Here is a 243,793-nt window from a genome sequence, read left to right as displayed (position 1 = left end):
AGCCGAGCGTGACGCTTCAGCCTCATTCAATATCCTCCAGTTAAAGTTAGTCAACAAGTAAAGTTGCTCATTGCAACTTTTTCACTTCAAGAGCTTATTGCCAATCGCAACAGTGATAAGTATATTCTCCAGACAATAATTTTTATTTGATTGCCATTTGCCACGCGCGCATCGTTTTACGTTTGCCTTTGCCCCGCGCCCGTCCCTCGGGCGTCAACAGTCTGGCGCTGGCTGCCGAATCGAGTACACCGCGCATGCGCTCTCGTGGATCGTGTAACGAACTGTCAATTCGAATCAACGTAAATAAACAAGTGATTTTTGAATTAAGTAATACTTTTACGTGCATAAGTTAAGTGTAGGTACAACAACTTATGTAAGAGGGATCGTGCCAATAAGTGCAACGAAATTGCATGTAAGTTTTTTGTTTTATTTCGCCTGGATATTTGATACCACCGGCCGGCGCTTCGGAAATCTGTTCGGTGCATTGGTAATCGATTTGTTTTTGTTTTGTTGTTGTTCGTACATAACGTTATACAAATTGTATTAATTATGGGATAATACCTACCTAGGTCATATATTACAAAATTACAATACCTACTTGTTTTACAGAGTATGTCAATGTCAAATTTTAACAATATACAATTAAAACACAGTTTAATATCAGTAAGGTAAATTATTTATATTAACTAATTAAACCATTATTTTATTTTGAACTAAATGTAAACGAAGAGATTAATAGGTGAATACAATTGATAAATTAAAATTTTCTTCCTAATTTTTTGTTAGATTAAGAATATATTATATTTTATATTTTTTTAATTAGTACTTATATGCTTATAGTTAGTATATTGAGCATAATTAAGCGTTTTATTCTATGGCTATTAGGTATTTGACGATTTATAGTTCAATGATGGTGTAAGGAAGAAATCATGAAGTGTGACAAAAATGAACGCAATAATAATTATCGGTGGCGTTCAACTAAAAACTTAACCGACTTCATAAAATATAATTAACGATTAAAAATAAATTATGTTTATATAGATAGAATATATAGAATTTATTATTAGATTTGATTAATCTGATCTAGATTAAATTATAATAATCAATAATACTAATCGCTCTGAAAGCGTTACTTAATTAATATCTAATTATTATTCTTTTGTTTCAACGGATACCAATTATAATCCATCATTAGGCATTACGAGCATAGGTCATCGTAACGTTTATGGGTTAATTCAACTAATTAGAAATCCAATTAGACGTAAACCCTGTAAAAACACGGCCCAGTTGGTTTCGCTTCAGGAATTTTCGTATCTCAGTCTAGCATCAAAGCGTTGCCTTTTTGCGAAAAATAATACCAAGATACGAACTTGGTAACATAATACCGTCTTATTTATTATGTCTAAGAGGATATATAAGATTTTATCTCATTAATTTATGTGTTTGAGTGTTACGAGGGAAATTTTGCTGAGATGAATTCTATCTATAGAGCATTATAAATGTATGTACTTACATATTCATGCATAATTGTGTTTTGTTTGACTTTTCCAGGCATGTTTTTTATACTGATGGGTTTACTAGAGTTTATAATTTAGAACCCGCTTGTAAAACCCATATTTGTACAAATATTTGGACTCATATGTTATGTTTTGTTATTTAGTATATATATATTTTTTTAATTATTTTCTTGTAAATAAATAAAAAAAAAAGTAGAAATTATTACATAAGTAAATAATATTATGTACAATGTACATGAAGTTGTTTTGTAAATAATTTCTCCATCTTAATAATATCTTATAACAAGACCGTAGACAAATATAACAAACGAATACTTAGTTCCGGTAATCAGTCTTCAGCGTTATCAAGTTATATATTATCTATAAATAAATTTAAATGTTTTATAAAAAAATTGCTCTGCCGTAAATCCTATTACTCCACAGTTGAATATCTAAGTGATCGGACAGCCTGGAACTAGATTATGATTATTTTATAGCGTAGAGAAATGACTGTACAATATTGTATATTATTATTGAAAAGAGCGCAAAAAAAAGAATGCTGGGAGAGTTTCTTGCGCCGCTTCTTCTCTCTCAGAGCGCCATTTGTTTCCGAAGCAGTAGTAGTAGTATCTAGTATATTAGAAATGAAATCAAAAAGAATTCTAAAGGAATCAATTTTGAGAAAATAAATGCCTTTTATGCCTTTTATAAGAAATATTAATTAATTTCAATCTCGTAAATCGCATCCGGAGTAGATTAACGGCCATTTTCAATAACCTATCTATCCTTAGTTTAACTTACTAGAGGTAGACAAATCTTATGTCAACATCGCGATGTGAGTCGGGTCAGCTAGTATAATAAATATGTGTACATTCTGCATTTCCGATTACTTAATTCTTAATAACTACTAATTCGAAATGATCATGCGAGAATGACCCTTCTAGTATCTTTTTATTTAGATTTCTATGTTATAAACCTTTCCCTAATCTTTAATGTGAAAGGAAACAATCCCATTTCTCAGCGTTCCTTCGGTAGTTGCGAAAGATAAATCTCTGGTAGGAGCGGTCACATACCTGGGCACTCCTTTTCAAATTAGTCGAACCCATATCTATGTTAAAATACCATTTTAATTAACACAATTAAAATCTATGGGAAGTTTACGAGTTTGACCAGACGGAATGAGTTTGTTTTAATGTGAGGAATTTGAAGATTAAACTTCTTTGTGATGATGGAAACAAGGTCTTTTTATCGAAACATTGTTCTTAGTTCTGTTGATGATAAGTTTTATGACAGAAGTGGAGAATTCTTTAACAAAGATTTCTGTCTAAACAATTTATTGTCTTTCTCTCTAAAAACATACCAAATTGTTTAGATTTGCAAGAGTGACATCTCAAGTCAATTTCCTAATATGCAAATATTGGGGTTGAGCAGGTTATCAACAGTAAAGTAGATCCTGTAGATGATGCCATAGCTGGAGAGTTTTTTGCATCGCGGTTTCATAAAACCGCACTATTATTGCTTTTTGACAGACATAGGGATTGACAGCGTCAGAAATCTTACACAAATAACACTGAAAACAAAATTTTATTAACGATGCGGGACTCAAACCTGCGACCTCTCGCTTTCCGTGCGACCGCTCTTTCCAACTGAGCCAACAGTTTGAGTAACGTATCGTTTATAAAATCTTGTATGTTTTGTTCAACTGAATTTAATGATTCAACTTCACCCCTACCCCGCGGCCGCCTGCAATGCGACATGCGATAAATGGTCAAAAAAAACGAGACGATGTAATAAAATAGTTGCGTATTCAGTCATTCATCTACAGCTTAATAATCAACTTATTTTTAGAGTTCTCCTAAGTAAAATAAAATGAAAAATTTTAGACTACCTAAAAGTCAATCAAACTTATAAAACAACATAATGTAGTTACAATTATTGTTAAATTAACATGGTACCACATGGGAAGCACCAGCTTTCAAATAAAAAAAGAATCATAACAATCGATTCACCCAGTCAAAAGTTCTGAGGTAACAAACATACCTTCGAATTGAGAAACCTCCTCCTTTTTTGAAGTCGGAAGAGAAGAAAACACAATTGAATGGTGAATTCAAAAATGGCCGCACTACTTGCATTGAAAGAATGGTATTTAAAAGTAGGTACCTACATCCCTTCTTAAGTAATATTATAAATGTGAATGTAATTTCGTTTGTTATGTTTTCACGCCTAAACCACAGAACTGATTTTGATAAAATTGTACAGAGATATATTAGAGCTTGAAAAAGGACATAGAATACATTTTTTTTTGCAAAAAAAAAAACAAATGGAGGGGTTGAAATAACGGATGACAGTTTATATGGAAATTCGTCATTATCATTTATACACATTTGTTCGAGCATTTTGAAACTTTGACCTACATGGGGATGAAATAGGAGATTAAAGTTCACAGGGAAATACTATTAAAGAGACTGTCCACAATGACAATCGATGTTCGCTGTATCATAGAAGAACCGAAAGAGCAGTTTGTATTTTATATAGTGTATTATTTGAAAAGTATACAAATAAATAAAAAATTAAATTGCCCAAAGTAACTATTCAACGCGGACGAAGTCGCGGGTAAAAGCTAGTTTTATTGATCGAAGCGTAGCTCCCGCCGGATAACTCCAATTGATTTCTGTGTTAAATTGTTTCTCAGCAATTTCTGGACCGATTTAAAAAAAAATGATTTTAAAAAGCTTTCGAAATTAGAACGCGCTATTTATATTTATTTAAAAATTGAGCCCATTGATCAAATCACATTATGTTTTAATTGTAACACTGCTATCAATCGAGAGTGATTCGACTGCCACGTTCTTAATTATTGAATTTGAAAATCAGCACAAGTTTCTCATGTGACTAAATAAGGCGCTAATTCGTCATGTTTAAATATGGTGCCATATTCTAAAAGATTCTTTTTATTGTTTTTGTTTGGATTAATTTTGTCTTGTTTTTGAACACAGATTTAGTTTACCTCGCTACGCTCAAATAAACGCCGTAGCGAAGCGGTACGGCGAGCGATTGCGGCATCCTAGTATACATATATTATATCTTCTATGATGGCTCGGGACACTTCGTGTAAACGTCAGACACGCACTTGGCTAATTTTTTCGAACATTACAACATTCATTAGAAAAACATTCCAGATGTATTTCTAGAGTGCTTTACAAAATTTATCAATTATGCTAATATAATTAAAACGGCTTTGACAGTTTATTGGTACCGTCAAATATTTACTCAACTAATTAAAATTTATACATTGCAGTTAAATAGTTGAAAATAGAATGTAAGCGTCATGAATAATGCTGTTTGAAGAGTAATAAATGTGCATTAAAATTAATCCAAGTGATTTGATTTAAGCTAATAAACTCGCATTCTCGGTGATTTGATTTTGAAATAAACAACATTCCAGATCGGTAATGTATGTATGAGTTAAAAGATCGATCCATTTAAATTATTATTTTATGGAAAAGGGGAACAAACGAGACTACGGGTTCACCTGGTGTTAAGTGATCACCGCCGCCCACATTCTCTTGCAACACCAGAGGAATCGCAGGCCGGCCTTTAAGGAAGGTGTACGCGCTTTTTTTGAAGGTAGGTAGGTAGGTACCCATGTCGAATGATTGTAATACAACTAGCTTGGTGATAGAAAAATTTAAGCTAAAGTTTTAACGCTACAAAATCGGAGACGTACTTGCAGTCTGGCGTGAACAAAGGCATAACCGTGTAAATAGTCGCGCCTTCAGATAAGCTAAATGCTGTCTTCCTGTAATGAAGGGTTACCAACTGTTAAGGCTGCTTCACACACAATATGTTGTATGCGGCGATGATTACTTTGCGGAAATCCATAATTATCCAAATGATTTGAGTTTTCTTTCTCTTTAAACAATTTGACACGTGTTTTGCCTCTACACGAGGCATCCTCAGGCCATGTTGAGTCGCCAAAATCTGGCATGAGAATCTAAGTCTCGTTAACTTAACAATAAAGTTAATTAACACTAAAGAAAACTCAAATCATTTGGACGTGCAAATAATTAAACCCTGTTTAAACGTTAGGCAGAGTCCAATGTATCAATTCAACATAATATCATCATCATTATTATCATTTCTGCTGGAAGACGTCCACTGCTAGACAAAGACATCCTCCAAAGATAGCCATGAAAAAAAAATCAAATTTCAGATTTCTATATTTGTTAATAAAAAAAATTTGCAAAATTTCTTATAATCTACTTATTTCAGCAATTTACAATGAAGCCTTATATATGTAGGTATCAGTAAACTTATTTCTACAACCCTACGTGTTGAGGGATAAAACTTTATTATGCTTAGAACTAATACATAAGGTTTGTGGGGGGAAAATCCAGGAAACTAGGAACGATCATTGAACATATTATATAATATATAATAATACATAAAATATCTATATATATATAAATGAATTGCTGTTCGTTAGTCTCGCTAAAACTTGAGAACGGCTGGACCGATTTATTGGCCAAGGTGATAAAAAATGCATTATTTATAAAAAAATACTAAAAACATCTAAAAAATAACGAAAAATTGTTGATATAACTATCTACATTCATTTACGCTAATGAATATTATATTATGTTAAATTTTTAAGATGAAATTTTGTGTTCTATTTTTTTAATTCGCCTAGATGTGTGGTACAATTACATATATGCAATACCTACTATCAAATCTCGATACTTTTGGAATTACTTTCTTCAAATTTATTACTTACATGCATTCAAGCTCTTCAGACAGTTAAATTTTATTCAACAATTTGTTCTTTATTTTAATACTCACATTTTTACACAATTAATATTACAATTGATAATCGCCCATAAGAATTAATAAAATATGAACGTCGCGTGTTTACATCTGTGTGAACAAGCCATTATCTGCGTTTGAATTGTAAACAGCTGAATTGTACTTCGCAAGATTCTCAGTGCATTTTTAGTTGAATATGCTTGAACTGCTTAAACGACAAGTTGCAAGCGCTGGTTTCCAACAATCATCTGTTTGGTTACATCCTGAGGGAAAAGAAGGAATCCTAAATGGAAACAATACCTTATAATCGAAATTTGAAATAATTTTACAGTTAATATTGCATCCCCAACTTTTGCTTTTTCTGTTCTGAAACACCTTCATAGGAGCGAAAAAAATCTAGATGAAAAGCACAGTATATTATAATCGAAACTTAAGTAATAATGTCTTTCTGTTAGTAATACAATAACATATTGATCTTTAGTATTATATATTATGAATAAGGCAAATCTTACTTACCTGAAGTACATATTTTATAACAAAAATAATTATTACGTTGAAAATATTGCGGTGTACCGCTACTAACTATAGTATAGCATACAAATAAAAACATATCCATTTATAAGACAGTATTATAAATAAATAAATGTATATGTAGGTACGAAATACAAAAATATTTTTTTTAATGAAAATGAGGGACGAGACGAGCAGGACGGTCAGCTGATAGTAATTGATACGCCGTGCCCATTACAATGCAGTGCAGCTCAGGATTCTTGAAAAACCCCAAACATTCTGAGCGGCACTAAAACTGCACTCGTCACCTTTAGACATAAGATGTAAAGTCTCATTTGCCTAGTAATTTCACTAGCCACGGCGCCCTTGAGACCGAAACACAGTAACGCTTACACATTACTGCTACACTACTGTAAAAATAATACTGGAAGAATTCTGTGCTCTGTTTCTAAACTAATTATAAAGAAATTAAATTTGAATAAACAATTAATTTATATATTATTTCTCGTTGAAGGCTAAAGTTCTAAAGCATGATTCACACAATGGTAACGTTTTACTTTTTCACAAGGAAACACGTTAATAATTATTATTGTTGGTCACATTAACGTGCCATTGACTCGTCGTTTGGCCTCGACCCCTAGTCGTCAGTCTGTCACTAGATATTTTTAGTTTTCAGCGTTCCTCACTCACTATGCGTGACTCATACCCGTTGTATCTATGAGGTGGGCTTTCACTCGGTTTATGATGCAAATACTCATCGAGGTTTATGGCTCTCGAGATCTTAAGCCGATCGCTGACGACAGCACTCGGCATATAAATACTTGAGAGACTATAGAAGTTATTTTGTTTACAAATGTTTGTAGCACTTATATCTCAGGATTAGGGAAGAGAAAAATACATAGTATGAAAAAAAGAGGCGTTGACTTGCCTAAATCCATAACTATCCAAAGTTTATGAGTTTTTGAAGTGAAAAATTAATGTTAAACTCGCGTCAGGACACGTGGCCTGATCGAAAATTCGTAAGGCACTCGTTGAAATTATAGGCGAAAATTGATTTTTATGAGAGATAAACTATTTAATGTTAAATAATTTTAATAGTCCTGAAGTGTTAATTTTTTTTATGTAATTTCAAGTGTCGTATTTGTTTACGTAGCGCAATTAATAAATATTGTATTTAACCAAATAAATGCTAGTACTTTAATACTGATAAATAAAGCAATTCGTGCGAAATTATTCCCTTAACATTCCAAAATATTCAAAAATGCACAACGTTAATGATCAAGTTTTCACTTATGTATTTTGAAATTCAATACAACATTCATTCATCATCCGTTTTCATTACAACACTCGTTTGTATGATGTAATGGTTACTAGGACTGGCTTTTTTAATGTTAGCAGTAAGCTAACTGTTTCAGAATCTTTTATCGAGGATTCATATAATGGGTGTAGATAAAGTCTTGTATGTCAACTGTTGATAATTAGGTATTAAAACACTCATGTGATACTATTTTCACACTCGGTTTCGCCTCGTGTGATACACCCACATTCGTGTTTTAATACCCCTTATTACACAACAAATGCGTAAATAACTATTAACGCACAAAGCTAATAAGCCCAAATTTATTTCTTAAATTAGGAGTTCATTGAAATTCTAATATATTTATTTAGGTACTATTGCAGTATTCCTTTTTGCTCTTAATAGTGATTTTCATTATTAAAACACTAGAAATAAGGGATTGCTTGTAATTAATTCTAGTAGGCTTCATAAGATAGGTACATAATAGCTTTAAGAGTAAATGTATACACTTCTATAATAGAGTCCCAGCCACTGTTCAGGCATTATCTATAAATAAATTTAAATGTTTTATAAAAAAATGGCTCTGTCGTAAATCCTATTACCTACTCCACTGCTGAATATCTAAATGATCGGACAGTCTGGGACTAGATTGTGATTATTTTATAGCGATAGAAATGACTGTACAATATTGTATATTTTTATTGAAAAGAGCGCAAAAAAAGAATGCTGGGAGTGTTTCTTGCGCCGCTTCTTATCTCTCAGAGCGCCATTTGTTTCCGAAGCGGTAGTAGTATCTAGTAGTTATTAGAAATGACATCAAAAATAATTCTAAAGGAATCAATTTTGAGAAAATAAATGCCTTTTATGCCATTCAGGTGAAGGTTGTAAATAAGTATACCAATTGGCTGAAAGCTCGAAAGGTGCCACATCACCTGATTGATTGATTTATAGTCCCGCGGAATTATAATAAGGCTGTAGTTATTGAGCTTCGATTTTGAACTCTTGGGAATTTTTAGCTTTCTTTATACAATTGATTAGAAATAAGTACCAAAGTGGTTTGATTAAATATCTAGTGTCGGAAATACAGTTTTTTTATCTGCACCATTGTGTACAACCGCAGTTCTATATTATTATAAATCCTGACCAATGAGAATTCTGGATTTTACGGTACGATTTTAGGGTTACGTAGCCAAATGTCATAGAACGGAACCCTTATAGATTCTTCCCACTTTTTTCCGAAACTATAAGAACTATACTGTTGAAACTTGGTAAGTAGATGTATTCTGTGAACCGCATTAAGATTTTTCGCACAAAAATAGAAAAAAGAAACAATAAAATATAAATTTTGGGGCCTCCCCATATTAGAACTAAAACTCATATATTTTTTTTCTTCAAACCCATTTGTGTATATATTTTACATATATACGTTTCATATATATATTTTTTTTAAGCTGAATAGTTTGCGCGAGAGACACTTCGAAAGTGGTAAAATGTGTCCCCCCCCTCCCCCTGTAACTTCAGGAATAAGAGAATGATAACACTGAAAAATATATACGATGTTATTATTTTATTACCATGCAAACTTCCACTGAAATATGATTTGAAAAAGATCTAGTACGTAGTTTCTTTTTAATACGTCACAAGAACTTTTATATTATGTTACTTGCTGCTACGGAACCCTTCATGGTCGAGTCCGACTCGCACTTGGCCGCTTTTTGACAACAGCAAATAATGATACTTCCAGCTTCTTTTAAAATACACTCCTAAACGTACGTAACATCATCAAACCAACAAAAATAGAATATTCAGTTGCTCGAAACATTATAAGTAACTTCGACTAACAGAATGACATCTTGGGCTATTTGCATACATTTGAACTTTGCCGGAGTCGTATCGCGAAATGTCTGCTTATGTTTAGATAGCGTGCTGTACTGTAAATATTTCGATGGTAAAGGTCCATCCATGTCATATGGATTCCATAAAAATTCACTCATTTCTTTCGGCAAAGTCCTTCATGAGGAATAACACCAAATCATGTTCTTCTAGCGAGACAGTACTTCACTCTATGGCGCAAATACAGCCCCACATGGAGTACTGTTCTCACCTCTGTGCGAGCGCTCCCCAGTATCAGCTTCTTCGATTTGACGCCATATAACGAAGCGGCCCGAATCATCGACGATCAAGTCATCTCCAATCGGCTTGATTCTTTGGTGTTGCGTTGATATGTGGGTTCTCTCTGAATCTTCTACCGCATTTATCACGGGGAATGCTGCGAGGAGTTCGAGTTGATTCCACATCCGCACGTTTTGCGAGAAAAATCTTGTTTCGCACAGCCACTTTGTGGAATCAATTAGCTGTTGTTGTTTTCCCGAACTGATACGACTTAGGGACCTTCAAGAACAAAGCATAGGTACTCCCACCTTAAAGGCCGGCAATGCATCTCTTGAAAAATATATGTTATTTATTGGACTTTAAATTTTAGTTGGAACGTTTGAAATAACTCTTATAATGTTATAAATAGATGGGAAAATATCTCAAAGTGAAGCCTTTTTTGTTTGAATTTTTGTAACTACTGCTAAACTGCATTGAATTTCAGTATTTTTTTTTCTCATAAATTTTTGACTTGATATTTTTCACAAAGTGTACAATTGGCAACTCAAAATAATGACTTATTAGGTTGAAAATAACTATACCTTGTTTTCAAAATAAATTCGCATGGGCGGATTCATCGGAAAGAGGCGACGCAGTTGGACCCAACTAATCGGTATCCGGTGCAAGGAAGCATTATAATAATTGGCACAGTATAAAATACAGATATACTTTACTTTGATAAATGGCCCCTTCAAATGAAACCAATGTTTTATAAAAATAAATTAAAACCCAACGGATAAATATCACGTCCGTAGGAAGTAGGTATATAGTAGTATTTTTTATCTGAATCATTCTGATCTTTATTTTACAGAATCTATTATAACCAATTGTTTTTCCGCCTAGTTTGAACTCTGTTCAATCATATTTAGGCAGTTGTACGCCTTAATATAAATAATATTGATACACTTTTTTATCTTCTTTCTAAGAGCGCCATTTGTTTCCGAAGAGGTAGTAGTAGTATCTAGTATATTAGATATGATATCAAAAAGAATTCTAAAGGAATAAATTTTGAGAAATTAAATGCCTTTTATCTTGATTTTTTCTTTTATCCTAAATTAGGTATAGCCTGTAGGTACTATGGGTACAAGACAACGATATATTTAATACAATATACATACTTAAACATATAAAAATCCATGGCACGGAAACAAACATCCATATTCTTCATATAAATGTTTGCACCTACCAAGGTTCGCACCTGGGACCTCTAGTTTAGTAGATAGGGTTACTAACCACTGCCTATATGGGTTGTCAATGACTTGTATATGTCTAAGAAATACTTTAGAAGAAACAAAATTTCACTGTAAAATATTCACAGCGACACAAAGAAAGCAAATTACAAGTTTCCCATAGCGAAGCATATTTGGAGCCGTGGGAGGAACAGAGGTGCTAAATATTAAGGGTTTAACGCCACGAGGGAATGCCGGAATTGACTTTTTGTGATACTTCAAGAGGAAGTTCATCGAGGAATATTTAAAAAGGATGTTACCGAAACGTGAAGGATGTTACCGTTGTCGCTTTCACACCGTGCGTCTTAATTATTATTATATTTCTTTAAGCTAAAATCTTATATCTTTAAACGAGTAATTCTTGTGTATAGGGATGTATGTATACGCTCTTAATGAAATTTTGTATACAGTATTAGGTTTTAATTTAAAAAAAAAATAGTTTTATCCGTGTTTTAATGAGAAACAGCTACAATAACATTAGAATACAATGGTAAATTTCGTCACTATATACAAGACTTTAATAGCTCAGATGGGACATTGGGTGATCCGGAAACCAAAAACCCCAGTTCGAATCCAGATGTTGTATTTGTTTTTTTTGTTCAAGTTTTGTATATTCTTAAAAATCCAGGTCGTTCAGATATTTATTATTAAGTATAACATGAAAAACAAGATGGCGAATTCAAAATTGAATTATTTTTTATTTTTGCTATCTCTTGCACATGATCGATTGGATTTGTAGCCCTACGCATCAGAGTCACAAGTATTTAACCGACTTTTATATACATTTCAGTAGTTATGAGTATGTTATATGTTAGATCATTTATACGTCTAGATAGAGCCTCTTGCTGCTAGACAACCGATGAATTCAGGCCGGGGTTATTACTTTAGTGTACGCAATATTATTATACCGCATAATTTCTAAGGATTTTTTTATTATTTTAATACTTGTACTTACGTATAAATCAAAATTATAAGTATATTGAAATTTATTTAATTTTCGTCCATTGGTTGTGATTTAGAAGACATAAGAGTTAAAAGAAGCTTGGTAGCTGAAGTATGATACAAATGGTCTAGTTGACCAGTTAACGTCAGGGTGTCGAATTTGCGTGACGGTGTGCGCGAGCTTCGTAAAAATTCATATTTCCCTAACGCGGCAAAAGAATAACTTTAAAAATAATTTTAATGTAACTAAATGCAAAAGAATTCAAGTTAACAATCTCATTTGAAATCATTCCAGTTTTAATTAACTCAGTTGATCCGCTTAAGATAATTTAGATAACGCTGAGTTCAATTTCTTGAGAAATAGTTTTGTTTTAATTATGATAAATACATAAATACTTATCAAGTTTCTTGTACCACTTTTTATAACAGGAATGATATTCCTAATATTATATTTCTATGTAATAATTATCTTAGATCAAACGATGGCTTCTTAGGCGCGTTATGAAAAAATGATGGGGTGAACTTTCAAGATGCACGCGCATCACTGTACCACAAAAGTAACAGGGTGAAGTTGGTTCCTAAAATTTTCTGACGTTTTGCGTTTTTGTTTTTTTTTTGTTTTTTCGTCCTTTATTAGGATAAGCAAAGGGTTCAAGCCCGTACAGCCGTATTCATTATTTAGTAAATAATTGTCAGGATTTTTACAAAATTGTTCTTTGTCAAAACGTAGAATAGCACGAGGAATAAATCATTTTAATGATATTTGCTTCGGTCGACCAAAGAAGTATAACTTCTTGCGTGCATACATAAGTACACCCACACTTTTTTTTTGTGATAACACTTTTTTAGACTTAGGTACTTACGATTTGATTATTTCCTAATTTTGTTACGTTCTACAATTATTAATAAGTCTCTATGATGTACACCACTTCTTTCAGTGGGTGCCAAAGCACATGCATTCTCGCCATCCTCCTTTGGAATAACTTTACTTTTAAATACACAGATGATGTATACCGTGAACATATCACTGTAAGTACATCAATAAATCTCCAGCAATGTTCTCGTTCAATTATATGTGTATGAGTCATTCGTAATAATATTATCACATCACCGTCAAAGACATGTCGTGACCGGTCGATTCTTGTCTTGAACTTGACTTCACATTTGTTGATTGTTTTATTAGTCTATCCCGACTCCCGAGGGAACATATGCATGTTAATTTGTGTCATCTTGTCTGTAGCCTAAAATAATTTAATAAGTATATCGATCACGCTCGGAAAAAGACTGTCTGTTTCAACTTTCAGCAGATGAAGTAATCTCATTTTATTGCGATAAACTTATGTTACAAATATTAAAACCATAAGTCTTATCTGCCTTTTGACAACTTAACCTCCTCTTTGTTCAGTAACCGCCATTCCCAATATTCAGTCTATCTCTTACTTGAGATAAAAATCGTTGACTTTTCTGTCCCAATAAAGTTATCGACGGTAACCCACCTTACCTGTACACGCTGTCTGCCAATGGGAGGACGTACCTATAGCTTACCAGCGATAGAAGTTTGTATGGAAATTGCAACTCACGCGTCCCAATATAAGTCGTTAAGAATGACATATAGGTTATATTGGGACAGCTTCAGATTATTGACAGCTAATTACTGACAGTACGGTAGTAATGTATCTCTATCTGTAGATAGTATATTGGGAACGGCCGTAAGTTGTCAATCGATCACTAACGTGTTTAACACAAACGATCAGCAAGCCAGTTGATCTTCAACAGTTGACCAGTATGGTTGCCTTCTAATACCATATTCGTACATTAAATGAAGTAATTGCAAAAATTCTAATAAAGCGCTTATTGTGAAGATGACGTTTTATTCTACGACCTAAAACTTAGTTGGCTTGAAGGACTTCAATCCCGCATGTTTACCTTCGCCTTCACTTTATTCATGCAAATAGCCTTCTCGAGATACCACATCAGGATATATAGGCTGGTTAACATAGGAAACGGAAAAGGATTACACTCAAGACCTATTTTGTTTCAGGTTGGCGTATACCTAATTTTCTTTTAATACACACTTAAACTTATGTCTTCTATGCAGTAGGTATGACAGCCAGCTCCTTTTGGAAGAAAAACAATAAAAGCTTTGATATTGGCAAATAAATGACGTTCTAAATATTCATAAAATTTTGTTTGATTTGAGCTAGATAATCAGCAGTAGATACTACTAGATATTATCATCATCATATCAGACGTCCACTGCTGGACAAAGGTCTCCCCCAAAGATCTCGACGTTAATCCATCCTGCGTTGCCCTCATCCAACGTATTCCCGGGATATTGACCAGATCATCGGTCCATCTTGTGGGAGACCAAAACTGTATCTTCAAATACGTGGTCGCCATTCGGGGACATCACTGCCCCAATGGCCATCTGTCCGTCGAGCTATGTGCCCTGCCCACTGCCACCTCAGTTTCGCAATCATTTGAGACATGTCACTTTAGTTATTTGGTTTGGTTTCGATGTTATTATAATTAGGCGTATTTCTACTATGAATTACGAAGTAGTATTTCTCCGTATTGTTGGAAATTTCTAAATCCCAGCGCACCTATATAAGTTTAATATATTATTCATCGCCAAATTAGAAAGCCTCTATGAGAAGAATTTTAAGAAGGTGTCTTAAAATAAATATGACCGACCCGATTTCGTTGAATCTGTATGCACTTAGCCGAATTATTAAAGATTCATCGTGGCACGTCTGTATCAAAGGAAACACCTTATTAACAGTAATTGAACGCGAGCGGAGTGTGATTCATGAGCGATACAATGTGAAATTTAATAATGTGAATTTTGTTTAATAATTTTTGACACGTTAGCTGCTGTCGTTTTGGCTGTATAATATAATAAAAGTGCGTATATTATACCAAATGAGTAAATCACCAGTGGGAAGTTCCTTTGCACAGGATGCCGGCTAGATTATGGTTTCCACAACGGCGCCTATTTCAGGTGAGCATTATTGTGTTTCGGTCTGAAGGGCGTCGTATCTAGTGAAATTATTGGCCAATCGAGACTTAAGATCTTATGTCTCAAGGAGACGAGCGCAATTGTCGTGTCGATCAGGTTTTTTGGGATTTTCAAAAATACTGAGCGGCACTACATTGTAAGGGACTAATCCTCTCCTGCTCGTCTCGACCTTTATTGTCATAAAACGCATATCGATATTTCGAGAGACTATGGTTATACAAATACGAATCTAAGTCTACTATTGTATGATTATACTGAATGCTTTAAGTATACTAAACTTTCAGTTGTGTTTAAATGGATCCAAATGGTTTCTCTTGTAATGGTTACAAACTGATGAGAAAGCTCAGAGTCGCTCAGAGGGCAATGGAGAGGGCTAAGCTCGTAGTTTTCCTGCGAGATTGAATCAGAAACGAGGAGATCCGTAGAACTAAAGTCAGCGACGTACCCCAAATGAAAAGAAGAATGCACTGGGCAGGGCACAAAGTTCGACGGACAGAAGGCTGGTGGAGCAGAAAAGTCCTCGAATGGCGACCACGTACCAGAAGACGCAGTGTTGGTAGGCCTTTGTCCAGCAGTGGACATCTTCCGGTTGATGACAAACTTATGTGTCTTAATATATACAAATCCAGTGTCTTCATGTTTGTTTCCAATGAACTCCTAAACTAATGAACAGATTTTAATGGGGATTACTTCATGGAGTGCAGTTTAGTCTAACTGGAGAGATAGGATAGTTTTTATTTCGATTTGGCACCCATAATTATTTTTAGTTCCAATATTTGTTTTGTATGGACATATTTTCTATGAGGGATTTTTTTGACTTACGGATTGACAGTTCTGCTGTGAAACAATTGCATTATAACAACAGTGAGCACATTTTACGAAATAATTCTTGATGTTATGAAATATTATTGACAAATTCATGAAGAATAAGTATTTTATTTATTATGTACTGAACACTGAGTCTGTCGGGTCATCGGTATATCAGTTCGTTATAACTGTTGATGATTAAAATTAATATCTGTCGTAACTTGGGACAACTAAATTTGCTTACGCGAAATGGAAAGTGTGGAGGTGACATTGAAGATTTATGCGAAGCCGCAATGTCTCCAAGACACTGCATACATTAATGTTAACAGGGGCGTGGTGATTTTCTCATTAGTGTGACAAAAAGTCCGAAGCCATTTCTTCGTCAATGATAACACAAAACGGTGCTAAAATCAGACTCGTATTTTAGCTTAGTTTTCGTGTTGATTCTATAAAATTAATATGATTCACAAGTACGTCGACTTTTTATAAGGGAATTCTTTTAGAAAAGGGTTTTGTTTTAGAAATACTAGGAAAGTTTGGAATTAAAGGTTATCTCCAGTTCCTGTTCCCGTTTTCGCTCCCGATCCCAACATATTATATGAATCTTATTTCGAGGAACAATGGTATGGCAAACTATACCTACCACTCGTATAGGCAGGTATAGTAACAGCTCATCGACGTGAATTTCAGTTTTTGACAAATCCCGCGGGAATAAAGGTATGTTTCCGGGATAAAATGTAGCCTATGTCCTTTCCTAAGCTGCAGTCTATCGCTGTACACTTTTTTTTATTTCAAAATCGGTTCAGTAGCTCCGGCGTAAAAGCGTAACAAACAAACTAAAATTCACATTTATATTATTAGTAGAGATTTAATTTCCTGACGACATTGACCTTTTAATGAAAATGTCAGAAAATACATTCCCATTAATCTCTATTAGAAATGTGCTACAATACTTTCTTGTTACTGTACCTAATAGTGACATATTTAATAGGTGTTTGTACATATTGTAGAGTTTTTAGACAACAATCTAAGAAAAGTATAAAATTACTTAATAAAGATTTAATTTAATACACCTCTTATGCAAATCTTATACCTTTAATATTAATAAAATACTATTATTATTATGTGCTGCATATTGATAGGATTTAAGTCGGTGCCCGCTTTGGGTTGTTTGGTTCTAGACGAAGCTATCCCGCTCAAAGTCACGCGTGGCGAGTATAGGTACCTGCTATTTCATTTGGCTTGGAACTGACTTCAGACCTATCAATAGGTTAGTAGGTAGGTACACGTAGCCTGAGACCTACTTATCAGCAAACGGGTTAATAATAATAATAATATATAATCAATCTAAATGAAGACTCCTAAAAAACAGTTCAAAAACTATAATAACATCATCCACGTAAACAAAAATATTCATAGAATGAAAACTACTCGGCCTAACTATGTCAAATTTATATGAAACCAACTGGCAAACATTCCGCATCAAATAAAATAAGAATCACGAAAATCGGATGATAATTATCAGGGTAATCATACATACAACATACATAAAAAAATACCTCCTTTTCGAAGGCGGTTAAAAATGTTAAAAATTTATCTGTTGTTATTATTTATATAAATCCGCGTTGAACTATTGTATCCCTGTCAGTCTTAGCTTCCTAAACAATTTTCTTCCATCTCGTTCCGTAAATGTCTTCCCTTGTTCAAGATTGTTTTTGCCAAATCATTCGCGACACATTTCAGGTATAAAATAGAGTATCATTGTTTAATTCATGTGTCATTAAAATAGTTGTAAATCAACGAACATTATAAAAACCACATATTTTTTTTTCAATAGATGTAATAATCATCACGAGGGTTGCTTGCTATACAAGTAAAAAGGATTGTGCTATTTTAGAGACTGCCGTTAAAGACAAGGGTTTCCGTTTCTAAAATATATTACAATTTCAACTCTAAGCATATAAAATTACGGTTTATTTTAATGTGTCAGTTGCCTTCCATACTACGCCTCGTGGTTAGCAAAAAGTATGGATTGCTCAGTACATAATGACCCCTTGTGGCAAAACAGGATATCCTCCACATGTTTTGGAGGAAACAAAAAGATCCATGTTTATACCGTGGCTACTATTATACATCATTTTAAATGTGGGGCTTCGCGTGCCGAAAATTACTCAGAAGTCAGAACATAAAGGAAACTTGGATGGCTGTAACTGCTCGTTCAAAAGTAATTGATGTTTCATTACGAACATCTTCGGATAATATCGGGTGAATATATGTGTCTGTACGTGTCGGAATATTATGTTTTTTATTATGTATCACGTGTTTGTTATTGTTGTTTCTTCTGTATTCTACATTTACTATATATTATTAAGAATCTTTCAATGTATTTGAACCAAAAGCTCGCGTGTAGCATCATTTTGTAATTTGATTTTTAGCGCATGAGGATAATTTTTTTACGATAGAAACGGTTGAGAGAGAGTGAGAAATGGCGACCGTAGGACAAAGCACTTTATTATCAGTGCGAGGTTCATTTGCACAGGTTGCCGGCTAGATTATGGGTACCTACCACAACAGTAATATGTAAGCATTCCTGTGTTTCGGTCTGAAGGGCGCCGTAGCTAGTGAAATTACTGGGCAAATGAGACTTGACATCTTATGTCTCAAGGTGACGAGCGCAGTTGTAGTGCCGCTCAGAATTTTTGGTCATTTCAATCTATTTATGTTCATGTTTATTTGTTATATATAATATAGTGTATACCTACTTATATGGCAAGTATAATTCTTTCATTATTGATAGACTATATTATTATAAGTAATCTTCTGAAACCCACAGACATTGTAGTATACCTACATTAATACAAATTAAGTCTTCTTTGATTGCTATATTTTTCAACGAACTGTTCACTTGTTTTGTTTTTATGGCATAAAAAACCCTATTGAGCCACTTGACCGGTTCGTAACTACCTCGGGAGTCCGTACCTCAAATCACGGTTGATGATAAATGATTACTAAGATTTCATATAATCATGGAATGACGGCTTCCAACCGGCATGTCTAAGTAACCCGTTGCTTTGCTCCGGTTTTATTTTACTGTTGTTATCTGCAATGAAATGTGTAATAATGTTGAACGATTTATTTTGATTAGACTGATTACTTTTGTGTTCGCTTGTTACGGCTCTGTCACATAGACCATTGCGGTATTCAAGTGCGTTGCGTTTTACCTTTACGACACAAATCGTCTCACGTTTAATTATGTACAGAGCCACTCTGTTTTAAATATCGGCATTACACTCAAATTCGCCCACATTTGGAGTTTCCCAAAAATAAAGTAATATTGAAAGGTAAGTTCGAAGTTCTCACAATAAATGAACATTTGAGTTTCTTGCGCGTACACTTTCGAATTTGTGGCAAATGAGTGGCTTTCAAATGCCGAAATGTGAAATATCCTATTTAATTAAATGAAGAAAAACAAAAAGAAGACATCATTTCATCACCGCCGCAGTGCCCATTTAGAACAGTGTAATGTAAGTCCTTGAGATATATTTTATATCCATTTCAATTAAGTTTCGTTGGCGCAATCAACAAACTCATGTGATTTTTTTTATCTCACATAAAATACAGTATAGAACATACTCCTACTTAGAAGCTGAATCAATGTCCAAGTATAAAGAAGTATTAACAGGGCTATATTCTGCCTTAAGACGACTACGCAACGCATAATCTGTATGGTCAGGCCATTATATTACTTAATGTTTGGCTATTATAGCTTCCGTTAATGTTGTTTGAAGCTTTAGTTAAGTACTGTTTGGAATACTTAATTGCTTACTATTTGAACAAATAAGTATTTACTTTGACATTTGGGCAGATTGGATCTTTTAATTTCAGAATATTGACAGCACTTTCAAAGCGAGTACCTACGAGTATATATGGAAATAATCAGTCACCACATTTGTTATATTTAATATATAAAATTCTCATGTCGCGGTGTTTGTAGTTAAACTCCTTCGAAACGGCTTGACCGATTCTCATGAAATTTTGAGTGCATATTGGGTGGGTCTGAGAATCGGACAACATCTATTTTTCATCCCCCTAAAGGTGGTCCACGCCAATTTGTTTTTTATTTTTTTGACATTTTTTTAACTTTGTTTGATTATGAGTCAGCATTAAAAAATACATACAACTACAAATTTTCACCCATCTACGATCAACAGTTACTTTTGTATCGCGATTTACCGATATTACGGCAATACAACGTTTGCTGGGTCAGCTAGTTTCTAAATAAAAGTTTCATAGGCACCAACGCATTGCAGGTTTGAGTATTTTTGCGGTTGGGATCATTGATTTATTGCATCACATCTCATCATCACAATTAGTGCAGGTTTCAGATAGTTCCGTGCTAATTCTTGACCGAGGAATTCCGACGGTCTCGCTCCGTTCAAATAGTTTTCGTGGAATTTGGCTCCAGGTAGCGTTAATTCCAAGCTTATAATTAATATAGGTTCCTACATATTGAATTACTTATTCTTTTCTTTAAGAGGCCGACAAGACCAAATTTTGTCGAAATTGATGTGATTTAATGAGTTTTTAACCAACTTCATAAAAGGAGGAGGCTGTTAATTCGTCGGTATGTTTTTTTTATGTTTGTTACCTCAAAACTTTCGACTGGGTGAACCGATTTCGATAATTCTTTTTTTATTTGAAAGCCCGAGTGGTCATTTGGTCCAGATCTCACAATGGCATCCATGAGAAAACAATAAAAGTCTTAAATTTGTGTCATCCAAGATAGGTTTGAAACTACATGCATAGTTATAGGTGAGATGTGCTTGATTCGTATAGAGTTGAGAGCGGTTCGCGGCGGATGGACACCGATTTCAAAAATAACAATAATCGTAACTAGAATTAGATTAATTAATTAGATGGTATAAAAATACGCAATTATTTTTATATTTTTTAGTGCATATTATATCTATTGTTTTGGAATAGTGTTTTTGAAGTCGATTGTTGTTTTGTTAAAATTATTTTTAAGCTATTGCATAGCTTCTATCGCCGGCCTTGCGCGTGGAGACCGAGTCCAGAAATTCCGTAACGAAAATAACATAACACTTACTAGATGTATATAGATATTTCGGCACGGTCATTTCAGTTGGCGTGGAACAGCGGTTATCACGTATGCTTTTTGTGCAGAAGAACCCAGGTTCGAGCCTGGGCTACGTCTTGATTTTTATTTAATTTCTTTATGTTTTTATCACGTTTTTTTATTTTTTATTATTATGACAAGCATTTTTATTTAGTTTCCTGTCCCGTTGGCTGTCTGTAATCAAATCTTGCAAGTTAAATTTTACTCACTTCTCGTTTGCTTTTTTTTTAATTAATTTTATTAAAAAAAATACTGCCTAAACAAAATAAATAAATAATTATAATTGCATAAGTTGATAAAAAATGCTATGCAATAGCTTTACCGCTGCAGACCCCGAGTGCCATACGTCTTTTTTATGACAAGCTATTTGTTCTAGTACATCAAAAACGTGTTTTTCAGATACTTGACACTCGGTACTTGCGGGTAACATAATATTATTACGTAATGTGTGAGAACTTTATGGATATATTTTTATGGAAACCTTAGAGATGTAACATTGTTGTCCCTAGATCACGCTTCCTTTAACTAGATTTAAACTTGGGCTTGGTATAATTTGGCTTACTAGTGAGAGGCTTCTTGCACAGGATGCCGGCTAGATTATGGGTACCACAACGGCGCCTTTTTCCGCCGTGAAGCAGTAATTTGTAAGCATTATTGTGTTTTGGTCAGAAGGACGCCCGAAGCTAGCGAAATTACTGGGCAAATGAGACTTAACATCTACATGTCTCAAGGTGATGAGCGCAATTGTAGTGCCCCTTAGAATTTTTAACGGTACTTCATTGCTTATTGAATTTAAATATTTACCTTTCAAAGTTTTTAAAAGAAGACTGCATCAGCGGTTAATAAATAAGTGCTTATATAGTTTAAATGAATTTTCAATTCAAAATGAATTATTAGGTATTATGAATTAGTCTATTTGATAATAATATATTTAAATTATTTACTTTTATGACATTGATTTTGTGAACATTATACATAGGTACTAAATGGATTATTAAATTATTTACGTCTTATATTAATATCATTAACTTCAATTTTATAAATATTAATGATAGCATTGTAAAGTCCGACATGTTTCAGTATAACAGTAGTGTGTGGTTATTTAGACAATTTTATAACATACTAGCTGACCAGACAGACGTTGTTCTGTACATAATAAATAAAATGCCGTTTTTGATGAATTTGTCAATAATTTTTCATTGTAACATAATAATATGCTCCCTGTTTGTTATAATGAAATTGTTTCACAGCAGAACTGTCAAACCGCGCGTCAAAAATACTCTCACAGAAAATATGTCCAAACAAAACAAATATTGGAAATAAAAATAATTATGGGTCCCAAATCGAAATAAAAACTATACTATCTCTTTAGTTGGACTAAACTGCACTCCATGAAGTAATCCCCATTGAAATCCGTTCATTAGTTTAGGAGTCCATTGAGGACAAACATTGTGACACGAGATTTATATATATTAAGATTTTGCATGTCAATTGACGAATATACATATTGGATTATTAATAATATTATAATTTCATAATTTTAATAATTTCATTTCAATTCATTTTCATTGCAATGACGTATCAATTACCATCATCTGAACGTCCTGCTCGTCTCGTCCCTTAATATCATAAAAAAAATAGTTAATTCCATTTTTACCTTCAATGTTAACCATATATTTTAAGCTCGTTTTAATACTTATTCTCTGTGATGTTATAATCTCAACTCAGAATAGATAGACATGCTTTGTTCACACATATCCTATTAAGGATTCCAGACAGCACTTCTTGCGTAAGTCTATGCAAATTTTCAAACGCGAACACACTCCGAATATAATCATTATAAGTAAACTTCAAAGCTGCATTCTTAGACGTTTGGCAATTCTAGGTATTACGTACCGTGTGAAATAATTCGCCTGTTGGATTTTGTTATAGTATTTACATTTCAAAGAGGCCCTTACACTAATTTAATCATTGCCTACAAATATGACGACGATGAAGATTTACGAACCAAATCTTGTTATGCCTTGTTCAACACTCAAGTTGTGGCTCCATCTATAGGATCTACTATACAATTGATAACCTGCTCAACCGCAATATTAGGAAATTCACGTGAGATATCGCTCTTTTAAATCTAAACAATTTGTTGTTTTAAATTTTGGTAACAAATTGAATTTGTATAATAAGACATTCTTAGTTGAACCATCAACCAAGATTGATAAACACAAGAAAATAATTTTCACTTTTACTAACTTAAGCATATCCATAGCAAAGCCGTATGAGAGAGCTTGTATCTGCGTAATAAGGAAGCACTTAAAACATCTATTTTGACCGAGTTAATCTTAACTTCTATCTTTCAACGACATCGTATCGCGGTATGCGTAGAGGTGTGGGCGATTCAATGCGCCTGCGCAGCCTTTGTTTCTCTCACCAGATACCTAATTGGTTGTGTAATTTGCTTTTTGTGAAACATCGCCTTCTATACTTTTAGAACTATAGTAGCATATAGCTTGAAATTATTGTAAGTATAAAAGACCCCGCAAACTGCAGACTTTTGATCGGCCGATAGTTTTGTTGGTTTCTTAATCAGTATGAAGATGTATGAGAGTGCGCACATTATAACGATTCCGTACTGGCCGACAAAAAAGGTTACACGATTGCCTTCAAACTGAACCGTCAGCAAACTATCGATTGTTAAATCAGTACAGCGCTCTTCTAGGCGCGCACCCCACCGATTGTTTAGTCGGCCAGACTCATCCATAGCCGATTTAAAACTAATAGCGAATCGTCCCTAAAACTGTCAGCCGATAGTTGTCTAGTGTGCGCACTCATCACAGACCCAACTGTTTAGTCGGGCCAGTGTGCGCACTTAACACCCGAACTCAACCAATCTATCGGCCGATCGAAAGTCTGCAGTTTGCGGAGTCTCTAAGAGTTAGAATATTTTTATGGAGGGAAAACTAATCTTTTAAAGTTTTGTCAAACGTCAGGAGCGTCCGTTCCATGTAGGCAATTAGGCAATGCCTACATTAATAAGAACCTAAATTAATAATTACCTCTAGTGTGAATGTTATTTAAGTTCCGTTATTCTATAACCAAATTTTTATTGAACACTCACACAGTAAGTTATGTGTGCAAAACCTAATATTCTAACTAAGTATTACTTATATTATATAATATATTACTAGCTGACCCAGCAAACGTTGTATTGCCGATAATAAAATCGCGATACAAAAGTAACTGTTGATCGTAGATGGGTGAAAATTTGAAGTTGTATGTATTTTTTAATGCTGACATAATCAAACAAATTTAAAAAAAATGTAAAAAAAATAAAAAAAAAAAATAGTGGAATAATTCATCCCCCTTAACATTTAGGGGGATGAAAAATAGATCTAGTCCGATTCTCAGATATGTACACAAAATTTCATGAGAATCGGTCAAGCCGTTTCGGAGGAGTTCAATGTTTAACACCATGACACGAGAATTTTATATATTAGATTAGGTACCTGTAGCTACAGCTCTGCCTACCTTACTAGAAAACCAGTGCACGCAGGGCCTAAAATACTATTATTTGTTTGTTTTACCTATTGATAGATTTGAAGTCGGTGCAAAGACAATTGTTATAGCAGGTAGGTACCTCCACTCGCCACGCGTGACTTTGAGCGGGATAGCTTCATCTATAACCAAACAACCCAAGCGGGCAAGCACCGACATAAACCCTATCACAGTTAGCACATACAAATAATAGTATTATATTAGAATTAATGGTATAAGATTTGCATAATAGGTGTATTAAATTAAATCTTTATTTAGTTATTTTATATTTTTGAGTTGAAAATACATATAAAATTGTACACACACGAATAAAGTTTCCGCTAATATAAGTACATATCATGTGAGCAGTCAAAATAGAGGATAACGGATTATTGCTAACTTAAATGAAATTATTTATACAAGTATTCTCTAAGTAATATCTTTCTTAAACTGTTTAATCGTACAAGTATGTAAATCAATATTATTAAATTTTATATTATACTTATTACAAGCCATATATATATAAAGGTATTTTGAACATATTTAGTACTTGTTGTTGAAGCATAATGACTTATTTCTATTGCCAACCTTAGGACATCTGAAGTAAAAAATAGAGAGTCTATAAAATTGTTAAGAATTTTGTACAAATTCAATCAAGAATCCCTAGCGACATTGTAATGGGCAGGTCGTCTTCACATAGGTGCGTCTTGCTCGTCACGTCACAAATTCACCATATTGGAACTTCTAAACTATGCGAAATACCTCCATGAGCGTAATATACTTGAAATGGGATCCTAATTGGTCGCATCGGTAACATAAACATAACAATTATGTTTCTACGAAACCCTCACAATAATTTGCGATCAAAGCGACACCACGGACGAGTAAAAAAAGAAGGACTCCGCGCCGTGATATATGCGAGTGAGGCACCGTTATGCTAGTGTGTGTGCGATTACGGGGGATACTAGTTACACAATTTTTTCTCCCTTAAATAATCATATATGGCCACAAATAGTTATAAAGTATCGTTTTTACACGTTTTCACAACGCACGACGGCATTTTAAAATATTTTATGGAGAAGCAAACTGTCACAGATGACAATTCTCATAATGGCCGCCTATCGGCTTGTAGTAGTGTAAGTGTGTGCGTGGGGCTATGTATTTACACGTTAATCGACTTGTTTTGATGCTACACTGTTATGTAAGGTGACACGGAGTCCTTATTCTTTTACTAGTCCGTGTGCGACACGTGTATGTTGAACTGTTGATAACTGTAGAAAAAACTCGTCGAGTTGACAGCTGAGAGAACTGGTTGTGATGCAACAGATACCAATGAATCACCCAGGTATTCTGCGAGGAAGTAAGCTAGTTCTTTATGTAACGATCTTTAAATAGACCTCGTGTCGTATCTAGTGGGATGCTTGAATATTTATCAGTTTACACACCTACTCAGTTCTATAACCTTTTATTTTATAGTAAACTTACAATCGGTAATGCATTACTGGGCAATTTGTCTATTGTTCTTGTTCGCTTCATTGCTCGGGGAATGTTTGTGACTCTGGGAGTGGTCGGGAATTTGGTAGGTTGTTGACTTTTTTCTTGTACTCAGTGATTTTGTAATTAGATATTTAAATAAGATTCGATATTATATTAACAAAAAAAATTATTGAATTAGGCGTTACTTTGCGGAAATCCATAATTATACAAATGATTTAAGTTTTCTTTAGTGTTAATTCCGCCAATATTTGTTTTTAAAACAATTCGACACAAGTTTCGCCTCTACACGAGGCATCCTCAGGACGTGTTGTCTCGCCAAAATCTGGCACGTGACTCTAATTTGATTGAACTGATTTTGGCGAGACAACACGTCCTGAGGATGCCTCGTGTAGAGGCGAAACTTGTGTCGAATTGTTTTAAAAATAAATATTGGCGGAATTAACACTAAAGAAAACTTAAATCATTTGTATATTTATATTAACAATCAAGTGCCCGAAGCGTCCCGGTAAGCTGTTTATATTGGGAATGTTTCGCAACTTCTTATTTAACAAGAAATACAAATATTTCTTCTAGTGGGTGTCTGTAGTGTAAAAAAACAATCTAGTAGGATTGTCTCAGTATTTATAATAGTATAGTATAATATTGACACACTTTTACACTAATTATCTTGCCCCAAACTAGGCATTGCCTGTCCTATGGTAACAAGACAATGACGTATTCAATACTTACCTAAATACATAAATATATATAAACATCCATGTCTCGAAAACAAACATCCATATTCATCATACAAATGTTTGCACCTACCAGGATTCAAACCCGGGACCTCTCAGTAGGCAGGGTCACTAACCACTGGGCTATGGTCGTCAAAGTAAAAGTATTTTACTTCTTCAGTTACTTTATACTTTCCTTCATCCGTGATATGTTTAAGTTGGTACTTAATGCTTAAGAGAGCGCTGATCTACTAAACTTACGAAGCATATCCATTAATGTTCTACCGCCACCGGTCTTTACGAATACGTGCGAATGCGCTATTTTGTGCGGACAAACAGTAAAGAGAAAGTGTGGTTTGTGTTTCGGTGTGATAGACGTCCTTGCTCAATAGCAACATCACTATGCTACTGGGAAACTGGGAACTTACCCAATGACCAATGATTCAAAAATCTTAAGCAGAAACGCCAGGTAAATATATAAGCTAAAGTAGCAGGATAACTCGAAGTTCAACCGTGTCCTCGAAATTTACAACAAGATCCCAGAAAATGTTCAAAACAAAAGTATTACGATATTCAAAAGAATTGTTAAGAAACGTTTGTGTGGTGAAGGTTACTACAACATAAGTGACTTTCTTAACGATGCCACAGATTGGGAATGAAGCGACCGCCCTCAGGCTTGTAAATAATAAGTTTAATTGTACAATATTACTTTGTGAACATATTTTTTGATGAAATAAAGCCCGCTGAGTTTGTTGCGCCCATTCTTCTCAGGTCTGAGGCATTCGTTTTGGAATGGGTGGTAGTTTTTGACTTTCAATAAGTGATGTCACATCCTATTTTGAATAAAAATATTTGAATTTGAATTATGTCGAAGCTACATTTGCTATTGTAGAGTTCTAAGAAAAACGTCATTATTTTGTAGTTAGTATATCAGTTTTGAATCGACGAATAGGAGAGCGTTTTAAACGATTACTAGGGATTTACCAGTGGGAGGCTCCTATGCACAGGATGCCGGCTAGATTTGGTTACCACAACGGCTCCTATTTCTGCCGTGAAGTAGTAATGTGTAAGCATTACTTTGTTTCTATCTGAAGGGCGCCGTAGCTAGTCAAGTGAGACTTAACATCTTACGTCTCAAGGTGACAACGAGCGCAGTTGTATTGCCGCTCAGAATTTTTGGGGTTTTTCAAGAATCCTGAGTGGCACTGCATTGTAATGGGCAGGACGTATCAATTACCATCAGCTGAACGTCCTGTTCGTCTGGTTCCGTATTTTCATTAAAATAAAATAGGGTTGTCAACCGTATTCTAGACCAAAGTACTGTACTCTATAATTCAGGCTTCACGGTAAGGCGCCGTAAGGTAAGGTTTAGTCTGAAACAACAATATATAGAGAAACAACCAAAAATTTGGTCTAAATCGTAGCGTGCAATAATTTAATACGAAATACAAAAGCATTGTTCGCAAGATGGCGATCATAGTTTCACGCCGCAACATTTTTGAACATGAAGTGGCAATAACAATTAATAAGTCTGTATTAGTTCGAAAAACTATTCGAAATTCCCAGGTCCCAAACCGTCCATTGTGCCCAGACTGCCATTCAACAGTCCACTTCAAAAACTCGCAACACTACTGACAGGTGTGTTCCCGTCGTGCCCGTTTTTTCAACGTCCGTTTCGTGGATTCCTCAAAAAAAGGCACAACCGCCGAAATTTTCATATTCGATTGTCTGTTTTAGTGCTTTCAACTTAAGATCCAGTTTCAAATTGTATTTCGCGTGAGAGCAACAATGAATGGACCATTTCCCTTATGTTACAACGGTTAAAAATTTTGTGAAACAAGCGTTAATTAATAATGCACCTTAATAGTTAGATGATAGGGTTTAAAATCGTATTTTGTTGCGCAAAAGTGTTGATTGTACAAAGTTTTTATTTTATTTTGGGATTCGTAAATCAGTGTAATAATTATGTTCATACTAAAAAAAAGGCTGATTCTGAAATAGACAAACAAAAGTGCTACTTTTCTTTATGATAATAAGCGACGAGACGAGCAGGAACCCAGCTGAAGGCAATTGATACGCCCTGCCCATTACACTGCAGTGCCGCTCAGGATTTTTGAAAACCCAACAATTGCGCTCGTCACCTTGAGACATAAGATGTTAAGTCTCATATGCCCAGTAATTTCACTAGCTACGGCACTCTTCAGATCGAAACACAATAATGCTTAAACATTACTCCTTTACGGCAGAAATAGGCGTCGTTGTGGTACCTACCCATAATCTGACCGGCTTCCTGTGCAAAGGAGCTTCCCACTGGTAAAATGTACAAAATATAGATTTATAATTGATACTTATTACTTTTGGTTTAGTATGTTTTACTACCAATAAATGAACACATATTTTATAAGATAAACAAAAGCAATGGAGAAAAATCACATTTGCCGTGTGTGCTCGTACAATTCACAATTCTATTTATAAATCGCTAGACCAACTTGCCCCTGCGTCCCTGCCCCATTATTGGCTATGGCGCTATTTAATCTACCACCGGTAGGATTATAGGATTCTGTTATTTTCCATAGCCCTTCCATTTTTTTTAAATTTAAAATTAGTAGTGTAGTTATATTATCGACCTGATAATGTCGATATTCAATACAAACTGCAAAATATTCACTTTGCGTATAATTCAGGAACTTTTCAAAATTTCACTATAAAATATAATTTGTTCATACCCTTATCTTAGTATATAACTATCCTTATCTCATGTTTTGTCAATTAACTTTCATATCATCAACTGATCTGAGTCTCAATAACCATCCAGTTTGTTCATCCTTTTACATGAATATAGTACCTATATTAATTCCTACCTAAAGTCTAAACAAGAGTCAAAGCAAGTCTGTAAATTAGGCAAATCTGTATGTAAATTATTTAAACTTAAAAGTCAAGAAAAATATACAGGCTACATACATTTACATATAATATGTTTTCATTTAATACTATCGTACTCTATGTACCGTGGCAAATTAATTAAAAGGCATAAAAGGCATTTATTTTCTCAAAATTGATTCCTTTAGAATTCTTTTTGATGTCATTTCTAATAACTACTAAATACTACTACCGCTTCGGAAACAAATGGCGCTCTAAGAAGAAGCGGCGCAAGAACCTCTCACAGCATTCTTTTTTTCGCTCTTTTCAATAAAAATATAAAATATTGTACAGTCATTTCTATCGCTATAAAACAATCACAATCTAGTCCCAGGCTGTCCGATCATTTAGATAATTAGCAGTGGAGTAATAGGATTTACGACAGAGCCATTTTTTTATAAAACATTTAAATTTATTTATAGATAATGCCTGAACAGTGGCTGGGACTTTATTATACAAGTGTATACATTTACCCTTAAAGCTATTATGTATCTCTTGAAGCCTACTAGAATTAGTTACAAGCAATCCCTTATTTCTAGTGTTATAATAATGAAAATCACTATTAAGAGCAAAAAGGTGACGAGATTTTTGTTTACGTATATTAAATTTTCATAAATAGTTGACAATGGACATAATATTTATTTCTTTAAATTTTTCTTTGTGAGACTTTCTATAACCATGCTGATATATAGCACGAACAGCTCTCTTTTGCATTATTAATTATTAAGTAACCCAATGTGGACAGATTTTTTAAATTTAAGTGGAATACATTTCGATGGGACGATATTTGATCTATGTTGTTTCATTTCAATGCATATTTTAAAACTATTAAATATTTGTGAATATAAAATGCATGGTGCTATGTTATTTTAATAGTATGAGATAAAAATTTCATCTTAATAGCATTGTCTTTGGAATTATTTGTGTGTAGTTTTATGTTAGAAAAGGATTGTGTGGTTTTATGAAACCACGGTAAAAGTGAAACTTTTTTTTTCTTTATAGACATTTAACTAAAAATTTTTGGAATAATATTCCATTAAGGGTTTTATCAATCTTAATTTTATGCTTGGAAAATTTGAATTATAGTTGGAAATAATAAAAGTAGACAAGTAAGTCTCCAAGTAATATTTTTATTGAACTCTGTGTCTTAGCCCTGGTTAAAAATATTGATTAAAAAGGATTAAAAATGATGAAATTTGAATACTTTTGAATACTTTAAATTCTTTTTCATATACATATATATAGATATACAGTTTACATGGGGTGACTGATTCCCAAAACTTTTCAATCAATATTTTTAATCAGGGAGAGTACGACATATATATAATTACAACACTTAACAAATATATAGATTATATACACATATTAAATAACTGAAAATAATATTTTATAAGAGTTTCATTCAATAGTCTGTACACTACACGGTCAGCTGCTGCGAACTATAGACGCCGCCAGACCGTCACGCGACATGCAACACCTAGACTAATAAATTTGAGACGATGTAATAAAAGTTTGACTTTAAAAATAATATTGTTTTTCTGAAAATTGTGAAATTGAAATATCTAATCAATCTTTCTTTTGTAAAATTGAAATCAAATTGGCTAATAAATTATTTGGTGCTATATTATAGTAGTAGTACCTACCAATTCCACTTTTTCAGTAAATTTAAGTGAAGTGCATAGAACAATCGAAAATATCGATACATAATTCTCCCGTTTTCTATCGATTCAATAACTATTGTTCGTCACGCTGTATTGATATGCTTCGCACGAATTAATTAAATTCATTGATGTGTCGATTAATTCTCACGTTTTCGACACGGTGTCGATATCATGTTCTCTATAATTCCTAACCTGCTTTGGATATATACAGTGTACATGAGTCTTCTGTGGAACTGTTCACTTACTCTCACAATCCATGATAGTTTTTTTTTTAAATAAGGCAAGAGATGAGCAGGTCGTTCAGCTAATGGTAATTGAACTGCCCATTACAATTCAGTGCCGCTCAGGATTGTAAAAAAAACCCCAAAAATTCTTAGCGGCACTACAACTGCGCTCGTCACCTTGAGACATAAGATGTTAAGTCTCATTTGGCCAGTAATTTCACTAGATAAGGAATGCTACAGTTAGTTGGTATCTTAGCCCCCGCTACCAATATGTAATTCCGGAAGTTCTAAGGAACCTAGTGAACAGTTGAGGGGAATACTCTCATAAAGCGTTGATAAAAACATTGGTTTTCAAGGTCGTGCAAAAAAGCCCCCTGTGAATGAGAAACAATAGAAGTAATATTTTGTGTTGAATTCAGAAACTCTTCAATATTACAGTTTACTGTATAAAGTGTATTCTTTGTTGACTTCGTTATATCTTGCTGTAAGAAAACCGATAAAAACACGCCAGGAATTTTAGATTAGTGTGCGTGATAAGCTACGTCTTACACTCGCGATTTGTATGACACCTTGTGTGCGTGAACTCATTTTTTTTCGACAATTTCACAACTATCATAGTATATCTAGACGTATAAATAATCTAAGCTGTTAGGTTGGTTAATATTTGTGTTCATAAAATAAAGAAATAGTTAAATTTTGATCTTGTTTACAATGATATACTTATTGTATTGTTGCTGTTAAAGTCCTGATCGCATATAACGCATTTGCCTTTTATCGAAATGTCAGGTAGCCAATTACTATTGGTTTTCGTAACTTTATGAAGTGACTACATACCTCACAGCTTAACTATCATTTGATTCATGGGTTTTGCTGTCACGATTCGCGCAGTGACTCATATTTAGTTAATAGTACAAACTACAGACTTAGAATATGCTAGAATATTATTAGACGACCTGACAGCCCGGTAATTCGTGGTCAGTTGTGATTTATTTATTATACTATCGTATAAACAAAGTGTGCGAGAGAGAAGAACATCACCAACGGAGATACAGCACGATAGAAATGGAAAGCGAATCTATTGTTACTATAACAGATTTTGATTTTTTTATATAAGAGGGGGCAAACGGGCAAGAGGCTCACGGGATGGGGAGAGGTGAGGCAACCGCCCATGGACATCCGCAACAACAGGTGTGTCAAGAAATGCGTTGCCGGCCTTTAAGGTATACTTTTTTCTTGAAGGTCTCTAAGTCGAATTACGAAAATCGAACTAGGTACGAAGTATCGGTCCGAAACGAAGAACGACAAACTTCGAATTAAATCCTATAACCAAAGTACTTCGGATCCGAATAGTGCGGATGTATTTCGTTTCGGACCATAGGCATAACCATAAAAAGTGAAGTCGTAGTTACGATTATAATAATGTCAAACAACGAAAAAGTAAATGTCAAATGAATTTGGGAATAAGGTAACCGAAAGACAAAACGTCTAATCGCGAACTTCGTATCGATAATCGGATCCGAAACACTTTCGTGATAGGATAATGTACGATCCGTCAACCGAAACTTCGTATTTCGATTTTGGTAACAGGGCTCCTGTTCGGGAAAACCGCAGATTGATTGATAAGTCACTCAATAAAGTTTTTTAATTACTAATCCACTAAACCTTAACCTACACATTGATATATCAAAATTGGCCAGGTCTGTACGCTAGTTTTTTTATAATACCGACACACTCTTACACAAATTATCTCGCCCCAAACTATGCATAGCCTGTTCTATGGGTTCAAGACAATGATAAATTTAATACAATATACTTACTTAAGCATACATAAATACATATAAACATCCATGACTCGGCAACAAACATTCATATTCATCATATAAATTTTTGCACCTTCCGGGATTCGAACCCGGGATATCGAGCTCAGTAGGGTGCTAACCACTAGGCTATAGGAGTAATCATAAAGTTTATTCTTAGTATGAGAACTATAGAGCGTTCTTAGACTTTACTCAGACTTTACTTACGTAAATCTCAGCTGAGTGTGATAAAACGCGAACCTAACTGTTGCATTCGGCCGTCTTAGCTTAACCGCAGTATAATTTCAGCTGTCAAATTACGTGTGTATGTACTTATGTATGCACGCAAGAAGTTATACTTCTTTGGCCTAAAAAAGCAAAAATCCTTAAAATTATTTATTCCTACAATTTTGTAAAAAATCTTGCAAAGATGGCTTTGACAATTAATTATTAAATAACGAATACGGCTGTACGGGCTTGAACAATTATTAATAATGGGCGAAGAAACCAATAAAAAAAATAACGAATGTCGCAAACGTCAGAAAATTTTAGGAACCAACTTCACGTGCGCATCTTAAAATTTCTTTCTCATCATTCTTTCGTAACGTGCCTAAATAAATATAACTTCAAAAATCAAAGATTATAATAAGCCTACACTCAGCTAAGTGTTACGTAAGTAAAGTCTGAGCAGAGTCTAAGTATGCTCTATAGATCTCAGCCTTAGTATTTGATGAGTAAGTAGGTACCGACCCCTACTCTGTCGTTATATTTAAGTATACTGACGCAATGCCAGTCCGGATGTGTCGATCTCTGACATCTTCAAGTACTTGCAGCTCGCTTTTTGCTCGAGAATAATGAACAAAATAACTTATTCATTTATACTGTTAGTATTGTAATTGGGAATTGTTTGTTATCTCTGTTTTAATGCATTATTGAAGAGGATTTTAAACAGGCCAATACTCCTTAGCTCTGTGTATTGGCCTGTTTAAAGGTAGTAGGTACATACATGGCCTGTCATCATCATCATTACAGCCGGAAGATGTCTACTGCTGGTCAAAGGCCTTGACGATTGGCCCTGCACTGCCCTCATCTAACCTACTCCGGCGATCGTGACCAGAACCGTGTGCATCTTGTGGGGGGCCTACCAACACTACGTCTTCCGGCACGTGGTCGCCATTCGAGGACTTTACCGCCCCAACAGCTATCTGTCCGTCGAACTATGTGCCCTGCCCACTGCTACTTCAGTTTCGCAATCATTTGTCGGTAACTTTGGTTCTCCTACGGATCTCCTCATTTCTGACTCGATCTTGCAGGGAAACTCCGAGCATAGCCCTCTCCATTGCCCTCTGAGTGACCATGAGCTTTCTCTTAAGGCCCATAGTTAGCGACCACGTCTGCGTACCATAAGTCATCACTGGCAACACACACTGGTTGAAAACTTTCGTCTTCAGACGCTGTGGTATTTGGGACGAAAAGATTTAACGACGCTTCCCGAGCGCCGCCCATCCGAGTTGGATTCGACGAGTGACCTCTTTCGCTAAATTGAACCTACCTAACTGGATTTTCGATTACAATTATATAACCTTATGAAGATATAAAATAAAATTTCGTCATTTCTGGAAAAAAAATTGTAAAGGTATGTGTAATATTTCATTACAAAGAACTTCATTTAATGTCCAAGGCACAAAGTACAGCTTCCACGTTTCGGCTTCAGATTATGAAAGCTTACAATAAATCTCGATAGAAGGCGCTACAAATTAATACAAAACTATGATAGCCAACTCAGCTACCATTTCATACTTAAATCTTTATGATTCGTTTACTTTAGCTACGATTGCCCGTTTATAAAAAAAAAAGAAAAAATCCTGTTTGAATCTAGAACAACACTAAAAGCATTTAATTCTCAAAAAGCAACAAACAAGAGCGTTGTTAATATAAAATATGATGTATGAATTACTGTCGGGATCTCGATAGACCACTTTTTATTGTGACTAGTTCGTTGAGTTATGAAGTCGACTATAAATTAAAACATAAAATTTAACTGCCCTGTTTCACATGATTCACTCGCCAGCGTAATGCTAAATAGGTTGTTGTTTGTTTTTATTGAATAATATTTTAGTTATTGAAACGAAAAGCTGTTTCTTATATATACGACTTATTATCTGAAAGATACTATGGATTTTTGGTAATATTTATTAGATTACATGATTACAAGAGCGAACATTAATTATAAAATAATTCTTCTTAGTCGGACACTCTTGTCAGAGTGGTCGTGGTTGCGCTGACGAGGTACATGGTGGAGTGTTCGGTGGGTCAACATCCTTTCTGAGGGTAGATCTCCTGGCGATGTGCTTCCATTTCTGACGGTTAGAGGCGTTGCGAGTACACTGGACTATGGTGGACTCAGTAGCCTTTGTGATGGCGTCTATCCAGCGGGTTGGCGATCGACCGAAGGCTCTCTTGCCTTCCACCTGGCCCTGAACTACCAGTCTCTCCATCGAGTTCTCATTTCTAGAGACGTGACCAAAAAACTTCAGTATTCTTAGTTGCACAATTGACGAGAGTCTGTCTTTAATTATACAATAATACAATGAAGGAAATAAAACCCAAATGGTTATTATCCAATAGATTAAATGATGCAAAGAAATATAACGGAAAAAGTCAAAGAAAAGCGTTAAACATAGAGACTATGATTTCATGAAACGAAATGAAATGAAATTATTTTATTTGCAAGAACCGTTGTATTTTTTCATATTCCGAAATTGCGCGGAATAAGTAGCTTGATATATTGAGTTATAATAGTTATTATGGAATTACACTTAAATAATTTATACGTCTAGATGACTGTGACAACTGTGAGAACCTCGAAAAAATTAAGCTTGACTGAAACAGAATAAACCTGAACAATATGTTGTTTTTTTTTAAGGTGATAACCCTCACTTCTATTAATTAATTCAATTAATTAATTCATTCAAGTCAATATTGGATTAATATTGACACAATATTGACACACTTTTTACACAAATTATCTTGCCCCAAGTTAAGCATATATAGCCTGTGTTATGGGTTACAAGACAATGATATATTTAATACAATATACTTACTTAAACATACATAAATTCATATAAACATACACAAATACATTTAAACATCCATGACTCGAAATAAAACATCCATATTCATCATATAAATGCTTGCACCTACCGGGATTCGGACCCGGAACCTCTAGCTTAGTAGGTAGGATCGCTAACAACTCGGCTATACAGGTCGTCAAATTAATACACAAATAAAATTTGAAAAACAAAATTTTATGAACGATGCGGGATGAAGCCACAACCTGAGAGTTGAACAAAGCAAACAGAATTTTATAATGAGGTGGTACTCGAACGGTTAGCTCAGTTGGTTAGAGCACCGGCACGGAACGCCGGAGGTCGTGGGTTCGAATCCCGCATCGTTCATAAAATTTTGTTTTTCAAATTTTATTTGTGAATAAACCTGGCCTGTTTTCATCGGTTGTTTAGCAGCAAGAGGCTCTATCTAGACGTATAAATTATCTAAGGTATTATTATCATTATACTTTTCATTAAAAGATAATGTTACTTAAAAGAAATGTTCTAGCGTTTTAGATTATTTTACAGAGGTAATAATAAAAGCCTTTAATTTAGTAAATAGGCGTCTTGCCTTTTTCAAAAATAAGTTAGATAAAGGTATAATTAAGTTCACTACGCCTTTATCAATAATTTACTTAATGGAAGGGCTTTTCCATGCTTTTATGATTCTCCTAAGCCATATTTAGTCTGTTACTGTTTTGAATTCATTTCCAATTTTTCAGTTTTTTCTTTTCGCGTTGCTTTTCTCCTACATTTGTTTTGTAACATATCGATTTCCCAACCAAGCGCCTTTTTTTGTTTTAATACGACATGAGTGACATTTTATGTTTTTATTTAATTGTTTTTTCTATTTATGATACACTAGCTGACTCGACAGACGTTGTTCTGTACATAATAAATAAAATACTGTTTTTATGAAGTGTTAATAATATATCATAACATCAAGAATTATTTCGTAAAATATGCTCGCTGTTGTTATAATGAAATTGATTCACGGCAGAACTGTCAAACCGTGCGTCAATAAATTTTCTCGTAGAAAATATGTCCATACAAAACAAATATTGAAAATAAAAATAATTATGGGTCCGAAATCTAAATAAAAACTTTCCTATCTCTCAAATTGTACTAAACTGCACACAAAGTAATCCCCATTAAAATCCGTTCATTAGTTTAGGAGTCCATCGCGGACAAACAATGTGTCACGTAATTTATATATACATATTAAGATTTATCCAAATTATTGTGGCACTAAAGGTAGCGATTGTTTGACATTTGTTAAGTGTGATACCTACCTATATTTAAAATACCTATCTCAACTGTATTTCACAACTTGGTTTCTATTTTGCTAGCGATAATAATAGTTGAAAGTAAAAACTGTTAGGAAAATCTATAAAAATGCAATATGGGCTTTACAAAGCATTGTGCTAAATCGACGACATGTTTTGAGTTTATCTTTAAATCACAGCTTAGTGTTGCCCGATGTCTGTCTCAATTTATGAAATTGAATTTAAATGTTCTCACAAAGTGCTCTAAATAAAACGAATCCCCGCGGAGTGCTGATTTCTTATGTAGGCAACTCAATATTATTTGTAGAGCAAATCATTTTCACACGTTTTTGTATTTAAGTTAATTTCTTTAAGTCTAATGCAAAATATATCTTAATAAAAATACACTGTGTAGTGCAAATGTATAGTATAACTATAATATATATCTCGGAGATTTATATGGATTTAAAATCGGCCGTCACGGTGTTGGTATCCTCCATGTTGTTTTAAGTCGATCAGTGCGCACAACCGGCACGGGCGCTAGCTTGAAGACGAATGCCACTTCTCAATGAGCGCTCTACTGATGGACAATAATAACTAACTTCAATCACGTCACCGACAATGACGTACACAGTGACAACTTCAAACACACTTTGAAAGATGACGTTCGCCATCAGTTCAGCCCAATACACAGAGTAGAATATAGTCATACAGGCCATATTACTTTTATATTCTAATTCTCCGACATATAAATGTAAATATACTTTACCTTATTATTACCAGGTTTAGATTGAAACACAATAATGTTTACACATTACTGCTACACGGCGGAAATAGGCGCCGTTATGGTACCCATAATCTAGCCGGCATCCGGTGCTAAGGAGCTTCCCAATGGTTGTGACTTAGGCTTCAATTATCCAATTTGGTAGCTCAAAACTGTTTTTACTACAAAGTAGTAGTAGATGGCAATGATATTTAATGAGAATTTTTTTATAGAATAGGACGACAATCTAAACAATATGTTATGTTTTTAAAGTGATAACCCTCACTTCTAGGATTAATACACAAATAAAATTTGAAATATAAAATTTTATGAACGATGCGGGATTCGAACCCACGACCTCCGGCGTTCCGTGCCGGTGCTCTAACCAACTGAGCTAACCGTGCGAGTACCGCCTCGATATAAAATTACTGTTTGCTTTGTTCAACTCTCAGATTGTGACTTCATCTACAGGATCTACTTTACAGTTGATAACCTGCTCAACCCCAATATTTTTATATTAGGAAATTGACTTGAGATGTCGCTCTTGTAAATCTAAACAATATGTTATGTTTTTAAAGTGATAACCCTCACTTCTAGGATTAATACACAAATAATAGGACGACAATCGTAAAAACTTGAGATATCTCTGGTGTGTTGTCGCTATGTAATGTATGTATGTATGTATATACGCGTATCTAATAAGTTTCTATCGTATATCATATTGTTTTTGTAGACTAGTAGATTCTAAATATATACTATGTAATTCACATTAACATCGATTTGATCAGAATAGTAGATTGTTAACCAAGGGTCGAAAGAATCAATTCACGAGGTATTTAAACTTTGAATTAATTATATTACCCGTGTTAAACACTTTACTTTTCATTTCGAATATGAGGAAAATAAAACTAGTTGTTTATCTAAACTTTATATTGATAATATATCATAATATTACCTAGTAGTACCTATTTAAAATTATTTGTCAAATTAGGACAATTTATGTCGACTTTTCAAATTTTAAATATGGAACTCAGCGCGTAATTGTTGCGGCTTATTCCGCTAAAAGATGTTTGTGCTAAGTTCACACTGGCTGTTTAGAAAGTCACATGGCCGCAGCATTTTTTTTAATTAGTTGTTTTTTACATAAAACTAAAAGAAAGAAAAGTAATTTGTTTGAGTTTTTCCCTTTCAATGGAGGGAAGCAGCATTTTCCACCCAATAATCAAGACAACATTACTTTCTGAGTATGAGAAATGAAATACTTTTTGTATTTCTCGTCAGTCCGTTAACCCCACGTAGTAGTAATAAACGATTTACTATAGCGAAGCAAGACGAATTGAAAACAAGGCCGATTTAGTAGAGTGACGAGCTTTGATTTGCTTGATTTCTTTAAGCCGTGGTAACTATTAACGGTCCGTGATTTAGCAGCGGTATAACTCACAGCAGCTGTTGCTATTTCAAATGAAAGTATGGAGCCTGAATAAGCCTGTCATTGCGTACTCTGTTTGTATTGTTTGTAATTAACTTGTAGCTTGTATAAAACCAGTGGGAGGCTTCTTTGCACATGCCGGCTATATTATGAGTAGTACCACAACGGCGCCTTTTTCTGCCGTGAAGCAGTTATGTGTAAACATTAAACAAATTAGGATATCATCCCCACCATCTGGATGTGTGGCGGTCCTCCACAGTGCGGTTTTCAAGGAGCTTTCTTCCACGTACTACAAAGCTGTGGAATGAGCTTCCTTGTGCGGTGTTTCCGGGACGACACGACATGGGTACCTTCAAAAAAAGCGCGTACACCTTCCTTAAAGGCCGGCAACGCTCTTGTGATTCCTCTGGTGTTGCAAGAGAATGTGGGCGGCGGTGATCACTTAACACCAGGTGACCCGTACTCGTTTGTCCTCCTATTCCATAAAAAATACATTACTGTGTTTCGGTCTGAAGGGCGACTTAACATCTTATGTCTCAAGGAAGCGCCTGATAATAAAACAAAAAATGTTGTCTATCACAAGGTGCTTCACTGAAGGGTATCATTATAAAAATTGTTTATTTTTTTATTTACATTAATTATCTTATTAAAAATTGTAATTAATAAGATCCATACCTATCAGGAGGAACAATGTTCGCCGGGTCAGCTAGTTTATAATATTTGCATGTGTATCTGTATTCGAATGTATTTCTTATCGCTTTGCCTTGAAAGCATGACTTGTAACGGATACCGGATGATTTCCAATACCATGATTTCTATCCGGTTCAATCTTATATGTCATTTTAATATACATATTATTATTTGCTTATGAACAAGTACATTTCATTGCTTTATTTTGGTGGCACTAATAAATCTATTTGATAGTTTTAATAGAAAGTATTTCCTTAGTATTATTATAAGGGGATATAAATGCAGCATATTAATCATACGGTGTTTCAAGATAGCGTGTGCGATGGTGACATGTTTGTATGTGCTGTGATTTGGAAAAATTTTCACTGAACACCATCATTGCGCGGCGTTGCATTCAAAGCGCGGTCAACACACAACTGAATGAAAACCCTGCTTTTAGATGCGTAGCGAGAGTTTTGCTACAGACAATTTTTGTGTTTGAATGTGAGTGTAGTTTTTTGTTCTAATGTGAAAACTGTAAAAAAAATATATGGTACACTCAATAGGCGACGTCAACTCACACCTGTCCAGTTTTTTTGTTAATAGTCATCAATTTGGCATAGAAAACAGAATCTGCTTTTTAATAAAAATAAATACCATTAGATAATTTGTACGTCTAGATAGAGTCTCTTACTGTTAGATAACCAATAAAAGCAGACCAGGAATATTAGTTTAGTGTGCGTGACAAGCTATGTCTTACACTCGCGATTTGTGTGCGTTGCTCAAAATATAGGTTAGTTCAAAACTTAATTATTTTCGACGTTTTCACAGCTATCATAGTCTATCTAGACGTATAATTGGACGTAGTTCCTGAAAAACATTCCAAGCCACAAACATTACATTTAAAGGAATTCGTGTTTAAAGTTTAGTAAATATTAGTGTATTCCATACATGTGGGTTGGGCTACAGGGGTGACAGTAGGGCTGCCATTTTTTGTCAGTCAGTCAATATGAATCACGTGACCAGTTTTGTTTTTTAAATTAATTTCGACTTGATTGTGGGTTGGAACGTTTTTCTGGAGAAGATTAAGTAAAAGGCATAAAAGGCATTTATTTTCTCAAAATTGATTCCTTTAGAATTCTTTTTGATGTCATTTCTAATAACTACTAGATACTGCTACCGCTTCGGAAACAAATGGCGCTCTGACAGAGAAGAAGCGGCGCAAGAAACTCTCCCAGCATTCTTTTTTTGCGCTCTTTTCAATAAAAATATACAATATTGTACAGTCATTTCTATCGCTATAAAATAATCACAATCTAGTCCCAGGCTGTCCGATTATTTAGATATTCAGCAGTGGAGTAATAGGATTTATGACAGAGCCATTTTTTTATAAATTTAAATACCCTTCTACTGATGTGTAATAGTACAAAATCATAACACATTACAAAGAACGTGACAACCCTACTAAACCTACTCTCACATCATTTCTTTGTTGGACACAATACGCACAAAAGGAATAAAAAGACTATCTGTGTTTTCAACTGAGTGAGTCTTTGAATGGGATTTCGTTATATTGAGAGTAACACTTGTATCAATCCTTAATCTAGGGTTTATTTGTTCCAAAACAGTACTAAAATAGTTTGGCTGTGTTTTTATAATACAACTGACTGACTAAGCTACTTTCAGTCTTAAAACGTAAACAATTTGTTATTTTAAAGTGATATCCGTCGCTTCTTGGATTAATTATACAATTTAAATTTGTAACCAAAATTTATGAACGATGCGGTACCCGAACCCGCGCCTCTCTGTTCCGTTCGAGCCCTCTTGCCAACTGAACCAAACCTCTAACCGATAACCCTTGGTATGGGTTGTTTCACTCTCAAGTTGGGGCTCGAAATACAAATTACAAATTAGGAATCGACTTGACATGTCTTAAAAAAATTCAAATAGTTTTTGTTATTTTTTAATTTATTATCACGGGCTATTTTGCCTAGAATCAGCTGGCCGTATCAGTCAGCATTAATGAAGTAATCCGCAGGGAATTTGCCGCTCATAATATACCAGCTGTTTAAGAGCCAAATGGTATTACCCGCCGCGATAGCAAGCGTCCTGAAGGAATGACACTATTGACTTGGGCACGGGGAACGTCGCTGGTGTGGGAAGTGACTTGCGTCGACACTCTGGCTCCTTCTCATGTCAATGTTACGTCAATCGATGCTGGGGCCGCAGCTTCGACTGCCGTAGACAGCAAGCGTCGTAAATATGTCGATCTCAATGAGTCTTACATCTTTGTGCCATTTGGTGTCGAGACACTTGACCCGTGGGGCCCAGAGGAGCGGAGAATGTACAAAGTACCATCTTCTCGCCTGAATAGGGCTACTGGTAACCCAAGCGCTGGCAGCTATTTCGGTCAACGAATCAGCATAGTTATCCAAAGTTGAAATGCTGCCAGTATTCTTGGTACGCTTCCCCGCAGTTATAGTTTTAATTTAATGTAATCATAGTATTGTAAATATAGTTATAAGATTCGTTTTGAAATAAATTATATATTAACATTCTTAAAGATAAAATATTTATGATCTATGATAAATATATTATGATTTAGTATTCGGATATCATCCCCACCATTATCGTGTGTGGCGTTCCTCCACAGTACTGTTTTCAAATAACTTTCTTCCACGTTTAACCAAGCTGTGGAATCAGCTTCCTTGTGCGGTGTTTTCAGGACAATACGACATGGTAGCCTTCAAAAAAGCGTACACCTTTTAAAGGGCCGACAGCTGCCCGTGATTCATCTGGTGTTGCAAGAGAATGTGGGTGGCGGTGATCACTTAACATCAGATGCCGGTAGGTACGATCGTTTGTCATCTCTTCTTCTCCACTAGCTACGGCGCCATTCAAATCGAACACAATAATACTTGAACATTATTTGACAGCAGTAGAAGGCGATATTCTGTGCAAAGAATCTTCCACTGGTAAAAATAACTGGATCGCGCTTAACTCAGTTCTTTCCTAGTCCGGAGTCAATGTAGCAACCGATGTTGAACGTATAAAACATTGGTTGTTACTTGTTTTTTGTCAGGTGAGGAATGTTCACGGTCCAGGGCACCTTTCGTAACACCGCTCAAGTGTACTATTGCAAATGTTTTCTATAAATACATTTACGAGTGGCTGACCGCGACTTGTATGCCTTGTATCCTTTTGAATCGATGAAAAATTTTTGTGCACGGCAATCATAACTAATTTTTTTAGAAAAAAATTCACTGTCTATAGTATGAGCAATCTGTTAGAGGAAAGAACCCGTCAAAATATGTCGAAGTTAGTATTATTTCAGTTTAAACTGTTTTGTTTTTTTTTGTTAATGTCCATGCAGAATGCAAGGACGGCTTAGAGTAACAGTTTTTTATGGAAAAGGAGGACCAACAAGGGTACGGCTCACCTGGTGTTAAATGATCACCGAACAACGAGCGTACCTGGTGTTAAGTGATAATCGCCGCCCACATTCTCTGGCAACACCAGAGGAATCACAGTAGCATTGCCGGCCTTTAAGGAAGGTGTATGCGTTTATTTTGAAGGTACCCATGTCGTATCGTCCCGGAAACACCTCACAAGGAAGCTAATGCCACAGCTTTGTAGTATGTGAAAGAAAGCTTCTTGAAAAGCGCACTGTGGAGGACCGCCCCACATCCAGATGGTGGAGATGATATCCTTATTCGTGGCGTGTCGTGCGAAGGTGGAATTCCGCGGCAGGAATCAGGTAAAAACATGTCTTCCATCGAAGAACGCCGCTGAAATCTCGTCTGAACGACTGATTGGCGAGAGTTGATCTCTCGTTCCAGAAATCGACGACTCAACAGCTTCTTAAGGATACCTCTCGTAGAGGTTCACATTACCAACTAACCCGGCTGTTCAGTCGAAAGTTTAGAGGAAACCGATCCTTCTGTGGAAGCCGCGTATAACCTCTTAACTTAATGCCGTGCGGGCGTTCGTGTGATGCATTCTGCATGTGTACTAAAACTAATAAGGACTTTCGCTAACAACGCTTATTCAATAAATTCACAGGTATTCAATATGGAGCTGTTACTAAAAAAATTTGGTAGTTGTAGAGACAGCCCATTTAAGTGAAAATAGATCTTTAGTATTAAAATTTCATAATATTCAAAAATAATTAAATTATTAATTTCAATTTACTCTTAACACTTATTTTCAATAATATAATTCAAATAAAAACACAAATTCAACAATTCACATTATACACACATTGAACGTTTCACTAAATCCAGTCATATTCACTTATAAGATATACACAGCACTAATGTTGCGCAATACGGCAGCTGTATAGCTACAGATATACTGCTATAAGCATGTCGGTGACACGAACTCACAAGATTTTACCCATCCAAAGAGTGTCTAACTATATGGTTATATATTTATACTAGCTGACCCAGCAAACGCTGTATTGCCGATATTAAAATCGCGATACAAAAGTAACTGTTGATCGTAGATGGGTGAAACTTTGAAGTTGAATGTATTTTTTTATTGCTGACTCATAATCAAACAAATTTAAAAAAAAATCGCAAAAAAATTAAAAAAAAAATATCGTGTGGACAACTCTTAACATTTAGGGGGATGAAAAATTTATGTCCGATTCTCAGACCTACCCAATACGCTCAAAATTTCATGAGAATCGGTCAAGCCGTTTCGGAGGAGTTCAATGTTTAACACCATGACACGAGAATTTTATATATTAGAGAGTATATTTTTTTTTGTATTTATTTATCGCGTGAGAATGTCGGTGACGCGCCTGAAGAAGTATTCACTTCAAAAACTTAAATTTCATTAATTTGAATATTAGAATAAACTATCCCTATATTATAATTATAGGAACCGTGTTCGTATTTAAAAACTACGCCAGAAGGGCATTGATCTCTTGCCTCTCTTAGTATTGAATGGCAATACTCATTCACACTCATTCATTCACTTGTGTAATTCCAGAATTAGAAACGTATAAGGTGGCGTAATAGATATTGAACTTTGGACTGACTACCAAATTTCGAGGTAGTTAGCTGTTTTATGTCTTATGAGGTGAATATAGTCGAAGTCGGACGTTCTTGATATAATTTCGAAACAAAAGCTGTATTGATTGCTGCATAGTTGATGATTAAAACTTTTATGAACGAGAACGAGACGAGCAGGACGTTCAGCTGATGGTAATTGCATAGCCCTGCCCATTACAATGAAGTTCTCTCAGGATTCTTGAAAAAACCAAAAATTTTAAGCGGCACTAGAATTGCGCTCGTCACCTTGAGAGATAAATCCGACTGAACCACAATAATGTTTACACATTACTGATTCACGGCAGAAATAGGCCTCGTTGTGGTACCCATAATCTAGCCGGCATCCTGTGCAAAGGAGCCTCCCACTGGTAAGTCTGTTAAGCTGTCTGTTTGTAATGTATGGCCGGGCAAGTTTGTATGTTTGTAAAACTTCCTCTGTCATTGGCAGATCACGGGTCACGCGGTAAATTTATAAAGCGCCTCTTCCTTTGTAACTTCATAAACTGTTACCGATATAAACCATTTAAAAAGACATCATGTAATGGATCCTAGGGACATGGGATTTCGAGCTTAACATCTGTGATTATGAGGCAAAGGCTAGGATCTCAATACACATTTACAACAGTCTAATTAAACATATTGAAACCCAGTCGAGTTCACACGCTCAATTCAAATTTTATATGGTTTAAATGCGAGCTATTCATCACCCCATGAGAGAATTGTGCGAACGAAGGCCGTTCTACGTATGTGATATTTGACAGTGTACTTAAGTTATTGTATGCCTTTTGTTAATAGCGTTTTATATATAGTTTTTGGAACCTTGAAATACAAATGACATAAAAGGTGATATATATATATATATATATTATTTTTCCTTTTATAACATTAATAATTGTAAGAAAACAAATCTTATAATTATATTTACAATACTATGACTACATACAATTGAAACTTGAAAACATTACTGTGTTTCGGTCTGAAGGGCGCCGGGGCTAGTGAAATTACTGGGCAAATGAGACTTAACATCTTTTGTCTCAAGGTGACGAGCGCAGTTGTTGTGCCGCTCAGAATTTTTGGGGTTTTTCAAGAATCCTGAGCGGCACTGCATTGTAATGGGAAGGGCGTATCAATTACCATCAAATGAACGTCCTGCTCGTCTCGTCCCTTATTTTCATAAAAAACAATAGACAAATCTTCTAAAAAGTACATTTTGATTTGGAATTGATTCTAGAACATGCAGCAACTATACTATAAAAAGTATTCAAGGAAAGTTTTTAGTTTTTTTATTAAATTACGACTAATTCGTTTTAAACAAGTATAACTGCCAATCTTAAGCTTCCAAGCATAAATTCGTTCCAGAATTAGTGAATTCTGTTAATCTCCTTAACAAATACGTCGTAAACTTTTATCAAGTCGAAACTGGCGTTAATTGGAGGTAATGTATTCAGGGGAACGGAATGTATAAATATTTAACTTGGACGGGTTAAGGACTACGAAGCAATAATGTGCGATTGGACATTCCGATGCTGGAATAAAAATTCCGATTTAAAGCGAATTGGATTGGCTTACTGTAAATTCTTTATTCTGAATAAGAAGTTAATGCATTGTAATAATATAAAAAAAATTGTGTATTTTATAGCTGATGAATTTGTATTTGAGTTCTTTTTGGCGTAGAATAGTGGATTGTGCATTTATCCTCGGTTTCAAGTTGTATACACAAAAAATAATACATATGATGACTTTAAAAAATTATTTATTAGCCAATTTTAATTCCACGCAGATCTTACTGTTGAGGAGGAATCTGAAGAGGAGACATTCCTTATTGCTGTATTGGTTCACGCAGGTCATACCTATCAAAATTAAACTTATTTAAGCAATGTTTCGTGACGGTGTTGCTAATCATTGAGGCATATCTTCATCAGGAAATATTCCTGGTTACAGCGTCAGGTTATTTCATCATTTGAAAAATAATTCGATGTTGGCATACTATATTACAAGAATCCTAAGCGGCACTGCATTGAAATGGGCAGGGCGTTTCCATTACTATTATTTGAACCTCCTGCTCGTCTCATCCCTTATTGGCATAAAAAAGTCATAAAAAGCTTGTCTCATTACTACCATGAAAAATGCCACCGATGCGTACGCAAATTCCGTTCAACTGTTGTAAGTGGCCAATCAATTTCATGGATCTGAAACGATTTGCGAGTGCTTCGGAATGTCACGATACAGTAGTCAGGTGCTGGGGCCATTGATCTGCGTCGCGTGCTTACCAGCTTTTTGTTAGAGGACATAAAAAACTGATCAATGGATTCGTTGCACGAACTTTATGCTGACGCATCTTTGTGACTTCAGATTGTACCAATGACGTTAGACGCTTGACGTGACTTGTCAATGTCAGTGTAATTCCGAAATATGTCACGTTGTAGTAGTCAGGTGTTGGGGTCGTTGGCCTTAGACGCGTGCTTCACAGCTTTTTATCAGAAACTTAGTAATTTTTTTAAGACAATAAGGGACAAGACGAGCAGGACGTTCAGCTGCTGGTAATTCATACGCCCTGCCCATTACAATGTAGTGCCGCTCAGGATTCTTGAAAAACCCCATAAATTCTGAATGGCACTACAACTGCGCTCGTCACCTTGAGACGGCGCCCTTCAGACTGAAACACAGTAATGCTTACACATTACTGCTTCACGGCAAAAATAGGCGCCGTTGTGGTACCCATAATCTAGCCGACATCCTGCGCAAAGTAGCCTCTCAAAGTAGTAGTAGTAGTGCACTAAATGTGATTGCACTAGTTTCATGGCTTCCAATTGTATGTATGACGTTAGATGTTTGACGTGATATAAATTACCAATGACAGTGTCATTTCAAAAAGAGTCATGTAGCAATAGTCAGGTGCTGGGGTATTTGGCCTTAGACTCGTGCTTCACAGCTTTTTATATGAAAAACTTAATAATTTATTGCATCACTTTCATGACTTCCAATTGTATGTGACGTTAGATGTTTGACGTGATAAAAATTACCAATGACAGTGTCATTTCAAAAAATGTCATGTAGCAATAGTCAGGTGCTGGGGTATTTGGCGTTAGACGCGTGCTTCACAGCTTTTTATATGAAAAACTTAATAATTTATTGCACCAGTTTCATGACTTCCAATTGTATGTATGACGTTAGATATTTGACGTGATATAAATTACCAATGACAGTGTCATTTCAAAGTGTCACGTAGCAATAGTCAGGTGCTGCTATCTTTGGATTACACGCGTGCATTACAGCTTCTACTGCCTTAGACCATGTAAATACCACAGAGTAGTAAATCGTACTCCGTGTCACCTTACATAACAGTGTAGCACCAAAACAAGCCGATTAACGTGTAAATACTAGCCCTATTACACTACTACAGGCCGATAGGCGTCAATTATGAGTATTGTCATCGTCTGTGACAGATCAGATTGCGTCTCAATAAAATATTATAAAAATGCCGTCGTGCGTTATGAAAAAGTGTAAAAATGATACTATATAAGTATTTGTGGCCATATAGGATTATTTAAGGGAGAAAAAATTGTGTCATCTGTGTGTGTATGTGTCTAGTATCCCCCGTAACCGCACACACACTAGCATAACAGTGCTTCACTTGCTAATACCACGGCGTGGAGTCCTTCTTTTTACTAATCCGTGGTAAAAACTTATGAATGGATTATTTGCAGCCGTTTCATAGGTTCGAATTGTATCAATGATACAGTTACTCTTTAATAGAATCAAAACTCGCGTAACATATGTTATGTTGATGATTTTACAATCAAATCAAATGTTCACTCTGTCAGTATATCAAGACCGTTTTCTCAAGAATGTGTTTAGTACTAAGAACTTGATTTCGTTAATCTTGGAAAACAAGCTTTAGTTGTTAAGATAAGTAGCCACATGTAGCCCTCGCATTAAAACTGCAGTATTCAAATTTTGTACTCAAACACACCATGCCATTAAGGACTTACTTTTTATATTAAACAGCTGTATGAAATAAGACTTGCCAATATTGGAATGTGGTTGTCAGGTGCTGGGACGTACGTTGATCCCGTCACACGTGCCTTTGACATTACAAAGTCAAATTGAAATTAACATTAAAGCGAGTCTTGTCTGTGAATTTACACCTATCTTCTGCTTTGTATAATGACGACACGTCAAACAAATTTACGCGGGTATCGTCGCATGCTGCCGCTTTTAGTAATTGATACGCCCTGCCCATTTCAATGCAGTGCTGCTCAGGATTCTTGAAAAATTTAAATATTCTCAGCGGTATTAAAATTGCGTTCGGCACCTTGAGACATACGATGTTAAGTCTCATTTGCCCAGTAATTTCACTAGCTACGGCGCCCTTCTGACCGAAACACAATAATGCATACACATTACTGCTTCACGGCAGATATAGGCGCTGTTGTGGTACTCATAATCTAGCCGGCGTCTTGTACAAAGCGTCTCCCATTGGTTGTAAAATTTTCAGTGAAAATTAAATTCTTAGTGGCGAACAAACGATATCATGTTATTAAATGAACTCTGCTTTGGTTTCAACCGTCTCATGTTCTCGCTATATTGCTTTTCTTCATATTGTTGAGTTTGCATTAACCCGAATGGAATTTTCTATGCTATATGATATATGAGAATTTCAAGCGAAACTTATTGACGTCACATCCGTGTACAGTCGCGTACACAACGCTATGTGTACAGTCCTCTATATTAGTTACTGTATTAAGTTTGTAAACTTTGTATAACTTTTGTGACTTGCTTAGCTGAAGTTAGGTTGTTTAAGTAAACGGCTAACACCTCATGATTACTTGCTTATAAATTACATAGGGGTTAATGCATTATCGTAATATTTGGCAAAATGAATCGAATTCAGCCACATATTAACCAATGGATTCAAACTTAAATATACATAAAATTTATGTTTGTTTTCGTGTGTATTTTATTGTAGAAAAGATTTTTCGTAATCCTACTACTAACATGCTAACACACACACACACACATACACACACATACACATACACACACACATACACATACACACATACATACACATACATACACATACACATACACACACAAACACACAGCACACGCCCTAAATTATATATAAAATAGTTTTTCTGTTCATAATTTGTTGCATAACTTCCATTGTTAGACCTTAAAATATGTTGATGTCTGTTATTTGACATTTTACACTGCACAACTGGGAAGAGACTGACCCCCATGTCACGGGCTGTCCTAGTTTGGGGGTCGAGGGTAATTTTAAGCAAAATTGTATTTTTTTTTGCAACAAATAAAGATTTATTATTATTATTATCCTCTTTGTTGCAGCTCCCCGCCAAATCATTCGTACATTTTCTCAGAAAATTTTGCGAAAATAAAAAAATATATTCAATGGGTAACTCAGATTTTTAATCGAACCTTTACAAATAACTCTCCAACAGCATCTACTTATAACAAGTCTTTCTATAGCGCTTCAGACAACTATTCTTTCTATAGACGAAAACAATATTCCTTTAAGCTGTTTTTTTTATAATAAGGAATAAAAAGCTGCAGGGTCGGATTTGTTAAATGTATTTTTTGAGTTATTGACGAAAACCGAAATGCTATACTGTTTCATCCTTATTTGTTAAAAAAAATGAAATTTTTTAAGTGCTAATACCTAATTATCTATTCTGACATAATATGATGTCAGAATAGATAGTGGAATGATAAAAAACCACAGCATGCTGTCTGTAAAATCTAAAGAGATCACGTTTCAATTTCTGTGAGACGCCTGTATATAGAAAGAAATATATATATAAATATGTCTTTTTTATGAGATGACCTGATGGTACATCCTGTGCCAAAAGGCCTTCCAATGAACCTTTTGACATCTAGTGTTAGTTTTCTTCCAATCAGCTTTTAAACAAAATAGTTTCATAAATTGAAATAATACATCGCAATCTATGAGAGCAAAGCCGCGCCCAGTAGGTACAAATGAATTTTGATGTGTTGTACGAATTCCATTTTTATATTAAACTAGCTGACCCAGCAAACGTTGTATTGCCATCATAGTTAACAGCTGTAGTTAATCCACTAAGTATAGGTAGCTAGAATAAAATTCGTTTTTTAGCTCCTGAGAAACAAAGATTCTAATTAGTTATTCATTTTTAACTATTCTTTCAATTTGATTTCTGAACGACGGGGGCACATCAAAGGAAAATCAAAATCGTTGTTTTCATTTAATTCCGAGCATTTTCATGTTTATTCACCTTTTAAACCTTCACTGAACTTTCATAATTAATTAAAGACCAAAATTAGACAAATCGGTCCAGCTTAGCGAGTTTTAGCGAGACTAACGAACAGCAATTCATTTTTATATATATAGATAGATAGCCACTGTATCCGTGCGTCGAAACTGTAATGCAAAAAAGTTGCAATTAGCTATAATTATTGCGATTATCGTGTGAAACAGAACACAATAGACAATCCCAGGAAATATTTATGTGGAGACTGTCACTATTATTATTCATAATATTGTTATTACCGCGAAACTATTCGCTTTTTATTTTTATGTTATCAATGGTGATGAACAGTCATCAACAATTTCTTTTAAGGTTTTGAAATAACAACGTGAAGGTGTAGCGAAATCATCATTTTGCAACGGCCTTACCTTCCAGAATTATCTGATGTCATGTTGTTCTGTATACAGTGTCAAACAATCTTCAAATAGATTTTAATATCTCTACCTCATTTGTGTTCTCCTGGTACCAAAAAATTGCTCTGTGGGATTATTAGAACTTTTTTTACTCTCATGCAAAGAAAGAGATTGTCGGATACTGACTGAGCGAGCAGCAGCGGAAAATTACCGCGGGAGCGACACTCAGGCTGAGCCAGCATCGAGCTGTCAGCTTAAATTGAAGTCGAACAGACTGCACGTGCCTAACATGGCTTATATTATTCCCAGTTTTGATGACCTTGCGTTCGGAGAGCTATAGCTCCCACTGTCTTTATACTAATTCTTCGATTTGTACAAAAAAGAAAACGAAAACAAATTACGGACTGTTAATTAAGTTCGGTGTTCAGAATATTAAGGAAATGCTTACTATTGTAACCAGAAAAAGATTTCGTCTTTCGTTGAACCAGTGAGGTAAAACGTAACCGTCTTGAGTGCGCGCGCAAACTTACCGAGGAGCTTTTGAGCATGGACAAAAAGCGACAATGTTCGGCTTGGGTCGGAGCACGCTCGTGCGAGGCAGCGCGTGCGTTTGCCTCGGGCGAGGCACGTCTTGACCGACCGAGGATTTGCCGCGCGCGACTGCTTCTCGAGGCTGCTCGCACAGTCAGTGCATTCAGTTATTTACTGGTGGAAATCCTTCCGTTTAAGGTGCTTATAACTTCGCTCCATAAAAGAAGGTGTGGTGCTCTATAAATGGTTACACGAGTATTATTAGAAGTAACTGAATTTTTATATGAATAATTATTAGTTATCATATTATCATTATTCATTTATACCGACGTTTTTTGACTATAGCCAACTTGTTCGCGGGTGAGATTGACAGGAGTTCAGATTTCCTTAATATCATTTCTTTATATTTAAGTCTGTGTAGACTTTATCAAACTGCTCATATGTCCAATATTATCGGTGCAAGGGTAGGAAGTTTCGTCATACTTACGAGACATAAGCGGATGAAGAAGCATCGATTTTCTACCCCGATATTATGTTGACTCTGTTATTTAATCCTTGGGAATATTAGCACTGAATCAATAATAGCTATGTATAGAAAATCCTGGATAAGCTTTCAGATAAGTTTCAATTCACGATCGCTTACAATAAGGGTCAATCTGGTTTATCAAGCCTCCTGCAGGAAAACTGTAAGCTGATACTATTTCTGTGTCCATTCATTACTCTATGTCACAGTCGATTAGGTACCATAGTTGATAATGGAATGAATAACTTAAAAGGCAGAAAAAGGCATAAAAGGCATTTATTTTCTCAAAATTGATTCCTTTAGAATTCTTTTTGATGTCATTTCTAGTATACTAGATACTACTACTGCTTCGGAAACAAATGGCGTTCTGGGAGAGAAGAAGCGGCGCAAGAAACTTTCCCTTATTTAACTTAGCTTATGTATATTCAAAGTAAATAATTATATATATAAGAGCTGCAAAGACTTTATGACGAAATAACAACATGAAAGGATTTGTTATTTTGAAGTGATTTCTGACATTTCTGGGATTAAATATACAAAACTTTAATATATTAAGGCTGCTATCCCAAGATATCGCCAAAATAGCGCGTAGTTGAAACTATATCTTGACGGTTTATATAAAGCTTATATTTTAACAAAAAATAATAATATATCTACAGATTATGAGAAGAAAATTCATTGTTTTTTATTACATTTCTATTTTTTTAGACAGTGATTAAAAAACCACCAAAATACCCATAACTTTTACAGTTGGAGCCATGATAATCACTCAATCTAGATAAAAATTGTACGAAAATTTGTTAATTGCACACCTATACTATTTAACATGAAATAATTTTGTAAAGAAAATTGTATTATGTTGGTAATAAATTAAAAATGCTTCTAATTCTGAATTAAAACTATGGCGATCTTGTACGAGAGAGGTAACCTAGCTCCGCTCGATTCCTCAAGGCCGTTGGCTCGGTCCCCAGCCTTAAATGATTCGGAATTCGAATGACGCATCTTTCTTAAATCTTCGTATGTTTGTCCTACTATTGACAGTGGTGCCATCTACAAGGTCTACATTTCAGTTGATATCCTGCTCAACCCGTAATAATTATGAAAACAAGGTGGATAACTGTAAAAAAAACGTTCTGTTCAACATTTTTAAGCAGAAGAAATAACTGCAAAATAATACTAGGCATAGAATGGGCACCAGAGGGAGGCTCCTTTGGACAGAATGCCGGCTAGACTATGGGTAAAACAACGGCGCCTATTTCTGCCGTGAAGCAGTAATGTGCAAGCATTACTGTGTTTCGGTCCGAAGGGCGCCGTAGCTAATGAAATTACTGGGCAAATGAGACTTAACATCTTATGTCTCAAGGTAACGAGCGCAGTTGTAGCGCCGCTCAGAATGTTTGGGGTTTTTCAAGAATCCTGAGCGGCACTGCATTGTAATGGGCAGGGCGTATCAATTGCCTTCAGCTGAACGTACTGCTCGTTTCGTCCCTTATTTTCATGAAAAAAAGTATACAAAGCAGCAGAATACTAGGCATACATGAAAAAAAACACATGATTTTATAACTTCCTACTTTTTTGGAAGTCGGTTAAAAATCTGATTTAAATATTTTTTATGAGAGTAAGTGATAAACCACTTCGCTCTTAAGGACAACTTAAGTGCGAACAACGTTAATACTACAAAATTGTAAATAAACTAAGATATTAAATATAATTCTGTAAGCATGCTAAAAATTAACTCAAATGAGCAAAATGGCCGTATCCCTTTGAGCAAACAATAGTTAAACGTTATACTGACCTCTTGGCTTATGTATGACACGTGCATTCGAATTAGGAATGAACTAATTATCATCGGTAACCATGAAGCATATAAACGATAATATCCGCTATATATTCTGAGGCATTCATCAACTAAATTGACTAGGAAAGGTTATTGTGTCTTTAGTGATAAAATTTAACAATACTTCTTCAGGCGCGTAATGAAAAATTAATGAGAGTGAAATTTTAAGATGCGCGCGCATCAGGTTGAAGTTGGTTCCTAAAATTTACTGACGTTTGCGTCATTCGTTATTTTCTTTTTGGTTTCTTCGTACATTATTAGGACAGGCAAAGGGTTCAAGCCCATACAGCCGTATTCATTTTTAATAATTAATTGTCAAAGTCATCTTTGCAAGATTTTTACAAAATTGTTTTTTTCTAAAAACGTAGAATAGCACGAGGAATAAACCATTTTAACATTTTTGCTTCATTAGGACAAAGTAGTATAACTTGCTGCGTGCATACATAAGAACATACACACTTTTTTTTTAAAGTGATATTCCACACTTCTGATATTAATTACATAAATCAATCTGAGAGTTGGACAAGGCACACAAGATTTATCAACGATACGTCACTCGAACGGAACGTGACACGTCACAAACGTGAAATTTTATTTTCAATAATTAAACATGTAATTTTCTTTGGCATTATTATGTAATTTATTTAATAACTAAATGCATTACGTTCAATCATACCTTTTTCGACCGTAGCTTTCGCTTTAAGTATAATTTCAACGAGGTATTTCCTCTCTCTATTAATTTTAATAATTCAATAAATTAAACGCGCTGTTGTCATAAATTACACTCGGAGGCTTATAGAGGTTGTTTCGCTCCATAATAATTCCGATTATTCAAGTTTATTTGGGTACGTCCAATAATGTTATATGTGTATGACATTGTTTGGTATGTAATTAACTTAATTAATATGTATAACTAATCGTAACAATGTAATAACTGTACATTTTTTTTTAATTATATTTGCTGTGTGTTCTGTAAAAAAAGACCGAATCCAAAATAGTACATTACAGAATTTTACATTGAATTTTTTTAAAGAATATTTGCTGTGTGTGAAACATAATACCGAATCCAAAAAAGTACTTCAACAGAATTTTCGGCTGTTTGTCTATTTGTCTTTTGTTTTTTTTAAAAAAAAACAAGACGTACAATATTTTTCAATGGAATAACGTCATAACACCAAACAAGTTAACACCGCCACATAATAGGTGTAGTAATAATCAGTTTTATTGATCTCGCGGGATATCGGAATTCGCGGGATCCTACACTTATTAACCAATATAATAAAAAAAAAAACAAAATAAACAATATAATCTAATCTAAGGCATTTTGTAATGATTATGTAGATACGTATTCGAACAAAAATATAACAAAAAATAATTAATGAATAAAATACTTTCATGTAAATTGTAGAGTTATTTAGTAAGTAAAACAACAAAAGAGTGGACCTAATCCCGCAATACCTAGATTGGAAGCCCTAGTTGCAACCAACAAATGGTTTCGTTATGTTGTTGCTTCGACAGTTAACAGATAACACAGTCGTCACTGAGTTTAAACAATACACAATTAAGCGCTTGTTTAAGCAAAACCTGGGTTAACTCCCAAAGAGAATAATTTTACGTTTGTGGAGTTCGTCCACTGTGTTTAGTATTGTACAATGTTTGTGAATCACAATCGCTTTTCACGACATACCAAAGTAGATAGACAATATAATTCATTAAACTAGCTGACCCGACAGACGTTGTTCTGTACATAATAAATAAAACACTGTTTTTTTATGAATTTGTCAATAATATTTCATAACATCTAGAATTATTTCGTAAAATATGCTCTCCCTGCAGTTGTTATAGTGAAATTGTTTCACAGCAGAACTGTCAAACTGTGCATCAATAAATTCTCTCATAGAAAATATGTCCACACAAAACAAATATTGGAAATAAGAATAATTATGGGTCCCAAAGCGAATTAAAACTATCCTATCTCTCAACTTGGACTAAACTGCACTTAATGAAGTAATCCCCATTAAAATCCGTTCATTAGTCTAAGTTCACTGGAAACAAACATTATTATTATCTTATATGAATGAGACAGGCTTATAAAACAATATTAATTACAACGATAAGACTTAATAAACAAACTATGAATATCGTACAAAGGCCTTGAGCTGAAATATACAATTCATTTAACACCAATATAACATACATTCTAACAACATAAGCTACCTTATAAGGGCGATGACAGACTATCAATAATTCACAAGTCATAACTTAGCGATCAATCAAGTTTCATAAATTCACTATCATTCTATCCGTCGAAGCCCTAGGAAGGAACGTATATAGTTAGAGTTTGCAAATATGTTTTTAATGTTATTTGTGCGTTCATAATGCTTACGAAATGTGGGTACTCGGATAGTATTCGATATTGAAAATTAAATACAATATATTAAGATATCTACACAATCTATATATTCAGGCGTCCGGGGCAATATAGAAAGAATTGTCAGAAGTAATCGAGCAAAATTTATACATTTATTTACACTTTTAATGACTGCACTATCATGCCTTTACAAATTATAATATTCAACAAAGCCGTAATGAGATTGTCTGATTTTTCAGTGGTTTTGTTCTCAAATAGGGTTTGGCGGTTAAAACCCTATGAAAACTAATTGTGGAGGAATTAATTTACTTTAGACAATCTCATTAAGTTTATATATTACTAGCTGACCTGGCAAACGTTGTTTTGCCGTATAAATTGTATATGTAAACCTTCCTTGAGCTTCAACGAATCTATTACAAAAGATTTCATTGACATCGGTCGAATAGTTTCGGAGTCGTTAGGGAACATACAAACATACATTCTCTTTTATATATATAGATATTGAAATAGTAAGTACTCGTGGCGGCCTCTACACAGCAGACCATCCAGTCAGGACTCAAGCGCGAGCAATGATGCACGCGCGAGATTTGTTCACATACTTATCGGTCCGCCGATCTTTTAAAAATGGAGAAACATAAAAGAAGCAAAGCATGTTAAGCGTCACTGCGATTCAGATTTTTTTTTAAGCTAACCTAAAGACCCGGATTCAATCTTATTTAAAGTGATTATTCTTATAATAAAATTACCATTCATGATAGCAAGGTAGCTATTTATGTCCTATACTAAGTAGTTATGTATTAGACGTATATTATAATTTCGGGTTAAGAAGACAACTCTAATGTCGTCAGAGTAGGTAAGAGTCACGCGATAGAAAGAGAGGCAATTTCTAGGTAAATAAAAATGTAGATTAATAGCGGTGTGCGATCTGAATTACACCTTATTGTATGGCTGCAAGAGTCCTTATTTCTTTAATTCATTTTGCAGAGTAAGCATTCTGTACTTTTATATATTCTTTGGTGCAAGTATATTTTTACAGTTGATGATACAGTGTTATAAAGAAGTAGTTTGATCGAATAATTATTCTAGTATTTACAAAGCTTAATCCTTAAATATATAACGACTCTTTAATAAATCTTCTGAGTATATATAATGAAAATGGTCTTCGTTTGAGGCCCAATCACGCCTAAACCACTGATCGTATCGACATGAAACTACCACTATTCTATGAGGTATTTATCCTAGATGGTTTTGGCTATTTATTTATTTCCTTTTAGAATTCGCCCAGCGAAACGGGCGGGAACGGCTAGTCCATATATAAACTAGCTCCTTGACGTCAAATAAGGAAAACATATAAATAACCGTAAGTAGCGCATTTCATATTGTAGCGAGCGTCTTAATAATAACAGCATGTTCCCAACATCTATTACCTTGTAAGGGCGATGACAAACTATCAATAATTCACTCGGCTATCAATACGCCACCGTGACAAATTGACAATCGATGTAACAGTTATTAAATCGGCAGCATCTATTATCATGTTAGTCTCGAATAATCACCTCGTGAGAATGTTTTAGTATTTAGACAATAAACGGGCTATATCAGGTGTTAATCGCTTACATATATTACACATCTGCTGGTTTTATGGTGCTGATATTTAAATAGATATTGCTATAAATTTTAAGTCTAACAACTGTTCTAGCATGACATATCGTTTAAGTGTGTATTTTATTATGTGAGATTTAGATATTTATTTCTGTTTTAGTAGGGCTTATCTTTATTCGTCTAAAACGGCTTAACTCAAGGACCTCCGAATGGTCCGAAACTAGTACGGTACCAACCCCGACAAACCGTGAGTAAAGCCGTTTTAGACAAATACGGCTTTACAAATTGACTTCGTATAAAATTATATCTATGTATAAACCAAGAATATGTAAAATGTTTGCAAATAGACATTTTGCCTATGATTGGTGTTTACGGAATTATAACGTTTCCCGCGTGTATTTGCAAGGCTGCTTGACATTTGGAAAACTTCAGAATTATCTTTGTATTGACAGTGTTGTCAGAGATATAGTCAACATTTTACATATTCTTAGTTTAGTCTCAGGTATAACTTTATACCAAGTTTATTTGTCGATATTATAGGCCGATAATGTTTATAATGTCTTAAGAAACGAACGTCTTACGAAAGTGTTAAGAATTTAATAGTAAGGCTTAAATTTATACACATGATTTAAGTTTTCGTTAGTGTTAATTCCGCCAATATTTGTTTTTAAAACAATTCGACACGTGTTTCGCCTCTACACGAGACTGTCGTGCCAGATTTTGGCGAGACAACACGTCCTGAGGATGCCTCGTGTAGAGGCGAAACATGTGTCGAATTGTTTGAAAAACAAATATTGGCGGAGTTAAAGAAAACTTAAATCATTTGTATAATTATGGATTTCCGCAAAGTAACGCCTAATTCAATAAAAAGGCTTACAATCTCATAATTTATTATTTATTTTATTGAATCATTGAACTTGTGCCAATTGGAAGTCAGTTTAGTGACTCACCAGTTTCTCTCGGTAATATGGTCTGCTATCATTCTCGATTCATGATTGTCTTTGATCTTATTGAAGATTTTTTTATGTGGATACTCAATACATCCTACTAATATTATAAATGTGAAAGTTTGTATGTATGGATGTATGTTTGAACTTCTTTAACGCAAACACTACTGAATGGATTTTGATGAAAGTTTGCAATAATATAGCTTACACACCAGAATAACATATAGGCTATAATTTATAAAAATATTGTGTGAATTATCTATACATTTTAATAAAATTGGAGTGTCTGTTTGTAATATTGAAATAACCGTTTTTTACTAAATGTATATTATGAATACATATACGGTACATACACCAAAATAACATTTTTTACAATTTTTGTCTGTCTGTCTGTTTGTTCCGGCTAATCCGGCGACTTTTATTGGCAGGTAGCTGATGTAATAAGGAGTAACTTAGGCTACGTTTATTTCAGAAAAAGCAATGTCCAAGAAACGGTCTAACTCTAAAAATAATTTATATGGCAAAACAACGTTTTGCCGGGTCAGCTAGTTGTTAATATTATTGCAAAATATGCAGTTACGTGAGCTCCGCCGATTATTTTTTTAAATTTTAATCCCGAAAATTTATTGTTAATGTCCAGAATAAAAAACAAAAAGCGTTCAAGTTTAGTTGGATTCAGACGACAAGGGTTCTGTACCATAGTACAACAAAAAAAACTCATAGTACAACAAAAAAAACTATGTAGGTGATTCTTAAAGTTATTGCAAAAGAAAGAAGATAGGACTTTATGATCAAAATATGTAAAAAATATTTATTTGAAATTTGCCATTATGCTTTTATATTAATAATATAATTTATGAGATACAGGCTGATGACAAACACTCGCACGGACAGACAGGTTCCTATTGGTTACCATTAAAATATTTTTTTGTATACTTTAATTACAATTTTCGTTATGTGACGCTATTCCAGTCATTTTTGTATGAAAATAAGGAACAAGACGAGTAGGACGTTCATCTGATGGTAATTGATACGTCCTGCCCATTTCAGGCGCCCTTCAGACCGAAACACAATAATGTTTTCACATTATTGCTTCACGGCAGAAATAGACGACGTTGTGGAACCCATTATCGGCATCCTATGCAAAGAAGACTCCCACTAGTTCTTGTCTTTTTCCTGGGTGACAGGAATGCTGGGCCAACTTACGACAATCTAATTAATAAACATTGTGGTTTTAAAATACTCGTGCCTTATCTGTTAGTTAAGCACCCCAAATACTCGTGAATACATACATACTAACAAGCAAGTTTGAATCATAATTGTTAAAATCATGAACCTCTTAAGATCAAATACGCTTTGATTACTAAGAATACATTTAAAAATCACATTCAAATGTGAAATGCTGGCATTCACGAAACGTCGTTTGGTAGAGTTGTTATATCCGTAACAGATCTATTTCCTGTTTGATCTTTGAGGAATATTTGGTTGTTAGTGTAATATATCGTTGATACTTCTGGTCATCAACGAGATTAAAGAACTTCCTTCTTGCTAAGAGGTTCGTTATAGCAAGTTAAGTGTATTTTTATGTGTACTTATCTATTTCATATGAGTATATATCACTTCTAGTACACTTTTCACAGGATGCTGGCTAGATTATGGGTACCAAAACGGCCGCGGCGCCTATTTCTGCCGTGAAGCAGTAATGTGTAAGCATTACTGTGTTTCGGTCTGAAGGGCGCCGTAGCTAGTAAAATTACTGGGCAAATGGGACTTAACATCTTATGTCTCAAGGTGACGAGCGCAATTGTAGTGCCGCTCAGAATTATTGGCCTTTTCAAGAATCCTGCGGCACTGCATTGTAATGGGCAGGGCGTATCAATTACCATCAGCTGTACGTCCTGCTCGTCTCGTCCCGTATATTCATAAAAGAAATCTTCTGTTTCTTTACGGTCGATAGTTAAACTCTGTTATTATTAACTAGCGGAACCGATAAACGTTGTTCTGTTATAAAAAATGGACTCTTGCGAATGGAATTTCGTAAAACCAAATGTCAGATTTCCAGATATCGTGATGAGTCACTGGTGGAAATCTCTTATTTATATTTATATATATATATTATTGAAACTCATGACACATTATTAACTGGAATATTTACTTAAATCGACTTAACTCATGATTCATCGACGTTAGTATCGACTAGTTTCAGACCATTCGTAGGTCCGGCATCTTGGTGTATGTATGTATTGAGTTCGCGGTAACTCACTACACAGTAAACTCAATACTATTTTTATTATAGCAGGCTAACCAACTAAAGCAATTATAATAGGTACCTACAATATTATTGGCAGCAATTTCTAGGAGGGTGAATTTTCTAAACAGAAACACACACACAGACGTAAAGCCTAGCGTTTCAGTGAATCACACTTTTTCCCGAATGACACATATTTTATCAAATAAATTAGAAAGAAAGAAAGAAAGTAAAAAAGTTTATTCATGACGATATATTACAATAAAAAATAAAACAAAATTGAGAAATATTATTTTCTATACGTCACAAAGTGGTCCCAACTCAGCATATTTGCTGGTTTGAAAACCAGCGCTGGTCTTCCGTTGGGCCATTTGGTGACGTCAACTTCAATATAATTATATAGTAACTAATGCGTAGACTGAGTAAACAAGATTATGTATTAGCTTGTCAATTTCTGAAGTTTCTAAATGACTGACAAGTTGACAACTTTGTCAAATGTCAATCTGAGTTCGAAACATTAAAGAAATAATATGTGATCACAGATCTATCTATCTCATTTCAAAATCTGTCTTATATCTAGTTTTTTAACCATAAATTGTAAGTATATGTTTTAACTGATCATCATTGGTTTCCAACAAAATTCAGTAGCCAATCAAACAAAAATAACGAACGACGCAGAAATGAATGGATATCCCTGCTAGAGCACGTTTGAAAGGGATTTTCATGCAAATTTTCTGGCTGCATATTTAACGCCGCGATGGCCACTTTCGGTCGAGTTGTCACAGTAATACGAAATCATTTTTCGAGAAGGTGTTGTTACAACTTTTTTTATTATACAACTCTAGTAGGAACTTAGCAGACCCCCTAACCGTGCAATTATGCGATTAATTAACTTCTATGCTGTTGAACAGTATTTGAGTTTATTATTTAGTTATAGCATTTAAGTTTTAATAATTAAAATCAAACAAATGTGAGATTATTTCATCAGATATGATTTTATACCGTTATCACTTAACCGTACTTAGATTGCGGATATAACATAATGCATTCAGTTTTTATCGTGAAGAATGCATAATTTTAGCATATTATGTTAATGAGCTTTACAGCTTCGTATTAACTGTTCAAGACGAAACACTTATTAATGTTTTATTTGTCTAAAAATGATTCGTAGTGTTTTAATTTTGTGTTTCTTGAAATTTTTGCTACCTATAGAATACATAAATTTCGAGTAGACTGTCTTCTGTAATCTAGAAGTCACATATTTTTTTTATATTTTTTTATATATATGATGGAAAGTAAAAAAGGGCATTTTTAAGGCGATTTTATTTCTAAAAGAAAAATATAAAAAATAAAGCTGAAGAATTACTCTCTGACTGATTGCGCTCCATTAGTCAACCCAGTCTCATTCTTTACCCCTAAAAAGTGCTCATCACGTCTAAAAGTATTTCACTTCAGCATTGTGAAATTAGTTATACCCAGGTATCGTGAAGTTAGCTCAGTTGGCAGAGCACTGGCACGGAACGCCAGGAGTCGTGGGTTCGAGTCCCGCATCGTTGATAAAATTTATTTGAACAACTAATTATTTTACTTATTATATTTTATATATCATCCCACTGCTGGGCCAAGGCCTTCCCCTTCTTCTTCCATCCGTCCTTATTGTTTGCTCATCGGGACTATAACACTCCTTCGTAATTTACCAGATCGTCTCTCCATCTAGTGCCAGGTCTTCCTCTTCTTCTTTTGGCATCTGATGAGTACCAGTTTGTTGTTAGACTGCTCCATCTTTCGTTACTTGCCCTTGATGTATCTGCCTACCCAATTCCATGTAGTTCTTGCGATTCTTATTATATGATTTTATTTAATATCTAATGAATACTTAATAATAAAAAATTGGAACGTTCTGAGACATTTGTTTTTCTTTGACAGAACGAACGCAGGATTAGGGCTCCATTTCGTAGAATCTAGTAGAAAAGAGGCAATTTGTCATGGCTTAGTTGGTTTTGAAGGTTCCGGATGAGGTTTTGAAATGACCAAACAAGTCACTGCGGTTACCACTTCCTACGAATAAGTGGATAATCACCTGATTTATCTTGTCTGTTCACGTCTCTGCTCCGTCAAAAGTAAAAATCTAATGCACAAAAAGCCATATTAATGATATTGCGGTCGTGATCATAGCTTTGAATCGTGCAAAAAGTATTCCAATTTCCGATGTTAAGAAATTTTAAAATTGAAGTGCAAAAATATTTTGCCTTTTATTTGATCGATCGTAGTATCTACGATTATTTAGATATTTAGTTACTATTTGATCGATCGTAGATATTTATTTAGTTACCATGCTTATCAAGTTGACGGCGCTGTGTTGCAATGATTACTTATCATCATCATCATCAGCCGGAAGACGTCCACTGCTGGACAAAGGCCTCCCCTAAAGATTTCCATGACACTCGGTCCTGCGCTGCCCTCATCCAAAGTATTCCGGCGATTTTGACCAGATCATCGGTCCATCTTGTAGGGGCCTGCCAACACTGCGTCTTCCGATACGTGGTCGCCATTCGAGGACTCTTCTGCCCCAACAGCCATCTGTCCGTCGAACTATGTACCCTGCCCACTTCCACTTCATTTTCGCAATCATTTGCGCTATGTCGGTGACTTTGGTTATATATCCTTACTTAAATTTAGATATTATCTGTAAAAGAAACTGGGCAGAACTGCTGGAGCAGTCTGGCTCCAACTCGCAAGGCGAGGCATTATGCTCGATACACAGACATTATAAAAATAAGTAACAGCGTTCTTATTAAAACAGGCAGATTTTAAAATGAGTTAACATCGAATACGACCTTGACGTATCTAATAACTAAATAGAAACTCAAAATTTTTGATTCCTTTAAAATAGCTTCTCGTGATGTAATTAGTAATAATGAGAAATATTACTAAGTATTGTAAATTTGTACAATAGAAAATAAACAAAATATCAATGACCCTAAGTGAGCCATAGCTACTAACGAGAATCGTTCCATAAATCACACCATGCTGTTGCAGTGGAAGTACCAAAAGAATTATACATTGAAAGTACAAAATAAGATTGATTATTTTAGGTGATATTTGATTTCACGTAAATACTCTCGTAAACTTTTTTATTTTTTTTATTTTATGGAATAGGAGGACAAACGAGCTTACGGGTCACCTGGTGTTAAGTGATGACCGCCGCCCACATTCTCTTGCAACACCAGTGGAATCACAAGAGCGTTGCCAGCCTTTAAGGAAGGTGTACGCGCTTTTTTTGAAGGTACCCACGTCGTATCGTCCCGGAAACACCGCACAAGGAAGCTCATTCCACAGCTTTGTAGCACGTGGAAGAAAGCTCCTTGAAAACCGCACTGTGGAGGACCGCCACACATCCAGATGGTGGGGAGGATATCTTAACTTGTGGCGTGTCGTGCGAAAGTGGAAATTTACTATATAATTTAAACCAAATTATATATATTGGGCGAATGGTTATCGTTGCTAATCGAGTAAGGTTATTGATTATCCATTAGCCTCTCAGCATGCTTGGACTTTCGGCGTATGTATCTGGAGGATTCACGAGAAAATCGTCATAAGATTCTACAGATGCATTTTACCTAAATATTGTTCATGACGTGTGGGGAATTGAAAGGAGTGTTTAACAAAATATAATTCCAGCATTTACAACTTTAGTTAAGTTAGTTTTAAAGCATTTGTTCATATCTATTAAATAAAATAAATTGTCTGTTATTTATATACTATTAAAGTTAATTTAAATAATGAACATAATTTCTTGATATAAGTCTAAAACCTCCCAGTAGTTGTTCTCAGCAAGATAAATGTTTGTTTCATTATAGTCTTGCAAATTAGCTTTCACATTTGGCTCGGAAATTATATTCTGCAACTGTCGTTTTGTATTCAAATGAAATAGTATTTATTTTACAACTACTCGTGCAAACCCACGAAATTGGAGATTGGAATAACTATATTTGCTATCCTATCTAGATTAGCTTCTACATATTATAATTTTGCATGTGTACTGTTACTAACTGTCATGCTTTGTAGAAGATTGATTTTTAGATGTTCAGCTGAAGGAAAATATTACTGCAAATAACAATTATTATTTACCTACTAATCTCCATTCCACAAAGTGACACTTTAACGAATAGGAAGTATTTGTTCGATCGCGTTAGAATAACCTTTTTCAAGTTTAAATGCTTCGGTATAAGTATTGAGTTTTTGATGTTTTTAATCATGAAATACTTCACATACACAAGCTTTTTCAGTTATTTCAAAAGCCAATAATTACTGTCACAATCCAATGTTTTACATGTTGATGTATACATTAATATATACACCAGGAGAACATAAATATGTAAGCGATGATAGCAATGTCTTTCATAGCGGTTACAATGCATTTATTTATAGAGAAATTAAAAAAATATATAAATCCGATTATAAGTGAAGGAAGAATATGATTTTACGTTAAAAAATCCATTGTTAGAAATATATTAGATATCACCAAGTAATTCTATATTATAAATACAATGGCTGTGTAAGATGATACTTATAAACGAGATTCTACAACAGTTTTAGTACTTAGTTGTCTTGTACATAATAACAATTCATTGTGACGTTGAAAACTTGTTTCAACCATGCATAAGCACTTGAATTAATTAGTTTACTATGTTTTAGTCTTGTGCTTAAAGACTTACTCGAGGAGAATACATTATGTGTTTAGCTAAGTCTACCATTGCTATCCACATCGAAATTAATTGCAGAAGGAAGATGCAATATGTTCCGATACATTTTTGGATTCGTATCGATAAGTAGTTTATGAGCATTTTTATTTGTTCTACACTTTTAATGGTATCATAGTGCATATCAATGAGTAACGCTCTGTATTTTGTTTCGTACAAGACAAAATATTGACGTATTTATTTATTACTACTACGCTAGAGGTCCCGGGTTCGAATCCCGGTTGGTGCAATCATTCATAATATGATGATTTAATGAATATGGATGTTTGTTTCCGAGTCATGGATGTATTTCCATAAGTTTAAGTAAGTATATTGTATTAAATATATCGTTTTCTTGCACCCATAGTACAGGCTTTTTACCAGTGGGAGGCTCCTTTGCACAGGATGCCGGCTAGATTATGGGTACCACAACGGCGCCTATTTCTGCCGTGAAGCAGTAATGTGTAAGCATTACTGTGTTTCGGTCTGAAGGGCGCCGTAGCTAGTGAAATTACTGGGCAAATGAGACTTAACATCTTGTATCAAGGTGACGAGCGCAGTTGTAGTGCCGCTCAGAATTTTTGGGGTTTCAAGAATCCTGAGCGGCACTAAATTGTAATGGGCAGGGCGTATCAATTACCATCAGCTGAACGTCCTGCTCGTCTTGTCCTTTATTTTCATAAAAACAAAAAAAAGGCTATGCCTAGTTTAGGGGCTAGATAATTTGTGTAAAAGTGTGTCAATATTATTATTACTTTAAAGTTCTTTTGTCATATTATGTCAAATCCATTTACCACATCATGAGTTATGTACTGTAACAAGAAGTTGTAAAAGAAGAAGAAGTTGGTATTATAAACAATATTGAATTGATTTTGGCGGTATTGAATAGGACTGATTCGTAATTATTAATTGTATTTCGTATACTCTGAGGCAGCGCTGTAATTACTGTATTATAAATGCGTTCGTTTGTTCCGTTTCTAAGAATAAGACTATTTGTTAAAATCTTTGGTTATGTCTCTGGTTATCCAGTAGATTTGAGAATTCAATCTATTAATCGTACAATTGAAAATAAGAAATCAAAGTACCTACGTTAATTTAAAACCCAGACAAATAATGTATTACTGAAATACGTTTTGTCTATAAAGACAGTTGGTGACTCTATTTTTAGGTTTCTTTTTATGGGAAAAGGTGGCGGGACGATCAAGATATTCATCTGATTTCATCTCATTTGGAATGAACAAAATTTGTGATTTATTCAAAGTTGCGCTCGTAAATTTGCCAACTAACCTCCGTCGCAGGTGGCTCAGGTCTCGCATAATATATCTACCATTTCTAATATCTCTGTGTTTGTGAATAACACATACGAAGTAGAATTATTTCTTGCCCGTCTGTGACATGTAAGAAATAAAACAAATAATACTTATTAGGTTGAGATGTAAATAAATCTAGATTTCAACTAGTTCTATTTATTTTCATTCCCTGTGAATTTGAAACACGCAAATCACTTACCTTTAAAATGTTCACTTCGCCAAATAATACTTCCTTTATACATTTGCTTGTTTAACTGTTGAAAAAACCAAAAACCTTCTCCTAATTCCAATCTGAAAGGTTTACAATGGGATCTATTTGTGAGGGAATCCCAAACAAAGAAAAATTTCAAAAAAGTCCCAAACGGCAGAGATATGATGTAACAAATATCTACACAAAAAATACATTAACGGACTTAAATGACCATTATCTAACTTTTACACAATTAAAACTCTTGGACGAGAATACCCTATTTCGAAAATTAGTCTAATGATGACTTCAAAATGTTCCAATTCAGCTAGGTAATTTATTTAATTGCGAAAAATCTGCGTTTGTAAACTAGGAGGAAGGTCTATCAAACATCGTCATAAGCTTCTCAGTATATTTCTAAACACAAAAAATCTCAGCGGATTATTAAATTCTTCAATTACTTCAATAAGGAATCACAAGAGAGGTTGGCTTGTTTGCCAGTAACTCGACCGTTCCAAACAGGAAACCATACCCGTTTGATGCGCCCTGCTACATTTTACGACATGTTTTTTGTTCATTGCATCTTGTAAAATATCGCTTAGTATCGCTAAATGATATTTGGTATGTGATTTAAGACGAAAATAAAAATTTACGCTGTAAATATCTTTTAAAAGAATAATTCGGCATTGTTTTTAAATGAACATCTTTTGGATTAAAATTAAATTTATTTTGAAGAATAAGCGTATACTTTTTTTTATTTAATTTGTCTTTCACAGCACCCTTTGTTCCTGTTGAGGTAGTTAACGTCAGTCAATAAATATTCTGAGAATTTTTAACTTTTAGAAAATGGTCGCTCTCAGAGATTGTTTTGGAATTAGAGTGAATTTTAATTATAAATTGTCACATGATTCAAATGAAAGTTTAAGAAACTATGGCATAACAATTGTTTATTTTTTTTTACAAATGATTTAAGTAAGCAAATCTTCAATGAAATGTTTTGATTTCATATTTTAGTAACACCAAACCTCTTCTTTAAATTTTTAGAGTAGGTACATAATATGACGATCAGTCAGAACAAAATTTACCAAAATACCTTCTAGTAACACAATCATAATTAAATATATCGTAAATTTTATTACTTTATTAATATCTAAGAAAAAAAAAAATAGTTTTATCAAAATTGTATCTCTCATCGTTAAGGCAGCGTTCGTGAGAAATGTTTTCGTTTTAACAGTTTTCATTTTTTGGATTAATATATAGTATAATATGATACTTACAAGTAATGTTTCTTTTATATTGGTAACCGAATTTTCAAAATCGGCCTACCCCCTACAGCCTTATAAACTTTACCTCTTATGTAATACATGCCAAAATAGAACTCCATTTATAAGAAATCTCAGTCTGCGAGAAATAGATATATGTGGTATTTTTGAAAGTGTGTCTGTAAATCGTTACTGAAAATGATCGTTTTTTTATATTACAATAATAGAGAGGCCAAATAAACTATGCAATGAGCTTTATTTTGCGTGTTTCCAGGACGATAAGACATAGTTTGTGTACTATTCTAAAAAGCCGGCCTCGCTCCTGTGATTCCTCTGGTGTTGCAAAAGAATGTGGACAGTGGTGATCACTTAACATCAGGTGACACGTACACTCTTCTAAAAAAAAATAACTCTTACTTAAGATAGTAATATTAAAGCATCTAGGATATCATACAGGCTATGCCTAGTTTGGAACAAGATAATTTGTGCAAAAGTGTGTCAATATTATTTTTATTATTACGGTTTATTTGGCCTCTCAATTATTGTTATATAAAAGAACTATAATTTTCAGTAACGATATATAGAAACACTTTCAAAGATAACACATTTCTATTGTGAGTTACTCTCACAGACTGTATTCGTATAAATAGAGTTCGATTGTGGCATGTACTACATAAAAGGTAAAGTTTATGAAGTTGTAAGGGGTAATCCCTGGAACTACTGAACCGATTTTGAAATTATGATTTTTATTATTATTACTACCTGATGGCCGCGACTTCGTCCGCGTAGATAAAGGGTTTTTAAAAACACTAAGCAAATTTGAAATTGAAGATTATCTCGTGTCTATTCCAGTTCCGGTTCCCGTTTTCGCTCCCGTTCCAAACTTTTTATATGAAACTTATCTCTAGTTACATTCACGTTTATAAAATTAGTAGGAATTATATTATATCTATTATTAATTTATATTTTTAAAGTCCTTTTTTTTGTTCCAGGTAATCTAAAAGTTATGTGCAGATAGACTTCGATATAAAATGAACATACAATCCTTTTTCATCTTAAGCGCTTTGCTCATTTGTGATGCAAAACTACCTCGATACAAACAAACAAGTCAGCTGAATGAAGTACGATCGAATTACACACAGAACTCACACACGGAGAGGAAAAGCGAAAAAACATCAAGAATCGTAAACGAGTACAGAAGGCATCGGAGAGAATCATTCGACTCTAGATCGTACGAATCGAGTTTGATATGGGCGCATTCAGAGAGATTAGACGAAAGCGGTGATGTTTTACTGAGATGGGTTAACACAGATACGAGTATTACGTTCAGATTGGAAGCGAGAACCCGTGGTTATGTTGGATTAGGGTTCAATTCTGCGAGGAATATGAGAGGAGCTGATTTGGTTGTCGCTTGGGTAGACGACAGGCACGGGAACGCTCAGCTTTTGGTAAGCATATTATCTTGCATGCACCTGTTGATTTATTCTCACGAAACACGTTTTTCAACGGTGGTCTCGAGGTTTGGATTTTTTGGTTGCCGGAGCAAAAAGTTATCAATGAAAATCGGGGTTCGATGTTTTGGGTAATTCGACAGCCTTCTCAATTATCATTACAGTAAATTTAATGACTAGTATATAGTATTTGAATAAAACACTTTTAAATGATTAAAACGCGTGTAATTGTAACTGTGTTTTTACACGTCCCCCTGAAAACGAGATCTGGAAAGGTCTTGAAACGTCGGGTTAGCTAAAATAAAAATAAAAATGTAACTTTTACGCAAAAACCTAATTTCGGTAACAATAACACTTGATTTAATCCTTTAAAAGTGTTTTATTTAAATACTTTAGTATAAACTAAGTAAATGTGTTATCAAAAACGTTATAATATTTTTATCGCGAATTTTTCGGAGGAATAATTTCTCAAAAAAGTTTCAATAATTTTATATTTTTGGTAATGACGTAACATTTATACGGTTCGGGAGCGCTGCTCTTTTTCTTCGGACTCTAAAATCAATAATTAGGGCTAGTTCAGATGTGTAGACTAATGCTAAATAGCTTATAGTATTCTTAATAAATCCGTCGATCAATCACCTACAAAAATATTCAGTTACATTACCGCATTCAAACGACCGAAAAACTTCACCTTTTTTTATATGGAAAAAGGAGGACAAACGAGCGTACAAGTCACCTGGTGTTAAGTGATCATCGCCACCCACATTCTCTTGCAACACCAGAGGAATCACAGGAGCGATGCGGCCTTTAAGGAAGGTGTACGCGCTTTTTTTTTGAAGGTACCTACGTAGTATCGTCCCGGACACACCGCACAAGAAAGCTCATTCCACAGCTTTAGAATATTGGTAAAGACAAGAAGGATAAGTAAAATAACACCTTTTAAAATGAACTATATTTCTCTTTATTCAAATTCTTCCCAAATATATAAATTTGAGGTCGTATTTATATACTCTGTTTTTAATAAATAAAAAATAGTTAATTTAAATGACGTCGCGTAGCAAACCTCCTTTAATTAAATATTCACACAATGCTCTGTAAATTAGTCAGTTATTAATACAATTAATCTCCTCAAGGGCGTGTTTAATTGCGGTCATCTCCAAAGTTATGCCCTCACAGGCACAAATCTCTATATCAAATTAACCGCAGATAATTTTACGGTAATCCGATAACCAGTTGGAGTTTTTTGTGATATTTTGAACACTTGGATGAATACTTAATCATTTGAATGGTCATGGTTGTTTTGTTTATTGCGGCCTTTATCAAAACAGACGAAAAAGGATATTTTCAATTACTTACATCCTAAGAAATATCATTTTTGCCCTTTTTTATAGGATTAAGCGTGCTAATATTTTATCATTCATACATTCGTTCCTTACACAATCGTTCTACCTTAAAATCCCTTTCTACATGCCTGGGATATTAAATTTACCTTTTTTCTTCACCCACAACAATTTTTTATATTCTTTACTTCTATTTAATATTATTTTATATTGTTAAAACTTTGTGTTGATGCTGTAGGTACTCGTTTTGGCATTCTTATGTTACATCAGTCAACAGTCCTTTCTTTTATCTCATAAATAATACAATACCTGTGTTACATAAAAATTAAAACAATGGGCGAGCCGTTTGCGGTGTCGCATGTCAACGTCCAAGCACCGAACCATAACAGTTGTCATTTCTTTGTAGCTGATAAAAACTAAACGATAAATTAAATCGAAATGTGCTTTACATGCGATTTTTATGGCGGTGTTTTAAATAATTTTTGTTGTACAATTAATCGTCTTTTTGTTTTTTGAACGTTCACTGATGTATTTTTAACAAGCTTTTAGACTAAAAGTACATTTTCAGTGTTTCCTTCATTTTAATCGATTCAAAAACAAAAACCCTGAGATGATGGATCTCAATTCTCCTCATTCTGACGTTTGTCCTTCTTTGAGGTGTGTTTCGAAAACTGTGTGTTTAGGACCACAAGACAAGTAAAAACATCAATCAAATCAAAACTAATTTATCACTACAAAAAAATTTAAGAAAAAAACAACCTACTTCAAAACGAATATAGTATGCACTAAAAAGTATATAAATAATAATTTTTATACAATCTAATTAATTAATCGAATTCTGGTTACGATTATTGTTATTTTTGGAGTCGGTGTCAGCCAAGGTACGTAACTAGATACATAGTTACTAACACTGCATAGATGAGATGTGCTACTTAGGGTACCTTTAAAGTTAGAGCCGCCTTCAAGGCTGGTATCTCATCTCTTCACCCTTGTGTTGTGGATGTCCTTAAGTGGCTTCCTCACCACTTCCTAATCACGTGAACCTCTTGCCCGTCTGCCCCTCTTATATATTAAAGCAATATTATAACTGTGTATAACAAAAATTTCTCTGGTAAATTTTGCTCTGACTAATCACGCTGCGTTGAGTCAACGCGAACCAACTTTACCCGAGCATGCATACCTTCAGAAGTTTTCACTTCAATATACAATATATTTCCTTTAATTTTAGTGTTCATGCCTCGTATCCAAACAATAACATCCAATTCTAAAGTAAATAAAATAAAAAAGTAAACGTTTTGATCATAATTAAACACATATACTTCATCATCATCATCAGCTGGAACAGGTCCACGACGATTGGTCCTGTGCTGCCCTCATCCAATGTATTCCGGCGATCTTGACCAGATCGTCGGTCCATCTTGTGGGGGCCCTACCAACACCACATCTTCCTGTACGTGGTCGCCATTCGAGGACTTTATAGCCCCAACGGCCATCTATCCGTCGAAATATGTGCCCTGCCAACTGTCACTTCAGTTTCGCAATTATTTGGGCTATGTCGGTCACTTTGGTTCTCATACGAATCTCCTCATTTCTGATTCGATCTCGCAGGGTAACTCCGAGCATAGCTCTCTCCATTGCCCTTTGAGCAACCTTCTCATCAGACCCATAGTTAGCGTCCTACCCACGTCTGCGTACCGTACCTATGTCATCACTGGCAACACACACTAGTTGTAAACCTTGGTCTTCCGACACTGGGGTATTTAGGACAAGAAGCTTTTTCGAAGCTTCCCGAACTTATACTTCATAGCACATCAAAATTCTAAACGAACCAATTTTGTTCTCCAACACAATAGCCCATAAATGTTTTATAAGAAGCTATGTGAATTCGCATAAATATTTTAATATAGCGATATTCCCACAAGTAATCACATGGAAATGGGAATCTTTTGTTAAGGCTTGGTCGAATTACTGTAAATTGTATTAATTGTGGTTTTAACAGTGATTTAATCAGCGCGTTCTCATTATTTTCGTTTATATTTTATAATATTATGCCTTGCCATACTAATGATAAGTTAATATAAAATAATTTAGGTCTTGCATATTCTGACTGATCACTAAATTGGCATTGTTTGCGACGACGTCGTGTACCGGCTGTTTCACTTGGGGCAGTTGCCGGTTCATGCAAAATCTTCTGAGCAAGTGCTCCCTAAAAATATAGACTGTATTTGCCATACAATTGGAGACCTAACGAGCTTGGGTTTTCTTGTAAAGCAATTTAGAAAACAAGGTTTATTATTATTAATATCAATACAATTCTCAGCGGAGCCGCTAACAAACTCTTCATATTTTATTAAAATTATTGTCTGCTTTTACATAGGTTTGCTTTTAAAGCGGATTGTTAAGTTCTTTCAACTATAATTTCTTTTACGTCTACTTTTGTTGGCGTGTGCTATCACGGCGGGTTTTTTAGTTCTTTCAGTTATAATATATTTTTGTTTTTTAGTCTGAAGATCATCATATAAGAAAGTACCTATCACACCCTTGTTATGAAAACCGAAGCTATAAATTATACTTATTGTAATAATATTGTCCTTGATACATCAACAAATTTTGAGGTAAATCAGACATCTTAAAAGTGATGAAATTTACCTTAAAAGATTTTTTTTACAAAGATACACACAGATTATATTATATAGATATAGAGCTTATGAAAATGGAATTTTGCTCTATGTATGTTAGGTACTTATATAATTCAGAATGTTATAAAAATACACTTTTAATCGTTAAATATATTTTGTATTCACGTTACGTTTCACAAGAATTCGTTTGTTCGTTATTCCCAAAGCTGTTGAGTTTTTGGAAGCGAGTTGTAAACTGTGCACGAACGAATGATAAATAACCAACAATGTGATTAGAACTGAATAATAATTAAATGCATGTTTAAATAAAGAACCACGCTATCGAATATCCGTTAAATTATATCAAAATGAGTTTATATTTAATTTACTTTATTTATCGGAAATATACTTAACAATTACAATCTCAAATGCTCCAGAAAAATAATAATTACCAAGCTGTCCCTCAAATATGGCTTTACCGAGAGTTAATTCTAGTGAAAGGTTTCATTTAAGCTTATTTGAGGGGAATGTATCAGCTATTAATTTCATCGGCTCAGGAATAAATTAAAGCATGATTCAATCGAATTTAACTCGCGGGTCTACGCCTATCGGAAGTACAATTTGATTGGTCGTAAAAATTCCTAGACCGCCATTTGTCATGGGTTATTGCTCACAAAATTACGAAATTCCTTAACGATTTGAAATATCAGCTCTTGGTTTTAATGCTATGTGCCCTTTTGTATGTTTTTCATGTCTACTAACGGCCGTTCCCAATATTCAGTCTATCTCTGGTTGTGGCCTACTAGAGATAAAAATCGTAACTATCGTTGACTTTTCTGTCCAAATAAACTTATCGACGGTAACTCACCTTATCCGTACACGCTGTCTGTCAATGGTAGGACGTATAGCTTACCAGCGATAGAAGTTTGTATGGAAATTGCACGCGTATCAATGTGATAAGAATGACTTAGCGGGACATATTGGGACAGCTTCAGATTATTGACAGCTAATTACTGACAGTAGAAGGTAGTAATTTATAGGTAGTATATTTAGAACGGCCGTTATTATTTAACTTTAATTAGGAAGAACAGTGTAGATCTTTGGAACAATTTAGTCTTTTATTCTTTTATTTCTTCCTAAAAGGACTGTATGCATTTGATAGCGTTTGTCCGTTAAAAATCTGTTGGTGAGTTTGTGAGAATTTTTGAGTTGTTACATTATGTTGGCAGTTATTTTTAGATATATCATCTAGTATCGTAAACACAGCACCTTATTGCCAACCGTTGATTGCAAAAACGTGCTGCAAATTGAATTAATAAGGCCCACCTGCCTTCAAAATGCACTTACACCTACCTAAAAGGCCGGCCATGATCGATATCTCTGATGTTGCAAGAGATTATGGTTAGCGATAATCATTTACCATCGCTACCTTTCCTATTTCATGAAAAAAAAAAAACATTCCATCCTGAAAATACTTTAATGGGCCAGATACTATTTAAACCCTTCTTTATCGGCAGTTCAAACTTCAAAGTCGTATAATTTGTAATAGATCCCCTCCACACTTTGTCGTCGACAAACCACGCATACTTAACACCCGCAATGTAACAACCAGCTCACGTTACCCACCGTGTCGCGATTACCAATAGCATTAGAGTCGTTTTAAACTAACCCAGTCCTAACACGTAGCGGTTGTAGTGAACGCGTTTTTTGAATTGTTAATAAATTGGCATTTCCTTATAAATTGATCTAATCATACCTTCCTTGATACGTTCCCACGTAAGACTAGATTGTATTCTTTAGAGGTAAGTATATAAAAGTTTGTCACATTGCGATTACACTGTATCATAAACAATATGTTATGTTTTTTTAAAGTGATAACCCTCACTTCTAAGATTAATACACAAATAAAAATTTGAAGAACAAAATTTTATGAACTATGCGGGATTCAAACCCACGCCGGAGGCGTTTCGTGCCGGTGCTCTAAACAACTGAGCTAACCGTTCGGTTCACGGAACCGAACAAATTTTATTTGTACACTTTATCATGTTTTTGAAGTTGATCATACTTCTTTAGGCGCGTTTTGAAAAAATTATGAGAGTGAAATTTTAAGATGCGCGCGCATCACTTTACCACAAAAGTAAGAAGGTGAAGTTGGTTACCAAATTTTTCTGACGTTTGTGACAGTCGTTTTTTTTTTGGTTTCTTCGTCCATTATTAGGACGGGCAAAGGGTTCAAGCCCGTACAGCCGTATTCGTTATTGAATAATTAATTCTCAAAGCCATCTTTGCAAGATTACAATACTGTTCTTTCTACAAACGTAGAATAGCACGAGGAATACCTATTTTTATGCAAAGAAGCATAACTTCTTTTTCTCATTTAGACCTGCAATCAGTCCCAGAGGCTATAATCAATGTGGACTGTATGTGTTGATTGGCTTGTGAAAAAATCTATTGTTTCAACGGAAGTCAGCTTTTCACTTATATGTTAAAAACAGTGTTGTCGACAATGAAGCCTTTTCAACATTTCCTTAGCACTTTTTACATTTCTAAAACCGCAATGAAGCCCTTTGTGGCCATGATGGTGGACATAAATTAAAACAAAGAGAATCTATACAACTATAAAGTTTGCGTGTTTCTTAATATTTTATCCTACGACAACCCGTATACAAAAATAATTAATTTTGTGTTTCGTCGCAAAGTGTAACCTTGAATTAAATGACTTCTATGTTCCATTTCGTCTGCTTTATTAACTTTCAAATTCATATTTCAAATATTTTTATTCAAACTAGGATGTGACATAACTTATTAAAGTCAAAAAACTACCGCCCATTCCAAAACGAATGCCTCAGACCTGCGAAGAATGGGCGCAACAAACTCAGCGGGCTTTTTTTAATCCAACAGATATGTTTACAAAGTAATATTGCACAATTAAACTTATTATTTAATAGCCTGAGGTACATTGATTGATTGATTGAGCCATTCCCAATTTGTGGTACCCAACCTTTACAACACAAACGTTTTTTAACAAATCTTTTGAATAACGTAATAGCTACTTTTGTATTGAACATATTCTGGGATTTTGTTTTAATTGCATATACGAGTATATCGCCCTACAAAAGACTTACTATCTCGACTCAGCCGAGTACTAGGCATTATAAGTTTCTGACTGTTCTTGGTGTTAACATTATGGTTATGACAGTTTCTAGGAAATTCACTTATTTATTAACAGAACATCCATTCTGTTCTTCCTATATTGACCTCTGTGGAAGGGAACATAACATCAGTATACTAGAAGAGTTAGGCTGTCATCACTTGTCATACATGACACCGACTTTATAAAGACCCGATTTCACCATTGCAGTAGGATGCGATTAGAACACCTTCAACCTAGCCTAACTTAAGCTAACCTAACCTTACGCCTGTAAACGAGTTTATAGATTCAATTCTGATTTAATCAATACAAACCAAACGCATTTATAGCCTAAACGCGTTTAAATGCTGACCGCGGAATATTGGACGATCAACATATTTGATCGCGTTCAAGAGCTGTCACTGTCGTTATCGTAGTAGAAACATTGACATTTAACAATTATTTTTATTTTGTTCATGAAACTTACGACATTGGCTACCACAAGTTAGCCAATACTTTAGTTTCCACAGAAGTCACAGTAGGAAGAATAGAATAGATTACTTATCGATGACAGTTTTGACAGGTATTTCAAGCATATTCTATTGTTTATGACATGTAAACTCAGTTAATGTCAACACGTTCAAAAGGTATTAGTGAAATCGCTGTATTTTTAATCGAGATCAAGATTTGAACTCGTTTACGTAAAATTGAGTTTTATTGAACTCAGTTTGAAGTGTAGTTGGTGAAATCGGTCTTAGTGTCTAATTTATTTTAAATCGTTCCTGCCGGTTCAATTTTTTTAAAGTTTCTCATATCAAATGTAAATAAAATAAAAGTGTATGTTGCTACTGTAATAAAAAAAAACAGCTGTTTACTAAAACATGCGAATATTTACGCGGTGCACTCTAGAACTTAGTTTCGACCGATTTTGACGGAATTTTGACTAGCATAGAATTGTTTGGCTAGCTCATTGTTATAAGAAGCGTTTTTGGGGTTTTTTCCTTATAGAATCCATAAAATATTAATCGAAATCCAATCAAGTGGTTGGATGAAAATAAAACTACGCTGGCTGCTGCTCGTATTTTTTTTAATAATAATATTGATACACTCTTAGACAAATTATCATGCCCCAAACTAGACAAAGCCTGTACTATGGGTACAAGACAACGATTTCATTAATACAATATACTTACTTAAACAAACATAAATACAAATAAACATCCATGACTCGGAAACAAACATTCATATTCATCATATAAATGATTGCACCTACCTGGACTCGAAAAAGGGACCTCTAGCTCAGTAGGCAGGGTTACTTACCGCAGAGCTAGGGGTTGTCGATTTATTATGAGTTATACCAAATTTTATCCAAATTACAAAATATAATGCTACCACCACGGACGAGTAAAAAATAAGGACTCCGTGTCACCTTACATAACAGTGAAGCACCAAAACAAAGCCGGTAAACATAGCCCCACGCACTCACTTACACTACTACAAGCCGATCGGCGGCCATTATGAGATTTGCCATCGTCTGTGATAGATCAGTTTGCGTCGCAATAAAATGTTTTAAAAATGCCATCGTGCGTTGTGAAAAAGTGTAAAAACAATACTATAAAAGTATTTGTGGCCCTATATGATATTTAAGGGAAAAACAATTGTGTAACGGGTATCCTTCGTAACCGCACACACACTAGCATAACGGTGCTTCACTTACTAATGTCACGGCGCGGAGTCCTTCTTATTTTACTCATCCGTGGCTATCACACTGCATCGAGATTCACGATAAACGTCGTAAAAGATCGTATCATAGAAATCTGTACTAAAATATGAACTTCTACAATTTATAATTGTCTTTTAACACACGTGTCAGTCTCGTAACATGACGTCATTCACGGCGACCATTCTTCAACAATGTTTTGTTATACATATCATGTAGTTATCTAATTCGTATGCAAGGTGCATGCGGGCTACAAACACCTGTATCCTAGCGATAATAAATGTATTATTGTACAACTTAATGTAATGTGTGATCAATTAGGTTTGGAAGATATAAGCTTAAGTTTTCAGTCAATGTTTCGTATAAAAAAAATTAAATTCCAAATTTCTATATTTGATAGTAAAATATATATACAAAATTACTTATAATCTACTTACTAAAGCAATTTACATTTAAGCCTTATATATGTAGGTATCAGAAAACTTATTTCTACAACCCTATCTACGAGTTGAGAGATAAAACTTTATTATGCTTAGAACCTAATACATAAGGTTTGTGGGGGAAAATCCAGGAAACTGGGAAAACCTGGCTATTTGCTATCAATGTTTCGTATTCACTGACCTCTTCTATATATAACACTGAACTGGTGGCTGTCAAAGTGCTTTTGGCCAGTTTGATATTCGCCATTTTGGCGCTGTTGGCCATGTAGCGAGAGTCTGTGGTACTTAAACTAGTGAAGACAACCTTGTGAAAAGCATAGAAGGTGGCAAACTACTTACAAAAAAAATTGTGTACTTTATTACGTTGATTCTTGAAGTATAAGAAACAAGGAAAACGAACGAAATTAATTCAATATGTTAAAAATACTTCAGAGTATTGTACTTTCCTTTGCAGCCATTTGTATTATACGTCAAAATTAGTTCTCTGGTAGCTCGCGAGTAGCGCTTCAAATAGGCAAAAAAAAAATTGCTGTCAAACATATAGAACAGCATGTCCAGTGGTATTTATATAGGTCAGTGTTCGTATGACAGAGGAGGACAGGAGGGGGAGGCCTTTCTCCAGCAGTGGACGTCTTCCGGCTGTTGATGATGATGATGACAGTGCAAGTAGTGTAGATGAATAAGATCTAGAAACTATACTATTTTACCTGGTCTGCCAGTACTATTTCGTAACTAATGAATCTGGCTGTGATATATAAAAACAACTACTTATTGAAATCATATTGACAAATGCATAGATTGGGGCTTTGAAATAAAAATTATAGTACGCACGCAAGAAGTTATATTTCTTTGGCGTAACAAAATAAAATCCTTAAATAAATTTATTCTCGTTCAATCTTACGTTTGTAGAAAGAACAATATTGTAATAAAGTATTAAAGTGAAATATAATTATTAATCTTTATCTTACCGCATACTTTTGTTAATTTAGTCTATGAAACAAATGACCATTTAACCTTTTAATTTCCCTAACGTCTCAAGAAATGTATTACTTTAAAAATCTTCAGCTTTACAATACATACAAAAATATTAAGTGGTCCGAGCGAAGATTGAATCGATACCCGTTACTCAAGACAGACATGTAGGTACTGCACCAAATTGCTCGCAAATTTATCAATATTATTATCAATCTAAATATAAATATTCATATAAATGCAGAAACATTCTAAATATCAGAGGATAGAATTGTGGGAAATATTATCGTAAACACCAACTTGTTTGTATTTATGATCATTAAGTTTAATTAGTAATATCTGGACGACCGAGCCTTGCTTGGATTTTTAAGAATGTACAAAACTTGACTAATAAAAAAAAATTAAAAAGACATTTGGAGTTGAACCGGGGTCCTCTGCTTTCCGGATAACCCAATGTCCGAATCTGAGCTACTACAGTCTTGTATATAGTGGCGAAATTTACCTTTGTATTCTAATGCTATTGTAGCTGTTTCTCATTAAAACACGGATAAAAATACATTTTTTAAAATTGAAACCAAGCTAGATCGATTTCTCGCCGCCGAAACTACCCGTATACTAAATTTCATTAATATCGAAGGAGCCGTTTCCGAGATTCATAATATATTCAAGAATTTCTCGTTTAAAGATATAAGATTATAATAAAATCATATTTCACTCATGCAACAAACATCAATTATTCTCATAACATCTCTTTTTTTCTATAATTATCGAAATTACATTCGTGCCGTTGAGATAAATGGATAACATTGCCTAAATATGTCTTAATTTCACATAATCCATTAATAATATTAAATTATGAGTAACATATAAAGGCAGGTGATTTAAAACTACTTAGTAGACGGAGGGGAAGCCTTGATGTTACCTCATTGAATATCTAATGAAGTTCAATAAAATGAAATTGATTATCTCATTATGATTAACATGATTCCCTGATCAAAGAATGTATAGCTGTGTGTAGTCAAAGATATTAATAATGCTGATACGAAAACAAAAATTATGACGTTTAGATATTGCATTACAGGTAAATTGTAGGTACAACTTTTGACTTTCAAAACTGTAATTTTTTGATCTAATAGAATACATTTGACATGGTTTGAATAATATTAAAGAGATATAGTAAGACTAGTAGTTGCCCGTTGCATTCGCAACTAAAGGTATTATCTCAATAAAATGCTTTAGTAGGGATAACAGAGAGAGTTGTTATACTGCAACATGTAGGGCTAGCCTGTCAGCCATTAAGTTGGCATAGTGACATCCTATTCTGCACGGACGCACGCCAAGAAAGGGAAGATATTAGTAGGATTAGACGCAGGAATCTTCGAAATTATAAATTCCACCAAAGGGTATATGCTTTTGTCGCAGGCAGCCAGGTAATTGGAGATCTAGCCTACAAAACACCTAGCGAAGTGGTTGAATGTTACGCTAAAATAAATGCCCATAAGTCGAGCTAAGTTTAAGGGATTATTATTGAATATGTATTATTGGATTATCGCTGAGCTTAGATTAGTTTATTCATTTAAAAACAACACAAAAGAACTTAACATTATTCGCTTTAAACTGTTCATGCTATATTGTGATAGCTAACAGTGTTCCAGGGGGGAACTTGACTCCATAATTATGTCAGCAATCCCCCAAGGGCTACTTTACAATAAGCCTATGGTTAGATTATAATAAGAAACTCCAAATATCAATTCGGGCTCTTTAAAAAATGATTTCCATTAATATAATGTAGATACTTTAGTAATTGTTAATGACAATCATAATCTAATCCCAGGCCGTCTCATCGTCAATGTAATTTTCAGTTGAGTAATAAGGTTTACAACAGATCCATTTCTTAATAAAATTTTAAATTTCTTTTGAGTGACAAGTTACTGAAAAGTGACTGCGTCTATTTGATAAACGTGTACCTACACATTTACTCTTTAAACTTTGGTGTATTTTAGGCTAGAGCTAGTAATAATTCTTTGTTTCTCGTGATGTAGACGTCGCTAGCAAAAAGGTGACAATTTTTTGATAATGTTAAATATAATGCTCATAAATATAAATATGAGAATGATAATTTACTGTTATAATCTTATATATTACTACTAGCTACTGCCCGCGACATCAAGGATCATAATATTGTGTTGTCTTGACTTCTTCATGATCATGCAAAACTTTCTGTTTGTTTTGTTTCTTTGAACCAAACTGTTAAAGATTCTATAAGTACTTGGATTTGGTATTTTCTGTAGATCACACAGCAATTATTATTTTGAAAAAATATTAAATGTAAAGTTTTTCTTCGTGAGGATTTTATTATATTTAACCATTCAATTGAATGAAAGGGCTAACCTCCTGACTGGCTGATGGCTGCGGCATGCATAAAAATGCAAGTAAAATAAAGTAAATAATTACATAAAATTTACTGGTTCTGTCTGCCCCAATAAATCTTAAATTTATGCTAAAATACTTCGAAAAATATATTTAAGTAAACAATTATATCAATACTAGCTGACCCGACAGACGTTGTTCTGTACATAATAAATAAAATACTGTTTTTTTTATGAATTTCTCAATCAAATTTCATCAGAATTATTTCGTAAAATATGTTCCCTGTTTTTAATAATGAAATTGTTTCACAGCAGAACTGTCAAACCGTGCGTTAATAAATTCTCTTATAGAAAATATGTCCATACAAAACAAATATTGGAAATAAACATAATTATGGGTCCCAAATCGAAAGCCCTCCTTGAAGTAATCTCCATTAAAATCGGTTGTTTAGTTTAGGAGTTCACTGGAAACAAACATCAGGACACTGATTAAATATATTAAGATGAGTATCTGCATGTAATAAATTCATCGAATCCATTTTAAGCATTGTCGGTACCATAAAGTACTCAGAATGTCAAACTAGCATTTTCCTTTGGTATTTCAGGCCATTGTTGCTCGATTCTCATGCACCATCAAACGTTTCTTAAAACTTATTCTTTTGTACCTACGTAGAAAGAATTTTAATGCTTCCGCCTGAACTTGGTGTAAAATTGCACAATGGGTTACGCAAGACTCGCTATAGATAATCGTTTACCTGACATTGAGTGTTGTGATGTGAATGAATCGTGTTTTTTAATGTGACGTTTTTGTTTGCTTCTTCAATATCTTTAAGCTACTTGGAACCGTTAAACTTTAGAATCAGTATTGAAATTTTTCTTTTATTGGTCTGTGCCGTACCAATTTCGCTCTTCATTAAATTCAACACATACATAAAAATTTGATAAAAAGATTGCTTGATAAATTTTGATAGCTTGATTTTTGTTATTTTTTTTGGAGATTAGCATACTTTTATTTCTTTTATAAATCGCAATTTATAAAAGGACCCAATCAAAGGATTCTGTACCTATGATATATAATTATGTTATTATTGTTATAAATTCTTGTTTCCATATTATGTTAAAAGGTTTATCGGACACACATCACTTTTTGTCGCTTAATAATTCTAAAATGTCAATGTTTTATATGTATTGTTGTATAGACGAATGTATCGTCTACACTTACCATTTAATTAAAGAACTTAAAAATATAAATTATGACCGAATAGCGACCCCTGGATGACCCCTGATATACTTTGGCAACAGCTCTACTAGACACAGCACGAACGATATGTATATATTACAGACTGATATATGTATCTATGTTTAGATGTGTGTCTGTTGCTTTGATGCATTTAAAATGTAATATGCATAATTTAATATATTATGAATGTCATAGGTTATACTAAAATCAATGATGGATTTCAGTATTTAGTATATTGATACTAATGTATTTGGAGTTCCTTGTTGGTTATAATGTATTACTTGCTATTATTTAACGAGAACGAAGTTAAAGAAGATAGTAGTGTAAGTCCAAAAAATGGGGCAAGAGCGAGTCGGACTTTTGTATGAAGGGTCCCGTACGATCGCATAACATAACTAAATAGCACTTAGTTAGTTACTATAGCCCCAAATGAGACATATTAAACATATACTATGTGTACATATATACTACATTCATTTTCATCATGCAAACGTTTACACCCATCGGGGCTCGAACCCAGGACCCCTAGCACAATAGTCAGCGTCACTAACCATTGGACTGTATGAGCCGTCAATAAAGTTTATTAATCTATAGAGTCCTCCTTTAAATGATTATACATTGTATTCCCATTTAAAGACCAATAATAATATAAGGTTCAAGAAAACCTTAATGCTATGCAAATATATCAATTTCCTCAACGCGATAGCGAATTTTATACGAGAAAATATAATAAGGATATATACGGGAAGCATGATGGGAAAATAAATTTTATCGCTCAACGAACCCTCTATGTCACGAAATATGGATTTCTGACACCTCAAAAATATTTGGGCCTTCGAATGTAAATAAAACATCTCACATCCTATAGTTTTACGTCATATTTCTAGTCCCTCTTTTACGTCATATGTGTCTTGGTTAGGGTTCCGTAGCAAAATGGCAAAAAAGGAACCCTCATAATTTCGTCATGTCTGTCTGTCTGTCTGTCTGTCCGTGTAGGTATGTTATACTGTTGAAACTTGGTACATAGATGTATTCTGTGAACCGCATTAACATTTTCACATAAAGATAGAAAATAAAAACAAGGTGTTCCCCATACTTAGAACTTAAACTCAAAAATTTTTATACCATACGTGTGGGGTATCTATGGATAGGTCTGATCAAAAATGATATTGAGGTTACTAATATTTTTTTTTCTAAACTAGATAGTTTGCGCGAGAGACATTTCCAAAGTGGTAAAATGTGTTTTCTGTTTGTCCGTTTATCTATATTTATGGCCGTACAAAACGCAAACTACTGAATAGATTTTATTATAATTTTGCAAGAGGTCGGGACAACATATAGGCAGCCTGCAGGCATTTTTGCTGCTTTATAACTAGATAAACATAATTGTCTTTTTTACTTTTCATGTAGGAATCTTTTCGTCGAAATAGTGTAGTTCTAGTTAAAAGTATTCAAACCATTTATAACCGCCACTCCGCGTTCACCTAAAATCTATTCCTGCGTGAAATTCCGAATGTTTAATTCGAGTCCCTCGAAACAATTCACCTTATAAAATCGCTCAATAAAAATACCCAAGCCCCAACACACATTGAATCTTTTTGCATGGGTTTGCATTTAAATTGCGAACGATGAAAGATAAAGTGAGTACCGAAACGCCGCGCGATTGCAGATAGGGCCGGCTTTCAACACAAAGTAAGAGCTTTTTATGTTGAAAATTCATCTAGATTTATTATAACTTTAATGGTTTTAAATCTACCCGCACGACACAGAAGTCGGAAATACATGTAAATATTTAAAGACAATCGGCTTAATATAACTGTCTTTCATTATCATTTCAATGGAAAAACGTCCACAGCTGGGCAAAGGCCTCCACGACGATCGGTCCTGCGCTGGCCTCATGCAATTTATTCCGGCGATATTGACCAGATCATCGGTCCGTCTTGTGGGCCTAAAAATACTGCATCTACCGGTACGTGGTCGCCATTTGATAACTTTGTTTTCCCAAGATAGTTACGCTTTCGAGTATAATTGCGCATAAAATACGACAGGCGCTTTAAAACAGGGAACAGTCTTAACATTGAATTTTGACAAAATGTCAAACACGTAAACGCAAACGCGTTTATTACTTCCGGAGTGAAAAACCTACATATCAAGATCTGAAAAGATAATTAAAATGAATGCAAAAATATCAATAAAGACTATTTTGTTATTATTATGTTCTTTAAAGAAGCATTTGTCATTTGAGTGACATTTCTACTGTACCTATAATCATATGTATTATTACTGATTAGTGATGACATCCAATATTGACCTAAAAATTTTCTTTCATGCGGAAGTTCACTAATATATTGTATTTATTAAATATTTTGCAATCAAAACTGACAATTTCGGAGTGGTTAAAAATTACGAATTATTAAATCTTTCTGTTTCTTATTATACAATGCATTTACTACGCATTGTGTACATGCAATGTACCCTTTTGGCCATGACATTTTCTGCTGTCAATCTATTCTCCGTCCTAATATTACCAAACTTAACAACAACTATTTGGGTGTGAACTCTGGCAAAATTTTGCAAGATGAACAGCTGCACTGGTATTGGCCGAATTATGTGTTAGTTAACGTCCTCTAGTCTAGACCGTATCGATCCAAATATTAACACTAAACGTTTTTCATATCAACCCTCTACGAACAGGCACTGTAGACATTTCCAAACTGAGATTGGAACGTTTAGCCTTTATTTCGCAGACTTTAATGATGCCCTTACTTCATTCGGCTAGTCAAATTACTTACATTGTGGCAGTTTTAGATAATAAGAATCTTATTTTTTCAATAGAATATATTAGTGACACTCTTGGCAAAGTGGTCGTGGTCATCACGAAGTGACATCTTTTGGGGCAGATGTGATTCGCCCCACGAGCATTCGACACTTTTCCCTACTGGCCGAGAGTCTGGTACACTCGTTCAATGGACCGCTCACAGCAGACTTGGTAGATCCATCGCATGGGCAACCTTCCTCGCCCTTTAGTGCTCTCCACTTTGCCCTGAACAACGAGGCGCTGAATGGACTTACTCTCGCGCCGGGAGACGTGTCCGCAGAACTTAAGAATGCGACTCTGTACTAACACCGAAATGCGTTGTTTTATGCCAAATTCTTGGAAAATGGAGACGTTTGTGCGAAACTCGGTCCATGAAACTCCCAGCATTCTCCTCCAGCACCACATCTCCATAGCATCAATTTTCTTTTTCTCAACTTGTCGCAACGACCACGCCTATTTGCTGTACTGTAGGTCAAATATTTTCTAAAAAGCTTAACTAGTTTATCCATTGCATGACCCGCTGCCTTTCGTGTAGTCAAGCAGCAATTATGAATCATCAGTTCTCTTGGAGTCATCACTTTTAATTCAGGTCTCAAAATCATCCGATAGAAAACACGCCAGAGTGACTATTGAAAGGGTCATACAATAGCCCTGGTCTTCTAAATCACTTACGTCATTTATTTAGCAAAAAAAACCCTATGAATGGAGGGTCATCTTCTGCTCAGAATATTTTACTTGAGAAAAATATTTCGTTGACATCCCTATTTCGTTCCCATAAAAACCCTCTATGAAGCATCGTTCCGACTATTTTATCATCTATAAAACATTTAACGCTTCCTTATTTAATATTCGCATAGAGTGTACCCTATAAATACGAAATTCACAAAAAACAGAGCTTTTGCGATTGAGAGTTTGGCGCTGTTCCCACGGAGCGTACGTCTTTATATTAACATCCTGCGTTTAATTGTGATTTTAACCAACCTGTTTTCGAGCGGGCTTAGCCTGTCTCATCTTTATTGAGTTAGAATGAATCTAATGGCAGAACTATTGCCGCTTCGGTGATTAAGGTTGTTATTTTATGCTCCACGATTTTACAATATCTCTCGTTTTTGTTGGTATTGATATTCGAAGCACGTTTTGCGATACATAGATTCTTGTCATGTCTTCTACAAATTGGGGCTTATACAGTTTCTGACTTTCTTTATGATACGTTATGTGTTTGTAGTCGGTCAGCCTTAACCTTGAACATTTGTATCTATAAACGGGAGTTGGCGCCGTCGGCTTTACCGTGAGATTATGAAAAGTACAGGAACGACAGACTTACGAGATGATGTACTAAGAAGATGTATAGATTGAGATTGATAAAATTAATTTTAAATTCTTATGCATATTGTGCGTATCGCGAGGAGTTTAACATTTGTCATAGTTTTTATAATGTGCTTTCATTTATACAATGTATGTATTAAAAATGCGTTTAATTAAATTTTACGTGACGGTAGGTGGTCACTCGGGGCTATGCTCTATTACAACACCAGAACTACCGGAGTTTTTCTTTTGGATAGTGGACAAACGGTCGTAATTAACGAATACAGAGGAATCACAGGAGTGCTGTGAGCCTATTACATGGTTTTTCATACACATTGAAAGAACCCCGGTCGACCCGGAGACAGAGTAAATTCATTCTACATTAAAGTACTACTTGCAAGAAAGTTCTTTGAAAACTTAGATCTACATACAGTTAGTGATGATAATATACTTTTGATTTTTGTTTGATTCCCACTGAGTTTCTTGCGCCCGTTCTTCTAATGTCTTTCCGAATGAAAAATTTATTGAATTAATCGTTATATTGCGGGGAGTTAAATAAATTTTAGAAGAACGCCCGACCGCATAGCCTAGAGATGGGGTTGGTGCGCTTCCTCCACCAAAGAATCGGCCCCCACTGAACCTACTAGCTGAGCGGTTGGTTCCGAGGATGGGCATTCTGCACGTAGACTACCAGATCTTAGTGGAATCACCACTTAAGATAATTCATAACTATTATTTACTTTTCGAATAGGTACATATCTACTTTATCATTTATGGCGTATTGTGCAATTCGGCAGTAACTAATTCTAGTGGGCTTCATAAGATACATAATAGCTTTAAGGGTAAATGTATACACTTTCATAATAAAGTACCAGTCACTGTTCAGGCATTATAAATAAATAAATTTAAATGTCTTATTAAAAAATAGCTCTAACGTAAATCCTTCTACTTCACAGCTGATTATCTTAGTGATCGAACAGCCTGGGACTAGCTTATGATTACATATTTTATAGCAATAGCAATGACAGTACAATATTGTGTATTTCATTAAATAGAATGCTGGGAGTATTTCTTGCGCCGCTTCTTCTCTCTTAGAGCTCCATTTGTTTCCGAAGCGGTAGTTAATCTAGTATATTAGAAATGACATCAAAAAGAATTATAAAGAAATCAATTTTGAGTAGTAAAGTAAATTATGAATTTAATGATTTAGGAATTTCAAAAATTCAAAGCCATTTATAAGATTAATGTGTTTCAAGATCGTGTATGTTTATTTATATTTTTGCATGTTTAAGTTTTTTTTTAAATCTTGTCGGCTATTACTTTGGATTTAGACAATTGTATGACTGGAATCCGCGGATCACAATTCGATAAAACATTTTTAAACGAATATAATTTACAACAGACTTGAAGGAAGTTCTTTTTCACAACAGACCGCAAAACGTCTTTTACCAAATAGCTATCCCATTCAATACAGTTAACATTTTTATCGTTTCACTTTTATAAGTCACAAAAGACTTACGACGTATACAAAATACTTGACACCCGATGTTTTTATTTCGGGAAAAATAATATCCTCTCGCGAGATACGACGTTTTATACACTTCACTTCGCTATTAAAATGGTTGTTCGAAATATCTTTTAGGTTTTACGGGTTTCATCTTTAACAAAATATAATGTACTTCTTTTATTGGCAGCGGTTTATTTGTTTCTTTTTAATCACCTAAGAGTTATTTTATTTGCAGTAAGGACGAGAAACTCGCGATTAACAAATTTATACAAAGAGGTTATTAAGGAACTGTGGAGGTATAATGTTACATCCAGAAATTACTTAGGTACTTATAGTACTTATAGAAATCTGGAAATGTGCTAAAATGTGATAATTACCAGTGGGAGGGTCCTTTGCACCGGATGCCGGCTAGATTATGGGTACCACAACGGCGCCTATTTCTGCAGTGAAACAGTAATGTGTAAGCATTACTGTGTTTCGGTCTGAAGGCCGTCGTAGCTAGTGAAATTACTGGGCAAATTTTATTGAAGTAGGCGTTACTTTGCGGAAATCCATAATTATCCAAATGAGTTTTCTTCAGTATTAATTCCGCCAATATTTGTCTTTAAACACGTGTTTCGCCTCTACACGAGGCATCCTTAGGACATGCTGAGTCGCCCAAAGTCTCGTGCCAGATTTTCCTCACATACGCCATATAGCCCTGATCTTGCACCTTCAGGTTTCCACCAGTTTCGCTCTCTTCAGAATTATTAATGCCGTGTCAGGTAAGCATCAAGGGAGGCCTGCATTTTTTTATGTTCTCATAAGGGACGAGACGGCGGACAATGCAGTATCGCACAGAATTATTGAAAAACCCAAAATTTCTGAGCGGCACTACAACTGCGCTCGTCACCTTGAAACATAAGATGTTACGTGTCATTTGCCCAGTAACTTCACTAGCTACGGCGCCCTGCTTCACGGTAGAAATAGGCGCCGAATTGTTTACGAAACCCTGAAAATTAAATTATTCTACTACTGTAAACTATTATTCCGCGAGAAGAATGAAATAATTTTGCTGAATATATTACCAAGTTTTAATGTAGTTTCTATATTCGTCTCTCAAATTCGAAAGTAAACACACCAGAGAATATATCAAAACTAAATCACAACTGCACCGTCTGGTTTATTTAAATAAGTCCACTGGGTTTTTCTGAATTTGGTTGAACTCTGAATAAAGCGAAATGGACGAACAATTTACTGTTTTTGTGCAATTATTTCTACTAATTCTAAATTAAAGGCACTGGCTTTTGTTGTTTGAAGTCATTCCTATTTCGTTATGTTGTCATTTCAACAGTTGGAAAGTCTTCAATATAGTATATTACGTTTTCGTAAAATCGTAAAGTTAATCTTTTTTGTAAAAATGTATTCCATTACATTTCACCATTAATAAAGTCATTTATGTTATAATAACCTTCACCACACAAACGTTTTGTAACAATTCTTTTAAATAACGTAATACTTTTGTTTTGAACATTTTCTGGGATCTTGTTGTTAAAGCATATACATCGCCACACAAAAGACTTCTAACTTGACTTAGTCGAGTAGTAGGCATTATAAGTTTAGGTCTGTTACTGGTATTAACATTATGGTTATGACAATTTCTAGCAAATTCACTTATGTGCCTATGACCATACATTACATTATCAAGAATATATTGAGAAGCAACAGTCAAGATGTTAATTTCTTTGAATTTTGCTCTCAATGATTCTTTCATCATTCATTATTTGGTATTATACTATACTAACCGCCGCCCGCGACTTTCCCATCGTAGATTTTATAAACGTGGCAATTAAATACCCACTAACTGTGACAACAGAGCCATTTGTGTGTACACTTTGTTCGTAAATCAGACATTAAAATTTTATGAATAGATATGCAGGTAAATATTGAACACTTTTTTCACTGTTTATCATTATAATATGGTGATAGATCTCGTTTTTAAATATATATATACCTATTTAGAAACCAGTATAAAATTTTGTTTACAAATTTTATTTGTGTATTTAATCCCAGAAGTGATGGTTATCACTTTAAAAACATAACAAATTGTTTAGGAATACATGTATTATTAACCAAGATCTTTACGCGACACTTTTTAACGTTTTACTATTAAATAACGCTGTCTTCATAGTTTTTAGATACTGTATTTTACTTAACAAGAAAATCTTGTAAGTTTTTAATTAGGTAACACTATTATTAACTAGCTGACCCGGCAAACGTTGTTTTGCCATATAAATTATTTTTAGACATTAATTTTTTTCTTAAAAACACAAGATTTTTTCTAAAATAAAATTAGCCTTAGTTACTCCTTATTACATCAGCTACCCGCCAATAAATGTCCCGACAAAATCGGTCCAGCCATTTCAGATTTTAGCCGGAACAAACAGACAGACAAAAATTGTAAAAAAAAATACATGTATACATATATATTCATATACATGTTGTAACAATGGTTATTCACATATTAGAAACAGACACGCCAATTTTATTTATATGTATAGATTTACTTTTGAATTGAAGAAATATGCAGTTTAAATCTATTTGTCCTGAAATAGAAAGCTACAGAATTTCTGAACCGATACGACTTATCCCTTTAGCTCAAGGACTTAGGACCCCAAAGCCGTAACATTTCTAAGAGCTCTGGTATTACAAATTTCGAATGGTAGCGGTAGGTATTTCAAACAGTAGCTGTGCCCCGCGACTTTCCCTATTTTTAATAATGCTCATAAAATACTTACAATGACTTTTGTATACAGTATAAAGGTAATAAGTATGTTGTGGACTTTTTTGTTTTTATGTATAAAAGTGAATATCTTGTTATGTATCTCCAATGACATTATATACATCTAATATATAAAATTCTCGTGTCGCGGTGTTTGTAGTAAAACTCCTTCGAAACGGCTTGACCGGTTCTCATGAAATTTTGAGTGCATATTGGGTAGGTCTGAGAATCGGACAACATCTATTTTTCATCCCCCTAAATGTTAAGGGTTTACACGATTTTTTTTTTTTAATTTTTTTGACATTTTTTTTTAATTTGTTTGATTATGAGCCAGCATTAAAAAATACGTACAACTAAAAATTTTCACCCATCTACGATCAACAGTTACTTTTGTATCGCGATTTTAATATCGGCAATACGTTTGCTGGGTCAGCTACTCGTAGTATCTTATATATATCGACATATAAAGTCAATGTAGAGAACACTTTTCTCCTTAGTCGTGTGTTAACTGTCACTGCGGAATCAAGGCAATATCTATATATTATATAAAAATGAATTGCTGTTCGTTAGTCTCGCTAAAACTCGAGAACGGCTGGACCGATTTGGCAAATTTAGGTCTTGAATTATTTGTGGAAGTCCAGAGAAGGTTTAAAAGGTGAATAAATTGGAATAATGCTGCTAAATTAAATAAAAACAACAAATTTGTTTTTCCTTTGATGTGTCCATACATAATTTCTATGAGAGAATTTATTGACGCACGGTTTGACAGTTCTGTTGTGAAACAATTTCATTACGACAGCAGGTGCATATTTTACTAAGTAGTTTTTGATGTTATGATATATTATTGACAAATTCATATAAAAACATTATTTTATTATATACAGAACAACGTCTGTCGGGTCAGCTAGTATATATATATATTGTTGTATATGGCTTGTTATCTCTAGTGGTGGCTCGCCACTTTGAGAAATAGTATGTTAACGGCTGTTCCCAATATACTATCTACAGATAGAGATAAATTACTACCTTCTACTGTCAGTAATTAGCTGTCAATAATCTGAAACTGTCCCAATATACCCGTAAAGTCATTCTTATCGCCTTAAATTGGGACGCGTGAATTGTAATTTCCATACTAACTTATATCGCTGGTAAGCTATACGTCGTCCTATTGACAGACAGCGTGTACGGATAAGGTGAGTTACCGTCGATAAGTTTATTGGGACAGAAAAGTCAACGATAGTTACCATTCTTATCTTAAATAGGAGATAGACTGAATATTGGGAACGGCCTTAAGTCTTATTTGCCCGCCTTAGGTCTTAATCTATTTAGCTACGGTGCCCTCAATGATGCTTCCATATTACTTCTTAAGGGCAGTTAATGGCGAAACCTTGGTTCCTACTCAGCCGGCATTTTAACTTACCCCATAATAACCAGTATTTAAAGCTAGCTTTGGTTAGCTAAGGCGCTGAAACATGGACTTTAAAGAAAGCCGACCGAAAACGAAACGATGCCTTCGAAATGTGGTGCTGGAGAAGGCTGTTGGGCATACCTTGGACAGCACACCGAACTAATGTGTCGATCCTGAAACGGCTGGGCATTGTGACTAGGCTCTTTACCATCTTCTTGCGTAAGGTCCTAGGATACTTCGGCCACATCGCCAGAAGGGATGAAGACAACCTGGAGAGACTTATGGTAACAGGGAAGGTGGAGGGAAGAAGACCAAGAGGAAGGAGCCCCATGCGATGGACCGATCAGTTTCGCACTGCCCTTGGAACCACTGTCCACGACGCTTTACTCTGCTTCCGGCAGGGGCAGATGGCAGCAAATAATACGCAAAAAAGTACTCTGTCGTGATGATCACGACCCTCAGCACTGAGAAAACCGACGCGGGGAGGAGGTAAGCTAGCTTTGGCATGTTGCCTAATGCTAGAAACCTAAACTATTTTCTCATTAATCTGGCTCATATACAAAAATAATTATTCAAATTCGAATGGTAGATCCTGGGATGAGTACGTTCAAATAAACAAACATACACAAAATACGTATATTTCTCCCAATATGTAGTAAGTTATTATTAAAATAGTACAACAATCATTATTTCTAATATTAAAAAAAAATAAACTACGGTTCCAATACAGGAGCTCAAACTAGAAAGAACCTGTGCTTTAAATCTTCAAGTATTTAGGTAATAAGGCATAAATTGCATTTTCTTATCAATTAATTTCACTTATTATTTGAATTTAATATACAATGCAAATCAAATCAAAATCAGTTTCAAGTAGGTCACGGAAATGACACTTATGAATGTCAAAAAAATAAAATATTTTTCTTATTGAATCTACCGCTGCTACTTCGTAAAGGGTTGAGCTAATGAGAAGAAGTAGTAAGAAACTCATTGCCACTCTTTTATATCAAGATTTACATTTAAGTACATCGATTTACAAATCATTTCAAATTACAATATAATATGTAAAATGTAAAATGATGCAACAGACACACTCAAACGTCAAATAGTCAATGTCTTACACGTACGTAAGTCAAAAAAGTAAATGTAAATTAATACAAAAGTTATTAAGCTGCATCATCCACATACACCATAAATAAATAAAGGTATTCTGTGAGCATTTTATAAGCGATTATAAATAAACTAGCTGACCCGGCAAACGTTGTTTTGCCATATAAAGTATAATTCACGCGATAGTTTTATAAGTAATAAAATATTGCCTATATTATAGCCTGTACATCATTTTGTTCTATTGTCAATAGTTTTTGCAGCGCACGCAAAAATTGGTTTTCGATTTTACACCTTGTGTTACAAAATAGCAATTTTATTACGGATCCCTAATTTTGAAAAAAAAACATAGCCTTCCTCGATAAATGGACTACCCAACACTGAAAGAATCATTCAAATCGGACCAGTAGTACCAGAGATTAGCGCGTTCAAACAAACAAACAAACAAACAAACAAACACTGCAGCTTTATAATATTAGTATAGATAAATATGTATATATCCGTACATATATATACACAAAATAACTTTTAAGAATCTGAAACCGAGTCTCCGGCAACAGGATCATCCTGCTGCCAGTATTCTTGGTACGCTTCCACGTAATGAAAGTTTTAATTTTATGTAGTCATAGTATTGTAAATATAGTTATAAGATTTGTTTTGTTTTAATAAATAATCATATACTTACATTAATGTTTTTGTGTGTAGCTTCTGTATTCTTAGCATAGTGTCTGATTTGTATAAAAGATTCATTCATTCATTTATTCATCCCATTCGTGCATAAAACATTCGCACTATTGTCGCTCAGCAAGTCTGCAGAGCTGATGCGAAATCGGTTTGAACAAAGCCAACTTAACGAACAGTTGCTTTTGCTGTTACAATAATTATAATAGCTTCACTCAGGACACTGACATTTGTTAACTGAGACCCCTCTATCATTACGACCGAAGCCAGGTGCTCGCGCAGGCACGTGCGTGACATCTGCCATATGAAAAAAGCAGAATTATTATCTTTATTGCGCGCCGCATCTGCTGCCACTTCCAAATACCATCAGCTGTTCTCTAGCCAAATCTTAAAGGTTACTTTTGTAATTTAAACTATTTTAGAATGGATTAAGGCTTACTTTGCAAGATTAACACTTTTGACAATGCTATTGATTTGTAAGTCTTAAACGTATTGTAAGGAACAGGAAATTTGTAATTGATCGATTGATCTATGCCTTTTGGTGCCTTTTTAATTATTTTATTAATTGAGGTCTCAAAATAATAGGTATAATTTTTATAAATGCATTGGATGGTTATATTATACACCTTGCAAAAAGGCTACTTGGAGTTTCTTATTAATATGGCAGCGAATGAAAGTACATACACACAAAAAAGTGTACCTATATACGCACAAAATAAAAGGCATTTGTTTTCTCAAAATTGATTCCTTTAGAATTGTTTTTGATGTCATTTCTAATAAACTTGACACTACTACTGCTTCAGAAAAAAATGAGCTCTGAGAGCGAAGAAGCGGAGCCGGAAACTCTCTCAGCATTTTTGTTTTGAGCTCTTTTTAATCAAATATACAATATTGTACTGTCAATCATAAAATTTGCTAAATAACCATGTTATTGTGCTTTTTTCTAAGGATAGTAAAGTTTGGAACAATTTATATTTAATATTGCAAACATTCAAAATTTTCCAGACGATTTAAAGTGTCAAAAAGCATGGGACGCACTTCTTTGTAAGTCAGCCTTTGATGATCTTTTGATTTCATCTACTGACATAACAGAGCGTGCTCGTCTTTTGGCCGTGACAGAAAATGAGTCGGGATTTTGGTTACAAGCCTTGCCTTCTGCGCCGATTGGAACGCTGCTTGACAATATGACATTGTCAATATGCGTATCACTCCGGCTAGGTATAAAACTGAATGAACCACATCTATGTAGATGTGGCGTTCAGGTAGATGCTCTTGGACGCCACGGGTTATCCTGCCTAAAATCGGCAGGCCGTATCAGTCGTCACGCCAGCATTAATGAAGTCATCCACAGGGCATTTGCCGCTCTTAATATACCAGCTGTTTTAGAGCCAAATGGTATTACCCGCCGCGATGGCAAGCGTCCTGATGGAATGACGCTGGTGGCTTGGGCACGGGGAAAGGCGCTGGTGTGGGACGCTACTTGCGTCGACACTCTGGCTCCTTCTCATGTCCAAGTTACGTCAGTTGGTGCTGGGGCTGCTGCTTCGACTGCCGAAGACAGCAAGCGTCGCAAATATGTTGGTCTCAGTGAGTCATACATCTTTGTGCCGTTTGGTGTCGAGACACTTGGCCCGTGGGGCCCAGAGGCGCGGAGAATGTTCAAAATACTATCTTCGCGCCTCAATAAGGCTACTGGAAACCCAAGTGCTGGCAGCTATTTCGGTCAACGGATCAGCCTTGCTATCCAACGGGGTAATGCTGCCAGTATTCTTGGTACGCTTCCACGTAATGATAGTTTTAATTTTATGTAGTCGTAGTATTGTAAATATAGTTATAAGATTTGTTTAGATTAAATAATATATACTCATTTATATGTTAAATATCTAATAAGTACTACAAACTACAACTTAAAAGTCAAAATATTATACCTTATAATTTAGTATCTCTTTAATGTAAGATTTGCATCCAGCAAGTTAGATTATTGATTTTATTTAGAAAATAATACTCATCACAAAATTAGCAGTAGGTAAAGAAAAAATACCAGTAATAGGTACGTATTTGTATATTCTTACACTATTTCACTATAAGAATAGTGTGTAAATGACCAGAGTTCATACATATACTAAAAGAAATTTGCAATGTTATGTAAAAGACTACATTCGCCAAATACTTTGTTAAATAAAATCAGTGCTCAAAACATTTTAAACCAAATGTGAGGCAAATTACTCCTAACGAAATCGTCGAGGTTTATCTCCGAAATAATTTGACCGGTGTGAAAGCAAAAAAAAAATGGCAAATAAGTTCATTTGAAGAGTATTTATTTTAGAAAATGTCCTAGAGTTAATTAATATTGAAATACAATTCGATGGTCAGGTTACAACGTAAAGGACAACTGACTGATATCATAGTTTAGTATAACACAATTGTTAAAATAGAAATAATTCTCTTCTTTGCCTCCACTCTTACAATTTTGACCTTTGTCTGAAGGGCGCCGTAGCTAGTGAAATTACTAGGCAAATGAGACTTAACATCTTATGTATCAAGATGACGAGCGCAGTTGTAGAGCCGCTCAGAATTTTTGGGGTTATTTCAAGAATCCTGAGCGGCACTGCATTGTAATGGGCAGGGCGTATCAATTACCATCAGCCAAACTTCCTGCTTGACTCGTCCCTTATTTTAATAAAAAAACAAAATCAAAACTTAGGGACCTTCAAGGAACAAGCATACTCACACCTCCCAGGCCGACAACGCATTTCTTGACACCTGTTATTGCAGATGTCCATGGGCGGTTGCCACACCTTTCCCCATACCGTGAGCCTCTTGCCCGTTTGCCCCCTCTTATATATAAAAAAAATTACTCATATAAACTTTGTTCATTCTCAGGACTGCCATGGACTAACCTTCGAAGATCGCGCGGTGGCTGATGAAGTGCAGAACTATGAGCTGATATCGGGATACCAGAATGAAACTCACACGACTCTAGAATTCAGAAGACAACTGGATACGTGCGACCGACAGGACTTTGTGATTGGGGTAAGTTGACTTAAGACTTGGGTAATACTTTAATCAATCTAATGCGGTTCACTGTCTTTTACCAAATTAGGTTTGACCGTTTTAAGCTCGTAATGAATAAGGGTTGGCTTAAGAGCCTTAGGCCTAATTCACATTGTTTTAGTTCTTTTTGTCATTTGAACAAAAACATTCAAATTCAATAAAAATAAAATCAATCAAACAAGTAATATATTGACTGTAATCCATTATAATTTATTTAGTACAAGTCAGGATGAAGTACAAAAGTTACAATAGCATTCAAATGGGTATAACATTATTCATTATCAATAAATTTAGAAACATTAATCCCAACTATCTTTATTATTCAAATAACCTTTCACATTATAATAGGCCTTAAATATTAATTTTATTTTCGATACATTTAAATTTTTTTATTGATAATATTTTAATATCATTTGGGAGTTTATTATAAAATATAACATTATCCACTTTAAAGTATTTAGCAATTTTATGGATCCTAGTAGATGGAATCGTGTGTTTAGGTTTGTTTCCAGTATTGACATTATGTACATCACTGACAGTAGGTTCTCGTATATGCACTGGCAGTGTACTGTCGTAATATTAATTTAACTAAACTTTTCTCACAATATATCCTTTGAACGCATTTTATAGACTGCTCGAATTGCTCTTTTCTGCAGCACAAATATGTTGTCAATATCTGCAGCCCTACCCCACAATATAATTCCGTACGACATGACACTATGAAAGTAGCTGAAATATACAAGTCTAGCCGTTTCAACATCTGTCATTAGGTAGCTAATGAGCGCCCCATTGTAGCTTAAAGTTATTGTTACACAACTCTTCATACAGAGATTAATGTTACGATTTCATAGACTGTTTGATGTGAAACATTTAAATGAAGCCCAAAATATACGTATTAAACATTAGCTTTTTAGCGTCCCAAAATTTAATACATTCTTCATCAATAAATCCCATGCTATTAAGGTAGTTTTTTGTTTAACAATACAAATAAAGTACTTATGTTTTCTTTATTTAATTTGGTTTCATTATAATATATTTATTTTTGTTCTATCCTTTCCATCTTTATAACCATGTGCTTTAAGTGCCCGGCGACTTGTAGCACAGGTATTCATTACCTTTAAAGATGTTTCAAAATAGGCTCTAGTTCATATAAAGTGATAACATTTTTGACTTACATGGTTTCTTTGAATTGATAGTAGAGATGCTGCCGCTACAGAAGCAGTAAACGTTTGTCGTGTCTTCTGTTTGTATTTGTAGGCATCGTCATCATTATCATCATCATCATCAGCCGGGAGACGTCCACTGCTGGGCAAAGGTTCTCACCCAAAGATCTCCACGACGATCTTTCCTGCGCTGCCCTCATCCAATTTGTAGGCATAGTGGTTAACTAAGATATGATATTATGAATTGCGGGTTTGACATTCATATGACCCGGAGTATAGAAATTCGATTAGATTTTTTCATACTCTAATAAAAAGTAGGTAGTAACGAATCTCTGAATAGGTCTAAGCATTTATAATCGTAAATTTTTTTATAAAAAATAAATAATTAATATGTATTCTTGATTTTGTTCAGTTTTTCGTTAGATCATAGAATGGTTGTTTTATAATCCTACTAATATTATAAATGTGAAAGTTTGTATGTCTGGATGTATGTTTGAACTTCTTTAACGCAAAATCTACTGAATAGATTTTGATGAAACTTTACAATAATATAGCTTACACACTAGAATAACAAATAGGCTATAATTTATAAAACTATAGCGTGAATTATACAAAATATAAAAGAAGTGTGATTGTTACTAATGAATACAACTAGCGCCTTCTCTTATCAACTAGCAAGGAAAAGATCATTACAATGTATATGGCAAAACAACGTTTGCCGGGTCAGCTAGTTTATACTAATTTCATATATCTATTTCACACATATTTTACTCGTAGCATGCCGTATTTACCTTAAAAGGTTAGAAAAAAGACTTTTGTAACTTAGCAAAATTTTATGTGTTATATTGTCATTACCACTGGTAAATGTAAATAAATAATTAAAAAATATGAATTCTAGGGATATTTTGGTGAATATTTGTTCGAACTGTCTATAATAAATAGAAATGTAAAGAAAAAAATATAATTATTTTGTGTAAGATAATAGGCTTTATGTAGAGCGTCACAAAATGGTTTCAATTATGCGACATTTTGGCGATTTCTCGGGATAGCGGCCTTAAGCGGAAAGTTATAGGTACATTATCGCCTCTTCTACAGGTACTTTTCTTTTCCTAAAGTGATTCCGTTGCGAAATTGTAGACCCGTTTGGCTATCATGGTTAGGACAAAATATGAATTATAAAGGAATCAATTTGGAGAAAATGAATGCCTTTTATGCCTTTTAATATGGAGATTCTTCTTATCTGATTTACAGGAAGATACTACTCAGCTGTTATGGGCGTTGGGTCCGGCGGGATCTGATGGTGAATTACCCAGACATTTGCATAGCGGTTCCCGACCTCTGAGACTCTTGCAGCCTCTCGCCAAACCAGACACGATACCACTCAAGAATTGGGATGTTAGGATCACAAATGTAAGTAGTTCGTTCTTTTTTTATTACAATTAGGGACGAGACAAGCGGGACGTTCAGCTGATGGTAAATGATACACCCTGTCCATTACAATGCAGTGTCGCTCAGGATTCTTGAAAAATCCAACAATTCTGAGCGGCACTACAATTCCGTCCGTCACCTTGAGACATAAGATGTTAATTCTCAATTGCCCAGTAATTTCACTAGCTACGGCGCCCTTCAGACCGAAACATAATAATCTTCACACTTTACTGCTTCACGCCAGAAATAGGCGCCGTTGTGGTACCCATAATCTGGCCGGCATCCTGTGCAATGGTGGTGAATTTTCATGGAAAGGAAAGAGGTTTCAAATCGAAGGACGTGCAGTAGGTGAAAATATTCGGTACTTATGGATCCATAGGTTTCTATATATATACAGGCAAAGCTATAAAGACTACTTAAATTATATAATGTATAAGGTATCGTTAGGGTTTATTTATTAACTTTTCCGCATTAAATTTCATTATTAATAATCTTTTAGGCTTATTGATGAGTCTGCTCATTGCTTGAAGTATCTTTATTCCTGGCCTTCCAAACCCCCTTGGAGGATAGCTATAATAAATAAAAAATACGATTACAAATTGGACGCAATGTGGGTTTTATCCAGCGAATATTTTGCTCAGTGTTGCGAAAATAAAATTTCGCGAGATGAGCGCGATATTTTAGGTCTGTCCAATTTGGATATGAATCTCGGCTGACCGGCTACAACAGATAACATCGTCAGGTATTTTGGCGCATTGCGTGTTGGACTGGATTCCAGTTGAAAGTTTATTAAAAATGTTGCGACTTTACCAAAAAATATATGGAAATTTAATGAAGTAGGCGTTACTTTGCGGAAATCCATAATTATACAAATGATTTAAGTTTTCTTTAGTGTTAATTCCGCCAATATTTGTCTTTAAAACAATTCGACACGTGTTTCGTGTATAATATGTCTCGTGCCAGATTTTGGCGAGACAACACGTCCTGAGGGTGCCTCGTGTAGAGGCGAAACAGGCGTCGGAATTGGCGGAATTAACACTAAAGAAAACTCAAATCATTTGTATAAAAAATATATTACAATTTTAGCAACTAAATTTTACATTTGTTGCGAAATCGAATTTGGTTCAATTTCATCACTCATTCTCCAATCATAGAATATAAAATAATTTTGATTCATGATAAAATAATTTTGAGTGATCATAGTTTTACATTTTAAGAGGCAAGTTATACATAATTAAGAAATTATTACTTATAAGAATAAGTTTTCATTTCCTATCCTATAGTCATTCCTTAGCGAATTTGCAGACCCGTTTGGCTGTCACGGACAAATAATTATAAAATCTTAAATAATTTTTCATTTTATACACAGCATTTAATTTAGTTTTCAATGAACTATTATACCTACTTATTTAATGTACTAAAACATGCAATTCTTGTACTTTACAAAATCATTTTTTGCGTTTCTTAACCCCCAATTTAAAAAAAATTGACAGTCATTATGAGTCGGATGTATTCGGATGAAAATGACTAATTAAATTGGGAGAATAAACTGTTTACCGAGGACAAAACTTTTTTTTTCCGAGTTCTTCTTTTCCGGGTTTTAATGTATCGATTCATCACTTAACATTTACTTGACGTTTATTTAAATTCACAGTAATTTTTTTTCCCATCATTTACATAGTTGAGTTTCTAGACATACACATGAACGGTCAGACAAATTCTCTAAAGATATTTATAGACAAGATACAGGCTGAATTGCCGTCTGCATATTAACGGGGCATATTTATTACGTCCTGAGTGTATATTAAATCCTGCGATAATTAATATTGGCAGATTGTATTCATTAAAGACATTTCTGTATACAGTTAGACGTGGATGAATTTAATTTTACGACTGTTATCAGTGTGACTATTCGATGATCGAAGGGAATTATTACATTGATTATGGAAAAATAAGAAATATGTAATATTTAATTCAATTCAATTGAGAGTTAACTTAAAAAAAATTATATGTATATATATATATATGAGGCCTCTAAAAAGCATTTATTTTCTCAAAATTGATTCCTTTAGAATTATTTTTGATATCATTTCTAATATACTAGATAATACTACCGCTTCGGAAACAAATGGCGCTCTGAGAGAGAAGCATTCTTTTTTTGCGCTTTTTTTCAATAAAATTATACGATATTGTACAGTCATTTATATCGCTATAAAATAATCATAATCTAGTCGCAGGCTGTCCGATCACTTAGATATTATACATTTTTTTTATAAAACATTTAAATTTATTAATAGATAATGCCTGAACAGTGGCTGGGACTTTATTATAAAAGTTTATAGTATAATTGAAGAAGCACTCACTCGCAAATAGCCAGATTTTCCCAGTTTCCTGGATTTTCACCCACAAACCTTATGTATTAGTTTTTTTTAAGCATAATAAAGTTTTATCCCTCAACACGTACCTAGATAGGGTTGTAGAAATAAGTTTTCTTATACCTACATATAGAAATTTAAATTTTGAATTTTTTTATTTTTGAAGAAGCACTTATATTGTATTTTAGTCTAAATTATTTAGGATGTTTTATTGTACTGTTTTGGTGAAATAAATAATTATAAAAAAAGTGAAAGTATGAATATTAGGTTTGTTTCCACTTCTAAGAGTCTAGACGTCTTCATTAGTCGACATATTGTAATATTTTCTTCTCCCGAATGAACACAGACCAAGTATGAACAATTATTCTGGTGCTCGGTAGTGATCAGGACGTATGGATTTTTGTGATAATGTTATCAAATGTAAATTTTTTGGGAATTTGTAATGGATGATCTTAAGAACTAAATTGATCTTAAAAATGATTTTATCCATAGAAAGCTACATTATATGACGGCGTAAAAAGTAAATATTTCCTCAAATAAAAGAAATCCGATTGATGGATCCAAAAGAGTGGCCGTTGGGTTTCTTGTATCTTTTTCTCACGAGCTTGATATTTTCGGAACATTATATTTTTTATTTATTTATTTATTTCTTTCTTATTAACAAATTACATATCGTAGGTAACAAAATTATTGTACATACATAAACTCATTTGAGTTTTACCGTGTACAATAAGGTCGTCGGAAGACATAATATTATTTAAGTTTATTAAGTTTAAAACTTAATTAACTACTGCAATTAAATTGCTTATTATTAAATAAAAATGAAACAACTTAAAACTAAATAAATAGAAAGAGTTATTAAAAAAAAATATTTTAAAAAGTGATACAAAGGTGCTTGTTTAAGCCTATTTGAAAAAAGTCCATTTAAATTTTCATAGACAATTGGGAAAACAAAACCAATTAAAAAATATATTTAAATGTGAATTTTCAGCAGAAAATTTTGCAATAACTTGACGTGACAACTGTAATATATGAAAGCAATTTTCGGTTGTGATTTATGTTTCCCGAATCTGCATTTCTTATCTTTTGACGCGGAAAATTGCTTTTCGAAGTTACAACTCAAAGAGGGATAAAGTGACGTCATACAAAACTAACACTCTTTATTTGTACAAATACTTTCAACGTTTCATTTGAAATTTTACAAGAGACTGAGCGAGCAAATATTGAATGATTGACTAAAATTTATTTTGAAAATTGTTTTGTGTATATTATTCTCATACATTTTAACCAAATGACATAATAAAATGTAAACAATATATTATGTTTTCAAAGTGATAACCCTCACTTCTAGGATTAATACACAAATAAAATTTGAAAAACAAAATTTTATGAACGATGCGGGAATCGAACCCACGACCTCCGGCGTTCCGTGCCGGTGCTCTAACCAACTGAGCTAACCGTTCGAGTACCGCCTCATTACAAAATTCTGTTTGCTTTGTTCAACTCTCAGGTTGTGGCTTCATCTACAGGATCTACTTTACAGTTGATAACCTGCTCAACTATTGGGTATTTGCATATTATGAAGTTGACTTGAGATGTCGCTCTTGTAAATCTAAACAATATGTTATGTTTTTAAAGTGATAACCCTCACTTCTAGGATTAAAACACAAATAAAATTTGTATAATAAAATGTTCATTTCAAGATCATAATGAAATTAAAAAATCTGCTATATATTTATATAAAATAACTAGCTGACCCGGCAAACGTTGTTTTGCCATATAAAGTATAATTCACGCGATAGTTTTATAAGTAATAAAATATTGCCTATATTATAGCCTGTACATCATTTTGTTCTATTGTGAATAGTTTTTGCAGCGCACGCAAAAATAGGTTTTCGATTTTACACCTTGTGTTACAAAATAGCAATTTTATTACGGATCCCTAATGTTGAAAAAAAAAAAAAACATAGCCTATAGCCTTCCTCGATAAATGGACTACCCAACACTGAAAGAATCATTCAAATCGGACCAGTAGTACCAGAGATTAGCGCGTTCAAACAAACAAACAATCACTGCAGCTTTATATATTAGTATAGATCACCGTGATATTTTTTCTTTCTGAGACTTCTGAACTATTAGTGTTGATATTTAAATGTATTTATTTGAGTAATGTATTTTATAATGTATATATTTCGGATCCCGGTAGGTGCAAGCATTTATATGATGAATATGGATGTTTGTTTCCGAGTCATGGATGTTTAAATGTTTATATGTATGTTTAAGTAAGTATATTGTATTAAATATATCGTTGTCTTGCAACCCATAACACAGGTTATATATTCTTAATTTGGGGCAAGATAATTTGTGTAAAAAGTGTGTCAATATTATTATTATTATATATTAAATTAAATTTTGACACTTTATATTCGTATGCCTATTTATTGTCTAACTTGCCCCTACCAATTTTAAGAACAATATAACCTCTTCTTGCAAATAAATAATTTTCATTTCAACCCTTTGATATAACACATTAAATTCGTTAATAATTTGAAACAACTGTAAATTAATCTAATTAATATTATTACAGCTTACGATACCCCACGTAATGGCAACCTTGTTCTGGTGCAAAGTCTTCAAAGCTCCAGAACTACCCAGGAAACACCATATCGTCGGCTATCAGCCCCTGATAGACAGCAAACCAATAAGAAATGGAAGACCAGTGGCTGAAAAGGATAGTTTATCTCCAGTGCACCACATGGTGCTATACGAATGTGCTGGAGACCAGGACAAGAGGCTGTGGAACGAATGGTCGGAAGGAGAAGGATTCTTTGGGCCGAGTAGACCTGGGGAATTGGCTACTTGCGTGACACCCATTGCTGCTTGGGCTATGGGATCTAAAGGTATGTAAAAACCAAAAAATATAGCTCTATTCATAATAAAATCACGCATTTCCTATAAAATAATTGGCCACGAAGTATGTAAAGTAAGTAAAGACAGCCCAAAACATATATATATATATATATATATATATATAGGTACACAGTAAAATTAACAAATTAAAAATAGGACGTCATGAAATGGACCCACTCAGTATTTTTGGAAACTTTTCCAAGACTATTTTTTTAATGAAAATACGGGACGAGACGAGCAGGACGTTCAGCTGATGGTAATTGATACGCCCTGCTCATTACAATGCAGTGCCGCTCTGGATTCATGAAAAGCCCAAAAATTCTGAGTTACTACAATTGCGCTCGTCACCTTGAGACACAAGATGTTAAGTTTCATTTTCCCGGTAATTTCAATAGCTACGTCGCTCTTCAGACCGAAACACAATAATGCTTACACATTACTGCTTCACGGCAGGAATAGGCGCATTTAAAACTATCGTTACGGGGAAGCGTACCAATAATACTGGCAGCATTTCCGCGTTGGATAGCTAGGCTGATCAGTTGGCCGAAATAGCTGCCAGCGCTTGAGTTGGCAGGTTAGCAGATTGAGGCGAGAATACAATACCAATTGCAGGAATTCACTCTGCTGCATGAATCATGACGTGGATTAAAATAAAAACAGAATGTACTTTACTACTATCTATAAAGTTATATACATATTAAAATTAAGATCTTTCTCCAGCGTGTCGTAAAAACTACGTGTCTCCAGAGAAGGAAGACCGTAAAAAGATTTACCCTTTTAACAATGCGCCCTCACGACAATTCTACTTTTTGATAATGACGTCTCTAATGATATAAACAACAATGAACTTGCATTTTACGCAACTGACCTTATATTCATTCTTCAAAATTATAACTTATGGCTGTATGATTAAGGTTTATTTTGTTTTCCAGGTGAATTCTTGCCTGAAAACGTCGGCATACCATTAGGAGGTAGAGGGGGCGTTTCCTTCTACATGCTCGAGGTTCATTACGACAACCAAGCCTTACACGAGGGTAAGTAATTAACTCGTGTTGTAAACTTTACTGGTCTAATTAATTGCTTTAAACATTTTTTGAAGTGAACAATTTCTTCGAGAATTTTATTTTATGGGTATTGAATTTGGCATACAATTTCCATTGCTAGCGCTCGCTAGGGTAAAGTACCCTCAAGTCGGCATCGTTCGGTGGGAATATATTTACTATAAGGTTCTATGATCTATGAACAAACTTCTGTTCTATGATCTAAAGCATATACTGTTTATTATATCAATCTCTACGTAATTACAATATAATTATCTATATTTTTTTATATCTTTCTCATTTTTTTGGGGTTTAGTCAAAGATGACTATGTCATCCCCATAAGTAAAACAATTCCATATTAATTACAGCACATAATTACAAAGAACTTAGATTAAGTAGGTATAAGGCATTATTCAAACTAAGAAACAACTTTCGGCTTGGTCACTTCTTTATTTTGTGGATATTGAATGAAACTGATTGTCACAGGACGCAGCTTATAATACAGCCGTTTGGTCTACAGACTTTTTTATGAGAAAAAGTAACAAGACATTATGTTTATTTGTCCAGTTCTAGACAATTCTGGAATAAGGATCCACTATTCTCCAACACTACGTCCTCACGATGCGGCACTGCTAGGGGCCGGTATTGGAGTATCTGCCCTACATGTAATCCCGCCAAAGCAGCACGCCTACAGAACTGTAGGCATTTGCAGCCCGGAGTGTACCAACAGTGTAAGTAATGTTAACCTACTTCAAAAGATCTTCATTAGATCATGTTCACGAAGTATCCTTACACGAACAATGAATTCAAGCTCTTAAGGTCGATGCATACAATTTTTTATGACAATAAGGGATGAGACGAGCAGGACGTTCAGCTGATGTTAAATGATACGCCCTGCCCATTACAATGCATTACAAGAATCCTGAATTCATGAAAATCCAAAAATTCTGAGCGGCATAACAACTGCGCTCAAATAGATAACACATGCTTACACATTATTGCTCATAACGTTTGATTTGATAACTTATTGTGTCTACTAACACCATAGTGGTAGTCTATTTTTTAATAATAATATGTTTACGAATGTAAAACATAATATCTAAAAAATATTCAATGTACAGTATACGCCTAGATGATGACAGAACTATGACAGCTGTGAAAACGTCGAACAAAATAGAACTAACCTCTATTTTGAGCAATTCATGCACACTAACACAGAGTGTCATACAAATCGTAGCTTGTCACGCACACTAAACTAATATTCCTTGCCTGTTTTCTAGAGAGACTATATCTATCTAAAATATCTTAATTTAAATATTTCATTAGACTAGCATCTGCTCTTTCATCATCATGTTGCTTTTCTAAAATTGGTGAATGGGCGGCGAGATCTGTCTATAACATGATAAATATGTTTAAACTATTTTTTTCGTTTGAGTTGAGTTGACATTAAAACATAGATAAATTTACTTACATGCTTCTATCAGTATATAATATATAAGTAGAATGGTACTCGTACAAAGACTGACTTTTTATTCATAATTTCCTATCCACACGTACATTTTCTCAGACAATGTTTTATTTAAATCAAAAACATTAAAGTAGCAGATAACAGTCAGTATTGTAACAAAAACAAGTTTTTTCTTACTTTTGAACGAACGTGTTTGTTATAATCCGAAATCCTTTATTTACAGACTATGCCTGAGGAAGGAATCAACATCGTGTCAGTACTGCTGCATGCCCATGGCACTGCTAAGAAAATCTCTTTGAAGCATATTAGAGGAAATGATGAACTTCCGAGAATTTCAGAGGTAATTTAATACTTTTGTTATGAGCGCCATCTGTAATAAAACACTAAAGGTGCTACGATTGACAATTGACTCTGAATACTGTTAATTTAAAGAACGCTGCGAGGTCTCCTAAATACAGCTGTTAACCAGTCTAAATGTAATGTGTTAGTAATGTTTTACATTAAAACTAGATGGCGCTATTTTCATAAATGATTATGATGTTTAAATAATATTTTATTAATAACGATACAGTGTTCAACTTAAATAATAGGGAATTTATAGGCATTAATGAGTTAATTTTTAATCTTACCTTTGGATAATATTTTATATAAATATCTATAACCTTAATATTTTATAGGTAGGTATTTTTAAAATTATTCCAATATAAGGTGGTACTAAGCGAAAGTTAATATTGTTATTTTTAATTAATTGTAAATATACTTACATAAATTATAACGCCGAATAACTTATTAAAGGAAGCTGAGTTAGTAAAAATTTTGTTTCAGGAAAATACTTACGACGCCCGTTATCAACAGTCAAGGATCGTTCCGGGAGGACGAAGGTTCTTCAAGGGTGACACTTTGATTACTGAGTGTACTTATGACAGCACGAGCCGCGACAAACCTATTTTGGGAGGCTATTCAGCGTCTCAAGTAAGATGAACTGAAGATCATTATTATTATCATGGATACGTCCCGTTAAAATTAATAAAACTCACCTATATTATATAAATTCGGTACATACGTATTGAAGCAAATTTGGTATAGTTATGGCCTTAAAAAAAAACTTGGTATAAAGTTTATCTGAGAATAAACATACATACACATTTTTTAATCTATAATATTGTTGGCCAGTTATATATTATATCTTTTATTCTATAATCTAATCTACTAACGTATGTTATAATCTTTTTTATCTACACCCATGCTTTAAATCCTCTATTAAAGATTCTAAAACAGTTAGCTTATTGCCAACATTAAAATACCCAATGCCCTAATAACCATTACATCATCCAAACGAGTGTTGTAATGAAATTCAGTACAAAATTACAACACTCGTTTGGATGATGTAATTTTACGTACTTACGTTTTACATTACTAGGACTGGCTTTTTTAATGTTAGTTACCTTACTGGTAACTGTTTCAGAATCTTTTATAGAGGGTTCATATTATGGGTGTACATAAAGTCTTGTATGCAACTGTTGATTATTAGATATTAAAACACTCATGTGATACTATTCACAACCCACAATCGTTTTTTAATAGCCCTTATTACACAACAGTTGCATAAATAACTATTTCAAAACTTTGAATGAAGTAAGTACTTACATACTTTATTATGTTACAGGAAATGTGTTTATCTTTCATCTTGTACTACCCTCGTACGGAGCTGGCTGGATGCTATTCAATGACGCCCGTCGTTGAGTTCTTCGAGGCTTTTGGCATTAAGGATTTCTATGGACTCAGTATGATGCAGGTTGAAAAGATATTCCTATCATCTGGGTAAGCTTCGTTTTATCTCACAATACCTACTATAAAAATGTTACTTAAATCTGGTAGTCGAGTGGTAAATGTTGTGTAATTCTAGCAGCGGTTGGGTTCCCGCTGGGAACGTTGCTTATTTTGTCGCGACTGGTTGTTTGGTTTATTTTTTTATCTTTTATTTGGGAAACAGATATGACAATAAATATATAAAAACTAATAGACCTAGAGTTAAAAATTGTGTAGTGCTCGAAAAAGCTATCAACTAAAATACTTATATTAGACCGATTTACATAGGTATACCTAAAATTTAACATAACGAGTTTGTATAATTTGCCAATACAATCGAATGAATTGTGAAGGGTTCCAAATATTATTACTCGAATGGATAATTTATAATTGTTTCATGTACAAAAAAGTAAAGTAAATATTCTGTTAAGTAATTATTATTATCTACAGTCAAACTTAGGTTATCCTTACTCCTGCAGACTAACTACTACAAGAGACTAAGTATAATCTAATTAGGGTATTTCGTATCTATTATAAAATATAGTGCGTTATCCCCGCAAGATAACACAGGGACTGGCGGCCATCTTACAGCGAGTTATTAATAATATTCTGATTTTAACAAAAAAATTCAATTATTATCTTTTTTGTGAGCACATTTTTTGGCATTGATTTTTATTATTTGCTCATAAATTTATACATGGCCAGCAGAAATTGTTGTTATTTCACAACAAGACAGCCGACTCGATACCTTATTTTTACATTAATGCCTTAAAAACTAATATTAAAAAAATCTAGGGCCTATAAAATCACTTATATAAAATAGTGTTTATATATCATACAGCAGAAGTATAAGTCCGACTCGTGGCGACTATACGACAGAGCGTTACATATCTGATCGTGACGGCTGATTCTCATTCAATATCCACATAAAAATGCATAGCGTACCTCAAAAAGTCTTAATTCCTATAGTTATATATAGTATACAACTTTAAATTTCAAACATTATTCTAAATTAAAAGACATACTATAGATATCTTTATAAATTTCTTACAGGAGCATGGAAGGTTTGCCCCAGGAAGTCGAAGCCCATATAAACAACCACAGCAGTGACGAAACTGCTATGCAAGGGGATGACCAGGGAGTCGGTCTGATGAGTGAGTAATTTCTTGGATAATTCAAAGCCAAATAGACCTGTATAGCCGAGTGGTTAACGATCCTACCTACTAAGCTAGAGATGCCGGGTTCGAATCCCAGCAAGTGCAAGCATTTATTTGATGAATATGGAAATTAGTTTCCGAGTCATGGATGTTTAAATGTATTTATGTATGTATGTTTATGTAAGTATATTGTATTAAATTTATCATTGTCTTGTAACCCATAACACAGGCTATATATGCTTAACTTGGGGCAAGATAATTTGTGTGAAAAGTGTGTCAATATTATTATTGTTGTATTAAATTAGGCTCTTAAAATACTTTAATGTTTAAATAAAACACTGTTTAAAGGATTAAATCGCTTGTAATTGTTCGTAACTTTGTTTTTATATTAGATTTTGCGTAAAATTTGAGTGAGAGTTGAACAAGACACATCAAGATTTATAAACATGACGTCACTCGAACGGTTGGCTTAATGAAAGAGCGTTCGCACGAAACGCGAGAGGCGGCGGGTTCGAGTACCGCATTATTCATAAATTTCAAATTGAATTTGTGTAAAAATGGTTTTAAATAGAAAATATAATATAATGGATTGATTCGTAAAAATTACCCAGTTTTGATACAAAAAAATAAGATAGTTTAAAATACGGCAATCGGCCATGTTAACTGAAATATGAATGACGTCACGGCTCAGTACCTCGTCGCTTGAAGTTTTAATTGTTATATTTCCTACGCTTAATATGCATTTTTTTTATGGCAAGACCTCATAATAGGCCACCATGCTATAAACGTGTTCGCGCATAATTTGCTTAACAGTTTATTTTATTGCCAAGGACCTTATTGAGATGTTTACCGACATTATTGAAGAGGGATTCCAAATATGTCAAGATAGCTATCTACAATTAACGAAACATAAAATTAACTGTTTTTTGACAAGCTACATTTAATAAGAAAACGGTAATAATGCGTACTTTAATCATAATCTTAAATCATTTAAACATCTAGATAGACAGCTGTGAAAACGTTGATAAAATAGAGGTTGTCCCCATTACAATGCAGTGCCGCTCAGAATTATTGTAAAACCCATAAATTCTGAGCGGTACTACAATTGCGCTCGTCACCTTGAGACATAAGATGTTAAGTCTCATTTGCCCAGTAATTTTTCTAGCTACGGCGCCCTTCAGACCGAAACACAATATAGCTTACATATTACTGGTTCACGGTAGAAATAGGCGCCGTTGTGGTACCCATAATCTAGCCGGCATCCTGTGCAAAGGAGCACTGGTAAATACGACGTATAAAATATCTAAGATTTTTATGTTATATTTTTCATACAATATATCTTTTGCAGAGAGCTTACTAATAAAGGATCCGCCCGAGTTTCGAAACAAAACTTTCATGATGCACTTAAATGAGATGCCCTGGTCTGAACCTCTGCTCACCGAACAAATTGAGAAGACTTTGTATAGAGGATGGCACATGACCTTCTGTAAGAAACGAGACGATAGCTGGGGAGCTGTGAGTATCATCATCATTCAAATTCAAATATTTTTATTCAAAATGGGATGTAAAATCACTTATTGAAAGTCAAAAAAAAAATACGACCACCCATTCCAAAATGAATGCCTCAGGCCTGGGAAGAATGGGCGCAACAAACTCGGCGGGCTTTTTTTTTCATCAAAAATATGTTTTACAATTAAAGTAACATTTACAAAGTAACATTGTTAATAGCCTGAGGGCGGTCGCTCCATTCCCAATCTGTGGTTTAATTAAGAAAGTCATTTATGTTATAGTAACCTTTACCACACAAACGTTTTTTAACAATTCTTTTGAATAACGTAATACTTTTGTTTTGAACATTCTCTGGGATCCTGTTGTTAAAGCATATACATCGCCCCACAAAAGACTTGTTAACTCGACTTAGCCGAGTAGCAGGCATTATAATAATATAATAATTTCTTTTAATTATCATCATCATCAACCGGAAGACGTCCACTGCTTGATAAAAGCCTCACCCAATGAATTTCACGAGGATCGGTCCTTCGCTGCCCTCATCAAACGTATTCCGGCGATCTTGACCAGATCGTCGGTCCTACTTGTGAGGGGCCTACCAACACTGTGTCTTCCGGTAGGTGGTCGCCCTATGAAAACTTTACCGCCCCAACCGCCAACTATCTGTCGAACTATGTGCCCTGCCCACTGCCACTTCAGTTTCGCAATCATTTGGGCTATGTCGGTAACTTTGGTTCTCATACGGTTCTCCTCATTTCTGATTCGATCTCACAGGAGTATATCGGACCATTAAAAATAGAGATAATATAAACTGCTAGGCAGTACAAGCAACGTTTAGCTCTTTGCAGTAATCAAATCCCATTAGAATTGAACGAAAGTGCAAATATTTTTTAATTTTATCAATTGTGTTATTAAAAGTAGGTAAAAATATATTTTTTCTAATTTCTCAATATGCCTATATAACATAAAATCGTACACTATATAGTATGTGAATGACTCGACTAGACGGTGAGAACTGTGAAAACGTCTAAAAAAATTAAGGTTGAAAGTTAACCCTCTATTATGAGTAATGCTAAACACTAACACAAATGGTCAACGAGTGTAAGACATAGTCTGTCACGCACACTGAAGTAACAAACCTGGCCTATTTTTATCGGTTGTCTATTAGCAAGAGGCTTTAATCTATACGAATAAATTTTCTAAGACGTAAAACTGTGATTCATTTGCACATTGAACCATTTTAAAAAATTGAAGATAAATAATCTTATACATAAAGTATTTTTAAACATGCCTCCTTATTTTTCAGCCAATCCAAATTCAAAATTATCCCAACTACACGGCAATATCAAGGAACGATGCATCAGATAAGTCATGTCACTACAAAAGTGTGCGCCTGCCTTCGATGACATCAACGACCGGCTCGGGATCTGTCAATTACGTAAGCTTGGCGGCCATCTTGGCTGTATGCACAGCGCTCATTGCCCGATAACAAAAGTACATTTTCTCGATAATTATTGTTGTTCCATTTTATGTTTTGAGTTTACATGTTTTGTGTTTATGAGTATATTTCTCCTTGAAATAGGCTATTGTATAGTATTATTGTATGTTGGCCCATTTTATGCCTGGACTTTAAATTATTGATAGTAGTGTATAAGTAGTTTGAAGACACGGAGTTTCACTTGCCCTTTTACTATTTGATCATAATGAAACTAAGAATTCGTTAAACCTGTGGGACTTTTAGGCATTATATTGATTTCTAATTTTACAAATAGTACTATAATGAAAGCTATTTGCGTAACTCCAGGTCTTCAAAGATATATTTTTTGGAAATATTTTCGTCTCGAACAATGCATATTTAGGTACAACTTGAAAGCAATGAAGTGTGTTTAGTTGTGATTATTTGTACTTATGAGACTTAGGCCAAAATAATATCTGAGGAAAGTGCGTATCTTAAGAAAAAAAAACGTCTGTTTTTCTTTAGATTGACGTACAGGCTTACTACTGCATTTTTTGCGTTTGATCATACAGATTTCGCAAATTTTGAAGTGAAAACTTATTCAACTGCGTTGGGCACTTTTTGGTAACAGAAAATTTTATGGGTTCACGTCACTGACATGCTCATGACTGGCTCACGTGATAATAAATATTTAAAAAATAAATAAGTATACAAATATATATAGTTGCACACATTTTGGGTGGGTGAAATCTCGTGAGTTCGCGTTACCGAAATGCTTACAGCATTATATCTGTAGCTATACAGCTGACGTATTAAGCAACATTAGTGCTGTGTTATTCATTTTATCTGATTTGCAACAAATTTATGCACCAAATTAAGTTTCACTTTCTTTTCCTCTCATGGTCTTGGTAAATTACAAATAATATTATGATATTTGGAAGTTGCAGTTATTGCAATAAATAAAAATACAAAATATTGTTTACTTCTACTTTTAAAGGTAGGCATATCTTTTTTATTATTTTTGCCTAAGTGATGAGATTTGCTCATGATGACTGCTCGTGGGTATTTAGTGATAATTGAAACCAAATTCGTGGTATATACTTGTAGTTGTTACTAACAGGTTTTTTTCTCTTAAACTTGATTCAATACAAATTATTATTTTTATACTATTCCATCGGTTTTCAGTTATGAGTAATTCTTTAAATAATACTTACCTCTGTTAGATAATTTCTACAGACAATACAATTAGTATTATTAAGTAATAATAATGTAAAAATTACTACATCCATTTTATGTTTCCTTTGATTCGAATGGTATTTAAGTTTGAAGATTTTGCTTCAATTATTGGGTTCAATTGTTATAAATTGTATTATTTCTAAACTTGTCAATAATATATACCATACCATACGTTCTTTCTTTTGTTACAAGTTTGAATTTTGATTGCTTTCCAACTATTAGCATTGTACATATATGCTTAAGAATCACACTGATCTTGATATAAATGATTCTTGCATTAATGTATTCTGAATAGCTAATATTTTTAAATGATAGAAAAAACCCCGAGTTACATAAAGTTTTGATGATATCTGTAGGAAGTAGGATATTACATAGGTAGGTGAAAAGCAAATGGTTTAGTTGAATTCGACAAGCAATAAATAGGTTATTGTATATTGTAATTATTTAAGACTCATTCAATTACGAAGCACTTCTACAATAAAGGATCCGCGTACAATAAATGAACTTTCCGCGTTTTCTCCCACAACGATTTCTAGGTTACCTGAGTATAAACAAAGAATATCTATGCTAAATGTTGATTATATCGTTGACAACACTGTCAATACAATGATAATTCTGAAGTTTTCCGAATGACAAGCACCCTTACAAATAAATGCGGTAAAAGTTATACGTCCGAATAAACCAATCATAAACAAAATAATGAACATATATCTTATAATGAACGTAAGAAAAAAAACTTATTCAATTTAAAAATTTATTTATAAAATTCATATGCGTCTCTATTTCCTTTAAGTTATTTCAGTTATGTTGCCTTTGGTATGTTTTGATTGTACTTTGTGCTACTGTTCAAATGATTTGAGTTTTCTTTAGTGTTAATTCTGCCAATATTTGACTTTAAACAAATCGACACGAGTTTCGCCTCTATACGAGGTATCCTCAGGACGTGTTGTCTCGCCAAAATCAGGCACGATACTGGCAGATTTTGGCGAGACAATCAACTCAAATCATTTGAATAGTTATGAATTTACGCAAAGTAACGCCTATTTCAATAAATTTTCTATATGCTACTGGAAATTCATATATTTCTTAATGGTTATTATTGTTGGTGTGTTGGGTTCCTCATCTTTTCGGCAACAGAAGTACATTTATAGCATTCGATGTTAATTCAATTTAATATTACTAGGTCCCTTATTATTTAATAATTATGATCTAAGGTGAGCCCTTCTCATACTAATTAATAATTGTATTCGTAGCCTTTGTAAGTTACGGCCTACGTACAGTAGGAAGTACATTTTCTCTGTCATCTTTAAACTCGATGTCTTTAAGAGTTCCCTATTTAAAGATGTCACGTAAGAACTGAATTATAAGTTTTATTTGTAATAATTTTATAATTATATCTTTACCTACTATTGTGCCTACGATTATTGTGTTGAACGTAATTAAACGGTGTGTAGCCTTAAGTAATTAGTTGTACTCTTTGTAATATTCAATATGAAATACGAACAAATTATAATGTATCCTAGGGCTGTGTTATTAGGCTCCACTTTTTAAAACTACCGTCGAAATGATTGTAAAGTTTTTGTATTTTTGTAAGCTTTGTGGGTAGTCGTATAAAATCTTGTATTACATACATACATGTTTCGAGTCATATTTTTTTAGAAATAACGACTGCATTTGCTGTAATTTATGATATTTGTAAGAATACGCTTAGTAATTAAGGTTTATTTATTTATAAAAGTCAATATAATGTGTTTTATTACTTTACTGTTTTGGTTTTTATTCTCCTTGAATCACACTTTCTTTTAATGTATTGAGGATAAACGAGTGTATGAGTGACTTCATGGTTATTTATCACTGCCGTCCTAGCTATATCCTGCAACTCCAGAAAAATGTAATTCTGGCGCACCCCAGTATCAACTTGATCCATTTGACCCCGTGCAACGCGAGCACTTCGAATTGTCGCGGATCCTGTGCTCTGTGAACGTCTATATCACTTGGCGTTCCGAAGAGCTGTTTTAGCTGATTCCTACCGCCAAATTCCATCTTCGCACAAATAGAATATCATCCCCCACCATTTGGACGTGATGCGTTCCTCCACAGTGCGGCTTTAAAAGATTTTTTTTCATATAAAACCATGCTGTTCGATAAGGGGTACCTTAAAAGAAGCGAGTACACCTTTCTAAATGGCGGCAACGCTACTGAAATTCCTCTGGTTTTGCAATAGAGTGGTAGGTATACCCCTTTCTTATACGTTGTTATGTGCCAACCTGAAAACACCGCGTAATTTCATTCTATAGTTTTTTTCTATAATAATATTTCTGTCTGTGTCGTGTGCACGAGATTTTGACAAAGGGAAGGAAAATATACCCGGCATGCGGTGCAATGCCATGTTTAGTACAAAGAAATAGAGTTAAAAAACTCTTTTATATTTTTTGGCATTGGTTCAATTAACGTCGCGGGTATCCCCAGAACTTTGCTAAAGTCAATTATATGATAAACGTTATTGCAACGCAGGGAACAAACACTGACTTTTATTTACAAAATAACTATTACTGACCCAGGAAACGTTGTATTGCCATTTAACGTAATAAAAAAAATTCGATGATAAAAATTTTTAGGTATAAAAAATAGATGACGACCGACCAAATATAAAATTTATACTACAATAATCATTATATTAGCTTGCCATCTTGCAACTCTATTGCGTATCTGTGGATGGAATTGAATAATAAAATCGCGATACAAAAATAAGTGTTGATCGTAGACGGGTGAAAATTTGAAGTTGTGTGTATTTTTTAATGCTGAATCATAATAAAGAAAAAATATTTAGGGGAGGCGACCCTTATCAATTAGGGGTATGAAAATTTTATGTTGGCCGATTCTCAGACCTACCTGATATACACACAAATAATCAAACAAATTGGTATAGCCGTTTCGGAGGAGTTTGGTAACAAACACCGGGACACGAGAATTTTATTTATAAGATTATCTGACTTAAAACAGCCGACCAGATTGGTGGATCATCTCCACATGATTCTTCTTGAGAAACTTCTTGCCACGCAAAGAAATTTTGTGGAATCAAGTACCGGCTGCAGTTTCTTCCAACTTAGGCCCGGTATCCACAAAAGCGGAGATTGATAACCAATCAGATTTCGTTATTAGCACATCTCTCCGCTTAGCTTCGGTGGGAATGAATCAAGCGGAGAGGAGAGGAGATGCGCAGGCGGGCGGCCCACACTCGCGCAATTTGCCCGCTGCTATCTCCCCGCACCTCGTACTCCCGAAAGTGTTGCTATAAACACAGCTCACATCTCCTCTCCGCTCTGGTGGAAAAAACCTGACAGCTTCGAGGTTTATCTCCTCTCCTCTCCGCTTTGGTGGATACCGGGTCTTAGACACCTTCAAACTTAGAGCATACTGACAACTTAAAGGCCAGCAATGCGTCTCATGACCCCTGGTATTTCGGATGGCCATGGGGGGTTACCATGCCTAGCCTGTTGCCCATTTGCCCACTTTTATATAGGTATAGGTATACATATCTTTTTTTGAACATTAAGGGATGAGACGAGGAGGACGTTCAGCTGATGGTAATTGATACGCCCTTCCAATTGCAATGCAGTGCCGCTCAGGATTCTTGCAAAACCCAAAATTTCTGAGCGGCCCTATAATTGCCCTTCAAACTGAAACACATGCTTACACATTACTGCTTCACAGCAGAAAAAGGCGTGGTACCCATAATCTAGCCGGCATCCTGTGCAAAGGTTAAACTGGTAAGAAATCTCTTGTAATGAGCGTAAGGAAAACATCTTATTCAATATAAAAATTTATTCATAAAATCCATAGGCGTATCATTTATACAGTCTTCCAATCAAGAGCTTTTAGAATCTTTTGATTGCTGATTGTTAGATTTTTGTGTAACCGTTTCGTTAGCTTGTATTGAGTTACCACCGAAACGTGTGTTCAGATCTGTTGGAACCTTACTGTTATTGGATCTCACGGGCTGGCTTGGGAGAAATGGATTTGGCCTCAGCTCGTAGGTTTGTGGGTTTCGGCGGTTTTCCTCTAGAGCCTTCCAATTAATATACCAAAATGGCTGTTTGTCAATTGGCAATTTGCTTATTCTATCAACGAGATCTCTGTCGCCCTTTGCTTCTATTGGTAGTGGAAGTGGTTGCCCATCGTCTCCGAAACTGAAAGAAGGAATAATATTAATTTAATATATTTTATGTTATATTTCTAGTTTAGAACTCAACTTAAGTTTTAATGTGCTCTTTATTTGCATTCAGCTGCATTGAACCAGTTTTGTGACCTGCCCATTCATCCAATTTACTGCAATGTATCTAATTATAAACCTAGATCAAAATATTAAATACTTCATAATAGATAGTGAGGACCATCATGTGGCATCAGAGCTCTTTGTCTGAGGCCGTAAAGAAGTCGAGCGGGCATTTCTCTCATCGAGCACAGAATGTGAAAATAGAAGGCTAAAGTTGGTGCGGTCTCCACTAAAAAAAACGTTTGTCGTATCAGAGCTATTCGAAAACAAATTCTTTAATGCCTTGCTTAATAAATCAGGACCCTTGATCTCGAAATGTCGACCGATTGGCAATTCCACGGTTATTCAAAAGGCAAAAAAATGACTTCGAAGACACTTGGAGTTAGAAAAAGAGCAAGGCAATAAGCTGGCCCACATTTAAATTGTTTTTTTTTTATTAGGTATAAGTATATTGCGATTTAATATATCATCGACGATCAACTTCTTCGAGTTTCGGGCATACTCCTATCTTCCTAACTTAAAGGCCGGCAATGCATATCTTGAGCAGGTCTTTGGATGTACATTGGCAGTTCAGCCTCATCACTTCCCATCACATGAACCTCTTCCCGTTTGCCCCCTCTTATATAAAAAAAAAATCATCATTATTTCGGCCAAAATACTCCTAGACAAAGGCCTCCCAAATAGATCTCCACGACGATGGGTCCTTTCCTCATCATCTTCAATAGATCATATAAGAAAAAAAATCTTAAGTATTACCTACTCTATGTATGTGATAATATAATATATATATATATAAATATATATGAATAAATATATATGTGTATTTAATAATAATTATGTTTATATTTAGCTTTGTACAAATTAATAACATAATATTATAATATCACCAATTTTCATTTTAAAATAGATACAATTTAAAAAGTAAACTACGGCCTCAATTCAAATCAAAATGACTTTATTCATTTGGGATAAGGAAAGGTCGCTTATGCTTTAGTGCACCCGATCCCTAAAAAAGTTGTAACTACACTCAAATTCATCTAACTACTATTGCCATTTCCTCCAAAGTTATGGAGTCGATCAGCTGGTGATTTTCTCGTATAACCCACTCATAAATAATGCGGTTGAGTCGAAGGTAAAAGCATAAGCGGATAATCTGGATAAAGCCTACAATCTGATGTGGTACAGAGCACTTATTCCTAAGCTCCTCAAAACTGATATCGAAAGTGCACGCTCTGATTTTAAGTCCAGTAGTACTGGTGCCTAGCAATGCTGCGTTCTATTTCCCAAACTCTTGCTATTATTACTATATCGTCCATATAGACCAGGCATCTCTTCCGTCAACCATATTTTAGGGACATGAAGGGCCAGCCCTACACACCGCTACAAGTAATGATATTTAAGAACCTATACCTCTATCACATACTACCTCACTATCATATTCAAACAATACACATTGAAAATTTTAATAGAAGTTGAGTGCGATAAGGCCCTTGCTTTTGTATTATTATGTTATTGTTATTATATATTTTTTAATGAAAATGAGGGACGATGGAATGAGGAGATCCGTAGGAGAACCAAAGTAACCGACATAGTCCAAAAGATTGCGAAACCTAAGTGGCAGTGGGCAGGGCACATAGTTCGACGGACAGATGGCCCTTGGGGTAGTAAAGTCCGCGAATGGCGACCACGTACCGGAAGAAGCAGTGTTGTTAGGCCGGTACAAGATGGACCGACGATCTGGTCAAGATCGCCGGAATTCTTTGGATGAGGGCAGCCCAGGATCGATGGTCGTGGAAATCTTTGGGGGAAGCTTTTGTCCAGCAGTGGACGTATTCCGGCTGATGATGAAGGGATGAGACGAGCAGGACGTTCAGCTGCCTATTACAATGCAGTGCCGCTCAGGATTATTGAAAATCCCCAAAAATTCTGAGCACCACTACAATTTGCTCCAGTTAAGTCTCATTTTCCCAGTAATTTCACTAGCTACGGCGCCCTTCAGACCGAAACACAATAATGTTTACACATTATTGCTTCAAGAAAGAAATACGCGCGTTTGTGATACCCATAATCTAGCCGGCATCCTGTGCATACGAGCCTCCCATCTCTTACTATATACAATACTAAACTACAGAACTAGAAAAATACTATGTACAAGGAAAGCGCTTTGACCGCACTTATAGAGCAATACAAGGCTACCAAGATTAAACAGACTAGACGCAAGCAGTAACCCGGTATGGATTCAAGATATCTCATAAATATATTATAGTTTAAAAAACTAAAAAGCACGCTTTATATAAAAATCAACTAAAAATAGAAAATAAATTTAAATTGCTAATAGTGTAAAAAAACTACAGTAAAAAAAGCGTGGGGTACATTTGTAGAAATTATTAAAGTAATAATTCTTCTACACATAGTGCTTTTTAGTTTTTTTAAACTATAATGTATTTTTAATTTTTAAGTTAAATTTTCTATAAAAACGTTTAATTTTTAAAACTATTAAGTACTTTAACATCAATTCCTGCCTTATCGATTATAGATAAAAATTATATAAATTGACAAAAATCTTCGTTTGCAAATTGAATAATGGAATAATCTTATAAAATTAGTGTATTATCGTCGGTCCTCGATAAATTTACAAAGTTTGAATGAAATCTGGCCGTTTTAAGTGGGTCAAAATCGCGTCTAAAGGAGTCAGATACAAACATACAGGTGAAGCTAATATAAAGCGTTTAAAAATATTAATTAACTTAATGTCTTCACGTTATTCATTGTTCAGAATCACAAGTAAATCAATCAAATACCTAATCAATCGTGGAGTCCCATTTCATTCAAGCCGATAAGGTTTGTCTGAGCCTAAAACATTATTTTTTGCTTTCAATAAATTGTCAAAGCGATGATTACATCGTTATTTGAGAAGGTAAGTATAAATTGATTCTGAGAAAGATTTTCGAATATTGCTTATTCATTTGTTTGTTTTATATTATCTAAAACAAATGCGTATTTGACAAAATGACGCAATTTCCGTTGAGTGTATAGGTCTGTGTATTTTTGTTAGTATTTACTTTCCGATTCTTAAAATCAATACTATCTACTTATATCTTTGTTCTTAGTACGGAGGTCTTCCTATTTGAAGATAACATAGTGATGTCATTTCATTGTGATTTTTTTAAAGTCTGCGCACTTTTCTGTTTACATTGAACGAGACTGAACGATGATTGGGTGTTGTAAAGTCGGTTCCACGCAACTAAGGGAACGGAAAAAATTTATAATATATTAAATTTAAATATTCAAAAGTTGTGTGTATTGTTGTACCTACTTGTAAGTAATTGGGATTAAAGTGCTTGAATCCAGAGTAGTAAGTATATACACTGTATATTTACATAAGTACGTAAAATAGTCGCATAGTACATATCGAGTTGTGGAAAACAGACCGTAAATAACTACCTATAAGTAGTAGGTACATAGTCCTTAGAATGTTGATTTGCATTCTAGGTATACTATATTTACTGACCGTAAAACTTGAAGCAATACCGTTAAATAAGATAGACTTATAGTATTATACATTATTATTATTATTAAATATAACCAACTCGTGTCAAATATACTTAACATAACTATGTAGTCCAAATAATTTAAGTTTTCTTAAGTGTTAATTCCGCCAATATCGTACCTACCTTAAGACGTGTTGACTCGCCAAGATCTGGCACGAGACTGAGAGTCAAAGAGTTGTTTAAAGACAAATATTGGCGGAATTAACACTAAAGAAAAATCAAATCATTTGGATAATTATGGATTTCCGCAAAGTAACGCCTATTTCAATAAATTTTCAATAATAACTATGTACCATTAAGACATACTTACCGATTACCAAGTTCACTTTCGCCCGGTTTCTTCTCCATTTCTGGATATCCTATAGGTCTGAAGCCCGCAAACGAAGGTCGCTGACCCAGCACCAAATACGACGACGTCATCACCAAAAAAACCTGAACTGCCATAGCCATTCTCTAAAAAATACACAAATTGAAATGGTAAATGCTCTACAAAAACTAAAACGGATCTAGCCGTACTTACGAGCTGTGATAGATGCATTTTTTATTATGTTCGGTAACTATTATTAGATATCAAATTGATTTGATACTGCCATTCATGTTCGATTTTGTGAAGAGGGTTTTTGTGTCAAAATGAAATTATCAATGGAAAACGTCTAAAGCTTTTGAAGCCCATATAAGGGATCATTTTATTCTCAAACAAGTCTTGATTAGGTGTTTATTATAGAATACTTTCTATATTGGTGTACTCACCAAGGTCATTGTCTTATTTAAAATGCAACCGTCGATGCACAAAAACAAATCCAACTTGACTGGTAATTTTACTAACGAGACTTAAATGACGCTCAGTTGGAATATTGCAATAAATGTTACACTTTTTTTGTTTTAATAATTTTTATTTAAAACTAGCTGACCCAGCAAACGTTGTATTGCCATTATAGTATCATCATCAACTGTAGTTAATCTATGACCTACAGGTAGCTAAAATTAAGTTTGTTTTTTTTTAACTCCTGAGAAAGTTAGACAGATACAAAGATTCTAATTAGTTATTCATTTTAAACTATTCTTTCAATTTGATTTCTGAACGACGGGGAACACATCAAAGGAAAAACAAAAGTGTTGTTTTTATTTAATTCCGAGCATTTATTTATTCATCTTTAAACCTTCCCTGGGCTTCCACAAATAATTCAAGACCAAAATTAGCCAAATCGGACCAGCCGTTCTCGAGCTGTTCCGTTCTTTAGCGAGACTAACGAACAGCAATTCATTTATATAAGTATATATATAGAAGATTTTGTGTACCCTGAACGTTATTAAGTGCTATGAACCTCTATTACTTTATAATAATGTTTACGTTTTAAAAGACGGCCATATTATTGCATATGTTGCTTTCAACTATCAATTTTAAATCAAATAAACCTATAAGAAAATACACATAGAAAATTACGGGCACGCAAGTACAACTTGCATTAATGTAAGAAAAAAGTATATAATTTACAGATTTGCCCCTGCCATTTTATTGAGTTCAAATTGGATTTTACCTCAAGTGAGTAGCCAACTTTTTCTGGAAGAAAATATATCTAATTTCAGCGAGGATACATAAGGAGTATGATGATACTCAGGATGAAGTATATACCTGGCACGGACGAGTAAAATAAGAAGGACTCCGCCTCACCTTATATACAGTGAGGCACCAAAACAAGCTGGTAAACCTGTAAATACACAGCCTCACGCATACACTTATACGAATACAAGCCGATCGGCCGCCATTATGAGATTTGCCATCGTCTGTGACATATCAGTTTGCGTCGCAATTAAGTCGTGCGTTGTGAAAAAGTGTAAAAACAATACTATAAAAGTATTTGTGGATATATGGTTATTTAAGGGAGAAAAAATTATGTAACTGGTATACCCCGTAACCGCACACACACCAGCATAAAGGTGCTTCAATTGCTAATATCACGGCGCGGAGTACTTCTTTTTTTACTAGTCCGTGATACCTGGATGTTAAATGCAAATGATAATATCGTGCATAAACAAAATCAGAATATACAAAAAACGGACGAATACAATAAGGTTTCACCAGTGGGAGGCTCCTTTGCACAGGATGCCGGCTAGATACCACCACAACGGCGCCTATTTCTGTCGTAAAGCAGTAATGTGTTAACGGCGCTGTAGCTAGTGAAATTACTGGTTCAATGAGACTTAACGTCCTATGTCTCAAGGTGTCGAGCGCAGTTGCAGTGCCGCTCAGAATTTTTGAGTTTTTCAAGAATCCTGAGCGGCACTGCATTGTAATGAGCAGGCCGTATCAATTACCATCAGCTGAACGTCCTGCTCGTCTAGTCCCTTATTATCATAAAAAGAAAGGTGTATCTTAGTTGTAACTTCTGTTTTGTTTATTGTGATCATAATTTGTTTACAAGTTTTGTATGAACGACAGCATCAGCAAATCCAGGTAACTCTACCTCCTACACGCCAATAAAAGTGAGTATCCTTTATTGTATATTTTTTGGGCACCACCAACCGTTGAGCAAATAAGTCTTTTTATCTTATGCTAATGAGCATGGTAAGCTTGGCAAGTGCCAAAAAATCTGTATATTGTGTAAATTATAGTATTTTATAGATTAAAGATGTTATATACCAGAAATAGAATAACTATAATGCTCTATTGTAGATTGACAACCCTACCGCCAACCTATTCAAAATGAAGAAACAGCTATCGATGCTGTGAAATTAAAACTGCGGGAACTTCAATAACGAGTTATTATTCAAGTTGATTAATCCAAAACACACTTAAATAATTATTTTATAACATCAAGAGACATTGAACTTTCATAACGAAAGATAAACTCGTGTTTTGTTTTGTACGAGCGACTCTTCATAATACGATAAGCAATACGGATTGATCATATTCTCTTAAGCTTATTATTAAGTGACATTTAAATTGATTGAGTATTATATATATATATTAATTGACTTGTTGGTTGCTTGCCCTTTTAAAGATTATCAAAACAATAATGGATTTTTGCCGTAAAAAATTGTGTATCTTACAGGCCGGCTATAACTTTATAATATTCTTGATCATACCTACAATCAGGTGAGCCCTACCATTCATTTAAGTTTTAAAATAAATAATTGACAATTAGAACCATCCATTAACAATAGTTACATCCAAAGGTAACAGGAAAACATAGCTTCAAAATTCACACAATCGAATTACAATTTTTTTATTGGTTAGTTGGTATAAATTCACGAATATATAAAAAATTAATTACTTACGTGCAGATTTACAACAAACACTATTTATTATAATATTATTTTCAATCGTTTTACTTAAAGACTTGTGTCATTTACGACGATGCACAAGCGACTGGTTTATCCTTATGTATGTTAATAGTAAAAATACAAGCAAAACGGCAATCTTATAAAAGTTTCCCGTTAGTCGACGGAATCATACGTGGAATTTTACGGACTATTGAATGGAAATTTTACTAAAAAAGAATGCAATTTGTGTATTTAATTGGAATTTGAATATAAGTTAATGCCACTAGCTATCTCAAATGTAGTTTAGGATTTATTACATGAATCGGATACTGATGGTTTTGATAAAGAGATGTAATACTTTTTACATTGTTTTTTATAATTTCACCAGTGGGAGACTCCTTTGCACAGGAAGCCGGCTAGATAATGGGTACTACAACAAAGGAGTAATGTGTAAACATTACTGTGTTTCAGTCTGAAAGGTAGCTAGTGAAATTACTGGGCAAATGAGACTTAACATCCTATACAATATGTTATGTTTTTAAAGTGATAACCCTCACTTCTAGGTTAGAGCACCGGCACGGAACGCCGGAGGTCGTGGGTTCGAGTCCCGCATCGTTCATAAAATTTTGTTTTTCAAATTTTACTAACTTCCTATGTCTCAAGGTGACGAGCGCAATCTTAGTGCCGCTCAGAATTTTCGGGTTTTTCAATAATCCTGAGCGGCACTGCATTGTAATGGGTAGCGCGTATTAATTACCATCAGCTGAACGTCCTGCTCGTCGCGTCCCTTATTTTTATTAAAGAAAATACAGTCTTAGCATATTTATATTTTGTCATGATATTTATTTTGTGATTATATTCTATTCTTTGCAAGCCATGATGAGATAAAAGTGCCAGTGGTGCTATAGGTAGAACTGATACTCACATTACGGTGTTTCCGAATTCATATATATGTTTATTACAACCGGGTATGGGCCGCAAGAGCAGATGGAATACCATAAACAAAAATAAAGATGACAAGTCTCACAATACGATTTGAAGTTACTTACCTCCATATTTTCAAACTTTCAATTGATGAAATATTTGAAACGCAGGGCTGCTCGAATAGACGAAGATCTAGAATCGTGAATGGCGAGTTTCTTAGAAGCGTGTGTGTTTTCTACCGTATTTATGAAAGGGAAATGTACCGAGAAATCATGTGACCAGAATTACTAAAATAGAATCATTACCATTTGGATTTGTGTCCTACCTCTACAGTGCGGTCAAAGAACTTTCTTCCACGTACAACAAAATTGTGGAATGGGCTTCCTTGCGTGGTATTTTCAGGTCGATCTGTCATCTCTTTTTTAAATCTTCTCACTCTCACCAACTTTTCGCGAAAGTTCTCTTTACTGGGCGCAGTTACGAGACGTGGGGCCTTTTCAGAACGTTCTCGATCTGGTCGACAACATTTTTACACAAAAACCATTCGCCCTAGATAAAGGGGTTAATCTACATTCATTCTCTATTAAAAGTATTACTTGACAAGACCGCCTCGACCAAAATACCTTTACAATTCTTAGTCTCAGAAATGCTACTACTTTACATATAATATTTAATAGGGACTTCTCGGTACTGCAGGTGCCTGTTACTGTTACATGTATAAAAATTCAAAACACTTGTACGTCAAGAATATTTTATAATATTGTAATTATATTCATTCTGGTTTTTCCTCAAAGCAGCACTCGGGGAAAACCCTTTGTATTCTAAAACACTGATCACATATTTGGAAGATTTTTTTATTAATATAATAAAATTTTAATGGGATACATACTATTCTAAATTATTATTCTTTATAACATTATTAGTGATATAAATTATTTCATAAAATTATATGCCTGTACAAAAATACTGAGCAAGTATACTTAAACGCAACCTCAGCTCATTTAATGACTTTGTTTGAACTCAAAAGTCTATTTAAAATATAATATACAGTTTTACAGAAAATAGCAGTAGAACTAAACTTCCAATATTTATCGGTGCTCGAGATTCTTCCTGTACTTCCTTACAACATTTTGTTCCAATCTCGACAACTTTGGGATAGAAGTCTGTCCAAAATTCAAATGCTTTATAATTAACAGTCTCGGGTGTACTCATTGTGAAGTTTTGACGATCGATTATAAAATAACCTGGCTTATCGCTTTCAAAGGGATCCCATTGAATAATAACTCCTGAATTTGTAGGGTTTGAGTACCATGCGAAATTAGACCACATTTTCATTACAATTTCTGATATGCTTTTATCTCTATAATCCCATTTTGTCAAATCCTCGGGAAGTGCCAGGTAGGGCAAACCAAATGTAAAAATTAAATCAAAATTATGAGGTACAGCAATCCAATCTGGAATACCATCATTAGCAATATCAGAAAAAGGCTTAAGATCAAATCTATATAAGTAAACGGGTGCATGTTTACTCAAATGTTTGGCTAACTTGTAGGTTGTTGCTCCATATACTTTGTCTGTGTAAAAGTCAAGAAATAATTTCCGCAAAATAGTTTCGTTTGTCGTTGGCGGTATGGGTTTATAAAAAAATGCAACAGCATCTTGAATGTGATGTTGATTTGTGAAACATGAACTATTGTCCACTGTTATATCAGAAAGTATGACTTCCTCACGCATTACATCGAATTCTCGTTGACTAATACCCGAATCTTCTTTGCCGTCTTTATCTAAAAGAAGAGCATCTTCCATATTAGTGTAACCAGTTAGAACTGGCACCGGACTAAATATTTCATCTTCAAACATTTTGCTGGGAAGTTCAGTGAGAAATGGAAGAGATATGTTGCTAAAACCATTATCTACAAGAGGTTTCCATTCTGCTAATGGTTCTCCGATATCTAAGAGAGCCTGATTATTCACTCTTCTAAGGCAATCTAGTAATTGATAGGTAGGTTTTCGAAAGCAACTAAAAGCTGTTGCTACTTTGTCGACAGTTATCAATTCCTTTCTAGCAATATTCACAGTATCTGGTGACAGAACGTTGCCACTCATAGCAATTGCTTTTTGGAAGAGTCCAGCTGAGTAAGATGATATTAAGTGGAGTCCAACACTAACAGCACCAGCATCGTGTCCAAATATACAAACGTTATCTGGGTCGCCGCCGAAATTAGCTATATTATTTTTTACCCAATTTAAAGCTGCAACTTGGTCCAACAATCCGAAATTTCCAGGTGCTTCGTTATCCAATGTTGAGAAAAATCCGAATATATTTAAGCGGTAAGCCATGGAGACGAAAATAACCTGAAATGTTATGAATATTTAATTTCAGAACTTTTTCTAAAATAAAGCTTGCAAAGAAATCAACTCTTGTTTCAGTGACAATGCTGGAAGCCGAAATAAATACTCCACCTTCTGTTTAAGCACCAATTGAAATGGGTTGATAGTATTGGGACTGCCTCGAACGAAGTTCCCCCCATGGAACCATACTAATGTTGGGTAGCTCTCTACCTTGAGGTCTGGAAAGAAATGAAAAAATTCTATCATTAATATGAAAGCCATCAGATAATACTACATTAAATAATTGAGTATGTAAATATACTTCATCATCAAAAATAGTATACACCAAGTCCACCAGTCCTACGATAGATCCAAGATCCTAGTATTCTCGCTTAAGTAATTTACTTAAAGTATCAATAGTTTCAACTTCCAAGCTTTAGATTGTTTACTTAACTTTTACGTTCTACTTAAATACAAAACGTACGTATCGTAAGATATAAATCTACAATCTATTTTGAATGGGTGGTAGTTCTTGACGTAGGTACAATAAGTGATTTTGAATCCTATTTTGAATAAAAATATTTATATTTGAATAAAATCACATACAAGCTTTATATTTGAACATTAATATTTTTTACCGAGGGCGTGTCATATAATTGTATTACCCAATGGGAATACTTGGGAAAATATCCAACCTCTGTAATGATAAATCTTTCAAGCAATTAATATTGTAATTATCCAATTTAACTTTGCTGATTTCATATATATTTCGAATCAGAAATAATTCAGTGATAAGCTCACTGAATTAGTTCTAATTAATAGCAGTTCAAAAACGAGTCAACAAATCATTCTTAATTACTCGTACTCTGAATAAAGTTGACCTGATGAGGTTCAGAAAGATCGAATGATTTTTGTCGATCATCACAATTTTACTGACTGAATTTTTATTGTTATTTTTTGTATTGTGCCTGGAACTTTCCATATTATACCGCATCAAAGCCTTTAAATAATCTATGTATGGTGCTTTTAAAATATTCTGTTTAAAAATTCTGTCAATCCCTAAGGCCCAACCGGCGAAGTAGCGATACGTCGCGCTACGGGTACTTGCAATGTAGTAAAAAAGACCTTTGCGAGTAACTTGTTGAGTGGTTCTGACCGCTAAGAATAATCTTTCAAAGCTCTTGTCACTGCGGCAAGCCATTAGTGAGAGTCCTCGCCGAGTATTATAAGTAACTATTAATATTTTTAAGTTATATTTGTCTTTTTTATTCACGGGATCTTTATCTGTTAAAATTCGTTGCTTGAGCGAGGTAACAGTTACTCACAGTCTCACCGGCGTTGAAACAAATTTTAAAGTACATGTTCTTGAGAGTCCAGCACCCAAAAGGCTAATATGTCGAAAAACATTGAATTTGAATTGAACAAAAAAAATTCATCTACTGTTGTTAATGATGTATTTATGTAACAATGGCTAAAAAATGTTTTCCAAACCTCCAACGGGTATTTTGACGACTAGCAAAGCCCCGCGGTTTCACTCGCTTACATACCGATCCCGTGGTAGTGGAAACTCTGCTAAGTCGGACTATAGATGTATTTTTGTTAACATTAATGTTTTATTTCGTTTTATTTCTTAGTTATTATTTTATGACTGCATTCATTTCTGTAGATTGCCATTTTTAAATTCGTTATATCTTTTAAATTGAATGTCCGATTTTAATAATTTTAAAAGTATTTTAAAGGTATTGATATGGTCTTTAATAAAATATATCTCTTAGGGCCGATTTTTCAATCCTCAGTTAAACAACTAGATAAGAGAAATTCGACGGATAGCGCAATTTTGAATTTTTCAACAGGCAGATAGAAGTTATCGAACGAATTAAGACTATATCGGGTGATTATATTTATCGGCCCCTTTGGGAGCCGGTTAAGAGCTATCCGTGGGATAATTAGGACGTGTTTTTAAGTTTTTTAGGCAATATTTGTAGATAAGTCATTCTCTAGTTATAAGTGTATTATCTATGCTCATGTCAAAAGATCTAATAACTATCATCTTTTGACGGCTACACACGTAATTTATGTTATAAGTATCTAATATAGTAGAAATTATAATATAATGGATATTTTTGAGACTATTGACGACTTCGCGATTGAAGAAGATAATCCATTTCCTCAACAACAACGAAAACAATTTTAAATTGAAATAAACTGAACAAATAAACGAGTGAATTTGCGGTTTGTTGTAATTAATTGTTGTGATAAATGTCTAATGTCAAACAATCATCCTTTGACCTTTCTCTGTCTTATGCGTTAAATAATATATATATATATATCCATCTCGCTTGCACGTATGAAGTGTGAAATTGCTTCGACAATACCACAGACAACTATTCTTTGGATAAAAAGCAATTGAAAAATTCAAAACTTTTAATCGTTAGATAAACAGTAAGTTAATTTTATCCTCTCGATAGTTATCTGGTGATTTATCTGAGGATTGAAAAATCGACCCTTAATGGTATAATGATTTATACAGAGGTATGAATAATATGGTTTGATTATTGTTGGCACTTTTATCAACTTTTAAAATTTAACAAAGTAGTTATAGTGGCATAACTGTAGTAGTTGGACATATGGTGTCGCGGAATTTCTTGTCTTTCTAGAACATGTTTTTTGTTCTATCATCCATAGTTTCCGCACGAACGTGATGACAGATTTTTATGACAAATTTTTTCGCACCTTGGGTTATATTTTTAAAATTTTATTACGGATTCTCATTCTTTTTGAAAATGTAATACAGACACTCAGTTAAGATGCAGCTTTCTAATGATGAAGAATTTTCGAATTGGTCCAGTAGTTTTTGTGTGAAAACATTTCAAACATACATTTGAGACCAAGTACATAGTAAAATTATCTTGATTCCGAAGTCCATGCTTCAAGATGAAGGTGGAGAAAGCGGTAGATAAAAGTTAGGATAAAGCCATAAACTTACTTGTTTGGCGGGCACACGTAGTACACGTTTTTTTAAAGATATTGAGTTTTTAAACCAATTTGAATAAGTAAAATTTGAATTAGTTAAAAGGCTTCTGTTTTCATTAATTGATTTCTGGTATTGAATACTAACTTGTTGAGTTCATTAATAATATTTATCGTCAGAAATATGATTTTTAAAATATTTTGTATGCTGTCCGTACAAAACATGTTGTAAAACACATAAATTACTACCTGGGGCGAATAAAGAACAAAAAGTGGGGCTAAACAAGAATAAAATAATAAATTATTCATTATTCTTATTTTCGAGACGAAACAGGAATAAAATTTGGGGCGAAACAAGAATTTTTTGTGTGGGGCGAAACAGGAACAACTCATACAAAAACACAAATGTTGTGAAATATTAGTGTAGATGAAATTTTAGAGGTACATCACGGTATGTGATGGCGCTTTCTTCACAGGAGTCAAACGATTCAGAATTCGAAACGAGCCACTGATACATGACATGATGCTGCACGCGTTCGTTGCTAACATTTTGTAGAATAGGCACAGGAACAGGCGAATATTTTATTATGAAAAATGATTAATTGTTAATCCAGGGTTTGAATCCATATGAATGTTTGTTTCCGAGTTCTATGTATGTTTAAGTGAGTATATTGTTTTTAATATAATTATCATTGTCTTGTACCCATAGTACAGGCTATGCCTAGTTTGGAGCAGGATAATTTGTGTAAAAGTGTGTCAATATTATTACCTATGTACGATGAAACAATGTATTTGTTTAATCTATTAGACAAATTCGTAAAAACAATGCCTTAAAGCCGATTCGAGTGTGTTACATTAATTTGTTTTTTTTATTGCATCGTACTACAACGAGAAGTTTGCCTCCCCTTTCTCTTTTACAATTATCATTAGAATGTTAATATCTTTTCGTTTATTTTGGTCCGAGTACAAACGTGACTGTTCACAGCAGGGATCACAATCCCGACTGTAAGAGTCCAGAGAACTGTATCTCTTACCCCCTTATTTATAATGGTCCGCTAACTTTAAACAGCCGCTTAGGAGTGTTTTTTCTCATTCTGACTAAGGTCAATAGAAGAAGACAGAGTGAGAATTAGCAATGCTTTAAGTTAGCAGACTATTATGAATAAGGGGGTTAGTTTTACACCTGTGGCTCTTTCTTTATGTATTATGACGTCAGTCGTCCGCGGGCCAGATAAACCAGCGCAATCGATTGCGTCACATGTACGGACATATGCACGTAAAAGAAGCGATTTGGAAAACCCCTTTTATTTTTATTAACTTATGATTCCTTAAAGCTAACAAAATGTAAACAATATATAAATATTGACACACTTTACACAAATTATCTTGCCCCAAACTAGGCATAGCCTATACTATGGGTACAAGACAACGATATATTTAATACAATATACTTACTTTAACATATATAAATACTTACAAACATCCATGAATCAGAAACAAACAATCATATTCATCATATACATGTATACACCTACCGGGATTCGAACCCGGAATCCTTAGCTCAGTAGGCAGGGTCACTAACCACTGGGCTATAGGGGTCGTCTAAATAAAAATAATACAGAATAGATAGGCCAATTAAAAGGAATATATTAAAACAGTTGAATAGTATGTGAAATTTAATAAATTAAAATTGTAGTTTAATCCTATATAAAAATTAAAAATAAATGAAAAAAAAGACGAAATCGTATCCATATTGAGTAACTGTATCTTAGGTTGTGTGGTGTGAGTGAATGTGAGTGTTTGTTAGAATATAATTTTAAAATAACGGTTTGACGAATTAACTATTAAATTATCCTGAATATAATGGTGACTCCTGCAATTTAAACAGTTTAATAACAGTTTGTTGAAAATATCGACTGAAATGTTCTTATTATATTTGTCAGGTATTCGATTACAATGCTATACATGCATACGGTCTAATAATAATTATGTAAAATTATAACTCTTTTGTCAAATTTAAGGTATATTTACTGTATATGCACCTCAAATTATTAAAATAAAAAAGTTCTCTCTTCATTTTTTCACATTAAAGCTCAACTTTTCTGAACTGTTGTTAAATGCTAAAATGTACAACTTGTACATTCATAAATGTTAAACCTGTTGTTTGACCACAATGAATAAATAACCTTTGATATTGTTTATTAATATTAAAATTCAGAAAAATGCAGTTTCAATGAAATATAGTTAAATTGGATCATCGCCGACAAAAACCTTGATGGATGAATATTTTTGAGTATTATCTACACTCTACAAAGTAAGGTATAGTATTGTAACAAGGAGTTCTTATCCGCACATAAGTAGAGATTAAAATTATAATAGATTGAAGTGACGCGAAGAAGTCAATATCAACGGCGAGTACATGGATGGTAATCATGGCAGAGACCATGGAAGACTTAAGCCATATGCCTCAAGGAGTAGGTCTCAAAACGAACATGGACAAGACGAAGATCATGTCAAATGTCCATGTCGCAGTTCTCTCGTAATTGTCGACAAGTACGTCTACCTCGGACAAACAATCCAATTAGGCAGGTCCAATTTCACGAAACAGGTCACACGTCGAATCCGACTCGGATGGGCAGCGTTCGGAGAGCTCCGTAAAATGTTCTCGTCCCAAATACTGCAGTGTCTGAAGACGAAGGTTTTCACCCAGTGTGTGTTGCCAGTGATGACGTACGGTACGCAGACGTGGTCGCTACTATGGGCCTTATGAGAAAGCTGATGGTCGCTCAGAGGGCAATGGAGAGGGCTATGCTCGGAGTTCGGAGAACCGAAGTTACCAACATAGCCCAAATGATTCCGAATCTGAAGTGGCAGTGAGTAGGGCACATAGTTCGACGGACAGATGGCCTTTGGGGCAGTAAAGTCCTCAAATGGCGACCACGTACCGGAAGACGCAGTGTTGGTAGGCCCCCCCCCAAGACAGACCGACGACCTGGTGAAGATCGCCGGAATACGCTGGATGAGGACAGCGTAGGACCCATCGTAGTGGAGATCTTTGGGGGAGGCCTTTCTCCAGCAGTGATGTGTGATCTTCCGGCTGATGATGAATGAATGAATGAAAAAATTACGCTAAGAAGAACACAATCGAATGGACAGGAGAGCATAGAACATGAAGTGAGATAAGAACGATCTACATTCGGCCAAATATTTAATAGAAAGTAAAAGAATGTATATATAAGAATATATACATTAAAAAAAGAAGAATCTTTTATTTTACGACTAGTAAGGGAGGACTTACTCGCTTCAATATATACACTTATCATTATTTATAATGATCAGTATTCGTTTTCAATAAAATTCTTCAGTCATTTTGCAAACCTCAGCTAAAATGCCTTAATAGATATGTTTCTGATAATCTCACCTTCCCAGAGTTTAGAGGTCTCTCTATTTTCATTAAAGCGATCCCATCAGCCCTTTGAAACCGATGAATATATAATTACCGGGCCACAGAATCTCGTCCTAATAGATATAACATTTCATGTTTTGCGCATTGCAATATTTGAAGTGAAGACTTCTTTACCAGCGTTGAGCACTTTTCTTGGGATGAGTATAAAATGTTTAACTCGCGTCAGGACACGTGGCCTGATCGAAATTTCGTAAGACAGTTGTTGAAATTATGGATGAAACTTTTTAATGTAAAATAAATGTAATAGTTTTGAAGTTTTAAATTTTATATCTTATATAAATTGTCATTTTTGTGTACGACAGCGTAATAAATGAATATTGTATTAAACCACGAAAAATAAAGTAATTCGTGCTAAATTATTCCCTAACGATTCCAAAATATTCAACTCTCAGATTGTGGCATCATCTACAGGATCTACTTTATAGTTGATAACCTGCTCAATGCCAATATTTCCATATTAGGAAAGCGATTTCAGATGTCACTCTTTAAATTCTAAACAATTTTTAGACTCGCTTTTAGCTCGCGGGTTCGACTCCCGCATCGTTCATAAATTTTGTTTTCAAATTTAATTTAAGTAATCACAGAAGTAAAGGATATATTACGTTAAAAAATAACGTATTGTTTGGATATATAACACATAAAACAGAAACCATCGTTAATGAAAAGTACATCAGCTTCTTTCGCAAATAATTAATGACCGCCTTATAAATTTGAATCTCAATATAGATTGCAACATTATAAGTACTAGATTGGAACTTGTATGCTGTTTAAATAATATACATAATTTATAACATAGTTGTTTGTTTTATAAAATAAATTAACATTAGGTGTTAAGTTCCATAGCTTATAAAAATCAATTTATTAAAATATCAGTTGTTTAGTTGTTGTCAGTGAAAACATCTTGGCTTCACATTTTTGTAAACCTTCTTCATTATTTGGAGTTTTAAGAAATATTTCATTACTTTTTACGAATTAAAATAGAAAGAAGGTTTTTAATTATTGCACTGTTTTGTAAAAATCATTATTGTCTAGATTTACAGAGAAACATGCAAGTTTATAAATGTATATCAGTTTTTAAATTGAATTAAAATTCAAAGATAGAAACATAGATTCTTACATAATTATTATACTCTTTATTACAATATAATTGTCTTATGTATGACGCGACATCTTAATATATTCTGACGTCATGAGCACGACATAGACACCAGGAGAACAAAAGTATGGTAGCGGTTATAGTAATGTCTTTCATAGCGGTTAAAATCCTGTGTCATCCTAGAAACACGTACTAGGACTTCATATGCGGCTTAGAGGTTCATGCACAATGCAGGTGTCACTTTTGACATGTGTACTTTTACGCACGCAATGTAATTGCCAAGGGTATTGCTTGTGAAAGTATTTACGAATATTATTATTTCGAACAAGTACAATAAATAACAAAGTCATGCTGACCTTATTGATCATTTCATAGTTATTTAGCAAAATAACCTACAAATACTGACCACCTTAGACGTCCAACACCGCGAGACCATTATTAACGATGTTGAAATTTGAGTCATTAATGCAAGAATTCCGTGCCAATAGCACTCCTAGCAATTTGAATCAACCTAACCTTAATCTACCCTCTCATTCGTGACCTAAATAATTTGACATGCATTGTACAGAAAGAGAAATTCTTTATGGCAACATATGTAGGTATTATATTTTTTGTATTAAACATGCGATAATTTTGTAACATAACTCGGTCGCACGCTCAATTATGTTGTTAAGTATTTCTTTTTATTCTACTATAGCTTAACTGCATATTATTAATTCATAGTTATGCTGGTTTAGATCATTTATACGTCTAGACAGAGTCTCTTGCTGTTAAACAACCGGTAAAAACAGGCCAGTAATATTAGTTTTGTGTGCCTGACAAACTACAATTTACACTCGCGATTTGTATGACACTTGTGTTAGTGTGCCAAAATTGAGGTTAGTATAACACAAATTTTTTTCATGTTTTCACAGATGTCAGAGTCTATCTAGACGTATAATTGATTTGTTGATAATCGTGTGTTCACGTCACCTGATGTTAAGTGATCACCGCCGCCCGCATTCTCTTGCAACACCAGAGGAATCACAGGAGAGTTGTCGATCTTATAGGAAGATTTACGTGCTGTTAGTATGTGTAAGTACCTATGTTGTATGAACTTGGAAACACTGCACAAGTAAGATCATTCCACAGCTTGGTTGTACGTGGAAGAAAGTTCCTTGATAGCCGTCTGTAGGTGGAATTCGGCAGCAGGAATCAGGTCAAACAGCTCTTCAGAGCACTCCCCGTGATACAGGCGATGAATAGGATGGAAGACACACAATGAAGCGATGTCTCTATGCAACGCCAAGTGATCCAGCCGTTCACAGAGCACTGGATCCCAAACAATTCGAGCTGCTTGCTTGAATTCCAATGGATCGAGATGACACTGAGGTGCGTTAGATAAGAGATAACAGCAATTATACTCCATATGTGGCAAGATCTGCGCTTTGTAGACCGCTCGAATGTGAGCCGGCTTGAAGGATTGCCGTGCTCTATCAATTACACCCAGCTTCTTCGAAGCCAATTTGGCTTTGCCTTCCAGATGACCACGGAATTGGCAATCACTGGAGATTTCGACCAGTATTCTGATACTGGGTGAAGCGTTAAGGGAAGTGTTGTCGAAGAGCGGTGACGCGACAAAGTGAGTTTTTTTGCAATAAACGCGCAAACTTGATTCTTGAGTTCTACATTCTTTTGTTTTAAACGGGTAAAAAAAACTCACGCAATGGAAGTGAAAAACCTACTGCCTACATCCGAAATACTCGAGGTATTTTTCATACGATACTTCAGTTCCAAAGTGTAACAATTCTGAAATTCAGTAATTTTGAGAAAGCATGAGAAATTGTTCATAAACAATAAACCGCCATTACCACAGAGAATCAAGTCGATAAGTGAATACAATTTAGTTGTTACTTCCAATATTTCTCCATAAATATAGAATATTTTCCTTTCAAACAGTAGCAACTCCAATTCTTTTCTTTTGGAACCCTTTTCTGGATTGTTACTCTTTCGAACTGTCGATAAGTGAATACAATTTAGTTGTTACTTCCAATATTTCTCCATAAATATAGAATATTTTCCTTTCAAACAGTAGCAACTCCAATTCTTTTCTTTTGGAACCCTTTTCTGGATTGTTACTCTTTCGAACTGAGGTATCGATATGTGATGCCTGCCTTAGAAGATGCAGATAGATCTCACATCTCTACTCAATGCCAAAAAAGCCTATCGGAGATGACCTGATTCAACGTGACTAGTGGGAGGCTCCTTTGCACAGGATGCCGGCTAGATTATGGGTACTACAACAGCGCCTATTTCTGCCGTGAACCAGTAATGTGAAAACATTACTGTGTTTCGGTCTGAAGGGCGCTGTAGCTAGTGTAATTACTGGGCAAATGAGACTTAACATCTTATGTCTCAAGGAGACGAGGGCAATTGTAGTGCCTCTCAGAATTTATGGATTTTTTCAATAATCCTTAGCGGCACTGCATTGTAATGGGCAGGGCGTTTAATTACCATCAGCTGAACGACCTGCCCGTCTCGTCGCTTACTGTCATAAAAAAAGTTGGATAGACGTCCATAGTAATAACAATAGAAAATGATTTTTTTTCCCATAAAAGAAATTGTAATTCATTTAATTTAATTTTTTTCGAACTTGTTATTAGTTATAAAATTATAATTTTAATTTTAAATTTTATCTTTATTTCAATTGTAGTTTCAATGATTATACATTATAAAACTCGGTACATATTGGTATTTACCAATTTTCTAAGTGAGTAGCTATTCGTTCTGTTTTACGTTATTTAAACGAATATTCACTCAACCATTCCTCACTAATACCATACACTCTAAATTCCAATGAACGTAAACTAACATAGTGGACATAAAGTTTAAATGCAAAAAGCATTCGTTTCCATCAGTATTAGGATCTGTACCCGAATAATTTATTCATCGGTTTCAAAGAGTTGATGGGATTTAGAGGATGCTTTTAAATGAAGGTAGCGATAACTGCTCTGGGAAGGTTAGATTATCAGATATATACGCTATTACGGTACTTTAGCTGAGGTTTGCAAAGATTAGTTGAAATTGAATATTATAAGCCCGATTTTACCGCATTTATAGATAAATATTTAAGAAATGAGAAGAAAAATATTTGTACGGCTATTAATCTAAACTAATTTAAGCTATATGTTATGTTTTTAAAGTGATAACCCTTACTTCTAGGATTAATACACAATTAAAATTTGAAAAACAAAATTTTATGAACGATGCGGGAGGCGGTACTCGATCGGTTAGCTTAGTTGGTTAGAGCACCGGCACGGAACGCCGAAGGTGGTGGCATCGAATCCCGCATCGTTCATGAAATTTTGATTTTCAAATTTTATTTGTCTAAACTAATTTTTTTAAGAGGAAACATTTGTGTTTTTGTTTGTAGGTTTGTAATGTTTTCACAAAAAAACTACAGGACCAATTTCAAAAATTCCTTCACCATTAGAAAGCTGCATCTTCACTGAGTGACATAGGCTATATATAGTACATTTAAAAAATTGGGATCCTGATAAAAATTCAATAATATAACTCAAGGTGTGAAAAAATTTGTCAAAAAAAATCTGTCATCGCGTGTGCTGCGGATACTATTGATAATAGAACAAAATATTTTCTACAGTATTACAGAACGTATATCTACAAAAAGTCCGCGATACGATATGTCTAACTACTGTAGTTATGCCACTATAATTACTATTTTACATTTTAAAAGTTAATAAAAGTGCTGACAATAATCAAACCATGTTATTCATACCTATGTATTCCTCATCCCATTATAATTTTGATATTTTACTAAAGACCTTTTTAGTACCTCTAGAATACTTTTTATATTATTAAAATCGGACATTCCATTTAAAAGATATAACGAATTTCAGGCATTAACTATAAAAAAAATAAATCTTTTATAAAAAAAATATCTGTGTCGTTAACCCTATTAATCCACAGCTGAATATCTAAGTGATCCGACAGCCTGGGACTAGATTGTGATTATTTTATAGCGATATAAATGACTGTACAATATTGTATATTTTTATTGAAAAGAGCGCAAAAAAATGAATGGGAGAGTTTCTTGCGGCGCTTCTTCTCTCTCAGAGCGCCATTTGTATCCGAAGCGGTAGTAGTATCTAGTAGTTATTAGAAATAACAAAAAGAATTCTAAAAGAATAAATTTTGAGAAAATAAATGCCTTTTATGCCTTTTTTTATGATAGTTTCAATACCTGTAAAATACTTTTTAAATTATTAAAATCGGACATTCCATTTAAACGATATAACGACTTTAAAAATGTCAATTTAAAGAAAATAATACAATAATAACTAAGTGAAATAAAACTTTTATGTTAACAAAAATAAATCTATAGTCTGACTTAGTATAGTTTCCACTACCACGAGATCGGTATCCAAGCGAGTGAAACCGCGAGGCATTGCTAGTATTATAATAATTATGGCTTATCACCAAATCAAATCAAAGCAAAATGCCCGTTTCTTGATTTTTGCTGTAAACTACTAAAAATGTCTATTCACTTGTAACATAATTTGGCTGTCTGTGTGCGTGTTGGCGAATGTAAGTACGTCACGCTCACGCACACATTTATTATTATAATGTGACTTCTATATTGACAGGAACTATGAATGAAACTATCGTTCTGAGCATTATTTTACTATGCTGTAAAACATTTTGTTACTCTCTCATTTCTAGTGAAACACCGCCATCTTGATTTCTGATGCTTCTTTTAATTTTAATAGTTTTTTAATGTTTGCCACTTTTTAGGTAAAGAATTCCTTATGAATCAACTATAAGAAATGTATAAGATAATATATTGTATTAAAGTTAGTATATTTTGGTTTGATTGAACAAAATCAAGGACTCAATTAATTTACAAATAGGTAAATAGTAGCGAACTATGTCTAAAAGGAAGAAAATAAAATTATCTGAAGAAAAGAAGATTATCTGTAAAGCTTCAAATTTCACGTGTACCATAAGTCACAAACCTCAAGAACACTGTTGAAGTTTTAGCCTCACGAGAAGCAAAATTTAACTTAACAAAATCAAAAGTGATTACAATCTCACCACGAACACAAGCGTTGAGTGCTGGTTTCAATGCATATGCAAATAATTACAGTATAAGCTTATTACACGCTATTATGCGACTTTTATGGAGATTTGTGTTGTTTTTAACCCATTTTGCACAGAAGCATAGGCTTTCATTAGAAATATATTGCACTTTCGCACGATATACTTTATTTATATTGGCATTTAGAAACTCATTCACATTGTATTTCGTGGGTACGGGGAAGGGCGCTGGTGGGCGACTTGCGTCGACACTCTGGCTCCTTCTCATGTCCAAATTACGTCAGTTGGTGCTAGGGCTGCTGCTTTAACTGCCGAAGACAGCAAGCGTCGCACATATGTCGGTCTCAGTGAATCATCTTTGTGCCGTTTGGTGTCGAGACACTTGGCCCGTGGGGCGCAGAGGCGCGGATAATATACAAAGTACTATCATCGCACCGCAATAGGGCTACTGGAAACCCAAGGGCTGGCAGCTATTTCGGTCAACGGATCAGCGTAGCTAATCAACGAGGAAATACTGCCAGTATTCTTGGTACGCTTCTACGTAATGATAGTTTTAATTTTATGTAGTCATAGTATTGTAAATATAGTTATAAGATTTGTTTTGTAATAGAATAAGTAAATTTATATGAACCTGATCACAAATTGTATTAATATTTAAACATTGGCTGTATTTATTGCTTGTACTTGCTCAAGCATTTTTGTCAGAGGCACAGATATATGACTATGGGAAGATATCTTCACAACGAGAATAATGGATTGAATTACTATTTAATTTTAAATTTCTTATTTTCTATATTCTTGAAACAATTTCATCTAGGGAACATAACAATTTAATTAATATAATGTAACCCCATTTGCATTACAATCTAGCCTTAACTTAAGCTTATAAGTAATTCTAATTTAACTTAAACTGTTAGATGTATTAAGCTAAGAATGTGTCCATTAACACATTTCTTAATGTCTCTATTAAGGGGAAGTCACTTTGTTCATATGTCTTTTATAACATCACTATTTTTATATTGTATTACACTAATTCACTAGAACTACACTAATTCAGAAGGTTTTGTTCTTTTTAGTCTTCTTACTATATCAGTGTTTTCAAGGAGCTGGATTGCCTCGACATTGACGTGATGGTGAAGTCTATGTTGATGAGCTTTAGCGTATTTTTGTATAACTTTGTCAACGAACTCGATGGAGATCGCTGTTTCGAATGTACCAAGGAAATGAAATAAGGATTTTTGAAATGCAACTTTAGATACAATGAGAATTTTCTGTGGACGAAACGAACTAAAGCCACATTACCGACATGTATTGGTGTAAATATTTATAATATGTATACAAAAGGACAATTCAAGGTCAAAATTAAGCTACACTGAACGAAAAGAGTATTTATTCCCAACTCCATGTAGACTAACCTTATGTATGTGAAATCACCTCCCACCAAATATTATTAAGAAGTCTAGACAACTGTGAGTTAATCTAAGAACCAACTTAAACATCTCTCACTTGTGGCAGAAAAAACCCAGTCTTGATTAATTACCTATCTTAAGTATCTAGTTAAAACTTTCGCTCAGCAAATATCTAGAGCTTTAAAGATTTTTTTTTAAATTTCAGAGTCATAATCGTGGTGCCAACCCCATATAATTATAAAAAAGATCTTTTAATAGTTTGATTACCTTAAAAATACCTTTACGAGACTGGTTTCAGAGTATTTTAAAGATAACATGGCAAGAGCCAAAATCGATTTAAATACAAAAACATATTTCGAATCTATTAATACCAATAGTACCTATATTATAATCATTTGTTAAACCGCAGCACTCAAAGAAATTGATGGATTTATTTCCGTCACCGCGATTTACAGGAAAATCTATATAATCTCAAATCATTAATTCCGATAGCCAGCCAGATGATGGCAAAAATTAATAAAATAATTACTATATTAAATTCATTTTGACGAATGAGAATAATCTATGTGGTAAATATAAATTACGTGACACGTTTTTTGTCCGCCATGGACTCCTAAACTAATGAACGGATTATAATGGGGATTACTTCATGGAGTGCTGTTTTGTCCAACTTGAGAGATAGGATAGTTTTTATTTCGACTTGGGACCCATATTTATTTTTATTTTCAATATTTGTTTTGTATGGACATTTTATTTTTTTATTATCTTTGAGAGAATTTAGTGACGCACGGTTTCACAGTTCCACTGTGAAACAATTTCATTATAATAACAGGGAGCATTTCTTACGAAATAATTCTTGATTAAAAAAAATTCTTATAAAACAGTATTTTTTTACTATCTACAGAACAACGTCTGTCGGGTCAGCTAGTGAAAATATATATTTAAGAGATTGTATAAATAATAATAATCAAAAATAATCCATTTCACTTTGCATACAGCGCAGTTGGTAGTGACTCTGCCCACTGAGCTAGAGGTCCCGGATTTTCTACGTTTTGAACTTGGTGCTAATTTAAATGATAAAAATTACATGTTGTCTTGTTTGCTTCATACGTATGTACTTTTATTTATACAATATGATATTAATATAGAACGATGAATAAGGAAAATCAAATGTTTTATTAATTAGGAACATTTTTTGCCTATCTGAATATTTTAACCTACTTAAGTACATCTGCTTCTTTCTTAATTATTATTTTGTTGCTACAATTGAAAAGAAATATCATTCATAGTAAAAAAAAGTCAATATATTTTGAAAGAAATTTTTGTGTTAAATTTTTAAACAAAATATTATTATTGTATGTTAACAGTTATTTATTTCTCCTAAACATGCTGTGTACACACCCTCGTGGAGTTGCAACCTATTTTGTATTTAGCTGATAGTTTCCTTGTAAGTTATGTATTTGTTGTAATTCTGTCATGTGTACCAAAATGTGTATCAAAATAAATTAATAAATAATTTTCAACTTTTAACTTTGACTTTTTAACTACAATTATACACCAAATGGATAAGACTTATCACTCGTCTCGTCCCATATTTTCATAAAAAAATGCAGCAGAATGTCTAATAGGTTGTTTAATAGGTTCAAATATTGAGGTCAAAACATTCAGTCATATTTCCCTGCTTTACTTTAAGAACACACATTAATATTATTAAAAGTTGGCAGTCTTTATCTGAGTTTCGTTCGCCTTCGTTCTTTAAGTGTGTACTAGTCTTTGGAACTAGTAGAAATATAATTTGTATAGCAATTCAATCGAAACACTTCCTAACCAGTTGTATAATTAATTATCTTTTACCTAATGCTACTTTCGTAATTACAAAATTGAATTTTGATTAATGACAACAGCGCCCTAAAGCGGCGTTGACAGCCCTTTGTAATATTAGCTCAAAACCAATAAAGTGATTGATAGGTGGCAGCATGTTAAAGCCGTTTAAATAAGCTTTTAGAAATGTTTAGTAAATTGAGTTGCCGAAATCTATATCCTATTAATAGTAAGTTTTTACAGTATTTTATTTTGTGACAAATACGTACTATCATTAAAATTCAGTCTAATATGCTGAAGCTTTTCAAAATGATAAAAAGTCAAGGATGCAACCTAATTGAAATGGAGGAGAATTAAATGAAATGAAAAGTAATTAGGGGTGACCTGAGGTCACGAAGTGGAAGGGGGGGGGGGTATGTTTAAGGGTAAAAAACGGTTTATCTCAATTTCCGGCAAAACTACATGGAAGTCTACAAAACTAAAAGTCCAATGGAAAAAAGTTAAATGGCAAAGTTGTAGGTAATAACAAGATCTACAACTTTTGTCTTCACACTTTTTTCACATAACCTCAAAATATATGTGGAAAACACAAAAAACCAAGTTATTGTAATTATTGTTTCAAAACTTATCGTCCCTGGTCTAATAGATTATCTTTGCAGTATAATATGTTCCCTCTTTTACATTCTACTGGGGTAGAACTAGCTTTTAACTTCAATACCTCTTTAATATATTTAATTAGTTTTTCTCTAACAAAAAAGAGTTTGCTTCTATAATTTTTGTTAATCTTTCAAATCAATACGTAGGTGAACCCATGAAATCGCCGCGTCATAGTTTTAAAACTGTTACCCCCGGTTTCCGAAAGGCTATCAACTCAAAAATCAACTAATCAGCTGTCAAATCAGTGTAATATAGGTTAGATTCAGATTGCTCTTGTCTCTTTAGTACTATAGGATCTTCCCTCTTAAATTAATAAGTGATTCGATTGGCAACCGAACTAATTATCTATTTTCGTTCTCTAATCATAGTTCATTTTAATAATATATTTATCTAGTAGGTACTTATTCTTTGTATGGTGCTAGTATTTTTATTATCATTTTGGTTTTGATTGTATTAGACTGCAAAATAATGTCGTAGGTATTTTTTAGTTCAAAATAATTGTAAGCCTAATGCACAATATAAAATGAATAACATATTAGTTGACAATAATTGTTTGTTGATATAATGTGGCTCTAGAAGTCCTGCAATTATTTTGACAGTTGACAGTGTCATCTGTCACCTAGACAGTTGGTTGACGCTTGAAGACCACAGAGCAAGCAACCATCGGTTCGATACTGGTTACACCGAGAAAGTCGCAAATGAAAACGTGTAATTCACAACAAAATTAAAAATTATAAAAATCATAGCGTACATTCGTATTGGGACAGCTTCAAGGTCACAGAATGGCTCAAGCGGAAGATCGGCGCTGGACATACATGATGTGTGTCAGCATATGCCGAGCTTGTGCCTATTTGCAGCTGATGTTTTTTATTTCTATTATGTTTAAGTTTCATTTTAATTTTAAGCTGTAATTTATTTTGTTTTGGTAAGTTTACTTTTGTTAATTACACATTTTTTAGCTGCAAATAAAATATTTTATTATTATTATTATTATTATAAATCTCATGCTAAGTATTGGGTTTCTAAAAGGATGATTAAACTTTGGAAAACCCGGGACAGACTTTTGTAACTACAACATATTTTTATGAAATATAATTCTTTGGAAGTTCGGCGGGATTATCGACAAGTCACTTCTGTAAAGTTTTTCTTGCTAAGATCGATGCTCCCGAGTTAAGTGATAAGCTGTGTCAGTTTTTTTGTTCCGAACAAATACCTCAGTAGGCATGAACTGTTTGAGGTTCCGCAGAGGCGCACATGCATAGTCACTTATAACCCGCACTTTCACCGCACTCAACACTCTTCTGAACGCAGACCCTGAGTGTGACTTGTTCGCGGATGAATGGACGGGAATAATGTCAGAATGCCTGAAGTACTGTGAGCGCGATGAATGTCTGAATTAATAATGAATTGTCTGTAATTAATGTTACCAATGGGAGGCTCATTTGCACAGGATGCCGGGTAGATCATGGGTACCACGACGGCGCCTATTTCTGCCGTGACGCAGTAATGTGTAAGCATTATTGTGTTTCGGTCTGAAGAGCACCAAAATACTGAAAACGCCCAGAATTTTTGTCTCTTTCAAGAATCCTGAGCGGCACTGCATTGTAATGAGCAGGGTGTATCAGTTGCCATCAGCTGAACGTCCTGCTCGTCTCGTCCCTTACTGTCATAAAAAAATAGGGCAAAGTGGAGGGCACCAGAGGGCGACGATGCGTTGGACCGACCAAATTTAGTATACTGTGGGCGGTTGAACTTTGAAATTGAACGAGTGTACCAGACTATCAGCCCGCAAGAAAAATTGGCGAATGCTCGTGGGGCGATTCATATATGGCCCATGAAATTTCACTTGGTAATGACCACGAGCGCTCTGCCAAGAGTGTTACGAAGAAGAATATGAATGTAAATGTCTTAATAGTTTTAATTAAGGCACGTAAATAAGTAAATGAAATACTTTAGAGGTTTTTAGATACCTTTTTGTTTTTATTGTGTGAGGAATGTTATTCTATGCAAAAGTATACACGTTGGCTTCGTGTTGCGTGGGGAAAATATTGTAAAGGGGAAGAGGGCAATTAATATTTTTCCTTTTGCTACGTTTAGATATTATCGTATCACACATTAATTATGAATATTTTATTTAAATTATTTTTACTGACGTGTATGAAATGGCCTATTAAAGATTGGAGCTATTTTCCAAACTGAATTACATTATTATTTACCCTAAAATATTAAATTGGTTTTTTACGGAAATTGATATGAGAATGTAATCTTGTAATCCCTTATCTTCTATATATATATGGTCTTTATTTGAGGCTCTTTCACGCCTAAGCCACTGATCGTGACGACATGAAACTACCACCATTCGATGCGAAATTTATCCTTGATGGTTTGTAGCTACTTATTTTCCAACGTTCTTTCCTTTTAAAGTTATAAATGTGAATGTAAGTTTGTTACGCTTTTACGTCAGGGTTACTGAATTCGGTACAGCGATAGATTAGAGCTTGGGAAAGAACAAAGGCGGAAACATTTTATCCCGGAAAAACTCCATGATTCTCGCAAGATTTGTGATAATCTAAAATTCAGGTCGATGAGCTATAACTATACCAATAGTAGGTTTAGTTTACATAGCAATCTTCCTCGAAATAAGATTCATAATATAATATGTTGGGAACGAGAGCGAAAATGGGAACCGGAACTGGAATATGACATGAGATAATCTTCAATTCCAAACTTGTTTATTTTTTTAAGAACCCTTTATCTACGCGGATGTTATCGAGGTCACCAGCTAGTCTAAAATAATTTACAAATAATATTTTAAAATGGCAGTGTTTAAGAAAGACTATGAGTTTCATGCGCTAGAGTCTTGAAGAGAAAAACAACATTTAATCACACTAATATTATAAACGCGAAAGTTTGTGAGTGTATGTGTGTGTATGTTTGTTACTTCTTCAAGCGCAAACGGCTGAACCAAATTTTGTGCCTACCTTTTTTCTTACCTTGGATTCACGTTTACGTTTTTATATTAGATGTTTACGTAAATATTACAATTATATTTCACAGGACCTGTCCCGACTCCCCCCTGACTCCTCCTGAGGGAGACTCCAGATCTCGTTTTCAGGGGGACAGAAGGAGTCAGAGGTCTTGAATATAAAACACAAAAAAACTTGTGTACTTAAGATCTCACGATAAAAGTGCTATTGCACTCGGTCAAATGGATCCAGTTGATACTCGGTTGCGCCAGACCAGAGATGACAGCGATACTCCACGTGTCGTCCGACCTGTGCTTTGTAAAGCGCTAGAATGTGGGCCGGCTTGAAGTATTGCCGTGCTCTATTTATTACACCCAAGTTTCTTCGAAGCCAATTTGGCTTTGTCTTCCAAAGTAACCGTGGAATTGGCAATCGCCCGAGATTTCAAGACCTAATATTCCGAGTGTAAATATATAAAATTAAACTATTCTCATCGAACGAGTCTTCTTACGGCCTTTCCCAATATACTATCTACAGATAGAGATAAATTACTATCTTCTACTGTCAGTAATTAGCTGTCAATAATCTGAAGCTGTCCCAATGTATCCGATAAGTCATTCTTATCGTCTTTTATTTGGACGAGTGAATTGCAATTTCCATACAAACTTCTATCGCTGGTAAGCTATACGTCGTCCCATTGACAGAAAGCGTGTACGGATAAGTTGAGTTATTTCGATAAGTTTATTGGGACAGAAAAGTCAACGATTGCTACGATTTTTATCTCAAGTTAGAAATAGACTGAATATTGGGAACGGCCGTCAATTTGAGCCCACTTTAATACTAGCATTATATAAGTGACGTCTCATTCAATACAAAACATATTGTCTAGTAAAAATTTCATTCCAAGTTTCTATTAATGTACTAATATGTATTATAATTGATAAATCAGCCTGAAACAAATTTTGACAAGTACACGAAGTCTAAAGATGGAACCCAAATATATGTGGTCCAAACCCACATGCACACATTCACTCACACTCAAACACACACACACACAAATTGTCATAAGCATTCAGAAGGACCTAGCCTCTGGAACTCAAGGTCCTCCTACTGCAGAGGGTAGGATCCAAAACTTTCTGTAATCATATATGTCTTAGACTTGAATAAATGATTATTATTATTATTTATATTTTCCAGTGTATTTATTTTTGAAGCAATTTTTGTCTTGCCAACAAAAGATTTTATCTATCATGTCAAATAAAATTCCAGATAGTAAGTTGTTACAGATCAAATAACCTCGCGCTATGCCAGTTTCTTGTCAGATAAAAATTCAATATATTTTTGGTAGAAAATAAAATTCATTGGTAAAAATCGAACAGCATAGTCATAAAATGAATAGTCATAATGTTTTCTTAAGGTCAAAAAAAATACGTTTGTGTATTACTTAAAAGTAATGAACCTAACAAAAATACTGGGAAATCCATTGGAAAATTTGACACCCTATCTGACCGTGGACAAACCACCACATTCATGAAAGTAGGTTAATATAATGTACCCCATTGTTTTGGAAGTGTTTCCTGCCCAATATAAGTTAACTGTTAAGATCCCTTGGCTATATTTAAGTAATTATTCCTATGTAACGTACGTATACTGCAAATTAAAACTAAAATAAAAATAATAAGTATAATATTTAATTATTTTTACCAAGATTATGTTATAAAATTAGTTAGTTGCAAAAATTCTTACTAAATACCTACTACTTAACTCTTAAGATTTAATAAGCAGTTGTGCTGATAAGACTTCTAAACAAACATTAAATGCTTCAAGGCAGTAATAATAATTAAGAGTAGTATTTTTGTGAACACCTTAGGAAAGGTAGATAATATTTGAAAGAAAAATGAAAGACTTAAAAAAAATATTAGTAGACTTTAGTCAATGATTTTAGACTTAAATATTCTTTCATTAATTTCATTTTATTTTCGAAAATTCGAATACTTCATAAAAGTAATTTTGGATTGCTATTTAGTCAATTTTTTTTGTTTAACACAACAAAAGGCTAAAGACGGGCTGACCAAAAATATTCTCTTGCCTTAATTATTAATAGAAATATAAATAATATAGAAATATATATATTAGTTACCAGTGGGAGGCTCCTTTGCATAGGACGCCAGCTAGATTATGGTGAAGCAGTAATGTGTAAGCATTACTATGTTTCGGTCTGAAGAGCGCCGTAGCTAGTGAAATTACTGGGCAAATGAGACTTGACATCTTATGTCTCAAGGTGACGATCGCAGTTATAGTACTCAGAATTGTTGGGGTTGTTCAAGAATCCTGAGCGGCAATGCATTGTAATAGGCAGGGCGTATCAATAATCATCGGCTGAACGTCCTGCTCGTCGCGTCCCTTATTTTCATTAAAAAAAAACTTTTTTACTTTTTTGCCCTACAACTTGATATTAAAGTACCTATGTATGAATGTTAATATATCACAATTATCTTATTAAAATATGAAATAAAATTGTTAATCTGTCATAAATATTCGGCTACTGTGAGATAAGGCCCGTTATTTATAAAAAAATATATCAATTTTACGTTGCCAATCTGTGTTGAAATATTTATAAAATATTAATCGGAAATGTAATTAAGATGGATAACTAAGTTCATTGATAGATTACTATTAAACATTTACAATTTTATTATTCAGTTATGATGAGGCATGTTTAGGTAAATTGATTGATATTAGAATAGGCAGTCATATTAATATTATTTATAGCAATAGCATTAAGAAGATGAATTCAAGATAACACTTACCGTCGGGTACATAAACATTCAAGTACAAGCAATCTTCTGAATATTCCTTCCTTCTCGGCTCCTCCAACTGGTCATCAAGGAGTTTATTAAACAGCTCGTCATGTCTGTTCAATGGATTCTGAACATCTTCTTTCTTGGGATTGCTCTGCATACAATCCGGAGTGAACGTAGTAGCATTTCTTACTCCCTCCCATTGAGGGAGATCTGTGTACTCTGGAGGGCTAAACCTTCGGAATTCTATAGGAGGTTGAGCATACGGAATACCCAAATAAGCTGCAATTCGCTTCGTTCGAAATCTGGTTATATAAATACCTGCGATCGTACCCTGGTTCGCTAAATTAATCTGCTTCGGTTCTCTTGCTGAAAGAACAGCAGTTAGCAGTGAGAGAAGAATGATGAAGAACATTATGCTTGGTTGTTGAGACACATTTTTGGCGATGGCACCGATTCGGTTCGACGGTGGTGCGTTACTAGTTCTCGTGCTGAGTTCGTTTCGTAAACAGTGGGGTTGTTGTTGTTATGGAAACCGAGGAATCGCTTTTATGCCCTGAGATATTTAGAAGGGCCCAAACTTAATCTAGAAAATTCAACTTATATTTTTCATAACTTTAAACAACTTCACGTATCAACTTATATATGTCTTTAGGATAACATATTATTAAATCTTTAAGACCAGTAATGATCAGGACCAAGTGAAAAATTTGCTGGCTTATCTTCCTATTGCATAATGCAAACTTATTATTTAGTTGGAGGGTAGACCGAAATCCTAATTTTTATTATTTCGTACCACAAATTCTCATTTTATTTAAACTACTGTATCTCCAAGAAAAAGCAATAACAGGTTAATAAGTTTAAAGCTTTGGTAAATTGCACGAAATTTAATTTTGTTGTGATTGTTATATTGAGATGAAAGGACACTTCATATTGAATGGGATCAATAAAAGTGTAATTTCACTATGCTAATAAAACTCTGATGCCCGTCCACCTATCCTTTGTCCACTTCATATATGTAGATTAGGAAAGGTTATTCACGCTGAATGACTTAGCACTTTCAAAAAGTATTCGCAGTTTGAACGAAAGATACATGAGTAACACTTTTCAGCCTTCTACAGTGACGTTTTATAGTTTGTTTTTTTATCATTTAAGATTACATTAAATTACTTATTATTTTTCTGGTAATGAATTTAAAATCATTATAGATTTACACATTACAGACTTCTATTTGCTAATGTGTATACTATAATATACAAAAACCAAAATTGTTCTAAGCCTATTTTCGATTATTCGAAAAATTAATTATCGCCGTAGTGATGAGTACAATAGATAAGGGTAAGGAGTATTACGGATACAAAAAGGTTGTACTTCTAACTGTATAACATGAAAATCATATCAATAAAGATTTTGTTTTAAACCAAAAAAAACAAATTGCGTGCGTCCAAAGTACACATGTCATAAGTGAAACCTGTATTGTGCATAAATCTCTAAACAGCATATGAAGTCCTAGTACATGTTGCTAGGATGACATATGATTTCAACCGCTATGAAAGACATTACTATTACCGCTTATGTTTTCCTGGTGTCTATGTACTAGTAATACGACGTGCGCATGACGTCAGAATGTTTTAAGGTTAACCCGCGTCATACATATAACAATCTCTTCTTTAATTATGATCGCCTGGTACTAAAACACTGTATAATGCTTCCTATATCATATTCTATCTTATAAATTTATGTGTCAAAAATTTTCAAATCACAACGATGCTAAAGAAGTTTTTAATTCAATTAATACAAACTTCGTCTAAATATTCGTAAGTCTTCGGTCTCTTACAAAAGTTGCGACTCAAATGGTTCGCGTGACTTAGCTAGGCATTAGAGTCATTGCATTCCACCTTAGATTTTTTTATAACTCCGATCTCCCCTCAATATAGGTCAATGCGACTGGTGTATTGATCTTTGTTTCAATTCTGGTCACCACTTATTGGCCATACTCTATCAATTGTTGTAATGCACAATAATATAATATGTTAATAAGCGCTACCAACGTCATGGAGCGCCTTAAGATATAATAACTATTATATAACTTAGCCCAATTAATAATAACTATTATATAACTGCTGTTATTTATAACTGTATTAGCAATGTTATTTTATATGATTATGACTTTAGTTTAAAGAACACAATATAACATAAACTTAAGATTTCAACGACAGTACGAACATTGATTTTTTTCTGTTAATTTTGGTAATGATTGTAATAAAGAAATAATATAAATATAATTGTTAAAATATTATTACAAATAACTATAATAGCAATTCAATTTTAAAAATTTCGTGAGTCATTGTTTGGTTATTTATTAATACGGCTTTACTCACGATTTATCGGTGTGGGTACCGACTAGATGAAGGACCTCCGAATGGTACGAAACTAGTCGGTATGTATGAGAATTGCCCCACTACAAATACACCCAATAAAGAGTAGGGTAGGAGAAAAATGAAGGTATACTCAATAGACGCCATGTACGAAGAGGAGGACAGAAATCCAAGCAAGAGGCCGAAAACAGCAAAGGACTGACTGGCTTACAAAGCTGCTAGGAAGGACACAACGTAAAAAAATATATGAAAAAAAATAAATAAAAAAAAAAGCATCGTTGTGTTCCGAGCGAATAGCAAAGACTCCAAATTACCCAAAAACTCTCCCAACGTCTTAGGCGAAGAAGTGTCAGGTTAAAGGGCTCAGCCCTGACACCCTCCTTTCGCTCTCACGACGACGAGTATTCATAACTTGTTGTGAATTCTAAGTGGAATACAGAAATTATAAGAAAAATGTGTAATTGTAAATGTAATTTTAAATAACCACCCCTTTCTACAAAGATTACCAACAATAACTATTTGGTTTTCTGCCAATGGCTAGTTGTTCATTGTTGCTTCACAATAACTTCAATACAATGTTATACACAAAATAGTTTGTTACCATTGTATCGGAAATTCTAGTGTAAAGTGCTACGAAGTGGGATTAAGATGTTCAATATCGTAGAATTTTATTGCGTAGCGCTACATTGCAGTAAATTTAAACATTTCAAATATTTCTGTCGACAATTCTGAAATATTTTTCAAACATATAACCGCATTTTGTACAATGTATTTTATTTTATACGAGTTGTAACCCGCGACATGTCTGTGTTTACTAGTAAAACTATAATATTTATTTATTATTACAAGTTTCACAGATACAATGATATCACATAATAATAGTCACAAACGTAATCATTTACAGCAATAACTAATTTGAATATGCACATTGATAGAAAAGATGTAAACAAATTACATTAAATTAAACTTGGGGCAACGATAACAATGATTTTAATTTTAATAATAAACGGTGTCTGAACGCAGCAGGAGAGCACGAAAATAAGTCGATGTCAAGAACACAATTGTTCTAAGATTTACAGATCCTGTGTAATGGCGCGCGAAACCCAATGTTTATTCTTGAGAGACCTGGCTAGGACGTGTAAGCATACGAGACTGAGGAGCTCAGAAGATGTCAGCTCACCAGTACATATCTTCTTTAAAGTTACACAGTCTGTTATAGTGCGGCGCTGACACAGCTGAAGAAAGTTATATTGAAGCATCAAACCATTATAGTGGGCTCGGTTTCCTTATACACGATAATTTAATGTGCGTAAGAACTATTTTGAACAATCTCGACTTTCCATTTGGGTTTGCATATTCTAGTTGGAGCCACACGAGGCACTTATATAGATACGTGTAGGACTCTTGTCCTTAAATTGCTGGGAAACACGTGTTATGAAGTCTAGCATGCGAAGAGAGTTATTTAAAATATGAAATATAAACACAATTTCATACCGATGGTTAAAAAAATAAAAATAACTGCCACAAGCGCCACCAATCCAGTTCTAACCTAACTATAAAGTGGACATGTCGCCTTTTATCTGTGTGCAAAGTTTCATTTCAATTGGACTTGCGGTTCTCGGGTTTTAAGTGACGATACATACACATACGTGCACTTTCTCTTATTTTTTTATGGAAGAGGTCAAATGGGTCCTGATGATAAATGATCACCGCCGCCCACATTCTCTTGTAACACTAGAGGAATTGCAGGAGCGTTGTTGGCCTATTACGTATTATTTTTTTGACACACTTTTACACAAATTATCTTGCCCCAAACTAGGCATAGCCTATACTATGGGTACAAGACAACGATATGTTTAATACAATATACTTACTTCAACATACATTATAAATATAAACATACATATATTAAACTTCCATGACTCGGAAACAAACATCAATATTCAACATATAAATGATTGCACCTACCGGGATTCGTACCCGGGACATCCTAGCTTAGTCAGATTCACTAACCATTCGGCTATATGGGTCGTCAAGATTCGGCTATATGGGTTTTTAACCCATGTCGTATCGTCTTGGAAACACCGCACTAAGAAGCTCATATTATATAGGGATTTTATCAAATTCATGAGATTGCCATGCATAGTTCTAGAATTTATAATTGCTTTATAATTTAATTACTATGCTACCGAACTTTACGTCTGAGGTTTTGACATTTACGTATTGAAAACTCCAAATTGGGGCCCATATGTCGGGCTCGAGTGTAAACCCCTACCGACTAAAAACCTCCTCTGTGCTGGATAGCCCTAAAGGCTTTTACAGCGAAGCCAGGCGGGGGCCTTGGAGGCCGAAAATGTAGCTCACAAGCGCGGGGCGTCTCGGAAGGAGGCTCGAACCTCGGACCGCCTGCTCACTAGGCTGGATGGAGAGAAGATCACTAACGACCTAATATATCTGTTAGTCCAATGGACTCTAGATTGGAAGAGACTTCGCACTCGCCGGCGATTGCGTTGATATATGTATGTGTGTTTGTAATAATATGTGTGGATGTATGTAAGCGTGTACGATCTCTCTTCTCTTCCACTCATCTTGACACACTCTTTCTCTTTCGTTTCTTAACTTTCTTTCTCCGTCTTTTCATACATCTCACAAGCGTCAGTGGCGCAATAGATTGAACCGTTGTCTCTCACCACGGAGTCACCGGTTCGATCCTCGCCCGCCACGTAACACTGTTTATTCGACGCGTTAAGGTTTTTGTGATTCCTCTGGTATTACAAGACAGTGTGAGGGGCGGTGATCACTTTTTTTAATAAATAACCTTTCCCTATATTATCATATTAATATACATCAAATTTAAGTAATAACCTAACGTTATTACCTAATTTTCTCGTGTAACAAGATTACACGTGAAAATGAACCGAACGTGAGAAAATTTTCTGTCAATGATTTACTATGACATTCGTTGTGGGCTTACTCAACAAAAAAGCTATGATAGGCTGCGATTAACATTTCTTAATGAAGCCCCATCTCGTGCCACTATTTACAATTGGTTTAACGATTTTAAGCGTAGACGTAGCAATCTTAATGATGATCCGCGTGAGGGACGTCCTTTAACAGCGACTACTGTAGATAACATCAGTGCTGTGCGACGCATGATAAAGGGAGATAAGAGAGTGACCAATCAGCAGATACGGGCAAACGTAGGCATTGGTATGAATTAAGTTCAAAAAATATCACACTAACATTGAAGCGTCAGGAAACTTTGTACCAGCTGGATTCCCCATACTTTAACCAACGACCAGAAACACTTTCGCATTTCACATGGACTGGTGTCGCCAAATGTTAAATAAGTTCAACGGCGGTGACTCATATGCTGTATTTGACATCGTCACAGGTGATGAAAGCTGGATGTATTGCTACGAACTCGAAACCAAAAGACAATCAGCTCAGTGGGTGTTTCTTTTCGAGGATTGGCCAACTAAGGTAAAGAAAGGAAGAAGTCAAGGAAAAAAGATGATTACCTCATTCTTTGATCGGAAAGGTCATTTCGTGACAGTTGTGCTAGAAGATAGAAGGACAGTTACTGCAGACTGGTATGTCAATCGCTGTTTGCCTGATGTCTTGGAAAAAATTCTACAGCAGCGCCCTTGCAGCGGGATCCTCCTTCACCACGACAATGCTTCAGCGCACTCCGCAAAACGGACTGTTCAATATTTGACTATGGCAGGTGTCGAGATAATGAGCCATCCGCCATACAGTCCTGACCTGGCGCCCTGTGACTTTTATTTATTCCCAAGAACTAACGATAAAATTCGAGGTATTCGCTTTGCGAGCCCTGAAGATGCGGTGAAAGTGTACGAAAATGCCATAGAGAAGACTCCTAAGGAAGAACGGGCCCACTGCTTTTCTCAGTGGTTTCATCGAATGCGACGATGTGTAGAGAGGAATGGAGATTACTTCGAAAAACAATAAAAGTATTGGTAACTTTCTACATCAGGCCTTTTTTCATTTTCTAAACATTTTCAGTGTTACCCCACTAAACCATCACCGTAGTCGGATAGTGCTCACGTTGCACTCTGTCCACTAATTGAGAAGCTTCTTTAGAGCCTTGACCATGAATACGGTCATTTTGTCTATGAAAATGTTGCTAAATTGTAAAAAAAATATCATCTGGATACAATAATTTTCTGTGCGCCCTTTGCGTACCGCTTCGGTAGTTGTTTCAATATCACCACCCTATTCTTTTTAAATTATCAGTTAAGAAATTACCAGTACGTCTCATATTATCTTACATCATCTTTTAAAATACGCGACATAGTTCTAGGTGCTATCTTCATCTCCTGAGATATTTATTTATTGAATATTTTGCTTTCGTACAAGATTTCTTCGAATTCTTTCTCTTACTGCTTTGACCTTCGTACGAACACTACGTGGACGGCCAGATCTTTTTATGTCACAAACAAAGGAGGTCTCATTGTACCTATTAATAGCCCGGTACATAAATATTTTACCAATACCAAGCGTATGGAGAGTTTTAAAAATTGCATTTGGCTCCATACCTCCTTCGTGTGATGCAATCACAGCGATTCTCTTTATCACCCCACTCCATTTTAATATCGAAAAATATTGTACAATTACAATATAGTACAATGTATTGGCGCCAAAATGAGAAAACTCAATGAATAATCATATAAAAGTGACAGATTCCACATATGGAGTTCCAAAAATGTAATATTTTGTTTATTTTTAATTGTAACAGTATTTAGGGCCTGACTAAGTATATTAGTTCGACCTCTAATTATGTAATTAAATATTACTCCACCTACAATATCGGATTTAATTGAAAATTATCAAGGACTTTCAATATTTTGACTTAAAAGATCACCAGAATAAAAAAATTGACAGTGATTATTTGATGTAAGGTAAATTTTTTTTACAATAATTTTATAGTATACTTATAATCATATAAGTAGGTAAAATTAGCCTATGAAATACGACAACGGTAATAAATGCTATTTATGATTATGAAGCCTTCACAAATTATGGTGCAGTATAACTTTAATACGTCATCTGAAAATGCCAAAGTACCAAGGCTGTTTAACATCAAAATATGTAATTTATTGTAACTACCCGTAATTGAGTCTAATATAAGGGATTTTACGACTTCTATGAATGATGGAAGTTGTTTAAGTGTTCGTGCTACAGCTCGGAGGTCAACTAATATAGGAATAGAGCATAGAAATAATGTGAAATTGAGATACGCTTGAATTTTAAAAATATAGTAGTATTGTTATTAAAATAATATGTTTATTTCCGCAACCAAATCGATAATATTACCTTAATTAGTTACTGACTTTTATTTTATTTTAGCTGATACTTTTATTTATGAGTATTTGTACCGAGAAGTCACTGACAGCTGAAACACAGGTGATACTAGTTTAGCTGTCTTTGCTCCCTGTATTGTATGTAAATAATTTATAACTAGCTGACCCGGTAAACGTTGTTTTGCCATATAAAGTATAATTCACGTGAAAGTTTTATAAGTAATAAAATATTGCCCATATTATTGCATGTACATCATTTTGTTCTATTGTCAATAGTTTTTGCAGCGCACGCAAAAATAGGATTTCGATTTTACACCTTGTGTTACAAAATAGCAATTTTATTACGGATCCCTAATTTTGAAAAAAAAAACATAGCCTTACATAACATAGCCTTCCTCGATAAATGGACTACCCAACACTGAAAGAATCATTCAAATCAGACCAGTAGTACCAGAGATTAGCGCGTTCAAACAAACAAACAAACACTGCAGCTTTATAATATTTTATAATATAATTTAGAAACATTTTTAACTTGTAATACCATTATTTATTATTGTAATGTTTGGAAATAAAGTTATTATTATTATTAAATATTGAAATCGTTTTACTTGAGAAAAGCTTATATTATTTGTTATAGATTTGCCGCCAATTCACAAAAACAAATGACAAATGAATGCAATATACTACATTAGTTTACCAAAGAGTTCTTAAATTGAAATTCAAAAAAGCTTTTATTAGCAATGTTTCTAACTGGCCAGTTCTAAACCGTGTTAGCCACGTATTAGATGAAAGAATGACTGAGCCATACTTTTGTGAAAAAGGTATAAAACATCGGCACAAGTGTATCAAGATACCAGTTTTGAAAAGGTAGTGAATCCCCTTAACAATACCATGTTACATGTAACAATTCAATTAGGAAGAATGGTCCTTCCAGGAAGACTCGGCGCCGGGTCATAAAGCTAGGTCTACGCAGTCTTGGTTGGAAACGCAGGTTTCCGACTTCCTCAGAGCTGAAGACTGGCCGTCGTCTAGTCCCAATCTTAATACGCTCGGTTATGATTTAAGATCACTTTTACAGAGTACGGCTTTCTCTAAACGCCATGGTTATTTGGAGTCCCTAAAACAATCCGTACAATTGGCAGTAAAGAATTTTCCGATGGAAAGAGTGCGTACTTCTACTGATAACTGGTCTAAAGTACTGTATTGCAGCCAATGGAGACCACTTCGAATAAGCTTTTTATATTTTAAATTGTTGAATATTTATGTATTAAACTGACGCACTGTAAACGTAATAAATGATATTTGCAATAGAAAGTTTTCCTTTTTTTGTATCCGTATTTATGGCAATACTAGATATATAAAATAAGATTAGAGAGATAAAGATTTCGTTATAAGGAAGTGGTGTTCGTAGCGTCCGCGTGCGACACAACCGCCTCACTCGATAGATCTTCCTCGACTGCCTGCTCGGCGCTCACCCGGCACCCACTCTCGCCCGCACTCGCACCACTCGTCGATTTCACCCGAACTTAGACGAATCATATTCATACTCGCTTATTGTGCTCGACGTAGTTGACTACGACATATAATAGAATATATTTTAATATAAGGAAAGGTAATTCCACCCTACTTTGTATAACGCTACAATTATAGTTAAACAAGCTTAATTGGTATTTCTTATCAAATGTTATGGCAGCGTAGTAAATTATAGCACAAACTTAACCTTGGTTTTCGGGCAAGCCGTATTCAAGGTCACAGGTTAATAGCAAGGTCCAATACCCTATCAGATTTTCGTTAAGTTAAACGGTCAGCAAAGCAGTTTTACTTCATACTTTATTGCTTCCTATGAGCTGTTCACGAATTCACAATTCGCATTGTCATGCAATCTGATTTATACCAATGGCACTTAATTTGTTTAAAGCTTATGTAAGCTGTATGTGTAGTGTTCGGCTAGGTCAGTTCTGCCACTACAGCTGCTTCTGCTCAACGTGGATGTGTTTCTGTATGGTTTTGTTCTGGTTCTGTTACGGTCATGACACGTGCAATATTTACGGTAAATATTATAGAAGGCATCTCAATACATACACAGTCCGGTGTACAACTATTATTATAATTTGTCGTAGAGTAAATAATTAATGTGTATTCCTGATTTGTTTAGTACCTATATCTTGACTCGTTTGGTAGATTTTGTAAATTTCCTAATTTCATTACATCATAGAATGGTTGGTTTATAACTTATATTTTAGCATGCGGTATTCACCTTAAAAGGTTTTGTAATAAGACCTTTGAAACTTAGCATAATTATAAATGTTATATTGTAATTACCACTGGTGAATCTAAATAAATAAATAAATGTAGAGTAGGTGCGAGCTCTCCCAGGTCTCCTGGGGACAGACAATCCCGTACTTATATATTTATATATTTTGTTCGAACCCTATGGTTAGGGCTAGGGCATTAGGAACAGTATAGGTAGGGCCCGTAGGTATACAATTCGGCCACACATACACACACGCACTAGCTAGGATACATGCACAAAGGCCATATCCAGAAACCTACAATTAGGGATAAGCGCAGGGGTAGGTGTTAGGGGTAGATTCTTCCGCTTTATTCTGTAAGCGCATCTGGTGACTGTACGCCTGCGTACACACCTCGCGGTCTTCCCGAACAGATACGACTTAGGGATTATTAAAAAGCATACTCCCACCTTAAAGGCCGGCAACGCATTTCTTGACACACCTGTTGTTGCGGATGGCCATGGGCGGTTGCCTCACCTCTCCCCATCCCGTGAGCCTCTTGCCCGTTTGCCCCCTCTCATATAAAAAAAAAGTGTTCGATCGCATGAAAAAATATTTAAAATGTATAAGAGAGTAATGTAATAAACATAATATTTTGGTTATAACATGTTGTTTTTTCAAGTTAAGCAAAACTTTTAGTACGTATATACGGACAACCCAGAACAGAACGGCCTGGCTCCTGCAATCGAGGATAAGGGAAAGGCAAGGAAGAAAAGTAGTAGAGTAGATTTATTTAGTGGATGTAATGGAGTGACCGCCCTCAGGCTATTAAATAATAAGTTTAATTGTACAATACTACGTTGTAAACATATTTATTCGATGAAAAAAAAGCCCGCTGAGTTTGTTGCGCCCATTCTTCTCAGGTCTGAGACATTTATGTTGGAATGGGTGGTAGTTTTTTGACTTTCAATAAGTGATGTCACATCCTATTTTGAATAAAAATATTTGAATTTGAATTTAGCTCATAACCGCTGTTTCGTTCTATAGTGACTCACACTTGACTACTTTTCTGCATATATAAGTTAACATACTTCGCAGTGTTGGATAATTAAATAAAATTATATAATTTTTACACGAAGGAAAATATAATTGAAGTCACGCAAGTCAAGTTAACATTGCAACACGAAAGCTTTGCTTTAAATGTAATAAATTATTATTAAAATGTCGGTATTCTGTAATTAAACATCTGGTAAAGTTTTGCATTTGAATTGCAGGTTGACGACAATTTAATTGTTTAAATATATTATATATTTTAATGTTTGATACCAGTGGGAGGCTCCTTTGCACAGGATGCCGGCTAGATTATGGGTATCAACAACGGCGCCTATTTCTGCCGTGAAACATCGTCATAACTAGTGAAATTACTGCGCCAATGAGATATGTCTCAAGGTGACGAGCGCAGTTGTAGTGCCGCTCATCAGTTTTGGGGTTTTTCGAGAATCCGGCACTGCATTGTATGGGCAGGGCGTATCAATTACCATCAGCGACCTGCTCGTCTCTTCCCTTATTTTCATAAAAATATATAATTATATAACTATAGATTAGAAAGATTTGCTTATATCAATAATAATAGTACATTAATAACTAATTATTTCTGATAACATGAACTGTCTGCCAGTGGAAGTCATGTCAAAATACTTCCAAACGTTTTTGAGACCGACAGACAAGTAAAAATACTTCATTCTAGTATTATGTCTGTGATGGCATTCAAATTATAGTATTTTTTAAGGATGGTATTTTAATATTACAATAAGACATTTGATTTTATACTAAAGTTTGCCGACGACTGCGTCATGAACGACTCTTGAAATTTAGAATAAATATTTTTTTAGACTGTTGAGTTTTTAACGGAACATAGATTTTTTTTTATATTTTCCTTGTGGTAAATGGGTGCCTACATTTCAGTAGTTTTTGCATGATGCTAGTACAACATGCAGAAGTATAACAAAACCTATTTTATTGTACTGACAACGGTTTGTCTTCTTCATAATATATTGTACATTTATTATTCAAACAAAACAAATCTTATAACTATAAATTCAAATTCAAATTCAAATATTTTTATTCAAAATAGGATTTAAAAATCACTTATTGAACGTCAAAACTCTCACCCATTAAAAAGGGACTGCCTCAGACCTGAGAAGAATGGGCACAAGATTCTCAGCCGGCTTTTTTTTAACCATGAATTACATATAAAATATGGATTACATTGTAATATCGTACAATAAACATTTATAATCAAAGAACCTGAGGGTGTTCGCTTTATTCCCAGTCCGTGGTGTCGTTAAGAAAATCGCTTATGCTATACTAACCTTTCCCACACAAACGTTTTTTAACAATTTCTTTTAAATTTCGTAACACATTTGTTTTGTACATTTTCTGGGATCATATTGTAGAAGCATATACATCGCCCAACAAAAGACTTACTAACTCGACCCAACCGAGTAGTAGGCATAACAAGTTTATGTTTGTTCCTCGTGTTGACATTATGAATGTCACAGTTTCTAGAAAATTCCTCAATGTGCTTATGAACATACAGAACATTATCAAAAATGTATTGAGAAGCAACAGTCAAAATGTTTATTTCTTTGAATTTTTCTCTTAATGATTCTTTAGGACCTAGGTTATAAATCGCGCGAATAGCCCTCTTCTGCAGCACAAAGATAGTATTAATATCGGCCGCAATGCCCCATAACAATATACCATAAGACATAATACTATGAAAATAACTAAGGTATACTAATCTCGCCGAATCTATGTCAGTAAACCATCTAATTTTCTTAACCGCATATGCTGCAGAACTAAGCCTATTCGCCAATCCTCCAATATAGGGGCCCCACTGCAATTTGGAATCAAGAGTAATGCCAAGAAATACAGCAGATTCCACTGGTCTTACCACCTCTCCATTTAATAAAATATTCGCATCTACATTTTTGACATTTGGCGCGGTGAATTTAATATATTTGGTTTTAAGACTATTTAACAATAAGTTATTGGCGCTAAACCAGTACACGATGTCAGATAGAGCATTGTTTACTTTGTCATATAAAACTTGGCTTCGTTTCACTTTGAAAATAAGTGATGTGTCATCCGCAAACAATACCACCTTGTGGTTTTTTTCTACAAGGTTAGGTAGATCATTTATATAAATTAGGAAGAGGAATGGTCCAAGAATAGACCCTTGTGGTACCCCCATACCGAGAGGAGTCCCAGGAGATCTTCTGCCATTCACCTCGACCCTCTGAATCCTATTATTTAAATATGAGATCAGAAGATCGAGTGCAGATTCTGTTATACCATAGTGACATAGCTTCCTGACCAGCGTTGAATGTTGAACACAATCAAAAGCCTTAGATAGATCACAAAAGATACCAAGTGCATTCTGTGATTCCTCCCAGGCCTCAAAAATGTTCCTGATGAGTTCAACATCTGCATCCGTGGTCGAGCGTCCCCTAGTAAAGCCAAATTGTTTTATATGAAGTAACTTATAAGTGTTAAAGTGAGTAAGCATTTGGCTTAAAATATTTTTTTCAATAATTTTACTAAGGGTCGGCAACACTAAAACAGGGCGATAGTTATTCGGGTCAGAAGTGAGTCCCGATTTAAATATTGGTGTAATTTTACTATACTTCAGAAGGTCAGGAACATTATGTTCAATACAGCTATTAAAAACTAGTGCTAGATATGGTGCTATGACATCAATAACAGAACTTATTATTTTTATAGATATGCCCCATATATCAGCAGTTTTTTTCATTTCTAAGGATCTGAAAGTTTTAATTATTTCTGCTGGGCTAACAACACTGAATTTGAAATTTTGTTTACATTCCTTAACATTTTCCAAAAAAAGTGACTCGGCAACACTGGTGGCGGAGAGAAGGGTGCTTCAGATGGAAACTGGAATATTCGAAAAAAAATTCTCAAAGCAGAAGCTACTTCCTGCTCAGAGTGGATTTTTGTATTGTTTATTATTAGATTATATTCAAACTTGCAGTCTTTCGCTCTATATTTACAATACTACGACTACATAAAATTAAAACTATCATTAGGTGGAAGTGTACCAAGAATACTGGCAGCATTACCGCGTTCGATAGCAAGGCTTACCCGTTGACCGAAATAGCTGCCAGCGCTTGGGTTTCCAGTAGCCTTATTGAGTTCTCCCCGCCTCTGGGCCCCACGGGCCAAGTGTCTCGACACCAAACGACACAAAGATGAATGACTCACTCAGACCAACATATTTGCCGTCTTCGGCATTCGAAGCAGAAGCCCCAGTATTAACTGACGTAACTTGGACATGAGAAGGAGCCAGAGTGTCGACACAAGTCGCGTCCCACACCAGCGCCCTTCCCCGTGCCCAAGCCAACAGCGTCATTCCATCAGGACGCTTGCCATCGCGGCGGGTAATATCATTTGGCTCTAAAACAGTTGGTATATTAAGAGCGGCAAATGTCCTGCGGATGACCTCATTAGTGCTGGCGTGACGACTGATACGGCCTGCCAATTTCAGGCAGGATAATCCGTGACGTCCAAGAGCATCTAAACGCCACATCAACATTGATGTGGTTCATTCAGTTTTATACCTAGCCGGAGTGTTACGCACATTGACTATGTTATATTGTCAAGTAGCGTTCCAATCGGCGCAGATGGCAAAAGCCCGACTCATTTTGTGTCATCGCCAAAAGACGAGCACGCTCTGTTATGTCAGTAGATGAGATCAAATGATCATCAAAGGCTGACTTACAAAGAGTTGAGTCCCATGCTTTTTGACACTTCAAATCGTCTGAAAAATTTTGAATGTTTGCAATATTTAGCCAAGCATTGTTAACTAAAGTGACTGAAGATAGAAATGCTGGTAAGGCCAAGCCCGAAACTGTGCGAGTACCCAAACCACCAATCCGTATCGGTAAAGAGGCTTGAGACCATGCACGATCTGTAAACGCGCAATTCAAAACGGTTTCTAAAATATTTTTAAGTGAAATATCAATCACATCAAGCGAATTTGGAAATTTCCATAACGGACTAGACCTTAAGAGGTACGTAAATTTTGGAACAAATAAACAAGACCGAATAATGGTCAAGGCCATATCAGAATTAATTTTCAATAATCTATCCGAAACGTTATTAAATTTTTTAATGTGATTGTTTAAGATCGTTGGAATTGAAACAGGAAATAATGGAGGTCCAAGAAGGTGAATTGAATTCTTATACAAAACTTTAATATTGGGGGCCAGAACATTAAATTTATTGGTAATATCAATCCGGTCTGAAATTTGAAAATTTTCTAAAAAGCTTGAAAAAGCTCGCATTTCGAAAAATTTAACTCAAGGCCGATTGAGCTAAAACTTATTATATTATGTAAAGATTTTAGGTTCTATTAGAGACTGGATAACCAAGCTCCGCTCGGTGTAAAGAACTGAGAAAAGCGCGACCTCCCAGACAGGCAAAAATATAGGTTTATCGCTTGAAAGCGATTAATACATAGGGTGTTTTGAAAAAAAAACAATGTATTAATTAAGAACCACTTCTTATTCCTACTAGACCTTTTCCCATTAACTTGGGTTCGACGTTTCTTGTAATTTTTTTCTATACGGCACGGTTTTACGCCATGTTAGCTATTAAATGAGTTTCTTAACTTCGACCGTCACATAAGGGGGACGCCCTAGTATTACTGCTCATTATATTGTTTTGTGCTTTCATGTTTTAAGGACAAGGAAATTGAAGAGGCTATGTCGTTTTACGACCGGCTGCTACCTTACGTCAAGGTCATCCTGCTTTGGACTGTGAGCGCTGCCTTTGAACCCGAGGGTCTCATCCAACACCGACTCTATTACATCACCGTGCCTGTTGCTGTCTGAACTCCAACATGACCCTTATCACCCCAATATGTGAAGTTGGCTCACTGTTGGGTATCCCTCTTCCACCTACTTCGCCGTTCCAATGCACTGCATTTCCGCCTTCGCAGGCGTTGAGGCTTCACCCATATATATACCTATATATACCCTGGGCAAGGGTTCCGCGTTATACCACGCGGGATTAGGTGCCTATCTGAACTTCGGCCTAGTGAAATGGGAGACACCCACCCCTGTGACGTGGACGTGCCAGACAGAAAGGTAGCTTCTGAGTGTCGCGTCCACGTCGCGGCAGTGTGAAAAAAGAAGGCTACCTCTATTCCCCTGGAGCCAGGTATTAACCTGTATTTCCTGACACTACTCGAGACCATTAGGTCTCTAACCACATAATAATCTTATTATATACTTATGTGTACATAATACATATTCAAGTGAGAATCACTTGAATATGTATTGAGATATATATATAAGAATATAGTAAGGGTAAAATTGTATTTTTAAAAACCTTTTAAATGAATTTAAGTATAAAATATCCTCGTCCAGACGAGAGGCTAAAGAAAATGTTCTTACACAAGGATAATATAAACGAAAATGTCTACAATCATTACTGTTAACATAATTGAACGCCTCTTAATGAAATGGAATTAGTAATTTAATTCGTTTGTTTCACTTGGTTATATTAGTTTCGGTTCAGTTAATAAGAAATTCTTGAGAGCTCTACTCCAGACTTTCGACGGGAAATTCTTAGAACAACAGTTAATTATCCAGGATGAATATAAAAATAGTCAGTTATTACGTTAATTATGCTATTTTAACCGGTTAATAGACATTGAATGCCTTAATTTTTTTTATTCTTTATTGGAAAAGCAAAGAACTCTACAACTTATAGGCTATATTATAAAAAAATTCATAATATATATGACTAATAAAATTGTATTCAGATACGCTATCCACAACTTACTATGTAAAACTTAAAGGTATGCAATGCTTAGTACATAGAAAGAGTGTTCATACTATACTAACTGGAATTAAAGAGAAATAAATAATAAAAGGCATAAAAGCCATTTATTTTTTCAAAATTGATTTCTTTCGAATTATTTTTGATGTCATTTCTAATATACCAGATTACTACCGCTTCGGAAACAAATGGCGCTCTGAGAGAAAAGAAGCGGTGCAAGAAACTCACCCAGCATTCTTTTTTTGCGCTCTTTTTAAATATAGGAGAACCTGTGGTACCTAGGGCAGTTTTTTAGATATCTATTTTTTATTTTTATGACCGAGTGACCGAGGCACAACACTACTCCAACTTCAACAAAACGGTGGATTTCAAATTATTTGGGGTTACTTATGTCGTAACTTTATGATTGTTTTAATACTAGTTAAAGAAAAGAACCAATGGTATATAAAAGTTCAGTGACTATTATAAAACGTGTAAAACTATCACAGACTTCAAAGCATATTATAAATACTTACCTTTTTCCCCAAAAAACTTTTAAACGTCGATAGCACCAAACATGGCGGTAAGTGACTACTTTCAAATTGAATAGTCAGTAGTACGCACAGAATACACGAGACAATAGAATTTAACATCGTGGGAATTTTTGTAACTAGCCTTATGGGCTAGGTACACATAGTGCCAAGGTACAACAGGTTCCCCTAAGTTATTAATCCCCTAAATTATGGGTAGTTGGAGTAAATTAAATTTACAACAATCATTAATACACAAAAAAGAAATAATTAACTACACAAATGTACTGCACTAAATTATGACTCTATTTACAATGATATTAACGTAACTTTATTTCTTCACTCACAGTATTGCTATTAATGAATTTTGTATATCAAACTTAGCAAGACAAGAAAAGTAAAAGAATGGATTAAATAACTCTAAAATACTTAATTAAATCATAAAACTTATGAATATCTAATAATCTGTTTCCATTTTCTAACAGTAAAATAAGGGCTCAATAACCCTTAAAGTTGTAAAATTCTCTAGTATATCAGCAACTTATCTCAGTAAATTGTCTCCCATTGAAGGGTTTAAACATGTTCGGATGATGTTATGATGTGCATTTCATGTTTTACTTTTTGCGAATGCAATACACGGACTGAAAGTGTAATTTATATCGAGTATCGCTCCAAACATATTTTACGAATATAAATTGTGATCAATCATCTAAATGGGGTTAGTTGGTTTTTATTATTGGATTTGTAAAATTTTTGCTGTTGACACGAAATTCCATTTCATTAAATGATACTTACAGCGCTTTTGCACTACGTCCAGTCAGAGTCTGATCCGTATCCGTGAAAACACGGTCCGAAGTTGCTTTCATGGCTAATTCCCCACCAAACCATCACTGAAGTTGGATAGTGCTCACGTTACATTCTGTCGACTAATTGGGTTGCTTCCTTAGAGGTTTGAGCATAAATACGGTCATTTTGTTTGTTGAAATGTTGCTCAATTGTTTCTGTGACCTCCCTTTTTGTACCGCTTCAGTAGTTGTTTCCATTTCACCACCCTATTAATTTTTTAAATTATCAGTTTAGAAATTACCAGTACGTCTCTTAAAGGCTGTAAGTCCTAAGTCATCTATTAAAATATTCGACATGGTTCTAGGTGCTATCTTCATCTCCCGAGATATAATCTTTTGCTTTCGGACAGGATTCTTCGAATTCTTTCCCTTACTGCTTTGACCACCTTCTTTACTGTCACAAAGAGAGAAGGTCTCATTGTACCTATTAATAGCCCGGTAGACAAACATTTTACTCATACCAAGCGAATGGAGAGTCTTAAAAAGGAGGAGGTTCTCTTTATCAGCCCACTCCATTTTAATATCGCAAAATATTGTACAATGTATTGGCGCCAAAATGAAAAAACCTCAACGAACAATCATACAAAAATGACAGATTCCAAATTCAAATGTAATATTTTGTTTATTTTTAATTGTAACAGTATTTATGGCCAGACCAAGTACTTTGTATGGTATAAGGTAAAGTTATAAAATCATTAAACAAATTTAAGTATTTTTTGATTTTCTTATTATAACAGGTAAGTAATGAGCAACTCTGGCAAGCCTTATCTTAAAGTGTTTAGAAATAAGGAGTTACCAAAGAAAATACTCATAAATAAAAGCCAAGTGCTTGAAACACATGTGTTATGGCGACAAGAGGAACAGATGAAAATAAAAAGCATATTATAATGTCATCAACACTTAGTACATATTATTGATTATTCAAAATCGCATTTCTGACGTCAACAGGCCTATCTGGTTTCAAGATAAACAGTTGGTTTTGCAATTAACAAAGGGATCGTTGTGAAGTTCAATGTTTCATCCATCAATTAACACAATCAGATTTAAAGTGAGGAGAGCACCCTAAATAAATTAATTTTCTTGAGTCAAAACGCTGGGAATTGTGGTGGATTACCTAAACCATGAGTGATGGAATACCATTAATAATTTCAACGATTGCTCAAAAATGATTGATAGAATATATATTCGTATATTTTTCCTTAAAAAGGCCACCCCCGGAAATTCTTGAAATACAATAGAAGTAAAGTGAAGGTCATGACATAACAAATATATTAATCGCCAAAAAAGTGAATTCATTTATACGTGAAATAGATTTGCTAATGTACAATGCAGACAAAAAATTTTACTTACCCATTTGATGAATGTATGTATAAAAACTAGAGTATTATTTTCATCTGATTTGATTGTTTAAAGTAATTAAGTAAGTTCCCTGCGAGCGCTATTCCAACTGAGCCAACCGTTCGAGTGACGTATCGTTGATAAATCTTGTATGCTTTGTTAAACTCTCAGGCTGTGGCTTCACCTACAGGATCTACTTTACAGTTGCCAACCTGCTCAACCATAATATTTGCATATTAGGAAATAGGAATATATTTGTTATGTCATGACCTTCACTTTACTTCTGTTGTATTCCAAGAATTTCCGGGGGTGGCCTTTTTAAGGAAAAATATACGAATATATATTCTATCAATCATTGTTTGAGCAATCGTTGAAATTATTAATGGTATTCTATCACTCATGGTTTAGGTAATCCACCACAAGTCCCAGCGTTTTGACTCAAGAAAATTATCAAGAATTTATTTAGGGTGCTCTCCTCACTTTAAATCTGATTGTGTTAATTGATGGATGAAACATTGAACTTCACAAGAAGCCTTATGTTAATTGCAAAACCAACTGTGTATCTTGTAACCAGATAGGACTATTGACGTCAGATATGTGAATTCGAATGATCAATATCGATGACGTCATATGCTTTTTATTTTCATCTGCTCCTCTTGTATTGTCGCCATAACACATCTGTTTCTGTGGCTTTTGTTTATGAGTACTTTCTTTGGTAACTCCTTACTTTCTAACCACTTTAAGACAAGGTTTGTTAAAGTTGCTCTTTACTCAACTGATATAACAAGTAACTCAGAAAAATGCTTAAATATGTTTAATGATCTCGATAGCTTTACCCTCTATCGACAAAGTAATTTCGGCAAAGTTAATAGAATTCGATATGTAGGATAGTAATGAAACACTTACGAATTGGTGCTGTAAAAACGTGCAAATAAAATTGATAAAAAAGGTAAGCCTTAAATGTCAAATATTTATCAAACACTAGCTGACCCGGCAGACGTTGTTCTGTATATAATAAATAAAATAATGTTTTTTTATGAATTTGTCAATAATATAGCATAACATCAAAAATAACTTCGTAAAATATGCACCCTGCTGTGGTAATGAAATCGTTTCACAGCAGAACTGTCAAACCGTGCGTCAATAAATTCTCTCATAGAAATTATGTATGGACACATCAAAGGAAAAACAAATTTGTTGTTTTTATTTAATTTTGCAGCATTTTCCTATTTATTCACCTTTTAAACCTTCCCTGGACTTCCACAAATAATTCAAGACCAAAATTAGCCAAATCGGTCTAGCCGTTCTCAAGTTTTAGCGAGACTAACGAACAGCAATTCATTTATATATATATATATATATATATATATATATATAGATAGATGATCATAAATCATAAAAGTTGGCTTGTTGACTTGTTTTAATATATTATAATTAATATTTTGATAATTGTAAAATTTTGGTTTTAAATCATTTTATTTATTTCTATATTGTTTATCAAATATTATATTTGATAAACAATATAGAAGTATCCGCTAAGGAAGTTGCGAGATATTCCCAATACATGTGTCCTAAGACAACTTACTGGGAAGTCTCAACCACTAAAATGTATTTGTATTCTTTGAAATAAACGAAATTTATTTATACGAAATTTATTTATTTAAAATTATTTTTATATAGTCCAATTAAAATACACGGGGACCACTAAAAGTTTTGCACTTCTAGCTAATCGGAACTATTTGTATTTCGAAAGTTATATTTTTTGAAAGGTTGCCACCTTCTTAGTAATAAAAAAAAAACAATTGGCGGAAAATGAATTGTCAATTTTTTTATATCACACATCAAAGGTCTACGTACGCAACGAAAATGGAATAATTTATTACTATGGAACTGTATTAGAATCACATTTTTCCGCTTTTGAAAGGTTATTACTACTTTTAATATTAGTAGTAGTAGATTAGTAATTGTTAGTAATCCATTTATTTATTTGTTATTCTAACTTTTAATACAGTTGAAGGCAATATAAAAAATAAAAAAAAAAATTACACATTAAATAAACCTAACACCACTGACATGATGCAAAACTGTTTGAATAGAATGTTCAATTAATAATTGTACTGTAATTCACTTTTGGAAGGCTCACAAAATTAGATTCCAGCGTATGTAGGTCGATTTCTTGTTGAAATATATTATACTGCATGCAAATTGTTTGTGTTTTTCGACATAATTTATTTGAGCATTAAATTCCGTGAAATAATCGCATTAGAAATAGGGGAAACATATATTTGACTACCTAAAACCTCGTAGATGCATTTATCTACAGCCGTGTTTTGATAATAAAATTATAACTTAACTATTACATTAAATGGGGAAATACGAAAAATAAGATTTAATGTAATGAATAACTAGGCTATATCGCGATAAAATTTCCTTAGTCAACTAACTAACAATTAATAATTTAAAAAAATTGCCAGAAATAATTACAAACATTATTTTAGTATCAATAAAATATCAAGAGCACCTCCACCTTCGTACGACACGCCACAAATTTGGATATCATCCCCACCATCTGGATGTGTGGCGGTCCTCCACAGTGCGGTTTTCAAGGAGCTTTCTTCCTCGTACTACTAAGCTGTGGAATGAGCTTCCTTGTGCGGTGTTTCCGGGACGATACGTCATGGGTACCTTCAAAATAAGCGCGTACACCTTCCTTAAAGGCCGGCAACGCTCTTGTGAATCCTCTGGTGTTGCAAGAGAATGTGGGCGACGGTGATCATTTAACACCAGGTGACCCGTACGCTCGTTTATCCTCCTATTCCATAAAAAAAAGCAATTTACATTGGGAAGTTGGATCTAATTCACCACATTAGATACACACGACACGACACATTGATATACTGTGCACGTCAGTAGGAATGTTTAAAAATCAAATAGTACAAGCATTAGAAATAATACCTTTTATATAGTTTACAATTTATAGTTTTTTAGTGGGGTTTTTTTACATTCTCTTTTTTTTGTATCTATAAGTTCAAAATCTTGTAATGTTTACCTTTCTTAATTTTTGTAATTAATATGTGGTTAACAGTGCTGTTGGCACATTTAGAATTACCTTAAATTTTAGAAGAAAATCAACCTAAAGAACAAGCAGGCTTCCGGAGTAATTTTTCAACTGCAGATCATATACACGTATTAAGACAGGTTTTACAAAAATATAATGAGTATAACAAATTATATTTCACAGGATTAATCGACTTCCACAAGGCGTTTGATTCTCTGGAACATGATTACATTTGGGATGCACTGCGAAAATGGAAATGCACTGGGAACAACAAGTACATTCGTCTTCTCCAAAATGTATATCAGAACAGTACTGCACAGGTCAAACTGGAGACAGCTGGAGAAGAGTTCCGCATCGAGAGGGGTGTCCGTCAAGGCGATCCTATTTCTCCTAAGCTCTTCACAGCAGTCCTAGAGATGATTTTCAGGAACCTAGAGTGGGAACGTTTTGGCCTAAATATAAACGGCGAAAAATTGAACAATTTACGATTCGCAGATGACATTATTCTATTTTTGGAGAGTGAAAAACTACCTAGTGCAAATGTTGCAACAACTTGCAAACGAAAGCGCTAAAGCCGGCTTGCAAAAAAAAGCATCCAAAACGAAAATCATGACCAACTCATCCGGCACAACTGGTTCGATAGTAGTTAACAATGAAACAGTAGAATATGTCACAGAATATATATATTTAGGACAGTTAATAACCCCTAGAAATAACATGAAGAAAGAAATAGACAGACGCATTTGTAATACACGGAAAAGATACTGGTCTTTGAGTGAAATCATGAAAACCCCGAAATATCTATAGAAATTAAAAGAAAAGTCTATAACACGTGTATACTCCCATGTCTGTCTCACATATGGATGTCAAACTTGGGCTCTAACAGGCCATCTCTCGGAAAAAGTAAGTGTGCCAAAACTCCATAGAAAGGAGCGTAATAGGAGTTCGGAGACGAGACAAAGTTAAGTTAAAAAAAATGAGGAGACAGCCAAAATTCAAAAGTGCACACAAGTTCTGTCAAAAGCAAAAGTGGCAATGGACTGGACACATTCTGAGGGAAAAGAAAGAAAAAATGGACAAACCGTTACAGAATGGTATCCAAGAGACGGGAACCGAAGGAAAGGTAGACAGATTAGAAGGTGGGAGGATGATTTTAAAAGGATAGCAGGACCGGACTGGATAAGAGTAGCCAGAGACCGAATAAGGTGGAAGACTTTAGAGGAGGCCTTTGCCGAGAGACAAATTACTAGTTAAGCTTAAAAAATTAAGTCATTAGTAATAATAAAGGCTATTTTATTTTTTTATTTTATTTATCATAATGTATTTTAGTTGGTAAGATTTAATGTTTCAGTGTTTGTTAACCCCAATAATTAAAAATTAAAAATTTGTCTCACCTAGACATTGTTTGGCAAGTTTTAAAACGAGCAATATAAAGCTATATTTTCAGACGAATAAACTTTACTATTATGCACATAATAATGAGAAAAACTAAAAGAGAACTTGAAATAACAGATTATATTGTAGCTCCGCCATGTTAGCCCATCTGCGCTTTCCTTTGTATTCACGAAAAACTTAGAAAACAGATCTTATTAAAACCGAATTCGCTTGTTATGCTCCGCCTATTATATTTCGCGATGCGGGTTCCGTTCATAAAACACAATAATTTTATGAAATAACTTTACTTAACTTTTGTTATTCATTCTTTAAGTATTCTTGTTGTGTATATTGAAAGCAATTTGTAGCCTCGCACAGCCACTTTGTGGAAGCAATTACCGGTTGCTGTTTTCCTGAACCGATACGACTTAGGGACCTGAAAAAAAAACCACCTTAAAAGCGGGCGACGTATGACTTGACACCTGATGTTATGGATGTCCATGCGAGGTTCCACCTCAGAGGCCTCACCTCTCCCCATCTCGTGAGCCTCTTGCCCGTTTGCCCACTCTTATAAAAACTGTGTTTATTATTCGCTTCATATAAACTTCACCTCTCTCTGTATCTATGTATGTATGTTATGGAATATTTGAAAGCGATTTTGACCCATTTGAAAACGAAACAACTAATGAACGGATACTGCTTGTGGTGCCAAGTCGACCTGTTTTCCTACTAATATTATAAATGTGAAAGTTTGTATGTCTGGATGTATGTTTGAACTTCTTTAACGCAAAATCGACTGAATAGATTTTGATGAAACTATACAATAATATAGCTTACACACCAGAATAACAAATAGGCTATAATTTATAAAACTATAGTGTGAATTATACAAAATATAAAAGAAACGTAATTGTTACTAAACAACGTTTGCCGGGTCAGCAAGTAGTTAATAAATCATAGCATTTGTTGATGCAATTACTAATTGTGACAGTAATCACGACCATCATGTTCACGAAGCATCCTTACACATACAATCAGTTCAACCTCTGAAGATTGATATATTGGATATATACGATAATTTATATTCCGTCACTTAATTATTTATTACTTTTTATAAAATAATTTACATTATTTAAACACGACTCATATTATATTAGATACAGCACATTACAAACTAATTTGTTATGTATATTACAGCCATTGTAAAATACTCTATTTTATTGAAAAGAGTCGCCGATGAGTCTATTGTATGTTCTTCTCACGAGCTCAACTTTTTGCGAACATATAGTAAATTTACTTATTTAAAAGAAATATTTATAGTGACTATACAAAAGCGCTTACTTTAAGCCAAATTGGATATGGTTTATTTGACTTTGACTTCTTCTCTTTAAGCTCAATTCTTTTTGAAGTGGAATTGTAAATGGATAACTTTGGACACGGTGTAAATTTTTGACAAAATGAATAAAGTGACATTATTTTGATTTAATTCGATCATACCTACTACTGCTTAATGTTACCCTAACAATGTAAAATTATTTATCTACACCCATGCTTAAAATCCAATTAATTAAAAACTCTAAAACAGCTTATTGCCAACATTAAAACACCAAGGAGTAGTTGTAGGATTTTTTGGGTGTTTTAATTAATTGACAATTTTTGTTTACTATTAAATTCAGTACAAATGTTTCAGAATCTTTTTTTTTTATGGAATAGGAGGACAAACAAGCGTACGGGTCACCTGGTGTCAAGAGATCACCGCTGCCCACATTCTCTTGCAACACCAGAGGAATCACAAGAGCGTTGCCGGCCTTTAAGGAAGTTGTACGCGCTTATTTTGAAGGTACCCATGTCGTATCGTCCCGGAAACACCGCACAAGGATTAATTTATTATCTTTATAGAGGATTCATACTATGGGTGTTTATAAAGTCTTGTATGCAACTGTTGATAACTATGTATTAAAGTACTCATATGATACTATCATCACACTCGGCTTCGCCTCATAATATAATATTCGTGTTTTAATACTCCTTATTACACAACAGTTGCATAAATAACTATTTTTTTTTTCAGTATTCTTAATATGCTTATAATTGTTGAGTTCACGCCGTAACAATAATAAGGCTTTCAGGTAAGTTCTGTCAAAGCTCTATGTAGCAACGAAGTAACAACCAATATAACTACAGTTTTCTTGCACTTACTAAGAGAAACTTCCCGACAAAAGAACATTAATATTCCTGATTCACTACAGAACCCTAAAAATGTACACGGGAATGTCTGCACTCATTATCGTTAAAATAATTGAACGCCTCTTAATGAAATACAACAGGTGAGATAATTAATTCGCCGAAATCTTTTTGTTCACTTAATTAGAATTTCGACAGAAACTTTGGTTTTGTTGTAGATAATTTGCCGAATAAATCACTCTTGTACAAAAAAATAATAATAGAATTATATAAATAAAATACGATGTAATATTAGTGAGTTTTTTGCATACTTTTTATATAACAAGATTGCAATTAAATTATTAAGAGAAAAATTGTGTCTCGCAAGCTGCTAGAAGCCATAGAAATTGACCGTCGACCTAATTTTAATAGAGACAAGGGTTGGGCTCTGCCACTAATTTGGAAACCTGTGTTAAGAAACGGGTCTCGCAATAAGACCTATAGTGCCGATGATCATGTAGTGGACATTGTGAGAACGTTCTGTGCACCCGTGGACATCAATAGTGACACAGTGTCAGTGATACCGTGCTCGTCATCACCGTCGCACCCCGCGTCCCCCGCACTGTCCAGCCGCGCACTCCGAGCTCAAGTCCGCAGTAAGAGGTGGGACTAAACAGTATAATAATATATAGGGCAAAGAGAGCCCTCTCTGCGCATTATGAGCTGTCTATTTGAAAACTAGCGCCATCTGGAGATTGGCCCCGAAAATATCTATATCTAATCTATCTAAGCTCGAAATTATAAAATCATTTTGATTGTTGTGACGCACTAAAATAACAAACTCTACTTTTTATTATTTATGTAGGTATTGCAATTTATTACCATGTTGAAATTGCGCGTAGAGTTAGTTATTTAATTTTGCCACAACATAGAACATAAAGGATAGATTTAGTAGTGTAATAGTTATTTATTCAACTGTTGTGTAATAAGGGGTATTAAAACACGAATGTGGATTTATCTCACGAGGCGAAGCCGAGTGTGATAATAGTCACATGAGAGTTTTAATACCTAATTATCAACAGTTGCATACAAGACTTTATCTACACCCAAAATATGAATCCTCTAAAATATTCTGAAACAGCTTACTGCTAACATTAAAACAGCCTGTCCTAGTAGTAACCTTATATCATCCATTGTTTATGGATATACAAATAAACTAAGTATTAATAAAATAATTATTTATTTTACTAGTAATTTACATTTTGTATAGTGCAATAATTAAAATTCACTTGAACATCATGTTCTTTTGGAAATTAATCGCTCATTTTTTGTAAACAAAACAATAAAAATATCGAAGAAAAATGGCGGGGATTCGAATAACCTACTTTTTTTTACGGCGCGCGACGTTCTCGGAGTGTGGAGCGCGCGTAAACCAAAATGTTCTTTTTTTGAAATTCATTCACGCATCGAGCAATAAGAATGTGGCTGTCTGTTAAAACTCTTTGAGCATGAAGGGAATGAAAAAAAAAATAGGAGTGTTGTTATGAAAATCAGTACAACATTACAACACTCTTTTGGATGATGTAATGGTTATTAGAACATTGGGTGTTTTAATGTTGGCAATAAGCTAACTATTTCAGAATCTTTAATAGACGATTTAAAGCATGGGTGTAGATAAATATTCAAAATGGAACACGAGAGCTACATGCATGCGCAAACGTTAGAAGTAGCCGCCATTTTATGACCAGTGGGCAGTGACAGAATTATAGAAAAGTTGAAAGGTTTCAAAGCGAGTGGCAGCTGAAAAAGCTTTCATTTTCGAGCCAACTAACAGATGACAACTACAGTCTTCTGAGAACGTCACTTAAAGGCGTCTGTCTCACCCCTGGGTGGGACGTTACCGCGAACCCACCACACTCACCCTGATGAAGGACCTCCGAATGTTCCGAAACTAGTCCGGTAGTAGGTACCGACACCGAAAAAATCAGGGAGTAAAGCCGTATTAATAAATAATAAATAACAAGATTGCAATTTAAAGTTATAATAAATAATAGGCTCGCATTAATGTTATTTAACGTTACAACTTCACACAAAAATATTTTTCACGTGCTATTATGAAAATAATTACTTCAGAACAAATTACGATAGTTAAACAATTTGTTATGTTTTTAAAATATATTCCTCACTTCTGGGATAAATAACACAAATCAAATTTGAATACAACATTTATGAACGATGCGGGACTCGAAATCGAGAACTCTCGCGTTCCAATCAAGCTAACCGTTTGAGTGACGTATCGTTGATAAACCTTGTATGTCTTGTTCAACGCTCAGGTTGTGGCTTCATCTCCAGAATCTACTTTACAGTTGATAACCTGCTCAACCCTTATATTTGCATATTATGAAGTTGACTTGAGATGTCGCTCTTTCATATCTAACAATTTGTTATTTCAAAAATTGAATTACCATTAAAGGTAAGTATATTTGTGACAGAGTAAATTTTCTTCCATACACGGAATAGATTGGGAACATAAAAAAACATTTATAATTCTGTTTTCAACAATTTTACTGAATTTCTGATTGTTGTGATTTTATGCACCCTCGAATGTCTAGATTGACCGGACTATAAAAAGATTTATTAAAGAACTAGGTGCTTCGCAATAAGGCAGTAAAAATACTATACATTTTTGTAGAACTCACAGCAAATATTCCCAGTTTTTACTTTCAAAGATCGCTATGGCTATCTGTCTTGCGCTGCCCTCATCCAACGTATTCCGGCGATCTTGACCAGATCGTAGGTTCTCTTGTGGGGGTCCTACCTTCGTCGTATGGTACTTCCTATTATTATATAATAATAGCTGACCCGGCAGACTTCGTACTGCCTCAATCGATAAATAATAGACCTAAACTTTTGTATGTACGTCAGATAATATTGTTTGCGTTCAGAAATTTAATTTGTGACAAAACTTAAGATATATCAATCTACATGAACATAATCTGATATATAGTTAACAACTGTATTTAATCTACCTACTATAGTTACCCAAAATTAAGTTTATTTTTTACCTCCTGAAAAAGTTAGAAAGATATAAAAATTCTAATTAGTTATACATTTTTAACTATTATTTTAATTTGATTTCTGAACGACGCGAGACACAACAAAGAAAATCAAAATTGTTGCTTTTATTTTATTCCGAGAATTTTCATATTTATTCACCTTTTAAACCTTCTCTGGACTTCTACAAATAATTCAAGACCAAAATTAGCCAAATCGGTCCAGCCGTTCTCGAGTTTTAGCGAGACTAACGAACAGTAATTCATTTTTATATATATCGATTAAAACTTTGATGCCTACGAATTAAATATTTTACTACAAGCAAGTTTAAAAAAATTATCTCTACACTCTCTCATATTCCATTTTCACGGTGAAATTATTAGTCTTTGTACTAGAATTTTCGATTTGCAAATATAATATACTTACTTCCCGTATTAATCATTCAACTTTATAAACCAAAATCGAAATGCTCAAAATATTGACACAATGTTAACGATTAAGGAAAATATACATAAGCCGCGAGAAAACTTGAGCGGTACTTAAGATAATCTTTCTTTGACATTTCAATGATTTTTGACCTAATTCAACATTTTAACTATATAATAAGAGTAGAATACCCTGCAAAGTACTGGTGGAATGCTATTGTTATGAATAAAAATTATCAAGAAGATAAAGATCTAAGATCGAGGTAATAATTCCTTTAATTTTGCTTAACATAACTTTCTGGTGTTTTAAATTTTAGCATGTGATGTCACAATGCTTTCGATTTTCTATGAAAATAAGGGATGAGACGAGCAGGACGTCCAGTTTATGGTAATCGATACGCCCTGCCCATCACATTGCAGCGTCGCTCAGGATTATTGAAAAACCCAAAAATTCTAAGTGCCACTACAACTGCGCTTGTCACCTAGATACATAAGATGTCAAGTCGTATTTGCCCAGTAATTTCACTAGCTAGCCCTTCAGACCGAAACACAACAAAGCTTACACATTACTGCTCTACGTTTGAAATAGGCGTCGTTGTGGTACCCTTAGTCTAGCCGGCATCCTGTGCAAAGGAGCCCCCCACTTACCGTCCCTTGCCCCCAGAGAAATGTCACATATCATTAGACCCCTCCCCCCTGTATGGTGTGACGTAATTAAAGGATGATAACTAAGTTCAAGGCAGTTTAAGTTGATTTCAAGGTTACTCTGAAGTAGGTCTCAAATCTACTTATTAAAATTAGTTTAATGCACCAAGGCCTGATATAAAATGGGTGTTATTTAAATGATAAGCACAGTATTGGTATTTTAGTGAGCAGAAATAGCTAATTGACCAACAACTCATAACCAGCAAACATTTCAAAATCAGTCAACAATTTATGTCATTCAGGATGGCTACAATTATTTTTTATAGCATTAATAATAATATTAGTTGCAATGAGCTGCTCCTGTTTAGTAAAACGCCTTAAATTCGTTTCTGCCACTCGCCGGCCGCTACCGCGGCCCGCTACGCTCGGCTCGTGCGTTGTTTTAACTGTTCTAACATAACCTAACCTAACTAATTTTTACAAAAATTTTTAGAAAACTTTCTTACCAAGTAGTTATTTTGGGGGCCAAACTTTTATATAAAAACTCATTTTATTGTAAGCTGCCTATGATTATTGCTATTTATGATTTAATTTTTGACCATTATCAAAATTATTTGCGGAACAAGGATTGCTGCCTGATGTTTTTTATTGCAAACAAAATCTTTGTATGCTGACCATATTATTTAAATGCTGTTTTTTGTGGCTCACCTAATTTTATAATCGCTAAACATTTAATTAGTTCTCATATAAAGTATAGATTATTTGGAGAATAAACACCCTTACATAGATTGCATCCATGTGATATTTGAGAAAGCTGCGAAATATATCAAAACATTAATTGGGTTTGCTCACAGTGAATTGAAGCAAATATAACCCATACTTAATGTTTATACTTATATACCTCTAGTATCAAAATTCAATGTTTGTATCACTTTAACATATATATTCATTCATATAATAAGGTTGATTATTAAGACGAAGTTTAGTTGTTAACAGATAGACTTGATGTCTGAGATATAATAATATGATGAATGTCTTTTTTTATGGAAAATGAGGACAAACCATGGTACGGGTCAACAAAATGATCACCGCCACCCACATACTCTTGCAACACCAGATTAATCACAGGAGCGTTGCCGGCCTTTAGAAATGAAAATTTAATATACTTTTCTTTATACCTTATATACTTATATAGATTTTCATTATTATAACACTAGAAATAAGGGATTGCTTGTAACTAATTATAGTACGCTTCATAAGATACATAATAGCTTTAAGGGTAAATGTATACATTTCTATAATAAAGTCCCAGCCACTGTTCAGGCATTATCTATTAATAAATTTAAATGTTTTATAAAAAAGTGGCTCTGTCGTAAATCCTATTGCTCCACAGCTGAATATCTAAAAATGATCGGACAGCCTGGGACTAGATTATGATTATTTTATAGCGATAGATATGACTGTACAATATTGTATATTTTTATTGAAAAGAACGCAAAAAAAGAATGCTGGGAGAGTTTCTTGCGTCGCTTCAGCGGTAGTAGTATCTAGTATATTAGAAATGACATCAAAAAGAATTCTAAAGGAATCAATTTTGAGAAAATAAATGCCTTTTAAGGAAGGTGTACGCGCTCATTTCACAGCTTCGTAGTACGTGGAAGAAAGATCCTTGAAAACTGTGGAGGAACGCCACACATCCAGATGGTGGGGATGATATCCTAACTTGTGGCGTGTCGTGCGAAGGTGGAATTCGGCGGCAGGAATCAGGTTAAACAGTCATATTAGGTTTACATAGATATACCTAAAACTATTTTCAGGTAAAATTCTATATATTAAAGAACCTACTTAAAGAACTTACTCACAAAAAATATTATCGCCCTAACTGTTCTGCTTAAAATTGCAAAATAATGGCATGACTTAAAATTTCATATCAAGCAAAATTTGTCCCTTTATAAATTAAAATGAACCTAGCTGAGGCAATTGTCTCCCATTAGAGGGCTAAGTGTTCGTATCACGTTGTGATATAAATTATTCGTTAATATCACATGGATGCAATCTATGTAAGAGTGTTTATTCTCCAAATAATCTATACTTTATATGAGAACTAATTAAATGTTTAGCGATTATAAAATTAGGTGAGCCACAAAAAACAGCATTTAAATAATATGGTCAGCATACAAAGATTTTGTTTGCAATAAAAAACATCAGGCAGCAATCCTTGTTCCGCAAATAATTTTGATAATGGTCAAAAATTAAATCATAAATAGCAATAATCATAGGCAGCTTACAATAAAATGAGTTTTTATATAAAAAGTAATAAATGTAATTTTCTTTATTCGTATGAATCGTGGTAACAGAGTAACAATTGATATTTTTTTTATGAAAATAAGAGACGAGACGAGCAGGACGTTCAGCTGATGGTAATTGTTAGGGCCTGCAAAATTTACAATTTATTACAATGCAATGCCGCTTAGGATTCTTGAAAAACCCCCAAATTTCTGAGTGACACTACAATTGCGCGCGTCACCTTGACACAAAAGATGTTAAGTCTCATTTGCCCAGTAATTTTACTAGCTACGGCGCCCTTCAGACCGAAACACATAATGCTTACATAATGTTGCTTCACGGCAGAAATAGGCGCCGTTGTGGTACCCATAATCTAGCCGGCATCCTGTAAAAGGCCTCCCACTGGTAGATGCACAGTACAATTCGCAAATAAATCGGCATTCAAACTTTGGATTATATATAATAGTTGAATTATTGTATTTTAAATACGTCATTAATGATTGTCCTTAACATTTTCACAATACTTATTAGCCTAAGATCCCACCGCTCGATTCTGCAGGTACGTGTTTTATTGATAAAACTAATTTTAGATGAACGTTTACCCCCTTATTCATAATAGTCTGCTAACTTTAAGCATTGCTAATTCTCACTCTGTCTTCTTCTATTGACCTAAGTCAGAATGAGAGAAAACACTCCTAAGCGGCTGTTTAAAGTTAGCGGACCATTATGAATAAGGGGGTTAGGGAGTAGGCAATGTATTAGCCACAGGTTGTCTATATACATTTGGCCGCAAGTACCAGTAATTAATTTTATTTTTTGAATAAACTGTACGTCATTGTAGTAGAAATGAAAAAAATATGGTTGCCAGCTCTCAGTCAGCCGCAAAATAAAGGTTGCCAGGTGTAAACAGGTTCATTATTGTTGATAAATTCTAGTCACCTTTTTTTAAATAATTTTTATACAAAATTGAAGTTTTATATTAACTATTTACGATAAACCATCGTTGCCAGTTAAAAAATGGCCGCAAGTAGAGGTTGATAAACGTATCTCGCTTCAGTTAAGTTCTAGCACTACCGATGCCAATATAGGGTATACCTTTATAACCTAAGCACATAGTGGAGATGGTTCGGCTGGATTAAATCCGACCATCTGTTTATAGCCTAAAACTTGGTGGCATTACGAAGTCTGCCTTCGTAGCTTTAGGTTGCTCCTGAATACACATCGCTTTCTACACGTCGGATGTGTACATGGCACTACCGATGCCAATCATGTGTTTAAAAAGGCATAAAAGGCATTTATTTTGTCAAAATTGATTCCGTTAGAATTCTTTTTAATGTCATTTCTGATATACTAGATACTACTACCGCTGCGGAAACAAATGGCGCTCTGAGAGAGAAGAAGGGGTGCAAGAAACTCTCCCAGCATTCTTTTTTTGCGCTCTTTTCAATAAAAATATTCAATATTGTACAGTCATATCTATCGCTATAAAATAATCATAATCTAGTCCTAGGCTGTACGATCACTAAGATATTCAGCTGCGGAGTATTAGGATTTACGACAGAGCCATTTTTATTTATAAAACATTTATATTTATTTACAGCTTTACAGCCTAAGCACATGGTGGAGATGGTTTTGCCGGATCAAATCCGACCATGTCGTGAGACTATTATACTAAATAACAAAGTAAATATTTTTTTAATTTCTAAAAATGAGTTTTCTGTAGATGTATTTAATTCTATGCCAGTTTATTCAAGTGCAGCAAACTTAATGCTAACATTTGGAAGGCTCACAAAATTGGGCTCTGACGTATGTAGGTCAATTTCTTGTTTAAACATGCTGTTTAAGAATTGTTTGTGTTTTCCAACTTAATTTGAGTTTGAAATATCTAGGAACTGCGCTACGAGTATGATGCATTTTTTTTTAGTTTTAATTAATTTTGTTTTCTTTATACTTACTCAAGTAATTCGAAACGTTTAAGATAATTGTGGCATCTCGTTATTATACATGATGTCCCTATTTTCTAAAGTGCTGGTACTGTAAATGTTGCTTAAAAAGAATGGCATGTTTCATTTTTTAACCAACATGATTAACGAACTTTATTTTTGAGTATAGAATTTAGCCTTAGATTAAAGCAGGGGTGAGACACACGCCTTAAAGTCACGTTTTCAGAAGACTGTAGTGACATCTGTTAGTTGGCCCGAAAATGAAAGCTTTGACAGCTGTCACTCGCTTTGAAACCTTTTTGAAGTTTCCTTTATTTGTGTTACTGCCCACTGGTCATAAAATGGCGGCTATGCCTAGCATTTGCACATGTATGTAGCTCTCGTGTTCCATTTTGCATATTTACACTACTAAATCTATCCTTTATGTTCTATGTTGTGACAAAATTAGATAACTAACTCTACGTGCAATTTCAACATGGTAAAAAATTGCAATACCTACATTAAAAAGTAGAGTTAGTTATTTAATTGCGTCAGAACATTAAAAATGAATTTTATAATTTCGAGCTTATATATAGTTATTTTCGGGGCCAATCTGCAGATGGCGCCAGCTTTCAAATAGACAGCTCATAATGCGTAGAGAGGGCTCTCTTTTCCCTATATATTATTATACTCTTCGGATTAAGGATTGGCACTACCTAAGAACAATAGCTTTATTACTACGGCAACTATTAGATGCTTGTGTGCGTGGCATCTTGATACTCAATGGCATCTTTCAAATTTTCTAACATACTCTTCGTGTTATTTTACATTGAAATTAATAAAATACAAAATACTTACTGATGATAATATGTGATCCCAGTGTCTTTCTTATTTCTTGTAGTATTATTATTACAAAGTTTTACTACGCAACCCGGCATTTAAGTTTGAATTATGAGCAAAGTCTAACGAACATGTTGTGTGGCATGTTAACGACAAACATTTTATTGAGGCAGGCTCTAGTACGCACACTTAGTGGGCGTAGTATTAGTTGCCGCACTTTGCGTCTACGTCTGCGGTATCTAGTTGGAGGGCAGCGGAGACCACTCCTTAATCTAAGATAATAAGTAATATGCAAGAGACCAGTGAACGATCTCCTCAGACAAAGACTATGCAGACTAACCAAGAGTTGGGAGGCAAGCGCAGTGAGGTGATATTTATAAATTTTACAGTCCATTGGGTTTTTTTTTTGTTTTTTTAAACAAATAAGTGTTGAGGGAAACAAAATAATGCAAAATTTTCAAACCGGTGAAGCCAGAGGCTTAATCTAAAAATTTAATCTAGAAGTTAGAATTATTAAAAGCAACAATTATCATCATCATCAGCCGGAAGACGTCCACTGTATGACAAAGGCCTCACCCAAATATATCCACTACGATCGGTCCTGCGCTGCCCTCATCCAACGTATTCCGGCGATCTTGATCAGATCGTCGGTCCATCTTGTGGGGGGCCTACCAATACTACGCATTCCTTCCTTCCTTCATTTCCTTTCTTCCTTCTTTCTTTCCTTCCTACAAGCAACAATCATGTATCTAAAATATCTCTAATTCACCAGTGGCACGAATAAGACTATAATTCTGTCTGACAAGTTATGTAGTACACCCCATTTTGAAATTTGGACAATTTTATTAATTACACAACTAAAATTTGATAACAAACGATGCGGGACTCGATCCCGCGACCTCTCACGTTCCGAGCGAGCGCTCTTCCAACTGAGCCAACTTGTTGTCACTCAGGTTGTGGCTCAATCTACAGTATCTACTTTACAGTTGACAACCTGCTCAACCCCATATTTGCATATTAGGAAATTGACTTGAGATGTCACTCTTTCAAATCTAAATAATTTGCTATTTTTTAAAGTGATAGCCCTCACTTCTGGGATTAATTACACAAACAAAATTTGAAACAAAATTTATGAATGATGCGGGCCTCGAACCCATGACCCCTCGCGTTCCGTGAGAGCGCTCTTCCACGAAGCCAACCGTTCGAGTGACGTATCGTCGATAAATCTTGTATGTCTTGTTCAACTCGTTCACAACGTTATGTGCCCGAATACTTACATTTCACTTTATTTTGGTCTTTGAGTAACGTTCAGCAGGGTGTTTCTTCAACTCTCATAATATTGTGAGGTTGCCTCGTCCACCTCTCCTTAACTAAACTATTAGCAACAGGCGCAATAACATTATTTCAGTCGTAACGCATCAAAAAACGACCTACGGTGTAGCGCGATGCGAAACTCGTTACATCTCCCTGCGCCATTCCAAGACTTGAGAGACAGAATGTTAATTCATGTACTCAATTAGGGGATATGTGATGATTTTATTGCAATTAATTATATTTGCCTCAGACCTGAGAAGAACGGTCGCAAGAAATCTACCGGGCTTCTTAATTTTCGAACCGACAAAGATAAACAGAGGAGGCTCTCAAATCGACGCGTATATTGTTTTTATGTATGACCACATAACTTTCAAGAGAGTTTTTTTTCTTTATGAAAATAAGGGACGAGACGAGCAGGACGTTCAGCTGATGGTAGTTGATATGCCAATTTTGATATTGCAGTGCCGCTTGTTGAAAAACCCAAAAATTCTGAGCGGCACTACAACTGCGCTTGTCACCTTGAGACATGGGATGTCAAGTATCATTTGCCCAGTAATTTCACTACCTACGGCTCCCTTCAGACCGAAGCACAATAATGCCCAATAAACCCATAATCGAGCCGGTATCCTGTGCCCTGCCTCCCATTTGTAAGAGTAGTCCGATTTTGATAATAATTCTTTTTTATTTAAAAACGGTATACCCGGAAGTTCGTTCTATACAAGTTAGAAAAAAATACTTACCCTAAGGAAAGAATAAAATAAATTAGGGATTGTGATGTTGGAGGGTCGGGTATTAAGCTAATGACAAGTCTGACTGCGATTTTAAGCTCCTTTATAAAACTATGCAACTGCTTATATATTTAAATTTAAATTTCAATTTATTGAATTCCATAAATACATTCCTTAAATATAGCATTTGGAGTAAATACTATAATTGTGCTTCGAATTTTGTCTGGCAGATTATTATATATTTTTATCTACACCCATGCATTGAATCATTATCATCATCATTTAAGCCAGTCCTAGTAACCATTGCATCATCCAAACGAGTGTTGTAATGTTGTACTGAATTTCATTACAACACTCGTTTGGATGATGTAATGGTTATTAGGACATTGGGTGTTTTAATGTTAGCAATAAGCTAACTTTTCCAGAATATTTTATAGAGGATTCATATTATGGCTTAGTAGACAAAGTGTTGATAATTAGGTATTAAAACACTCGTGTGATACTATTATCCCACATTATAAACCCACATTCGTGTTTTAATACCCCTTATTACACAACATTTGCATAAATAACTATTATAGACATTACGTAAGGACTCAAAGTATGTATATGTACTAATTTTGGTTGCGGGATATGTAGTAGTTAAAGAGATGAGTGTGTGCATATGTGTATAAACTACACTACACTACAGGATGATTTATTATTCACTCACTGATTTTAATGCTGAGATGAGTACTACAAATATACTTCACGACGAATGAGTCTTATACCTGTCAGACTGTTGTGTGGTGTACACACAACAGTCTGACTGTCAGTGTCAGCAATTCTGTTAAGGCTCGTTCATCGTGTAATACCTTATTTGGCTCTAGATCAGATAAAGCTCTCAAAAGCTCTAAAATTTTAAAAGTGATGACAATTAATCATGTAGTAATGAGTAGATTATAGCCAAGGTATATAGAATAATTTATTACGAATGATGATAGATTATAAGTTCGAGTCCAGCATCTTCTCTATATATATAATGATAATGGTCATTTTTTGAGGCTTTTCACGCTTAACCCCTGATTGTATCGACATGAAACTACCACCGTTCGATGCGATATTTATCCTATACGGTTTTTTTATGAAAATAAGGGACGAGACGAGCAGGACGTGCAGCTGATGGTAATTGATGCGCCCTGCCCATTACGATGCAGTGCCGCTCAGGATTCTTGAAAAACCCCAAAAATTTTGAGCGGCACTACAACTGCGCTCGTCACCTTGAGACATAAGATGTTAAGTCTCATTTGCCTAGTAATTTCACTAGCTACAGCGCCCTTCAGACCGAAACACAGTAATGCTTACACAATACTGCTTCACGGCAGAAATAGGCGCCGTTGTGGTACCTATAATCTAGCCGGCGTTCGGTGCCAAGGAGCCTCCCACTGGTTTATGGCTACTTATTTTTTTAGTGTTTTTGTAATAAGATGAATAAAATTTTATTTGTTTACTTTTAAAATTCGCCCAACGAAGCGGGCGGGAACGGCTAGTCCTTCATAAATTTAATTTGTATAATTGGACGAAGTTCCTGAAAAATGTTCCAAACCACAGACATCACATTTTAAGGAATTCGTGTTTAAAGTTTATATTAGTATATTCCGAACGTGTGGGTTTGGGCTACCTGTCATGATGTCATTTGAGTGTTGTAGGGCTGCCATTTTTTGTCAGTCCGTTAATGTGATTCACGTGACCAGTTTTGTGTTCTTAACTCAATTTCGACATGATTGTGGTTTGGAACGTTTTTCTGGAATTACGTCCAATTAATACTAGAAGTGAGGAAAATCATTTTAAAATAATATGGTGGTCCTAGTTTATCGTGATAACTCCTGTAATGTTTCTTATTGACCAAAACACCTATTTGAGTTTATTTTAATGATATTTTTAAAACTATAAGCAAAGAGTTGGATTATTAAATAAAATTATGTAATTTTAACAACACACACTAAAATATAATTGAAGTTACGCGATCTACGCAAGCATTGTGACACGAAAGCTTTTCTAAGCTTTGTAACAATAAATTTTAACATAAAATTCTGGTTCCAGTAAATGCGAATAACAGAAATAATATAATTTGTTTACACAAACTTTGCATGTGCTTTGCTGAGATGGTTTGGCCATGTCGAGAGAATGAATGAAAAACGATTGACGAAGAAAGTGTATAAGGCCAGTGTGAATGAAAGTGTTGGAAGGGGTAGACCTAGGCGGACGTTTCGAGATCAAATCAGGGACGTCTTGAAAAAAGGCCAGGTCAAGAGTACCCTAAGCCGAAGAGCATGTATGAAAGGAATAATGAAAGTGGACGAAGCGAACCAAGTATGTAAGGATCGTAGCAAGTGGAAAGAAGTGGTCTCTGCCTACCCCTACGGGAAAGAGGCGTGATTATATGTATGTATGTATGTACTTTGTGTAATATCGTTTTTTCCAAATAGGTATATAAATTATATCAACATCTCTATAGTGCTTGTATGTATAAGGAGCTCAAAGTTAATTGAATTGTCACGATTAAGGAACCTTCTATAAGTTGTCCATTTTTGGTTAGCCATATTATGTTTGAATGAAACACTTTTTAAAGGATTAAAACGCTTGTCTTTCAAAGGAAAATATCATCTCGTCACTTCCTACATAAAAAAGTTTTATGTAAGTAAGTGACGAGATGATCAGGACATTCAGCTGATGTGAATTGATACACATGAGTGCCAATTCTAAGTTGGACTACAATTGCGCTCGCCACCTTGAGACATAAGATGTTAAGTCTCATTTGCCCAGTAATTTCACTAGCTACGGCGCCGTTCAGACCGAAACACAATAATGTTAACACATTACTGCTTCACGGCAGAAATAGGCACCGTTGTTGTACTCATAATCTAGCCGGCGTCCTGTCCAAAGGAGCCTCCCACTGGTAAATATGTATGTATAAAAGCTAAAAGCTAATTAAATTGCCACATTATGTTTAAATAACACACTTTTTAAAGAATTAAAACGCGTGTAATTGTAACTGTGTGACAACGTGATATGGAAAGGACGTATTATACAACATTCAAGAAAGGAATTAAGTGGTGGAGGAAAGTAATAATGGAGCTAATATTTGGTACAGCCCTTATTTACGCCTGGATTGCGTATAATTCAATTAATGGTGATAGAAATAAAATGCCAAAGAGAATAAAATTTGTGGAACAACTTATTGAAGGTTTTACAAAGAAAGACATGGATGTGGATACAGGTAATTTTGAAACATCCTAACTACTCGTTATAATAAATAGTTAATAGAAACGTGAATGTGACATGTTGAGTAACTTTCTTCAAATAGGTTGATAATCATGATTACTATTAGTGTGTTTGTTCATTGAATCAACTAGCGGACCCGAAAATCGGTGTCTTGCTCATCAAAATTTAACTCTTATGCCCAAGTCATCCCCACTCTTCCCTACTCTAACCAACTTAACACAACTCTTCTAAACGTGGGGGCAACTAAAATAATAATTAAACGTAACTTATACGCAAAATCTAATACAAAAACACAGTTACAATTACACGCGTTTTAATTCTTTAAAAAAGTGTTTTATTTAAATGTGTAGCACTCGCGTTTATCAAAGAAAAAACCATGTCTACTTCTGTCCATCTTAGAAAGAACAGGTTTCTTAAATTTTCTTTGGTCGTGTCCACTTCATTGCTTTCTTGAACCTGTAATCTTCTTTTTAACTTCATTAATTCTTCTTCATTTCATTTTTAAAGATAAAAGAAGAAAACGACCAAGTGCGGGTCGGGATCGCTTAGTGAGGATTCCGTACATATTATTAGGTACCTTCTTATACTTTTAAACGTTATTTTTGCATTCTTTGTCATAAATCGAAGACATTTGACGAATTTAACCTGATTCCTGCCGCCGAATTCCACCTTCGCACGACACGCCACAAGTTAGGATATCAACCTCACCATCTGGATGTGTGGCGGTCCTCCACAGTACGGTTTTCAAGGAGCTTTCTTCCTCGTACTACAAAGCTGTGGAATGAGCTTCCTTGTGCGGTGTTTCCGGGACGATACGACATGGGTACCTTCAAAAATAGCGCGTACACCTTCCTTAAAGACCGGCAACGCTCTTGTGATTCCTCTGGTGTTGCAAGAGAATGTGGGCGGCGGTGATCACTTAACACCAGGTGTAAAAAAAAAACTGTATGCTAAGTAGTGCCGTTTCTTCCATAAAGACTGTGGTGTTTTATAACTCAATCACAAATCTATAGATTTTATACTTATACGTGTAACAACTAATTTTAATTAAGGAATTATATTTGTAGTATAATACGGTATCACTTGCCGAATTTCATTGTTCAACGGAACTCACGGAAAATATTGTATAAATATTGATTCCCTTGAGAACCGAGTCCTTAGTAACTAATTAGGTAATTAATAAGACATTAATTTATCAATAGTACTCGCAAAGTTAATATAAATTAGGTACACTTTTATCCCTATAACTATTAACATCAAAATGGCGACAGTGCATTGCTTTGTATGAACCACACTCGGACTCATTCATAATCTATATGGTCCTTACATATGAAATTGGCGTATTTCGTACTGGCCACTTTAATCACGATGTTCTCCTCTTTGGTAAGGAATTCTAAATTCAAATTTGTACAGCTATTTACTCATGTATTTGTGCTTCGATGACCGTCATTCATTTGTTTTTTTCTGTTTGCGTCACTCATTTTACAAAATGGAAAATTTAAAGTATCGCATTATTTACGAGTACGAGTTCCGCCGTGGAACTAGTGCTGCGAAAACGACTCGAAGGGTGAATGATGTGTATGGCGGTCATGTTGCAAAAGAAAACACAGTTGGTTTTTGGTTCCAACGTTTTCATTCTGGAAATTTCGACCTGCAGAACAAGCCCCGTGGACGGCCTGAGACCCAAGTTGATAATGAAGTATTGAAGGCTATTGTGGAAGCGGATCCATCGCAAACCACGTCCGAGTTAGCTGCAGGCTGCGGTGTTAGTGATAAAATTGTTTTTATTCACTTGAAGCAAATTGGGAAAATTAAAAAGCTTGAAAGGTGGGTACCTCACGAATTGACTGAAGCAAACCGGCAAACGCGCGTCGACTGCTGCGTTACATTACTGAACCGGCACAACAATGAAGTTATTTTAAACCGAATCATTACCTGTGATGAAAAATGGATTCTTTACGATAATCGGAAGCGCTCAGCGCAATGGTTGGATCCTGGCCAGCCAGCCAAATGCTGCCCCAAGCGAAAATTAACCCCAAAAGAGTTACTTGAAAGCGTTTGGTGGACTTGTGCCGGTATTGTTCATTGCAGTTTTCTCAAATCTGGCCAGACTATTACGGCTGATGTCTATTGTCAGCAATTGCAAACCATGAGGGAAAAGCTAGCGGCTAAACAACCTAGGCTGGTCAATCGCTCCACGCCACTGCTACTTCACGACAACGCTAGACCACACACTGCACAACAGACGGCTACCAAATTAGAAGAGCTTCAATTGGAATGTCTAAGACATCCTCCGTACTCCCCGGACCTTGCTCCAACAGATTACCATTTTTTTCGAAATTTGGACAACTTCTTGCAAGGGAAACAATTAATTAACTCTGATGGGGCGGGGCAGTCCAAATCGCCTTCACAGATTTTATTGATTCCCGTCCGACTGGTTTTTTTAGTAAAGGGATCAATGAACTACCTATGAGATGGCAAAAGTGCATAGAAAACAATGGTTCATACTTTGATTAATTAAATATATTATATTTAAAAATATTCGACTTTTTGTTCCTCCCATACAAAACGCCAATTTCATATGTAAGGACATAATATATAAACGTAAAAGTCCTGACTGACTGACTTATTCACTCACTTAAATAAACGCCCAGCCCAAACCGTTGTACCTAGAAAGCTGATTTTTTCACAACAGGTAGTTTACATAACGCAAGTATCCACTAAGAAGGGATTTTTGAAAATTCCACCTTTATAGGGGTGAAAAGGGGGTTGAAAGTTTGTATGGGGATGGAGTAAAATTTTAATTAAGGGGCTTGAAACTTTGCGTATGGACTCCTTGTTACAATATAATAAAACTAGTAAGTTATAAAATTCCCCGAACGATTCCCTTCTAAATTTGAAGTTTCACTCCAACTCAAATCCTATTTAACTGACCACTAGATAACAAAAGCATTTTCTAATGAAATAACCTTTTCTATTTCATTAAGAGATGTTTAATTATGTTTACTGTAATGAGTGCAGAGATTTACTATTATATTGTACTTGTGCGGAATAATTTCTTTTACATCCTTTATTTGTCTTTCCTTACCTTCTCATGTAGGGTTTTATGTCCGAGAAAAGTCATCAAGAAGATCAAGAAATAATCATCATCATTTCAGCCGAAACATATCCACTACTGGACAATGGCCTCCCCCAAAGATCGCCATGACGATCGGTCCTACGCTGCCCTTATCCAACCTATTCCGGCGATGTTAACCAGATCGTCCGTCCATCTTGTGAGGGACCTACCAACACTACGTCTTCCGGTATGTGGTCGCTATTCAAGTGAGCTTACTGTCCCAACGGCCATCTGTCTGTTGAGCTGTGTGCCCTGCCCACTGCCACTACAGTTTCGCAACCATCTGGGCTATGTCGGCTTTGTCAAAATAATACGTTATTTTTATACGTGGCTATAGTTATTAGTTCTAAGTATCATATACTAGGTAGGCAATTAACGAGTGTAAGGGTGATGGGAGTCTGATGGTAAGTGAGCACCTCTGTCCATACTCTCAGGACTCCTCATGTATCTTCCGCCAGCTGGATAGGAAAAAAGTGGACTGGAAATCACTGACATTACACTGACTTATCAAAATTGGTCCCGCATTATCGAACTATTTCTTTATGACAGTAAAGGACGAGATGAGCAGGACGTTCAGCTGATGGTTTGCTTGATGAGGGCTGACTATTGAAAAATCCAAACATTCTGGGCGGCACTACAATTGCGTGACGAGCTTGAGACATAAGATGTTAAGTCTCATTTGCCCAGTAATTTCACTAGATACGCCGTAGCTTCTAGCCCTTAAGACCGAAATACAATCATGTTTACACATTACTGCTTCACGGAAGAAATAAGCGCTGTCGTAGTACCCATAATCTAGCTGGAATCCTGTGCAAAGGAGCCTCCCATTATGGTGAAAGCCACTCAGACGATCGCACGCCAGTGGACTCGGACGCACGCGAACAGTTTACTCAAATGAAAAACACACATCGCGGCATCTAAGGAAAAATGGAATGAACTATTTTTACTTTAGCATTACTGAATTATTGGCAGTACCTAGTTCCTATTAAATTAAATTACGACCATCTTCCTCAGCCTGAGTAAAAATGATGACGGGATGAAATTGTTTGTGCAGCCAATTCAAAATTTCTTATAATGTAATTACGAGTCCAAAATTTATCTTTTGCGTACGGTTATACCCCGGTCGTGTAGATATCAATGCTGACCTAATTGCTATTCCACCTCGACCAGCATTATTGAGTCAGGATAAAAGCCCTAACTGGGCGCGGGCAGCCAGATCGTGCTCGCTCCTCATAAATTATGGTTCTGCCCAAGGGTCTCTAAAAATATATTTGTGTAATCAAGTCTTCATATTCATAACAATATTGACACGAGAGTGGGTCAGGGATTGGAAATAATACTCCACTTATAGAAACGAGTCTTTATTTGCGTTCAATTTTTCTGAACTTGCACTTCGCCGGTCTGCCGCTGTTCCTCTTGTAGGCGGCGGTACCTTCAACGCGTCACACCGCACCGAACACTAAGTCTCTTCTATCTTCTTCTTCTTGGAACACTTTCACTTTTCACTACTTCTTCTTTTCTTCTTCTTCTTCTTCTTTACACTTTCGAGTCAGAACTAGAACTGCCGTAGGCCACAATAGTACGGTTTATATACCCCTGGATCTGTTCTATTTTCAAAATGATTCTCTTATTCCATCTTATAGTTTAAATTGTACTAGAAAATTCTTTTAACTATTTTTTCCTACTTACACATTTTCCATCCCTTTTTTTCTGTTCGATTTGATCCTGAACTCACTAGAAATTTCCATTTACTTTATAAAACCCAAAAAATTCCATACACTGGTAGGTGTATCGAACCCGGGTCTACAGCGTCTAAAGTAAACACTTTTACGCTAAAGCTTCGAGTATTGCTGACCGAGCTGTTGAAATTATCAGTGTCTTAAAGTTTGACAACTCTCGTCATGTATGTTGCTGCACGATATGACGTTTGAAAACTCTCGTCATATACGTCGAAGCGTTGCTACGCGACAATATATTATATTCCTGTGTTTGAAATAAATCTTTTTTTAAAAGCGAACTCAAAAGAGACCTCTAACAGTACTCATTTTAGTCTTAACGCGGTCTGTTAGCGGACCATATTCGATGGTATGACGCATTGTCCATCGCACAAAATTATTATTATTACTGTCCAGACCCGAGGCACCCACCAGACTGTCCGATGATCCGGCCGTACCAAGTCCGAGTGTTTAGGCTATAAGCACTTCACAACCACAAGCGATAATTGCATCAATCATTCTGACTATAACAATTAAACTGTACAAAGCTAATAACCTTCCCTAATATGCATATAGTCAAGTTTCCGTTTGCAAATGACGGCAGCGTTAGTACGGACATAACGATCTGTGATTAATTGGATAATTTATGCGATGGCTAGTATTCTGTTTCCAACTATTAATTTAAAAGCAGATTTCACCTAAACACTAGGCCTATATCATTTAGTATAATTGGATTGCCTGCACCTATGTATATAATTAAGAGGTAACAATAACTGACGAAAAATCAAATCAGGGGTTTCATTCTTGACCAGTTCCTCCTCCAAAACTTAAATAATCGGAATGCAATTTTGGATACTGAATGTGATGGAAAATTTTACAATATTCCATTTTCTGTTTTATTTTTTCCGTGTAGTGTCGCCGAATTTGTATAAGTAAAGGTTCAAAGTTCAGGAGAAATCAATCCATGGTGTTGGTATCTTAAAAATGCTGCTAGTTCTCTTAATCTTATTTCCGAAGGTCTTTACCGATTCTTCACAAATGTTTTCAAGCCACGCGTTTCTAAACTAACGATTCTAAAACATAAAATTGTTGATTTTCTTCCACCTTTCCGAATTAATGCTAGTTTTAAAATCTTCCTTAGTGTACAAAGGTACTTTAAAATATGTGCCCTCTAAGCCTTCATCAAAGACGACCTTCTCTTGAGGAGAGAGAGAGGGGCAAGCTGCACTCCCTTGGTAGTATTCGCTGGGATTTAGCACAGAAGGTGCTATCTAATTGGGACTAGTGACATCAGAAAGACGATCACAAACTGGAGGTGAATCTAAATGCGTCTGATTATCCCCGGATGTCAAGAAGCGAGCCAGGTCAGACGAGAGTTTTTAGGGGGATCGGTGAGGGCCCTTTGTTAGAGTTTCTGGGCCTCCTTGGTGACGGGAAGGAGGAGGGTCGGTATAATCCGCTGCCTCCTTAATCAGGGGATTGGGGTGAATGTCTGAGGACTTGAAGAAAGTTTCAGACATGCACTTTATGTGTTGTTGGTTGGTGGATAGCTCTAAGTCCCGGTGAAGGACCATTTAAAGCCTTACGGCAGAAAATGGATTAGACTGGTACGAAATTTTTTGCGCTCATGGTTTTTAAGAAAGATAAAAAAATATGAGATAAAAAAAACGTTCATCTGAAGGTAAGCGATACGCCATTAAAATGCAGAAGCGCTCAGGATTCATAATTGAGTTCAAACCTCTAAGATATATTGCAAAAGTGCTCTTCACTATAAGACATTTTTTTTATAAAAATAAGGGAAGATACGAGCAGGACGTTAAGCTGATGGTAATTGATTCTTGAAAAACCCAAAAATTCTGAGCGGCACTACGATTGCGCTCGTCACCTTGAGACGTAAGATTTTAAGTCTCATTTGCCCAGTAATTTCTCTAGCTACGGTGCCCTTCACACCGAAACACAGTAATGGTTACACATTGCTGCACGGCAGAAATAGACACTGTTGTGGTACCCATAATCTAGCCGGCTTCCTGTGCCTGTAAGATGTAAGTTAATTCTTATAAGTATTTCCAGTTATTATTATTTCGGCGCTCTTCAAACCGAAACACAAATAACACTTAATTAATTTACCCAAGTAAGCATATTTGACTTTCAATTTTATCATTTGAATGAAACACTTGATGAGCCATTCAAACTCGCGCCAATCTTCTACTGTTAAATCAAATCAAAATCACTTTATTTATGTAGGTCAGGGAAGTAACACTTATGTCAAAGATTTCTTCTCTTTTTAAATTTACAAACACTTCGGAAAATGATGAGCTTGAAGGAGAAGAAGTGGTAAGAAACTCATTGCCACGTTATATCACCATTAACAGCTTCATCGTTTTACAAATAATTTCAATTACATCACAATATGTAAAGTGGTGGAAAAAAGATTAAACTGAAACGTCGAATACTCAATGCTTTCCACAAGTTAATAAAAAAAGTATATGCTTAGATTAAGTATTGGTCTCCGCTGCGCTCCAACTAAATTCCGCAATACCAAAAAACAATAGATGTTTTATTTCGGCAAATATTACATGCTTGTGTGCATGGCATCTTGACACTCAACGGCATCTTTAAAATTTTGTAACATACGCTTCGTGTTATTTTACATGGAAATTAATAAAATACAAAATACTTACTAATGATATATGATCCAAGTGTCTTTCTTATTTTTTGTAGTATTATTGTTACAAAATTTTACTACGCAACCCAGCATTTTAGTTTCAATTATTAGAAAAGTTTAAAAGAACATGTGGCACGTCATTGTCACACATTGTTCGAGACTGGCTCGAGTACACACACATAGGTGTAGTATTAGTTGCCGCACTTTGCTTTAATACTATAGTATAAAATTATATTTCACACAGCATTTGAGTATCAAACTACTTTGTGTCTAGACTACGAAATTCATAAGGGTTGATCATAGAAATTTCAATAAAATTTATATGAATCCTGTATGAATCGTTGGATTGACTTCAGGTGCTTGCATTTCACTTTTATGGTTGAATTTAAATTATTGCAACTAGTAAGGTTTAAGTATCTAACATTCGCTGAATAAGTTTGTTTTCTGTTTCATTCTAGCTGATGTTTCTCATGTATAGGTTCTAGCGATATTTCCCCGGAGATCTTCTCGGCATTGCGACTTTAAATATAAGCAAAGTCGCGGGAAGAATATAGAAATACTATATTATCCATTAGCCAGTTACATGATCTACACTATTCTATATCTGCAATTTTCATCAAGATGATGCTAGTCATTCTCCAGTAATAGAAGAACAAAACAGATAAATTTCAAAAATCTTAGGACTTGTGTTAGTCAGTCATAAACGTTTCTCACAAAATATCACAAAAAAAATCTATTTACAAGAAAGCGAAAACGGTAACAAAAATAAAAAAGATTTTAACGGGACATTCTAATTTCTATTTTGGTACATCCGCTGTCGTGTACTTATTAATAAAGTTATTGTCTGTATAAATTATAATATTTTATTTTCCGTGAAAAACATCTGCGTATATCGTGACGTTCTTTTTGGATTAAAAATAGCCTACGATGCCACTGCTCGATTCTGCAGGAAGGTGTTTTTTGGATAAAAACAATTTTAAATGATGCAATGTATTTGCGATAATTTGCCACTGATAAAAACTGGCCGCAAGTACCTATAATTTATTTTAGTTTAATTAATTTTCTGATGAAAATTGCACCTCTGCTTTTTAATAAATTGTATGTCATTTTAAAGGAACTTATGTAAAGTAAAGTAAAAAGATATGGTTGCCAGCTCTCAATCAGCCGCAACATGAGGGTTGCCAGGTGTACAGATACATTTTTGTTCATAATTTAATTTGAAATCATGGCAATCTGTGCTTGCGGCCATTTTTTAACTGACAACCATGGTTTTTCGTATATTGTAAATATATAAGTTCGAAATCCGTTTTTTTATATGTATTTAAATATTAGATAACTATAAGAAATTAACAATAAAATGCCTGTTAACATCTGGCAACCCTAACGTTGCGGCTGGCTGAGAGCTGGCAACCATATTTTTCTTAACACAATTGCCTTTAAAATGACGCAAAATTTATTTAAAAAACATATATTTGCAATTTATTATGTAAAATTTATGATGGAAATAAAATACATATACTAAAATAAATTACAGGTCATCATCATCATCATTTCAGTCGGAAGACATCCACTGCTGAACAAAGTCCTCCCCCAAAGATCGACATAACGATTGGTTCTGCGCTGCCCTCATCCAACCTACTCCAGCAATCCAACCAACTTGACCAGATCGTCGGTCCATCTTGTGGGGGCCTACCAACACTACGCCTTCCGAGCGTGGTCATTATAGATTAGTTTTATTAAAAAATCACATACCTGCAGAATCAAGCAGTGGGATCTTATACTATATATAACCTGTTTATTATAAGTGAGGATCCAATCTTTTTCTCACATAACAAAAGGAAAAAGTAAAAAGATTTAAAGTAAGCTTTTAACATAAATGTACCTTTTTTACGAATGCTATATCCATCAATAAATTGTTGCTTACTTTATCTTTTCAATGCTTAGTCAAATTTCTGAGAGCTCCTATCTACTTTAATACAGTCCAAGATTTCAAGTAAAACACAAATACGAGTCGGAACTTCGATCCAAAGGCTTCTAGAATAAATAAGATTGTACGATCCGACTTACGCTTGCCAAGTTTGTAATTTTCTTTGATAGTTTTATACATGTGTAGTAAGAAGTTATTCAATTTGATTATAAATATAGTAATAAGTTTATACAATATGTTAATATTTTAATAAAATATGCGATGAAAACGGAAAAAATCTTAATTGATGAAAAAAATAAACGCCTTTACACATCTGCAAAATCAGAACTAGTGAGATCAAATTCAAATTCAAATATTTTTATTCAAAATATGATATTATTGATGTGTCGTAGTTTGGACTTATTGAAAGTCCAAAACTACGACACACCAGAAGAATGGGCGCAACAAACTCAGTGAGCTTTTTTATCATAAAAAAATATGGTTACAAATTTTTATCGTACAATTAAACTTATTATTGAATAGCTTGTGGGTGGTCGCTGACAATTATTTTGTTTATAAGATGGTTCATTTTGCATGGTCTTATAGTTTGCTTCAATAGCTTTCTGATACACACTCAAATCGTCCTAATTATAAGCAATCTATTAATACAGGTAAAATAATACGCATTGACAGATCGCTGTGCGATCGCCAATATCGCGCCGATCTGAGGCTAACCGCGCGATCAGTATTTTCGGAAAGGAAGAATTCAACACTACATTTCACCAGTGGGGGGCTTTTGCACAGGATGCCGGCTAGATTATGGGTACCACAACGGTGCCTATTTCTGCCTTGAAACAGTCACCATTACTGTGTTTCAGTCTGAAGGACGCCGTAGCTGGGTGAAGATACTGGTTATCTTATGTCTCAAGAAGACGAGCGTAATTTTAGTGCCGCTCAGAATTTTTTGGTTTTTCAATACCTGAGCGCCATTGCATTGTAATGGGAAGAGCGTATCAATTACCATCAGCTGAACGTCCTATTTGTCTTGTCCCTTGTCATAAAACAAAATTCTAATTAATTCTAATTGTTACGTACATTGTATACCTCAATAACATCAATACAGTACGGACATGTTATATCATACATTAGAGAAACATGAATATGATAACCCGTATCCAAAGACTTATTATATATTATGCTATTACAATGTTTATTATCAGAAAACTGGTTTTGAACACATTGTCACATTATATCGAACTGAATGTTTTGCAAACACTTTACGTTCGTTCCACGTAAATACATTTTATAATACAAAGTCATAATGCGTTTTTCCTCCGTAGCGTTTCAACGTATATTTGCGGAAGTTTTTAATTAAACTTTTTCGCCCTATTACGTTCTTGTTTGTCTCAATACACGAACATAAAATAACAGGATGAGTCCACATGACATTGAAAATGCACATATTATTATTGTTATTTACATACTAGAAAGTGTTTTTGGAACATGTACAATTTAGGAAATTGGTCTGATTTTAGAATAACGTTATTGTTTCAATCGCTCATTCTGAGACATATATATAATTTATTTACATAAGTCCATGCTTAAGAGTAAGCACTTTTGTTGTTCTAGAGTTGCAAACAAAAGTAATTTAAAAATATATCTTCTTTATTTTAAAATAAATTAAAGATGTAAGGTTAACTCATTGTATTTATGAACGCTGTAATTATTTCGTTGATTAATTTAAGCCTGTTTTCATCCTGTAACTCCAACAGTATTATATTATTAAGAGTGAACTCACATTTTAAGCTTTTAAACGTTTTATTGCACGTTTCCATGTATTTTAAACTAGAACTAAACAATTCGATCATGGCAATTGATTTATTTCCATAAATACAAATTGATATTCAAATATTTTTATTCAAAATAGGATGTGAAATCACTTATTGAAAGTCAAAAAAAAACTACCACCCATTCCAAAGTGAATGCCTCAGGGCTGAGAAGAATGGGCGCAACAAATTCTGCGGGCTTATTTTTTTCATCAAAAATATGTTTTACAATTAAAGTAACATTTACAAAGTAACATTGTACAATTAAACTTATTATTTAATAGCCTGAGGGCGGTCGATCCATTCCTAATCTGTGGTATCATTAAGAAAGTCATTTATGTTATAGTAACCTTTCCACACAAACGTTTTTTAACAATTCTTTTGAATAACGTAATACTTTTGTCTTGAACATTTTGTGGGATCTTGTTGTAAAAGCATATACATCGCCCCACAAAAGACTTACTACATATATTATCACAAGTTAGGTTATCATGCCCACCATCTGGATATGTGGCGGTCCTCCACAGTGCGATTTTCAAGGAGCTTCCTTTCACGTACTACAAAGCTGTGGAATGAACTTCCTTATGCGGTGCTTTTACGACGATACGACATGGGTACCTTCAAAAAAAGCACATACTCCTTCCTTAAAGGCCGGCAACGCTCCTGTGATTCCTCTGGTGTTGCAAGAGATTGTGGGCGGCGGTGATCACTTAACACCAGGTGACCCGCACGCTCGTTTGGCCTACTATTCCATAAAAAAAAATATTATATGATAAAAATATATTAATTACAACTCATTATGTAATGCTTATATTATTATTCTAGCTAAAATTAGTAATGAAATGCTGATTCAATCCAATTCGATTAGTACTTTATTAAATCGATATAATGTTGTAAGTTTCACGAAGACTTTATTAGGAACAAAATTTGGATACAGGGTGAAACAAAAGTCCATTTATAATTGGAATGATGATTAAAAAAAAACTAATTACAGTAGATCAAAATTTTTTATTGTTTTCGATAGTAAACAAAAGGGGAATTTATTTCTTAAAAATCACATCATCCATATGCAATCGTTCATTATTCTGGCACTGCTGCAATCTAGAGCGGAAATTTTCGATAACAGCTTTACATGTTTCTGTTTAGATGTTTTGGATTTCTGTGCGAATACGATCCTTTAATTCGTCAAGAGTTCCTGGGTTGGTTGCCTGGAATGCAGGAGTTTTTGATCACCATGACATAGTGTCAATCCAATAACGACAATTTTGTCTATTAACATGCCCATTTAGGTGGAAGTGTGCCTCGTTGAGAAAAAAATGTTTGTAAAACTGGTGAATCGCTCTACCATTTCGTTCGCAAACTGCAACCTAGTGGCATGGTCCTGAGGCCTTAATTCCTGCACCATTTGGATTTTGTAGGAATGTAGACTTAAATCTTTCTTGAGAATGCGGTTTAATACATCATTATCTTGGCACGTTAAGGACAGCCGACCGCTTTCGAGTTGAAAGTCCAGGTTGGTCACGAACAGACGATTTTACTCGCTCCACATTTTCGGGGTCCCTCGACGTTCTAGGCCGGCCAGATCGAGGTTAATCCATTGTTGAACCCGTCTTCTCAAACTTGAGCACCCATTTTTTAATTAACACACCTGATGGAGCTTGATTTTTGTATCGTATCTTGTAATGATTGCAAAACTTTCGTTGAGCTAAGGTCGCAGAATCGTTGTTTCGATAGTACTCGCGTACACAAAACGCACGTTGACTACGGCTGAACGACGCCATGGTACTAAATTCCCATTGGCCGCTCTTGCAATGCGTAACCCCTCCACCCCCCTCCGCCACCGCTGCTAGACGCGGCAACCGATTCAAATGTCAACGGACTTTTGGACCACCCTGTACAAATCATAATAATCAGGTAAGGAGCGAGAATTGAAACCACAGGTTATTTTCCCAACCCATGACGTTCGATTATAACTAGACAATTCACGTCATACCAGATACAATATTCATGTCTAATAACATCTTAACTAATTAGTTACCTACAATGCAATAATCGATTATGCCTTTTTTTAGTTCAATAAATAATTAAAAAGTTGTTATATTGTATTCGTCAGGTTTACATACAATTGTTAAAATAGACATTTAACTAAAAATTTTTGGAATAATATTCCATTAAGTGTATAAAAATAGCTTTATTAAATTTACCAAAAGCAAATAAAAGTTCCACTTTAATAAATAACAACATTTACATTAAACACTGACAAACAAGACTTACATTAAACACTGGCAAACAAGATTTACATTAAACACTGACAAAAACAAATAAAATAGCGTGGAGCACTGGCACAAATGAGTAATAGTCTATATAAAGAACTACTACTACACGGTCAGCTGACAGCAGCTGCTGCGAACTATAGGCGCCGCCCGACCGTCACGCGACATGCAACACACAGACGAAAAAGTTTGAGACGATGCAATAAAAGTTTCACTTTAATAAAACTAGAGAGTGCTCAGTAAAATTAATAAATTATTAGCGTTTAGTCAAATTAATAAGTCACTTTACTCATACTTTTATTATTTTTATAAAATAATATCTAGTAATCTTATTCCGTGTTTCTACACAATACTTCGAAGCTAACGTTGCTATCGTGATTACACTCACGTTGAACATCAAACATGAACAATGTTCTTATGAAATATTAAGTATACATTTTATAATTAATGCTTTTAGGTGATTTTAATAGAAAATGATCGATTTCTTATGCAAGTGATAATGACACACAACGGCGTCATTATTTAAAAACTGACAACTGTAGAAACTTGTAAACAGTACGTGAGTACGCCGTTTTGGCGTAGTTAACACCGTCTCACTATTGAGCGCGTTGACAGCTTCTGGTTTGTTCTGTATTCTGAGGATTTTTGTTGTTTTACACATTTTTTTATATAAAACCCCACATTTGCTCAAAGTTTGTGTGTGTGTTAAATTTTTCAACTTCATTGAATCATAGATAAGGATTTAATACACCTATAAGCTGTATTGTGCTTTCCGATTATGCTTACACTGTTAATGATTTTTTTTTATAATAATATTGACACACTCTTACAAAAATTATCTTGCCCCAAACTAGGCATAGCTTGTACTATGAGTACACGACAACGATATATTTAATACAATATACTTACTTAAACATTAATAAATCCATAACATCCATGACTTTCAAAAAAACATTCATATTAATGATTTCACCTACTTGGATTCGAACCCGGGACAACTAGCTCAGTAGTAGGTAGGTAAACACTGTGCTATAGGAGTCGTCTTAAAGTGTGTGAAAATGTACAATTATTAGGGAACAGTAAGTTTTTGGTATGAAACGGATTTCTTCACAAGTTGAACCGAGTATACTGCTCAGTCTCAAGCAGAATCTCCTCATAAAATTAACAAAGGACAATGTACTCAAGAGCATAATATCTCGCACAGGAAGAAATCGTCGCTCACGCCATCATATAATGTAGAAGAGGAACTGGAACAGTTAAATATACACAGAGTAAGACAAGCTACACTATATACCACAAGAAAGGTAATTTAACAGACTATAAAAGTAAAATTATTTAAAAGTTTTTCTGTGTAAAATACGACAAGCCGTCAAAATGCGGTCAGCCGAAAAAATTATCTGTAGCAGTCGATTTAAAAATTCTTTTTTGTATTATCTATGATGTTTTAATAACTATTATATTACTAATTAGTAACTTTGAAGTATGTTTTAGTTTTAATAAATTACTACATTCATTAGTAATAATCGAATTGTAATCTGTAGGTAAATCTAAAAAAACCTTAAAAAATGCGTGACAGCTCTACTTAAAACGAAATTTGTTTGAATTACGCAGTATCTATTGTTTATGTAATCTACCAAAGCGCTAGCTTGTTTAATAACAAAAGCATTGACGTTCGTTTTTATAAGCAAGCCGAAACACTTCAAAAGCAATAAATTTTATTGTAACACGAGCCCGTTGAAATTGGCGTCGGTAACGCGCGGCGGCTTAGACGGGCATGGGCGCCATGCGCTTTGTGGCAGCTTAGCCACTGACGGGTTATGGAGTTACAGATTAACATATTGAGATATAATCGAAAAGATAATTTTATAAGACCGAATACAAGTATGTAAAGATTTCAAGATGGTATGAAAATTAAAAATGGAGTCATCAGGGAGGGTCGTTTCATCTACGGTTGCTGTTGACTGGCGTTTAGTTCAGATTCAAATTTAAATCTGTTTTTTGGTTGCATCGGAGATCGTTTCCGTGTTGAAATAAATATTAGTCAGGTACATAATATTATCTGTAGTTGATTTCTTGTAGGTATTAATATGTAAGTAATGTACTTGTAGCCCATTGTAACTTTGTATAGATATTAATAGTTGTAAATATAGGTATCGAATTTAATGTCAAGATTATATTTATTTTGTGAAAAACTAAAATAAGGCCTAAACTAAGATAATGCATTGAGGTCAAACCTCTGTGGTTTTTACAATGTATGGTATTTGTTCACATTTTGTAAAATATGTATTTCGATAAATAAATAAAAAAAAAATTATACAATATATATTCCAAGATACATTGATAATTTTTTTCAGACTGTATACTTTGTTCTCAGTAAAGTGTATTGTGAATTTTAGCAGTAACTACGTAGTTTGTTATATTTTATAGAAAATTATTAGAATTAGTGTTGTTTTACGGAAATCCATTGCTATTTAAATTGTTGTATTTGATGATACCAAGTTAGTTCTCCCGCTACGAGACGCAGAATCAATTCAAACCGTCTTTCGCCTCTAAATCTTCGGGAGCAGTTGTCTCATTAAACACAGGAACGAGAAAAGATTTGTCTCCTGTAGTTTTAGTCTCGTGGCAGATTTTGGCGAGACAACACGTCCTGAGGATGCCTCGTGTAGAGGTGAAACACGTGTAGAATTGTTTTAAAGACAAATATTGGCGGAATTAACAGTAAAGAAAACTTAAATCATTTGTATAATTATGGATTTCCGCAAAGTTACGCCTAATTCAATAAATTTTCCCGTAGTTTATCAACTGTACACTAATTGAAATTAAAAGTGTACCAACTCATAGTAAATGACAAAGTCACCCTGGGATCCGCGACTAAAGAGATTAATAAGGCTACTAATAGTACCTAAATGTCTTATGTGACGTATGCTTATCATCATCATTTCCACGACGATCGGTACTGCGCTGCCCTCATCCAACGTACTCCGGCGATCTTGACCAGATCGTCGGTCCATCTTGTGGGGCGGTCTACCAACACTGCGCCTTCCAGTACAGTGGGCGCCCTTAGAGGATTTTGCTACCACAACTGCAACTGCTGTTTATAATTGAAGCGTATTTTTAAATCACAAGTACTGACACGGCAAATATTGTTTTGCTACATAAATTAAGTACCCTGTGCCCGCTCATTGCATAAATTGTCATACACAAATAAAATTTGAAAAACAAAGTTTTATGAACGATGCGGGATTCGAACCTACGACCTCCGGCGTTCCGTGCCGGTGCTCTAACCAACTGAACTAACCGTTCGAGTACCGCCTCGTTATAAAATTCTGTTTGCTTTGTTCAACTCTCAGGTTGTGGCTTCATCTACAGGATCTACTTTACAGTTGATAACCTGCTAAAGACCGTCGTAGGTTCGAATCCCGCATCGTTCATAAAATTTTGTTTTTCAAATTTTATTTGTGTATTAATCCTAGAAGTGAGGGTTATCACTTTAAAAACATAACATATTGTTTAAATTGTCATATGTAAGGAAATGTCATGGACTGAATTATTTGTACTACGAATTACCAACACATTGTATAGTAAAACCTTTTCCGAAGCACGCTGTATCTTATGGTATAAGAATTATTCCGATTAGTTCAGTAGTTTTCGTATAACTGAAGAAAAAAACCGGTTCTGCATTTATTAGTATAGATATACTAGGGCACCAAGGAGTCGTCTCTTGGTTGCTTGGATATAAAGCAGTTGGACGAATAAGTTTTTGTCATCATAACAGGTTATCTTGCGTTCAATCTTGCTTAGCTCTTGCCAACGACAAATACTATCTTCTAGGAGACCCATAAGTCCATTTGTTCCACTTTGACAATTAATGGCTTCATAGCCATGTAGATGTCTTCATCTACAAGTGATATTGTATCTAATTTTTTGTCTTTTTTAAACATCTCTCAATCTTAAGTCTCAAAGTTTGCAGCGTGTAGATTCTGTAGTAGTGCAGAAGAAACCCCGTTACACATTCTCTCTGAATGTGGTCCTATAATGGGTAAACGTAGCATCTCTATGGGAAGTCCAATTCTTCAAACACTTGAGATACGTCAGCTAACTGCAATAGATATAATAAGATTCATGAAAAGAATCAATGTTAGCTATAGTTAACAGTGGCTATCACAATAGATCACATTGGTGTGACCAATGTGATCTATTGAAGTGAAACAGGGCTGAACTCAACTGTACTAAAGCCACCTTAGAAACCATAACAAAAAACATTATGTCTAATTTCATTTCAGTAGTATTTAGATAACATCAAATTGAATACAAAAAAATAACACTATTTTGTCAAAATCAATGGAAAAAAGAATATTTGAGGACATGTTCATTTCAACATCACTTTTATCTATATTACAGTTGATATAAAAAATTCGAACCAAAGCTCACGGAATACCTTTTCTTACAATAAAACGTTTAATTATTGAAATTTTTCTCTTAGTAGCGCCGAATCTATGTCAGTTAACTGTATAATTTTCTTAACCACATATGCTGCAGAGCTGAGCCTATTCGCCAATCCTTCAATATGGGGGCCCCATTGCAATTTGGAATCAAGAGTAATGCCAAGAAATATAGCATATTCTACTGCTTTTATCACCTCTCCGTTTAGTAAAATATTCGCATCAAAAATTTTTTACATTCGGCGCGGTAAATTTAATATATTTAGTTTTTTGACAATTTAACAATAAATTTTTGGCGATTTAACAATAGATTTTTGGCGATTTAACCACTACACGATCAGCGAGAACATTGTTTACCTCGTCATAAAAAACTTGGCTTCTTTTTACTTTAAATAAAAATTATTTAAATGTAATATTATTGAATATAAAATTCATTAGGCATTTCTTTTAATTTCTAGTTATTGTTTCCGCAATCTCAATTTCCATTGTACGAATTCAAATGACCCCGTCATTGTTATAATGAATATAAAACTACTGAATAAAAGAAACAGCTTCAGCAATTGCATTTTGTTTCAACAGGCTTCTATTTCTTAAACCTAACGAGACCTTTTATACTATGTAAAGTATAAGTACTTCCGTAAGCTCACTTGAAAGCATTGAATTCTATCGTAATACTAAAAGAAAAATGAACTGATTTCTTTTTTTTCCATAGTGAAAGTTAATTAAGACTACCAAAGGATTGGGGATTTTTTTTTTGTAGATGGAGAAATACTGGCTCAAACATGAAAGTTTCATTGCAGAATATAATGTTTACGGAGAAAGATACACAATAAATAATGTTTGCGAAAGTTGGTACTCTTTACCAAACAAAATAATTAACAAAAATTGTGTGATATTTAATAAACTCTTAACTGTCTGAAAAGGGGACATGGAAATTTATATTGACAAAAGCCCAAGGAATAAGAGACAAATTGAATAATATAAACAGTTGATTAATGCGCATACGAAACTTATTAATAATGATATATCTTTAGGCCATTTTATTGAAATATTACGTTAATTAATATACCTATGCACAAAAGTTATACATCTTTGCCTATTTTGATACATTGTACTTATCACACCAGTAACGTTAAGATATAAAAGGTGTAGTAAAACCCGTGGTGTGAAGACTGAGAAAAAAAACATTTTCCGACCATAGTCGACCATAGACAAACTATCGAGAATGTCGATATCATGAGAATAGAAATTGACACATCACTAATATTATCAATTACCAACAGGGTGTAGTAAAACCCTTGGTGTGACAACGAGGAAAAAAAATTACTCGTAGTCACACTGGTGTGACAGGAATGAAAAAATAGCGTAAACTATTAAAAAAAACAATTCACTAACGCTGTAAATAATACACGAGCATTATATATTTTTTTTATGGAATAGGAGGACTTAAGGACGCGTTTAGGAATCCGACAAAAATAAGATATTTTTCGGTAGAGTTTGTGATGAAATGAAACTAAGTCTAACAAACTAAAAATTGCCACAAATACATTACTTTTTTTATCTCCAATTAGCGGGAAATGTTTGCTGCGAAATGGGGCTTCATTCAGGATCAGTTACTGCTACTACTTACACAATTTTGGCTCTTAAAAATTATGTAAGGAAAGCAGATATAATATTTTCAAAAACACGGGAAATAAATTAGTGAATATCTTATAAATAATCTCAGAAAAAAATAAAAATGAATCGTATAAAATTCATATATTTTTCTGATAAGCATGAGCTTTAAAGTGTGGTATTAAGGGTTATTTTATTTTGTCACTCCGTACGCATTGCACAGAAAGATCTATCGAAATAACCTCAGTCCGCGCTCGGCCGCCGTCGTGGGTAGACACTGTGTCGGTTGTAAGCAGCAGCTCGTACTCGGAAAGATCGTTGTACGAACATGAATATTCTTTATAAGCTATAGCTTAAAGTATTGTATACAATACTTTACATATTTTGTACGCAGTCAGATTTTCAATAAATTATGTTTCTCTATTTTTTTGAAGAATTAGTGATTTATAAGTTCATCTCTAAATATAAGGTCTAATCGAAATCCAAGATGGCGCCTATGTATTTGACCAACTTCTCTTCATGGGTGTCATTTTCATGGTTTTCGGGGTCAACAATAACGAATATCATATCGGGTCAAAATCGAAATCCAAGAGGGCGCCTATGAATTTTACCAACTTCTCTTCATGGGTGTCATTTTCATGGTTTTCGGGGTCAACAATAACGAATATCATATCGGGTCAAAATCGAAATCCAAGAGGGCGCCTATGAATTTTACCAACTTCTCTTCATGGGTGTCATTTTCATGGTTTCCGGGGTCAACAATAAGGAATATTGGGTCAAAATCGAAATCCAATATGGCGCCGATGAAATTTACCAACTTCTCTTCATGGGTGTCATTTTCATGGTTTTCAGGGTCAACAATAACGAATATCGAGTCAAAATCGAAATCCAAGATGGCGCCTGTGAAATTTACCAACTTCTCTTCATGGGTGTCATTTTCATGTTTTTTAATAAAATTAATTAATAATTAAAAACTTTATTTGGTTCAAAAATACAGAAATCTTATTACTAATAACAATATTATGGACATTACAAAACCAAAATGGTGTCTAGTCAGCATAACATTAAATCATAATATCATAACATTGCTAGTAGCAAAGCTAGTAGAGAAGATGTTCTACTTACTAGCAGCCGCGCGCTAAACCTGCATGATACAACGCTAGCAGTGAAGTTGTTTTACTTCATAGCGGTACTGCTCATGCCACATTCGCATTTTCTCAGTCTATCTCAATCAGACTCAATCTCCCTCCCCTCTTCTTGGATAAAAACGTCCTTCATTTTCATAACATTTTATTCCGCTTCATCCGTAAAAAATTTACCCTCATGCGGGCAAAGAAGTTTCACTTCAAAAATGATCAGAAATTTGTTCTCTGCACCCTCAAGAACCTCGGATACGATACCCATATAGTTGAAATCATAATTTTTCGCGGCGGCCATCTTGGATTTAAAAAAAAACTGCGTTTAATGCACACGATTTTATACGACAGAATTGCCATCTAAAATTCTAATATTTAACTACTAAACGAATACATCAACCAATTATCAAAAATACATAGGTATTAAAAAAATAAAATTCATACTTGCTAAAGTATCAAATTCATTTGATTCACGCAATTAACTTTAAGTACGTGTATGTGTATGAGCGGTGGCAGTGTAGTAGTGCGATTCGATATCTCTCTGTTTTGAGAACGCGTCCTTAAGTGATCACCGCCGCCCACAATGTCTTGCAACACCAGAGGAATCACAGGAGCGTTGCCGGCCTTTAAGGAAGGTATATTAAATATTATTATGAATTATTTATATCTGGTAACAATTGAATGAAGTAAAGTATCCGCTGATTTGTAATTACAATAAGCACATAAATTCAAACATTCAATTTTGAAACATGCATGCATTGTGCAAAATTAAATTAAGCATATAAATTCATTTCATTGTGTAATCTAATCACTATGTACTTTTTGATTGTGGTTTCATTTCTTACTTGTAAGTGTTCAGTTAAAAAAAATATTTTTATTTAATCGTGCTGTAACCAGATTGAAGCTTATGAGGTCCCTTAGAGGGCAATGGAGAGGGCTATGCTTTGAGTTTCGGTGCGAGATCGAATCAGAAATGAGGAGATCCGTAGGAGAACTAAAGTAGCCTTGATGGTTGCGAAACTGAAGTGGTAGTGGGCACATAGTTCGTCGGACAGATGGCAGTAAAGTCTTCGAATGGTGATCACGTACCGAAAGATGCAGTGTTGGTAGTCCCCCTACAAGATAGGCCGATGATCTGGTTTGGTCTGGTTGGATAAGGGCAGCGCAGGACCAATCGTCATGGTGATCTTTGGGAGAGAACATATAGAACATTATCAATAATATACTGAGAAGCAACAGTCAAAATGGTTATTTCTTTAAATTTTTCTCTTAATGATTCTTTAGGACCTAGGTTATAAATAGCGCGAATAGCCCTCTTCTGCAGCACTGCATTAATTTCGGCTGCACTGCCCCATAACAATATACCACAGGACGTAATACTATGCAAATAACTAAAGTATACTTACTAGTCGCGCCGTATCTATGTCAGTTCACTATCTAATTTTTTAACCGCATATGCTTCAGAACTAAGTCTATTCGACAATCCTTCAATATGGGGGCCCCATTGCAATTTGGAATCAAGAGTAATGCCAAGAAATTTAGCAGATTCCACTGGTTTTACCACCTCTCCGTTTTACAAAATATGCGCATCTAAAATTTTTGACATTTGGCGCGGTGAATTTAATATATTTAGTTTTTTGACAATTTACCGATAAGTTATTGGCGCTCGTGTACTAGACACGATGTCAGACAGGGCATTGTTTACTTCGTCATATAAAACTTGGCTTCTTTATTCTTTGAATATGAGCGAAGTGTCATCTGCAAACAATACTACCTTGTGTTTTTTTCTAGTCTTAATCTAGGGTGCACCTGTTAGTTTGATTTAACTTGAGGAGTTGGAGAATAAAGTATTTCCTTAAAAGTCACACTATTAAGCGAAAAACAAAAGATTTGTGCTTTTTATGTAGGCTGTTAAAGTGCGTAACTTAAACGATTCCTTTTTGTAAGTTATGTTAGTAAATCATATTTATTACAGTGTTTTGTGAAGGGGAAGGTAAAGGATGTGATATAGTTTGCCCAATGGTAAACGAACCAATGATTTGTACCTTTGATATTCACAACAAAATATACAAAATGTTTCCAAGTGAATGTGCCATGGCGGGTTTTGCGCAATGCTATAAAGTTGGTAAGCACTTTTATAGTCCCACGTTTTAAGCTACGGATTGTCATACTACATTTTACTGAAAAGTGAAAAAGTAAATTTCGCGATGATTATTTTGATTAAATTAAAATATTATGATTTATTTGATGAGAAATTGACTACATACTTATCTTATAAGCCTCAGCATTGATATTCTCACAGACTTAAAATAAGTCATGCGGAGAGAGAATTAAAATTAAAATATTTTTATTCAAAATAAGATGTGACATCACTTATTGAAAGTCAAAAAAACTACCACCCATTCCAAAATGAATGCCTCAGACCTGAGAAGAATGGGCGCAACAAACTCAGCGGGCTTTTTTTTCATCGAATAAATATGTTTACAAAGTAATATTGTACAATTAAACTTATTATGTAATAGCCCGAGGGCGGTCACTCCATTCCCAATCTGTGGTATCATTAAGAAAGTCATTTATGTTATAGTAACCTTTACCACACAAACGTTTTTTAGCAATTATTTTGAATAACGTAATACTTTTGTTTTGAACATTTTCTGGGATCTTGTTGTAAAAGCATATACATCGCCCCACAAAAGACTAGTAGGCATCATCAGTTTATATCTGTTCCTGGTGTTAATATTATGGTTATGACAAATTCACTTAAGTGCCTATGAACATACATTACATTATCGAAACATCGTTAACTTAGATATACCAAGATATAAAAGGAAAGCGAATCTTATTGTTTCTGTAACCGATTTTGGCTGATAAGTCGTAAACAGTGACACACTCCTCGCATTAGCTCCTTAGTAATTAGAATTTTAAGCCACTGACACACTTTAAAAAATTGTCAGATCGTCTAAACGCTAGTGTATTTTAAGTCCATGGTGATTCTGAATATACCGGATCATTAATAATTTCTCTTTGAATTGATATTGTTACGTGTCAGAATTTAGGGTTCAGAAAACACCATTGAATTCCCCAAATATATTATGACGAGGAAAGAACCTCTGTATTGTTTTTAAAAGATGTGACGTCATTACTGTTGACATCACATTTGCTATCTTGCTGAAGATCACTCATTGGTTCTTCTAAAGAAAACTACACGAGTATGTATTACTTTCGGGCAGCGTTACGACGTCCCAGGGAGGTCCGTACCGTACAACAGCCCGAGCACGACTGACCCAAGTGTCTTTTTTTTTTTTTTTTTTTGAGAGGAGGAAATACTGTTACGTATTTACGCCCCGGAACGGGGCGTAATATGTCGGACTCGAGTGTCCGCGTAAGCGGACACCCCATACCGACTAAAACCTCCTCTGTGCTGTTAGCAGCCCTGGCTTTCATAGCGAAGTAGGACGTGGGCCGTGGAGGCCGCAAAGACTACGCAACAACAGTCGCGGGGCGTCTCCTAAGGAGACTCGAACCTCAGACCGGCTGTGTGCTTGTGGGAAAACCCAAGTGTCGACCATGCGGCTGTATTTATAGGACCTGGCGCACGTGTTTTGAAATGCGGCCGTATTTATGAGGCTCGAAAAAATTCCTTTTTCAGTCCTGAAATGGTTTGGACACGTGGAGCGAATGAGTGCAGAAAGAATAACGCATCAAATATATTAAGCAAGTGTGTGTGGGCAAGTCGGTCGTGGGAGACCTCGTAGAACATTCGTCGACCAAATTGGGGACGTTTTGAGAAAAGGAGAGGTCCGAAGCACCCGCAACCGGCGAGCATGTATGAAAAGAGTAATGAATGTAGAGGAAGTGCGTGAGGTTTGTGAGGATAGAAGCAAGTGGCATTCTATTGTCTCTGTCTACCCCGACGGGAACAAGGCGTGAGTGTGTATGTATGTAGAGGTTAGTTCTAAACTATTTCGATGTTTTTACAACCGTCATAGTCTATCTAAACGTATAAATTACCTAAGACTAACACAAACACTGATTAACAATAACATATTAGTATCTCTTGTATAATACATCAACAGACTGTTCACATTATCATTCAGTTGCCCAGGTACTGAATTAATTAATCAGTGAATATTGCGCGGTAAGGATCATTCTAGAATAATGTGGAACAGTGTAGTAAGTACAGATACTACAAGTCATCTTGGCGCGCGGCATTATGTGTGCGTGTGCTTGTAAATATACATCTTTGATGTGTGTGACAGTGACGTGGCAGTCGTAGTCCGAGCAATTATTGTCGAGCATCACTGTCGCACAGATTAAAATCGCACTACGTCCGATCAGAGTCCGGTCCGTATCCGTGAAAACACGGTACGGAGAGTAGTTATAGAACTATTTCTATAGTAGTCTATGCATTAGGTCCGACTTCCGTCAACCGATTTCTTTCTGTCAACCGATACTCCATACCGGAGAAGATTATTGACGGACCGAAGTGGCCGAAGCAAATCCGAGATTCCGAGCTAGCTTCGTGGACATGGGCAGCGGGGCGGTGATCGAAAAATGCTCCTTTTAAACATCGGTCCACCAAGAGAGGGTGCATAAAATGCCCTATATCAAAAAGTGGCCCCTGAATTGCTTATAATTGGATCGTAAATGCGTAAGTAATATCCGAATTCGGTCCGAGGTTTCTAGATCTTGTGTTTTCACGTGTACGGATCGAACTCTGATCGGTAGTAGTGCGAAAGCGTACTAAAGCTGCATATTTACAAGCATACACACACACAGCACCGCGCGACAAAATGATTTGATGTATCTGTAGTAACAAGGAAAACAATATGTTATGTAAGCAATTCCAAGGTTCCATTACGCCGGTAATGAACAATCGAAACAATCGCGAAGATTCTACGTAACTTAAAAATTTGTTATGTTTTAAATGATAGCCCACACTTCTGGGATTAATACACAAATAAAATTTGAAAACGAATGAAGCCACAATCTGAGAGTTGAACAAAGCATACATGATTTTATGACGATACGTCACTCGAACGAATAGATCCGTTGGAAGAGCACTCGCACGGAACGCGAGAGGGTCGAGTCTCGCATCGTTCATAAAATTTTGTTGTCTACGTAACTTATATAGCTATAGTTTACTAGCTGACCCAACAGTCGTTGTTTTGTACATAATAAATACAATTTTTTTATGAATTTGTCAATAATATTTCACACCATCAAAAATTTTTTCGTAAAATATGCTCCCTGTTGTTATAATGAAATTGTTTCACAGCAGAACAGCTGTCATACCGTACGTCAATAAGTTCTCTCATAGAAAATATGTCCATACGAAACAAATATTGGACATAGAAAAAATTATGGGTCCCAAATTTGCACTCTACGAAGTAATCCTGATTAATATCCATTCATTAGTTTGTGAGTCAACTGGAAACAAATATTTACACGTGTTAAGATAGCCCAAAAAGAGAACCAACATTATTAAAAAATAAAAATAAAATAATTTTTGTAATAGTGCTATATAAAAAGCAATGGTATTTCAGAAAATTAATAATTCCTGTTTTTAAATAGCTCGTTGAAAGAAGAGACAATTATGTCTTACAAGAGGTGCTCATACAAAGTGCGCGTTATGTTTGACATAGGAATAAGTTGTAGAAGGCTAGATTATTTGATTTAAATCAAATCTCTAAGGTATGTACTCTGATCTAATTTGCGCCGAACAAAAACATAAACTTACCTTGTAATTTCAGATTTTATCAAAACTCCAGTGAAATTTTGTGTAAAGGAAAATAGCGTTGCTACCCGAAGGATGTATGGAGAGTCATGTCCAGTGTTCTGTCCCAATTATTACCGGCCAGTCTGTGGTGCCTCTAAATATAAAAGTTACTCGTATAGAACCTTTAACAATCAATGCTACCTCGACATGATCAATTGTAGAAGTGATGATGATTTTACAGGTAACAGTTTTTCATTATTTATACAAAGAGATAACTCAAATCAAACTCAAATTATCTTTCCCCAAGCTAGACATAGCCTTTAACTATGGATGCAACACAACGATATAATTAATACTATACACACACGCTTATATATTGGGTTCCAAGATATGTAAGTTTCTAAGAAAATTTATTGAAGTAGGCGTTACTTTGCGGAAATCCATAATTATACAAATGATTTAAGCCTTCTTTAGTGTTAATTCCGCCAATATTTCTTTTTAAACAATTCGACACGTGTTTCGCCTCTACACGAGGCATCTTCAAGGACGTGTTGTCTCGCCAAAATCTGGCACGAGACTGGGGCATCCTCAGGACGTGTTGTCTCACCAAAATCGTGTAGAGGCGAAACACGTGTCGAATTGTTTAAAAACAAATATTGGCGGAATTAACACTAAAGAAAACTTAAATCATTTGTGTAAGTTTCTACACAAAACACACGTTTTTGAACTGAGTAATCCACGAAAGTTCATACGGATGTTGAAATAATGTCTCAAAGCAAAAGAATAAATAATTATTGATGAAAAACAAACAGAAAAATAACGTTCCACGAAATTATTAATTTAAAATTTATTTGTGACAGGCACGTACTTGATAAATAATTAACTAAAATCTCAAAGACTACAGGAGATAATCCCCCAGCGAACAACATATTCAGTTATATCGTAGGGAATTTTTTAATAATATAGAATGGGTAAAAGAACTGGGAAAATGGGGAACCCAGTATATACTACCCGACAGACGTTGTCCTGTACACATATCTCAAATTTTATAATCTTTCTTTAACAATCACAATATGGCGCTTTACTGATTTTGCCTTTCCTTAAATATACACAAAGACAAATAAATATCCACGACTCGTATAGAACCTTTAACAATCAATGCTACCTCGACATGATCAATTGTAGAAGTGATGATGATTTTACAGGTAACAGTTTTTCATTATTTATACAAAGAGATAACTCAAATCAAACTCAAATTATCTTTCCCCAAGCTAGACATAGCCTTTAACTATGGATGCAACACAACGATATAATTAATACTATACACACACGCTTATATATTGGGTTCCAAGATATGTAAGTTTCTAAGAAAATTTATTGAAGTAGGCGTTACTTTGCGGAAATCCATAATTATACAAATGATTTAAGCCTTCTTTAGTGTTAATTCCGCCAATATTTCTTTTTAAACAATTCGACACGTGTTTCGCCTCTACACGAGGCATCTTCAAGGACGTGTTGTCTCGCCAAAATCTGGCACGAGACTGGGGCATCCTCAGGACGTGTTGTCTCACCAAAATCGTGTAGAGGCGAAACACGTGTCGAATTGTTTAAAAACAAATATTGACGGAATTAACACTAAAGAAAACTTAAATCATTTGTGTAAGTTTCTACACAAAACACACGTTTTTGAACTGAGTAATCCACGAAAGTTCATACGGATGTTGAAATAATGTCTCAAAGCAAAAGAATAAATAATTATTGATGAAAAACAAACAGAAAAATAACGTTCCACGAAATTATTAATTTAAAATTTATTTGTGACAGGCACGTACTTGATAAATAATTAACTAAAATCTCAAAGACTAGAGGAGATAATCCCCCAGCGAACAACATATTCAGTTATCTCGTAGGGAATTTTTTAATAATATAGAATGGGTAAAAGAACTGGGAAAATGGGGAACCCAGTATATACTACCCGACAGACGTTGTCCTGTACACATATCTCAAATTTTATAATCTTTCTTTAACAATCACAATATGGCGCTTTACTGATTTTGCCTTTCCTTAAATATACACAAAGACAAATAAATATCCACGACTCGTATAGAACCTTTAACAATCAATGCTACCTCGACATGATCAATTGTAGAAGTGATGATGATTTTACAGGTAACAGTTTTTCATTATTTATACAAAGAGATAACTCAAATCAAACTCAAATTATCTTTCCCCAAGCTAGACATAGCCTTTAACTATGGATGCAACACAACGATATAATTAATACTATACACACACGCTTATATATTGGGTTCCAAGATATGTAAGTTTCTAAGAAAATTTATTGAAGTAGGCGTTACTTTGCGGAAATCCATAATTATACAAATGATTTAAGCCTTCTTTAGTGTTAATTCCGCCAATATTTCTTTTTAAACAATTCGACACGTGTTTCGCCTCTACACGAGGCATCTTCAAGGACGTGTTGTCTCGCCAAAATCTGGCACGAGACTGGGGCATCCTCAGGACGTGTTGTCTCACCAAAATCGTGTAGAGGCGAAACACGTGTCGAATTGTTTAAAAACAAATATTGGCGGAATTAACACTAAAGAAAACTTAAATCATTTGTGTAAGTTTCTACACAAAACACACGTTTTTGAACTGAGTAATCCACGAAAGTTCATACGGATGTTGAAATAATGTCTCAAAGCAAAAGAATAAATAATTATTGATGAAAAACAAACAGAAAAATAACGTTCCACGAAATTATTAATTTAAAATTTATTTGTGACAGGCACGTACTTGATAAATAATTAACTAAAATCTCAAAGACTACAGGAGATAATCCCCCAGCGAACAACATATTCAGTTATCTCGTAGGGAATTTTTTAATAATATAGAATGGGTAAAAGAACTGGGAAAATGGGGAACCCAGTATATACTACCCGACAGACGTTGTCCTGTACACATATCTCAAATTTTATAATCTTTCTTTAACAATCACAATATGGCGCTTTACTGATTTTGCCTTTCCTTAAATATACACAAAGACAAATAAATATCCACGACTTGGAAACAAAAATCCATATATTTTATCATATAAGATTCGAATTCATTACTCCAGCTCAGTGGTCAGCTTAGAAAAAGCAATTTTACAAGTCATATTATAGTTTTGAATTTATTTTACTGGGTCTACTATTTATATTCATAAAAGCAGACCTTGAAAATTTATATTTTCTTTCCAATTTTCAGGTTTCGTGGAGGTTCCCCTTTCTTTCTGCCAAAGACATCTTATGAAGAATATATTTGCGGAGAAACTTATAATTTCGGGCCAGTACGATCATAGAAACTATTATTAATATTCGATGATTATGAAGTTGAGAAAAAACATATAATGTCTTAGCTTTTTTTACCACAAAATAAGGAGTCAAATAAACTTCATTTAAATAGGCTTTAACGCTTTTTTTAAGCGCTTTTCAATGGTCTATGATGTAATTAAAATAATTCTTTTAAATTACTTAATCTACAACATCATTGGAAAAAGTAGAGCTCGTCAGAACCACACACAAGAAATTCAACGGCCACTCTTTTCAGTCTATAGAGTATTTTACAAAGGTTGTAATGATTTTTAACAATTTATACATACATATTTCATAAAAAGTGATAAAAAATAAACCGTATAAACAGAGCTATAGAAGTATAGAGGTACTTGGGTGTCGTAGGTCATTTGTCGTTTTGATTGAGGACGGGTATCTATCATACGATGACAGGAAGTATACTACTTAGTAGCTAGATTGCTACTTTTTTTTTAAATATTAATAAGGGACCAAAACGAGTTACCGTCCAAAATACGTCCTAATAAACCGAATCTGAAGAGATCTTCCAAGCAAATAGACGCAATGGAATATTTATCAAGAAGGTTCATAAATTTTGGGTACTCGGTAGTTTACCTATTGTTTTTTTTTTCTTAGTTACCTACACTATAAGTTTCCGATAATTTTATGAAAAGCAGCGTTCATATTTTTTTTTTATGAAAATAAGGGACGAGACGAGAGGACATTCAGCTGAAGTTAATTGATGCGCCCTGCCAATTACATTCCAGTGCCGCTCAGCCTTCTTGAAAAACCAAAAAATTCTGAGTAGCACTACAATTGCGCCCGTCACCTTGAGACATAAGATGTTAAGTCTCATTAGCCCATTAATTTCACTAGCTACGGCGCCCTGCAGACCGAAACACAGTAATGCTTACACATTTATTGCTTCATGGCAGATATAGGCGCCGTTGTGGTGCCCATAATCTAGCCGGCATCCTGTGTAAAGGATCCTCCCACTGGAGTCTTGTTATTTCCGACGGATATGCAGAGATTTACCAGTGGAAGGCTCCTTTGCACAGGAAGCCCTCTATATTATGGGCACCACAACGGCGCCTATTTTTGCCGTGATGCATTAATGTGTAAATATTACTGTGTTGCGGTCTGAAGGGCGCCCTAGCTAGTGAAATTACTGGACAAATGAGACTTAACATCTCATGTCTCAAGGTGACGAGCGCAGTTGGAGTGCCGCTCAGAATTTTTGGGGTTTCTCAAGAATCCTTAGCGGCACTGCACTGTAATGGACAGTGCGTATCAATTACCATTAGCTGAACGTCCTGCTCGTCTCATCCCTTATTTTCATTAAAAAAGAGAATATCTCAAACGGGCTACACAGTGTATTTCTTACAATTTTAGCTTGCCGTAACAACAAATAAAAAAGTAGCGTGGTGGATTTTTTAATACAATGGCTTATGATGTAAATTAAATAAAACATATTTTAAACAAATCTATTTTTCCTGTTCTGTAGCTACAAGGGTGTTGTAATCAATTTATTTTCAACAATAATTAATCGCCATTGTCATTACGAAGCATTATTAATTTCCTGTCAGATACACTCGAATACGATAGTCCTTTACAGGTAGATATTTATCAATTATTGTAGAACGGAAATGTTCAGTATAAAATATTTCCAATTATTTAAACTGTTCGTTCTTATTTCTACAAAATCGATACTATGGTTACATTTAAAGTGACTTAAGAGTAATATTTAAGCCCGTTTTCAATAACGTATCCCTAGCTACGGATACATTGCTGTCACCGTTTAATGACAAGATCTGATCTATCCATGGTTTTATCCAATATAGTTATAGTTCAAAGCTTTATGTCGATTGGTTATTGAAATGAAAGCAAGCGTAAAAGGATAGCTTTGTCTAGCTCTAGTAAGTTAAACTAAGGATCGATAGGTAATTGAAAACGGCCGTTAGTCAGTTAGTTAGACACTCTGCGCCAGTTAGAGATTTAGCTTATCTTTATGTGCTTAATTTTTTTAATGCTAATTAGGGGCGAGAAGAGCAGGACTTTCAGCTGATGGTAATTGATACGCTCTGCCCGTTACAATGCAGTGCCACTCAGGATTCTTGAGAAACCCAAAAGTTCGTTTTGTGTGTGACAGTTTTATAGTCTCTACCAATATTTATTAAGTCTATGGATATTCTGTTAAGTTAAACTTTCGCAATAAGTTCTTTAATTGATTTTTTGTTTTGCAATTCGAAAATTGTGACGCTATATGGGTAGTTAATTAATTAATTAATGTAGGTTACCCATTGCATGGTACAAATACTGTAATAATTACATATTTTAGGTGTCACTAGCTTCTTTTTGTTAGATAGCCGAAATGAGTATGAATGTTACTACGAATTTAGGTCGATTAACATTAATAACTACGACGTAATTCCAGAAAAAAAACACAATCATGTCGAAATTGAGTTAAGAACACAAAACTGGTCATGTGATTCATATTAACGGACTGAAAAAAATGGCAGCGCTACTGTTACTCTTTAAATGACATCATGACTTAGTAGCCCAACCCACATGTATGGAATACACTAATATTTCTTAAACTTTCAACACGAATTCCTTAAAATGTGATGTTTGTTGCTTGGAACGTTTTTTAGGAACTACGTCCAATTTAACCTTTCTATCAAGTCAAGTCTTTCTGTCAAGCCCAGTTAGTTAAAAACCAACATGTCTTGTGTCTTCTACCGTATTTATCGCGGGGAGTGTTCCGAAGAGCTGTTTAACCTTATTCCTGCCGCCGAATTCCACCTTCGCACGATACGCCACTACTTAGGATATCATTCCCACCATCTGGATGTGTGGCGGTCCTCCACAGTGCGGTTTTCAAGGAGCTTTCTTCTGCGTACTACAACGCTGTAGAATGAGCTTCCTTGTGCGGTGTTTCCGGGACGATACGACATGGGTACCTTCAAAAAAAGCGCGAACACCTTCCTTAAAGGCCGGCAACGTTCTTGTTGGAGGAATCCTCTGGTGTTGCAAGAGAATGTGGGCGGCGGTGATCAATTAACACCAGGTGACCCGTACGCTCGTTTGTCCTCCTATTCCATAAAAAAAAAACATATTGGATTAGCTATGGAAAATAAATTTTTATAAAGAGGTCGTATATCCAAGACCGCTTTTAAATTAAAAAGATAGGCCATAATTATATTTTGCTTTTTGCCAATCAATTTGTGGATAAAACATTAGTTGTGGAACGCCGCACTCTCGATAAAGTGAATTCGGTTCAAATAATAATCACATTCATCGTAAGAAGCTCTTCACTCACAACTCCTACGTGATTTTGAGATTAACCATTACGAGTTTTATTTTATTAGCTGTTGATTTAATGTTAGATTAATTGAAATATCTTTATCCCAGCTATTAACCGACATATACTTCAGAATTTAAATAATATGTAAGGAAGTCAGGGAAAATAAAACAGAATTCCATCATAAATCACTACATTATGTACAGATCTTACAACTATATTTTTTAACTTTCTATAAATATACACTCTCGTTATTAAAGTGAAACTTATTACATCGTCTCAAACTTTGTCGTCTGTGTGTTGCATGTCGCGTGACGGTCGGGCGGCGCCTATAGTTCGCAGCAACTGACCGTGTAGTGCAAGTATAAAATTAAGATTGATAAAGCGATTTTTATACCCTTAATGGAATGTTATTCCAAAAAAATTTAGTTAAATGTCTTTAGTGTAAAAAAAACTTTCACTTTTACCATGGTTTCATAAAAACCACACTATCCTTTTTTATATAACAACACTTTAAGGCGAAGAGTAAGCAGAAAACACGCAAACATGGTGTTTTTAGACAAGTTTTGTGGTGAAAATATAGCATTTCGAGCTATGAACACTACTTAATCCTGTTACACATATCCTTACGTCTTATTTGTAGGTTGCTAATGCTTGCTGTTGGTTATAGTTAACACTGCCGAGCCTGTTTGAACTACCAGTTTTCTTTGAAGTTAAACAAGATTTTTGGCATGGCGTGACGCATTTTTTTGGTATTTCTCTCAGAAAAGTTATTCTTATAGCTTGTACATTTTTGTGTAGGTTCATTTATACAGATTAGTACATGTTATGTACATACAGTTACATGTAACAAAGCCAATATTTTCAAAAAAACAGTTTGGTGCAAAAAACAGGGTGAAAAACAGTTTATATGCTTACAATTCTCGTTATTCACTACTAATCTGAATAAATGAACCTATACAAAATTGTCCCATCTATGGATGGCGCCAGCAACCGTAAACTCATATTGCTCAAGGTCGTTGGCATTTAGTGTCGCCTTAACACTGCAGAATTATTTATTTCGCCCCCCCCCCCCCTCTCGCCCATCCTCTACTCGCCTCACACTTCACACCGCTACAGTAGCACCACCTCTCAGACACCTACTAAAAACTGAGAGCGGTATAAAAAAAAAAGAGAATTATTACGAAACTCTATCAACGCTAACTTTAAATAAGGATTCATTATATTACAAAACTCAATCAAATAATTCGCATTACGTAACAGTAACTTATCATAATATTTAAACATCAATATTAATATTAGTAGTGTCATTATTAAAATTAGAACTAGATGCATTAACTTAAATGTCCTTATAAAATATTAATTTTACGTAAAATAACGTATTTAAATATAATTTAGTTAAAAGCTAAAATACGCCGAGCAAGATAGACAAACAGATTTCACAATGACATCTGCCTTCTTCAGTTCAAACTAGTGATAAAAAGAAATAGCTTAGATCATTTATACTACTAACCTGTATAAATACCACTGGACAGGCTGTTCCATTTTTGTGCCTATTTGAAGCACCACTCGCGAGCGTCCAGAGAACTAATTTTGATGTATAACGAATGGCTACGAAGGAACTTACAATAGTTTGAAGTATTTTAGCATTTTGAATTAATTTCGTTCGTTTTCCGTGTTATACTTCAAGAATCAACGCTATAAAGTACACCATTTTTTTTGGTAATAGTTTCCCACCATCTTTCGATGTTTGCTGAGCTTGTCATCAATAGTTTTAGTACCGCAGACTCTCGCTACATGGCCAACAGCACCAAAAAGGCGATTATCAAACAGGCACAAAAGCACTTTCACAGCCCAAAAGCACAGTGATTTATACGTCTAGATAGACTATGACAGGAGTGAAAACGTTGAAACAAAATAGACTTTAGAACTAACCTCTATTTTGAGCAATTCAGGCACACTAACACAAAGTGTCATACAAATCGCGAGTGAAAGACGTAGCTAGACACTAAACTAATATTCCTGGTCTGTTTTATCGGTTGTCTAACAGCAAGAGACCCTATCTAGGCATATTAATTATATAAGAGAAATAGTTAATACATATTGTTATAGGCAAATGTCACATGAATGTCGTCTTTCAGGGTCCATAATAATTTTACTGCACTTTAAATCTTCTAAATAAATTCACAAGGCTCTGAAAGAGGTTATCCCCTTTTATCGTAACATAAAAATCTCGTTAGGAGACTAAATTGGGACTGAGAGATATACTTAAAATGTTGGTTTTATGAAGACATGTCTGCACTTAATGATCGCAACGTTTTTAATATAAAGTATTTTTTGTGATGGAAGTTCATGACATTCGAATAGTTTCTTTATAAGTATTTGGAACAAAAACTATTAAACTTTTAAAACAAAAACAAGGACCAAATTCATGATGTTTTTTCATGGAAGTTTCGACACTCTGGCTCCTTCTCGTGTCCAAGTTACGTCAGTTGGTGCTGGGACTGCTACTTCGACTGCTGAAGACGGCAAGCGTCGCAAATATGTTGGTCTCAGTGAGTCATACATCTTTGTGCCGTTTGGTGTCGAGACACTTGGCCCGTGGGGCCCAGAGACGCGGAGAATGTTCAAAATACTATCTTCGCGCCTCAATAATGCTACTGGAAACCCAAGCGCTGGCAGCTATCTCGGTCAACGGATCAGCCTAGCTATCCAACGCGGAAATGCTGAAAGTATTCTTGGTACGCTTTTACGTAATGATAGTTTTAATTTATTGTAGTCATAGTATTGTAAATATAGTTATAAAATTTGTTTTCTTTACCTTTAATATTAATAAAATGCTATTATTTATATGTGCTTTCTAAGTATTAATTCTTATATTGCACAATTCAAATTATTATGTATAGGTATGTTACGCTTGCATTTGGTCGTTGCCTGTAAGTTCAATAATACTTAGACTTATTTAGAATAATATTTAATGTAATTAGTTACCCCCTTATTCATAATAGCCTGCTAACTTAAAGCATTGCTAATTCTCACTCTGCCTTCTTCTATTGACCTAAGTCAGAATGAGAAAAGACACTCCTAAGCGGCTGTTTAGTTAGGGTTAGTGTTTATTGTGTTGGGGATGCTAATAAATGAATAAATAAATAAAGATTAGGACAAACATTGCTTGTGGCGGCATCGTGTGCCGGGTCGTCTTCTTCCTTCAAATATGAGCGACGGTAACGAAGGTTGGTCCATGCGTCATCTGGTGAACGGGTGCTGCTTTTGGAGCCAGGTCGAATTGTTATAGTTAATTATAGGCTAAGGTAATAAATCTGGCCTATTGTACGCGTATAAATTGCCTAAGTTTTTTTTTTATTTAGAGGTGAGAAACCCTGGAAAATAGCAAACTATAATCACACATCAAAAAAGTCTAAGCAACATGTACTAATTTAAATTTTAGGATGGTTTTTAACATTATAACGTTGTATTTTATTTGTAAAATAATATTTTAGGGTCCTTTGATGTAAAAATAGTATCCTTCAAATCCTGCAATGAGAAATAAATAGAACGTAGAACTAAAAGCACTTGGAATAAATACTGGTCGATGAAGGTAATTTTCAAATCAAATTTGCCAACGAAGCTTAAAACAAAAGCTATGGAGACCTGTTTAATGCCATGCCTCACTTACGCTTGTCAGACATGGCCTCTAACCTATAGAAACTTAGAAAAAATTAAAGTTTGTCAGAGAGGAATTGAGAGAAGTTATATGGGGCTAAGACAAAATTAAAAATGTCACAGTAAGAAATAAAACAAAATCAAAAGACGTAGCCTTATCTGTTCTACGTTTAAAATGGAAATGGGCTGGACATATACAAAGAACAAAAAACGAAAGATGGTCCAAAGTAGTAACGAATTGGTACCCTATAAATAGGAAACGAAATCGAGTCAGGCCTAATAAGAGATGGAGCGATGACATAGTAGAAACAGCAGGAAAGATGTGGACAAGAATTGCAAGAGACAGGAACAAGTGGAAATCAATGGAGAAGGCTTTTACCGCTAAAGGCGGTCCTTATGTCGAAATTAATAACTAATTATACTAACAAAATTTATATTTTTATTTAAAATAGTGAAATACTAACACATACTAACAAATACAATTTTTAAGTAAATATCTTAATGTATGGATGTAAGGAAATAAAGCTATAAATAAAATAAAATAAAATGATGTAAAAATAATAGCTGTTGTCTTTATTAGTTCTTTTAATAACAGAAATTAACAATATTAGAATATACTGCAAAAACTTTAACGAAATGAAATTTCTAAAGAAACAGAACTTATTGTGAAAGAAAAGGCTAATTTAATACAAAGTATGGCCTCCTCTGCTATTCAGAACTTGTCGGCAACGTTTATTCATTAAATTAATGAGACTGTTTATGTCATCTTGCGGTATTCGCTCCCAATGGAATTGTAGCAAATCCTTCAGCTGTTGGGTTGTTGTCACACCGTCCTTCAAAACACGTTCTGGAGCATGTCCCACACGTGCTCGATGGGGTTGAGGTATGGTGATTGTGCAGGCCAGGGCAATACCCGGACGTTCTCCGTTGCCAAATATTGGCTGGTTCGCCGAGCTGTATGTGAACACGCATTGTCATGCATTACCGAAAAACCGGAGAAAGGTTTGTCGAAAAGGATGAACATAAGGTCTGAGAATATCCTCAACGTAATTTTCAGCGTTCATGCTTCCATTTACAAAAACGAGCTCAGTTCGCCTGTTCTTCATAATACCCGCTCATACCATAACTGTTGAGCCGCTGTATGGATGAACTTCCTCAATGCACCTGAGCCTTTCAGTATTTCCGGGACGACGGTACACTCGCACCTTCCTTGTATCAGGCTTAAACCCGAATCGCGACTCATCGTAAAACATAATTTTATCCCATTGTTCCTGGGTCCATGTTCTGCGTTCTCTACACCATTCATTTCACGAGCGCGATTCCCGTGACGTATCGGTGGGCACCTAATTAGGCGTCGAGCTCGTAGGCCGTACTCATGCAGTCGATTTCGCACAGTTTGGGGACTTACATCAACACCACTTGAATTTTGTAGCCTCAAACTTATCTCTCGTGCGGTTAACATCAGCTGGCGTCTTGCAGCAGTTGTATGTACCGGTCTTGCCGAGTGGTTGCATTCCTTTTACGGCCTGAATGCTGTTCAGCGGGTTCCCTTGTATTACTGTAGCGCTGCCAAAGAGGACAAATAACACTTCTATGAATGCTAAAATGCCGAGATACCTGAGATTGATTACTTCCCGCTTGCAACATCCCTACAGCTCTTTGCTTTTCATTTGCCGTCAAAAGACGTCGCTCCATGACGTAAAGAATATCTAACAATTCAATTTTGTCGCTAACTTTATTTAATTGGTCGGAAAAATTACCATCAGCTGAACTTACGTCCTGCTCGTCTCGTCCCTTATTTTCATAAATAAAAATATGAACGCTGTTTTTCATAAAATTATCGGAAACTAATAGTGTAGGTAACGAATAAAAAAAACAATATACAATCGAGTACCCAAAATTGATGAACCTTCTTGATAAATATTCTATTGGGTCTATTTGCTTAGAAGATCTCTTTAGATACGGTTTATTAGGACGTATTTTGGACGGTAACATTCGACAAACAGGAGCGCTGCGGCAAATATTTGTTCCACTTTCGGATGGGAATTTAGATAAGATTGCTAATTCGCGTCTCCGCTTGAGTTTACTCCGTAGGTTTATACGAATGGAGTTTTCATGAATAAATGAAAATAAAAGCCAGCAATATTGTATTATTGTCATTTATTTAAATAATTTTATTTTGTTTTCACTACATTTTCCTTTGCACTGGAAGCTAGATTATGGGTACCACATGGCGTCACAGGGCACAGATGGCGTATTTCCTGCACTGCTACAGTGGGGAGGAGATAAGTTGACTTACATACTGACATATATCTATCAGGCGTGTCTGGCCTTCAAATACACTCCCCTTGCCTGGCGGGAAGTTAGAGTCATCTTCATACCCAAGCAAGGTAAGAGTAATTACACTAATCCTAAATCGTTTAGACCTATCAGTCTGTCGTCTTTTCTCCTCAAGACTTTAGAGAGAATATGCGACAGACACCTGAGAGACAATGCGTTACGCAACACACCCATACACAGGCATCAGCATGCCTACTGCCAAGGCAGTTCAACGGAATCCGCTCTTCACCAGGTAGTAGGAAAAATCGAACATGCCTTACAAAATAAATTAGTCTGTCTAGGTTGCTTCATAGATATAGAGGGAGCCTTTGACAAGACCAACTTCACCAGTATCAACATAGCACTTCGCAGATACGGAGTACAGACCCTACTTATTGACTGGCTAATTAATATGTTAAGCAATAGAATTATAAGGGTAACAGGGGAAGACACGAAAGGCGCTCTTGTAGCCCGCAGCTGTCCGCAGGGAGGTGTTCCCTCTCCGCTTCTGTGAAACTTAGTAGTGAACGACCTGATCTCCAAACTGAACAACCAATACTTTTACACAATAGGGTATGCCGATGACATCACCATTTTAAACACAGCCCATTTTAAATAATGCCAGCATAGTATGTGATAGGTTACAAGCAGCTCTTCGACTTGTCGAGGAATGGTGTAAAGACCATGAGTTCTCTGTAAGCCCACAGAAAACACAGGTAGTACTCTTCTCTAACAAAAGATTGGTAGGGAACCACAGACTGCCCACTATCTTCAATACAAGACTTCAGTTATCAAAAGAGGTCAAATACCTAGGTGTGATTCTAGACAGCAAACTGAACTGGAGCAGCCACCTTGAATACAAAATCAACTCCGCGAGTATCACCTTATGGCAATGCCGCAAGAAGATTGGCAAGAGATGGGGTCTCCAACCAAAGTTCACCTTATGGCTTAACACAGCAGTGGTGAGACCAATGCTCACTTATGGCTGTGTAGTGTGGTGGACCAGGACCAGACTCACAACTCGCATCGCCAAATTACAAAAATTTCAAAGGCAAGCATGCTGTGCGGCGACAAGATGCATGAGAACAACTGCTACCGCCGCCTTAGAAATAGCCCTGAGCATCCCTCCGCTACACTTATTCATATATCAAGAAGCGGCAATAGCTGCGCTAAGATTAAAACATCTGAAAACACAGAGAATTGAGAATGTAAGACATTTTAGCATACTTTCAGAAGCATAGTCAGCTATGCCACTTGTGGAAGCAGCTAGTGATAAAATAAAGCGGACTTTCGTTTTTGATAAAAAATACAGAATAGAGCTCGAGGAAAGGAACGACAGTGTCCTTACACATTATGAGCTCGACCTCTACACAGATGGTTCGAAGACGTATTCAGGCACAGGTACGAGAGTCTTCTCGGAAGATCTAAATATCAGCATATCCGAGCCCTTGGGTAAGCTTAACACTGTATACCAGGCTGAATGCATGGGGATTTTGCTAGCTGTCAACGCTATCTTGGCCAGAGAGGTCATGATCACTCCATTAGAATACTCTCTGATAGCAAATCGGTACACAATCCCTTCAAGGTAAGATAATCAATTCCAGCCTATTACTTGAATGCCACTCAGCATTAAATAAGGTGGCTGGTAAAAACAACAACCTAACACTTCAGTGGATCAAAGGTCACAGTGGGGTCAGGGGTAACGGGTCGGCAGACCAACTAGCTAGAAGGGGTTCTGAGACCCAACCGGTTGGACCAGTGCCTTTCCTGCCTCTGCCACATAGTTGGTTCAGCAACCACTTAAATCAAAAGATAAAAGCACTACATCAACAATACTGGGATAGCCTTGAGGAGTGCAGGCAAGCCAAAGCAGCTTTACCTTGTACCGACTTGCGTTTTACCAGGGAAATCTTACAACTTAATCGGTGTCGACTAAGATTAATATGTAAGTGTATATAAAGTGCGGCCACACAGGTCACGGCAATTTTAACAGGCACCTCTTTAATTTAGGTGTCACGGACAGCCCTCTATGCAGAGGTTGCCTGGGGGCAGAGGAAACAGCCGCTCACGTTCTGCTGGAATGCAGTGAGGTGGCAAACTACAGAGCGAAGCACCTGGGGTCACCAGGCGCTCTTCGGGAAGTCTTCGGTGACGTTAAGAGGTTGGGTGACTTCTTGGAGGAGCTTGGCTGGTTGGAGTAGCCTCTACCACCCTCGCACGCAAAATAGGCGCATATGAACGTCGAGTTGCGGAAAGCGCCCGTATGAAGAAGAAGAAGAAGATGGGTACCACATCGGCGCCTATTTATGCCGTGAAGCAATAATGTGTAGACATTACTGTTTTTCGTTCTGAAGGGAAGCTAGTGAAATTACTGGGCAAATGAGACTTAACATCTTGTCTCAAGGTGACGAGCGCAATTATTGTAGTGCCACTCAGAATTTTTGGGATTGTCAATAATTCTGGGTGGCACTGCATTGTAATGGGAAGGGCGTATCAATTACCATCAGCTAAACGTCCTGCTCGTCTCGTCCCTTATTTTCATAAAATAAAAAAATAAAAACAAATTTGCTTCCCGTTGTGTGTCTGTCCTTATGTATGCTTAGATCTTTTAAACGACGAAACGGATTTTGATGCGGTATTATTTAATAGTGATTCAATAGGAAGGTTATATGTATTACATATTAATATTGTTGAGAAACACTTTTAATTTTAGAGGTTTCTAATCTGATGTCGTCAATAAACACATTTTTTGCGCTTACATTACAGACGCTGGTTGTCTACGAGATAGTTTAAAATTAATAAATTGTAGTACATTACTACAATATTGTACACCTTAAAAAATTTCTACCAAAATCGCAATTTTTTACCTATCTCTTAGGTATAAGTCACAATAACAATCGGAAATTCATTATTTTTATTTAATTTTTACAATTATCTTTTGACAAAACGAAGTCTGTTAAGGCAGCTAGTTAAAAAAAATTATTAAAGTAGGCATTACTTTGCGGAAATCCATAATTATACAAATGATTTAAGTTTTTTTTAGTGTTAATTCCGCCAATATTTGTTTTTAAACAATTCGACACGTGTTTCGCCTCTACACGAGGCATCCTCAGGACGTGTTGTCTCGCCAAAATCTGGCAAAATCTGGAGTCTCGTGCCATCAATCATTTGTACAGCTAGTTAAATCTAGAAATTTCTAAAATTGTAATATTTAAAAAAAAACAATTAATGTTAAACCAAAAAACAATTTTTTAGAGTTTTTGTCTGTTTTTCGGTTTGTTTTGTTTCATTGCAGTGGGCACAAACAAAAGAGATGCATTAATTACATTATCTCGACCCCTGGTGTTGCGAATTTGCTGCCTCATTCCATCACGTGAGATAAAAGACCTTTAATAATAATGTTTAAAGCAAGCCCATGAATCGTTGGTTATATCTTACTCTCCATAAACTTTAATTGAGTTAAATTGATAAAAGTTTGAAACTCTGATAAGAGTCTGTCACTAAGAATCTAACGCAAACTTGGTAATTTTTCAAACTTGGTAAGTTAAGAACAGCTGTTATAAAGTCGGGGTGTTATAAAACTATTTTATGTAAGATCGTAAAGCATGCGAATTCATCTTAAGATCTGTCCTTAAACCTGCAAAATTCTCGTTGAAGTCTATAATTTACTAACTTAAATCAACGTATTAACCTCGCATGCAAAAAAAATTATCAACTAAAATATATACCAGTCGATCACCCGGACGTCATTAAGGCTGAAATTTATAGCTTAAGGTGCGGACTCACTAGGATTGTAAACGCTACAACCAATATGAATAGAACAATATTTGTGTTCATCTTGTGGCTAAGCTGGAAATGGGCATTTATTTTACTGGTTTTCTTCTGTTATTTTCAAAATATACATATTAATTGAATAATTGTTCGGTTTAACTATAAGAAAAATACTAATTCTATTAAATTCATTAAAAAAATAATGTTGTTATCGCTGAAAATTCAGAGATTTTTAACTCCATTCGTTTATTTTTGGGAAGCAACTTCCAAATTCTTATTCGATATTTCAAATTATATGTAAATATTCTATTCGGTTCAAATTTTTCTTTAAGTTCATCTTTTTGTAAGGTATATTTTGCGTCGGAATATTTTTATTGTGTTATGTTGTAATCGACTCTCTAAGAAACCAATTTTTGTGGATTTTGAGGTATAACCGCGCGTTAAGAAGTGAAATTATAACGCCTAGCTTCTAATAAGAGCCAAGTATAACAAACGAACATTGGCTAATACTTGGGGCACTCTAAATGTTTTGCACTTCTAGCTAATCGGAGCTATTTGAATTTCGAATGTTATATTTTTTGAAACGCTGCGACCTTCTTAGTAGTAAGAAAACAATTGGCGGGAAATCATTTGTCAATTGTTTTGTATCACACATCAAAGTTCTACTTACGCAACGAAATCAAAATCAGAAAATTTTACATGAAGTATTGAAAGTTCGGAAACTTTGTTGACGTTGGATCCCTCATGAACTGACAGCGGAGCAGAAGCGGGCTCGCGTGGGATGGTGCCCACAGATGATAATGAAGTACGACCACGCACATTCTAATGCTGTTTATGACATTGTCAGAGGAGAGGAAACGTGGATTTATTGTTTTTAACCCGAAAAAAAAAAGGAGCAATCTTGTGAATGGGTGTTTGAAAATGAGAAGAGGCCAACAAAAGTGAGGCAGGTGGGAAACGTTGGTAAAAAAATGATAGTATTTTTTTTCTCAGCTACGGGTTCCATCTGCACAATTCCACTTCAAGATCAAAAGAGTGTTAATGCTGAGTGGTATTCTACCATTTGTTTACCCAGGGTGTTAAAAAATATCGCGAAAGACGATCAAAAAGCCGCGTTCTCCTACATCATGACAACGCTTCTTCACACATGGCCAACAAAACTAATCCTGCACTTAAACCCGACCTAGCACCCTGTGATGTCTGTATTTTCCCCAAAATTAAAGATTTGATGAAAGGATTCACTTTTACCAATTCCGAAGAGGCAGTGATAGCGTTCAATCAGCGCGTAGAAAACATGCCTTCGGATCTGTGGTCCTCCTGTTTTAAAAAATGGTTCGAACGCATGAAAAAAAGTTTAAAATGTAAAGGAGAGTATTTTGAAATGCAATAAACATAATATTTTGGTTATAGCATGACGTTGTTTTTTTAAGTTATGCAAAACTTTTAGTGTGACGTACATATTTTTTTTTTTTCAATTTACGTAGAGACATATTAATTGTTGAAATGAAAACTTCTTTAGACAAATTGGGCATTTTTTTGAGATGGGAAAAACCATTGAACTGGCGACTTTGTTACCGTCACCAACACATATATTATTGTGAAAGTCCGTACAAACCCGTAGATACACAATATTATGCACAATGACATTACCAAAAACACTTAATTTAAAAGTATTTCCTGCACAATTAAATATTTTCTGAAGATTCAAAAAAACACAACACAAATGCAATAGTTCAATTTTCACTTCTGTGAGCGCTCCAGGAATGCCACTGTTTTTGTTTTTCAATATGAGAAAGCCGCTTCTATTTAATGATTTCAACCCTCAACCAATAAAAGATTTTTCAAATTACTTAAATATTTTAAGGTTTTGCAGTTATGTGTAAACATTACTGTGTTTCGGTCTGAAGGGCGTTATAGCTAGTGAAATGACTGGGCAAATGAGACATAACATCTAATGTCTCAAGGTGACGAGCACAATTGTAGTGCCGCTCAGAATTTTAGGGTTTTTCAAGAATCCTGAGCGGTACTGCATTGTAATGGGTAGGGCGTATCAATTACAATAAGCTGAACTTCCTGCTCGTCTCGTCCCTTATTTTCATAAAAAAAAAAAATCATTCTACTTTATAAAAATATTACTACTATACGTAAAAATACTATAAGTAAAAATTTTAAAACTACAAGTTTCATAAAACCTATAACGGAACTATTTTGAACATTTCTTCTTAATAGTTCTTTAATAATATCAACTTATAAAAAAGGTATTAATTTATAATGTCTCTTAATATCTCACTGTCATCAAGAAATCTTTCGTAATAATAATAATAAATAGTTTAAATTTACAAGAGCGACATCTCAAGTTAATTTCCTAATATGCAAATATTGGGGTTGAGCAGGTTATCAACTGTAAAGTAGATCCTGTAGATGAAGCCACAACCTGAGAGTTGAACAAAGTATACAAGATTTTATAACGATACGTCACTCGAACAGTTGGTTAGAACACCGGCACGGAACGCCGAAGGTCGTGGCTTCGAGTCCCGCATCGTTCATAAAATTTTGTTTTTCAAGTTTTATTTGTGTAATTATAATATTGACACACTTTTATAAAAATTTCTTACCTCAAACTAGGCATTGTCTGTACTATGGGTACAAGACAACGATATATTTAATACAATATACTTACTGAAACATACATAAATACAAATAAACTTCCATGACTCGGAAACAAACATTCATATTCATCATATAAATGATTGCAACTACCGGGATTCGAACCCGTGACCTCTAGCTCAGTAAGTAGGCAGGGTCAAATTTTAAATTTCATAATCAATACCTATAGAAATTAAAATAAAATAGGATTCATGTCAACTTTAAAAAAAATTAAAATAATATTCCGTATATACTTTTCATCTGTCCGTCGAACTATGTGCCCCGCCCACTGCCACTTCAGTTTCGCAATCATTTGGACGGTAACGTGGGTTCTCCTACGGATCTCCTCATTTCTGATTCGATCTTCCAGGGAAACTCCGAGCATAGCCCTCTCCATTGCCCTCTGAGCGAATAAATCTTACCGGCTCCAACGAACCGGTACAATAAACTATGAGGGTAAGTGGCAGATAAAACTTCTATTGCAACCTGAACATAAACTTGATATCCACTCTCTGGGATAGCAGCATAAAAACTCAAAAAGCTGATGGATAATAATAGCCTAGCTATCTAAACATTGTATCCTTTTTTAAGCTCATTTTTTAAATAGCTCGAAATTTCTTACGGCCGTATTCAATAACCTATCTATCCTTAGTTTAACTTACAAGAGGTAGGCAAGTCTATCCTTTTACGCTTACTTACATTTCAATAACCAATCGACATAACTTTGGACATAAATTGGACTATAACTATATTGGACATAGCTATGGATAGATAAGATCTTGTCATTAAACGGTGACAGCAATGTATCTGTAACTAGAGATACGTTATTGAAAACGGATGTTAATAAATAAAATAAATAAACAAATCAGCCACTACCGGTGTATCTCTGTCCACGACGAGTCAAAAGGTGTATTGCTATGAAAGAAAAAGTGGCCAAGTGCGAATCGCACTCGCCCTGAAGGGTTCCGCAGCAGCAAGTAACAGTATATAGAAGTTCTTGTAGTTCGTTTGTAACTTTGATCGATGTTTTAATAATAAGGGTATTGAAATAAAATAGGTTATGTACTATATATATTTTTTTTTAGTTTTTTCACTCGCATATTTTGTAAGTTACATTTTACCACTAAGAAAAAAGAAACCTCACTTTTTGAACCCCACACGTGGGTTTGATGACCCCAAAATTTATTGTTATTTTTTGTGTCGAAATCATAATGTGGTTCACAGAATTCAAACACAAAAGAAGAAACACTCACCAAGTTTCAACAGTATACTTCTTATAGTTTCGGAAAAAATAGGCTGTGACATACGGACGGACAGACAGACATGACGGATCAATAAGAGTTCCGTTTTTTGCCATTTGGCTACGGAACCCTAATAATGGAACAAGTGGTAACCGAGGCATTACTGTTAGCTCAGGCTATTATTTTGTTTATAAACACGCGTGAAGTCCCTAAAGTTGACATGACTGATTGTGTTGGCAAGAATGACTGCTCATAGCTTCATAGAGCCTAATTCATACAAGTTTTGTACTTTTTTATTTTCCCGATTGAAAGAACTCACAAATAACTTTACTGTTACTTTATTTTCCGAGACACTAGTGTGAATAATTGTCGCAAAAAATTTTATTCTTCTCAGTTAAAAGTCAACTCTATGTTCCTTGAGTGAAAGCATCATTGGTAAGACTTCCCAAACCGATCCAATACGCAACTTTATCAATACCTATTCATGTGATAAATAACACGAAATGTTATGATTGTTACAAAAAGATTCATTCAACCTAATAGAATTTGTAAATCTTGAAGAAATAATATACATTTCACATTTGAACTTCTTGCTTTCATAAAAAGATATAAATGTTTACGAGTAACAGCGATCACGTCGTATGAACATATCGCATTCATTTTTTGAATCCTTTGGGTATTCGAGAGATGGATATCCGTTCAATAACACAGAGGTAATTTGCTGTCGTCCGTAATTTTTTCAGCTTTTCTTTCTCTCTTCTTGTGTTATCACTTTCTAGAACGTAATAAAAATAAATAAAATAAAATAAAATAGCCTTTATTAGTACTAGTGACTAAATTTTTCTTACTAGTGACTAAATTTCTCGGCAAAGGCCTCCTCTAAAGACTTACACCTTATTCGGTCTCTGGCTACTCTTATCCAGTCCGGTCCTGCTATCCTTTTAAAACCGTCCTCCCACCTTCTAATCTGTCTACCTTTCCTTCGTTTCCCGTCTCATGGATACCATTCTGTAACGGTTTTTGTCCATTTCTCTTTCTTTTCCCTCAGAATGTGTCCAGTCCATTTCCATTTTTGCTTTTGACAGAGCTTGTGTGCGTTTTTGAATTTTATCTGACTCTTAATGTTTTCTAACTTAACTTTGTCTCGTCTCCGAACTCCAATTACGTTCCTTTCTATGGAGTTTTGGCACACTTTTACTTTTCCGAGAGAAAAAGAACGTAATAAGAATTGATTAAATCATTTTGTAGCTCATTAAATACACATAATCAATCAAAGATAAAGTAAAGTTAAACCCAGCCACGTGTCACTGTGGCTCACTTTGACATTTTTTTTGAATAAACAAGAAAAAACTAAAGACCGGTGTATAAGATAACATATGATATAAAAAAAAAGCAATTGTGTGGTTTTATTAAACCACGATGAAAGTGAAACTTCCTTCCACATAATTAGTAATATAAGCATATGCATCGAAATTATATACAAAATATAGTGGAGCACTGGCACAAATGAGTAATAGTCTATACACTACACGATCAGCTGTTGCGAACCATAGGCGCCGCCCGACCGCCACGCGACATGCAACACACACACGAAAATGTTCGAGACGATGTTATAAAAGTTTCACTTTAAAATGAAAAATAGTTATGGGGAAACAATACAGAAGAGATAGTCTGCAGCTGGGGGCCCCAGCTAATCCTCTAGGAACTCCTGGTGCTGGTGTGTGTTCGCTCGGCGTTTGGTGAATGAATGCGTTACACAGAGTACTTTTATGCGATGCAATTAGGCCGTTGACCACTGATGATATTCGTGCGACTGCGCCAATTGGCATTAGAATAGCCAATCAGATACTAATGTGTCTGTTGTCTATATTTATCTCTCTATTATCTACAGGTACTATCTGCACTATAGATTACCATAACAAAAAAATAAAACAACGAGAATAGATACATGCGGCGCCAACAACTGGTATGTAATTAATGAACAATTAAAATAATAGTACAACTACTATTAAATGATTACATTGAATTCATGACACAAAAAAAATAATTCATATTATATCTTCAATCGAAGTCAAAAGATGTTAGATGAAATAGACAATTCAACAACTAGGTAAGTTTTACTCCGCATTTAAACACTCCAATTTTTCCTTATAAACATGGATGAGTGTTATTTAATATGTCAGCTTAACTCATGAT

At 34.7% G+C, this 243,793-nt stretch overlaps 2 protein-coding genes across 2 annotated transcripts; one reads left to right on the top strand and one right to left on the bottom strand.

Moving 5' to 3' along the window:
* The first annotated feature begins 230 nt into the window (after positions 1-230).
* On the top strand, positions 231-119,480 carry LOC126965948 (MOXD1 homolog 1-like). The gene is made up of 13 exons (XM_050809769.1): positions 231-412; positions 71,239-71,694; positions 99,994-100,143; positions 102,579-102,737; positions 107,718-108,030; positions 108,973-109,074; positions 109,649-109,812; positions 110,773-110,889; positions 111,375-111,521; positions 112,216-112,370; positions 113,412-113,512; positions 114,864-115,030; positions 116,331-119,480. Exons 2-13 carry the CDS (start codon positions 71,278-71,280, stop codon positions 116,511-116,513), a joined length of 2,175 nt encoding a protein of 724 aa, XP_050665726.1. The 5' UTR covers positions 231-412; positions 71,239-71,277; the 3' UTR covers positions 116,514-119,480.
* Positions 119,481-130,759: 11,279 nt separating this feature from the next.
* On the bottom strand, positions 130,760-154,801 carry LOC126966033 (carboxylesterase 5A). Its single transcript, XM_050809911.1, has 3 exons — positions 154,355-154,801; positions 132,195-132,301; positions 130,760-132,086 (listed from the first exon to the last, which is right to left on the bottom strand). The coding sequence occupies exons 1-3, from the start codon at positions 154,758-154,760 to the stop codon at positions 130,764-130,766; spliced, it is 1,836 nt and encodes a 611-aa protein (XP_050665868.1). The 5' UTR covers positions 154,761-154,801; the 3' UTR covers positions 130,760-130,763.
* Between the last annotated feature and the right edge of the window lie 88,992 nt (positions 154,802-243,793).

The sequence above is a fragment of the Leptidea sinapis genome, chromosome 9 (assembly GCF_905404315.1).
Source record: "Leptidea sinapis chromosome 9, ilLepSina1.1, whole genome shotgun sequence".
NCBI classification, from domain to species: domain Eukaryota; kingdom Metazoa; phylum Arthropoda; class Insecta; order Lepidoptera; family Pieridae; genus Leptidea; species Leptidea sinapis.
This window is presented reverse-complemented; position numbering and strand designations above follow the sequence as displayed.

Excerpts from the sequence above, each read along its gene's own strand:
- LOC126966033 (XM_050809911.1), bottom strand. The coding sequence starts at position 154,760 with ATGTTCTTCATCATTCTTCTCTCACTGCTAACTGCTGTTCTTTCAGCA. Across the intron at positions 132,302-154,354 it reads GAATGTTTATGTACCCGACG|ACCTCAAGGTAGAGAGCTAC; the intron begins GTAAGTGTTATC and ends ATTTCTTTCCAG. Across the intron at positions 132,087-132,194 it reads AATTGGTGCTTAAACAGAAG|GTTATTTTCGTCTCCATGGC; the intron begins GTGGAGTATTTA and ends ATAACATTTCAG.
- LOC126965948 (XM_050809769.1), top strand. The coding sequence starts at position 71,278 with ATGAACATACAATCCTTTTTCATCTTAAGCGCTTTGCTCATTTGTGAT. Across the intron at positions 111,522-112,215 it reads GAGGCTATTCAGCGTCTCAA|GAAATGTGTTTATCTTTCAT; the intron begins GTAAGATGAACT and ends ATTATGTTACAG. Across the intron at positions 113,513-114,863 it reads CCAGGGAGTCGGTCTGATGA|AGAGCTTACTAATAAAGGAT; the intron begins GTGAGTAATTTC and ends TATCTTTTGCAG.